Source organism: Grus americana, chromosome 13 (assembly GCF_028858705.1).
Source record: "Grus americana isolate bGruAme1 chromosome 13, bGruAme1.mat, whole genome shotgun sequence".
NCBI classification, from domain to species: domain Eukaryota; kingdom Metazoa; phylum Chordata; class Aves; order Gruiformes; family Gruidae; genus Grus; species Grus americana.
In genome coordinates this window covers 1,575,167-1,850,991 of record NC_072864.1, presented here as the reverse complement: position 1 = coordinate 1,850,991, position 275,825 = coordinate 1,575,167, and the positions used below count along the sequence as shown (strand labels likewise).

At 54.0% G+C, this 275,825-nt stretch overlaps 5 protein-coding genes and 1 long non-coding RNA gene across 19 annotated transcripts; 3 read left to right on the top strand and 3 right to left on the bottom strand.

The window, feature by feature from the left end:
* Positions 1-20,524: 20,524 nt before the first annotated feature.
* LOC129212455 (uncharacterized) lies at positions 20,525-26,675 on the bottom strand. Its single transcript, XM_054841059.1, has 3 exons — positions 25,931-26,675; positions 24,700-25,122; positions 20,525-21,557 (listed from the first exon to the last, which is right to left on the bottom strand). Exons 2-3 carry the CDS (start codon positions 24,960-24,962, stop codon positions 20,600-20,602), a joined length of 1,221 nt encoding a protein of 406 aa, XP_054697034.1. The 5' UTR covers positions 24,963-25,122; positions 25,931-26,675; the 3' UTR covers positions 20,525-20,599.
* A 5,115-nt stretch (positions 26,676-31,790) lies between these two features.
* On the top strand, positions 31,791-97,386 carry ACSF3 (acyl-CoA synthetase family member 3). Of its 10 annotated transcripts, XM_054840389.1 has the most exons (11): positions 31,876-32,306; positions 33,116-33,189; positions 35,075-35,806; positions 37,296-37,451; positions 47,173-47,327; positions 47,812-47,957; positions 53,288-53,400; positions 67,556-67,682; positions 93,353-93,487; positions 94,073-94,184; positions 97,103-97,386. In XM_054840389.1, the coding sequence occupies exons 2-11, from the start codon at positions 33,136-33,138 to the stop codon at positions 97,218-97,220; spliced, it is 1,848 nt and encodes a 615-aa protein (XP_054696364.1). In that variant the 5' UTR covers positions 31,876-32,306; positions 33,116-33,135; the 3' UTR covers positions 97,221-97,386. The 10 variants fall into 10 exon arrangements, 8 of the variants coding, with proteins under 8 accessions (XP_054696366.1, XP_054696371.1, XP_054696370.1 ...); XM_054840391.1 differs by lacking the exons at positions 31,876-32,306; positions 33,116-33,189 and adding an exon at positions 31,791-31,859; XR_008579091.1 differs by lacking the exons at positions 94,073-94,184; positions 97,103-97,386 and adding an exon at positions 77,822-78,125 and having other exon boundaries at positions 31,874-32,306; positions 93,353-93,434.
* Positions 97,387-102,972: 5,586 nt separating this feature from the next.
* CDH15 (cadherin 15) lies at positions 102,973-109,198 on the top strand. The gene is made up of 14 exons (XM_054840495.1): positions 102,973-103,100; positions 104,977-105,129; positions 105,299-105,454; positions 105,537-105,681; positions 105,766-105,926; positions 106,131-106,259; positions 106,377-106,562; positions 106,634-106,887; positions 107,036-107,178; positions 107,273-107,509; positions 107,593-107,832; positions 108,171-108,307; positions 108,400-108,555; positions 108,638-109,198. Exons 1-14 carry the CDS (start codon positions 103,050-103,052, stop codon positions 108,833-108,835), a joined length of 2,346 nt encoding a protein of 781 aa, XP_054696470.1. The 5' UTR covers positions 102,973-103,049; the 3' UTR covers positions 108,836-109,198.
* On the bottom strand, positions 109,193-112,717 carry SLC22A31 (solute carrier family 22 member 31). Its single transcript, XM_054840496.1, has 9 exons — positions 112,364-112,717; positions 111,648-111,751; positions 111,407-111,561; positions 111,129-111,297; positions 110,636-110,781; positions 110,413-110,521; positions 110,128-110,342; positions 109,900-110,011; positions 109,193-109,816 (listed from the first exon to the last, which is right to left on the bottom strand). Exons 1-9 carry the CDS (start codon positions 112,715-112,717, stop codon positions 109,468-109,470), a joined length of 1,713 nt encoding a protein of 570 aa, XP_054696471.1. The 3' UTR covers positions 109,193-109,467.
* Positions 112,718-116,283: 3,566 nt separating this feature from the next.
* On the bottom strand, positions 116,284-271,466 carry ANKRD11 (ankyrin repeat domain containing 11). Of its 5 annotated transcripts, none has more exons than XM_054840870.1 (14): positions 271,171-271,466; positions 245,143-245,222; positions 188,636-188,723; positions 156,165-156,309; positions 147,232-147,370; positions 132,706-132,876; positions 131,314-131,517; positions 129,303-129,445; positions 128,708-128,855; positions 121,269-128,002; positions 119,917-120,015; positions 119,667-119,810; positions 118,448-118,540; positions 116,284-117,544 (listed from the first exon to the last, which is right to left on the bottom strand). In XM_054840870.1, exons 4-14 carry the CDS (start codon positions 156,249-156,251, stop codon positions 117,359-117,361), a joined length of 8,148 nt encoding a protein of 2,715 aa, XP_054696845.1. In that variant the 5' UTR covers positions 156,252-156,309; positions 188,636-188,723; positions 245,143-245,222; positions 271,171-271,466; the 3' UTR covers positions 116,284-117,358. The 5 variants fall into 5 exon arrangements, with proteins under 5 accessions (XP_054696845.1, XP_054696847.1, XP_054696844.1 ...); XM_054840872.1 differs by lacking the exon at positions 271,171-271,466 and adding an exon at positions 263,803-264,010; XM_054840869.1 differs by lacking the exon at positions 188,636-188,723.
* Positions 271,467-272,898: 1,432 nt separating this feature from the next.
* On the top strand, positions 272,899-275,415 carry LOC129212063 (uncharacterized). The gene is made up of 2 exons (XR_008579061.1): positions 272,899-273,029; positions 273,455-275,415. It is a non-coding gene; the product is annotated as an uncharacterized LOC129212063 (long non-coding RNA).
* Positions 275,416-275,825: the final 410 nt, after the last annotated feature.

Sequence of the window (275,825 nt, the reverse complement as noted above, 5' to 3'; positions counted from 1 at the left end):
GTGGGGGGAGAGGCTGCAGCGGGGCAGGCTTGGGGAGCTGCCGAGGTCCTGCCCCAGGCAAAGGGGATCCCTGAGGCACGGCCCGGGGCAAGGGGGGGCCACCGGGGCCTGGCACGGCACGTGCCAGCAGATAAGGTGCTCACTGAGGGCGGATGAGGGCAACTTGCACCAACCCTCACAGGAAATGGTCACCGCCACGTGCCATCCAGGCCCGGTATCTGCCCGTGCACATGACCCCCACCCGCTATCGGGGCTGCGCACGCAGACCAGGGGCAACGTGGTGGGTGCTGCTGGCTCGGGCTGCCGCCGGGGCAGCCCCAGCCCCATGCCCCAGTCGTGCCTTTGCAGCCACCATGGTGTTGGGGTCCCTTTTGACACCCCGTGGGTGCCAAACCATCAGTCCTGACCTGCCGCCTCTCTCCCCGTAGCTCTCGCTCAGCCCCTCACCCTGCCTCCCACCCGTGCTGCCTTGTTCCCCCTCTCCCTGGCTCTCCCAAGCTCCCACAGCCCGGGCTCTTGCTCAGCCCCATCGCTTCCCAGCGTGCCTGTAAGAACTGATTGCTATTCAGGCTGCATCCCCCCTTTGCAAGCCTCAGGCTTTTTAAAAAAGCCCACGGTGTTGGTTTATCACACCTTCCCCCTCACCGCGCTGGTGAATCATCCCCTCACCAGCGTGCCGTGCAGCCAGGAGCCGCGCAGACCTGCCCCGCTGCAGGCAGCACCCGTGGGCTCCCGCAGCCGCTCCGCCGCCTCGTGCCGGGGGTCCTGCCGTGACCCGGCTCTCGCGGGAGGCTCGTCTGGAGGCAAAGGCACCGAGCCGTGCCGGTGCTCAGCCCCTGGCGTGCCACAGGTTTCCTGTGTCACCCCCAGTGAGTCTGTCTGTCCATCTGGGTTTCTCGATCTCTATCTGCTCTCTCCTGGGGAGCAGAGCATCCCCGAGTGCTTCTCTACGGTCCTCACTAGACACGGCCGTGCCAGCGGTCCCTTCCCGGCACAGCGCCGAGCAGAGCTTGGGGACAGCGTGAGGCCGGGTGCTCGCAAGCAGCCGCAGCGATGCAAAGCCCCACACCGCTGGCGAGATCCCCGTTTTGCACAAGGACACGTTTGCTCAGAGCATCCCCGCGGGGTCGCCGTGCTCGGGGCAGGGACCTGCCGGGCTGGGAAGGGTCAGTGTGATCACGGATGGTCCCATTGCCCTGGCTGCATGCGTGGACGTGGCGGTCCGAATCTCAGTGCCTAAATCCAGCCCGGAGCGAGTGCCGGGAGTTGGACTGCGGCCCTCGGTGCTCTTCCCTTGGCATTTTTCTTGCAGCAGGAGCCCCGGCTGGCGCTGCATTTCCCTGCGCATTAATTCATCGGGGAATGCATGGGGGAGATAAGGGCTGGTGGGGAGCCAGCGGCCGGGGGAGACGGCTCGCCCGCCCGCCGGCTATCGCCTGCTGCAGCTGCATCCGCTGCGATGACATCTGCTCGACAGGAAGTGTCAGCCTTTCTGAAGAAAGGGGGTTCATTTACGCCTGGCTTCCCTCCTCGCCTGCTCGTGGGGGTCCCCGACCTCGGGGCCACCCGCCCCGCAGCCACCCCGGGCCCCTCGCTTCCTCGGCTGAGGGCTGGGAGGAGCAGCCCCCCGGCCGTCGCTGCTGGGAAGCAGACCTGGGTGCTTTGTGGCTTTTGCACAACTTCCATGAACATTAAAAGAAAAAAAAAAATCCTGTTTTCCTGGCTGACAGATTCGTTCCTGCTTCGTGGCATGTGAAGGGAAACCGGCCCCTACTGCTTATCATCCCTGCTTGTCCTGCACTGCACGCTCCGAAAAATCACCGGCTTGGCTTAAATACTGGGAGACTTCGGGATATGGCACCATTCCTCTGGGTGCTTTAAGGTTTTGGGGCTGCTGGGGGCCAAGTTTCCAGCTTTTCTTTGCCACAGGGAGTCCGGAAACTGTTTTCATTTCGAAGCAGAGATTGCCACGTGCCACCCTGCCTCCAGGAGCTGGTGCTTTGGGGTGTGTGGAGACGCTGCTGACGCCCCCATGGGAGCAGCACCCGGCAGCAGCACCGGCGGCAAGTCCTGCCAGCCTCGTCCTTGGCCGGCGGGAATTTGCCAGGAGACACTGAGCAAAATCCCCCGAGCTGCCCCGGTGAGAACAGCACTCCGGGAAGGCCACGCACCCCGCCACGGTGCAGAAGGTCCCTCCGGCTCCCCCGGTCCCTCACCTGGGGAGCTCTCGTCTCCACGGCACCGGTCCCTTTTCCAGGGCTGGGCAGGGGGAACAGCGGTGCTGAGCCACATCCTGGGGACCTGGTGCCTAACACTGCCGGGGGATGCGAGACCTCCATGCGATGCCAAGGCCTGGGGAGGCGAGAGCATCTCTTCAGCCCCGCCATGGCACCACGGCCGCCCTCCCTGCCCCTCGCCCGGCGGGCAGCTCCGCTGGGGTTAACAGCAGGTTCACGCTCCCCTTCTCCCCCCGCAAACCAGGGGTACCCGGCTGCTTGCCAGCCCTCCCCATCCCACAGGCTGCAACTGCCTGCACAGGGCTCTTTAACGATGGGAATTTAATTAGCTTGCATTGCACTTCCCTTCCAACACCTCGCATCCCTGCAAAAATCAACGGGAGCTAGCGGGAGGCGGTGCAGCGCAGCCTGCCTTCACTCCGGTACACGGCTCGGCCCGGGAGCAGTGTCCTCAGGCTGCTTTAAGAAACCACTGAGGCCAAAATGCCCCAGCACCGGGCTCCGGCCACGTGGAGGTCGGCGCCGATCCATGCTGTGCTGTCGGGAGCCGCAGCCTCGTGGTGCGGAGGTCTGGGATCCGTTACCAGGTCCAGATGCGCCGCAGCAGTGGGGGATGTTGCGGCTGTCTCTGGCCACCTGCACCGTTTCCAAGTTCCCAGGCTAAAAGCAGGGTTCGTTATCAAGAGCAAAAAATGTGCCACCTCTGTTGTATTTCATTTCCCTTTCTCCACCTCTTCCCTGCCCGCTGCGCATCGGAGATAACAGCTCTCTGCGCCGAAGCCGGAGCACGGGGCAGGCAACGGCTTCGCCAGCCCTATCGCTGCCTCGCCGGCCGCAAGGAAATCAGGAAGTTTCCAGAGATATTTGGCCAACAAACATTCCTCCTGCCAAGCTCCTAACCGGCAGCTCGGCGAGCCTGCAGCAATCTGCCCAGCTCCCCTCGCTGCAGCCTTCCGGTCAACGGCGCCCGCCGAGCCGCCGCAGCAGCACTGTGCCCACCCGGCCCCCGGCGCCTTATCGGCGGGTGCCCCTCGCTGGGATGCACCGAATGTTGCTGTGGGTGGCAGGTCTGGGGACAGGGACCCCAGCGCAGCCCCCACCTGCAGGGAACCAGCACAGCACGATGGGGGCAGCACCCAGGGTGCACCCCAAACCCTGCCCTTGAGCCCGTCCTCGCCGCGTCCCTGACCCGCAGGGTGGGTGCCAAGAGCGGGCAGCGGGGCGGGGGGCTGTGGCCGGAGCACGGTGCCGCAGGGCTGCCAGCAAGGAGAGGGGTGTGCGAGGGGAAGCGAGGCAGAGGGCCAGTATTGTTTGGTCAGGGCAGACGAACGCTGGTGACTCAGCCGGCAGCCGCTGTCCTGTCCCAGCAGGAGCCCCCCAGGCACCCCCAGAGCTGCCGCAGCCCCTTGGCCGAGGCCAGGCTGTGGGGTGCCCCTCACCCCGTGTGCGGCTGTGCCGGTGCCGGGGGGATGCTCTGGCATGGGACCGCGGGATGTCCCGGCCATGCGGAGCCTTGATGCTGCCACGCTGCAAGTGACCGTAAGCACCTGGAGAGCCCGTGGGGTCGGATCCTGACCCCGGTGGCACAGACCTGCTGCACGCAGGATCCGGCTGCTGCCAGGGAGCAAGCGTGGGAACACGCTCCCAAGCCACACGTGAGCTGCTGACTCGAGAATGAGTGAAAACACCAGCAGATAGAGTATTTAAACCCTGAAAATAAAACCTAACCATGGCTAATTACTCATTATGGAAAGGTTAATTACAGAGCAGGCTCCAAGCGGGTCCTTGTGCCGGTGAGCCCTCCGTGCCCCATGGTGCTGGTGCCATGGGCTCGGCCGTGCCCTGGGTCCCCGCTCCCACTGGCCGGTCCCTGCGGGGATGCACCGATGGGCACCGGCCACTCGCCGCCCTTGGGGAGCACCTGCCCGCCCGAGGCTGTGTTTGACGTTGGGGTGAGCCACCTGCACCACGGCACGGCACACGGCACGGCCATGGCCACCCACCACCTTCCTCCCACCGCTGCCTCGGCCTTACCTTGGCCGGTCCTGCCTGCTGCCCTGGCCCAGGAGGGGTGGCTGTCCAGCTTGGGGGGTCCCCCGGGCATCCCAGGGGATGGGTGTCAGCACCCCGGTGTCGCGAGCCTTGCGGCAGCCGGTGCAGCCAGCCCGCTCCCACGTGTCGGTGCAGAAGCCGGGGAGGGAGATGCTGAGCACCAGTGGGGTGCAGCGGGGTGCGGGACGTCCTGCCCGCGTGGCGCCTGCCCTGCCGCGAGGGCCGTTCATGTGTTGGCCGAGGTGGCAGCAGAGCCGTGTCCCATGGCAGGGGGGAAGGTGACAGCTGCCAGGCAGTGATAGTGCCGCGGGCGGGGGGGGCCGGGCAGCTGCACCCCCGTCCTTCCCCAGCAGGAACCATCTGCGACCAAACCCGACTGCCTTCCCTATCAGCCATTCCAGTCTGACTTTCCAACAACCTCCCCTTCACACCAGCTTCACTTCCTCACTGCGAGGGGTCGGTGCGGTGCAGCTCGGCACGGGCAGAGCCGTGCAGCGCGGCACAGCAGGACCGGCACGGTGCAGCGTGGCATGGCACGGCTGGCGTGGTGCACCTTGGCACGGGCAGCATGGTGCAGCACGGCACGGCGTGGGCAGCACAGCGTGGCACGGCACAGCTGTCAGGGGTGCGGTTTGGCACAGGCAGCGCTGTGCGGCAAGGCACAGCATAGCCAGCACGGCATGGCATGGCATGGCATGGCATGGCATGGAACGGCATGGCATGGCATGGCACAGCACGGCTGCCAAGTTGCAGCACTGCACTGGCAAGCCAGCACGGCACAGCCAGCATGACGCAGCCCAGCATGGCATGGCTGGCACGATGCAACACAGCGTAGCGCAGGACAGCGCGGGAAGTGCAGTGCGGTATGGTGCAGCTGGCACAGCATGGCCAGTGCAACATGGGGACAGCTTAGGCACAGCACGGTGCAGCCTGGCACAGCACGGTGCAGCCCGGCACAGCGTCATGCAGCCCGGCACAGCACGGTGCAGCCCGGCACAGCGTCGTGCAGCCTGGCACAGCACGGTGCAGCCCGGCACAGCGTCATGCAGCCCGGCACAGCACGGTGCAGCCTGGCACAGCGTCATGCAGCCCGGCACAGCATGGTGCAGCCCGGCACAGCGCAGCCACTGCAGTGTGGCACACCGTGGCCAGCATGGTGCAGCCTGGCACAACCACACACCACAACAGCGAGGGCTCGCCCACCTTGCTGCAGCCTTGCAACACGCTGGCCCCTTTGCTTGGGGACGGCTGCGGGGACAGGGATGTCCCCTGGCTGCCGCTGCCTTCCTGAACCGCAGCTGCAACATCAGCACCGTGCACGAGCCAGACAGGCTCCCTGCCCCTGCACCAGCCTGGCTCCAGGCATCGCCCTGGCCTGCTCGGAGCTTGGGGTACCCCCCCCCCAGTGGGTACGGAGCCCCCCCTTTGCAGTCCATCCCTGCACCCCCAGGCCAGCCCTCCCCGCACTGGGGCCCAGGCTCCCCGACAGCCGCCAGCGAGAGAAACAACTTGTTAGAAAACCGAAAGGCGGCTCCGGGCTGCAGGTGGGAGGGAGGAAACGTGTCCTAAAAATACAGCAGTGCCTACACGGTCCCCGAAGGTGGCTGAGCAGATGGCGTGTCTCGGCGGCCACCTGGGCTCCCGCAGATGGTACCCGGGGCTCCCCGCTTCATGCCCCTGGCCTGGGGATCCCGGGGAGGGGACGGGGAAGGGACGGTGGGGTGTAAGCGGGGAGGAGGGTCCCCGGGGCATGGGGTGGCAGGGGTGCTGTGCTGCGGGGGCACAGGCTGCGGGACAGAGCGGGGCTGAGCGGGATGTCGCCGGCAGGGTTTGCAGGCTCTCTGCCGGTGGGACAGGGGAGGCTGAGTGCTGCATTGCTTGGTGCAGCCCGGGGCCCCAGGGGACGGCAAGTGCGGTCTGGGTGCTGCAGGGAGATGAGGGGAAGCCCCGGCACGGGGCCGATGCGCCGGGGGAAAGGGCCACACGGCTACAAACCACAGCCTCAACCCAGCCGGGACGGCGTGCACCCAGCCAGGGCTGCGCGCTTGAGAGGAGACGCTGCAGCAGCCCCCAGCAAACCTCTGCCCTGGACCCGCATCCTGCATCCCGGTGATGCTGAGGGGTCCCGGCTCCATCCTGCCCACTCTGGAGATGCCCGTGCCCCACCAAGGAGGGCAGTGCAGCCTGGCTGCGGGGACCAAGGGCTGGCAGAGGTTTTGGCTGCATGAGGCCATGGGTTCCCAGCTGCCTGTCTTGCCAGGCAGGAGGGTTTCCACCCTGGTTTCGTGACCTTGCCTCTTCCTCTTTTATTTCTGGTGGGATGGGCGGCCGCAGGCCCAGGTGGGCTTGGCATCATCGGCTCGGGGTTTTGCCAAGCCACCCTGCGGCAAGGGTGAGGCTCGCCTGCGATGGGAGATGGAAAGTGCACGGAGAATTAAATGGCAGCAGCTGCTCGTGGGGAGTGTCCTGGGGCAGCGAGTCAAAACCAGAGGGTTTCAGGGTCAGCCAGGAAAATCCCACCCAGCTGCGGCCCCGTGTCCCCCACGTCACCTGCGGCACGAGGGTTTTCTCTGCAGGCAAACAGGGGAGCACCTGCCTGGGCAGCTGCACCAGCGGCACCGGGCTGCCAGGGGATGGGGAATGCCCATTGCGGGGGAACCCCTGGGTTCCTGGGACCTGCCCTGGCATGAGGGGAACCCCTGGGGGCACGGGGTCTGTCCCGGCACAGGTGAGCCCCCTGCCCACCCTGCGGAGAGTGTGCTGGTGCTCCCAGACGGTTTCTTTCTGAGTCAGAGCCACACACTTGATACCGAGCAGAAACTTCCCCCCCAGTAAAGGAGAAGCAGGACGGGCTCCCGCCACCCCCACACTCAGAGCAAGAGAGCAGCAGGAAGGCAGAAACCCCCGGGGCCCCGCCGTGACGCCCGCCACCCACCTTCGCACTTACCGGGGCCGCACCAGCCCCGTGCTCGGCACGGCACGGCACGCTTCCCCGCTGCTTGGGAATGCCCCAGCGGGTGCCTGCTCGACCCCACGCGCTGCCTGTGCCCACACGCCCCGCTGCCTGCAGCGCCTCGCTGCCTGCAGTACCACGCTGCCTGCGGCACCACGCTGCCCGCAGAGCCCTGCTGCCTTCTCCTTTCCATTTGAGAGCGATGTGACCACCCTGCGGGGGGGAAATCCAAGGTGAAAGGAAGCCGCAGCAATAACCCGTGAGCAAAAACACCACCGAACCAGCCGGAACCAAAAAGAGACCGTCGCCTCCCGAAACGGGTGCTGCCTTTTGAGCTGGGGGGAACGGCACGGCCCGGGCTGCCTGCACGCATGCAGCTGGGATGGGGGTTTATACGCCGATGCCTTAATCTGCCTCTTCCACCCCAGGGAAATGTGGTTGCAGGAGCAAAGGCAGGAGCCAGGGATGGGAAGGGAGAGCGGCGGCCAAGCCGGGGAGACGGGAGCTGCCGAGAGTTCACATGAAACACAAAGACGAATTCTTTAAGGAAAAAAAAAAAGGAAAAAAGGAAAAAAAGAAAAAAAAAAGGAAAAAAGAGAAATCAAAGGGATGTGGAGAGGGAGATAAGAGGGAAGACAGAGCAGGGAGATGGAGGGAGCGGAGAGGACGCGGGCAGAGGGAGGCAGGAGGCGCGGGCGGAGGCAAAGCCGGGGAGCCGGGGGAGCTGTCTGGCGCGGTCCCTATCAGCTCTCTCCATCACGGTAGCCTAACCTCAAGTAGTTTTTCACTGAGATTGGAGTGATCAGGTAGGGCTGCCCTCGCAGGCAGCTGCAGGGCTGTGAATAAGCACCTGCTTATCTCTGCCCAACGGCTGTGCGCGGCTGCAGATTGCGGGGAGGACGAGAGCTGCCTGCCGGCTGCGATTTCCATATCAGCGCCCTGCAGCCGCCTGCACCAAATAAACACAACAGCCCCATGGACAAAAGGTTAATTATCAATTTTCAGAAAGGGAGAGAGAGGGGAGGGGGGGAGAGAGGAGCAGAACGGCCGTCGCCAGCCGTGGGGATGCGCAGCTGTCCCCAGCCGGGGTGCTGGGCTCTGCGCCCCGGGCACGGTGTCCCCGAGCATCCCTGGCGCTGTGCTGGCACCGCTGGGGCTTCGGGGAGGGGGACGAGGGATGGGGATGGGGATGGGGATATAGATGGGAATGGAGGTGGGGATGGAGACGGGGATGGTGATGAGGACAGGGATGGGGATGGGAACAGGGATGGAGATGGGGACGAGGATGGGTCTCTGCATGCACAGGGGCAGTGGGATTATGGGGAGATGTAGGGGGAAAGGGCTCCTCACAGTCCCCCAGCTCAGCCCTGGCTGGGCAGAGGCAGGGCTGGAAGAAGGCACATCCTCCTCCTCCTCATGGGCACGCAAGTCCCTGGCGGCTCCACTTCCCGCAGCCATGTTTCTGCGTTCAATGCCTTCTTCCTCTTACCAGAGCGGCCGCAGGCTCCCAGCTCGGCTGGGCCGCAGGGCTGAGGGAGCGATGGGGAGGGAAGAGGTTTGCCCCAGCCCTGCGGGAAGGGAGAGGCGGGTGGTGGCATCCCCTTCCTTGTAGGTTAGAGCCGGTGACCACTGGGGACCCTCACGGGCTCTTAATCCCTGTGCTTGGGGCTTGCCCCTCGCTCCTGCCGCTTGGGAGCAGGATGTTCAATGGGGCCGAGGGTGCCGGTGCTGCCCTGCTGTTGCCCACCCTGCGCCCCATGCTCGCTCAGGCAGGTGCCATGGGGCTGGGAAACTCCTGTCCCGCTGCAGCCATCCCTGCACTGGGATGGTTTTCCCCTCCTGCAGCGTGGTCCTACGCTGAGTACACCCCGGCCGGGGAGCACGGCCCCATGTGCACTTGCGATGCTTTTGGTGCTCATGGGGAGACGCGGAGCCCAAAAGCATTGCACGGGGTGGCAGCCACCGCGCCGCCGGGAAGCCTCAAGCCCACATGGCACCAGATTTAGCCACCAACATGCTCCTAAAAATAGCCGGGAGCCGTGAGGCTGGTGAGCTGCATCTGCTGCAACTGGGGGGGGATGTAGCGCTCCACGTCCCGCAGGGCTGGGTGCCCAGGGCTGGGGTGCAAAGGGCTGGCCACAGGCACGGGAGGATGCAGACATCCCTGTGCCAGCATGGTGCCAGGGACAGGAGGACACTGGGATGGAGAAGTTGGGACGGTCCTAATCCTCCAAGGAATCAGATGTGCAGCCGCAGCTAAGAGTATTGGGGGTTAATCATAGTTCACACTTAGGCAGGGGTTTTGCAGCTCTCTCCTGATGGATGCTCGCAGGACCCTGGAGGGGTGAGGAGCTGGGTTTCGCTGGGGGATTTGGGGTGAGAAGTGGGGGGCAGAGCTGGACCTTAGGGATCCACAGTGCCTGGCAGGGACCAGTGGGGTCTCCAGTGTAGCCCTGACCTGCCCCACATCCCAAGAGGGGTCTGGCCTCTGGCTGGGAAAACGTGCTAAAAATACCGGGCTAAGTATACAGGGGAATGCAGGCGGGGTGCGAACATCCCGGGCCAGAGCAGCCAGAGCCTCCCCAGCTCTGCCCCGGCCCCCCCAAGCTAACCCCAGCCCAAAATACTAACTGGGGGCCCATCTGGTGTCCAACTGATGAGCACAGATGTGTTTGGGATTTCCGAGCCGGCTGGCAGCCGTTCAGACCTGTCGTGAGCTGCACCTGCTGCAGGATATTTTCCCTTCTGGATTTAATCCCCCCGCCCTGGCAGCCCCAGGCACCCCCCGGGCTGGGCGGGCAGTGGGGAGACCCCCCCCGGTGATGACCCTCCTGCTCCATGCCCATCCCCACCAGAAATATGGATGTGGAAGCAGGAGAGGGCTGAATTAAACATGCAAGCAGGGAGGCTGGCATGGGGGAGAGGGGCTGTGCGGTGCCCAAATCTCAGCCCCCCCCCCAAGAAAATGCCTGGAGGGGGGGGGTGTCAGAGACGCCCTCCCCCAGGATGGATTTCACCACCGCCAGGGTGTTTTGGGAGGACTGAAGGGGACATCTCAGTGAGCATCACCGGCCAGCCCCCACCACAGAGACCTGAGCCTTTCGTTACAGGCAACAACCCCCAAGCAATGCTCTCGGGCTTGGAAACTTGCCAGTGCATTACCCAGCCCCCCAATTCCCTCCCTCCACACTCCCCCCCCCCCCCAAATTAACGTGCCATTATTATTTTTTAACAAGGCTCTCCCAGATCAGATGTTGACCCCTGTAATGATCGTGCAGCCTGCGGAGGGAATAATCGGCAAATCCCCTTTTAAATGAAGGCCTCGCGGAGGGATTAGGAGCGAAGGGGTGGCCTTTCCCCCCCCGGCCAGGGGCTGCCTGTGCAGATATGCAGGGCGGGAGGAGGCCTCGTCTGTCCGTCTGGCCCGTCTGAAGTGGTCCTGTGCGATAGGGAGTGATTAGGATTAGACACATCCAGGATGAGAGTTTTTTCACCAGATAGAGATGATAATGGGACCCATGGGGAGGATTATGGTCCCTGTCTCTCCAAGAGAGCTGCCATCTGCGTATCCGTCTCCTGACGTGTCTGCTCTCCCGATGCACCCAGCCGGACGCTCCCTCATCCATGCCGGGCCCCAGGATGGCAGCGCTGACCCGCTGCACCCAGAGGGGCTGGGCCCCACACCCATCCCCACGAGGGTTGTGTGGGAGCAAAGACTTGGGGTCATCCGGGCTGGGAGACGTGCTGTCCTGTGCATGAGCACAGCACCCAGCATCTCTGCATCCCTGCACCCTCAGGGCACCCAGCATCCCTGCATCCCCGGGGCACCCAGCATCCCTGCGTCCCTGCATCCTCAGGGCACCCAGTATCCCTGCATTCCTGGGGTGCTCAGGCATCCCCCTGCATCCCCAGGGCACCCAGCATCCCTGTATCCTCAGGGCACCCAGTATCCCTGCATCCCTGAGGCACCCAGCATCCCTGCACGTCCCTGGGGTGCTCAGGGCACCCAGCATCCCTGCATTCCTGGGGTGCTCAGGCATCCCTGTGCATCCCTGGGGCACCCAGCATCCTCCAGCATCCTCAGAGCATCCGACATCCCCACATCCCGCTGCATCCCCAGACCATCAGGGCCATCTCTGGAGCTGCGCTGTGGTCATTGCCTCCCCGAGGATCAGGGAGAGGTTCCCAGCTCCTGCCCTAAACACATCCCAGGGCTCTGAGCGCCGCGACTCAAAGCCGGCGGCACTGACGTGCGGCTGGGGAGCAGCGTCTGACAGCCGTGGGGCTGTAAAGGATGGCACGTGGGAAAGCCAGGCCAGGAACTGGAGGAAGACAGGGCAAAAACCCAGCCAACGTGTTATCAGGTCAATAAAAAGAGGAAAAAAAAGGTCTACAGAAGTTGTGGTTTATATGTATTTAGGGACTAAGCCCCACAGCCACTATTTTCCCTTCTAAAATGAACATGGCTCTCTTGTTTGTGCTCGGAGACATGAGGATGGGCTGTTCCTCACAGACGGGGCCGGAGGGGTGCCCTGCCCGCTGAGCGGTGCCCAGCTGGGGCTGTGCCTGGGGACACCGTCCCCATGGCCGTGCCAGCGCCAGCGGCACAGCGCCGGCAGGGTGGTAAGGGTTTGCTGCCCTCAGCATCCTCCCGTGGGCACTGAGGCGGACTCAGGGCGCTCAGCCAACGCTGGCACCCTCCCACGGGGTGACATCGGGGCTGCCTCCTAGTTTGGGGCCACCTCCACACACCCGGGATGCTGGCTGGGGGACAGGGTGACATACCCCCGCGACGGCGCGGTGCGAGGCTTGCCAGCCCCTGGCCTTTCCCATCCCCGGAGCGAGACGAGCGCTGCCGCCCCGTCTGCCGCAGGGGAGAGAGTGGTGAGAACTGGCCCGTTCCCATCGCTCGGCACCGCCGCTCCCCGCCGGCAGCATATTTCCCTGCTGAAGTCAGAGCTGCCCGGCAAAACACCCGGCTCCTGCCAAGCAGCGATTGCACAAACATTTCCTATTTGGGATGTACGCCCCCGTCGCGCGCTGCATCCTCGGCTGCGATGCTCTCACCGGGGAGGCACGGGCTGAGCGCACACGCGTGTGCGTGGCCGGCAGCATGGGTGAACGCACACGCGTGTCTGCGGCCAGAGGAGCTCCGGTGAAGGTTGGAGCTGCTGCGCCCACCGTAATTATACAGAGAGAGCGAGCGAGAGAGTGGCATTTTGAAGTTTGGATAAAACTTTAATTGAAGTCTTGGCTGCCGTTAATTATATTAAAGGCAGAGTGAGTGATGGGCTTTTTATTAGTTAATGAGGATTTTCATTTACCAGCAGAGGAGCCCTTTGATGTTTCCAGGACTAATGGCTGTTAAATTCAACTTGTTTGCTTTGCCGGTGGTGGAGGGCGAGGGGGAGCCGGAGCCGCTCCAGCCACGATGCCCACGGCGCCCGGCAAACGGTGCCCAGGGCCAGCCGGGAGCCACGGGCCACCGCGGCGAGAGGACGGGGATGCACACAATGGGAGCCGAAGCTTGTCCTGCTCCCGACGTGGATTTTTACAGACTATCTTTAAAACCTGTGGCAGGCTGCAACCCTCCTCCTGCGATTAGCATTTCTTATGATTATTTCGCATTCATTACCAGCGGAGCCGAGAACCAGCGCTATACCCCATCCGAAATCATTTGCAAATTTCTTTGCATCACTTTTCCCACTCTTGGAGGGGAAGGGCTGTACAAACAGTTTGCCGTGAATATTCAGAGCCCGGGATCGGGGAGGCGACGCCATCCGTGCCGGTCCCGCGCCCCAGCCACGTGGCCGTGCGGCTGCTCCCCAGCTGGATGATTTGTAGCACTAATCAAGACAGAGCGTACTTTGAATTTCAAATGCTGGCAGGGAAGAGCCAGGCAGGAATCTGGGCTTTGGGGAATAGTCAGGAAGAAAACGGGTTTGTCCTCAGCCTCCGCCGCAGGCCCTGTGCCGGTGTGGGACCCCTCTGCCCCACGGCGCTCGAGTGGGCTCTCCCCCCGTGGCACGGCCCCAGCAAACCCAGCACCTATTTAAGCACGGTTTGGGGTGCTGGCGAGGCCGGTGCTGCCCCGCGGCGTGGCGGGGGCTGTGCCAGTGGGACATGGGGGGGTGGGGGTGGGATGGGGGGGTCGGTCCCCGGTGCTCTGGGACATGGGTGGCAGCGGGGAAGGGACCCTCTGCAGCAGCACCATGATGGCAGTGAGGGACGCTCGTGGGGCTGGAGGGGTGGCGGGTGCTGGGGGGGACACACCGGCTGCTGAGCCACCCCCCCAGCTCAGACCCAAGGTTGGGGACCTGTGGGGCAGCAGAGATTGTCCCCCCTGGGGGGCCACGCTGTGTGCGGCCGCCGCAGGGCAGGAGGGGCGGGGGGGGGCACTCTCCCGGTAATTACCCCTCGTCCTTCCCCGTCACACTACGTGGGGGGAGCCGAGGGGGGGACAGCTTAAGCTATCAATGGTCCTGCCTTGATGGGAATAAAATATGCACTGAAAGACATGAAAATGGAGTAAATAAAAGAGATAAAAATGGAACGATCAAGCCAGCAACTTCTCCTCCTCTGATTAAAAAGAGGGAGCGGGGGGGGGAGAGGGGATGCGCTGAGCCCTTGAAGAGGCAGCTGCCGCCACAGCCGCAGCCCTGATAAAGGGGCTGAGGCAGCCTGTTTGGGAGAGATAAAGTGAAGTCCCAGCGTTTACTGTCCTCAATCCAAGCCTTACCATCAATATTAATACAGCCTGACAAACTGGCGTTTAAGATAGAATAAATATAGACTGGTTCTGCTATTACCTAGACCTTATTAATCTGCTTGGAGGCATTTAAATGCCGTTAAAAATATGGAGTTTACTCGCTGGCACTTCAATAGCTTTACAATCCATCAGCGTTTTGTTTTCCACCCTCCTCCTCCCCTTCCCAAGGTGCTGTCTGCGGGTACCCGCCGACCCCCGCCACTCCGGGCAGGAACCGGGGACCACGGTGGGGAGCACCGAGGTGGGAGCTTTGCTGCGGGATGGTGGCAATGGCCAGGAGATCAGCCGGGGGCATCAGGGCATGGAGGCACAAAACCCCCGGAGCCGGCAAACAGAGCATCCCGGGTCTGGAAATCCAGGACCCGCGTGCCTGGATGCTCCTCGCTAGGAGAAACTCGGGGCTCCCGCACCCCAGTGGTGCTGGTTTCCCAGAGGCTGCTCCCAAAACAGGGGAGCAGCCCTCCCCAGAGCCCTAATTAGCTGGGGGCTCGTCAGCGAGGTGGGGAGGGGACCCCGCTCTGTCTCCTCACGACCAGCAGTTGCGCTCAGCCCCCCACCACGCTGCTCCGGCTGCACCCCGGGGTGCGGCTCCTTCGGCAGCGCCGCGGGCAGGGCTTGGGCAGCCGATGCCCATCCTGCCTCCTCTCTTCTGATCCTGCTCCCACGGCATGGGTGCTGGGCTGCCACGTCCCATGGCACCCACGTGCTCCTGCCCTGCCAGCCCCGCGCTGGAGATGCTGCATGGTGGCACTGCGACATTTTCAGGTGTCCAGACTGCTTGGTGGGTGCCCAGCACCCTTTCCTGGGCCATCCTGTTGCCTCAGCACCCAAAGGGTGATAAGGGCAGCCCTGTGAGTGCTAGGTGCATGGCAGGGGCACCCTGGTACGGGGATGGATCCTTGGGTGCTATGCACACAGCAGGGTCATTGTGGTATGGAGCAGGACCCATGGGTGCCAGGTGCATGGCAGGGGCACCCTGGTATGGGGCAGGACCTGTGGGTGCCATGCATAAGGCAGGATGCACCCCGGTACAGACCAGGACCCATGGGTGCCAGGCACATGGCAGGGGCACCCTGGCACGGGGCTCCGTGCGAGGCATCGGGCACAGATGGAGCGAGCGGGTGCGTGTGCGGGGCAGCGCGTGGAGCGAGCGGGCGGCTGGGAGCGGTGCTCATTAGACGTGTATTATTCATCGGCAGCTTCTGTCGCCTGCCATCTGTTCCCGGCTGCGAGTCGGGCGGGCAGCAGCAGCCTAACGGGGCTGACGCGGCCCCACTCCTGCTGTCACACCTGGGCTGCCGCGAGAACCCGCATCGCGCCGGGCCGGCACCCGCACGGCAGCTGGGTGGTGTGCGGGACGTCCCCGCTGTCCCCTGGAATGATGCTCCACGGGGCGGGTGGGCACCCATGGGGCACCCTGCGGGAAGGGGTCCCGCTGCGCTGGCTGGCCCCTTGTTTCCACCAAGCTCGCGCTGCACCCTGAGCAGCACCTTGATCCGCCCGCCTTTTGATTCAAACACTTGATGAACTATGTAATGAGAGCGCGGCATCCCTGCAGGCTCCCCAGCGAGCTGCCTGGGCTGAAGGTGAGGTCCCAGCACGGGGGACACGCATCATCCCCCGTCCCCTCCCTGGTGCCTGCCCCATTTCTGCCCCTCGACTGCATCCCGCAGCTCACGCAGGAGGACCGGAGCACTCACCAGGCCAGGAGCTTGCTGCTCTAAATTGATAATTGCCAGGTTTTAATTACTCGGCAGCCAAATGACCTTTTGCATCTGCCAGCGAGGCCATGAAACATCTCCCTGAGTGGGAGCAGACGTGCAGCGGGGGACGGGAGGGGGCTGCCACGGCCACCAGCATCACCCGGACCTGCGGGTGACGGGGACAAGGCCAGGGGACGTTGTGTGGAGGCTGAGCATGGGGACCCCCGGACACCACACGTCCCCAGCGCTCCCCTCCTGTTGCAGGCAGGACACCGAGGAGCAAAGGGCCGTGTTCAGAGCCTGTTGTGCAGCGTGGGGGAGCGCGGCTGGACAGACCAAGGTGTCCGGGGGCAGAGAACCTTCACTGTCCCCGAGGCGAGCTGGGGACCTCTAGCCATGGGCTGGCGTTGCCCTGGAGGGAGCATCCCTGGGGCAGAGCCGGTCCCTGGAGACCCAGCACGGTGCAGCATCCCCGGGGCAGAGCCGGTCCCTGGGGCCCCAGCACGGTGCAGCATCCCTGGGGCAGAGCCGGCACCCCAAGGCTCCAGCCCCGTACAGGGTGCAGCGGGTTACCTTGCACATGCAGGGTCCCTGCTGCCCCTTCACTCTCCTGAGCTGCCCCCAGAGCAGCCTCATCCTCCCTCTTTCCCTTTTCTCCTAGAAACAAAACCAGCCTTTAATAAGGCAAATCCTCCACGGCTGCCGGCAGCTCGCCACGCCGTGGCTCGGCAGAGGCCAGGGCCGGCCGCAGGACCGAGAGCAGCCCGCAAACCGGGCACGACCCCTGCCTGTTCTGCGCTGCCTGCGCCTCGCTCCGCGTGCTCCTGCCTGCTGCCAGCCTTCGTCTCTCTCTCCCGCAGAAAGGAGCCCTTCTCCTGGCGATAATTACTGAAAAGTTCAGTGCCGAGAGAGACGGAGGGGGAAGAGATGTATTAAAATGCATGTGCACAGCTTGGGCCTTGCAGCAGATGTTGGCATAATTAGAGAGGAAAAAATTATGAAATTAATTTGTGGTTCAATGTAAATTTTGGCATTGGGGGGAAAGCGCGGTCCCGCTCGCCTCCCGCGCGCCGCCGCTGGCACACGCTCCCTCACCCGCGTGCACCAGCACGCACTGGCTGCTGCCGGGACCGTGCCGCGGGGAAGCCGGGGGAGCACCGAGCCCAGCACGGGGGGTAACGTGATGGGTAATGCCTGCCCTTAGAGGTGCCTCCTGCTCCATCGCATCGGGGGTGCCGAGAGGTGGGCCACCAGCCCAGGGAGATGGGCTACCAGTCCGTGTAAATGAGGATACGAAAAGAGGAGATTTGGGGAGAAAAAGTAAAAAGCGGAGTCCAGCGGTGGCCGTGGCTGGTATTTCTGTTGGCTCCCACAACCACACATTTGCTAACACGCTCAGCGTCACGACCGTCTTGGGGGGCCCTTCCCCTGAGCGGGGACAGGGCTGAGCTGTGCGAGGACCGTCCTCATACGTGTGCTGGTGGCATCCCAGACCGCGCTGAGCACAGGGACCGGCCAGACAGAACTTCGCTTTCCCCCCTCGGCTTTTCCCATCTCCTCCTCCTTTGGGAGCTGGAGAGGAACTAATATCCACCGCCTCCCCCCAGCCCCGGCCCCCGGGAGGGGACGCGCGGGCTCAGGTTAATGTGCCCATTGATCGGCAGCATCCTCCGGTTACGGTTGCTCTGCGCCGCGTTGCACCGGTGCCTATTTTGCCGTTGCTGGTGCGTGATGGATGGCCTGTCTCGGGGCGGGCACGACCCTGCCACCGCCACCCGGGAAATCGGGCTCAGCCCTGCGGGGCCGCGGTTGCGCTCGGCTGGGCGGCGCGGGGAAACGGGGGGCTCTGCGCTGGACCCGGCATCCCCACCTCTTGCAGTTTGCATTTATTTGCAGAAGTTGGGGGGCGGGGGTGTCCCTGAATTTGCACTTCTGAAGGAGAGGGGGAGCTGCAGGAGGCGGCTCCCAAAGGTGGGGATGAGCCGACGCTGGGGCTCGGGGAAGCTGCTGTCCAACCGAGAACCCCCAATAGCTCAGTGTACCCCCAAAGCACGGCCCCAAGCTGGAGCAGAGAGCGAGAGCATGCCGCAGCCCCCAGCACGGCCCCAAGCACCGCTGGGGAGCCTGGCGCTCGCGACCCCCTGCCCTCCCTGGCTCTGCGGTGCCGGCATCCCCGGGCAGCCAAAAGCACCGGGACCCCGGGGAGGGGTGTGGGCAGCCCCCCCAGGTGCCAGGGTCTGGCTGCAGCCACCTTATCCCTTCCCTCCTCTTCCTCAGCCGCTTGGCCAGGGCTGGCCCCACGGCCTGGGAGTCGTTCCCACGTCCCAGTTAATCAGTGCGACGAGGGGAGATGCATCGTTACCACTTAACGGAGCAACGCTGAAGGCTGGGCAGCGTGGGGGTGCTCTGGGCATCACCGATGGGGAGAAGCGGGGTGAGAGCCCGGCAGCGACCCCCCCGCACCCCCTCGACCTCCTCGCGCAGCGCTGAGCCGAGCGGGTGCGACAGCCGGGCACGGGCACCCCGGGCACGGGCTCGTCCTGGTGCCCGTGTGCTGCTGGTGTGAGTCCATCTGTCCCCATCTGCTCCCCCCCGGGCTCGGTGGGACCAAATGTGGGTCGTGGCGAGCGCGGGTGACACACCGCGGTGCGGCCGGGGAGCAGCTGATCCTCCCGGGCTGCGAGGGGCCGTGCCGGCGGCTGGGATTACCCAGCTGCTGCCGAGCTGGCGCAGGGACCATCTCCTCCAAAAGGTTCCCTTCCAAGGGATTACGGATAATGCATCTGGAGCAGCACTCGCTCATCCAGGTTTGTGATTTATCTGAAAATCAAATTCCAGTAATCTCGCCTGCCATCTGGCCCCTGCGGACACGCGGCCGGCCCCGGCCCCAGGCGGGAGGCAGCCGGGAGCGTTGGGGTGCGGGGCTCCACGTCCCTCCCCGAGCATCATCGCCGTGCTGCCACGGGGAGGGCGGAGCAGATTTCAGGGTCCCTTGGGGTGACGTGGGACACCCGGGGCGATAGACGCCCAGGGGAGCCTTTTTGGAATGGTGAGGGACGTGATGTGCCAGGATGCAGGCAGGACCCGGAGAGCTCAGCCCCTCGCAGGGACGTGGGCAGGAGGAGGTGATGGGGAGGAGGTGGGGACCCCTGCCCTGCCCAGGGGACACGCTGGCGGCAGGGATGTCCCAGGCCCCAGTGGGGAAGGCAGAAGAAGGCAGGATCCGTCCTTTCCCCCCCACGGGGAGACCGCAGGCTGCAGAGCAGCCCGGGGGGCCGGGGGCCCCTACGCTCCCCTCCCCGCCCCTCGTTCCCAGCTCATTAAGGCTCTCCCATTATTCTGACATTTGTGCGCGTCACGTACCGGGAAGAAGTAATTTACTTAGAAGAAATTAAAAGTTCATTTTAATTGAGCGCACACTGCAGTATGCAAATGCGGGGCGCATTATGTACACTGATGCAGAGACAAAGGCTGTAATCAGCTGTTAACCCTCTGCGAGCCGGCCCCACGTGCCGCGGCAACGCCGGCATCGCTCCAACCACACCGGAGACCCCGTACCAACATACGGGGTGTCCCCTGGTTCCGCAACCTGGCGGTGCGCACGGGTGCAGGATGAACCCCTTCTGCATCTCTCCACGTCGTGCTGGCTCGGATAGAGGAGCCGGACCGGGATGCTGGCGATGAAGGCTGTCGCCCAAATTATTGGGATGTGCTGGGATGGCTCCACACCAGCGAGACGGAGTGGATGGGCAGGGCGGGGGCCTCTCCGGGGTGGGGGGTGATTTAGCCTTTTTGGGGAGCCTGGATGAGATGAGGATGGAGGTGTGAAGCTCAGATGAGATGGGGATGAAGGTCTAAAGGATAAAATATCGCTCGTCGCATCTGCGACCACCCTCAAATCCAGCGGTAGCTGGATTTGAGGGTGGTCGCAGATACGACGAGCTGATGATATTTGCAGCATCCTGTTGCCCAGGAGTTCCTCAGCTGTTTGGTTTTGGTTTTTTTTTAAGGCTTTTCTCCTTTTTTTTTTTTTTTTTACTACCTGTCAGACCTGAGATTTTTTTAATGGCAGCGCAAATGGAACCGGTTCGCAGATGCGAGATGACAGCCCGCTGCAGGAGACAGACAAATTACCTCCAACCTCGGCTCGAGACACCCACAGACTCCCAAACAAAGGGAGACGGCGGCGGGGAGCGTAACGAGTTGTTGGTGCTCAGCGACACTGCCCGCCCCGATCCGTGGGTGCTGTGTGGGTGCGTCACGTCTGCGGGCACCCCATGCGCACCAAGGCCGTGAGCCACCCTGTTGCAAAGGGCTGTTGGGGATGGCACGTGCCACCCGTAATGACGTCATATTATGAGTGGGTGATGCTAAAAAGCAAGGAGGATGCTGGGACAGAGCTGTCCCCTCGGAGGGGACACACCGACAGGGACAGGGTGCGGTTTGCGTGGTCCCAGGAGGGGTGATGCTGTTGGGCATCCCCGTGTCTGCCCGGGTTTGGAGCTTGCACCTCCGCCCCGGCTGCCCTTCGCCTGTCCTGCGCTCCCAGGAAGCTGCAGCCCCAGTGCTCCCAGTTGGCTCCCAGCAGCAAAGGCAACCAGGGTGGTCCAGCCGGCCGCAGCGCAGCGGGGAGGATTTAATTGCTGCCACGTAACCTTTGCATCCCGTCCCACGTGCCGGCCGGGCGCCCGGCTCTGCAGCTCCAGATGGCACCCGGGAAAGAGTTAAGTCCGCTGTGATCAACAGCAAGAAGCAAGTGGTAAACAGTTTTTCTCTCCCTCTGCTAAATTAATATGCAAATTCTCCCCCCCACCCCCCGCTCTTGCTTCGAAATTAGCGAGGTAGAATGCTTGGGCTAATTATGCATTCAAACGAGCAGGCTTCGTTAATGTGGCACTAAGAGGAGCCTGAAAATGATTGTGAGACGATGAAATTGAAATTGGAGCACGGCACTTCTAATGCATCTGGAGTCACTCTTGCGTGCCCCGGCAGATGTAACCTGGCAGTGACCGGCAGCCCCCGCCACCCTGCCCGCACCCGGGCACCCTTGCCTGCAGCACCCACGGCACCCGCAGCACCCCACAGCATCCTCCTCCTTCTTCTCCCCTCCTGGTCCAAAACCATCGGGGTTACAAGATTTCCCAGCCCAGGGATGGAGGGGTGGGATGGCCCCCCCCACTGCAGAGCCAAGCCCCGTGCACCCAGAGCTCCCAGTGTGGCGCAGGGCTGGGGCACACGTCCCAGAGCATCCCCGGGACACGGGGCAGCGGTGTTGGGGTTTGGAGCGGCGGCGGAGCAGAGCAGCTCCTGGCACAGCCCTCGGTGGGTCCATGCGGCTCCCGCTGGGTGATGTCACCGTCAGCCTCCATGCTCGCACGGTCCGGAGCACAGCTGGGGGCACGTTTCTCCTCCGCAGGCTGAATCCCTCGCCCCCGAGGCAGCCGGCAGGGCCTGAGCGTGTTTGGTAAAGCTCCACGTGTCCCGGTGTTTGGATGGCTGAACCTCCAGATGGATAAACCTCCTCCTTCGCCCGGACACGCTCCTGGGGGTGCCGTAAACCCACGGCTGCAGGGGGGTCACAGGGGGGTTCCCATCCCCGTCGCCACGTCCCAGCGGGTTCGGTGCCCAGCAGTCGTCGGCACATCCCGGCAAGGACCGGGCCGGCAGCACATCCACATCCATCACATCCCGCAGCCCACGGCACGGTCAGGCGTGAGCCCCCGCCCCGGGACCGTCCCACGACAGGGCTGGGTGTCACGGTGGCATCCGGGGCCAGGCTGGGGGCCGCTCGATCCAGGGTGGGCTCGTCCCCTGAGGAAGGCAGCACCCACGGGGCTGGGGACCTGCAGAGGCAAAAGCGGGAGAAAAGGCTGAGGGTGACAGGACAAATAGGGAGATGTTTTATGCTGGGAGATGTTTTACGCTGGGAGATGTTTTACACCAGGAGATGTTTTATGCTGGGGATGAGCGGCCGCAGGCTGCGACGGACACATGGGATGACGAGGGGTTCATGGGGAAACCGGCTCAGGATGTCACCAGCCGCAGTCTCTGCTGGGCTGACTGCTCCCCGCTGTCTGCACGGGCTCGGGGTCAGCCACGCAAGGGCTAAGCCCGGTTTCTCGTGAGACCTGGCAGCACCGCGGCCGCAGACGCCTCTGCAGCCCTGACCCGACAGCCGCAGCGGGACCAGCCGAACCGACCCCCCCGCCGGGCAGCAGAGATGGATGTTGGTGTTAAATATTCATCAGAGGCGTGGATTTTACTGGAACCGTCCATTAAGAGGTAATGCACAATCCGCAGCGTGCTCCTGGTAGCTGGGGCACGCCGTGGCCGGCAGCCGGGCGGAAGGCGGCGGGGAAGGAAGACGGATGCTCCGGAGGAGGCTGCAGAGCCGTCAGCCAGATGCACTGTTAGTAATCAATGAGGATCTGCAGAGTTTAGGTGCTCAACCACCAGGATTAAATAGAAGAAATAAATAGACGAGGAGATGAATAGTCCCCCAGAAAGGAGGGGAAGGAGTAGGGGAGCAGCAGGGATGCTGACCCTTGAGGAGAGGGTCCCTTGGGGCGTGCAATGGCACGGTTTGGTCCAGAGGGATGCTGAGCGAGGGATGCTGAGCGCTCCCGAGCACACACTTTCACAGAGGAGGCCGTCGGGCTCAGAGCAAGCAGCCCTCCCCGCCGCGTGCCCGGGCAAGGCTGGGCCGAGGGCAGCCCCTGGGCACCGGGACCCCCCGCAGCCGGCTCCGCTCCGCAGCGTGCCCCGGGGTTGGGGCTGGTGCGCGGAGGGGGTTGTTTTCCCCCTCTCTCCGGTAATTTTTCCCTCTGACTATGATGCATAGCGGTGCTAATTCGGCACGTTGCCATTAATTCCAGCACAGCTGCCGCTCTCTCCCTCAAGGCATTTCGCTAATACTCAGCTTCAGAGCCTCTCAGCAAATTAACATCATTTGTTCTGCAGAACATGTTTTATTTCTACACTACATGCATAGCTTATTACTCCGCCAGAAACTCGGGGTGTGCGGGGAGGCAGCGCCGGCGGGTACGGCCCTCCAGAGCGAGCCCCGCTCCCCGCCTCGCCGTGCCCGTCCCTGGGCACAGTCCCCTGTGCCACCCTGTGCCGCCGTGCCTGACCCGAGCTGGGGCTGCAGGTATTTTCTCCCGGTACCGGGATGCTCCGGTGCTGTCGGTGCAGCCCGGGCTGGTGATGCGAGGTGGGATGGTGGCAGCGTGCGGCATCAGTCGCTGGCTTGGCATCTCCCGCATCCCCCCGGCATGACACCACACCTCGGGGCAGAGGGATGCTCCCGCATTTTGGACGCATACGGGACAGCGGTGACAAGAGGTCCTGAGGGGCCAGAACCGGAGGGTTGGGCGCTCAGCACCCGGAGCAGGAAGCCCCGGAGGTGGCTGTGGCAGAGACGTGTTCCCTCGTCCCCATGCGGCACAGCAAACCTGCGCCCCAGCACCCTCCTGCTGCCCCCCACGGCCACCCCGTGCCCGCCCTTCCCTCCTCGGGTTATTGCTCTGGCTGATTAATGCCTCTGGAGTTTCGGTTAACGATCTTTGGGCAAGGAGGAGGAAGAGGCGGGCATGCTGGGCGGGTGGCTGTGGGCAAAGGGACCCTGACCCCAACCCCCCATCACAGGGCCAGGAGGGGGCTTGCAGGACGTGACGCCGAAGGGTGCCGGGACCCCTGCGCCGGTGGGATGGCTCAGACCCTCTGGCAGCAACGCTGGGCTGGAGCAAAGCGTCTCCCACATGGCCCTTGGTGCTGAGCCCCCCGGGAGATGCCGGGGCAGCCGGCGGTGGGTGCGAACCGGGCAGGGTGTCACGAGCCAGGCAGGGTCTCCTGCCCATCGCCCAATAAACCATAGCCCCCACCGGCGATAATATCAGGTCTTTTGCTTTGATTAAGGTTATTTAAGCTTTTTACCGAAACATAAAACCTGATTGTTTGCATAAACAACCTAATTGGATTATAGTGCACAGCATTGCTAATGCTGCGGGCTGGCTGGGAGCCGGCGGCTGCGCCGGGGCTGCACCGGCAGACGGGGCCTCTGGTTCTGCCACCCCCCAGGGCAGTTTTGGCAGGGGGTGGGTGAGACAGCTCCGTGCTGGGGTGCGCAACCACCCGCTGCCCCTCCAGCCATGGACGGACCCTGCCTCAGGATGGGTGACGGCCACGCGGGGTCACCGGTGACCCCAGCACACGGCCCTGGCTCTGCCCTTGGTGATGCCTCGCCTGCAAGGGGAGAGGGGACGAAGCCCCCCGCTCCGGCACCGCCTGCCAGAGGAGGAAGAGGAGGGAGGAGCGACGCGAAGGTGCTGAGCGGGAAGCGGGGGGTCGGGAGCCCCGGGCGGGTGGCTTTGCAGGAATGCTGCCTGCACAGCGTTTCCATGGCTGGGAGCTGCAGAAGGCTTTCATGGCAAAAGGCGGAGAGGCTCCATGAATATTTCATTAGGAAAGCAATGTGGTGTGCTGCAGAGAACATCTGGCTGGAGTCCCTGGAGACCCCTGCCTTGTGCAGGAAGCAGGAACTGTGAAATATGGAGGAAAATGAGGAAGAGGGGGAGACAGGGGGGGCGTCCTGTGGCACGGGCAATGTTCCTGCCCCCCCCTCCCCGGCCCCATGATGGGCAGCACGGGGCTTCGTCCTCCCGTGAACGGCGGCCCTGGGAGGTTTGCACGAGGCGGCGAGGCTGCGGTGGTGCCGTCGGGCTCCTGGAGGGACCTTTTCTGATCCTTCTCCATTGGATGTGTTGGGGAGCCGGCTGCAGCACAGTCTGTCCTTCGCAAGCAGGGTGCTGTGTTTAATCCCAGTATCCGATGCAGGAATGGGCAGAGCTGCTCCTCCAGCCTGGAGTTGCAATGCACAGCCGGGCTGTGGGGTGGCCGGGAGCGGACCAGCCCAGTCAGCAATGCCTGAGCATGGGATGGGATGGGATGGAATGGGACGGGACGGGACGGGACAGCTCCTCTCACCTTGATCCACATCCCTCCCACGGAGATGCTGATGCCCTCAAAGGTGGATGCTGGGGTGTCCCTGGGGCTGAGCGCCTGCCCTGGCTCCTGCAGGCGATGGGTGCTGGGCGCTGAGGATGCTGAGGGAGGTTTGTCCTGGTGGTGTTGGTGCAGAGAGGACGTTCCCAGGCACAGGGGTGCTGCCGGGCACAGCCCGGGTCCTTCAGGGATGCAGAGCAGCAGGCAGGAGTCGGGGTAGCGTGAGGGCTCGGCATTGCCACCATCTCTGTTTCCCTTTGGTGCCGGCTCCTTCCACCGGTGCCGGCCAGGTTTGGCGCTTGGGGGCCCGGCCGGAGCCCTTTGCCTTCGTGTGGCTGCCGGCAGAGCTGCGAAGCCACGGCGCTCCTGGCACACTGGCATCTGCTGCTGGCTCCAGCGTCGCTCCTGCACCATGGGACAAGCAGCACGCTCACTGACCCGCACCAGCACGCGGCAGCATCGGTGCTGCCAGACCGAGGGTCTGCCCTGCACCCTCCCAACACCCACCCGCACCCCCAAGCCCACGTGACACCCACCCGCAGCCCCAGCCCCTGCAGCCCGCACCCCGCGACCGTGACCCCTGCATCACGCGGCTCGTGGCCGCGGGACCGTGAGCTTCCCAGCACCTCTCCCCAGCGCCCTTCAATCCTCCCCTTCCCTCCTCCTCCTCCCCAGCATGGCGGTGGGTGCGGAGGGCTCTCTGCCCACCCTCCCTTTCCCCCTTCTCGCCCGGCCACACCACTCCCTCATCCCCAGGCTCGGCTCCGCGGTAGCCCCGGTTTGGGAGCAGGGGACGGTTCCCGCGTGTCAGCCCTGTCGGCGGCAGGACTTTGGCTCACGCCCTCCCCGCTCCGCCGCGGCCGCCCCTGCCCGCCGCCCCGTGCAGCTCCAGCACCGCCGCCGGCAGACAAAGCCCAACCAGACAAAGCCGCAGCCTCCCTCGCCGGCCCCTGCGTGCGCGGCCAGGGGACGGCAAATCCCCCTTCGCAGCCACCGGCCGAGCCCGGCTGGCACCCGGAGCCCTCGCCTGCCTGTGCCAGGCAGCGGCTGCAGGCAGCAAAGAGCTGGCAGCGCCGCGGGACAGGCCGCGGGCAGGAGAGCGGCGGGACGGCCGGGGAGGCCGCGGGCAGCCTGCATGGGGCTGAGCCATCCAGGGTGCGCAGCCCCGGCAGCAGACACATGCACACACAGCCTTTAAAACGAAGACAAATACCTCTTTCCTCTCCGGCTCCACCGTCTGCTACCTGTCCTGCCTTGGCCGCGCCGTGCCTCTGCCGCGCCGCCCGTCCTCCATGAGTCCCGCACCGGGACAGGCTGCCAGACCCTCCTCTCCGCTGCCGGCGGGTTTTGGCCCCGCGCTGCCTGCTGGCGTTTTGGCAGCGGCAGCCTCGCCGCTCCAGCGATGGCATGTGTCCATTATTTTTTTTTTTTTTCCTCTCTCCCTTTCACAATCCATCCTCCCCAGCCTTCTCCGCCGGTGCCTCCGGAGCCGCCTGCGGTGCCAGCTCGCAGGGAAATTGGCAGCGAGCGCGGCGCAGGGATCCTCCCGCAGCTGACGGAGCCCTGCCAGGCGCAGGCAGCCCTTCTGCCAGCCACCAGCTTTGGCATGGGGGGCCGGGGGGCCGCGGGGGGCTGCCGACACTTGGCAGCCTTTCCCCAGCACCGCGCGCCCCAGCCGCCGCCGCGGCTCCGCTGCCAAAAACCAAACAGTGGGGAGAAAAAGGGGAAAACGGCAGAGAGAGGAGCTGGCTTCGCCGTGCCCGGTGGCGGGGGACCCGCCAGGGGCCCCTTCCTTTCGCCGCGGCCGGCTGGGCGATATCCTCGTCCCTCGGTGCCGGCGTCGTGTGGGGAGGCTCAGCGCTGTCTGTCCCCACTCGTGTCCCCAGCGCGGCCGGGAGAGCCCATCCCAGGGATGGCAAGCGCCGATGCAGCCGGGCTCGGCGATGCTGCGTGGCGAGCACGGCTCCCACAGACACACCTCTTACCCAGCATCCGTCTGCCGCATAGGGGGGCCCGGGAAATTGGGAAGGGGAGAGCGGAGGAGGGACTTCTAGCGATGGGTGGGTGATTTTGGGGTGCCCTCCATCTGCGTGCCGCTCTGCATGGCCACCTCAGCATCGTGCAACGCGGCATCCCCACCCCGTGCCGAAACCCTGGCCCCGGCAGCGCAGTTGAGCCGCGGCTCCGTCCCGGCCAGCCATCGGCGTTGCGGCCATCCTGCCTCTCTGGCTTTTCTTCCGCAAATTCCTGGTCTTGGTGTCTTTTTCAAGGCAGAAGCGGGAGAAGCATCCTCTGTAGCCCAGGTGCTCCCGGTGTCGATGCCCCAGAAGGGTCCCCGAGGCTGAGGGACACCGGTGGGGACAGCCAGGCAGGAGCAGGGGACGGGCTGCCAGCCCAGAGCCAGCTCAGCTTCGCCCAAAATAAGTCATTTACTGAAAACCACATTTAGGGGGAGCTGCAGGGGTGCCAGGGCTGCCCCGCTGCCCTTTCCCCAGCCCCACGGCACAGCCCCACGGCACAGCCCGGCGGGACAGGGCACCGGGAGCACCGGCCGCGGCACCGGCGCACAGAGACACTCCTGCCATCACCGTTTAACAGGTTTACCCCCTAATCGGGGATGTGTTTAATGGGGTTGGCAGGACACACCAGGAGCCTTCCATGGGGCAGGAGGGGCCGTGTGTGAGTCACACCAGCCGCATGCCGGAGTCGTGCCATGCAGCACCCGGTGTCCCCGTGCCATGGCACATCCCAGCCTGGGAGCCACCGGCCGGGCGTGCAGTGGCTCCCGGGATGGCGGTGAGGGGCCAGGCCATAGGAAGAGCCCCGGGAGCCGTCCCGGTGTGCCACTCTGCCCGTGCCCCCATCCCCCGGCGGCCGTCCCCCGGCCTGCCCGTGTCACACGTGCGCCTGCCGTTTCCTCAAATAAGCAGCTAATCTCCATCAATCATAATTTCGCACAATTATCATAATAGGGCCATTTTGCACTTATCCTCGCCACGTGACGCGGGAGGCACTTATGGCTCCACTTCACGCCGAGCGTCTCCGAGCTGCTCCCGTCCCTGGGGAGTCCCGATGGCAATCGCGTCCCCCGCCAGCCCCTGGGGACAGACCCGTCCCCTGCCGCCCCAGCACCGGTGCCGGCCCCGGCAGTGGATGCTCGTGCCGGGCGGGATGCAGGCGCAGGGGGACGGCAGTGGGACCCTGTCCCCTCGCTCGTACCCTCCCACCGCAGCAGCAGCACAGGGGTTAAACCCCGAAACGGGGACAGTTAATCTGGTTTCTCCCACCATATGGCCGTGCTGGCCCGGCTCCCCGCACCGCGGCAGCCTCCCGGTTGCGCCGATGCCATGTGGCCTGTGGCGGGGAGCACGGCCGGCAGCCCCGGCTCTGACCTTCTGCCGCCAGCGGGGAGCAGATTAGGGGGGCCGGGAGGTGATGAGGCACGAGGGCCGCGGGTGGGAGATTAGGCACCGGCAGATGGATGGAGATCAAATGTTTTGCTCCATCTTGTTTACTGCTCCCTCCTCGGCGGCGATCGGGGACCCCGGCACAGGCTCTGGCTCTGTCCCCCCCTGGGCTGGGGCAGGATGGGGCTGGGGACAGTGTGCCCACGGCCTCGGGGTGTCCCGTGAGGATGGACGGGGTCCCCCCTCACTGTGCTCTGTCCTCAGCTCTGTCCACAGCCCCCAGTGCCCCCGTCCCATCCCACCGCGGAGCACCGGGTGGGAGCTGCTGGCAGCCGCGGCGCTTGCCCTGAGCATTAAACTCCTCGTAACCCAGCAGCGTTTGCGGTGTTTACACCGCCGTAGTAATTACTTTCCTTTTTTTTTTTTTTTAATAAATACGGATGTTGCCACAAGTAAACTCTAATGTAATAAAAGCTTTCTGCTGGATCCATAATTAATCAGTGAGCCGTGTAAGGTGGGGGGGCAGTAAGCGGAAAACCCTCCTGCCGGCGCGGGCTGTGGGGCTCACGCCCGGCTGGGAGGGAGGTGAGAAACCGTGGTGGCAGCCTGGGGACGTCTTGCTGCCCTGGGGACCACAGCTCAGCCCCGTGAGCCCCCGGGGTTAGGGGGTCCGTGGGCGGGCAGGGCTGCGGTGCGCCCGGGTGGCAGCTTTTCCGCAGGCATCGAGTGTTTTACTCCCAGCTGTGACAGCACATCTGGACTGACCCCCTCCCTGATGTGGCGCCCCTGCCACCCCGCTACGGAGAATGGGGCTGTGCACCACGCGTCCCTCCCCATGCAGCCACGCAGGGCGATCCGGCACTGCCGCTGCTGACTAAACCGTAACCTGCTCCCCCAGTGCTGGCGACGCTGGGAGCCGCTCCCTCCCTCCCGGCCCTGGCGAGCAGCGTGTGGCCCCGGCAGCCCCCAGGACGGACCGCGGTGGCCGGGTGCTGCTCACGGCCAGGGCTGAGCATCGTCTCTCCGGGGACGTGGCCGATTCCAGATGGCCAGTGGGCACCAGGTGCCGGGGGACGGAGCGGCAGAGGGTGGCTCGGGGTGGACATCTGCTGTGCACGCAGCCAGCTGGCCCGGCAGCCCGCCGCGGCCGGGGGGAGCACGGCCCCGTCACCCCCCCACCGGGGCGGGGGTCCCCGCACAATCCGGAGGCACCACGCGGTCACAGAGGAGCATCCCGCCTGGCGCACGCATCCGTGGCTGTCCCAGCCCTGTCCCCACCCCTCGCACCCTGTCCCTGCCAGCCCCCGGACCGCTGCAGGGACGATGGCACCCCGCTCTTGTCAGAGACCCCCCCTCCTGCGGGTGTGTGCCCCTGCTCCCCCCCGGGGGGGGGTTAATCCCCGCAGCCTGCAGGGACCGGGGGAGCCCGGTGACAGATGGCAAGTGCAAAAAGGAGAATGAAAGCAGCGGTGGCAGGGCCGGGGCGGGAGGCGGCAGGAGCCAGGCACATCTGCAGGGCAGCACGTGGGCACGGGGCACGCCGAACCCTCCGGAGGGGAGACGGGCACCCGCTGGTGCTGGGGGCCGGCCCGGAGCTGCTGGTGCGAGGGGTCCATCCTGCAGCAGCTCGGCATGGGGGAGCCGTGCAATGGGGAGGCGTGCAACGGCCGTGCAATGGGGAGGGAGCTGTGCAACAGCCGTGCAATGGGGAGCTGTGTACTGGGGAGTTGTGCCACGGGGAGGGAGCTGTGCAATGGAGAGCTGTGAAATGGGGAGCTGCACATTGGTGAGGGCACCGTGCAACAGGGAGGGAGCTGTGCAACGCGGAGCCGTGCAATGGGGAGGGAGTCGTGCAATGGGGAGGGAGTTGTGCAACAGGGAGCTGTGCAACGGGGAGCTGTGCAACGGGGAGGGAACCATGCAACGGGGAGCCGTGCCGTGCAAAGGGGAGCCGTGCAAAGGGGAGCCGTGCAACGGGGAGGGAACCATGCAATGGGGAGTTGTGCCATGAGATGTGCAACAGGCAGGCGTGCGATGGGGCACCGTGCAGCACGGTTGGCACAGGGCTGGCGCGTGCAACACCCTGCCATGGCCGGGCTCTGCCCAAGGCTGGGCTCCTGTCCCCGCTTCCGCTCCCAGCCCCGCTGCGCCTCGCTGGGCTGCCGGCCGCCGGCCCCGAGTGGAAACGCACCTGAGGGAGGTGGGTGGGGGTCGCCCCGGCCGCCCCGCTTCATGCACCGACGCGCACAGCCGGAAAAACAAGGCTCCAGCAGAGGAGCGGGCTGCGGGGCCTGGGAGGGGACAGCACCAGGACACGTGCCGCCAGAGAAGGGCTGGCACATGGCAGCTCGCACGGCACAAGAGCCACGTGCCTCTGGGCAAGGTGCTGCCGCGCTGCCCAAACCGCGGCTGGACCGGCAGCATCCCGGCGCCAAGGGTGGCGGGGCCGTGCGGGCGGTCCTGCCCCATCCCGCCACGGCTGCGCCCCCGTGCCCGTCACCCGTGGGTGCTCCTGGCGTGTGCCGGACCTCGCCAGCGGGCTGCCAGGAGAGGGGCCGGCTGCCCCCATGCCCCCGGCGCATCCCACACGGCCCCCATTGCTGCAGCGGCGAATGCAAATCTGCAGCGGGACCAGCTAAAAATAATAAACCCGGCTGGGTTTCCGCTTGGCGCCGCGGGGCTGCGGTGGGGGTCGGTGCTGCCCGGCCGTGCCGTGCCGCGGCCCCTTCCCGGCTCTGCCAAGGCCCCGGCTGAGCCCTGCGCGGGGCTTCGCTCCGGCCCGGCCGGGCGGGCTGGATACGGCCCTGGGGCCGGGGGAACGTGGGGCTGCTGCAGCGGGGAGCTCCGGCTCAAACGCCATGTGCCACCACGGCGAACTCCGAGTGTCCTGGGACGTCTGTGTGACTATGGGATGTCTGAGTGTCCCTGGGGTGTCTGTGTGACTATGGGATGTCTGTGTGACTATGGGATGTCTGAGTGACTATGGGATGTCTGAGTGTCCCTGGATGTCTGTGTGACTATGGGATGTCTGTGTGACTATGGGATGTCTGTGTGACTATGGGATGTCTGAGTGACTATGGGATGTCTGAGTGTCCCTGGATGTCTGTGTGACTATGGGATGTCTGTGTGTCCCTGGGGTGTCTGTGTGTCCCTGGATGTCTGTGTGACTATGGGATGTCTGTGTGACTATGGGATGTCTGTGTGTCCCTGGGGTGTCTGTGTGTCCCTGGATGTCTGTGTGTCCCTGGATGTCTGTGTGACTATGGGATGTCTGTGTGACTATGGGATGTCTGTGTGTCCCTGGGATGTCTGTGCATCCCCAGGACACCTCTTCCCCGCAGAAGACCCCATGGGTCCAGGCTCTGGTGGGTGCCCAGGCCATTCCTCAGCCCTGCTGAAATCCGGCTGATCGGGCGCGCGGACCCTGGCACCCCCCAGGCAGGGCTGCGGCTCTGTGACATCACAGATGCCCACCGTGACATCAGAGGACACCGTGGTGATGCCGCAAGGGGCTGCAGTGACATCAGGGGCACGGTGCAACGCCAGCGGGGGACGCCGGCCCAGCGGCGCGACAAGTCCCGCCCCCAGTGGGCGGTTTGGGGCCAATTCCCCATAAAACGGGTGCGGGGCGGGGGGGGAACGTTCGGGCGCGGAACGTGCGGGTTGTGGTACCGCGTTTCCGCCGGAGCCCGTTCGCGGGCGGACCGGTCCCCCGGTGCGCGGTGCCGCCGCCAGGTGAGGCCCTGCCGGGGCTGCGGGGAGGCGGCAGCGGGGCGCGGGGGCCCGGCCCGGGCCCAGCCTCAGCCTGTCCCGTAAGCCGGGGTGAGCCGGTGCCCTCGGGCCCGGTTCTCCTTCCCTGCGGAACCCGCTGGCCTGTGGCGGTGGGGGGGTGGATGCCGGTGCCGCGATTACCGGTGGCTTTAGTTAGAGTGTAATAAACGTCCCCTCCCGTCAGGCTGCGCCGGAGCGGTGCTCGGGGCGAGCAGCGGGTCTCGGTTGTGACTCCGGGCCGGCCCTGTGGGGGTTCGCCCCGGCCTCTCGCTCCCGGGACAGGAGGGGACGCTGGTGCGACCGCGGCGTGTGGCAGTGCCGGGCTGCGGCCGGCCGAGGCCCCGTCTTCGCCCTCTGTAGCGTGGGAATGATGGGGCGGAGGATTTTCCTGCTGCAGCTCTGAGATTTGATGTGAGTAGGGTGAGGTTTGTGGCGGTTTTGTCGTGGCGGCAGCTGGCGTGAGCTTCCCCGGCCGCTTTCCTTCCTCACGGCAGCCACGGAGGTGGGGGGGGTGTTAAACCTTCTCGTTCGAAGCAGCAAAAACTCGTCTGCTGCCCTGCCATGCTCTGCCCGAGGCCCTCAGCGACGACCGTACGCCCTGCCAGGGAGGGTTTGTGTTACCGGTTATCCCTGAGCGACGGGCAGGTAAAGAAAGCAGCCCCCGGTGTCCGTAAGTCTGCGCACACGCAGTCAACACTAGTTCTCCGAAGGCCATAAATGCACAGGCCTGGCCAAAGGTGCTGCTGGTTATTGTTCCGTTAAATCTGGACTGGCGCTGTGGTGTAAAGGGGATAATGTAATTTTTGGAAGCTGCTGTTCTGAAGCAGCAGCTAACACCTGCTCCGGAGCTGTATGAGGAACGGCAAGTACGCCAAGTGCATTTAGCTGCGCTGGCCTGGAGCACGGCGTGATCCTGGCAAATGGTTGTTTCCAATTAATGCCTCTCTTAACGTCCGGGGCGTTAACATCTTGCCAGCGAGCTGGCCTTGGGTCCGGGTTAGGAGGAGGTGATTTGGTTTAGGTTACGAATATCGTTGGTTCTTTATATTTTAGTCTCTACAGAGAAATGGAAAGATGTCATGCGAGCTTTGTCATGACCTGTTTTGGTTTTTTCCATCCTGATGGTATATGTCATGAGTGCACATGGTTACCACACTCTGGGTTTAAAGCCTCTCCCCCTCCCAGATGTTTCCGCACTAAATCACAAGTTTCTTTTGCAGAAGCAGAAATTGAGGTTGATATGCAAAAGAAAATACGTGCAAAGCTGATGTCTGGCTGGAGAAATGCTCTGAAGGTGTGGATGGGAGAGACCGTGGGGCTCGCAGCTACAGTTATGCAAAAATAAACACTTGCTGCTGTGCGCGGGTCCTGCCTGTGGATGTGTCTGAGCAGCCTCAGCTGGGTTAAGCCGTGTTCAGCTTGTCCCTGAGTAGCTGTTGGTTCTCTGGATCCTTTTTGTTTCAGCTCCTCCCCATGGTGGGAAGCTGAGCTGGGAGGCTCTTTGAGTTGAGCCGCTCCACTAATAGGCATTTATAAAAATATATGTATAAAAATCAAGCTGTTATTGCTGGCGTCGAGGAAGTGTCATGTACACTCTTACAGAGTGAGGAGTTGTCACCCTTTGGCTAGCTCCTCTTGTCATAGTGTCTCTCTGGGGATACTTCAGTGGTGGCATTTAATAGCAGTCGTTAGGTTGGCTGTGCAGTAAAGCCCTTTTTCTTCTGCCACAGCCCTGTTCTTTCCTCTCTGCTCCACTGTCAGCATCAGTGACCTGTCAGCATCAGAGAGTGCTGCTTCTTGCTGAGCTTCCAGCCAGAGCTCCGGGCTCTGTGAGGAGTGGGGTCGGGATTTTTCTGAGGCGTCTCCCCAGCCCTCTCAATTTATCGCTTTTTCTTGTCCCTGCTGTACCAACGGTCTCCCCTGCAAAGTGTTCCCGTAGTCCCCAAGGTTCCCAGCTCCTCGTTATATTCTTATGGGATTTTGCACTGTTAACTTTTTTCCTGATGCTTCTGTGAGATGCTCCAAGCAGTGTCCAATACTATTACCCAAACCTTTCCGTTTGAAATGGAGGGGATGATGAAGGGAGAGGTAAAGAGCAAACTTCAGGGACTTCTTACCAGTTACCACAAAAGCTTTTTTGCTAACTTCTCCCATGAGCAGATAGGTTGATGTCATCTTGCTGTCTAAGCACAAAGGCTTATGCGCGACGTTTGTGCCAGCCTGTGATCTTCCTGTAAAGCCTTTAATGGCGCTGGTACACCTCCCTGTTCCCTCCTGGAGATTTTCGCTGTTGAAATGTCTCCGTGCATCGTGTCATCGCTGTGGTGAAGCGGCCGGGCCGGCGTGGTGGTTGGGCTGCATTCAAATCAAGCTCTGCCTGCCTGGCCAGAGCCCTGGTGTCACGGCTGAGCTTGTCCCGATGCTCTGCCCGGCTCCATGTGCCGCCAGGTCGGTACTTTGAGAAGTGCCGTACCAAACCCGCGGGACTGCGCTTCCCTGCTGCTGTTTGCTGGGAAAACCAGCTGCTCGGTGTGGGCAGGGCTCCTGCTGCTTGCGGCTGTTTGGGAGCTGTTAACCACTTGGTCTGTCACGTAAGAAAGCTTTTGAGCTGAAGCGGTGTTTGTGATGGCTGACCTGTCAGGTGGGAGGGTTTGGGCGTTTTCCGATACTTGGATGTGCTACTGCTCAAAGGAGAGCTCACGCAGGAAACAGTCTTCCACTGGGGTGAACCTTAGGAGGCTTGGATTTCGTGTCTAGCTCCATGCTGCCTAACTCAAAGCACAGAGCAAGGCAACGGTTTGCCAGAGTGGTGGAAACTGCAAATTGAGAGTTAGGTACTGCTGTAATTATTTAATTTCTTTAAATGCAGGTCCTGCTGAGTTAGAATTGCACCTCAAGTAGCCACTACTCAGTGTCTTAATATTACTGATTGATGAAAACTATTTCATAATTTAAGTTACTGTTTTTCTAGGGACACGGAGGCTGTGTAGGGAAGGGTCTCTGTCTCCTGTTCCATCCGGGCAGGGCCTAGCACACTTGGGGATGCAGCAGTCTGAAGCATAAACATTAATAATACAGTGGGTATTATTCAAATGAAGGCTGCCACTTTTCCTTTGTGGGAATAAACCCCTGGGTAATCGCTGCACATACTTATCTGTTCCTATAATTGCTTTCTGCAGAATCACTTCAAAACAAGCGGTGCTGGCAAGATGCTGGTCTCCCTGCTCTTCCCCCAAGTGAGCCGACCCCTTCGATGCCTCATCCGGGACTTGCACCGTTGCAGATGGGGGTTGCGTTGGAAGAAGAGGGCTGGATGTCCCCTCAGGGGTCTGCAAACTGCACGGGCAGCCTGCAGCAGTGATGTTACCCCTGTCTTCACTAGAGCTTTGGCTTTTGGCGATAAAATCGCCATCGTTGACCAAAACGGTGAGCACACTTACAGGGACCTTCTCAGCCAGAGTCTACGCTTGTCCCAGGAGATCTGTAGAGCTCTGGAGTGCTCCAGCAGGGACTTGAAGGAAGAGAGGATCTCGTTTTTGTGTCCCAATGATGCCTCATATGTGGTGGCCCAGTGGGCTTCATGGATGAGTGGGGGCATAGCAGTGCCCCTTTACAAGAAACATCCTGTGCAGGAGCTGGAGTACGTGATTCAGGATTCGCAGAGCGCTCTGGTCATCGCAGCAGAGGAATATGTGGGGAAAATAGCCCCTAGCGCTGAGAAGCTGGGAGTCCCGGTTCTGCCGCTTCTTAGGTCTCATAGAGATGGATCCACAAGTCATGCAGCAGTGGAAGAGGGTCCCTTGACAACCTGCTCCTCATGGAAGGACAGAGGAGCCATGATAATCTACACTAGTGGGACGACGGGAAGACCGAAAGGTGTCCTCAGCACCCATGAGAACGTTCAAGCTGTGGTGAGTGCTGCTTTCCCTCTGCAGAGCTCATGCTGAGTTACAGAGGTCTTGGCCTTCAGAGGTGATTTGGGGTTGCAAACCCCAAAGCACAGCACGCCTTACCTCAACTGAATTCCTGCACAGAGCTGTGGGGCTGTATCTTGAAAGTCCTCAATGCTTTTAAGGTGACCACACACAACTTAGAAGTGTTTGAGGCTCTAAACCTTGTCCTTTTGGTGTTACTGAGCTGCAGCCAGGGGCAGATGAACTCTTCTCCCTGCTTTCCTGGAAAGCAGAAGGGATGAAAGCTGTTGTAAAATGACTGCTTTCTTTGCAGTTTGCTTTTCTTCACTGTGACTAGGAAAGAATCTTTGCCCTTAATTGGAATAGAACTTAGCCCAGCCCAGTACAGTACTGTGTGAAGTCTGTGCATTATTCAGCTATATATCCCCAAGGCAAAAAATCCATTAGCTCTCTGAGCCAAAAGGAATTAAAAGTTTGAATCAGCCTGCTGACTACCTCACCAGTTGGTTATCACTGCCTGCAACTGATAGACTCATGCCATTAGGGAAAAAGGGCAGGGAATACATCGTGCCTTACGGATGCCTCCGAGAGCTTCTGTTGGTCTGGGTGCTCGGATACTGCGATGTCAGGAGTGGTGTGAAAGCCTTGATGGATAGAGCCAGGGCTTCGCTATATTGGGCGAAGAATTCATTCCCTTACAAAAATGCTGATCATTTGGGAGGTGGCCTGAGCAGTCACCATCTCTTTGTGCTGTCTCGCAGAAAGCCTGAAACCTGCTCCCTGCCCTGTGGAACAGGGTTGTGAATGACATGACTAAATTCCACTGTTCAGATGCTTTTTTATTTTTAGATGGCTGGAAAGAAGCTTTCCAGTTGCTAATGCTGGGCTCTGAAGGGCATTGTTTGCCCAGAAGCCCGAGGGCTAATGCTTTAGATAATTATCCCTTCATCGCAGAGTATTTTAGAAGCTTGATATACTAATATTTTTTTGTTAACATGAAGCCTACTTTCTGTTTACCAGACAGTGATTTTCTGCTCTTACTGACTATCCCTTACAGGTGCTAAAAGCCCAATGTCCTCAGTGTCCAGACTATGTCAACTGACTTCTGGGAAAATTAGTTTTTTGATTACTGTGTCTGCCATCTCTGCATGTGCAGCAGCAGGCTAATAATTTTGTAGGTCCTGCTTAAAATTGTTGTTGACTATTTCTCAGTAATGAGGAAGGACTTTGATACATATGCAGACATGTACTGACAAGATGCAGAAAGTGTTCCTCTTGTATTCTACTGTTGTGGTGGGAATTTTGCTTGTGCTGACCCTAAAAGAAAGTTTTCTGTGCCCAGGCATCGTTCCAGGAGGTCTGGGATTTCTGCTGGCAGCTGTGCCCGGGGGATTTGTGGTACCAAAAAAGCCACCTCAGGCTTTCCAAGCAGTGAGAGTCTTTCCTCGTGCCCTAACGCTGAGTTGTATGTTTTCTTCTTCTGCAGACCACAGGGCTGGTTGAAAAATGGGAGTGGAAGGAGGAGGATGTTATTCTGCACGTGCTGCCTTTACATCATGTCCATGGGGTGATCAATAAGCTCCTGTGTCCTCTCTGGGTGGGAGCAACATGCATCATGTTACCCGAATTCAGCGCACAGATGGTAAGCCCGGAGGGATTGCGTGTTGTCTTTGAAATTCAGCAGCAAGACCCCGTGCATTGTAATTAGAGCAACTTTGGAAATAAGTTCTTAAAGAATTCCAGCCTCTTTAGCCACTGGCTGCATGCGGTTTACAAAGTGTCTGTTAAAGAATGCTTTCAGTTGGATCCTCGGTCTGGGGTAAACGTGCTCTTCTGGAGGCTACAACTTGTTTAAGCATGGTGTACGTAATCGTAACACCGCACTGCCCCTCCTTGTGATATTGAGGGTCTCTGGAGGTGGGACTTTCTAAGCATCTGCACCCAGAATAAGGGCTGTTAATTTTCGAGTATCAAGAAAGGTGGAAATAATGGGTTTTTCTCTTGCATGTTAGTGGTGTGCTGCCTGAAGCTATGCTGCTTGTTGGAGATTTCATTTTTAGTAGCTTGCATTTTTTCCTTCCAATCCTCTGTCCTCAGTTTGTATTACATTACCTGACAGAACACAGGCTTTAGAGTTTCTTGCAGCCCAGGTAAGAGAAATACTGGTATCCATCACTTGCATGGAAACATTGCTCTCCCTCTGCGGAAGAACAAGCGTTAACAGATCTGTTGGTTTAGACTCAGCAATATGAGAGAGTTTGCAAATCGCGAGCTTCTTGCAGGAAAGGTGGCAGGAGGGAAACCTTACTTGAATGCAGTAGGGATGCTTATAATGTTTTCTAGCCGAGACAGAAAACGTCGGTCCCAGTGCTCTGCTTCTTTGTTCCTTGCTGCGGTGGCAGGCTGCTGACCTAAAGAGAGAAGGAAAAGGGACTAGAAACAGAGCAACCAACAGTTGGGTGGAACAGTTTCTACAGTTACCGGCCCCTGGGATCCAGCACTGTTCATCTACATCTCCCGATGTCATGCGTGGTGAGAGATGCTGGAGTCTGCAGTGTCACTGTTCAGGGAGCGATTGGGTTTGCAGGTGCTGGTGCCACCTTGTAGCAGAAAGGAAATGTGTGGTGTTGGTACGGAACTGCCTAGGAAGGTGAAAAGAGCCCATCAGGCTTGTGCTTTGTAACTATACAGGCTGCTTTACCTGTTCATATTTATTAATGTGCTCAGCGGCATTGTCACACTGAAAGGACAAAGTGCAAAAGTGTGGGATACACCCAGAGCCTTTGACTGCTGCTGTCAGGCGAGGGAGAGCCCGGGCTCTGATCTGAGCGACTGCAGGACCATGTGATTCTTCGTTTCTTATTTCTGCTTCTCAGAGAAGCAGCCACAGAAAATGCACGCTTCCTTTCTTGTTTCAAGATGTCCCTGACACCTGAACACCCAGTTGCTGCATGAGCACTGTCCTTCAGGGGGTGGGGGGGAAAAAAAAACAAACCAGAATCCTGGAGGGGCAGCTCTGCATTTGCATTTCCAGAGTAAATAGGTGGGATGCTGTGGTAGAAGGCAGCAGGAGGGTCCCCTGGCAGCTGTAGCCAGTGCTGTCTCCTCAATGGTCACTGCCAGATTGCCTTCCTCTGGGTTTAGGGTGTCACCCTGAAAGCTCAGGGTGCAGTAGGGACACGTGCCCCACCAAAGCTGGGGCTCGGAGCGTGCCTGGCGCTGGTGATACTGGTGAGGTGGCAAAAGAGCGTGCTGGTAGCCTGGAAGCAAAGCCAAGCCCTCTGGAGGGCGCGTTTCTCCACGTCCTGTGCCACCAGTGATTGATTGTCCCTTATACCCTTGTGTTTTTCTCTGCTCTCTCCCGACATCTGCAAATCAATGAGCTGACATTGAAGGATGGGTTCAGGAGCAGGACACCCTGCCTGCCTTCTCTGATCAAAGCTCTCCCCGAGACTTGACAACCAAGGGCAAGTGGGGACAGGGCTGGAGGGCGGCTGCTTGACCCTGGAGGTTGAACTTGGGCAGGGAGGTCGGCGTGGCAAGCGTGCATGCCGCAGCGAGCCCCATTCCGAGGGCTCTCAGGTGCATTCAGGCTCTGAAGGACGTCATTTGCTTTTCCATTTTTTTTTAATTCCCTTTATTTTTCCGAGGGCCTCCCCTGGGAGCTGAAAGTGGTTTGATCGACACTACAAAGAAAGCACATGAGGGTAAATAAGGCTTTCTTGTGGAGTTTAATGCAAGCTGCCTTTCAGTTCCAGTCTATTTTCACCAGCTGTTTACAAAATGCCCTTTGCTACTGAAATCAGCTTTCAGAAAAGCAGCGGAGTTTCAGTGGAGGATTTTGCAAAAGGAGCCTGAGTTTTGCTGTGTGCTTTTTTTCCTTCGCTGCACCTTGAGAAAGCAGCCAATTATAGTGTGATATAAAGAAACTCGAATGGCAGCTAAAACACTTGACAGGCTGATCAAAACAAGGCTAGGAACTTACTCTCAACCTGCTGCAGACATATTTAGCCTTGAGTGATACTGGCAAGGGTTCAAGAGAAACCGCAGCAGCATGCCCAATGTGTGTTTGGTTTCTAATCACTAACACTTCATTATACAAAATAAATACTTTATTATTACAGTGTTTATTAAATTACATAATTTGCGGCATGCCTTATAGTCGTGGATACAGATGCCAGTCTGGTTTCGGCGATGGTAATAATGTTCTTTTTTTCTTAGTTAGAAAATGTTTCAAGCCCCAGACGAAGGCTTGCTTGTCGTTCCCTGCAGTGCAGTGTTAGGAGGTGGCATCTTTCAGACCCTTCTGTCTGCTTTTGGTAGCTGTCCAAGGAAAGGTTAAAAATCAAGATTGTGGAGTAACCCCGGTGTCCTGACCAACATCCACTCTGTTACTGAAACAGCGTCTGATGTCCGCGGCTGCATGCAAGCTATTGCTGAGGCCACAAGGGCTCATTAAAGTGTATTGAGATGCCTCAAGCGTGAAAGTTGCTGCATAAAATCAGATTCTTTTTATTAAATGAGGACATCCATTACTTTGCACTAGCTACTGTACATGTTATAATTCACTTTATAGCACCATCTGTTAAGACTGTCTTGCTTAAGCTTTTTGCAGCATCTTTTTATTGTAAGTCATTAAAAAATATGGCTGCATCTATTAATCATTTATTAATAAAGGGTTTATAAATGGACCCTTAATTTCCAGCATTATGGTCCACTTGTACGTGATGTGTTAAGTCCTCTGGTGTGTGTACTCCTTGGGGCGCAGCGTGTCTCCACGGGGAGCCCTTCTCGGGCTGGAGACCGTGGGAGCGGAACCCAGCGCTCCCGGGTGTGCTTCTGGTGCTTGGGAATGACAGCGCTGGCTGCGGGGGGAGACGTTTCAGCGCTGCCGTGGGCATGTGGACTTGGAGAACAGCAGTGAGCCTGAAAGTGTGTTCTTCCCAGCAGCTGTGTGAGGTAGGGGTGGCTCTGAGGTTGTTGAGGTTTTTTCCTCAAGGGTGAGAACTGGGAGGGCAGAAACCTCCTTTGGAGCCAGAGCAAGCTGCAGCCTCAGCATCTCTATATGATCCTCCCGTCATAACTTGCTTCCAAGCTGAGTTTGCTTCTCCAGCTGCACTGTTTGCAGGCAGGCAGTGTTTCTCAGCTGCTTCTGAACCAGTTTGAAATGCCAGCTTTTTTCATTATGCAGGAGTAGAAGTTTTAAAGATGCTGGATTTGTACAGTTCTTGTGCAAATTGGTGGCCGGAGGAGAAGAGATTAATGCCCCTGCTTAAGGAAGGAGTGCAAGGTGAGCCTTCTCCTTACTGGGTATCAGAGAAAGCCCATGACCAAGTGCTTTTCGAAGGCCTCTCTGAGCATCTATTCCCCAGTGACTCCCTCTTTCCATCTCCCTTCCCTGCATGGATTCAGTGATGGCTGCTAAGGCTGAGCACACCCTGTGGTGTGACTGTTGGAAATGTCGGGAGAGACAGATCCAGGGGAAGCCGGGTGTCTCTGTGCCGATGCTCTTGCCATGACAGTTGCGTGTTGACAGCCCCATTCTGGACCGGGACCTGGCTGCGCCGGGCACCCTGGGGACAGGAGCCTTTCGGAGCAAGTTGTGAGGTCAGTGTCTGTTTTGCAGGATCCTCTGCTGAGGCTTTCGGCAGATGCGGATCCACTCTGAGTTTGAACAGTAGGACCTGCTTGTCTTTGCCTTGGACCGCCTCAGAACATCTTTCCCGTAAGGCGAGATCAAATAGCAAAAGGCTCCCTGTCAGCGCTTCATGTTGATGAACATGAGATTGGATCCCAGGAGGTCTTTCAGTCTTAAGTGTGGGAGGGGAAATAAAACTATTCAGAAACATGAAGGAAAAATCTTGCTCTGAGTGATGGGGGAAGCTTATAGAAATCTCAGCTCTGCGTGACCTAGTTGTGGCGTGTGCTTGCCCGCTTGGCTCTGCTGGGCAGGTTTCGAGCTGCGGTGTGCTGCCTGCAGAATGACAACGCTGTCTGTGCCCTGCAACTGCTTCCATGATAAATATGCCGAGATGCAGATTTATTGCCCTAAAGTTCCAAAAGGAGCTGTTGTTTTGGTGCCAGCGTTACTGCATGTCTGACTTAAGGTGCCTCCGAGGATCAAGCCCTCTAAAAATCATGCCCGGTTTTACAGTGTCACACGCAAAGCCATCAAAATTGTTAATCTTATTTGGATTCTTCTTTCTAGGCGTTTGTCCTGATGGGAAGGATGAGTGCCCAAAGCTAGCATGGGATTTGGGACTAATTCCTCCGAGGTGCTGCGAGCGTGCTGTTCCCCCGGCAGCTTTTCCCCGTGGTGGGAGGGTGCCACAGACGTGATGCTTGTCGAGGTTTTGCGTGTGAGGTGTTGCTCCGGGCTCGCTGCTGCATCGTATGGTTACCCCCCAACTTCCTCGTGAAGACCAGCAGCCTGTGCTATGTCTGCGAGCAAACCGTTTGTCCTTGCTGCTGCTGTTATCTGTGCGAACCGGGCTGGGGCTGGGCGCTGATGCTTTATTACCTTTGCTGGGCTGTGCGGGGAGATCTATGGCTTGGCAGTCTCCGTCGCCTCCGGGAAGGAGAAGCGTGCGCTGCAGTGAGCCTGTCCCCTGGATCTGTCGCTTCTGCAAACATCACTCTGGGCAGCGCTTTTAGTTTATTTGTAAAAGAAAAGCAAATCTAAGCAGAGGAGTCTGATCTCCAATAACCAAGCACGGCTAAGACGCCGCTCGTAGTGTGCTGGGGATTGCGTCTCCCATCCAGTTTCAGCTGGAGAAAGGCAATTGTCTTTTCATCCGTTAATGGGAGGCTTCAGAGGAGTAATTTTATTTCTGACTCAAAGAGGAGTCGGTGGAAGGAGGAGCGGGTCACTAGTGAATGGATTATGTTTGATCACTTCTCACAGACCTGGCTTTAAAAAGTTAGAGTTTTTCTTCCCATCTCCCCAGATCTGCCGTCTGTCCTCAGCATCTGTTACGGAGTAATGTCTTTTGATGTGTGTGGGGAAATATAAAAAATGGAACCAGAGCCTGTCATATTTACTTATATTACCAGGTCCCAGGGAAAGCACTTGCTCCTTTCAGTATGCCTACAGCATAGGAAGGGTTTAAAAGCTTCAGCCTGGAATGCAGAGGGGCCATCAAACTGCACTGATGAATAAATGATTAAAACCAGAGTCATGCAGAGCGCAAACAGTTTGGGGTTATAACAAACATGGGATGGAGTCACCAAGGGCCCAATTTCCCTTTGAAGGAAGAATGTTTCTCTCTCTGCATATTGCTCACGAAGCATCCGTGGCTCAGTCCTTAGGAGAGAGCAGAGCTCCCCTTGATGCTCTCCCACCTCGTGGCGTGCCCGCCTGCCTTTGTCGGGGATAAACCAATGTCACAGCATGGTCCTGCCATCCCTTCGGTGCTTCCCTAGAGTTACGGGAGGTTTTTGTCCTCGGCGTCAGGCACAGGGTCTCGCCAAACGAGGAGCTGGTTCGGCTGCAGCCGCGTTGATGCCTGTTGCTCTCACAGACGCTCCGAAAATTGCAGGCAGCCCTTTTCCTCGCTGGCGGTGCTACCTGTGTGGCAGCGATCGATGCAAAACACAAACCCATCTCCCCGATCAAAAGGGAAGTAAAGGGATGATTTAACCTTGCATTAGGGGTATTGTTACTTTTGAAAAGGTTTAAAAAAAATTCAATAACAACTGAAAATGATACAATAATTTTATAGAAGAGAGGAGCTGTTGTATCTGTCAATAGAGGCAGCAGCACGGGCTATTATCTGTTTGTGGTCTGATGGGAAAATCCATGCTGATATTCGCTTCCTTTTCAGCTTTTGGGCATTTTTACCTGCATCTCTTCTGGCTGGTTTTGGGAGTCCTATCTCAGGCAAAGTTTTGCAAGATTTAACATACAAATGGTTGTTGCCACCTTCTCTTTTTTTTTTTTTTTTTGGTGCTAAAAGATGCCCAGATGTTAGTAGATTTAATGTTTTCTTTCTAGTTTACGGCATTGCACATCTCCCTCTGAAGGGGAGGCCTCCGTAAAGGAAAAAACTTACTGCCTTTTCTCCTCTGTGTTTGCACCTCTTGCTTCAGGTGATCTTAGTGGATCTGGAGGTTGGCTGGGAAGGTTGCTGTATGGAAGGACCATCTTTTGGAGCAACTTGCGTGTTCTTCCGTCCTCGTTCACCATCTTGCCATCTGTGTGCTGGAAGAAACACGTGGGAAAAATCTTACAGCTGTGTCTCACTGGGCTTGTTTTGTACCCAGTGGTGTAATTTTTTCCTGTTTTTTAATTTTTTTTTTATTTTATTTTACTGATGGCAAAATCCCACTGGTCAGCCCATGGAATTGCTCAGATATGCTTTTGCGGAGTGGGAGGGGAAGAAAATCAGGAATGTTGGGCTGATGGGAAGGCTCTTGAGAACAGAAGCTCTCCCACTTCTTTGGCTCAGGCAGCCCTGTCTGGTAAGCCTGCCCTGGGCTTTCGCTGCTGTTATTGCTGATAGGAAGCTGTTCCCACTCTTGCTTTCTTGCAGTTAGAAACTTTTTGTTTCTAGCCCTTGTTTATCTTAAAAGGAGTCTTGGTCCATCTCCTGAACATCTTCCATCGCAAGTCTGCTGCTTCCCTCGGGTCTGGTGAGCACTGGGTGCAAAGTCCGGCAGCCCTGGCACGCAGTGCCGTGTTTGCCTCCAGAATCCATGTTTTTTTAAAAGCACTTGGAGTCCTGAGGTACCAGGTGAGCAAAATAAAACGAAATGATGGGCTGCCGATACCCTGTCTGCAGGTAATTGATGTGGTGACGGTGACACGTGGGATAACAGAGAGGGAGAGATTGATTGTGCTGCTCTAAGCCTGACGGTGTCGGAGGATGCTGTGTGCTGGAAGGGCAAAGCTGGCCTCTTGCTACGAGCCTGTCCAAGCCCCGGGATTGATTGATTAGTCCCAGGTAACGAGACTTTCCCAGATCCTTCTCTCAAACCTTGAAGTTATAGTTATAAAACAGAAATAGCTGTTACAGCTGGCTGGGCAGTGACAAAGCCCTCTGGACAGCTCGGGGTCTGCGGAGGGCTCGGGGCTGCCAGCTATGTACCACGGCTCGGTGCTTAGTACTGTTAAAACACGCGGGTAGGATCCAGATTTGGCTGAGCAGGAGCAGAGCAGGTGGAGATGTTTGGCTGTCAGCAGATCACCCCGGCAGCTGGTGGCACAAATCCAAAGGCAGCTGCTTATCTTCAGGAAGGGGCTGTTGCTGGGGCGAGTCGGACTGACACAGAAAAAGCTGCTCCCGTGGCTGGAGTGGTGGTGGGGAGGATTTTCTCTAGGGCAGGAGTTGAGCAGGCCTGCGAGGACAGGGGACTCTGGGGTGCAAGAGAGATCTGCTGTGTTTTGGAGTGATGTTTTTGGGTTTGGGTTTTTTGTTTTTTTTTTTTTTTTTTTTTTTTTCCAAATCCATGTGAAAATAACTCTGCTGCCTGGCCAGACTGGAAGTCTGCCTGCGCTCCCCACAGCTGCTCTGGACTTGTGAAAGCAGGGGGGAAAAAAAAAATCACACAGAAAGGATTGAACAGCCCCGAGCATCTGTCTCCAATTCTTTGGGCACAGCCCTGATCCCTGCTTGCCATCGCCCGTCTCTCCCTGCCCAATGGCTCTCGGGAGCACCAGGCTGAGGAGAGCAGGTCCGTGCATCCAGCCCCTGGCTTTGCAGAGGTCCTTTTCTACCCTGCTGCCTCCAATGGGAAAGATATTGGGGGGCTGAAGAGAAAAAGGTCTTTGGGGAGAGAGACTGGGAGGAGTATGGTAGGGGTTAGGTCCTTCTAAATGTAATTTTGCCTATTCTGGTTTGGTTTAGGGGATCGTGCTGGTATGTGGGGTTTCTGCCGGGTTCCATCTCCAGGCATGTCACCCACCACTCCGGGCAAATCATGTTTGTCCTCTGCTTTCCCCGATGCCGAGGGGGTCTTGCAGTGCTCATGTCCCAGCTCCTGCGGTGTCTGGGGGGTTTTCACCTTATGCATTCGTCTCGCCCCAATCGAGGACCATCTCTGGGCTGGGTGGCAGCGTGAACTCCCTTCTGTTCGGTGGGACAGTGCCTTTGTTGGATGTGTCCTGCTCTATTAAGAATAACAACATGGTGGTGGGGGGTTTTTTTAGGAGCTGATTGTTCTGAAGCAGTGGAGTGAGAGATGCGAGGGGAGACTGTGCCGATGCAGCGAAGTAGAAAGTAATGAAATGGAGCCTGAGCGAGCAGGATGGAGGGGAAGGGGGCAGAGTGACAGCATGAAGGAGAATCACTTGTTCACCTTCAATCAATTCCTGCTTTTTCTCGCCATCGCACGCGCCTGTGTGCAGCTGAGCGTGCGCGGGCAGGGAGGGGAGAGGCAGCGCGTGTTGTCAGGAGCGGTTAGGAAATACATTTGTCAACAACGGGGCAGGGACCAGAGCGAGAGGAAGGAGGCGGCCGTCACCGTAGCTTCTTATTTATTGATGGCTTTGGATTGTTTCTGTCTTGGGAAGAGCTTACCTAGGGGGAAGAGTGGCAAGGTGTCAGAGGAACGGGCCCAATTGTGGTATTTATGGCTCTTACCCGTTGCTAGCTGCTCCCAGGTAGGGCTGCTCAGCCAGGGCAGTAGCTGGGGGTCACTTGGAGTCTCACTTCCAGTTCAAGTGCTTGATATCTCCCTTCCCAGCCCTGTCATCCGCCTTAAAAGCATTTCTCCCTCAAAGGTTCGAGTCTGTGGGTTCCTACCTGTGTATCGCGTTCTTTGGATGTGACTTAGTGGCTTTCCAAAGAAGAGGTCCCAAGCTTTGAAAAGCGAGTGGCTTTGTGAAGGGCTCCGTACACGACAAGGGAATTAACTGATTCTGCCACAAGCTTATGTCTTCATGAGCAAATTCTTGGCTGTAGCATGACGGTACTAAAAAATGCCATTTCCGTCATCTTGTGCTCACTGAGAGTGAAAGCAGGTGGGTGATCCGCTGGGGGGATGAGAGAGTTGAATATCATGTTTTGGGCAATAAGGGGCATGACGAGGGTTGGGAGCTGCTGTTCTGGATTTGAATGAGGTGCACGCAACAGGCTTCCAGTTGTTTGTACTTTCCAGAAGCCTGAGATAGCAGAGGTTTGACTGTTTATCACCAGCCCAGGGTGGCTTTGCTTTGGACAAGCCTGTTGCACTCCTGTACCTCCATTTCCCTTTGCACCGTACAAAGGAGCAGTGGCGGGGCTCGCTGCCCCGTGAAGTGTTTGCAGAGCCCTCACTTGTGAACCTCTTCAAAGGTGCTGAGGAGTTAGCAGGACAGTGCTGGCCATCACTTCCCTCTACACTTTATATTGAGGTGTATTTTTATGTGTTCCCTTCCTTTCCAGGTTTGGAATAAGTTCCTAAGCTCCGAAGCTCCCCGTATCAGTGTCTTCATGGCAGTGCCCACTATCTATGCCAAGTTGATAGAGTATTACGACAAACATTTCACTCAGCTGCAAGTCCAGGATTTTGTGCGTGCCTTTTGCCAGCAGAACATCAGGTAGGCGAGTGATGTCCCTCTGGGCTGGGGCTGCTGGTGGCTGGCTGTCTCCACGGTGGATCTGCTGAGTTTTCTTTTCAGCATCACCTCTTTGCAGTGCTGGTTGTTGTGCTTTAGTGTCTGACAAGAACCAGGGTGACATTATTTAATTACGAGCCACTCTTGCATGGTAAAGCCAGAAGGGGTCTGCATGCTCATTATATGTGTCGCCCTACGTAACACAAGACTAAGGACTTTGTCCTGCAACCCAAGCTTGTACTGCAATATCTCTTTTAGGAGGCTGTCCCATCTTAACTTAAACGCCATATCAGACAGAGAATCTTCTATACATGAGGAACATCCTTGGTAGCATTTAAAAGGTTTTGGGGGCTTCTGTCTTAAGGCTTTACGTAGCAGCAAGCTTTACGTAACCCTGTGTTAGACTGCAAGTTCCCTGGAGCAAAGGTATCTTAGATACTTTCTTATACGGGGTTTCCTTGTGCAGATTAATGGTGTCGGGCTCAGCAGCCCTGCCTGTGCCTGTCCTGGAGAAGTGGAAGAGCATCACTGGGCACACCTTGCTGGAGAGGTATGGGATGACTGAGATTGGGATGGCGCTTTCTAACCCTTTGCATGGAGTCCGTGTCCCAGGTAGGAGTCTCTAGAGGGTGCACGCTGTTGGGAGGCGTTTGGCTGTGAAGTGTTCTTGGGTTTTCTCATCACCGAGAATATACATCTCATCACCCTTTGTCATCGTTGGGGAGCAGGCAACAGTAGGAACGATGATGCTGGTAGGGGAATTGGCGTTGGGAAGCCAGGAAGGGGCACGGGTATGTGGGAAGTGGCTGGTGGGTTTCCCTGGGACCACTGACCAGGGTGGATGGGCAAAGCTGCGTGCGCAGAGCTCGCAGTGGTGCGCGCTGACCTGACCAGCCAGGCTGGCTCTGTCCAGGAGGCAGAGTCCATATCGATGCTTTATTGTGTTCAAAGCCTTAGTTCAGGCACTGCAATGGGACTGCATTTGCAGCTCCTGCTCTGTGAAGTTGTATTCCTGCACGGTGTTGACACAGGATTCCCCACGCAGCAGTTCATGTCCGACTGATCGGTACTGAACAGTTAAAATAGGATGTCTGCTCACTCTTATTTTAGTGCAAGTTTTTTGACTCTTCAGGAATTAGAAATTGTCACACCTCGTTGTACACTCTGGTTCTGTTCTCTCCTTGTCCTCCCTCCCTTCTCTTAGCTACACTTTGTGACTCCTCTCAATATCTCTAGTTTATGTAACCTAGAAATAAATTGATCTGAAACATTAAAAATATGAAATGCTCCCCCCCCTTTGGTTAAAAACGTGGCCATCTGTCTGCTGAGCAACGCAGCCCACCACTGTGCCACTTTTCCTCCTCGCATGCTGTCTGCACATGTATGGCACCGTATGTCTCTGGTGTCTTGGGGGACTGGTGTTACCCAGGGGGGCTGTCCTGGGTGTCGTGGCTTCCCACAGCTCCCCAGTCCCAACCCAGTGCCCCTGCAGGGATTGCACAGGGAGAGGAGAAGCCGCAGCTCCCTCACACTGGCTCCCCAGCCTGACAGCAGTTCAGGAGCAGCGTGAAATACAAACTCTAGTTTACTTTTGCAGAGTAACTGTCATTCCCCCATCCCAGCTCAGCCAGTCTTTCCTTCCTCCAGAAGCCCCATCCCAGCAGGCAGGAGAGGGAGGCAGGCAGGGAAACAGATTCCCACCTGCACGAGCTTGAGCTGTCCGTGAGCCCCACACCGCAGGGTGACGGTGCAGTTTGAATGTCCCTGTGGCCTGGTTATATTTACTTTTCATTCATCTTCAGGAAGGGAAATGAGTGCAGGCTCTAGAAATTTCCTAGGAGACAAAAGGAGAAAGGAAACAAGACTGAAAATAACACGGGCGAGACAGATGTTGGCACCTGGAAGGGCAGCTCCTACTCTAGAGCTGGGTGGCCATGCTCCTGAACAGAGCTGGGGCAGGGTCCCTTAGGGGACCGGGGTCTGCAAGGGAGCTGGGGACAAATCCTCTCATCAGCTACAAGCGGAGGGACTGGGGATACAGGCCAGCTGCAGCCCCGCGAGGGGAGAGAAGCATCTCAGAAAGGTGAAGATCAGTGAAGCCCTCCTACAGAAAGAGGGCTATAACTGAATAGGCTTGATTAATTTATTTCAGGAAGTATCAGTTGGGAAGCAGATGAGTGAAGCTGAGGCATAATTCACTGGAGCTGTGAAAAAGCTTTTGATATAGGACCCTGTTAGAGGCTGGGATGTAGGGTCACCAGGTACCACAGAGCATCCAGTGTGAGAGAATCAACCGAGAGTCAACTGCAGCGATGGGCTGGGAACAGCGGCTGGGCAGGAGGAGCGAAGTGTCCAGAGAAAAGACCTCAGACAGCACTGGTGTTACTGGAACAGATGCTAGGCAGTGGCGACCGCAGACCCGGATGCTAGCCAAAGAGATAATTAGCTTTATTTTGAAAAAGGAGTGCCGCAAGCGTGGCACTTTACCCCATGGGTAGGTCCAGGGATCCTCGCGCTTGCCAGGGCATTTCTCTTGGAGCAGGAGCAGCACACGTCCTTCTCTGCTGCTTCATGAGCTCCTGCCTTTGAGGAGAGGTCCTGGGGCTTCCCTCGCCCGCTTTCACCCGCTTGGTGTGGCTGGGGAAGGGTCGAGTCCTCGGCACCTACCTGTCCTGCCCATGCCACCACCGGTGCCTCTGGCAGTGTGGCACCGCACTGCACCCGCAGCACAGGTCTGAAGGGGCAGGGACAGGTCGGGGGGGCTTTAATTTCCAAAAGAAGAAAAGATGAAAGATTTGAAAGATAAATGTTTGCTTGTATATGGTTAAAACCCTGCTTAAAATGCCTCTGTTTTCACCAGCTCTCATTCTAATCCCCCCGGTGCTGTTACTGTGAAGGGAGATGAATAATTCATGGATGGAGAATGCCTCACTGGGCCTAATCACCACTTTAATTGGAGGTTTAGATCAGAGGCGGCTAATAGCTCCTACAGCGGGGACTCCGTGTATTGTTGACAGTGAGATCGTTGAGTGCCTTATCGTTGGCCTGTTTCAATTCTCCCAGGACACCACCGCACATAACAGCATCGAGGTCCCCAGATACCGAAGGACACAGACCGCAGGGCCAATTAAATTTATCTGGGAAGAGCTGACAACTTTTTTAAACAGAAGAGAACCGGTGAAAGAATAATAGTGTCACTCCTTCCTGACTGCAGCCCGGCTGATGCCAACTGAGCTGACACCGCGGGCAGGTTGCCAGCATTTCTTAACATTCAGGAGCCTGCAAATTGGAGAGAGCTGGGAGGGAGCGAGAGGGGAAGGAGCAGAGATTTCTCCCCAGTTTTCCCTCGGGATTATGGCTGGGGACAAAAGGAAATCAGTGTTGAGTGTCGACCCCCTTCTGATCACCCCCCATTGTGGTCTCGGTGAAGCCAGGACCTCCGGTGCTGTTCCTTTGGGAACAGGCTCAGCCTTCTGCTGACCTGTTGGAGTCGGCACGGCGTGTATCTTGACACGGCGGATGGGCCTGAGAAGCTCTAGTCATTGTTTTTGCATGAATTTTACCAATACTGTCAGGTTCGTGTAGCTCTAATCAATGTTGTGAGCCTTTTCAGCCTTTACAGATGTTGATTTCCAAGTTTGTCATTTTTCCTAAATACCAGAAAGCCTTTTCCAGACCGAATATAAGGAAACAGCTCCCCACGGGGGACTTATTTTACATGTTGGTTTTACTTTAGCCAAGTAGGAAATGAATTGATGGAGTTGTATTTGTAATGGTGATCTGAAACACTGTACAGGAAACACTTTGCCTTCTCTGTGTCTTCAGATTTATTTGACAGTGCTGTGCTGCTCTTTGGTATTTCATTCTCAAAGACTGAGACTAGAAGTGGGCACTGATCACTGAGTCCTGCTGCCCATGAATCAGTCCGTTACGTTTCTGCGTTGAGGTCAGTAGCTTGCATACAGGGAAGAAGCATCTTCCAGGAAGGCATCCATCCATCTGATCTTGATTTGAAAGCTTCCAGAGATGGCAAGGCTGTGAGAGCCCGTGGCAGCTCATCACACCGGTTGCTGCTCCCTCCGTCAGCTTTGCAAGACTGACTTTGCAGTGTCTGCCCGCCGTCCCTTGCTGCGTCTCGCAGGCAGGTTGGAGGCTTGTTCGCACAAGGCATCTTTCACACTGGAGAAAATGTTGCCAGAGTAGTCTAGAAGGTGGCTTCAGCAAGCTTGGCATGCAAACATTTAGGGTGTTTTCCATGAGTTGTTACTTGCTTTGAGGAGTCCTAGAGTCTACCATGGCAGGTACCAGCTTCTTTAAAGTACGTAAATGCCTCTACACGTCACCTCCAGGCACTTCTGGTGACTTCTCCTGGCACGTGCTTCTCCCTCCTTACCCTGCTGCAGTCCTCTGTCTCCTGGCAGCGTCTGGCTGTTAGATGAGAGCAGCCCGAGCGATGTTTGTGGTAAGAGGAGGACCTGGCCACGCGTTGGCCGACCTGAACGCTGAAGGCAATTTCAAGCTAAACAGACGCACATCCCAGAACTGCCACGTCGCTTTCTGTTTATTTCTTGCCAGATTTGCTAATTGTTCGGGTAGTTTCACCGCAATAAAATCTCACTCCCTCATAGCCCATCTGCTCTTAGTTGATCCTGCAGGGATGCCATAAATCTGGGCTACGACGACATATCGATTTCCATGGCAACTGACCAATGTAGCAAATAAAATCATGATGTCACAGATATCTGATCTCCAGGGCTTGAACAGGAGAATGAGACCGGGGTAGGGAAAATGCCACTTGCACCCAAATGCCTGAAATACGGACGACAAGGGGAGGGCAGTGCCGAACTCCAGGTCCTGCACACCCTGCTCTAAGGACTTTCCAATGTCGAGCTGATCCTAGCAGAGCTAGAAACCATCACCAACTGGAAGCTCTCCAGGGGAAAAACTGATCATATCTTAAAATAAAGAGTACACTTACTGATTTAAGCTCAGACCTGTGCAGTCCTCCTGAGCCACAGGTTGCTCTGTGCTGACATCCCTCTTCCCCACGTGCAGGGGATGAAAGTCACGGGCTTCATCTTGCAATGAGAGCCGTCCCGTGCCGTTGAGATGCAGAGTGAAACCTGCTGAGCCAGCAGATGCCCACGACTCCTGGTTGCTGCTGAGCCTGGAGCCCCCCATCAGACAGAGGTGGCAGGAGCAAAGCTGCCCTTTCTGCTGTGCTTTCAGACGCTCACCAAGAAGAGCACACACTAAACCAAGGGGTGGGAATGCCGCAGGTTGGGGAGCTCTGGGTAGCAGGACCATCTTGGAGCTTAATAGCAGTTGTTTGTGAGACTATGTCAGATTCCCTGGCTTTGAAAATTGAAACCTGTGGAAGAACGGCATGGTTTTGATCTCTGCTTTTCTCCTATGATGTTTTATATACAGTGTATTGATGTCTCGTAAAACTGAGATAATCCCTTGCAATTCTCACGCTGTTAAGCCTTTGCCTTCTCTGTCAGGTCCAGGCTATAGAGAAGCAGTGAGCCACTGTAGTAATCATCGTGCTTTTTTTTTCACATCTTTGTGTAGGTTTCATGGTGCTTTTTTTAAAAAAAAAAAAAAAAAAAGACAGCTTCATTACTGAGCTACGAAGCTGTGCTGATGTCTTCAAAGACTGGCCAAGAGAGACTGTTCAGGGCTGGAGACACATTTGTTTTCGTAGGCATTTCCAACACTGCCTGCTCAGCGAACAACGGCGTATTGCACCGCAGTGACATTTGCATGCAGACATACGATGTGATCGAAGCCTTCCTGAAGGGTAACCCCCTGCTAGGAAGTTCTTTAGTGCCAGCGCAGTCTGCAGATGCCATTGATAGACGAGCAGCTGCTCTTTTGCATCCTTGATTTTGTTGTTTCCCAGAGGCTGTCCACTGTTTCAGTCTTGTTTTTCTTCGCAGGTTCTGTGGGCACCCCGCTTCCAGGGGTGGAAGTGCGTATTGTCACTGAGACCTTGAAAAACGGTGGTCGTTCCTACACCATCCATGCTCAGGGAGATGAACACCGCACACAGGTAGTGCTCAGCCGTCTTCTCTGCTGCTTCGCTTTGTCTCATAAAAAGTTCTCTCCTCCCCAGCCCTTTGAAGCCCCAAGGACTGAGACTTGCACTGCTGTTAATCCCAGGAACTCAGTGATGCTATTTAGAGTTTTTTTTCTTTCGTGTGTTAATTTACGGCTTACTATAGCCACGGTACTTTATGGTCCGCACAAGTGGTGTCCTTGCCGCATAGATGAACAGTATCTGAGAGAGAGCACCCCCTGCATGGGAGTGAGGTGAAGGCTTGTGGTATAAGGGCTATGGTATAAGATGATGATATTGTGTCTGCTGAGGCTGTTGATGCCCCAGAGGAAGGCGATGGGTTAAGCAGTGCCTGGCCTTTGAAAGCCAGGACAAAAAGTTGAAGTCTATGGCAAAAGGTAAGAACAAGGCATTGACGGGAATTCAGATGGACCCTACTGTGGTGTAAAGAGTCACTAAATAGCCTGGAGGAGAGGGTGAGGGCTGGAAAATCTAGAAATGGGGTCTGTGGTTATTTCACTGGGTTTGATCAGGGTGTTAGCAGTAAGAATTGGAAGGACAGGACTGGGGGAGGTGCTTTGGGGCTAGCATTCATTTCAAAACGGCGCAGGGGCCAACCCATCACGTTTCCACTAAAGTCTAGCTCCATGCTGAGCTCCAACTGCCAAGTGATATCAGCACCAGCAGTTCTGGTATCTCGGAAGTCAGATATCCTTGATGGTGAAGCAGTTGGGGCCCTTTCCCCATGAGCTGCCCCCGTGTTGGGGTGCTGTGTGTTCCCTGCAGCCCCCAGCCCAAGGTCCAGAGCATCCTGCTGCCTCAGCCCATTTCTCTCCCTGCAGAAGCAGCTAACCAGGGTCTGCGCTCCTGCCACATCTCCTTTGCGCCCTCATTGTGGGTGCAGGTCACGTCGCCTCCGGCAGATCAATAGCCAGGTGATGTACGGGCTTGGCTGAGTAGATAGATGCTGTATGTGCATGAGAAATTACGCTAGCGGTCGTGTGCACTGCGTGGGTGGGAGACAGGCAGGCAGGCATGAGATTCAGCCTGAAATACGTGGCTTTACTCGTTCCTCTGGGGAAATAGCTTCTCATCTAGCTACGTACATGCCAAGAGTTCGAAAGGAGCTTCCAGGCCTGTGACAGGGTACATCAGAGCCACCGCTGGTGTAAGTACTGCTGTAAGGCTCGAGAAAGCCTTTGATTTCTTCTCTAGATTACCTGTGCTGGCAGCTGGAGGAGCCAGCGGGACCACGGGCAGCCCCGCGTGTAGGTTGTGGTCAGGCTGTAGCAGATCGCGCTCTGATGCTGTAATAGGGTGCTGGATCCCACCCCAGACGTGTGAAACGAGCCCAGGGAGAGCTGAGAGGAACCACTCTGGCCAGGGATTGTGGCTTTTATTAAAAAAAAAAATAATAAAAGTGTCACTGCTGTGACGTGGCTGAGCAGTGGGCAAAGCAGGAGATGAGCGGCTGCTCCGGCGCGGCACTCAAACGTAGGAAGCCACGTCCCGTTCTTATCATTTCACTGGATGAGTGTTATGTTCCACACTTTTGTCCCCTCATTGTGGAGTTAGATCTTGGCCTTTTTTTCCCCACTTGTGTGGAACCGAGACATGAAATATAATGTGTCCATTTTAATAATGATCCTATAATGCTTTTTTTACCCTAAGGGTTCCCTAGGCGTTTCACAAATTATGTCCCAGACACAAGAATCCCCAAAGTGCAGCTACTTCCAGGATGAAATGTGAACATTGTTCTTCTGAATTATGCGAGGAAAAAGTACATAATGGGGTTTTTTTTTTCTGCTCAGTGCTCCTTCCCCTTCCTTCTGATTGTATTGAGTGACCAGAGAAGAAGGGGAGCCCAGATGACCTGTGTCTGGTGCTGGAAGCCCACCACTCCCCAGAGCTTCAGAGAGCTGAGACTCACATAACTCTTCTCTTTTGTCTGGCTTCAGGCTGCTTGAGTTTATATTTGGGGCAGAGGAATTGCCCTTTTATCCCAGCCATGTCTCACATACACCTTTCAGCCCCCAGCACGGGTGGCTGAGGTCCGTTCTGATGTCTCCCAGGAGCTCCCACCGGCACGGGTGTTGGCCCCAGGCCCTTTGCTGATGGCTGGCTTTCCGTCAGGCTCTCCCTTGGGGTTTTTTTGAATGTTCTAGTGGATTCTCAAGACATCAGCCAGGGAGGGTGTGGGGAGGTGGTAGAGTTTGCCTCTGGGTCTTGGCTGATTGGTTAGTCCCTCTCTGAAAGGCTGTCCCCATCTCACCCACCTTGCCCCTTGTCCCAGCTTAACTGGGAGTTTCTTCAGGCTGGAGGCAGAGAAATGGTCCCAGCTGCTTCGGGCCACCCTAGGAGCTGCTGGACACCCTAGGTACCTCCAGGACACCCACAGCATTTCCAGGAGCAGAGTGGAATTGGCTGCCTCTGTCCCTGGGACTGTCAGAAGGGCCGTGGCAAGGTGGGAAAAACGGTCCCTGCTCTTGGCATGTCTTGGCACAGACGGACGCGTGGAGATGCCAGGAGTTTGGTTTTTATATGGCCCGGGTATGGAGTGTGACTTTCCATCGCATGGCCACGCTGGCGGGCAGGTGGCAGCCGTGGTGGCACACCCATTCTCCCAGTGACGGTGTAATTTAACTGCTTCACACCTGCGGCTGCAGGCAGAAAGCCTCACCTGCTGCCTGTTCCTGCCCTGAGACACTGCTGCTGGCACACTGTGTGCATCATGCTTCGTTAATAATTTATGTCAGAGGAGAGTACGTCAGTGGAATTTATTTAAAACAAGGAGGATCTGACAGTCCGAGTGCTCATCACGCTCCACCAGTCAAACAAAAGCCTGGCTTTGTTTAAAACCAGCTCCTCCACGGTGGAGGGGCTGTCCCCGGGGTGAGAAGACCCGGACAGTGTCACCCTCCCTGCCTGTGCCACTGGGCATCCCTGGTGCGGCCTTTTCCTTGCCTCTTACGAGAAGGGATAAACAAATATTTCCTCATCTCCCTGGCAGGAGGGCTCTGAGGCTTGCAGCACGTTGGTTGAGGGCTGGGAGGTCTGTGGGGTGGACCTGTCAAAGGCAGAGGGGTCCCGGTGGAAGGACGGTGGTGGTGGGGCCGGTGGCAGGAGGCACGCAGCCCTCCCAGCACCCGCTCTGCCCGGGTTAGGTGCAAGCATCCCCATCCCTGCTCTGGGCATTTCTGTCTGGTTTGGCATTGACACTATGAAAAATTACCAAATGTCCCGTAATGGATTGCTGGAAATAAACACCTTCCGGCAGCTGGGTCGGCACAGAGAGTGCTTGCCGTCTGCTTCGGTTATACGACTTTGGGGCAGGGACCTGTCTCCGTACACAGAAAGCGCGGTGCACATCTGCGCCGCTGCACAGATAATAAGGAGACTGCCAAACCGGAGCTGGCTGCGGCGGGGGCACGGCGTCATGCTGCAGGGCGGCTGTGCTCGGCAGCACGGAGGGCTAAGGGCGAGCACAGTGGGGCAGATTTGGTGGGATGCTGAGCACCCTGGTAGGAGCTGGGCTCCAAGCCGTCTCTCCTCACCAGCCTCTCGGCTCCTGCGAGCAGGTGATCTTCGTGCCGGGGGTTAGGCGCATTGTCAGGGCAATCTGCGAGGCGTTCACACCTTGGCTCCGCTGTGCAGAAACCCTCCTGACTGCGAGCGGAAAGAGCACCTGCCTTTGCCAAGGAAATTATTTGCTTTGCTGTGTGGAGCCTCGCAAGGTCACCACTTTCCCTGATCGCGTTGGACTGAGGTTTCCGCCTTCTGCTCCCTCTCGACAACAGAAGACAACAGACTTTCTCTGAGCTGTTTCTTCCCCCTAACACTGTCTCTCCCATTAGATGCTGGGGGATCGCGCCGTCTCCTTTCACGTTGTCACCCTTTGGACATATTTGCGCATCCTGCCGCAGTGAGATGCAAGCAGGAGCTCGGCAGCATCACGGCGGCGGCAGAGGAAGGCGTGTGGGTGGTGGGAGTGGGGAGGTGGGGAGCGTTTCTGCTTTGCCATTCCGTAACTGCCTGAGCTTGCAGCAGGGGACTGCTGTAATTTGCAAAGCTGGTTTTTGGCACACCCTGAAGATCAATAATCTACTTAGCTGAAACTTTCCTGGATCTCTGTTCTTCCCTTCATTTTCTCCCATCCCTTGATTAGAGTGCTGGATTCCTTTCATGCATGTGCTCCAGCCCTCCGATCTCCTTGCAGCTCTCATGAGCCTTGTGCTCCATTGCTCCCAGTTTGCTCAGGTTTTCTAGCTGACTCTTGTGCTGTTCCCTTGCTAATTGTTGCTGCCCCTTGAGCTGCGAGCTGGTTTCCTGAGCTGACGTGGAGCCACGTGCGATCAGGCTGTTGGCCATGCCCTGCCTGAAGCCGTGCCATCGCTGCCAACACCGAAACGAGGTGTTCCAGCCTGATGAGATGCCCTCTCTCACGATCTGTTCCCAGTTGAGGATGCTCTGCAGCCTGATGTGGGATGGGGCCGCAGGAGGTGGCACTCCCCATCAGTGTCCCAGTGCCTGCACCCAGACACAGTGTCCCCCCCGTGCAGGAGCATGGTCCCCTGGAGAGAGGCTGTCCTTCGAGTGCTTGGAGAAGCGCTCCTCCTCTGATAAATCCCTGGGGAGCAGAGATGTGGAAGTGCACACTGGGGGACAGCAGCAGCTTTGCCTGCTTTGAGCCATGGCAGCTATTGTTCCTGTAGCTGCTCACATCCGAAGCGGTTCCTAAACGTTTAACCTGCCTTAAGCAGTTGCCTGTTGAGCTCGTCTGATCCTATAGGATCAGGCTCTTTTCCCAAAGAGCCCGGGTGTTGGTGTAGGGAAAGCTGTCAGCGCTTCTCCTTACCCATGGCCCCGGATGCTTTTTCTCCTGCTCTTTTTTCCCCGTAACTTTTTGGCAGCCGGGGGATCTCGCTCTCCCCATGCCTGGCTGTGGTGCACAGGAAAGGGTTACAGCTCTCCAGCGCCGAACGTTTCAGTTTGCTTTGTTCAGTGCGATGCATATTTCATACGCTTAGCTTCCCAGCTGGCAGAGGCCTGGAAACCCTGCGAGCTGTCGGGTATTGTCTCTCTCCTCCTTTATTTGTTTGTTTGTTGGTTGTTATGTTTTTTGGGTTGTCATTTTTGTTGGATTTTTTTTTTTTTTCCCTTTTCCAAATTGCTTGCTCGCACGAAAGCCAAACCCCAGTCCCTGACAATGGGGGTCTATCAATAGATAAATGGTTTCACAGCTGTATCTAATGCAGCGCTCTAGCCAGGGCTTTTATGGCGAGTAATTTTCTTGTGATGAGGCTGCGAAGGGAGCCGTGTGGGACGTATGGGTTGCAGGAGCTGGCAGCAGGAGGACGCTGCAGCCATGGGCTTTTCTCCCCCCCCGCCAAAGGTTGTAATTATCTCGTTGTTTATCCATATGCAAGCTGTCGTCCTGGTCGGGAACCGGCTCGGCTGCGGCCATCCCTCCCGGAAGCCACCAGCATCTCCTGGCCCCCTCCTCCCCGTGCCCCCCGCGTCTCTGCCATCTGCTAGCAGCTTGCTGCTGGTTGCCAGCACCTCCGCGGGGCTGCGGGCGTTGGGGGCAGCTGGCACCAACCATCACCCTTTGTTAAGGCTGGAGGTCTTGGCCATTGATGCCCCCGTGGAGGGGACCAGGAATGGCTCCACCTCGCTCACATTCATCCCAGATCTCCAGAGGTGCTTGGTCACCACTGAGCTGCCAGGGTTGTCTTGGAGGATTCCTCCAAGGTCTGGGCACCCGTGGGTGGTAAGCCTTGGGTGGGTGTGGGTGCTGTGGGCTTCAGTACTTGGCACGGCTCTGGGCCAGGTCCTGCGTGGAGGTGCTGTTGCACGCGCACCTCTTGTGTGGTGTCTCCTCTGTCTAATCCATCCAGGTACTTTGAAACGGCCGGTGTGAATGTACCTGGCTTTTCTCCTGCATGTAGCTCCTGAGGCTAGAGATAGGCATGTGGCAGCCGTGACCAGCATTCCTGAAAACAGACAGGCACAGAGATGCTGGTGGGAATGTGACCGCCTGGCCCAGGGACTCCTGTCTCCAGCTGACCCAAGCAGGCACCTTGATATGTTCCTTTCCTATCCTGATCAGACCTCAGCCTAAACCAGTTTGTTCTTTGTCCTCAGTGCTCCTGCACTTCCAGAACATGTCTCTCTGCTGCATCCCGTCCTCACATACTGGTACCGCCTGCAGGTCTCTCGATGGTGAACCTTACCTCCAGCATCCCAGTTCTGTCTCCCATCAGCAGCTCGCTGCTGTAGGACGTGCTGTATGGTGCTGAAGCCTTGTAGGGTGCCTTCACCAGGACAGCAAGTCATTGATTCAGGGTTGCACTGTTACTTGGGACTTGGGATGCAATTCAAGTTGAGCTATGGAGATCCGAAGGCTGGCTGACGAGGCTGCCTGGCTACCATAGGGGGATGCTTTGGGCTTCGTCTCCTCCTCCTGAGTCTTTGCCCTCCTTATGAATCTAGCCCTCAACCCCGTGATCTCTCCCATCAGTAGCCACCTCCCAGGCAGGCAGCATGGGGAATATATTGTTGAAGGCAGCCTCGATTAGATCTGCCACTTTTCTTCTATCTGAAACATTAGTCCTCAGGTTTTCTGGCACAATCCACCTTTGGTAAACTCATGCTACATTTTTTCCTATTTTCCATTTGCATCTGCTTCTTCCAAAAACTCCTTCCAAAGCCCTTGCAGTGTTGGACACCGCAGTTGTGTATATTCCAGTTACATTTCTGTTTCACCGTGTTCCTCTCCTCAGTATCCTGTTTTGTGTCCTGCCCAAGCAATTCAAGTTTCTTTACTTTGTTGCCCAAGCTGCTTTCATTACTATATAAACATTTTAGCTGCTTCTCATTGATCACATCTAGTTCCTCACTCAACTTGGTCAGTAATTGCATTCTCATATGTATTTATATCTCCTTCCTTCTTTGTGTCTGCCCTCTGATTTTTTTTATTGTATTTATTTTGGGCCATAGCTGTATTTTATTTCTTACTGGTATTAAAAGTGGAGGCAGAGATTAGGTTAGCATGATGTCCCCTTGTTTCTCAGCTGAAAACTTTTCTTATCAGAGGAGCAGCCTTGATCCCAGAAGACTATTTCCTTGCACGTTCAAATTGAATCCATCTATCGAGAACTCTCTTTCCACAAGTGTTTCCTTTGAGCTAATCTTTGTCATAGCACCCTCAAAATCTCTATTGATCTCTTTATTATTGTTTCATGCTTTCATTCCCCCTTGTACGGGGACGAAGACTTGGGATGTGTGTCCTTGATCCCCTTCACCAGGCTGGCAGTCTTGGTTCTCCCAACATGAGGGACAAGGGGTGGTGGATTCCTCTCTGCTCCCATCACGGCTGGTTTTGGTCTTCAGTCCTTTTCTGTTTGCTTGCCTGTGCCAGGAGAGCCTGGAAGACTGGGGTGTCGATGTTTGGGGTTGTGAGGCATGCAATGGAAGCAGATCTCCTGCCCACACAGTTGCCGGTGCTTGTTTCTACTCAATTTTTGCAACCTCACACCTGACTCCTTCCAACACTTGGGTTCAGCCCACGTACTTACAACCTGTCTCCTCCCATGATATGCTTGTTGGACCTCCATCGGGTCACGGAGGCCATCGCTGCTGTATCACATCTTGGAGATGTTTGCTGAAGAGCCCTGGACCTGGCGGCGGAGATGCAGAAGCAGAGATCAGAATTAAAAAGAGCAGTCTCTGCCCCAGAGCGCTTCCAGCCAAAGGGAGGAGGCGCCGGCCGCTGCAGCGCGGTGCAGCACGAGGAAGCAATTAGAGGTTCTCGGGCAGCGCGATCGTCTGTAGTCACAGCACATCACAGCCTCCCTGACCTCGACTTTTAAGTGAGGCTTAGGAAAAACGAACCGAAGGTGGGCCACTAATTGAATCCTTGCCTGGTCCTCTGCCTGCCCCCGAGCGCAAAATCGGAGCGGGCGTTGCGAGGGCACGTCAGGAGCCTTCCTCTAATGAAGAGAGCTGGGGGAGTGGGAAGATGTGCTGACATCTCGCCTCGTTTATTATCTTCTGAAGCCTGCAAACAAGAGAGATGAGAACAGCGGCGTGGAGAGCTGTTGGCGTTTCTGGAATAGCGTTACATGTCTAATTTATGGTGTTAATATAGATCAAGAAGTTTTGGGTCCATGGAACAACTGCGGGGAGGACTGACCTTTCCCAAACTTGGGTTTGTTATGTGGTTCTTTTGGGATCATCTGGAGTTAATCAGTCTGGTAACTTTTAAAAATCAGTATTGCCTAAAAATATATGCCATCACTTTTGTTTTCAGTGGAGCAGCACTTGCTGTAAGTAGAGGGTTGGGTTTTTTGAAAATAAGTTTCAGTGTTCCAGCTCCACTGTGCACCAGCCTTGCTTTTAAATTTATAACCCTTCAAAATGAAAAGTAAATTGATTGTGTTATTCCCAGCCCTTTTATAAAAGTTAACATTGCAAAAACAGATGTGAAATGTGGCCTCATAGATTACAGTCTGGGCTTGGGGTTTTTTGGTTGGTTTGTTGGGTTTTTTTTTTTTCTTTCTCTGTGCTGTGTCCCCGAGGAGCAGAAATCTGCCTTTTTTCCAGCGGGAGGAAAATTGTTCTGTGTCTAAATTGCCTCCTGCTTGCCTTCTGCAGGATGCTGCAGGACACGGAGCTTAGAGGAACGATAATGCTTTTACAAAAACACGCAACTTAGCGGGGAATTTTTAATTATGAATGTGCATGAGAGTTCAGATTGCCTGGGAATTTGGTAATGCTCTAGCAAGCCTCGCGCCTCTAGGACATCCATTCAAATATGGCCCAGGGCGACAGTGATTAAAAGGCACTGTCAAGCGGATTATTGGTCTCCAGCTTCCTTTTAGGAGGCAGGTGAGCATGCCCTCACCTCCCTCGGCACCCACCACCCCAGTCCTGGATGTAGCGTGATCCCCCGGTCTGGAAAAGCAGGGTCTGGGCAAAGCCTGGCGCTCCCGTGCTCTCTCCAGGTCAGCGGGGGCTGAAGCTGTTGGATGCCGTGCTGGGGCAAGGCTTTGCCGTGTCGCAGCGCTCTCCGGGCCACCAGAGTCTTGAAGGGATGAGCGAGTGGTCGCATGAGGGACAGGGACGGTGTCTGGAAGCGCTGGTGGCAGGTAAGGTTCTGCAGCAGTGCGGTGGTGAGCACGGCAGGGCATCCGTGCTCCCCAGCTCCACCCTGGGAGGCAGGGGGGGAGGCGAGGCAGTTCTTCAGGCTTCGTTATATTATTTTCTGTGCTCTGATAAGTTTAAAAAAAAAACAAACCAGAAAAAAGTTACTCGACGAGAACTGCTAAAAGGGCTCCATCACTTCCATAAACCTCACACATATAAATTATTGTCTTCTATTAGTCACTTAAAAGGCTAGGTTGCTTAATTATTTTGATCACAGTAATCACTTATTGACAAGGTGGGGAAAAGTGCCAAGCACTTCCAAGCTGGGCAGCGCAGCAGGGCTGTGGCAGAGGAGGCAGGGCTGCAGAAACATTTCCTTCCTCCCCGCAAACGTAAATGCTTTTGCTTTTCTTGGTTGCAGCAGTGATGGTGCCCAGGCCGCGCACGCCCCGGGCTGTTCTCTCCTGCTCTGGCAGCGGTGGTGGTGAAGGGAGCTGGGATGCTCGGAGCCCGGGGTGGTGGGAGCTGCAGGAGTGGGTTTGGACGGGTTCTTCGTGGAGCGAGGAGCGTGGAGGAGTGGAAAAGCGGGCTGTGGCTGGGTAGGAGGGTGGAACAGGGAGTAGAGACCCAGGGATAGAAGTAGGGAAGAGTAAAAGGAAAATCGTATGAGATCTGTAGGGCCAGAAGAGCCCCTTGCACCACCCTGCTCCCTGCTCCACCCCATCCAGATAAACCACTCGAATGCAAACGCGCTGCCTCGTGCTTCTGTGGTGCAAGAGTTGCAAGGTCCCTTTTAAGGTCCGTCCCGAGAGAAGGTGCTCTGATCCGCAGCCTTTGGTAATCACCCAGGAATGAGGTTCAGATGATTATTTTTGGGGTCTGGTAGAAATTAAATCTGTTCCCCTGAAACCTCCTGTTCGCAACCTGAAGAAGGTGTTTGGTTTTTTTCCTAAAAGCTTGTCTGTCTGCCTCCCAATCCTATCAGCCCAATAACAAGTTATTACCTCCCCTTACAAGCCTCGCCTTCCAGCTTTCACTCTGTGTCTTCCACATGTTTCTGCTTAGGAATTCGCCGTGCCTCCCCTGCTTCCCGGCGAAAGACACGCCGCTCTGAGCCTACCTCCATAAAAGCCCCTAATTCCATTAAAGTCCATTACAAGCTCCTCTCCCGCAGTTCCCGGAGGAGCGCAGGGCAGCGTATATCAGAGACCGCAAGAAAACAAATGGCCACTTTGAACAAATCCCAGGGCCGCTTGCCAAGCGGGGATTCCCAGCTATTTACAAACCGCCCTCGCTTCCTCCTAATAAAGAGGTAAAATGGAAGCAGGGAAAATATGCATTTTATAATCACCCAGATTTAGTCCTTCAAAGAATTTATTACAACCTTTTATTTTCATGCGTGGAAAATGTAATCTTATCTAGTACGCCGGCTGGCCCAGCTCAACTCACCGAATCGGTTTTACAGCAGAAAGCTATCAGACAGCAACCTTCGGGGGCACTCTGTGCCTGGGTGTTAAAGTTGCTCGAATGCATTAAAGCGGTTGTAACGTGCATTAAAATACGGCACTAGGAGAGGAGGATATCTGTGCAATTAGCAATCTGATGCTTTCAGCAGCTGCTTGCAACGTCGATCAACAACGGGTGCCACTGAGATTTGACGGAGGAAGGAAACAAGCACACTAGCCACGCTGCTGCCGCAAAAAAAGAAAACAACCAAACCAAAATGCTTTCAAAGTGGGTTAGCAGCCAGCTAGCTTGGTGTACGTGGGATTTTAGCAGGGATCAGATGCAAGGGGTTGTAGGAGATAAATGCCTTGAACCTTGAATTTTAATTTATGCCTTTTGCAAGCAGCAGAAGCTGCTGGCGCTGGGGTGGTTTGCATCCCCTCTGCCACGCTGGGGAGCAGTGCCAGTGACATTCAGAGTTCAGCGAGCAAAATCCTATTAAGATAACGTCACGGCCTTTCTGTTTTACTGTTTGCAAGCCAGCCATAACATCATTAAATTACACAACAGGGAGGTGCCTGCTGCCAAGGAGCTGTGCTCGAGATAAGATGTGGGTTGAGCCGCTGCCAAAATTTGAGTTGATATGACAAGAAATTTGGAGCCGGTTCAAGGCTTGATTCGCACAAGACATGGCAGCGTGCAGGTAAACACTGTGCAGGATCGGTCCCTGGGGCAGCTCTGCTGCTCCGATCCGGGGCACGGCGCGGGTTGTGCAGGTAGGGCAGTATCCGGCACTGCCGGCTGGCACCTGCACAGGGCAGGGCTCAGCGGGGCAGGCTGGGGCCGAAGGTGTTTGTAGTAGCCAAATTTACACCCGTTCTTGCATTCAGCACCGACAAGCAGAAGACAAAATCTGGCAGGATCTGTAGATGAAGCTCGGGCAGCTGTTTGCCCATCTTCGCTGTCCCTACCTGCACCACCCCCTCCCCAGCCCTTTTGGGGGAGTTGGAGGCACCCCAACGGCTAAAGGGATTGTTGTCGGAGGCTCACACTAGTAATTAAAACGCCTGTAACGTGAAGGCAGTTTGGATAGTTGGTTATCCGTAGTTGAGATGGGGCGGATGAGGTCCAGCGGGGTTTGCAAGGTGAGCGGAGTGGAGTTGCCCCCCGGCAGGAGAGGTGTCGCTGGCAGGGGTGGAAGGGCTGCGTGACTCGATGGGCAAAACTGGAACTGGGAACACTGGGGGCACCGAGGTGCTCGGGGAAGTTGCTTGTTTTGTGATGCCTTGGCTGGATCAGCAGGAAAAGGAGTGAGAAGAAATAGCCACAGCGTAAAACTAAACACAGCCTCTCTGTGACAGCGCTGACACCTTGCCTTGCTGGTCCCCTTGCATCACCCACCGTGTCCCTGCCACGCTTGCCGACGCGGGCTTTGTGCCTCTTGCCTTTTTGCTGCTGCAGGTACGGAGGTTTGGTCCTGGGCTTTCCTGAACCTCGGGTTTCTCTGTGCTGTCCTGCTTGTGGATAGTCTGGTCTTCAGGCTCCCGGTTTCAGATCCCCGGGGGAGACCTCATCCAGCACCATCCTCACCCTGCCATCGCTCAGCGAAACTCTCGTCATCGGCATTAATGACCTTTTTCTCCTGCAACATCTTCCAGGCAGTGGAGATGATGCACAGGCAGGGCTCTGGGGGCTCAGCCCAGCATTTAGGTGATTCTGGAGGAGTGCCTGGGCTGTGTGTGCGGAGAGCCCCGTGCCACCCCATCCTCCAAGACAGGACATCAGGAAGAAATTACTTAAAACAAAAATTGTGCTTTAAAAGCAGCTTTCTAAGCATTTTCCATTAGAGAAGCTTTGTTTCCATCAAAGGCTGCACAGAGACATGAAGCCTACCCTGCTCTGGGATTCTGCCTGGCGCTCCGGTTCTGCTATTACCACTTTCCCTCGCGGCTGCGTTTCTGGCATTGCTGACTTTCGGGGTCCCAGATGTATCTCGTCCGTGTTGCAGCAGCTCAAGTACAAAGTGGCTCAGAGTTCCCGTTACCGGGATGTTCTCTGCAAAGGGACGGAGCGACGTGCACAAGCACATCTCGCAGTGACCTCCCATCCCAGCAGTGGCTTTGCACATCTTCCCTGCAAAGGACTTTAGGTTAACACAGTCCCACGAGTGGTGCAGCGTTCGTGCCTCTCTAGTGCCTCATCTCTTAGCCTGCCTGCATCCTTATAATTACAGAGCGCTGTATGTGCAGGGGAGATGAGATACCGTGCCGTGTCAGGCAAGGCTGTGACCTCCCTGCGATTCTCCAGTTTCCATAACAGCAGGATATTTGTTTTGTTGCCATAGAAAACCTGCCCGTGCAGGTTTGCAGGGTCCCGAGCTGTCACTACAACCGTTGCCTTCCAGTGAGCCTGAAAGGAGCCGCGTGTCCCCGAGAACAAATCAGATGGTGTTTCCTGCCACCTCCTCAGGAAAAAAAAAAAGTGTTAGATTGACAGTTTTGGAAAGCAAAGTTTTCTATCTGTCAACAGAGCAGACAGCAGCGTGGCGCAGTCACAGGAGCGCATCGTCCCCTGCCTCCCCCGCCTCGCAGCGGCTGCCCTGCCGGCTGCGTCGCCCGGCTGCGGCGGGCAGGAGGATGGTCCTTGGCCCTGAGGACACTGCAAATCTTGTACGTCTAGGGTGAGCAGTGGTGGTGCCTTCAACATCAGACCAGGATCCCACCTCCCAGCTGCTGTGGGACAGCAGTTCGTGCTTCCCTGCCCCGGGGAGGCCAGGGGACAGCAGCACTCTGGGGACGAGGGACAGAGTTGTCGGGGATGCATGGGTCTTTCGGGACGCAGCCTCTATGACCTGCGTTCATCCATCCCCCACGAGCCCCCGTCACGGGGAAAGGCAATCTCGCCCAAGAGAGACGGGAGAGGGGCTCTCTGAGCGGGTGGGTGCCCTGATCGGGGTCACACTGTCTCTGCTGATGTCCCCCCAGCATCCCGCGCCCCGGGCCGTGCTGAGGCTCCGGGCGCAGTGAGTGGGGATGGGGCTTTTCCCGAATGATTTCCTGGGGAAAACCTGACCCTGGCAGAGGCTGCTGGGTGCTGCAGCGGGAGCAGAGGGCAGAGAGCTGTTGCAAAGCCAGCCTGCATCAGACCATCCCTTTCCCAAAAGTATTTCCCGACCCGTTTCCAAGAGTATTTCCCGCACGTTTGCATGCGAGACCGCTCCTCTCCTTTGCCAGCAGCTGGAAGGCGTCAGCCTGGACTGTGGTTCCAGGATGGCAGTTCTCGTTTCCATATAACACGGATGTATATTTTCAGTGCTTTTGAATATCGAAGGCGCTTAGGTGAGCCCTTCCACCAGAGGCAAGAGGTCCTGCAGGTGGGCAGGCTGCGTCGGAGGTTGGTAAAGGCTGGGAGGGCACACGGCGCGGGTCCTGCTTGTCCCCCACCATGCTCCTTAGCTAGCCACCGTGCTGGAGGACAGGCGGTGGAGGCGATGGGGCCATGGGGACGACTGCTCACTGCCGCTCCCCGGGATGCATTCACTGTGTGCTTGTCCTAGGTGACACCAGATCTGGAGGGCCAGGAAGGGGAGCTGCTCGTGAAGGGACCCTCCGTCTTCCGCGAGTACTGGAACAGACCCAGAGAAACAGCAGATGCCTTCACGCCCGACGGCTGGTTCAAAACAGGTACCGCGACGGCTTCCCCGCGGCATCTGGCAGAGGGGAGAGGGGGAAAGCAGCTCCGGTTCAGCCCCTGGGGTTCCCCGGCTGCTGGGGGGGGGGTGGGTTGAAGATGGGGGGGTCGCAGCCTGGCTGGGGGTGCAGGCTGGACATGCTTCCAAACGCCAGGCTCAGCGAGGGGCTTCGCTAGCGTTGGCCGTAATTAGTCAGCCACGTAATCGGGTGTGTTTGGGATTGCTCACTTGTAAGTGTAATGCACTAGTGCGTAACGTTTTCTAGGGACTTAAACTTCACAAAGGGTGGGATTTAGCTTAACTTCCATGGGGACCGTGTCAGTGGAAGACCCCCACTAAGCTCCAGGGCGCTGGATCCGTCCTGCCTCCCCTCTTGCCGCCGGCATGGTGTCTGCGGGGCGGGTTTGCTCTCCTGGTCGTGGCTGGGTGTGGAGAGACGAGGTGTGTCGGGTCGGAGCCATGCCCACGGGCAGCGTGGCCGCGTGGGGTGGGCTGGGGTCATGGGCTTGGCCACCGGCGTCACGAGAGAGCTTTTCAAGGAACCGTCACTTGTCAGAAAATACTGATTGCTGGAAAGCTGAACTTTCTGGGGAGAAATCACAGCGGGTGTCTTCCACGTGGGAGCGGTTTGGGAAGGGGTTTTGAAATTGCCAGAACATTTTTTTAAAGTGAAAAGTCTGAGTCTTCCAAATAGAGAAACCTTTAAATTTGAAACCAACCTTTATTTTATTTTTACATGCTACATTGTGGAAATGCAAAGGAAATGTTTCTTTTTCTGGCTTTTCTCGGGATTTGCCTTTCCCTTTCAACTAAGACAAATGTTTCTGAAACATGAAATGTTTCCAGGGATAAAACACCTCTGGTATTTACTTTCAAATCCAATTTCACCAGAAGATAATACCTTAAAAACAATAATAATACCTATTGCAGGTGGGTCCTGTGTGCGCCTTGGTAGGTTTTATCAGATATTTGCAAACAGAAAAAAGATGCCGTTATCCTGTGATAGCAGCGGGTGCCGTCAGGACTGTCCCTACCTGAGGCTGCTGTGGCTGCGACAGCAAGTTCTCGGAGGAGAACCCTTAGGGCTAATCCTGCCCATCATGTGGGATAACAAATTCAAGAGGATGCCAGGCTGCAGAACTTTCCCAAACAGAATGGATGCGACAGGCCATGAATAAGTGATGTGCTTCAAATTACAGCTCCCGCTCTGCGTGTGGCGTGGCGAGCGGTCAGAGACCTCCTCGGTCAGAGGTTCCTGTTCCCCGGCGCCGTTCTGCAATTTAGATTAAATACGAAACCGGCTGCGGGATGGGTTGTCGGGCTCTGGTCCCTGCTGCCCGCTGGTATCTCGGCGTGCCCACCTTCCTGCCGCCGGCCCGGAGCCGTTTGGGCAGCAGGGTAAATACAGGCAGCGTGTCTGTCTGCCTGCACCGAGCCCGACCGCCGGTTCATCTTGCCAGCGCAGAAGGGGAAGGTGGCTCGTTTCCACCTAACCTCAACCTATACGCAGCTCTGACTTTCCCATTTCCCTTTTACTGTGTGTTAGCAGTGCCATCGAGTCAGGAGTCAGGCTGGATTTCTGATGCCTTCTGTGTAATCTAATTTATTTACAGTTCTTGAAGAAGCTGTGATTTATTCTTATTGTTATCCCGAAGCAGACGTGGAGCTGCCCTGCTGGCAGTGTCACCACGGGTCCCCATCCCGGGTGGGTACCACGGGCTGGGACTGGAGCATCATCAGGTGATGCCGGATGCAGGGCAATCAGCTCTAAAAATTTTTTTTTAGTCAACACTCCTGATGAATATTTCAGATGCAAAGGAATAGCATGCATTAATTATTGCAAAGAGATGTCTTTAGGAGAAAATGATTTTGAAATTCAGTTTAATTTCATTGTAATGTGCTGCAAACAGGAAGGGAGTATGTGTGTTTAATTGGCTCTCGGGGGTAAGGCCGGGAAGATGGCATGCCTTTGTCACAGGCCATTAGTGATACAGACTGCATAATGAGAGAGTACAATCAGCTCACAGCTGCCGGCTCCTACGGGGAGAGAATGATATTAAATAGAAATCAGTATAAATTAAACTTAACCCTTTCACTAGCTGAGCAAAGCCTCAGAGCTAGAAATAAAGGGGGGCAGTGGAGACAGGCAGGGGGGGCTCAGGCTGGGTCGGAGGGTGGCTGGCCGACCCCCCCAGCGGCAGACCCCCAGCCAGGCTGCCTCCCCGACGTCCCCGCAGCTGCCTATGGAGGACAGCAGGCTTTTAACTCTCTTCCCCATCCCGTTCCCTCACTCTCTGCCTTTCTTTCTTTTCGTTCCTCTCTTGACCGCTCGCTCCGTCTCTCGCAGATGTCGGGTCAATGGGGCTATTTTTTTCCAAGCTTCATTTAGCCGGCGGTGCCGTGAGCGAGACCCGTCACCCCTTCGTCACCCTGCCTGCCCCCGCCACAGTGACAGCCTTTGGAGATCGCTCGGAGATGGCAAACATCCCTGTGGTGGTAAAAAACCACTGAAGGGAACCAAGGAGGTTGTGTCCCATCATAGCGACCGGGATCTGGAGGGTGAATTACCCCCGTTAAGAAGCGGTGGGTAATTTTGGAGTGGAGACCATACTGGCAGAATCCAGAAGAGGCAAAGCCTGGCTGCTGCTGGGCTGTAATCTGCTATATCTGCCATTCGTGGGTCATATAGGTCAGTGTTTTAAAGGTGAGGCTGCGTATGTGCGCACAGTGCTCCCGAAACCCAGGCGATGGTATTTCCGACTCCGTGCTAGCGTTCCTCTCGCTGCCGTGTGGGTCCCCACCGAGTGACCTGCAGGTCACCTAAAGCGATGACGGTGTGATTACAGGTGGTGGCCAGGTTCCCCACGTCCCCCAAGGACACAGGGAATGTGCACTCGGCTGCGGCAGGGACGAGGTTTGGAGAGGGTAAACTTGGAAGCAGTGCAGATAACTCCTCAGCTGTCATTATTAATGGCAATCCGAAAAACCAGCGGGTCAGCAAATGAAGAATAATTACTGCAAGGGGAACCCCGGCATGTTGCTCACGCTGCACCTCGTCAGGAGTCCGTCCCTGGAAGGGAACTGCTGTGGGGTGGCACCACACGGAGACGGGGGACGCAGGGAGGGGTGTCCCTCGCCGTTAATAACCAGAAGGCGGTGCGATGTCTCCGAACGCGGGCTCTGTGCGTACCCTCCCCGTGCATTGCTGCCGTCTCACGTCCCACTGGCTTTGCTAAGTATGATCCCTTTGGGGCTCTACCTGGGTGTCCATCCTCAGACTAACGCACACGAAGCCAAGAGACATCGGAGCTCATTCCCTCCTTTTGTTTTGTGCTCGGACTTAACCTGGAAGTGCTGCGGGGCGCTTGCGTGGTCTGAGCACCGGTTCCCTTCCATACCTGTCCCCAGGGTGAGGGATGATGCTCAAACCTTGCAAGGTGCCTGCTGACGTGTTGCATTGGGTCCTTTTCTGGGCCGCTTCCTGCAATGCAAGGCTCACAAAGGAATCTTTGGGTTTTCAGTCTTTTCTGGCTATAGGTGATTTATTTCCCCAGTACTTTCCTCAGGCCAGTTCTCTCTTTCTGGTTGCTGTTCCTGTAAATTGAGTTATCGTGGGGTTTTATCAGAAAGTATGGGAACAAAAAAAAAGAGCCAATGCTTACATGGCAGCAGTCATTTTCCTTTCTGATTGACAGCTCCTTTATTAAAATCCCCTTTTCTCCCATGGAACTGTCTTCCCCAAGGAAACAACCTCATGTTGAGCATAGGGGATGGTCGTTCCCTCTATGATCAGAGGAAAAAAATAGCGATGCAGACCGTGGCCACCAGCATTCACCCCACAGCGTGTTCCTGCACCTCCCTGCTCTGTTTCTGGGGAAATCTCGGAAAGACCAGGTGCTTAGTGCAACAACTGCAAACCTCTGTTTCTTCCCCCCCCCAGGATGAGAGGCAAACACCATGGGTGCACCGTGGGTTTTTTTGCAGGAAAGCCTGTGCCGGCATCTCTCTGCAAACGTGCCTGGTTTGTGCCTCCGGTTAGAGAAGGAACAAGTACGTGTGTATGTGTTATGGGGAAAAAAAAAAAACCACAACAAAAAGGCATGATGCTGCAGTGACTTTTTGATAGGATTCAAGATCATGGCTCTTTTGAGAAGCATCTGAACTCGTGGCGTTGCATAGGTGATTTACCGTTGCTCCCATCCTCTTTATTCCCTCCGATTTGCACCGTTGTCTGCCTGTCTCCCCATCTCTCTCATTTCCATCTGAGTGAATTTGATTATTTTTATTGTATTAATGCTGTTGACAGAACTGCTTAGATCAAAGTCCCCTCCAGCCATTTCCAGGGAGACTGCTGGGTATCCACCTGCTGTCAGACATCCAAGTGGCACCGAGCCCTTGGAGACCGAGACAAACCCAAAGGAAAAATGCCTACGGCCGTCTGTCTCCTGTCGCTGCGATACCTTCCCAGCTGTCCTGCGCCCTGCGAGGTGAGAGGCAATCTCCGAGCACACTCACATGCTGCTGAGCAGGAAGAAAGAAATAAGGAAGCAAGAAATTTTTTACGATGAGGGTGATGAAACACTGGAACAGGTTGTAAACCTCTCTGGAAATATTCGAGGTCAGGCTGGACGGGGCTGTGAGCAACATGATCTAGTTGAAGATGTCCATGTCCATGGCAGGGGGCTGGACTAGATGACCTTTAAAGGTCCCTTCCAACCCAAACCATTCTACGATTCTATAATTCTATGAGCAATCTCCGAGCAAACCCCGGGAGCTGGAGGAAAGCAGCAGACAAACACCAGCTTCTCTGGTCATCCCGCTCCCTGATCTTTATTCATCCGTCCCAGCCTCGCGATGCTCATGTCGCTCAGGCTCTGGCACTGTCAGATGCTGTTATCTCCACCCGGGAGGCAGCGATCGTCAGGCAGCGAGCGGCTTTGGAGGCGTGAGCGAGGGGCCAGAGGGTTTGGGAGCGTGATGGAGTTGCACGGTGCGGCGCCCAGGCGCTGCCCGTCCTCCTGCCTGCGCGGGGCCGGGCAGGGCGCTTTCTCTGGAGGAATCTGGCGGTACAGTGGTGTGCACAGGGGGAGCGATACGATCAGAAAGCAGACTTCTCCCCGAGGGAAGGCCGGCTTCCATTCACATTTGCCCATACATCCAGAAAATTAGAATCTGGTGTATTCAGGGAGATTTATTTTCAATTACAGGTTAAGGCTGAGACATGAAATAGCACCGGGTTTGAAAGTAGTGCATAAATCCTGCAACAAATCCATGTATCTCAGCTCCATATAATAAGATTTTATTGATTGCTATATTGTATCTGTCAGAATAAAACTCTCTTAATGCATGCATCAGGATGGAGGAGATAGAAAGCTTGTTGGTAGTAGAATCTGATTCAAGAATCAATGTGGTTTGATTAATATGTCGTTAAGAAAGTAAGAGTTATTTAACTTGTTTGATGCACATTCAAAATGATGACTCCTAGCTTCTAAGTTCCTTTCTTTAAGCTGCATTTACAAAAACAACCTTGTAGCTGTTTTTCACATTGCTAAGTCCTGGTTTATCATTAAATTTTTGCTAGATCCTTTTATGCAGGTCACAACCCTCCCCAGACTCCCATTAACAATAATTCCTGTGGCCCAAAAGACTTCCCGGTGTTAGAAGAAAAGGAGAATGGGGTGGGCCTGCTACCTCTTTATTTCTTCTGGATGTTCTGCAGTGAAAAAGGGACCTCCAGGAAAAAAAAGAAAAAAAAAAAGAAAAAAAAAAGGGAAAAAAAAAATTAATCTGGCATAAGACATCATCAGGAGAAATGAGAAGCACCCATCAGTTCTGGCAGGCTTTCAGACGCTGCCAGGCCTGGGCAGTCGGCAGCGTGCTGTGCATCTGCCTGTGCTTGCTGAACACGCCGTTCAGCTCAAGCCTTTCCACTGGGATCTCAAACCTGAGCACCGAGGACAAGCCTCGGCGTAGCCGGGAGCATCCTCCTCAGCGCTGCAGTTCCCAGGTTGCTCCAGAGACGGGTCCTGCCCCTGCAGCAGCCGTGAATCCCCAGTCAAGGGAAGAAGCCCAGAGACTCTCAGGCTGGTTTCAGGGACCTCCTCGTGTCCGTCTGTCCTCTTCAGACTGAGCTCTCCGCTCCATCGCCGGGTAGCTCTGCTGGCACCAGCTGCAGACCCTTGCCATTCCCAGCCCTGGCTCTTTGGACATTTCCACCCCACCGCTTCTGATGGAAAAAGCAAAGCCTCCTGCAGTTTCGCACTGCAGAGAAGTCTGGTGTTTGGAGGAAACGCCTTGGGCAGGTCGTCCTTGGCCAGACACGACCCATTCCTCCTCTCGGGCCGGTCTCTGAGGAGACGGGGCAGGAGCAGTAGCAAGCGGCGCGCGCCCCATCCCTCCGGCGCAGGCTTTTTCCTTGGCACTTGCCTGTCCCCAGAGACAAGCAGGTGTTTCCCTGCCAGGGGAATTGCTTACATCCGTGGGTGTAGCACTGACACCTGAAACAGAAAATACTTTAGCCTGATCAAGGCAGATTATAAATAGAAATGCATCTAATTAGCATCCTAATCTGCAGGTTTTCTGTTTGTTTGCGGTGTCTTTCCTAGTCACAAATCCAGTTAATGCAAATTCTATTTTTAAAGAAACGATTCCTTAATTATGATGCGTTGCAGATGATGTGACTTACCGGTTTGGTAAGCCCACGGGATGAGGCATTGGCTCCCTCCAAGGCTGGGCTGAAGGAGCTGCTTTTGGAGTCTGTCGTAGCTTAAGCTCGTGAGTCGGGCAGGATGGCAGCGCTCACCTGCTTCCTTTGCTAGCGGCTTAGAACTTGGACCCACGTTCCCACAAATGAAAGGACACCCCAAAAAATGCCAAGCATGCCCCAAACGCAGCTCCATGTGCTGCTTTAGGAAGGATATGCCACTGGATCTTCACGGGACAGGAACAGAGGCTGCAGCCTCTCCGGTGAAGCCAGACCGTGCTTCTGGGCTCACGTTTCCACCCAGCTCTCATTTAAGAGGTGTTTCTAGAAGTAAAAACATAAAGATGGCGTGGCACATCAGCCGTGCGTAAGGATTCCTTTATCATCTCAAAATACACACACACTTTTCTAGCACTGGAGAGAGAATTCACTTTTTCTGCTTCCTGCCCCAGTATTTATTCTTTCTCCTTGAGGAGACAATATTGCCAGGTTTGCCCGATGGCTGGAAGTTCGTCGTGTCATCAGGACACAGCGAAACGAAACCCTGTGTTTCCTTGACTGCTCGCGAGGCTGATGCTTTCAGCAGTTCAGAGAGTGACTTGGGGGTTTTGTAGCTGTAAATGAGAGCAGCTTTTGGCACAGAATTTGTTTACTCTCTACAAAGCTCTGCTCTAGCTGTATCAGACAACTTGGATGCCAACCCTTTACTTGTTTGAGAACCTCAGAGGCGTGGAGCAATTGCACCCCAGCTGAAAGTCGGTGGGAACAGCAAGCACCGGCATCTCCAAAATCCAGGCTGTTCCCTCTCCGTCTCTATTTGCTTTTACCTTTGAAGCTGTGCTCCGGCAGCGCTGCTCTTGCAGCCTGAAGGGAGAGGGGCTCGTTCAGGCTCCAACTGCTGGGACTGACTCTTCCCTTCCCATCCCAGGGATTAATGCAAGGAGTCCCATCCGCGGCTCCAGCGGGGTTGTGTTGTCGAGACATCGAGCTGAGCTCTGCAAGCCTGTTGGAAGATCTAGCAGGAGAATTGCAAGGCGGCAAGTGGGGTAAGAGGGGAAGTGCAGGCCTGAGCTCAGGAGATGGTAAAGAAATGGGCCGAACAGTCATCTTTCTCGTGGTACTTGGCAGAGCCCCTTGGATCATTGGCAAGGCTTTTTTTCAAGTGGCTACTTACTGCTGTATAAATAGCCTGTCTCCTCCGGTGCAAAATTAAAAACCCCGTAGGGAAAGGTCAGTACCAAATCAGCTGGGTGAGATCCCTGGGCAGTTGTGCAGAGGACAGGACCATGGTCCCATCGCAGGCGCTGTCAAAGCATGTATTGTCTTGAGTACGGCTGGAACGGGGCCCCAGGGATTTTTGCTGGATCCACACTCATGGTTTGGGCACAAAACTAGTGTTTGGTGTGTCTTTACCGTCACCGATTGCCCCGTGACCGTGGGGCTTTGGAAAGCCTCTTCAGCAGGAAGGATAAACGCTGCAGAGAGTTGTCTGAGGGGGTGGATTTACCGTTCTCCAGTGGAGAGCATCGGGGTAGGAAAGGTCACAACGAAGACTGAACGTTGAAGTGATCACCCAAACAGCGTTCCGCCTTGGAGAGGCCAGACTGGCAACTCGCTGCTCCAAATGGGAGTCGGTGATCTATGTACAGCCTGTTTGTGCTTTGCTCTTCGGTTCCTTGCCAAGCTGCTGCCTGGCCTCATCCTGTTCGAGCTGCCATGCCCAGCTCTCAGGATGGAGGTTTCGCTCTGGCCACAGTCCGGCAGGAGTTAACCTGCTGGTTTGCTCACTCAGAGCTTTTGTAGGAGCTTCACCTTGAAGAGGCTGGGGGGAGCCGGGGCAGAGAGCTGGAGCTGCTCGGCAGGGATGCTCGAGCAGTTGCACCACGGGTTTTGCATCTGCCGCACGCGCTTGTTGCGTCCTGGCGGGCTTCTTTGCACGACGTCTCAGACCAGGAGCTTCCCCTAAAGCAGCACGTGGGTGGGAAAGGCTGCTTCGCTGGCCGTGGGGACGCCTGTTCCTCAAGCTTGGGTGGTGATGGGGGTTATCTTCAGTCCTGACACCTGCCCATCGCCAGAGCTGCCCAGCTCAAGAGGAAATTTGTTGAAACTAGACCTTCCTTCCACCTTTGCCCACCTATCATTTTTCTGCCTTATTTTGTGTCCTCAGCTTTCCCTTCCTCCTCGTTTGCCGGGTTTCCCGTTGCTTGAGGCACTCTGCTGGTGCCCACACAATCTGTTTAGCTTGCTGAACAGTTTCCAGCGCTTGATTTACATAACCCAGCGCAGCCGTAAGTGGAACACGGAGCAGGGTCTGGGAATTGCACAAATTGATTACAGCTCTTAGGACGAGCCAGGGAACCAGCAGCCCCATTTCCTTCCTTCCTCAGCACGGGAAAGCGAGGGATCACTTGTAACAGGCGGGATCCGAGACCGGGCGCCGTGAAGTGCTGAGGTTTTTGTTGGGTCGGTAATAGTGCCTGAAGAAGGGCTGAGCGGCTCTGGCTTTGAGAGGCTCTGGCACGCACTGTGTGCGCTGGGACAGAGAGCAGCCGAGGATGCGATCGCTCCAGGCTCTTTACTTTCAACAAGAGTCATCCCTCTGGGTTTCGCTCCAGACAATTGAGAACATATTTACTTACGACTAATGGTATTATGCTCTAAGCAAAAGTATAGGCTTCTGTATATTTAAGCAAACAATTTAAGGCAGATATCTTTCCCCATATCCCACTGCTGCCTCTCTTAGTCAACAGCCTCCCGTCGTTATCTCTGCTTTATTTAATAATTCGTCTCGCCAGAGACTGGGACAGGTCATGGCACGGAAAAGAAGAGGTAGTGCTCTCTTTAGGTAAGGTGTAATTGATCCCTCAGCTGTTCTGCAGAGGGCAGAAGCCAAAGCAGAGGGGTTTAGTCTAATGTTTTTATTGTTACAATTATTATTTTTAGCCGTGCACGTGTGGTTACCGTGCTCTTCAAAGTTTCGCCAGCTGAGTGGCAGCCGCCACACCTTGGAGCATTTACTTATTTATTAGTGTTTGAGTTTTCTTTTTCATCTTGTTGTCTGCAGGGATTTCTATAAATATTTAAATGCTAATGTGAAAAAAAAAAACAAAACAAAAACCAAGCGTTTTTCATTTTTACTTACCCATTTTCTTTTCTGGCTTGTCCTCTGGGCAAACCCATCTGCAGTAATTCTGGCTGTAAGCAGCGGGGGAGCTCCCTCCGCCCAGCCTACTTGTGTCATATCAGTCACCCATGAGTTCCTGCTAATGATGAGTGAACCTACGAAGTCTTGGCTGCCTGGCTTGCGGAAACGTTCAAAAGTTCGGCTGGTTTATCTGCTGTTTCCCATTCGAGGAGCATGGCGGCCTTGGAGCGGGGCGTGCAGCGTCCCCGGGCTGGGGAGGCTTCATCTGCTGCTTGTCCTTCAGGTCTGTGACGTGCTGAAGGGATGGAGAGGCTCCTGGTCACGCTGAGCTACGTGTGCAGTGCGTACCCAGAACTGAGGAACAGCACCTCTGCAGAGGGCAGGCAGGAGCCGGGATGCTGCCAGACGCCGTCGAGGTCTGATTTTCTGTTAATCCCTTTGGTGCTGTCCTCTCCTGGCTGAAAGCTGGTGCCCAGGACTTTGTCTGCTGGCTTATGTCACGTAAGGGGTCTGACGCCAACCCGAGCCAAGGCTGGAGCAGGGACCATACGCAGCAATCCCCAGGGCCCTGAAACGATACTGTGGAGGTGGGCCTTTGTATTTGCTAGCCAAAACCTGCTGGCCATTCGGGCATGCTGGGAAGCCCGTCTCGCAGGGGTGGGAGAGGGTTTGGGGTTTGGAGGGCGTGCGATGGATGGTGCTTTCCAAGCTCCCCTAACGTGTCTGCAGCTGAAGCTGAGGCTGCTAGCTCTGTTCAGCTGTGAGTTTGAGAGCTGCCAGCACCACTGCCAGCCCTAAACCAGCCCTTCGCGTTCACCTGGAACCCTGTGTGTCTGTGGAGGAACGTGAAATGGTGCCCAGGATGGGGTGAGCTCCGCAGTTCACAAAGAGGGGAGCCACCAGGTGCGGGTATGTGGGTATGTTCTGCGCCCATCTCCTGGCCGTCCCAGTCAGTGTGGGCGTGAGGAGCAGGCGTCAGAAATGCTCCCGCTGGGGGAGCCCTCAGCCTTGATTTTGTGTGCAGAACCCAAAGCTCCAGACTTTGGTACGGGACCAAGAGCCAACCTCATACGGTCACCACAACTTCACTGGTGCGGTCCCATGGCTGGGATTACAGCCTATTTTCTTGCAAACTGGACTGAAAATAACCTGTATCTTCCCTGTCCTGTAGTTTCCTGTGCCTTTTTCTCTTTGGAACATCAGTTCTTTAAAACCAGAGTGACCAGAAGACGCACCCTTGGGGTGAATTCTGCAGGGTGCAGCAGGACAAAAAGTGACACGAGGATAATCTGCCCCTGCCTAAATACTGCCGTGCCTTCTCTCCTGTGCTAGGCAGAGCACTCCGATTGAGCAAGGTGTCCCAGGAGAAAAGTCCTCTCGAGAGCGGGGGCAGGTCTGTGCGGTGGCATGAGCCCATCACAGCGGTGGGGGTCGTAGGGCAGAGCACGGAGGGGGGATTTGCACCGAACAGGCTTCAGGATGGCGAAGGAAATACGATGTGCAAGCAAACGGCGAGGGCAGACGCGGGTGCAGCAGCATCCTGGCTTCTCACCCTGCTGCCTGAGAGGTACGATAAACTCAAGGAACCCTTAAAAACTACAGCTGTGAGAGGCGGGTATCACCAATTTATCAGCCAAGGCAGGGGGTAGCTGCACTCCTCATGTGTCCAGCAGCAAGTCCCCGACTGCCCCTGTCCCCTCGCTGGAAGCAGAGTGGGGGAGATCACGGCTCGGGATTACTGGGTTGAAATCAGACCTGTCTTTATCTGCAGCTTTCTCCTCCCAGGTACTGGAGATGCTGCCAGCGTTCCCCGCACCGCTCCATCTCCCGCTCCACCGGCACAGCCGTAGCGTGGGGAGGAGTGCCTTATTAGCACAGCTCTTTGTGAGATGCCCTTGAGTGTTTTGTTGTTTTTTTTTTTTTTCCACGTGTAAATGCCAGGGGAGGCTGTACCAGTGCTTCACATTCTTTCATCTCGGCAGGGTTTTGCCCTTTCTCCCAGCGTGGCTCTGACAGCAGGCTCAGCGCTGCTGCCTGTGGAATACAAACAAACTTCCCCATTGCGGGGCATGACAGGAATTCATTCCAGGCTGGGTTGTTGGGGCTTTTTTTTTTTTTTCCTGCTTTTCTTTTTTTCTCATGCTGGATGCTCCAGCGGTCTCTGGAGAAGTTTTGAGAGTGGGGAATCAGTTGCTTACCCCCCTCTCTCCTGGGGCCAGGCAGCTCGCAGCAGACCCGACAGCTCTCGCAGATGGGGAGGATTGCAAAGCAGCTTGAAGCTGCAATGCAATTCCCATCCCCTGACCGAGTCAGGGGAGAGGAACCGACACATTGAGATGTCTGCATCCCTCCATCTCTTAGTACCAGCCATGAGGGCAGTTGGAGGGTCTGTTCCCCGCTTGCTGAGCACGCCGCGCCTGCCATTAATGCTAATGGGAGTTAGGCACGCGCACGGAGAGGCAAGGATGCCCCTGAGCTACAAATCTACTTGGCAATTTTATTATGTAAATAAATGGTGCTTGCACATACACCTGCTGCTGCTGCTGCTCGTGGTGATGTTCATGGCAAGATACGTAAACAAACAGCGATTCCGTTCTAATAGATTTATTTCCTTTCTCCTGAGCCATTAAATTACCTCCAGATTTCACGCAGGTAGAAATCTGTAACAGTGTCAAAATCTTGCTCTGCCTCAGTGGACGGTGGCCCACAAAGCGTGACAGCCACCTATTACTCTCAGATATTGTTTCGGGGGAGGCACGGGAGCAGCCGGTATTATCCTCGATGTATCGGTGTCTTCACATGTCCTCACCTCCTGCCAGGGCTCCCGCTGCCGGCGGCAGTTTGCGGTGAAGGCAACAGCAACCTCCCCGTGCTGGGCTGAGCTCGGTGGCCACACAGCCCGTGTCTGGAGAACGAGGGTCCTCATCCAGACCCCTTGGAGCAGCTCCTCCGTCTGACCGGAGGGCAAAGGGCTCTTCCCTTCCAGGGGGTTGAAGCAGAGCTTGCTCTGGACCTTGAGGATGCTCTGGGCTGGGGTTTGCTAGGAAATCCATCATCGGCACCGGGGCTGGCCAGGCTCTCTGACACCGTGCACCGGTCGACGGGACCTGCAAAGGAGAGCAGCTGGCTCCTCTCCGAGCTGACCTGCCCGTTCGGAACCGCAGGAACGCGTCTCTGGGCTGCAGCCGCTGAGCCGCTCCTCCTCTCTTCCACCCCCTGGCTCCACCGCAGGGTTTTGGCAGCAGGGCGGGTAGCAGATAGGTAGGGCTGCTGCCAGCGAGAGCGTTGAGGCGCTGTGCCGGGGCTGCCAGTGCCAGGATAGGTGTTGCTTCGAGAAGCACGGTGCCGGCACTTCTCCCGGCGGAGAGCGGGTGCCGGTGGCTCTGCTGAGCAGAGCTGGGTCGCTGGGGAAGGGCTCTTGCACTGCACCCAGGCAGCACCCGAGCAAACAGGAGCCCTGGAAGTTTCCTCATGAATAATTGGTGCATTATTAATATGCATGTGTTTTTTGAAGAAGTTTCAAACTCTTCCCCTCAGGAGCCTTTGATGCTTTATTAATGCTTGCGGTGCACAGCAAACCCTCGGTACACCGCCACGGGAGCAGTGCCTTGGAGCAGCCCCATGCCCCTGCAGAAGCAGCTTATTTATTTTTTTTGGTCATTGTCTTCTCGTGAGCCCAGGGAAACGACCAGGTAGACCTGAGTAGCCCCGAAGAGCCGCTCCGGTGCTGTGACAGGCTGCGGAGGCAGCAGCAAGCCGGCCTTTGGGAGCTCGGCAGGGCTCACGGCCGTGGTCTGCGCAAGATGGGAAAGGTGTGCAAAAGGAGAAAGTTGAGATTTCAACTTTACGCCCTGGATCAGGATTAACAGGAACTTTCTCGAGTCCCCTTGTAACTCAGAAGAGGATCCAAGACCCTGTGGAAAGGACAGGATCAAGGGTTGGCTCAGGGTTTTGCTGCCGCGTTTCCCTGCTGAAGCGGCCGGGGACGCGAGGCAGCAGCGGGGGAGCGGGAACGGAGGGAAGGCAGCTTGATTTCGGAGAACACGTGTGCTGAAGTGCGGGAGTGCTGGGGGTGCCGGGGAGAGGTGACGAGCCTTCGGCAGCCCAGGCAGGCGACCTGGGCGAGCTGGGACACACGCTGCTGCACAACCGGCCTCCGCAAAGGGACCAAAATCCGGGATTTCAGAAGTGCTAATTCCTGTTAATTAGCTACAATTTGTGTTCGTAACCTCTGTTCTTAGCCAAGATGGCTGACAGCGGTGACAAACATTATTCATTTCCATGCAATAAATCAAGCTAAAGTTGCTTCTGTTATTTAGCCTATCATTTAGCATTTCATTAAATAGATGTGTACGCATACATCATTGCTGCCGAGGCTGTGTCAATCCCCTTCAGGAGCAAGCCTGTCTCTAATCAATCCCACCGGCGCGGCACGCCGCGGAGAGGCTCCGGATTACCGCGTGCCAGGTCAGCATCTTGCTGAGCATCCACCGGGCTTTGGGAACTCATCGGCCGGTTGTACGCCCACTGTTCAACCAGAGAGTTGCTAACAGCGATGCTGCTCCTAAAGGGAGATGTGGCTCGGAGAGACGAGGTCTCTCTGGATGGATGAGATCGGATTCCTGAGCTGGGGGCTGACCTGCAACCGTCTGCAAGGTCCCTCTCGAAGGACGGATGCTTCTGCCGGGCTGGTGCTGGGTTTTCCATCAGCTCCGGCATGGAAAGAGCAGCAGCCGAGGGGCTGAGCGTGCCGAGCTTGGGCTCAGAGCTGCTCGGCGTCACCTTTGGTGAATCGCTTAATTTTTACACCTCTGGTGGAGGGGAGGTAACGCCGGTTCGTGGGAGCATTGCTGCCGTGCGCAATAGCGGTGAGGTTGTAAGAGTGAAGCGTGGGTGGCAGCGCCCCAGACGACGGCACGTGGTGGAGGGCGAGGAGTGGCACCGTGGTCCCCTCTGTTTGCCGCTCCGTTGGCCCTGCTGAGCCGGAGAACGTGTTCAGAAGTAAAGGCGAAGGTCTGGCATTAAAATGAGCCTGGAGCTTCCAAAAGTAGCAAAATGCCGGCACTCCAGTAAGTATTTCTGGGCAGACGCAGCTCGTAGCGCTGAGGAGCCTGTTCACCGGCGCGGAACAGCAGCTACTGCTGCCGTGCAGCCACAGCAGCGCTGGGCTCTCCTCTCTGTGCCGATGAGCTGGGGGTGCTGAGCAGGGCAGAGGTGCTGGAGCTCTCCCAATTCATCCGTGAGGTCCGGCCTGGAGCGGGAGCTCCCCTTCCTTGCGCAGGACCCCGGGGTGCTGCACCCGGACCTGGGCACCGCGGGGTTCAGCCCGGACCCTGCTTTGCCGCAGCATCTTCTTAACCTCGCGCTGTGCTCGGGGCGTTCTGCTTGGACTGCCCAGTCCAAGCGGCTAATGGGAGCAGCTCCGATTTGCCCGTGCGGCACCACGCGTTCGGTGCCCTCCCTTTCCCAGCGCTCCATAAATAAATTCCCCTAGTCCATCCTAGCACACTGTATCAATCTTGTTTAATAGACTGGAAAGCTTATTGCATGGCGGCAGGTCGCGAGGAGTGTCGAGGTGATGGATTGCGCCTTCCCGGAGTCGAGCGTCGTTGATGTATAATGAAATATTTATGATTTATTCCAGCTAATAAACTGGAGTGAAGTGTGTGATGTATGTGAGCAGATGGGGGATCTATCGATGCAGTTTTCATTGCATGGGGGGAGGGAAACGGAGATGTGTCGCAGAGCCTCCCGTCCCTCTGCCCATCAAGGTGGGCGCCCGGCCGCAGAGAGGACGGATTATCTAATTCCTATAGACGCCCTTTAGCACTCGCCTTCTAATCGTTTGTCCACCCCACGTCTCCTCTCACGGCTTTTCTCAAGCACAGGAACCTCTGGCAGTGGGATGAAACCGTTTCCTTGGGCTTGGGGCTGGGAGCTGCGCGGGGAGTTTGTGCCGAGAGGGACGGGAAAACCATTCCTCTGCCTGGCCGCGGGCAGAGCGGCCGCAGGAGCGTCGCTGCCACGTCACGCTCTGCAGCTTCCCGGTCCCACTGTGTCTGCGTTACCTCCAGAAAAATAACTTCCATGGATTTAGGAGACCAGTGAGATGCTGAATTGCCCTGGAAAGAGCGCGGAAAGTTGAAACCCGTGACAAGAATTGCTCGTCCAGTGGCGTGATGGGCACGTGGAGCTCGCTCTGCGGGATGCTCCCGAAGCCCAAAGCTCGGTGTTCAGGGCGGGAAGGAACATTTCTGCGGTCTCCTGCTGGGCTTTGTCTAACAGCCTGGCGTGGACCAAATCTGCAGGCAGGAACCTGGCCCTGCTCGGCATCTCCGGAAAAGCCGTGCCCAAAGGCAGGAGGACGTGGCTGCCAGCTGTGGTCCCGCAGCTGCCTTTGGGTGGGCAGGGTGTGCGTCATCGCTGGGTGGGCAGGGTGGCCATCAGTAGCCTCGGCTGGCCCCCGCGTGCCCCCATGCAGCTGTACGTGCTGGTGAAAGCTGGCCCAGGCACTGAGACGCGCTCCTGCAAAGCCTTGTTCAGGCAAAGGGGGTGTGAGCCCCCAGATTTTTGCTCTGCTCTCCAAACCGGTGAGAGTATCAGGATGAGGGCTCAGGCTCTTCGCTGCCTGCCCAGACTGTTGGATCAATCCTGCCTGGAAAATAAATCATCGTCTTAATCACTGATGCGTGTCTCTCTGAAGAGGGTGAGCTCTGCCTCAGCCTGGGATGGACCAGGAGCATCACCAACCATCTGAGCGAAGCGGGAGGCAGGCAAGAGTTAATCCCAGGGCAGAGCAGAGATGGATGCACAACCTCCTGCCCACTGCTCTGCCGTCTGAGCAGCGCTTCGCACCCCACCGCTGTCCTGCCAGCTGTTCCTGGTTCTGCCTAATTGGCCTCCGGATCGGGTGCTTTGAGATCCTCGGCTGAAAGGCACCGGGGAAGGGCAAAGACTGATGATCCCGACTGCCTCCCTGCAAGCTTCCCGGGGGTCTGCCAGCTGGGAGCCTGCAGGTCCCCCCCGCCACGCTGCTTTGGCGAGAGCGGCAATTCCCCCGGTACAGGCAGCGCAGAGGAACGCAGCAAGGCGAGCGCCTCGCTCTGTCTCTCCTCTTCAACTCTGGAAATGAGGGATCGTCTGCCAGGAGAGCAGCTGACAGCAGGGGATTCCTCCTGGAGTTTGGAGGGGGGGGGAAAAAAAGAAAAGCTCAAAGGCTCCCAAAAGAGCAGGTGTCGAGCCCGGCGGGAGCGGAGCGGCGGCAGCGTCGCGGCAGGGCCGGGAGCTCGCTGCAACCAGCAGCACAGAGCTGGGGGCAGCCGTGCCGGCAGGGCAGGGGGAGCCCAGGCTCCAGTTTGGGTGGGGAGCAGCACCCCCGTCTCCCCGAGACACCCCCTGACAGCCCCTCGGCAGCCGCCCATCAGCGGGAGCGGGGCCGGCTGGGGGTTGTTTGCTCGGCGCAGCCAAAGCAGCCGGTGCTGGTTTCTCACGGTGCTGATTTCCACAACAGCAGGGCTGGTCCTGAGCCGGGCTGGGGGGCACGGTCACGGGCCAGGGTCGGTGCTGCGGCACGGCAGCGTGACCCATCGCAACACTTTCTCAGGGACCGTCCGGGATGGGCTGTCAACGGAGACCCTCCGGGGCGCTTGGCGGGGTCTGAGGAAGGTCTGCGGGCTGTGCCCGGCCATCCTGCCCTGGCCACGGGCAGCACGGGGGGACCGGCCCCACGTGGGCAGCCACACGCGTCTCTTCTGCGTCCCTGCGGGTCAGCGTCTCCTGGAATAGTGGATGCGAGAAGTCCCTGCTCTCCAGCCCGGCTCTCTGAGGAGCGCTGGGCTCTGCAAGAAGCATTTTGAAAGCCAAGACTTAATTTGCAAAATCTGGAATGATTCATTAACAGCAAAAGGTCTAATTAATATTAGAAAGTGCTCAAACCACACTCTGCTGCTGGCAGGGAAGAGCCCACCAGCATCCCCCGCGCCGCTCCAGCCCCGGGGACCCGGCTTGTCTCCCTGGGCTCCTCACCTTCACGGTTTTCCACAGGCGGTTCCGAAACCTGGAAAAGCCACTCCAGCAGCCAGGAAACTGTTAAACGAGCAGCTCCAGCCTGCTGGGTCAGCAAGCACTTTCCACCAGGAGCAAATCACTTAGCCAGTACCGTGGGGCGGGCGAAGGCAGCGTGCCAAGCCCAGCTTTGCCTGAGAGCACCCCCCGTTTACCCGGGGCGAGGGCTGTGCCCCACGCAGGGGGATGTTTTGCAGCATCTGATCAAGACTCTGGAGCTCCCCGTGAGAGCATTAGCTGCCACCGTGGCAGGAGGGTAAAAATAATCCACTTTTTTTTCTTCTCAACGAAATAGATTCCCTTTCAAAGGGATGTTTTGCTGTTTCCAGGCGTTTTCTGCTGTGGCACTTGGTCTGCAAAAGCACCGTGTAAGTGTGAGCAGGAGCGGCACGGGCGTTCACAGACCCTTGTGGGGTGCTTTTGACCCTGGGGGGAACAGAGTCATCAGCATCCCAGCTCTCCTGTCTTTCAGGGGCCGCATCCTCAAGCCAGGCCGGGTCAGATATCTGAGCAGGGCTGAGGCTTTCTTAAGGCTGGACTCAAGTCCAGGGCACTGCCATCCCTAGCCTGCTGCTTTTCCCCGCTGCTGATGTGCACGAGTGCTGCCGTGCCAAACATTACCGGTGCCAGATCCTGCCCAGCGACGCAGCCGGGGAGGTCCTGAGCGAGTCTTCCATATCGCAGCTGCAGACAGCAAAATCCGCTCCTTCTGGTGCTGCCGGGCCAGGCTCTGCGCGCGGTGTCGGTAAACCCCGTGGCTGTGGTTTGCAAACCTTGCAGCGTGTGCTGGGGTGCCTGCCTGTCCTGCCTCCCATCTGCCGGTGCGGCACAGCGAGCCGCTTGGGAAAACGCCTGGCACGTCCCTTCTGGGGAGCGTTAAACACAAAGGAATAGGGGTATAAATAACGTGGGGATGGTGAAAAACCTCCCAGAAGCCAGGAAAGGCCGTGCGACAATTTGCAAGTCAGCGTCGCTCTCACATCGTCCCGGCGTGCCGGTTCCCGGCTCGCAGAGCCGCAGCTGAAGCTCGCACGTCGCAGCGCAGCCGACGCTGTCGGTGCCGCAAAGCTGGCGCCACGTGTTACCAAACAATCTTTCGTCTCGCCGTCCTTTCAGGTACCTGGTGACATCTGTGCCCGGTGAGCGGGGATGTTGTGTCAGCACCGGCTGTGGCCAGGCTGGGCTTCTCCTGGGGCACAGCACCCGTTTGCGGGGCTGAGCTCTTTGCTTTCCTCATGATTTACCTGAAAAGGCTCATTTTTTTTTTTTTCCTGCACACTTGTGCTATCTCAGAGCTCCTTCAAGCTGCTCAGCACCTCATTTCACCAGCCCAAGTGTTCTCTTGGTCAATAGTAGGTTCAAATGTTTGCTCATCGCACCTTTGATGGCGAAACGTTGCAGTGTTTGCCAGGAACAAGCTGACCCGTGGCTGAGGGTGTTGGCACAGGAGCTCGGGGCAGGGTTTTGCTCCGGTGGCTCTGCTCTTTGTTCAGCGTGGGAAGGCGGCTCGAGCACGCCGTTAGTGGCCGGGAGAGCTCTAACGAAGGAGGGGCACAAACTAAAGGCCGTAGTGGCAGAATCACAAGGGCCCTTTCATCTTTGCAACAAGTATTTTGCAACTTGAAGAACCTCGTTGCAGAAATCTCTGGGCTTTGACTTTGGGAATAAAGTCTCCCTTGCAGCTTCTCTGCTTTTTAGGGTTCGTTTGGGCACGGCGAGCGCCTGCAGTCCAGCGGCCATTGCCAAGCAAGTGTCCGTAGACAGCCCTTCCCTCTGAACAGGTCTGACCCCAAAGCCTCATTTTTAAAGCAAAGGTAGCCCGGGAAAGGTCTTTTCTGCATTTCGCTCAGTGCCTGGTGGTTCGTGGCACGGTTCACGCCAGCCTGCGGTCTCCGCATGGCGTGGTACCCGCTGAGCCTGCCGGCCGATGGAGATGTCCCCAGCTTGCTTTCAGGTGCTGAATGGGCAGCCCTCAGCAGCTTGGGGGGGCCTGGCCCAGACGGATCCCCCTTGTTCGGAGCCGTGCCACTGGAGCCGGCCTGCTGCCTGTTACATATGTGTGTGTGTATATATATATATATATATTTTTTTTTTTTTTTACAACAGGCCAGGTTGGATGAGGCTTTGGGCAATCTGATCTAGTGGAAGGTGTCCCTGCCCATGGCAGGGGGGGGGTTGGAACTGGATGATCTTTAGGGTCCCTCCCAACTCCAACCATTCTATGATTATATATATATTTATATATATATATATAAAATTGTCTGAAACTCCAGCAAAGTGCAGCCCACCCCCAGCTCAACCGGCGCAGGAGCCTGTTCAGTATGCAGCTCAGCAGAGCCTTTAACATTTCGCAGAACAGATGCCCACTGAGCATCTTGAAACAAATCCAAAGGTAGCGGTGACGGCTGCTGTCAGGGAAACAATAATCCCATGGCCTTGCCAGCATCAGCTGCGCCGCAGCACCGGAGCTGAGCCACGTGCGACGGAGGCTTCTGCCGCTGGCTGCTTTGTCTGATGAAAGGAGCCCGGTCGGAGGTGGCCCGGGCAAGCAGAGGCGGAGATGTGGTGTCAGAGACCGAAATCTTCTCATGAGCCAAAAATCCCCTTCCCCGCGCAGCTGGCTGCGAGGAAGGAAATACTGTTTCTGGCTCCGTGCTGCGGGAAGCAGCTGAGCACGGGCACGGCTGTCCTGACCCCGCCGTTGTGCGCTGCCGGGGCGAACCCTGGGCCAGAGGGAGGAAAGGCTTTGGGAGTGAGGATGGAGAGGCGCTGGGGTGCCGGTGGGGTTCGCCGTGCCCAAGCTGAGGTTGTCTCACTGCTGCAAGCTCACGTCAGTCCTGCTGAAACCCAAGGAGCAGCTCCGGAGGCAGAGCGGGCCCGAGGCTGGGGTAGCAGGAGGACGAGGCGTATCGTCGGGCTGGCTGGGGCTCCCGGCCAGGCTGGATGTGGGGGAGCCCTGCCCTGAGGGGTTTGCAGGCTTGCGCAGAGACGAGAGATGGCCAGGCGATAGCACGGGCAGTTGTCCCCGTGGCACACGAGAAGCGATGGTGCAGGATCACACAGGTACTGAACCCACTGTTTGGCAAACCGCTCCCACGGCACCCCTCCTGTCCCTGTGCTGATGCACTGGGTGCTCCCTGGCAGCACCCGGGAGCCACGGGCACGGCCAGCTGGAAAGGAGGGGAGGCAGAAACATGGTTTGGAAGGTGGTGTCCTCTCTGTTCCCTGCTCAGAAATCCCCCCCCGGTGCCTCTGTTGCCCCTGCCAGCTGGGGAGGAGGTACCTGCACCAGCAAAGAGCTCCGAGGCTGCTGGGCGAGGAGCACCGTGGTCTGCAGCCCGCTGGAGGTGGCAACCTGCGTCAGGGAGCAATAAAAAATGGGCCAGCCGGGGGGAAGATGGAGCACAACGCCAGCAGCAGGGCTGGGGGGGGGGGGCTCATGCACCATCAGGCACAGGGGACAAGGGACCCACCACGCTGGGAACCCTGGGGAGATGGGCACGACCCTTGCCACGGGCCCTTGGTGCAGCGCCAGGTTTGGAAATGACGCTTTTAGCACTGTTTAAAGGGAGCATGTGGGGGAGAGTCATTAAGCAAACGACAGCATCCTTTTAACTAGTCTCACTGGCCCAGGAAATCCCTGCTGGCCTGGGAGGCAGCGAGCGCTTTGCTGCGCCGGATGTGCCGGCGCACACGCCGTCTTGATGTGCTCGGCTGGTAGCAGATGGCGCGGGGCAGAGGGTAATGTGGCTGTCCTCGGCGGACGGCGGTCCCCCGGAGCGTGCTCCGTCCTGTCAGCGCGGGAAGTGACAGCGAGACCCCGATGCTCGGCTTACAGGGGAGAGGAGACAGAAAGAAAAGAGATGGGGAGCAACTGCAGAGCTCATCCCAGAAGCTCACAGTAATCACAATAATCATGCTAACCGCTCGCCGCGCTGTGCTGCTGACGGGGCTGGAGGGATCCGTGCGAGAAGCGTGGCAGCATTGGTGGGGAGCGCAGGGACGGAAGGTGAGCGGCGAGGATGGGATCTCCCCTCCCTCTCCACGCCCGATCTGAAGTGACTCTTCCTCCTGTCCCTGGCTGCGTGCGGAACATCTGGGAGGCGACAGCTCAGCGAGCGCGTCTCCTTCAGAAAGCACATTTCGCAGTTGGCAGCGGCACTTCTCCGAGCACGGGGCATGTCTCCACAGGCTGGTCTGAGCAGACCCTGCCCGGGCTCCTGCCACAGCTGGGAAGGCAGGGGATGGCTGTGCAGGGGTGCTGGCCATGGCCGTGCAGGGTGCTGGTGATGGCCGTGCTGGGTGCTGGTGGTGGCCGTGCTGGGTGCTGGTGATGGCCATGCCCGGGTGCTGGTGATGGCCGTGCTGGGTGCTGGTGATGGCCGTGCAGGGTGCTGGTGATGGCCGTGCAGGGATGGTGGTGATGGCCGTGCTGGGTGCTGGTGATGGCCGTGCAGGGATGCTGGTGATGGCCGTGCTGGGTGCTGGTGATGGCCGTGCAGGGATGCTGGTGATGGCCGTGCAGGGATGCTGGTGATGGCCGTGCTGGGTGCTGGTGATGGCCGTGCAGGGATGGTGGTGATGGCCGTGCTGGGTGCTGGTGATGGCCGTGCAGGGTGCTGGTGATGGCCGTGCAGGGTGCTGGTGATGGCCGTGCAGGGATGGTGGTGATGGCCGTGCTGGGTGCTGGTGATGGCCATGCCTGGGTGCTGGTGATGGCCGTGCTGGGTGCTGGTGATGGCCATGCCTGGGTGCTGGCCATGGCCGTGCAGGGGTGCTCACGGAGGCTAGCCATCAGCCAGCCTGGCTCCAGCTGCCGCCCAGCTGAGCCAGCCAGGCACGGTGCCCAGCTTAACGACCCCGCTCCAGCACCCGGCTTAACGACCCCGCTCCAGCGCTGGGCTCCAGCGCAGCGCCCGCATCCCCTCGGCGTAGCTGAGGTGTTTCGTTATGGACCAGACGTACCCTGGAATCCCGCTGCTGTGAGACAAGCACGGAGCCTTCCCTTGCTGGAAGCGGGATCTGAGGCCAGGCAACGCTGGGACTTGTGTGTCCTGCTCTGCCCTGGCCCCGTGCATGGGGGGGCGGGAGTGGGGCAGAGACGAGACCCCGGTGACAGGCTCTGCGCTGGCAGTTTGCTTTGCAAACAGGCTCAGAGAAATCAGCCGTGCTGACGCCTCCCCGACAGCCTCAAGGGCAGCAGGGATGTGAATTCAGTCCTTGCTCGCTGTCAGGAGAGATAAGGGGAGCGAGTGGTCCGGCCAGGTGCAATCTCCTGCCCCCACCCAGGTCTGTCTCATGGACCCAACCATCCCTTGGACCTGTCCCTCGGACCGTTCTCCCCATCGCGGAGCAGGGGAAAATGCAAATGTGGCAGCTCGCCTGTGCTTAATTCCTGAAGAGCAACGTGGGAGCCGCGTGTCACTGAACCGGGGCTGAATTCCCCCTCCTCTCCCTGTCGTCTCTGTATGAACAAGCAGCTCCTGATCTCCCCGCCGAAAGCTCGTGGCTCCCCGGTCCCCCAGTGCCACATTTTAATTAATGTTCACTCTCCGGTCCTGTGTCAGTCACACATGCCACAGTGATACGGGGCGCAGAAGGTGCTTTATCACAGCAGTCATGAATTCCTTTCAACCCCGAGCAGCCAAACACCCAGAGAGCCCAAGTTTCAAACTCTCCCACAACTTTAAAATATTCCAGACAGCCTTCAACATCCAGAAGAGTGCCAAGAGGCAGGCAGGCAAATACAGGAACAATTAATCATTCCCTGGTTGAACTGAGCAAGATGAGCTGCTCAGGATTTTGGCATGTGCCAGCTGAGCAGGGACACAGCTCTTTTGGGGAGCAGCCTGAATTTCAAAACTGAGTCTGATATTTCATTGCTCTGACACCATAAATCTCTGGGCGTTCGCTGCCTTTGCACGTGCCACGTGCAAAGTCCACGGCGTGCCAGAACTGAGCTGGGAACGGGGTTTTGTAAAGCTGCGGGGCCGGTGGACGTGTCCTGTGGTACGTGGGACAGGAAGCGTGCCAGGAACGCTGCAAAGCAGCGCTGGGGAGGGCAGGAGCAGCGCTGGGAAGGGGGGGGGGTGAGGCGGAGGTGAGGTTCAGCGACGTGAAGGGTGGAGGTGTGCTCACCGCTGCTACGTGACACCGCGAGTCCCCGGAGGAGACAGGACCTCACCTCTGAAGGAGAGGACGGGGGTGCCCACAGTCCTTGGGGAGCAGGGGGCAGTGGGGAGGCTCTTCCCTGGGTCCCCCAATGAAGTCCCCGGGTCTCGACCCATCCTAGAGCCCACAGGGTGCACTCGACGTGCTCCTTGCACCCAAACCAGAGGTTTAGCAGGTCCTCCTGGCTCAGCGAGCCCCTGGCCGCAGGGGTCCTGGGGTCCGGGACCCCGCAGTGTCCTTGTTCCCCAGATTTTGGACACGCACGTGGATGGGGAGCAAGGCAAGCGACCACGGGAACTCCTGCGGCCCCAGCGGTGCCGGGTCACCCTGCTTTGTTGGAAGCTGCTTTTTCCCGCTGCCGATCTCCGTCTCATCTCCGCGTTTGAGCTTTCCAGCCGGTAGTGAAATGAGGTCTGTGAGCGAAGCCGCAGCGGGGAGCGGGCCGGGTGTGTGGCCACAATGGCAGCGTGTGTCATTAGGGAGAGGATGGGGTCTGACGCGGGGCGGGGGAGCGAAGGGCCCCCCTGGTGCTGCCATCAAGGCTCTGAAATGGAAATGTGAGGTCCCGAGCCCCCCCTCCTCGCCCACCGGTTGGCGAAGGCTCTATTAGCAGGATGTGAGTAATCATCTTAAGTAGCTATCAAAGTGCACCAGCTTGTTAAGCAGTTAGCCAGGTTGTGCCGACATGACCTCTCTCCTCAATCTTCCCAGCCCCGGCGCGAGCGCCTAATTACCGGATCACACCTGCCACACGCCTTCTCCCCCTGCAGAAAGGACAGGTCGGATCCAACGTGTTGCTTAGGGCACTCTTGTCTTCCCGACGTTATCCCCCCACCTAGTTCTAGTAGTAGCAGCCGCGTAGGAGTGGGGGGAGCCCCCCGCCGCGAGCAGTAGCATCAGCAGCTGGAAGTCCCCAGGGCGAGGGCTGCTCCGGGGGACGGCAGGGGCTGGTGGCACGCACGCGGCGCTGGAACTGCTAGGAAAGACCCTCCGTGGCTTTTGCAGGCTGCTGGAGGCGGGTATCTCACCGCTGTCACGGGCCAGCGGCTGGGAGGAGGAGGAGGCTGGGGACTATGCGATGGGGGCTGCGCAGCCCTGGTGACGGCAGAGGTCCAGGAGGAGTCACGTCCTACCGGGACGGGATAACCGAGGTCTTTGGTGATTGCCGGGAAGACAGGGAAGGGGCTGAGCTGGAGCCTGCTCGTCTTGTGGTCCGTGGTGAGGGTGCGCTGGGGAACGTATCCACCCGCAGCGATGGCTCCTACTGTCATTGCTTCCGTATCGAGGGACTTCTGGGTGCATAGCCTTATTCTTCCCTTTCCCTCCACAGAAAAGCAATGCCTGTCTCCCCTCTGCGTGTCCCCGGGAGCGGGCTGTCGCGTGGGGAAGGCTGACGCGGCATCCCGGGGGTCTCTGCAGGGATGCTCGTGACCGTCGTGCCGAGCGTGGCTTTCCCCACGTGCCAGTACAGGCAGCCGGGCTCAGCGCCGGCCCCGGGCATCGCCTGAGCATCGCATCCACGCGGCAGGAAAGGCAGAGCCAGGGGACGGCCTCTGACGGAGCCCGCTTTGCTTTGCAGGAGACACGGCAGCGTACAAAGACGGAGTTTACTGGATCAAGGGCCGCACCTCGGTCGACATCATCAAAAACGGGGGGTTCAAAATCAGCGCTCTGGAGGTGGAGCGTCATCTGCTTGCGCACCCGCACATCACAGGTACGCTGCTCTTCCCCGGTCCCCGTGCCGAGAAGGGACGGCGCGTGGGAGCCTGGCTCGAGCGGCAGCCCTGGCTCAGCGCGTGCAGACACGAGGCCGTTTCCCAGCCTCCCCGCCAGCGAGGCCGGGGCTGAGCAAAGAGCAGGCTGCATTTAAAGCCCGCTGTTACTCGTCTCCCGGGGCTGAAGCCGTGAAGCCTGTGGCTGGGTGCTGAGTCAGCAGCAGCCCTCATCTGATTTTTGGAAATGAGACTGTAATTAAATCTGTCCTGCCCTTGTGCGTGACCCTGTACGAGGGGATGGAATTGGAGCCCCTGGCTCCACACCACCCTGTGCATCACATTCCTGCCCGGTCACTCGAAATCGCTCGAACCGTGGGGCTTCCTGCCTTTTCCGTGGTGAAAAGCTCTGGTTTTGGAAACTGTGTCGACACAAAAGCCCCGGTGTTTTCCTGTACTAACGTCCCACGGCACCTTCCTCTTCCCTGCGCACCGCTGCTGCTGGCACCCACCAGTGGTGCTGAGCCCCTCTTCTCCCCCAGGAATCTCTCGTGTTTCTCAGGCCGAGTCCTCCGCTCTCTCTGCAGACGTAGCTGTGATCGGACCTCCAGACATGGTCTGGGGCCAGCGGGTCAGCGCTGTCGTGCAGCTGCGCAAGGGTGAGATGCTCTCCGTGAAGGACCTGAAGGACTGGGCCAGGTAAGCCGCCGCGGAGCTGGGCATAGCGAGTGGCAGGGCGTGGGGAAAAGCAGGCTCAGAGCCTGCAGCACCCTCCTTAGGGACACGGCGGGAGGGGGGGTGTGAAGGGGTGGGCGACAGCAGCGTTGTGCCTCAGGCTCTGGGGATGGAGAAAAACCCCAACAAACCAGAGCTCCAACCAGGAGGTCTCCAAGCACGCGAGATAATGGAAACAAATGGGCCTCTCACCCCAAAAGTGCCTTTGATAAACGACCGGCACGGTGCGGCCGAGTGGCTCCTACCCCGCAGCCCCCAGCACAGAGCGAGCACCGGGGCAGGGGAAGCTTTGTGTTTTCTCAGCAGCCAGAGCGTTTGCTCGGCTCTCCCCCGGTGCTGCTGCAATCGCTCCTTGCTTGCCTTCCGACCCGGCCCCCGGTTAGCCCCAGAGACCCCTCCCGCGGGGTTTGGGGAGAGGGGCAGACACCGGAGCTTATGGACCATGCTCGGTGTCACCGCGGTGCCAGTGGTCTGTGCTTTTCTGGAGAGCACGGCACAGAGCGACCGCTGGCCATCCTGCAAGGTTTCAGCGTGGAGACCTGTGCCTCCTCGTTCAAATCGGGCAGAGAGCGGCCAGCGCTGAGGTTTCGGGCATCAGTCATGGGAGAATAGGCAGGAGGGAGCCAGGAAGCCGAATTACCGGGTTTATCACTAATATTCCGTTAGCAAAATATTTAATAGCAGATTCTTTCTTTTCCTGGCAACTCCCTCCTTCAGGCTGCGGATATTTTTGGCGAGGCTGGCGCTATTTTGTAAGCGGCAGGAGCACTTGTTTCATCAGGGGCTGCGCAGCAACCAATTAAAGATTTCCCCTGGATCTGCAAAAATCACAGTTGGGGGACTGCGATTTAGCAAATGCAAGGAAGATGCTAGCTGGCCGGCTGCTGCTCTGATTAAACAGTTACGTGGTGGGGGAAGAGAAGCAAACAAAGAAACCAAACACACAGGGGTGGCTGCTGGGGCAGAGGGGCCAAGACCCTGCCAGGGCATCCCTCCTGTGGCACTTGTGCATTGCACACATGCGTTAACCCTCGGCCTGCTGGTCATCTGGGACTCCTGCTCCTCCCAGGGCAGCCCACGGCCACCAACACCTTCTGTTTGGTTTTGCTGATGTCCTCTTGCAAGCTGAGATGCCCTTTCCTGGCCAGGCTCAGCCTGTCCTGGTCCCTAACGGGGTCTGGTGCTCCAGGGTTCTCCATCCAGGGCCCTTCGTGGGCTCAGCACGGGGCAGGAGCGATGGAGAGCGGGGAAGGGAGATCTTCACTGTGCCGTGCGGTGGCTGCTCCTCCCGAAGCCCCCTGGAAGGGACATTGGTGACCCCGGCAGACCCCTTCTTCCGCCACCCACGGCTGCACTTTGCAGGTCACCTCGGTGCTGCCCTGGGGGTCCCTGGCACAGGGCAGGGGGCTGCGCTCGCCCCCCCGTGTGCTCCCCTGCCTGCCCCCCATCCCAGGGCGTTCCCCCTTGTCCCTGCACGTCTCTTCCCGTCGCCGTCCCCGGCTCTGTGGACAGACACGATGCTGTTCAGCCCACACAGCGAGGGCAGGAGCCCTTGAAACAAAAGCCCCCAGAGGGTCGGAGGGGCTGGCCGCCAACCTGGGCTCCTCCGGGACTGCTGCTCCCTGCGCAGCGCTGGCTCCAGGCACCGCTCCGGCTCCCCCGCCTGCCTCTGCCTCTCGCCCTGTCTCTCCCCTTTATTTTTTATGTCACTTAACATTCGTTTGGCCCTTTTTTCTCGCACTCCCTGGCAGGAGACACATGTCCCTCTTCAGAGTGATTAATTTTGCGGCTTTCGCCTCCGATCGTGCTTCCCGGCGACAGGCTCCATCCCGAGTTAGAGGCATCCATATGGCAGGGGGTGCTGGTGGCGGGCGGGGGGAGGAGGGCCAGGCGACGGTTGAAGGGCTCGGCAGACTTGGCATCTCTCATCAGAGTCAGTGCCAGGACGCTGCCGGAGCTGGGCACGGCCCCAGGTTGGTGACACACAGGCAGCAGAAGGCAGGAGAGCCCCCCCGCCGCGCTCTGCAAAGGGCACAGGGACGATGCGTGACGCTCAGACTCCCTCCCGCAGCGGGAAGGCTGCTGGCCACCGGCAAGTCACCGGCCCACGCCCAGGGAGGTGGTCTTGGTCCTCAGGGACCAGCACCGGGACACGCGGGGGTCCAGCATCCATCACACCACCGCGCTCTTTTCCCCTCTGACGAGGAGGATTGATGAGTCCTCACCGGGGGCTCTGCCTCTGGTTTGCTTACTGAAGGCTCCCTGTGCCCCCTCCTGAGCTGGGGGTGGGTGTTTCGGGGTGCTGGTGGGGTGCGTTGTACTGACGGGGTGCTGCCTGGCAGGGCTGGCAGCGAGGGCAGCTGCCCCAAAGGGCAGGGGAGCGGGCAGCCGAGGGTGACCCGGCGCAGGCAGTGCCCTCACCCGTGGGGCTGAACGCGGCAGGCAGGGCCGGGTGCCGGTAACCAGGTCCCTGCAGAGCCAGGCTGGGGGGCAGGCACCCCACAGCACAGCTGAGGAGGGGGCTGGAGCCCAGGGCTGAGCCTAAATGGGCTCCTGGGGCTGGGGGCCCAGGTGGGGCTGCTTGGGGCCGTGGGTCTCCAGCCCCCCTCTTCCGCAGCAGAGCAATGTGTGCCTGGGGAATGCTGCAACGGCTCAGCCCCGCTGCTCTCCCGGGGTCAGCGTTCACCCAAAGCCACTCGCCTGTGGCCCCGCTGCCCGGAGCCCCGCGGCTGGGGCGGTTTGGCTGTACACCATGACGGGCTGCAGGACGCAAGGTCTCGGAGCAAATCCTCCCTGAGTCTGTCTCGGGACGGGCTGTGTAGGATGGAGGGGCTGGAAGCGCTGGTCTGCCCGCTGTAACAGACTGTGCTTCTGTGTTGCAGGGAGACCATGGCACCGTACGCCATCCCGACCGAGCTGATCGTGGTGGAGGAGATCCCGCGCAATCAGATGGGAAAAGTCAACAAGAAGGAGCTTCTGCAGCGCTTTTACCCAGCCTAGTGCACGGCCTCGGGCCAGGACCAGGAGCCCCGTGGTGTTTGGTCCTCCGCCGCACCCATTCTCCCTCTGCAGCGGTGCTGACGAGGTACCAGGAGTGATTAGCAGCGGCAGGTCTGGGCTCACGGCAGTCTGGTCCATAAATAAAGTCTAATGAAAGTAGGATTCATCCCGCATGGTCTCCTCTTTGGCTGAACTGAGTCCAAGCTGCAGGGCCACCTTCCTCGTGCAGGAGCCGTTTGCAGGAGGCTCGGGGCAGGTCTGGGTCTGGAAGCGAAGTGTGGGATGAACGCTGGGGGGGTCCCGGGCCAGGACTGCCCCCCCGCCAGTGCTGGCAGCAGGCACTTGCTGGCCAAAGTTGCCCCCGTGTCGGTGGTGGGAGGTGACAAGCAGACAGCTACAACAAATGCCTCCACATCCACCCCAGCCCCACTGGCCCTTGGTGGGTCTCAGCCCCGTGATGCCAACCCACCAGAGCTGCTCTGCCTGGGTGGGGAGGGCTGTCTGGGCACCCCGGGTCCCCCATCTTCCCTTCATCTGCCTCTCTGCACGCTCGTGCCCGTTACAGCTCTGCCTCGTGCCACGTGCAACTCATCGCCAGATGAAATTACTCTTTAGATTAAACTCTTGCCTTCAGCCAGCTGCAGCGGTGCCTGGTAATTTTGCCTCCTCTCTGCACTTTCCCATGGACTCAGTGACTTTCCCATAGTTTGGTTTATAGAGAGGGAGAGCTCCAGAGAGCGAGTGGATCCTCTCACCGGTGGGTCCTGCTCTCCATGGGATGCCCCATCACCTGCTGCGAATTGGTACCATCCACCTCCCACTATCCCAGCAGAAGTGAAGAATAAATACAAAAATCACAAATAAATACCAGCTGCGCTTACCAGCCCAGCGCATCTCCCCCACCCCGGTGCTCCCGCACCGGCTGGGCCCTGGCACAGAGCGATGGCAGGGGTGCCGGCACCACCGGGACAGAGCCCTGCCGTGCCACCCCGGCCGGTGCTGGGGAGCGCTCCTCCGCCTGTGACACCCGGCCCCAACGGAGGGGGAAGGATGGGGGGCTGAAGGGACGGGGATGGCTGCCAGGGCCTTGCGGTGACCTGGGTGTGACAGGAGAGGCGTGAAGCATTGCACTACTGTGCGGAGAGCCCAGGGAGGTGGGGAGGCACAGCACAGCCCGGCAGGCGCTGGGGGTGGGCTCGGGTTTTGGCTGTGGCTGCGATGTGGCGAGGGGTGCAAGCTGCAACGGGCACACGGTCCGGCATGGGGTGGGGGCAGAGCGGCAGAGTGTTGGAGGCACTGGGGAGCAGATGCAGCGTGAATTATACTGCGTGTGCGCTCCTCTGTGTGTGTGTGTGTCCCTCTGTGTGTGTGTCCCTCTGTGTGTGTGTGTGTCCCTGTGTGTGCGTGTGTGTGTGCTGACACCGGCGGGCGCCCACGTCTGAAGGTCATCGATTTCCTGGAGGACAGGCGGTATCGATAAACCCTACCTTTATAAACAGATTTTTGTCCCTGTTTGACTTCACGCGTGAGCTGCCAGCCACATGGCAATGGGGATCGATAATGCTGGGGGGGGCGGGGTGGGGGGGGTGGCAGTCAAATCCCTGACCAGTGGGTCCACCCCCGGTGTGGGGACAGCGCACCGGGGAGGCAGCGTGGCAGAGGGATGCTGGTCCGGTCCTGTGCGGTGCCAAGGGGGTGACAGGGAACCCTGGATTTCCCTGCCAGCCGACAGGACCCTGGGAGCACCAGGGAGGGCTGGAGGAAGGGGGGGCACAAGTAATCACATCGAATACCTTTGTTAGGGCCAGTGGAGTCCCGAACGTCTGGGAGGACAATTAGTGAGCACGGAGAGGACGTGGAGGGGACAGCTGGCAGACACATGGTGCTGGGCAGAGGGAGCAGGGATGGGACAGGGACAAGAGAGGGATGGGAAAGGGGATGTGGATGGGGACAGACTTCCTCCGCTGCAGCCCCTCCATCCCACCCCACCCGCACGCACAGGTCTGGCTACGCACCCGCTCTGTCCACCCCTGCGCCTGCCCACGGCAGCGTCCCCCAGGGCAGTGCCAGCGCCTGGATTTCGGTACCTCAGGCTCAGAAGGGGTCGAGACAGCTCCCCCCCCCCGCCCCCAAGCTCACACAGCCACCCCTCACCATCCCACGCCCAGCGGGCACAGCGCTCCGGCACACGGACGCACTGGCACGGCATCCGGCTTGCCCCCTTGCCGCGGCATGCGGAACCGAGCACCGGCAGCTCTCACCGGTCCGTGGGAGGGACCGAGCGGATCCTTTGTTAAAACATCAACGATGCAGTAAATTTTTTAACTTACCAAATAGATCAATATCAAATTATCATGTCTCACATTCATAACTCTTAAGCAAGCAACAATGGAGAGACAAGGTCACTGGAGAATAAATAGCAGCAAAAGCTCTTAATGATCTATCATTCTCGACAACCCCAGGCACCCAGCACCAGCCCGGTGACAAGATCATTAATAAAACTCTGCAGGAACGCTATCGATTGCTTTGATGGATGATCACAGGTAGCAAATACTGTAAAACACCTGGTTGTCACACACTAAAATGAGTAGTTTGACTCACACCTTGGCGCGGGGACCCGGCTGCAACTCTGTTGGGTTTTCTCCTCGGCAGTGGCTTTCGCGGGGGGGGGGGGTGGTCAGCGGCGCAGCCTTGGGGTGCCGGCGACCGTGACTGCAGCCCCCAGTTTGGAGCTGCCACCCATGCTGGCCCCCACGGCTCCTACCTCCACTCCCCCAGGACTGTTCATGCCTATAGATGGGCCTGTTAATTAAAAGCCTCATTAAAGCACTGGTCTCGGTGCCGCAAAGCCCAAGCCGGGAGCTGAGCCGGCTGGAGGTGGGTTTTGGTGACCTGGTGCCACTGGATGAACCTGGAGAGCTGCTCCATCCCCTCGCCACTGCATGCGGCCCCGGGATGCTGACACAGCCCAGACATCGGGGACGGATGGAGGTCCCCAAGGCCGTGGGCTGTGCCACCTCCGTGTTGCATCTGTCTGGGCCATGTGGGGGCTGCACACGTGTCCCCCCCCAGCAGCTCTGGGCGCTTCGCTTGCGAGCCACGTCCGCATCGCCGGTCTGATCATATGTACACAACCATTCAATTACCCCGTAATGGCTACAGGCTATTAAGCCATCAATCTCCTTCATTAAGGCCTGCCAGCCCCGTCCCCAGCATCGCGCAATAAAACCATTAAAACAACAACAACAGCCCAAAGTAGCATCTTTAATGCGTCGGCCGTAACGCCAGCCACGCCGCCGATGCTGGCCGTCCCGTAGCGTCCCCCACCCCGCGGCAGCGTCCCCCTGTCCGCAGCCCACCCTGGGGGACCCGGGGACCCACTGGCCCCAAGCAAGGCATCACCGTGCTGGGGTGTCCCCAGGGAGCTGGGGGCTGCCCACACCTCCGTGCACCCCCAGCTGCTCCCAGCAGCTCGCCCCTGCCCCCGGCTCGGCACACCAGGACCCGCTCTCGCGCTTTATAACCAACATTATCTTTTATTGCCATATAAAAGCCGAAGCTCCAGTGGCTTTATGGCTGCTGCGCCGGCGTTTGGCACCTCGCTGCTCGGCTCTGCGCTCCCGGCTGCTCACTCTCCCCATCACTGGGGATGGGGCACTGCCCAGACCCCCCCAGTGTCTGCAACTGGGGCCACAACTGGTCCCACTGCACCCACATGGGGGACATGACTGGTCCCATCACCCCCAGTCTGGTCCCAAAAGCAGCTCTTGCACTGGCCTGGGCACATCAGAAAGTGTCAGATGGGAGGGGGGGGCCTGGCCCCTCCAAAATAGGGTGACCTCTTCTGCAACCCGGCATGGCAAGGGCTGGCGCCGTTTGGACCCAGCGTCTGTGGGACGACAAGTCCCTGCACCCCAGTGGGAGCCTCAGTTTGCAGGGGCAGAGGGGCAAGGGGTGGGGGTGCAGGGCCAGAGGTTGGGGGGGGGGCCAGGGGTCCTGCTGCCATGCCGCAGCCAGAGCCGTGCCACGGGCAGCAGGCAGCTCCTGTGGCTGGCAGCGCTGGCACCACGACCTGGGACTGGCACCTTGTCAGAGCCCGTCATGTCTGCCACCCCCCTGCCCCCGCGCCACGGTGCCGGTGGCAGGGAACATCTGCTCGGCCGCCCCGCTGCCATGGCGCGTTAGGGTCAGGGGCAGCCGCCGGACCCCCAGCCAGCGCCGCCGGGGCAGCTCCTCGCCGTGACACTGATGCAGGGTGGCAGGGCGAGCGGGGCGGATGGATGGGATCGGACAGACAGACGGGCAAGTGAGCGCCGCTGCCCGTGCCGGGGCCCAACGGAGCCGTGGGTGACCAGTGCCCGACACTCACCCACTCATGGTGTGCGGCTCCGTGTCCCCCTCCTGCTGTCCCTGGGGACACTGACAGCCCTGCCACCACCGCTCAGCTTCTGGGGATGGATGGAAGACTTCCTGCATCCCATGTCCTGCGTCCCGTGTCCCTTTTCCCACGCCTCGTACCCTGCCCTGTGTCCGTGCCCCACGCCTTGCACCACGCTCCAAGCGCTGCCCTGCAGCCGAGGGCCCTTATTCCCGGGAAGGGGAGCGATGCTGCCGGGCAGGGGTCCCCGCAGCAGCCGAGCGGGACGAGGCGAGGCCACCAGTGTCACCGAAACGCCGCATCTTCCCGTGCCAGGGCCGGGGCTTGGTTCCCCGGGAGGGCGAGGAGCCCCCCCCCCCCGTCCACTCCCCCCCCATCCCCGCTCTGTCCCGGGGGGTGGCGGATTTCCAGCCCCGCTGCAGCCGGGACCCCCGGGCAGAGGGTGCTCCCCGCTGCGGCACCCCGGGCGGCGGGGACCGCCGGTGGCCGGGCCGGTGGCCGGGACGATGCTGCCACCTGGTGCCGCGGCCTCGCGGCGCCGTCGGGACCGAAAGCCGGGGTCGGGGGTAGCACCGGGACCGGCCCCGGGGGCCGGGGGTAGCACCGGCACCTACAGCGGGGGTCGGGGGTAGCACGGGGACCGGCCCCGGAGGTCGGGGGTAGCACCGGGACCGGCCCCAGGGGTCGGGAGGCGGCGTCGGCAGCGGCCCCGGGGGGCCGGAGAGCAGCACCGGGAGCGGCGCCGGAGGGGTCAGGGGGCAGCGGGGCCCGGGCCCTGGCCGGGGCTCCGGGAGCAGCCCGGGGCCGCTCCGCCCCGTGGGAACCCGCCGGGGCCGGGACGCTGCCGTCCGTCTCCCGAGCCCGCACTGGCCCCGGCCCCGCCGCCAACGCAAGCGGCACCGGCACCGGCACCGGGCGGGGCCGGGGGAGGGGGGGGCCGGGGCGGGCTCGCCTCGACGGGGGGCCGCGGCGGAGCGGGCCGGGCAGAACCGGTGCCGGATCAGCCGTGGCGGGGGGCAGCGGGGCCGGGTCTCTCCCTCCCCGCCCGCCCCGTCGCGGCATCCCCGAGTCGCGCCCGGCGACAGCTGCCGCGTTCCCGCCCGCCCTGCCCCGAGGGCCGCGCACCCCCGGCCCCCCGCCCCGGCCAGCGTGGACCCCCCCCCCCCCCACACACACACACACAGGCCCCCCGCGCCCCTCCGCATCCCCCCGAGCCCCCCGGGCCCAGCCCGGGTTCCCCCCCCCCCCGCCGCCCGCCCCGCCGGGCCCCCGCCGGGCAGGGGGTGCAGGCTGCGGGCCGGGGGGGCGGCGGGGACAGCTGCCCGGCCGGGGTGGGGGGGGCCCGGCCCGCTCCGCAGCACATGTGCTGTCACTCAGCCAGCCCCGCGGTTATTTTAGCTCGGGGCCGGCGAGCGGCTCGGGCTGGCGGCCGGACTGCGCCCCGCTCCGCCATGGGCCCCTCGCTGCTCCTCGCCTGCCTGCTCGCCCCCCTGTGCGCTCGGGTAAGGGGCGCGGGGAGACGGGGAAGGGGTCGGGATGGGGATGGGGATCCCCCCCCTGCTCCATGGCCCGGGAGGGCCGGCTGGGATGGGGAGCCCGGCTGGGGTGCCGGGGGGCGGCGGGACCCCAGACCCTGCGGAGGCGCATCCCTGGGGGTGGGGGGGATGGGGATGGGGGGGATGGGGGCTTGGTGCCCCTCTTGGGGCATTTCCCACCCCACAGATGGTGGCGGCAGGGGGGGAGCCTGCGGCTCCGGCACGCTGCCTGCGTTTGTGAACCGGGAGCTGGGATCTGGGGGAGGGTTAGGCACTCAGAAACACCCTGCTCCCCCCCTTTTCCCACCCCAGCTGCAGCCCCAGACCCCTCTGCACCCCACCGTCCATGCATGTGCCCCCAGAGCCCCTCTCTGTGGTCTCAGGCCTGAGCTCCATGGGGCTGTTGGGGTTCTGGCCTGGGCTCCACGGCCAGCCGCTCGGGGCAGGGGAAGGGAAGGGGACCTGCAGGGCAGCACACCCCCCCGGCAGCAGGGCCCCCATCGCCCCCCATCACCCTCCCCACTCGCCCCGAGCTCCAGCAGCCTCCCCGCGAAGGGGGAGTCTCCCCTGGGGAGGGCAGAGGGACAGCAGGAGGCCACAGGCAGCTCCCGTCACAGCCTCGGGACAAAGCCCCTTGTCCTGCCCGTCCGTGGGATCGGCACGCAGCCCCCTCCCCAGCACAGCCCCGCACCATCCCCAGGGACCCCCACCACAGCCGTCCCCGCTGCCCCGCTCCCCCACCCTGGGCACGGTGCACGCGCAGGGACCTGGGGCACCCAGCACCCAGCAGTGCAGTGCAGCCAGATGGGTGCAGACGTGGATGGGTGCAGATGTGGGTGCAAGGCCCGGCGCTGCCCAGATGTGCTCCCTCCCCGGGGAGGGGGCAGCGCGTGTCCCCAGGGCCCAGGACAAGGGTGAGCCCCGAGGAACGTGGCATAGAGTGGGGGGGGAGCCGCCCCCCTCGCAGCTCCCTGCCCCCTCCCAACCCCCATCTCCCAGCCCCCACATCTTCTCCCCACAGCTCCAGACCCCCATGCCACCCCCCAATTCCCTGACCTCTCAGCCCAGTTGCTCATGGCCCCTAAACCCACCCTAGGCCCCCCCCCAGCTCCAGACCCCCATTGCAGCCCCCCATAACTCCTGCTCCCCCAGTCTCCATTCCTAATCCCCCCCTCACAGCCCTCAGCTCCATGCCAGCCCCCCCAGCTCCCAGTTCCCCCCCCAGCACCCCAGCTCTGTGCCCCGGCCAGGCCACCCGTGCAGCCTAAACTGATCCCTGACCCTTCCACCCTCGTTGCCACGTCCATGCAGTGACGGTGACGTGGGCTGGGGCCACGCCAGGCACTACCAGCCCAGGGTAACCCTTTGTGCCCCCCCCGGCGGGCCCAGGGCACCACCGGGGTCGTTTGTGGGGCACCCCTTCCCGGCGAGCCCAGCGGGACACCCAGCACCATCACACCAGGCTGTCAGAGGACCACCGACACGAAGCTCCTGGGAGAGCTGGGTGGCCTCTCTGCTACCCCAGGCCCAGTCCCATCAAGGGGTGCCAGCACCGTGCACCCCGGCACCGTGCACCCCGGCACCGTGCATCCCGGGACTGTGCACCCCGGCACTGTGCACCCCAGCGCCATGCATCCTAGGGCTGTGCACCCCGGCACCGTGCACCCCAGCACCATGCATCCTAGGGCTGTGCACCCCGGCACCGTGCACCCCAGCACCATGCATCCTGGGACTGTGCACCCCGGCACTGTGCACCCCAGCCGGGGTGCAATGTCTGCTGCCCCAGCATTGCACCCCACTCCAGAGGTTTCGGGGTCACCAGCAGCACCGTGTTTCCCCCCAGGGTGCCAGTCCAGCCCAGCTGGGTGCTGCAGCCCCGGGCAGCCCCCAGGCCTGGCGGCAGCACGAGGGTCCACGGCGGGTGAAGAGGGCCTGGGTGATCCCCCCCATCAGCGTCTCGGAGAACCACAAACGCATCCCCCACCTCCTGGTGCAGGTAGGCAGGGACCCCCCCACCCTCTCATCCAGGTAGCGGGGTGGGGGGGCATGGGGGCACCCCAGGAGGAGGACATGGCATGAGGAGAGATTTGGGGCAGAATGGGACCCCGGAACAGGGACAGACCCCCCCAGCCCTGGGACCGCCAGCCCTGCTTTCCCTGGGGCAGATCAAGTCGGACAAGCAGCAGCCCGGGGGGGTGATCTACAGCATCAAGGGGCCGGGGGTGGACGAGGAGCCCCTGGGCATCTTCTCCATCGACAAGTTCACCGGGAAGGTCTTCCTCAACGCCATGCTGGACCGGGAGGAGAACGACCGCTTCCGGGTAAGGATGCTGCCTGGCCGCCCGCAGCCCCCTCCCCAGCCCCCCCGATTCGGGCCCCGACCCACTCGATCCGTGCCCGCAGCTGAAAGCCTTCGCGCTGGACCTGGGCGGCGTGACACTGGAGGACCCCACCGACCTGGAGATCATCGTGGTGGACCAGAACGACAACCGTCCGCTCTTCAAGCAGGACGTCTTTACAGGGCACGTGGTGGAGGGGGCTGAGCCAGGTGGGTCCAGCCGGGGGGCCGGGGCTGGGGGAGATCGAGCCAGCCCCCACACCGGCACCCACCGGCACACCCTTGCGGATGCAGGGACCTGCGTGATGACGGTGGACGCGACTGATGCCGATGACCCCGACACGGACAACGCGGCGCTGCGGTACTCCATCCTGGAGCAGGGTGCCGCCGGCATGTTCAGCATCAATGCCACCACCGGCGAGATCTGCACCGCGCGGCCCGGCCTCGACCGCGAGGTAGGGGGCATGGGGGGGGCACGGGCAGCACCGAGGCGGCACCGGGAGTGGGGGCAGCCAGAGACCCCCAGCTGGTGAAACCACAGCTCCAGCCATGAGCAGACCCAGTTGTGGGGACAGGGTGGGTGGCCAGCAGCTGGGGCACCTCTGGGCTCCCGGGGGGGGGCTGGAGGGGCTCAGCACCTCCCCCCCTCCTTCCCGCAGACCGTGGGGGTGTACAACCTGACGGTGCAGGCAGCCGACATGTCCGGGGACGGGCTCACCACCACTGCCACGGCTGTCATCTACCTGGAGGACATCAACGACAACCCTCCCGAGTTCACCAAGGAGGAGGTAGCGGCTGGGCTGGGGTGGGGGGACGTGCAGGGGTCAGCAGGGTGGGGACTGGGCCCCCCCGGGGGCAGCAGCACCCCAGGGGGCAGATACCAGCCCCACGCCGCTCTCCCCCAGTTCTCCATGGAGGTGGAGGAGCAGGCGGCCGGCGTGGACGTGGGCAAGGTCTTCGTGCACGACAAGGACCTGGCCGGCTCGCCCAACTGGCTGGCCAAATTCACCGTCCTGGAGGGCGACCCCGAGGGCGCCTTCGCCATCCGCACCGACCCCTACACCAACGACGGCGTGCTCTCCGTGGCCAAGGTGGGTGCGGGGCAGCTGGGGGGCCACGGGGGGGTCCCATGGCTCAGCTGACCCGTGACCCCTCTTGGCAGCCGCTGGACCACGAGGTGCGGGACCGCTTCGAGCTGACGGTGTCGGTGCAGAACGAGCGGCCGCTGGAGCCCACGGCCCCTGCTAGCCCCCGGGCGCTGGCCACCGTGCGGGTGCGGGTGCGGGACGTGAATGAGCCGCCCGTCTTCCGCGACAACCCACGGCGGGTCAGCGTGCTGGAGGGGGCCCCCCCGGGCACCCCCGTCACCACCTACACCGCCAGCGACCCTGACACCCGCCAGCTCCAGACCCTCACGTGAGTCCCAGGCCCCGGGTGTCGGCACCCGGTGCCCTTGTATCACCTCCCGGCACCCGCCAAGTTCGGGCTCCTGTGTTTGCAGCCCGCAGCGGGTATTTCGGGGGGAGGGGGGGGGTGATGGCATACAACCCCCCTGTACCCACAGCTACGCGCTGCTCTACGACCCGGCGGACTGGCTGCAGCTGGACCCCCACGCCGGCACCATCCGCACCAAGCGGGAGCTGCTGCACCCCTCCGCCTTCCTGCAGGGCGGCTGGTACATCGCCCTGGTCCTGGCCCGCGATGACGGTGAGTGGCGTCCCCCGCCGTGGCCCCCCCACCTGCCACCCCCCCACCTGCCACCCCCCCCCCCCCCCGTGACCCCTCTGCTCTGTGCCTCCAGCCGAGCCCCCGCTCTCCGCCACCGGCACCCTCTCCATCGAGATCCTGGAGGTGAACGACCACGCACCCCAGCTGCAGCCTCTGGCCGGGGTGCTCTGCAGGCGGCCGGGCCGCGGGGGGACTCTGCTCCTGGGGGCCACAGATGACGACCGGCCCCCCCACGGTGCCCCCTTCCACTTCCAGCTCAGCCCCCAGCACCCCCAGCTCACCCGCAACTGGAGCATCACTCGCTTCAATGGTGAGGGCAGGCAGGGGTGGGGGGGGCTGCTGCATAGGGGGTGGGGGGGCCCCGCTCACCCCCTGCCCACGCCCCTCCCGCAGTGACCCACGCAGTGCTGGCCATGCTGCTGGAGCTGCCCGAGGGGCCCTACTCGCTCCCGCTGCTGCTCCGGGACTCGGGGTCCCCCCCTCGGGAGCGGCAGCAGCTGCTCAACGTCTCGGTGTGCCACTGCGGCCGGGATGGCACCTGCGAGGACGGTGTCCTGGCCGCCACCGCCGCCGGGGCCGGCATCACCCTCGGGGCCCTCATGATCATCCTCGGCAGCAGCATCCTCCTCCTCGGTGAGACCCCCGACCGTCCTCACCCCCCCCCTCCCCAGCCCCCCCAGCCCCGTCCTGGCCACCCATCCCAAACCAGCACACCCCGTCTCCTTGTCCCCCGCCCATCACCCCATCCTGGTCCAGGACACCCCATCCAGTCCCTGCCCGTGACCCCCAACACCCCAGCAACCCCTTCTGGCCCCTGCCAAGACCCCTCTAACCATTTCCCTCATCCCCATCCCACCCCCCCACCAACTGCATCCCAACCCAGCCAGCACCCCTTCCGTGCCCCGCCACCCATCCCCGCGTGCCCCACGCCCCCGCACCCCACCCCGTGCCCACCCGCCCTCTGCCCACAGTGCTGGCGGGGCTGGGGGCGGCGCGGGCGCGGGGGCGGCGGCGGGCTTTGCGCAAGGGGCTGCTGCAGCGCTCGCGGGACGACATGCGCGACAACATCCTCAACTACGACGAGCAGGGCGGGGGCGAGGAGGACCAGGTGAGCAGGACCCGGACAGGGGGGTCTGGGTGGGTGGGGGGGGTGTGTGTCCATCCCAGCCTCGCACCCCTGACCCCCCCCCGTCCTCGCAGGACGCCTACGACATCAACCAGCTGCGGCACCCCGAGCTCTTCCCGCCCCGGGCCAAGCCACCGGTGCGCAGGGACGCCCCGCTCAGCTCCGCCACCCCCCCGGCCCCCCGCAAGCTGCCCAGCAGCCCCTCCGACATCGAGGACTTCATCAACGAGGTGGGGACGGGGCCCAGCACCCCCGTTGCACCCGGCCCCCCCATCCCCAGTGGGGCTGACGGTCCCTCCCCTGTCCCCGCAGGGGCTGGAGGCGGCCGACAGCGACCCCAGCGTGCCCCCCTACGACACGGCCCTCATCTACGACTACGAGGGCTCGGGCTCCGTCGCCAGCCCCCTCAGCTCCATCGTCTCCAGCCTGACGGACGAGGACCAGGACTACGACTACCTGAGCGAGTGGGGGCCGCGCTTCCGGCGCCTGGCCGACCTTTACGGGCAGTAGCGGGGATGGGGGGGGGCAGCGGGGGGCTTGCACACGTGTGTGCACGAGATGCCCAGATGCAGCGGCTTTGCACATGGACGTGCCCAAGATGCCCGGCTGCAGGGGCTTTGCACACGCGCGTGCACCGAGAGAGACCTCAGCGCAAGGGTTTGCACCCCTGTGGACCCCACGCCCAGCGAACCCCGGGAAGGCAGAGGCTGAGCACACGGGCGGTCCTGGGGTGGGGGGACACCCCGGGAAAGACCCTGCAGAGCCAGGGGGCTGAGGAGACCCCCGGTTCCCCCCATAATAAAGATCCCAGAGAAGGGGGCCGGTGGCAAGGGTGCCGTGCGGGACCCCCACCACGCCAGCCGCCCGTAGAAACAAGGCACTTTTATTGGCAGCCCGCAAACACCCCAGGGGGGCATCACCCCCGCCCCAGGACTCCCAGCACAGCTCCTCCTGGGGCAGGATCCAGCCCTGCCGTGGGGTGGGTGCGCTGACCCCCCCAGCCCAGCTATCACACACGTCCCGGGTGCACCCCGCCGTCCCAGCAAGCACCCACGGATGGGGGTCCTGGTGCTCCGTGGGGGTCCTGGCACTGTGCTCAGCCCCCCCCCAGCAGCAGGGAGACCCTGGCGGGGGGGGCACAGCTACGTCTCGCGGGGGGCGGCCGGGGAGCCCAGCATCCTCTTGGTGGAGGCGGCGAGGCGGGAGTAGTCGTGGGGGATGCCGTGGGGGGCGAGCAGGGGCAGGTGGTCCTCGCGGGGGGGCCGGCGGAAGAGGGGGGGCCGGCGCTGGCTCTCGCCGTCCTGCAGGGACTGGGGCAGGCTGCGGCCCTGGCTCTCCGGCAGCAGCATGATGCTGAGGACGGCGAGGATGGCGAAGGAGGCGAACACCACGTGGTGCAGGAAGAAGCCCCGGCTGTTGGGGATGGCGGTGATCGGGGCGGCCGCCTTGCCCACGAAGCTGGCCCCCACGACGAGGCCCAGCCCAGCGCCCCTGCGGGGGAAATGCACTCAGAGGGGGTCCAGGGGACCCTGCGTGGGTGCCCCCCCACCCCAGGGTGGCGGCTCCCCCCTTACCTGACCACGGTGGGGAGGACCTCGCTGGCGAAGAAGATGCTGAGCATGGTGACGGCGTGGGAGGCGGTGATGCCCACCACAGACAGGGTCAGGACAATGAGGTCCAGCAGGTCTGAGCGGGGGGGAGCACCGTCAGGGGTCAAATCCTGCACACGCTCCCCCAGGCATCCTGTTCCGACCTCCAGCCCCCCAGCTGGGGGGTCACATCCCACCACGGATCATCCTTACACTGGGTGAGGGCCAGCAGCAGGAGGGAGGAGATGCCGGTGAGGACGGTGCAGAGCAGGAGGACGGCGCGGCGCCCGAAGCGCTCGGCTGTCAGGCAGACGAAGAGGCAGGCGGCCGCCTCGGTGCCCACCAGCACAAAGTAGGAGGAGAAGAAGCCGGGCAGGTGGGGGGCCAGGTTGCGGGTGAAGCAGTGGCGGATGCCGGAGCCGATGAACCTGCGGGAGAGCGGCGTCAGGGGGCTGCGAGCGGGACCCCCACCACCACCATGCACCCCCGCCTGCTCACGCCGCGAAGCCGAGGATGACGCCGTTCTTCCAGATGACCCTGGTGCTGAAGATCTCGCAGACGGCGTGGTACCGGGGCTGCGGGGACCCCTCGGACAGGGACTCCAGCTCTGCCGGGACAGGGGGACCCGGGTTAGAGCCGGTGCCGTCCCACCACCCCCAGCACCGCAGGTTTGGGGAGGGGGCCCGCGGCCGCATCACCCTTGGCAGCCCCCGTCACGCACCCGCGAAGAGGCTTTCCTGGTGGCAGGAGCTGTCGTCGGAGCCGAGGCCGCTGCTTTCGGCCAGCGCCTGCAGGGTCTTCCTGGCCCTCTCCAGCTGCCGCGTGGCCAGCAGCCAGCGCGGCGACTCCAGCAGCAGCGCCGGGCACCTGGGGCAGGAGCATTGGCGTCACGGGGCTCCCCAGGGGCCTGGCCCCCCTCCAGCGCTGACCCCCCCCCCCTTCCCGGCTTCAAAGCAACACTGCCCAGAAACCCTCAACTTCAAACCTGAGCAAACATTTACCCGGGGCGGGGGGGTCCCCACGCTCCACCTGGAGAGCCCGGGGCAGCCTTTGATCCCCACCGTGGCCCTGGGCAGGGTGTGCCGGGCTGGGGTGCTGCCCTGGCGTTCCCCAAACACAGCTGGGTGCCAGCCCCAGGGCACGGCTCAGCCCCACCGCGGGTGGCAGCCCCCTCCCTGTGCACGCAGCCCCCCCCAGCCCGGGGGGGTCCTTACCACCAGCAGGCAGCCAGCAGAGCCAGGATCATGGTGACGGCGCCCTGCAGCACCCGCCAGTCCCGGCACAGCACGGCCAGCCCCGGCAGCAGCAGCTCCCCGGCGATCCAGAAGAAGCCGGCCACCATCGTCACCCCCAGCCGGTGCGGGGGGTCACACAGCTCCAGGCCTGGCGGGGGGGAAAGAGGTGCACTGTGGGTGCCATGGCCGCGGGCCGTCCTGCACCCCAGAGCACCCTCGGTCCCCACGCCACCGCGGACCCCCGCCGGCACACTCACGTGCCACGTAGAGGGAGAGGAAGGCGCCTGCCAGCGCCACCCCGAAGAGCAGCCGTGCGACCAGGACCATGACAAAGTTCACGGCCAGCGCCACGCCGAGGCCCAGGGGCACCGCCAGCACCAGGCACACCACGAAGGTGGGCCGGCGGCCGAACCTGCCAGGGGACGGGCTGTGAGCGGGGCTGAGCACGGTGCCCCCCTGCCCGGGGAGGGGGGGGGCACCCCGGGGACCCCCAGTTACCTGTCACAGGCCAAGCCGGCAGCGACGCTGCCGAGCGTCCAGCCCAGCAGGTGCGTGGTCTGCTCCAGGGGCACCTTCCAGCGCGAGGTGCACACCAGGTCCCACTGCGGGTGAGGGGGGACGCGGCGGGGAGACGTCAGACACCCCACCACTGCCCGCAGGGCTGGGCTGGACGGGGTCGCCAGCCCCACGAGTTGCCTGGGGGGGCTTCTGGCCACTCCCCACCCCACAAGCAGAAGTGTGGGGCCAGACGTGACAGAGCGGTGCTGATGGCCCTTAGAGCCCTGTGTCGTCCCCCCCCGAGACCCCTTCCCCCAAGGGCTCCCCCCAGCCAACCCCAAAGCCCCTCCACAGGGGTCTCCCACCTCCTCCCCCGAGGACCCCTCTCCCTTCCCCGGGATCCCTGGTCCCCCCGAGCAAACTCCCTTTCCCCCCATCCCCACCCCCGGTGCTCCCCCTGCACATCCAGGCCTTTCCCGTGGGACCCTTGCTGGGGTCCCCAGCTTGCCCCCCCCCTCCCCGGACTCCCCCCCCAGGTTCCCTTTCCCCCCTCCCCAGGCACCCACCCCCCACCGCCTCCCCCTACCCCGGACACCCCTTGACCCCTCCTGTACCCAGCGCTCCCCCCAGCCCCCTCCAGAACCACAGACACCCCCCACCCCCCTCCCCCGCCGGCCCCAGGACCCCCCGGAACCCTCCCAAACCCCCCCCCGTACCTGGGTGACGAGGTTGGAGCGGAGGCCGGCGGCGGGCAGGCCATAGTGCCAGCCGCGGGTGCAGGGCCCGGTGCCGTTGGGCCGGGAGCTGCCGGTGCCGGTGCCGGTGGGGCGGTAGCGGTAGAGCTGGCAGGGGCTCCAGCCGCCGCGGAGGCGCGGGATGGCGGCGCGGAGCAGCGCGGCCCCCGCCAGGCGGCGCAGCGGCGGCGGCAGGAGCGCGGTGTCGGGGCGGCAGCGGTGAGGCGGGACCGCGCCCAGCGCCCACCCCAGCGCCCACCCCAGCGCCAGCGCCGCGCACGGCGCCCACCCCCCCGCCGCCCGGCAGCCCCGCGGACGAGACCCCCCCGCCGCCATCACCCGCCACCGCCGCCGGGGATCGATCGGGTTCGGGCGCGGCGCGGGCAGGTGGGGGCGGCACCGGCGCGGACCGGCCCCTGCGGGGACCGCCCCGTTCCGACCTTCCCACACCCCCCCCCCCCCGGGCTCTACCTTCCTTAGGGCCCCGTAAGCTCCGGGTTCTCCCCACACCGGTTCAGCTCCCCCCCAAGCCCGGTCCAGCCCCGAAGCCCAGCTCGCCCCCCCCAAGCCCGGTTCAGTCCCCCCAGCCCAGCTCGGCCCCCTCTCAACCCTGTTCGCACCCCTCCCAGCCCAGTTTCGCCCCCCAAGCCCGGTTCAGTCCTCCCCCCTCAATGGGGCTCCAGGCCAAGGCACCCCCTTGGCCCTGGGGGACCCCCGGATCCAGCTGGTGCCCGGGGTGCAGCTGGGGGTGCCAGGGCCCGGCCATGACCACCCACAAATGCACCCGGTCCCTCCAAACCTCAAAGGGGGCCGGTGGGGTCTGTGTCCCGTGCGTGTCCCCCCCCCCGGGAAGGGAACTGGTCAGAGCCCCGCTTGCACCCAGCGCCACAGCGAGCCCATGGGAAGAGCTGACAAATCATCCGAGTGCACAAACAAGCTTTTTTTTTTTTTTTCCCCTTCTTTTTAAAATTTATTTACGAACCTGATCTCTGAGGGACAACAGCATTGCTCTGGCGCTCAGCTCTGTACATGCAACGGTAGAAAACACCACCTGCGGAATAACATCTGTATTCGGTTTTTGCCTCCCTCCGCGGGAAGTTGTGCAGCCGAAAGGACCGGGGTGCCGCCGTGGCACAGGACCCTCGGTGCCCAGCACCATGTACGCAAACTACAGCACGAACAAACGACGTCGGTGCGGTACAGACTGGGCAGCCTCACCTCTGCTCGGCCCACGCGCCGCCATGCAAGTCCGACCGGCACCAAGAGAAGGTGGGACCTGGCCGGGGAGGTATCTGCACCTACGGGAGGAAAACTTACCCCGGGGGACTCGGGAGCCTCCCAGCACTGAGGTCAGAGCAGAGTACGGGACTTTTCTTGCTTGACACGGCTGATGAAAGGTGTCTCTGTGCTTGCAGAGATTAATTTATGGTTGTTTAACAAAGGAAAGAGCGGGGCTGGAAAGGAGTTAAAAAAGAAGAGTTACTTGTGGCCGCTTTCTTGTCTTCTGTCAGAAAAAAAAACCTGGAGCAGAAGCAGCCACCCGGCCCTGGCACTGGTTGCCCCCCCCAACCCAGCCGGGGAGGAAAAACCGCTCTGGCTCCGGCCAGGGCATGACCGCTGCGGCAAACCGCCCGTCCTGCTCTGCCTGCGGCGAACCCTGGTCCTTGCTGATGCTGCTGGTCTGGCAACGGGCCCACGGAGCCAAGGCAGGAGCTGGGGGTCAGGCAGGGGAGGGCAGGACCCCCCCAGCTCTTATGAAGCGGCTGCGACACGGTGGAGTGAAACCCTCAAGGTCCCTGGCTCAAGGACCGTGGAAAATTCCTCAACCAGCTGTAAAGGTGGCGGCAGCGAGGGGGGAGCCGGGTGCGGATGTGTCCCGGCACGGCGGGTGCTCTCCCGCTGGGGACCCGCGGGGCTGCCTAGGTGCCGGCAGCGTGAGCCTGTGCTGCCTGCTGCTGCCTGCGCCCCGCCAAGGGCTTGGTGCTCCACACGCTCCCAGACCTCCTCAGCTGCAGAGCATCGCAAGTGCGGGGCTGCCCGGGCTGAGCGAGAGCTGGTGCCGCAGAACGGGGCTGAAAAGCGGTTGTGAATTCAGCGGGTCCCCTCCGGTCCCCCAGCCAAGCCGCGCCGGTGGAGGAAGAGGAGCCAAATCGCATTTGTAACATCTCCACTTCCAAAAGCGGCAGCTGAGACGTTCAACCAGCACGTGTACCCGGCAGGACTGAACAGAAAAAGGAGGAGAACCAGGTGCCGACACGGGGCCAGCCCCTCGCCCTGGCAGCTGCGGGCAGAGAGGCGGCACGGTGGCGCGGGCAGCCGGGCTTCCTGCCTGCCGGGAAGGGTTGGGCAGCAGGTGCAAGCAAGGCACAGAGGTCTCGGAAGAGGCACTTGAATCTGTTTCCAGCCACGTCCCTGCGAGCTTGTGCTTGAGGATCGCCTTTGCCAACTGCATTAAGCCCGGGCTGGGTTACGGCTCGGCCGAGAGCCGCGCGTCCAACGCAATCCCCTGCCGAAGAGGCCGCAGTGCCAGCACGCAGCAGCAGGACGGTGGCAAGAACAGCCGGCACCCAACCTGAAAGCAAGCCAGGCGTTGCCAAGCCGGTGGCTCCTTCCCACCACGGAGCAGCTCCAGCAGAGACCCGAGAACCCGCAGTGTGTCCCCCCGGGCCGGGAGGCGAAGCCTCCCCCCGCTTCTCCTCCTCCTCTGCGGAGGAGCGGGACACGCTGCGGGCTGACACAGCGCGGTGCAACTCCTCCTGCCAGACCCAGCACGATCTTTCCGTGGGATTGCAGACTTCCCCGGTCTCCGCACGGCTGCAAACACCAGGGCCAGCCCCAGCGGGCCGAGCCAGGCTCCCACCGGGTGCTGCCTCAGTGCTCCCCCGAGGACCAGCCTCCGCCGAGCCCGCCAGGCTGGCAGCACCACCCCGATACCCCCATCGGGGTTCCACAGCCCAGAAAAGCAATTTGAGCCAGGCTGGTACTCGCTAACAAGGGAGCGCACGGGGAGCGTGCGTGGTGGGGCTGCCTCCGGCCAGGCGCAGGGCTGGCATCGGGGCTGGCACAGCCGGCGGCACCGTGTGCCTTGCGGCACCGTCCTCACCGCCCGCGTCCAGCAAGGCCCCACGAGCAAGGGTGAATTCGGCCAACGGGGCAGCTGCGATCCACACAACTGATTTCTGAGGTTCCCTATTAAAAAGAAAAGAGAAAGGAGGCGGCTGGGAGCACAGCGGAGGCTGGTGCAGCACCCTGGGGGCCCGGCAGGCAGCTGTCCCCCGGCACACAGGGTGGCAGCACCCCAGCACCAAGCCGCGCCGGCTGCAAGCCCTGCTGTGGGCTCCTGGCTCCAGCTCACCCCGGCAGCGCTGCCCCAGCTGCTGGGAAGCCATCTCCTGCCTGCCCCAGCAGCAACCGGCCTCTCCATCCAGCAAGCAGCAAGCACTGACACCCCAGCACGACAACCTGCAACGCTGGGCTCCCCCCATCCTTCTCCAAGCTCTGCAGCCCCAAAATGCCAGCTCCTTGACTTGCAGCCGCTACAGCTACACGGGGCGCGTAAAACTCACCAGCCTGAGCCCAAACGTCGTTCTTCCCGTTGCTCTGTGCCCTCGTTGGCAAGCGGCACGGGGGGTCCCCTCTCTCCACCCTGCCACAACCGGCTGCACGGCCGCAGGGTTGGCACGGCCCGGTTTCCAGTTCCACCGAAGGCAAAAGGGCAGGGGAAAGAGGTGAAGAACAACACGGTGTTAAAAATCCAGCACCAGCATCCAGAGATCTCTGCAACACGGACCGCGGGTCGGACTACCTGTGCGTTTCTGAGTAACGCCGCGCGCCGTCCTGGCCCTTATTTGTTCCTTGACAGGGAAAGCGCTGCCTAGGGTCAACTATACATACAAAGATAATTTTAATTAATTTATTTATTTCTTTACACATAACTGAAAGTGATGTTACAGTACATAAGTTATTTACAACTGTGCAGTAATGTGTTGCAAAATAAATTATCTAGAAGGCAGCAAAAGTACATTGTTAATGTATATAAAAACTGTACAGCATTTATGGGATACAATTTTTCTTTATATGAGTATTGGCTCTGTAGTGTTTTCAAGTTATGTTCTCAGAAAGAGAAACGAAATGCCCAAGATTAAAGGAAAAAATATATAAACCACATGGATTTTACTCCATTAAAAACACAGTTGGCAAAGTCTTTTCTCTGCGTTGCCATTTCCCCGCCCGCCGCTGGCCGTGCTGCCCCGGCGCACGGTGCGCAGGCGGCTCCTCTGCTCTTCCGAAACGGTGGCGAGTGGCTGCTGCGGGGCACCGCGGGCACATCCCACCTCCGCAGCCCGGAGCCGTCCACACCTTCAGAGCCGCGTCTGCCCAACTTGGACGCTTTTTATTTCTAATTGTTTTTGTGTTTTTGTTTTTTGTTTTTTTTTTTTTGTTGTTTTTAGACATACCCAGGATGGAACGAGAAACTCAAACACCCCCCCCTCCCCCCATGGTTTCCTACTGCAGCTTCTCCGAGAGGAGATCCGCGACCGGTGGAAAACAGAGAGCTGGAAATCACGGTGTTCACAAGTACATGAATCACGTGGTTGCTGGCCCCGCTCAGCAGCTTCTGCAACACGCAAATGGTGTCCTTGGCCTCCTCCCTCCACGCCTCTGCCAGTCTCTTGGCCGGTGAGTGCTCGCTGCCCGCGCAGACCGGCTGCCTCCCTGCCGCAGCAGCCGGTTGGAAAGGAGATGCGCCCCGGCCCGCTGCCCGGCGGAGCTGCCGTCAGTCCGGAAGCGAGGGACGCGTTGTGAAGAAAGTGCAATTATTTTTCTTATTGTTTTGTTTTCTGCCGATAGCTGCTTCCTCCTCCTCTGACCAGGGATTCATCAGCAAGCGGTAAGGGTGAATGTGAGCTCGACCGCCCGACCTCGGAGGGCTCCCGTCCTTGCCAGTTTTCAGTGATGTCTCCTGGTTTTGAACTGTCATGCCGGCAAGAGCACAAAGTCATCGTTCACATCGACCATTGGCACATAGAACGAGGGCACCTCGTTCACGCAGAGGGATTTGTGCCCCGCAGGGTCCAGCTCCTGCACCTTCAGCTGCCACTCCATCCTTTGCACCGCGTTCAAGGCAGCAGCTTCGTGCTGCTGTCGCATGAGCAGGCATGTCTGGATCGGGGAAAAAAACAAACGAGCAGAGATGAGGGGTGAGCGGGAGAGGGCAGGAGAGGCTCCTGCTCCCCGTCCCACCCGGCAAGGGCAGGGGACCCGCAGCCACAGCGGTGGGCAGAGCAGCAAACGGAGCCAGGGATGCCACACGCATCCTCGCAGGAAGGAAACCTGGGCTTGGGACGTCTGCTGAGCCCAATTCCAGCAGGAACAAACCCAAACGGGCCTCGTGAGGCGGCTTTTAAAGGCTCCTAAGCACTCGAGAGCGCTGACCCTGCTGCTGACAGCCTCGGCAGACAGCCCCCATCGGCTCCAACAGTGGCCCTCGGCTGCCCGAGAGCAGGGTCCTGCTCCTTTCGTGGGAGCTGCCGACTCCCTCGGCGTTACCAGCTGAAAGCGCGACCGTCCCTGCTCCCTACCGTGCCCGCTTTGCCACCCAGAGCTCTGCAGAGCGCTCCGCAAGTCCCTGCACGGGCTCCTGCCACCTTGAAGTTTGCCACGGGTTGTGAGCTTGCTGCAGCATGTGTTGCTGGGGAAGGGCAGGCCCCGAGGGTTTAACTGACCGAGAAAGCTCCAGACCATATGGCACGAAGCAGATTAACAGCCAGCCAGACAACCCTAAGCAGAACACGTCTCCCTTCCCCCTTTTTGGAACCAGCAGAGGCCACTGCGTTCCCCTAACCCCCGCACAGGCTCCCACCTCTCCACCGTGCCGGGCACAGAAGCGTCCCCCATTGCGTGACGCTGCCCAGAACACCTCGGGACATCTGCTCCCAGCAGATTTTTGGAAACCACAAAGGCTACAGCGACAGCCGGGACCTCTCTCGGGGAAACCCTCCCGGCAGGAGGCAGAGCAGCAGGACCCGGGGCCGCCCGGAGCACCGGGGCTCCCCCGCCTCTCACCTTCATTCGATCGTACTTGTCGTCCACGTCTTGCAACCAGGAAATGAACTGTCGCGCGTTGAAACGGTCTCTGACCGATTTGTTTTCGTCTCCCTAAGCAAAAGACAGCAAAAGGGAATTACATGGGACATTATTTTTTTTTTACTTTGAGCGGTTACAGCTCCAACAGGCCATATTCAAACCCCTCTTTGGGCACACGCTCGTCAGAAACAAGCAAGCTGCCTGCAGGGAGGGAGAACAGAGCACGCTGCTCCCAGCTGCTGCTGCTCTTTGCCAGGGCTTCAGCCTCAGAGATGCACACACACGTGTGCACGCGCTCCCTGGTTTTGCTCGCTTTGCGGAGAATCGCTCCGTGCCAGCCCGTCACAGCACCCACACCTCTCTGTCTCCTTCAACTCACGCCCGAGATCGTAACGTCTTCGCTGCAGAAGCACAGACACTTGGCTGGGAAATGCCGGGGGATAAATCAAGGCTCCCGGATCAATACACCAGGTCGCTAATCAATGCCAGGATCCCTCCCTCCTGCAATGCAGCAGCGTGCTTCCCCGAGCAGCCGGGCTGGAGGCAGCCGCGGGGCGTGGGCTGCAGAGGGTGCTGGTGGCATGGCTCGGGACCACCGCAGCCACACGGCCACCGGCTGCAGAAACCGGACGCGATTCCCCCTTTTCCGGCACTGAACTACGTGAAAAGGAAGGAAGAAATGATCGTTTCTTGTGGGCTGTGAGACAGAGTCTGGCTCTTTCAAAGCACCTGTTCAGACACAAATCGATTTAATGGCGCTCTCCCCTTCCTTCAACAGGAAAAGATATCCCAGAGCGTGGTAAAATAAACCTTTCGAGCATGCAGATGATCCTGATGAAGAAGAAGGGCAGAGGGTCCTGCGACTCCCTAATAAATGTGAGTCATCTCTGCTCCAGAGAGACACGATGCTCCCCGTAGCCCTAGATGCATTTCCTTCCCCAGCACGCATGTTGGGTGCCCCAGAACATGCGACACCAGAAACCAAGTCAGATTAGGCAACCTGGGCCCGTGCTGGGGAGGGCTCCTGCAGGATGTCCTGCGTCTGTGTGCCGCGGTGGGTGACAGGCACCCGAGCAGGGAGAGCATCAGTAACTCCTGCCTACATCCCTCCCTCCCTCCCTCCAGAAAAGCACCGTTTCCCTCCAGGTCTTGCACGGCACCTCTGAGACACTTCTTCACCACCCAGACAGGCGCTGACCTGATTTTCTAGAGGCATGTTATAGACCTCGGAGTCCAGCAGCATGGTGCAGGCACTGAAGGGCACAGCCTGGTTGGCAATAGTCCTCGCCGCCCGACAATGAACTCTCAAAATCTCCTGCTCACAGGAGACGATGAGCTTCTCCTGAGGAAGAGCAAATAAAGCAGTGAGCGTGACAGCCTCAGTCTCCCCAGGAGAGGAAATTCGGGAGCTCGTTCCCAGCCGGAGCATCCCCGGAGCGCTCCCTTACCCGCTCTATGCTGTGCTGGAGCCGCAGCTTCCCCCGGACGGCTTCCTGCTGCTTGAAGAGCTCCTTCAGAGGCTCCGCGAGCGACGGCGGCGGGGCAATCTGCGGGCACACGAGAGCAGAGGGTTAGAGCCAGCAACGCTGCTGGGTGCACAGCCTGTGGGGGCCGCCGGCTCCCCCCGCCACACCGAGCCCTGCCTGCAGCACGGCACGTCGGCCGAGGGCTCCGAGAGGGAGTCGGTGCTGCGTGGAGCTCGCCGGAGGAGAAAGTCTGCCTGTTTCCTCAGCAAGCAGGCGGAAAAAAAAGGACAACGTCCTGCCGGTGCTCAGACCACAGCGAGGGGCGAGACAACAGGGCAAGAGGCGTCCGGTGCCGAGAGACGAGCTCGGCCTGCAGAACCCGAGCCTGAACCACCCCACATCCTGCAAGGGCCGTTTGTAAAGGGGCCTGAGTGCGTCCGACAGAGGGGGTGATGCTGTCGGAGAAATACTGCCGTGAGCAGCCCGGTCTGCACACCGGGAAGGGGGCCTGTGTCCTCGTCCGTCCTGTGCCTTCCCGGGGAGCGAGGTGCTCCTCAAGCACAGCCCAAGCTGCAGAAGAGAGGAGCGGGTGGCTCTGCGTTAGTCGAGGAAGGAACAAGCAGACGTGAGCACAGGCTACGACCGCTGCGGTGCTGGGGCAGGCAAAGCGTGTATTAACTCGTGCACGGACTAAACCGCAACAGAAACACCCGCAGACCGGGGTATTCCACCCTGCCTGCAGCAGGGAAGGAAGCCCGACGTGGCCGGTCGTACGGACCCTCCTCCTCCAGGCTGGATCCTGGATTTACTGCCTGCAGCACCGAGTTTATCGATGTGTTTGTATTAGCAAGTCCGTTCGCGCAGCACAGCAGCGAAATGCAGATCCCGCTGCCGAGGAGCGAGTGCTATCGGCAAGTCAAATATCAGAGCTTGGGAAAATGAAGGCAGGAGGTAGGAGCCATCTTTCTCCTAGAGCCAGAATTCTAGGTTCATTATCCAATTACCATACTGCTTGTAAAAGCAGTTTTGCTTTCCAGCCTCAAATCCGGTGGATTCATACAAACTTGCTCTAAGGCCTGAACAAATCTCAGGTTCCTAAGCCCAGCCTAAGGTCTTCTCTGCAAAAATACAGCATCTCAGTGGATGCCATCCACTTACCGAGGCTTAGCTTTGTCATCACGAGCGTGTTCTAAAAGCGGGCTAAAGCCGCGGCTGGGGCACCATCGGCATTGCAAGCGTGCTGGCGGTGCACGGGGGACAATCCGGCTGTGCTTGTAGCAGCAAGGGAGGGGACAGTCCCTGCTGCTGCGGTTTAAGGAGAGAAGGTGACTCACCACTGGAATATGGAGCTTGCTGAGAGGTTTGCCATCCAACAGGTAGGAGCCTGTATAGGTGACATATTCGGCGTAGCACTGCGGAGCTTGGGGAGTAATATAGCAGAGGATTTTCCGCTTCTCTTCAATTTTTTTCCTGATCTGGAGGTACTCAAAGTAGGGGTTGGACCTGTCACTGTGATAAGGTTCAATGTCGTCCAGTTTTATAGCATCTACGATAGCTGCCAGTGTTTGCTGTATCATCTCCCTCGTCTGCTGGGTGGACGTGTTGATCTGCTGCTGCAGCTGCTGGTTGGAGCGCTGGAACCGGCGCTTGCGTGGGTGCTGAGCCTGGGAATCGTCCTCCTCTGTAATGCGGCCTTTGGCACGTGTGGCGGGTGCAGAAACAGGAGGAAATTCCTTCTCAGAAGAGGCGGCGTTCTGCTTGTTTTGGTTGGCAAGCATCTGAGCCCGGTTCCTGGTAATCCGCTGAGGAATCTCTTCTATTTTGGGTGGTTTGGGAGCTTCTGCTACTGGTTTTTGTACTGGTTCAACGACTTCTGCTTGAGCGTTGCCCGGAGGTGCATCTGCCTGGGAGGAAGGGACTTGGCCCCCACCGCGTGCCGCAGCACCCTCCTGTGAGACGCTGCCCTCGGCGGTGGCCGCGGGTGGGGGACAGGTCTGGGAGCTGCTCTCTGCCACCCCGCCAGAAGAGGACAGGTCTTCGTGCACAGCCTCCGCCTCTTTGCTCTCTGCCTGAGCAGGCTCGGACGGGGTCTGCTGGAAAACCTGTGCTTCCGAGTCCTCCGCTCCTTTTTCCTCAGCTACGTTCAGCGCTTCTGAGGTGGCTTCTTGTGCAGCCACTTCTGGTTTCTGCTCCTCTGCTTGTGGCTCCGTCTCCACGGGCAGGACAGCAGCTGCCTGGCTGGCTGGTGGCTCTTCTGGCTCACCGGACGCAATTACGGATGCACTCGCTTTAATGATCCCGGCGTTTGTTTCTGAAGCCGCTGCCGGGCTTTCTTCTACCGCTTCTGCCTCCGCCATCTCTGTCTCTGCAACATCCTTAGGCTGGAGCGGCAGCTCTGGTAGCGAGAAGGGGCCAAGGTCCAAGTCATCTTCTGTGTTGGTGAAAGGATCAGGCCACGTTACCGCTTCCTCTGCGTTTGCAGGCGCAGCGTTATTGTTTTCCAAATAGTTGTTCTCTGGCGCGCTAGCAACTTCTGCCTGAGGTTCTACTGGCATACAAGAGGGCTCTGGAGGTATCTCAGGTGCCTCTTCTGGAAGAGGCTTGCAGTTATTGAAGAACGTGTCTAACCTAGTAGGGGACATGTACGGAGCTTGCTCTTCGGCATTCGCTATTTCTCCTGGAACTGCTTCCTCAGCGTCCTCCTTGACTTCATCGAGCCCCGGTTCAGACACTGACAGAGGGTAAGATATGGGAGAAACGGGGTAGGAAGTATCTGTGGGAATGAAGGCTACCGGTGTAGGATGAATCGGCTCTAGGGAACAGAGCGGAGGCTTAGGGGACTCGGAAAACCTCTGGGGAGATTTCATCAGAAGCTCTGAGCCCACGGACCAGCTGACAGAGTGCTCTGCCGGGTTACCCATCAGGCTGGGAGGTATGGCGGTGTCGGGGTTTCGGGAAGGAGGGTTATCCCAGTCTATGTTGTTTTGTTCCGGCATACCTGAACCAAAATGGTTTTCTTCAATTGGTGGTAGGTAGGTAGATTCTGGCGGCATAATGGAGGCGGTAGCCTGCTGCTCTTCCGTGGTATCCAAGGGCATGCCGAGGTCGGGGGGAAGAGCACTTTCTACCGAAGGAGCCAGCAATTCATCTCTGTGCGAAGGGGAGGATTTTGCTTGTAAAGCAGAAAAGACACTTTCAGGCGACTGGGCAACTCCGCTGACAGCTCCTGGCACACAGTGCAAAGCTTCCACTTTCGGTGATGAAACCCCATAATCCGGTGAGTAATAGCCAGGAGATAAACACTGGAACTTCTCAGCAGGAACAGAAGGAAGGGGAACTTTCTCCTCCATTAAATGCTGCACTGGAGAGTCGTAATTTGATGTTGCTGGGACACTTTGCTGTCTGAAAAATTTATCTCCGACGCTGAATTCTTCTTCAGGTGCCCTTCTGATATCAACCGAGATGGAACGATAAAGGTTCGTGGAGGGTATAGTACGAGTCGGGGTCTGACTCGGATTCTCGGGGAGCCCACTGGAAACATTGGCGTATCTGTCAAAGAAGGATGGAGAACAGGCGTTCATGGACATCGTGGATATGGGCAGCGAGTGCTGCGAGTCCGCGCATTCAAACATCAGGTCCGTGTAGTCTTCGTTGCTGCACGAAGGAGTCCTGGGTGTCTGCATCACCTCCTCGTAGCTCGGACAAGAGACGACGGATGCCGGGGTCGGGACTCCCGTCGGCCGGTTCTGATCCGGCCTGGGAGACGCCGGGAGGATCTCCTTCAGCTGAGGACCCGTGATCCAGTCCTTAGAGTCCGTCCCAACAGCAGGCTGTGCCTTGTTCTCCGGTGACAGGATAGGAGTCAGCGGACCCAACTCTTTAAGCTTCTTGTCCTTGAGCTGGGTATCCAGCGATAACGGCTTCTTGGTCGCCAGATCCAGACTCCTCTTGCGCACATCTTCCGAGCTTTTCAGTTTGTCCTTTAATTTGGGGTCTCCGGACCTGTGCCTCATTTTCTCCATTTGTTTCATTCTCTCTTTGTGCCTTTTGTGGCGCTCCTCGATTTCCAGGTCCTTCTGGCTCAGCATCCTCTCAAAGCTGGTCATCATCAAATCCCCGTCTCCCAGAAGTTTCTCCCTTGGCCTGGCATCTTTCTTGCCGCTGTCTTTGGAAAGGGTTATTTTCTCATTCCCATTGCTTATTTTTATTGACTCTGATTTGTCTTTCTCTTGGTTCTCCTTGAGCTTCTCCTTCAGTTTGGTCTCGCCGAATTTGAGGTTGTCCTCCTTTGATTTATCTTTAAAGGTGGTGACTTGAGGACTGTCCTTGTCTTTAAGCGTTGACTTTGGCTCGTCTTTGTGATGTTTAAAGAAACCATCTGCATGTTTGTCCCTATGCTTTTCCTTTTCCTCCTTCCATTTTTCCTTGTGTTTATCTCGCTTCTTTTTTTCTTTAACTGTGCTGATGGTGCTGGAACCATAAGTCTTTTCTTTTTCCGCCTTCTTTGACAGCTCTCTTTCAGAATCATTTTTATCTTTCTTTTCAGAAAATAAGTAATCAATGCTTTTCTCTGGTTCCTCATCAGGCTCTGCCTTCATGTTGTAGGAAGAGCTAAAAGCCTCCCCATCCACAGAGAAATCTTTTTCATAATGAGCGGAATCCTTTCTGCTGCTGGAGTCTTTGAATTCTTCCGTTTTTTCCTTTTTCTCTGTCTTCTCCTTCTTTGCTTTTTCTTTCTCGTGACTTTTCTTTGATGAAGATGAGGAATGTCTGTGTCTCTCCTTCTCCTTGAGTTTGTCCTGCAAGCAGGGTAAAGGGAGAGAGTCCTTAAACTTTTCTTCAGCGGCATCGGTAAGAGAGAGGTTAGAAGACTCAAAGAGGCCGGTCAGTCCTGGATCCTGCCCTCTATCTGTGAAGCTGTCAGAAGAGATCTCGCTGATTTTGTCATTGGAGTCATCTCTGTAGTCATTCAGAGCCTCCTCCTCCAACTTCTCCAGCAGGCTCTTCTCCGACTCCCCTCCTTTCGAAGACTTCTTCTCTTTGGAATGCTCTTTATCCGGCTTCTCCTTATGCTTGCTTTTCACCTTGTCGTCACTGGCATGTTTCTTTTCAACCTTTTCTGGGAGCTTCTGCTTGTTTTTCTTCTCTTGAGTGGAATCTATGGACGTTCTGTCTTTCCTGTCCTTGTACTTCTCGGTAGAGTCTTTATCTTTCTTCTCTTTGTGTTTTTCAAAGGAACTCTTCTCCTTCTTCTCTTTTCCCCCTTCCGATGTTCCTTTGTCCTTTTTCTTCTCCTTGGAGTCCTTATCTTTCTGCTTCTCTCCTGAATGTTGCCGGTCGGAGGAGTACTTGCGGTGCTTGTCGGGGTACAGCTCCTTCTCAGCAGCTGCGCCGTCATCCTTCTCCTGCAGACTGTCCAGACGATGCATTTCGCTCCCAGCAGAGTCGCTGACTTTGAACCCACTCAAGCTATAATCATCCCTCTCGTCTTCGCTTTCATCTGTGAAGATGTCTGCGATGCTGTACCAGCTTTTCTCCTTGCCTTTCTTCTCATCCTTTTTCTCGGAGAAGTCCTCTCGATCCGCGGAGAAGTTTTTCTCTTTCTTCTCTTTAACCTGGTCGAAAGAACTCTTCCGTTCTTTGTCTTTGCTGTGAAGGTCTTTGTACTTCTCTTTAGTTTCCTTCTTCTCTTTGAAACTCTTGTCTAGTTCTTTGTCTTTCAGGATTTTGTCAGGAGCAACTTTTTCACTTTTCTCCTTGTCGCCTTCTTTGGATTTTTCCTTGTATTTTTCTGGTTTCACCTTTTCTTTTTTTTCTTTATCGGGAGCATCTTTCTTCTCCTTTTCCTTCCCAGAATGGTGCCTCTCCCAACTCTCCAGAGTTTTACCACTGAATTCAGGATCAGACTTATCCTTGAAGAACGTTTCGCAGCCATACTCTTTAAAGTCATCTCGATAGGGCTCCTCCTGCTTCGTTTTGGTATCTTTTCGATCTTTAGAGCCATCAGAAGAATCTTTTCTGTCTTTGTTGGTTTCACCTGTATCTTTTTCTTTCCTCTCCTTGACACTCTCTGCAGAATCCTTCCTTTTCTTATCCTTTTCAGGCAAGTAACTAGGAGTAATTTTGTGTCTGTCCGTTTGGTCCTTTTTCTTCTCGGAGCTTTTGTCCACGTAGTCCCTCTCTTTCTTCTTTAAGAAAGTGTCCTTTTCATTACGTTTCTCGTTGTATTCCTTCTTCTCTTTCGTTTTATTTTCCTTTTTCTTGTCTTTGATTTCCTCTTTCACAGGTTCTATGATTAGTTTGGCCACGGTGTCATTTTTAATCTCCCTGAAATCTGTTACTGGAGAATCCCAGCTATCTTCACCTTTGAAATCGAAGGATGAATCAGAAGACAAGTCTGAGAACCACCTCTCTTGCTGATCATCCGAAAGGCTGAACTTTGTGTCCTCGCTTTCGGGAAATTGGTTTTTGTTATTAAACTCATCAAACCCAGACTCATCCCTGTAAAGTTTTTCTTTTTTGCATTTTTCTTTCTCTTCCTTGAAGGATTTTTCTTTCTCTAGTTTAGAAACCTTCTCCTCCTTCAGCTCATTCTTCTTTTCAGATTTTGACTGCTTGTCCTTTGACTTCTTCTTTCTCTCCTCCTTGTGTATTCTTGGCTTCTCCTCTTTGGGAGATTTCTCTTTTACAGGTTTTTCTTTTTCTGATTTACTTAATCCTTCTCTGAAGGATTTGCTCATGTCTTTACTACCATCTTTGACTTTTCTTAACGATTTCTCCTCTTTCGAGGATTTTCCAGTCTCATCTTTAAACAACCATTCCTTCTCCTCCCCTTTGCCTTTGGGGAGCTTTTCCTCCTTCTTACTGTGTTCTCGCTCATGCTTTAACACTTTCAATTTGTTTTCGACTGGATTTTCCGTCTCTACTATCAAGCCTTTCTCAGGCTTTTGTTTAGAGTCCTCAAACTCAAAAGAAAACGTTTTGATAATTTTAATGTCTTGGCTGATGGGACACTGCCCCTTCTCCTTGTTTTTATGTTTGTGTTTTGTTTTATGCTTTTTCACAACCTTCCCCTCCTTGTCCAGCTTTGGAATTGCTCCATCCACATTGCTATGGAATGAATTCTTTTTCTCAGAAACAGTGTTGTGTGGGGTGTTTTTCTTTTTGTGCTCTGGTTTCTTCCTGACTGGCTTTAGCGACTCTAAGCTTGAGTCCTCGGACGAGTAGTCTGACTCGCTCGTCAGTCTCGTCCTGGTGGAGTCCGATAAGGAACTGACATCTGACCAAGCTGGAGAAGATATGGTTTTCCAATTGTCCGTCCTCCAGTGCTTGGAGTGCTGTTCTGTAAGATTGGGATTATGTTTCTGGGATGCTAAACTCCCGTGAGAAGAGGTCGATGAGGCAGACAGAGAGTTAAACAAGGAGGATTCCTTTAGCACTAGCCTGGAGTCCTTTACACAGCTAGAGCTCTGAAGAGAGTCTCTATCATCCTCCTCACTCTCCACATTTTCACTCTCTGATTCAGAGGAACAAAATTTGTCATTTTTTTTGCCAAACCGAACCTCTTTGCTTTTTGTCTCCTTCTTCCGCTTCTTTTTTACTTTGCTTTTCTCCTTCTGCGGCTTTGTGCTGGCGGGCTCCCGAATCTTGCTGCTGGGCAATATCGAGTGGGTCGAAAGTCGCAGCTTCTCCCCCGTCCCCACAGCAACGCTGGTCTCCTCCTCGTCCGAGCTGTCCGACAGGATGCGGTGGGCAGCTTTCTTTGGTGTAATTGTGTTATTTTTAGTATAAGTTTTCACTTCCATTTTGGGTATGGAAATGAAACTGTTTGCTTTAGTCTCTTTTCTGTAATCCTTTTTCAGCAAATGTTTGTCATCGACTGGCGGGACCCGGTCCTGCTCATCGTCCTCATCAAATTCATACTCATCCTTCACCGGGGTGATGGTTTTGGGGGGCTCCTGGGCCTTGGGCTTGTGCTTCAAACCCTTCTCAAACTCTGAGTCCGTGTTATTGCCATCAACAGAGCTGGAGGGAGCGAAGGAAGGGGCATCCTCCTCTTCTGAGGTCTCTGCAGAGAGAGAAGAACAAAGCATTAAGGGCTGCGAGGGGCTTCGGGGAGGGAACATCATCAGTCTGCTGCAGACGTGAACCCCTGCAAACGGCCCCGCCGCCCTTTTGCCTCACCCAGCCGTTGCCAAGCTTGCAGCTGAAAGCTCGAAATGCCAGGTTGGGAGATCTTTTAGAAAGGAAGGGCTATCCAGTCTCAAACCCGCACGGGGCATTCCTCAAAACACCACCCTGGCTGTATCAAGAGAAGAACTTTTTAACAGGGTTACGACTGCCCACAGCGCGGGTCAAGACTCCCCGTAAGACTGGAACTCTAATTAGCACTAATTAAAACCTGCAACATTTCCCACACACGACGTGCACGCAAACCTCCTCCTCTCTACACGCAAGCTGGAATATCACCCACATTTCAAAGGTAAGACATCCATTTACCTGCAATTGGCTTCCAATCCTACATCTCGATTGCACCAGGCAAGTGATCTCAACGTAGGCTTCCAGGGCAAACAGCTAGAGCTCCCGGAGCTAAAGGCTGGCAGTTATGTTGTCTGAATTTGGGTTACAGCTACAGACGGACTCCTGACCGTGGCAGCAGCGTGCGGATATTCTGACAAGAGTCTAACTTCACTGTCCTCTTAACGTCTCTGTATTAACAGACAGCTGCAGGCCACAAACATCACTCCCATGTTCACATAAAGGTCAATCTCACCTGTTGAGCTCTCTTCGCTGGAGGGGTACGTGGTCTTTCCCAGGAGCAGATTCACCATGGTGGGAGAATTAGCTACTTTTAAGGGTGTCTCGCCCTTCCTGTTGCTTTGATGAGGATTCCCTCCATAATGTAACAACAATTTCACCACCTGAAAACAGAAATTAAGACTTGAGGATGCTCATGATGTTCCGATTCCAGGCTTTTTGTGCAACTTTCACACATAACTAAAAGGGGGATGTCCTCAAGCTGCCCTTGGGACATGCCTTACGGTTCTAACAGTCATCGATAAGAAAGGAGTCAAAAACCAGCAACACGAACCAACTTGGGCAGGAAAGAAGGGAGAAGAACAAGACACAAAGCCACGCTCCCTCCCCGACTCCAGAAGAGGAATGAACCATCCCCTGCACAGGGCAACACCAAGTAGAACACTCGACAGCACTGGACAGGGAAATTCTTGCCCACTACATGGCTATCAGCAACAAACGGTAATAAAATAACCAGAATTTCTGTGTTTGCACAGTTGGCTGCTTAAAGCACAAGGGGAAAAAAAAAAGTCATTAAAAAACCACAGCTATGAAATCCAGCAAAAACCAACCTTGAAGTGCCCGTTATTCGCTGCGTCGTGCAGCGGGGTGTCGTCATCCAACCCCTTTGTGTTGACTTCGGCGCCCGCAGCAAGCAACTGCTTTGCAACATCGTAGTAACCCCGGTTGCATGCCTCGTGCAACGCTGTCCAGCCTGCAAGCAAAGGGACACTCAGAACACGGACACCACCTTCACGGAGAGAGTTAGAGACAGTGAAAAGTAACCCCCATCCACAGACGCTGCAGGCGCCGGCGTGTCAAGGGGTCTGTGGTCTGATGGCCAAGACGACGGTCTCGTTTGCCCAGCTCCCCAGGGCACAGCAGGAAGAAACCTGCAGCTCTGCCTTGCTACCGCAGCCAGGCGGCAGATGAACCGATCTCATTTTTCCCTCTGGTCACGCAACGTGCTACGGCCCGATCGTCTGCCCGAACGGGCACAGCCCCGGGAAATGGAAAGGTAAAGATTTTGTGCAGGAAATGAAGTGAATTGCCGATGCCGCGTGGAAGGCAGGTCTTAAAGCCTTTCCCTTTCCAACTCCTCTGTAAGGGAAACGCTGTCGCCCAAATCCGGACCGAGGTCTAAACTGCAGACATCGCTCTGAAGCGTCCCCCACACAGACCTCGCAGATATTTTCTGTGCTCTCCAAAGCAAGCAGCCATTGCGCCGCAAAACAGGCCCCCGGCTCGGGGAGAAACCAAACAGCAGGTCTCCACAGTAACAGCAGCTCTAGTTCTCAAACAAACCTCCGAAGAACACAGAATGAAATATTTTATCATGTTCAAACAGACTATTTTTAAGCAGAAATTGTTTTGAAGTTTCCTAGCAAATGTGCGTGGCTCCTTCAGTATTTTGCTGATAGCGTCGTGGGAGCTCATTCCGTTACCTACACTTGGAGCATTATAAAGGGGCACCTGTGACCAGAATTAATCACAACTGATAGCTCAGTCTAGCGCTGATATTAATCATACGGGCGGAGGAACATACATATCTATTTATAGCCCCAAAATCGTGTGAAGAGAACAGCGAAGAGCAAAGGCAAGCTCTCGGACGTGCTGGAAGAAAGGCTGCCTCATGCTAATTCAGCCCCGTGGCTGGTACAGGTGTGCACAAACCGTTCACCATCTCACGGCCGCCTTCTCACCGCAGGACTCGGGGCCGTTCCCGTCCCAGGCTCGGCTGCAGCCCCTCACCCCGGCTCCTTTCCCCATTCCCACCACCAGAAGCAAGAGCCTGGCAGCACTGCGGAGGAGGAGGAGGAGGAAGAGGTGGTGGTGCTACTCCTCAGCTGAGCTGAGGGCGGTCAGTGTTTCCTCTAATTCAGATGCAGCTGGGAGCCTGACCTTGCCCTTCGCAGTCGCAGTGCTCCCCGTCAGCAGCACCCCCACGTTCGATACTTCAAAACAAACCCCAGAACGCTGCAGGCATCAGCCACTCAACTCTGGAGCAAGGATTTTACAAACCCACTCTTTTCAAGGTTTTTGTGCACATCATTTCTTACATTTTAAGTAGAAAAAAGAGCTAAGCCAGCCTACTCCCTTTGCAAATTCCCCTCCAGACCTCCTAGATGGCACCCACGTGGAAGGGCACAAGAAAACGGACCAGAGGGTCCCGGTCACCGTTTCAGAGCGTGGAGCCCCGGCAGCCCCAGGGATCCCTATGGATCAAGCCCAGCTCAGCATCACCGCCCCGAGCAGGAGCATGTTCAGGGCAGACAGGACAGCCTGGGAATTTACCTCCCGAACTCCAACGTGGGAACTGATGTGTTTCAGGGATTTATTATTTTGACAAATCTGTAGTAGTTTGTGTGGGTTTTTTTTTAAAAGGACAGCAAGACTTTTTCTTCCCCAAAGGGTAAAAACCCCATTATTTTTGGTCAATCTCCTCTTTACAAGTAGCAAACCCACGTTATAAAGAAACTACTTTCCCTGGCAGGGGCCATTCTCAGAGGCGGAACATGCAACCAGGTGGGAAAGGTTCGGATCCGCGGGCTGCCCCGGCAGCGCTGCCAGCGGGCCGGTTACCTGCAAAGTCTTTCACATTGACATCTGCACCCTCGATAATGAGCTCCTTGATGCGCCGGGCATCTCCTCGGATGGCAGCTCGATGCAGCCGAGTCTCTCCTCGCTCGTTTCTCTTATTTACTTTATCTTTGGTTTTGGAGGCAGAGTTAGGAGTTCCCTTCTGACAAACTGTAGACTGAGAGGGATGCTTTGGTGTTGTGTCGACTGCGCGGAGGAGAGAAACAGAGTCAAGAACCGCAATTCAAAGGAAACCCTAAACCCTTAGAGGGAGCTCTTGTAACACGTTTCATCCCCGAAACGCCCGCCACAAGGCTCCGAGAGGCAACCGAACCTCTGAAGTCGATCGAAGGCAGAGGAGAAGCCTGTGTGTGTGTAATGCAGATATTAATTGCAGGCTGCCGAAGCCCACTGGGGAGAACTCCAGTCCTCGCAATGACTGTAGGCAATCCCGTGATTTAGGAGCAGACAATGCAGCTCCTTACCCTAAAACCTCATTTCCTAAGGGAAGTGGCCTTTTACCAAGTACATGTGAGGTCTGACAGCCTTGGGAGGAGGCTGCACATTTCCTGGGAGAACATCTGAACGCTCTCAAGACTACAGAGCTTTTTGCCTTGATTTTTCCCTAAGTAACAGCAACGTAAGCAGCTAGACTGGTGTTAAGAACAACAAAATACGTGGCTAAAAGCTGCGGCGTTTGTGTGTAGGATGCAGATGTGCACGTACAGATAGCACAGTGCCTCTAAAAACTCCGGGGGGTCATGTATGCAACAGATAAAAATTACTAAAATACAAAATCCGTGGTAAACACATTCCAGCTGCTCCGCATCTCAAGTTACAGTTGCAGTGGTTACACGTCTTATCCCTCTCCGCAAGAAGAAATGTTAAAAAACCCACATAGGATGGTATTTTAACTTTATTCACAGTGCTCCTTTACTGAGCGAGCCTGTGACGCCAGTGGAAAACGTGAAACTCTGATGTGGAGGAGGCTCCAGCTAAGCACCCAGGGCAGGCTCAGCGGTGGCCTGGATTCGGCCCGTGGGACATCTCCTGCTACTGCCTTGCACTGGAAGAAGGAAGGGCAGCCGCAGCCACGTGCAAACCCCGGCAGCAGCCCGTGTCTGGAGTCACCTGCAGAGCCCCGTGGGTCCCGCTGCCCCGCTCCAGCATCCCACCCACGGTGCTAAGAGCGGGGAGAGCCCACGGAGCAGCGCACCAGCCCCCCTGCCCCACGCCGGGGGTGGCAGCTCATCTCTGCTGCGGGCGAGGAGCTACCTGAGCCGCCCGGTGACCCCGGGGCCGGGCACTGAGAAGCCCAGATATTCGCGAGCCTCTTGCTGCCAGTTCACACCCGTCTGCTCACGCCTCTGAGCAAAACCACCCTCCGGATCTCACCTGGGCTGTTTGCAGACTCTTCCGCTGTCATCTGCATAAGGAGAGCAACCTGCTGGCGCTCGGAGAGCGGGTAGCCTGCCCGGATCCCCGAAAGGCCCATTCCGAAGAGCAAGCCAGGCTTTCTGGTGGCGGGCTCCTTTTTAATCCTCTTCCGCTCTGGACCCTGCTTTTCTGTGGCACAAGGAGACACAGGAACACAAGCCGTGAATGTTGCTGTAACTGAAAACCACGTTCATTTCTGAGCAAAGTGCTAACAACTCTCCAGTTCCGTTTCTGTATCTCACAAAAAAGCCGGCGGTGAGGGACGCATCCCTGCGGTGGGAGCGCCGGTACCCGGGCTCACGCCGCTGTGGTTGCAGCCGGGCCATGCATTGCTCCTGCTGCCCACCGGCTCCTCCGACAGCCCCTCCTGGCACAGGCTTCTACCAGTTCTCCCCCCCGCCCCCAAACAAGAGGGGGGGAGCGGGTCCTTCATGGCCGCTGCCAGTACCGTACCTTCCATCTTGCTTCTAGGAGCTTCCATTTCGTGCCGTGGTGCTTCAAGGAGCGTACGCAGCCTTACACCACCATGGCACGGACTGAACTGGAGGCATCTAAAACCGTCAACAAAGAGTGCTAACGAGATACAGGCTGACAGCTTGGAAACGTTGCCATCTAACCCCCCTCGTCACCATCAAACCAAGGACTCTGCAGCCAAACGGGTGCGCTGCCCTGGGCAGCGTCGGGCCGGCCATCTTCTCCCGAAGCGGCTGCTTCCAGCATCACGCAGAGCACCCACCTGCAGTCAGGCCGACGACTGCTTAGCCACATCCACTCCTGCCTCCCTCTTAAAAAACCCCAAAACAAACAGGAGGGGAGGAAGAACCCCCCGTGCCCGGCTTGTCATCCCCCCAAATCCCAGCCTGACACCCGGTCTCCTAAATCATCCGGCCACAAAGGCAGCTCTTGCTGAGGGACTGAGCGCAACCGCCTCTAAAGCTGGTATGTGCTGCTGGCATGCCATGTGCACAAGAACGAGACAAACCCAGCCTCTCCCGCACCTCCAGCCTTGCTCCCAGCGCAGCAGCCTGCTGCAAGCTGGTGAGAACTGGCCCCTGCCGAGCGTTGTGCAACTTGCTCCCTCCCCGCTGCCCAGCCCACCTAACCTCTGCGAGATCCTTGACTCTACAGCTCTTCCTAAGTATTCTTTCAGTTTTCTTGATGCAAGTATCGATCCTTTTCCCATGCAAGGAGAGTTAGCAGCCTTTCCTCTGCGCTTCTGGTTGCTTGTTGATACTGTCCGGTGAAAGCACGAATCCTGCTGCGTGCTCTCCAGCGGGTCTGCAGAGCTGCAGCCATGCCAAAGTCCCACTGCAGGGATGCGTTTGGTGAACAAAGTTTCAAGGTGCCAGTTCAGGAAACAAAAATTAAGTTTCCTTTCATCAAGCCAGCCAAACAAGAGAGACAGAATATCTATCTGCAGTTCCTTGCGAGCAGCCAAGCTGCATCCCTCCTACCAGGCAACTGTCCTAAACCCACAAAGCATAAGGAAGACACGGCGCATGCAAGTGGAAAATGCCGTCCAGAGGGACCTGGACAGGCTGGAGAGGTGGGACCACGCGAACTGCATCAAGTTCAACAAGGCCAAGGGCAAGGTCCTTCACGTGGGTCAGGGCAATCCCAAGCACAACTCCAGGCTGGGTGGAGAATGGATGGAGAGCAGCCCTGAGGAGAAGGACTGGGGGTGTTGAGGGATGAGAAGCTCACCATGAGCCAGCAGTGTGCGCTGGCAGCCCAGAAAGCCACCCGTGTCCTGGGCTGCATCTCCAGCAGTGTGACCAGCAGGTCGAGGGAGGGGATCCTGCCCCTCTGCTCCGCTCTGGGGAGACCCCCCTGCAGTGCTGCGTCCAGCTCAGGGGTCCCCAGCACAAGGAGGACATGGAGCTGTTGGAGCGAGGCCAGAGGAGGCCACGGAGATGATCCGAGGGCTGGAGCCCCTCTGCTGTGGAGACCTCAGGCTGAGAGAGTTGGGGTGGTTCAGCCTGGAGAAGAGAAGGCTCCGCAGAGACCTTAGAGCTCCTTCCAGTCCCTGCAGGGGCTCCAGGAAAGCTGGAGAGGGGCTGGTGCCAAGGGCAGGGAATGACAGGCCAAGGGGAATGGCCTGAAGCTGCAGGAGGGCAGATGGAGATGGGATGTGAGGCAGAAATCCTTCCCTGTGAGGGTGCTGAGGCCCTGGCACAGGGTGCCCAGAGAAGCTGTGGCTGCCCCTGGCTCCCTGGCAGGGTTCAAGGCCAGGTTGGATGGGGCTTTGGGCAACCTGGGCTAGTGGAGGGTGTCCCTGCCCATGGCAGGGGTGGCACTGGGTGGGCTGGGAGGTCCCTGCCCACCCAAACCATTCTATGATGCTATGAAAATCCAACTTTGCTCACATCTATTTCTAAGCACTGTACAGTCTGTTGATAACCAGGCAAGCTGCAGGGCTCCCGCTGCGTGCACAGGGCCAGTAACAACATTTGCAGCAGCCGCAGCTATAAAAGTTATCAAACGCAGGTGAGTGGCTCCTTGCCCTCGCATTGCACACTCAAACACCAGTTTGAATCAAGGCCAGTTCGATGCTGCTCGAGAAACCCGAGCAGTAAAACACCTCGCTGCATCCCTGACGCGAGGGGATGCTGCCAGAAGACGCAGCGGCATCGAGAGGGTTGTTTATCACGGCGAGCCTGCAAGTACCCGATCCCCTGAAGAGGAACACCGCGACCCAGAGCACTTTCCCGTGGGCTGATGAGGCTGCTGATACGGAATGCCAGGTCTTCGAGTGAGGTAGCATAGGCAAGGGCTCTCCTTTACTCAAACATTCGACTCTAAACATGGTTATTATTTTGCTGAGAATCCCAGACAGCGTTAGAGGGAAGATACAAGGAGGTTTGCAAACAAGTACGTGTCTGATAACGCTCTCCAAGAAACAGCAGCCCGGGAGGGGAAACCCCACCAAGTAACCCCCGTGTCTGCCCAGTCCCCAGCTCCAGCACCCTGAAACTGGGAGTCAAAAGCACGTGGGGAAGCGTAGAGGTCCAAGAGGATTTGCAACGCATCACACAGATGCACACTTAGCAGACTAACTGCATCCAGTCTCTTCCCTACCAGCACCCCCGTGCCGGGGCAGGGTCCAGCAGCCCGGGGAAAGGCAAATCCTGCGACGTCTAAGCCAGCTCCGCTCATCCAGTCGTACTTGGCATTTTGTCAAATTCAGTGCAGGTCACCGGCTCGCAGCCACCGGCAGCACAGACCCTGCTTTGCCTCCGCACAAAGCCCTGCAGGTCAGGCGAAACCGCCGACGGACGGGTTTAAACTCAATCCCCGGACTTTGCGCCTGAGCACACGTTTCCTCGTTCATTCACCAAACTGCCAGCGGAGTAAAAGTCTCCGGCAGACGAGGGCAGCAGCGTGTGGGGACGTCTCCACTGCTCCAGCTCGGTTCACGCCGCTTGCATCTTCCCGCGCTCCCTCGGCTGGCGAGCGGGCGGCTCTGAAAACCTTCTCCCTGCACAAAGGTGCCATCCTCTGCCGCTCTCCCGCTGCAAAGATCTCACACAAGAGCAGACGATTCCCATCGAGCCCCTGCACCTGGGATCCTGGGCGTTGAAGAAATAACAACTCCGTGCCAGGGAACCTCTCCAACCAGACAGCATGGGCCACCCCTCTTCAAATACAAGCCCCAGAGACGCGTCTGTGCATGGAAGGAGAATCCCAGTCTCATTCTCTCAAGCCACATTTCGGTCACCCTGGCAGCCATAACAGAGCTAGAAGATGAAATCAGATCACAGGAAAGTGGATAGTTTTTTAATAGCTTAAAATAAAATTAAACTCAACGTGCTTACAGTAAGAAAACAATTTAGCCCGGGCAGTTCCAGGAGCAATGCCGTCCTGCCAGGCACGCTTGCCCCGAGCACAGGGACACCCGATCTGCATACGTGGCGCTTTCCTGCTCCTCGTTAGGCTCCGGAGCTGCCGATCAAAGCAGGCTTGTTAAATGCCGTTCGGCCAGGTGGTGGGTTAAAGGCCTGGCTTCTCTGCACGCAGGGCACGGAGATGCTCGAGGGGGTCACGCCTTGGCCAGTGCCACCGGGCAGCATCCCTGAAGTGCAAGTGATGCACGGGAGTTGTACACGGCAGAGGGCTGCTCCGCACGTACGGAGCCACAATTAGAATGGGAACATTTTCATTAATATTACTCGGCTGCTGCAGGTTGTCAGCGTGAGCCTGGGATTTGCAAAAATTGATTACCAAGTTCAACCGAAAACCCCTAAACTCCTATTGATTCTGCAGTTGCAGAAATTTCCTCCTCCACAGAACATTTAACATTAAAAAGCATGTGAGCAACAAGATAAAAATAAATTGGAAAGCAACTGCCGCGTTCTCGCTCGCCACGGTGAGGCAACGAGGGCCGGCGGAGGCAACCGAGGACTCGGGCTCACGCGTGCTTCCGTGCGGGAAGGCGGCATCGCCCGGTGCTGCACTGGTCCCAGGCGCTGGAGTCCCGTTCGTGCACTGCGTGACCACGGCACTTTGCTCCTCGGTGCCTCCTCCTGCCCGGCAGTAAAGGGATTTGCCCCTCCGGGGCCAGGGCCGCGCTCACCGGTTTCCCCGAAGCCTCCTCGGCAGAAGGCAGCAGAGAAATGCAATGCTATCCTCTTTGCAATTAGATTCTCATCTGCTGGCTGCCGCAGCGCAGAGGTTAATCCGACTTCTGTAAGCGTTCGGGGGGAAGTAGGTCGCCAGCTGCGCTTCCTGCGCTGGTTGCATAAGGAGCAGGGCAGGGCTGGGCTGTGCCCGGCATCCGACGGCTCCCAGCGTCCGCACCCGGGCGCAGGCGGCGCGGCAGCCCCAAGCTCCCTGCGGCACGACACTCGGGCAGAGGCGAAGCCGGTAAGAGGCTCAGAAACGTGAGCAAGAAAGATGGAGAAGGAGCTGCTGCCAGTGGATGCGTGCTGTGTTGCTGGCAGCTCCGCTTCCCCTGCTCGGCCTCAGCAGAAGCGCCCGGCGGGGTCCTGCTCGGCCTCGAGGGACTGAAACACCGGGAAGGCTCCGGGCTGGCTTCCCTGGCCAGTCCCAGGCTAACAGAGCTGCAAACGCGTTTTAGTTCTTCACTCAGAACCTGGTTTTCAGCAGATTTAAAAGGGGCACCTGTACAGAGATCTCTGCTCAAAGGTTTTGAGCGCCACTGGCTCCTGCCGGCTGCTCCTTCTCCTCTAATTAAATGCTTTTCTGTAATACCTTGCAGCAAGACGGAGCAAATTAAGAGAAACGCTCACAGTGGGTAAATGCCTCGGCAAACAGGAATAGAGGTTATTTTACACCAAAACCCCTTTGGGAAGGCTGTACGCGTGCCAGTCCCTCCATGGAAGGGCAAACCCCAGAGGTACGAGGGGGCGTGCAGGGAAGGAGCCCCCTGCCACGGTTATCTCACTGCCGATCACCAGAGATGGTGGCGGGACCGGGCACACCGATCCCGGCGGGAAGAAGACCGCAGCAACCCAGCAATGTGCTCTGTGCCCGCCCGGGGATGAGCCACACCTCCATTTAGCTATTTTTAAAGCAGTTTGTTTGCTGCTTGCTTCAGCCTTCTGCAAACCTACAGAGCAAAGCTTCAGCCTGGCGCTGCCGTGGTTTCATTTGGGGATCCTGCTCGGCTCTTCCCTCACGCTGACGCTAGCAGGAACTGCGTGCGCAAGCTTAAAGGGGAAAGCAGGATCTGAGCAGAGCTGCAGCTGCCGAACACAGCCGGGGAACTGCTTCTCCTTCTTTTCATCACACATAAACCCGAGAGGCTCGCGAAAGGCAGAGCAGGAGCAGGTTCCCAGGACAAAGCGGTTTGAGCGTTAGCCTGCATGTTGGTTTTGTGCCCAAATTAGACTCCAGGTCATGCGATGCTCATGCTGCTGCAACGGGGAGCACAAATCCGGGGCTGCTGGAAGCCCGGCGGCGGCTCTGCGGAGGTCCCAGGGCAGGCGCTGCTTCTCACAGAGGCACTCGGTGCTGCTGGGCTGGCTCTGTGCACGTGGCAGCACCACGCAAACGGAACCCCCGGCCCTCGCCCAAAGGGGAGAGAGAAGAGAAGCAGGGAAGGAAAGAGCAAAGGGCGGTGATGGAAAAATCTTTCAGAGATTTCTCGAACACGTGCTGTGAGATGCTGGCAGGTTGTGGGGACAGGAGCTCCAACCCAGAGCTGCGGCTGAGCAGCACAGCTCCTCGCTCCCCACGAACGCGTCGTACCCTGTAATGCAAAAAGCATCTGTTTAAACTGCTCCGACATGACAACACACGCATATAAGGTGGTACCCTGAGGAAAAATACCATTTCCAAATAAGCAGTTCACGCCGAACATCTCAGCGCTGAATGGAGAAACTGACTGTTGGCTCGCTGATGAGTCGGGATTTTCAACAGTTTATTTGCCGAGCAAGCACACAAACAAAAGATCAATAAGAATAAATTAGAACGGCACAGACAGCAATAGAGACTGCATTGCACCCCCGAGAGACTGCACAAGCCTCTGCTTTCCCCATCCACAGCCTAGCATGCGTAAGAGTGACTCATTTGTACTGCAGAAGTTGTAGGGCATAAAACGTTTTGGAGCATGTCAGCTGAAACCAGGAGAAAAGCAGGTTTAACCCGAGCGCGGGCAGCCCAGAGCCCCAGCGTGCGGATGCTCACAGGGCATCTGTAGACATGGACCAACTGAAGAAAACTGATCGCGAGTCGAAAGGTTTACAGCAACACGATGCAACCACGTCCCAAGGCTCCGTGGGCACCTTAGAATTTAAGGAGAAGCACGCAGGACGGTGCTGAGGGGACGGCTCGGAGGCGGCAGCGCTGCAGGGGATGGGCAGGACAGCAGCAGGTCAAGCACAGCAGCGGCGTGGAATGGGAAGCAGCACAACGGCACGGGCAGATGAACAAGAGAGGGCAGCAGGGGAGCGGGACGGAAGGAAGGCGAAGCTGCAAAGAGCGCAGCGAGAAGGGCAGACAGGGCTGGGATGACGGCACGGAGACCACCATAAAGCAGAGGAACAGGATACTCAGGCTGGAGAGCTGCGCTGAGAGCCAATGCAGGGAGGAGGCCGCTGTGCACCGGAGATCACGGACACGCTGCAGAGCCTGCAGTGCGAACAGACCGGGGCAGGGATGGGAGGTGATGTCTGGCTAGTCAGCCAAATGAAAGCAGGTGCCAAAAGGGAAACCGAGGAGGAAAACAAGAGGAAAAGCAGTAGCAGAGTCTGCTTCGGCAGCATGGCAATGAAGGTGCCCTGAGCCGCTCCCGTGCAGCAGTGGGCTGTTTCCTATCTGAAGGACGGAGAGGGTCCAGGCCCAGAGACTCATCCTGCACAGCTGAGCTGAAAGGGTGGCAGAGGCGTCGGGTTCGACAGGAGCGGAGGAGAGGTGCCAGCGGGAGGAACAAGCCCGTTTATAACCACGTCAGGTCACTGCGATGGAGCTGAGCCCACCGTCCCCCACCGCTCGCCCCGGCTCTCCGGGGACAAGAGATCCCCAGGCCCTGACCCCAGTGGTTGCAGTATATTTACTTCAGCTAGAAAGACTGAATGCTGTGCGAGAGCCTGCGATCCAAATACTGGTGTTTTCACTAGACCTGTAAGACAGACAACAGAGTTGTGCAGAAACGTGTAAATGCATCTTCTCACCAGAGCGGCCACTGGCTAACAAACCGCTGCGAGAGTAACCGAGAGGCTTACATCAGAAACAACAATCTCCATGTTAAACATGAATAATTCCAAGAGAGACCAATTTTCAGGTCCAGACCTTGCATTTCCCACAAAACAGAAAGAGCCGGAGGAGGGAGGATGGGGGAGGAAGGCTCCGCACAGCCGCCCAGCCAGCCCTCCCCTCCCGGGAGCTGGGGCAGGACACTCTGCAGACAGCGCTGATAAAAGCTCTTGTATTAAGGAAAAAGCCATCATTGATAGTTTTTTGGTTCACAGAGACACAGCACACTGCAACCTCTCACTCTGCATGTTAAGGAGGTGATGCGGGGGGAGGAGGGAGATTTATGGCAGCTCCCATCATAAAACGACCTGCTTTTCCGCACAGCACTTCCCAGATGGCTGATGCACACGGGGAGTTTCTAAGGGTGATCTGAAGGCTGGTGTTTGCCAGTCTATCCACACTGTACCGGCATTATGGAGCCCAGCTAGAAACGGAGAAGCTCTGACATTCACTCTCTCCCTGGTTGCTAGGTGAGAACAGTTTCTTGACTATTTTAGTAAAAGGACTGAAATTATACAACCAAAGAAAGACCCAATGCAGCACAGCCCATTAGAGTCCCCCAGCTGCACACATCAGACCAAAGCCAGCGACAGAAAACGCGCACAAATAACACTTTCGTACGCAGATGCATTTTTTAATAAGCCAGCAATTTGCTTCTCACGGATTCCCTCGCCAACCTCGCAACTTGTGACTAACGAGCCCGTTCCCATGCAATGTCGCTCAAAACACTCGCGGGCATTAGGCAACCCAACAGCCGGCTCCAGGAGAGAACCATGGTTTAGGTCATCTGATTCATCAAGCGTTTTCTAACCTAGTAATTAGCGTCACGTAACATACTCAGGGGATTAACACGAAGGAGGCGGCGAAGCAGCAGAAGTTTGAAGCTCCGAGGCCAGCTCCTGCTGACCGTACCCACACTCACCCCGGTCCACCAGCAGCACCTCCCCAAGCCGGCTACGAGCCCCCGGGCTCCTGGACAACCCTCCGGAGCCAGGGAAAGGTCGGTGTGCACAAATCAGCTCGGAGGCCTGGCTGGGGTTTTGCATCTCTCCTCTACCCCAAAAAGCAAAACCCTCCTGTGCCAAGGTGGAGCCTGGGGGCGAGCGCTCAGGTGCTCTGCAGAGGGGCAGGGGCACTAGCGGCTCCGGGGGCACGGCTGCTTGCTGAAGAAATGTATCACGGGGTCTAACGAAACTGTGGGGTCTGCAACGCAAAACCTGCAAGACCTGCTGCCTGGTCAGGAAGGAGCGCAGGGTGGGGGCAAGGAAGCTGCCAGGGAGCTGCAGGGATGGACACTACCCTGGCCTTGCTTTACTATTCAAGAACTTAAAAGCATGATATTGCTCTTATATATTTTTTTTTAAGCAGGAGACAGAAACAGCTTAAGGACTTTTACATTTCAGCTGCGAAGCCTGCCGGGCTCTCAGGCCACATTTTCCATTTTTCCTCCCCATCCCCAGCCTAGCCACCTCTCCCTGCCCCCCGAGGTGAGATGCCCAGCACTCGCCACGGGGCCACGACAGATGCGGACGATGCCGTTGTTATTTCTGTCGGCACGGGAAGCTGCTGTTCTCCACCTCCAGAACAGGAGCCTCTCCTCCTGCTCTGCGCCCTGCACTACTACGGGTCCCCCACCTCCACCCGGCATCGCCATCGCTGCCGGCATCGCCACGGCAGCGCAGCCTGCTGTGGCATTTGGTCCAACTCAAACAACTGTAGCAACAACAAAAATTTCAAGTGATGCTGAGAAATCCCATGACCCGAAGCCACAACGCTGCTAAACCACACGCCGATCACCCTCCCACCCCGGCCGGGGACGGGAAGCGGCAACCGCTCGGATCGAGGATGGCAGGGGAGAACCGGGCTTGGACATGAAAGCCTGTGTGACAAAACACTTCAAAATGAGGATTTCTCTGGCATTTGGGGAACTTTACACAAGTGAGGAGTTTGGTTGCGGACTAAAGCTGCTGAGGTGAGGGCTGGGCACCCCGTCCGCAGCTCTCGCCGACCAAGAGCAGCAGACGCTGCGCTGGCTCTGCATGGCCGTGGCAGCGAGCAGGAGCACAGGACGGCTCCAACGCCTCTGGCTTTTAAGAGTACGTTTATTTAAACCCGGGTATGATTTAGCAGTGTCAGGGTTTGGACGTGATATGGACAAAACTGAGCTCCTCTCTTACGTGCACTGATTTTGCCACCGAACACACACAAACCCAGACCTTGAGACTTCGCGCAAGCCCCAGCAGCAGCAGTGTGAGTCGAGGGGCCGGAGGCACAAAAAACCAGCAGCAACCCTGCAAAGGCAAAATAAACTCCAGCGTATTCCTCACTTCTCCCACGGGAATCCTCAGAGGAGACAGACCTTCTGCACCCAGGGAGGTGACGGGGCACCCAGCGCTGCTGCGGACCCGCAGTTTTGACCCAGCCTTGCTCGGGCCGTTCCAGCTCCCAGAGACCAGAATTAACTCGCAGTGCTCGGAGATTTGTATTAAGTCCTAACTCTCCCCGACGATGGCTAAAGGCCTGGAAACCACAGCTCCACCTTGAGCCAAGGGACTCGAGTGACAGCCTGACACCAAGCTAAAGAAACCGTCCGCAGTACGAGTGGATATAACGAATTTTGCACTCTGGATTGCGCATTTCACAGCTGACCTTCGAGCGGCATTACCTGATCGGGTATGCACGACAGAGAGCAGGAAAAAAACCCCACCAACCCGCCCGTGCGAAGCTGCCGCGCTGCCGTCTGCTCTGCAGCCTGGGCGGGAGGCGGGGAGCGCCCAGCCCCACGCCGGCAGTCTGGTGCCATTGAGTCAGCCCATGACTCAGCCGCGGCTCAGCGCCGCAGGCACCAGCGCCGGGAGGAGAGCCGCTGCGCCCCGCTCTGCGCCAGCCGCCCGTGCCCATCTCTCCTGTCACCTCCCCGCAGGTGGCTTCCCAGCAGGACCGTCCCCCTTCTCCCTGCCATCTCCGCAGGACGCTCCTCTGCGTGCTTCTTACTATTACAATTTTCTAATATTTCTGTTTTTAAATGCCTAACCTCCTTTCAGCGCAGCACACAAACGACGAGCTGCATGAAGGCTCGCAAGCTGCTGAAATTGCTGGGGAAAAAGCTGGCTGTACTCGTTTGGCGGCTGCCAGGCAGCACGTAGGCTCTCGGCAACGTCTGTGGATGCGGGGAGATGCCACACGAGTGAAAGGAGAAGGAAGGAGGAGAAGTCTCAGGCAGAGAGATGCTGCTCCCACAGAGCTGGATCTGTAACATGCACAGTCTGGAGGCTCACAGCTTTATGCAATTTTTTTTTTTTCTTCTCCTAAATACAGTTTATTTAGTTAACTCTGAGGAACCCAAGAGCCAGAATTGTTGCTCTAGAAACCATTTTGAAGGAGATAATTTTAAAAGATTTAGCACTGAACCTACTGTACCCAAACCACACACTTTGAACGGGCCAGCAGCACCTCCCGCAGCCCACGCCAAGCCCGTCTCCGTCCGGGAGCAAACCCTGAGCGGCGCTGGGAGCGCTTGCTCGGGATCAGGGTGCAGTAAAAGGCACGCTGCGCTGGGGACGGGCTGCTGCAAATAAAAACAGATCAAGAATGAAATCGCTTGCTTGTTCGCTTTCTGAACACATCAGCACTCTGCCAGCAGCGCAGGCTCCTAAACCGACTCAAGGAGCAGGGTTAAAGGAAGAGCACGAGCACAGGACCCGGGCAGACCTCCGTCCCCACGCACACAGCTCCCCTGGGAACACCCGGGTGCAAACGGAAAAGCCGTCCGGTGCTCAGGGAAGTGCTACGAGCACGCAAGAGATGTAGGTTAAACGTTTGCAACCTGCCGGCGAGGGTGGGCATTGCCACCCTTCGACAGCGAGGCAAACCCATCACTTTTTCTTCATCCCGTACAGCGTACCCATGTCAAAGCTGAGCCAGAGCTGTTTGGGGAAAAAATGTGCTATAAGGAAGCCGAGCCACCGCAACAAACCAGGACGAGGATTCACGTTATTGTTTAAACATTTAAAGAGGGGACAAAATATCCCACTACAGGCAAAAAGAGAGCTCTCCTAGCTCCCAGCTCCCACATCCTTCCAGCTAAATTCCACATGGCTGTGGAATACCCCAGCAAAATTACCCTCAAACAAACACGACAGCCTGTGTACAGCAGCCCAGGAAGCACGACTGCGTTACATAAATCATCTAAGGTCAACTCCGCAACTGGCACGGCGAACGCCGATGTTGCAATCCCACTTCTCACAAGAGCTGAAATCAAAGTTTAGGAACAGAACAAGACAAACCAGCACCCCCCCTCCTCTGGGGGTGCGGGCAAGCGGCGTTTCTGCCCGGGGAGCTATCGGGGGCTGCAGGGTGAGTGTGCTGCAGCTCCTTTGTTCGTCACAAAAGCCCGTCCTGCAGTAGCCTGCTAGCCATGCACGCTTGAGTGTGCGCCGCCAGAGGTGTGTCGTTAGACGAGTGCCACACTGATCACACGTGCACAGGCTCGGGGGCACCCCTCCGTCCCCGTGTGAAGTGAGCAACTTTTGTGCACCTAAAACCACGTCTCCACCTGCCAAACGAAAGCCGGCCTCGAGCCAGGCCAAGGCACAGAAGGGCCTGAAACGTCCCACGGTGGCAATGGGGTGGTGCAAGAGGGGAGCAAGGTGCCAGTCAGTCTTTTCCCATCTCAAGCATCTGATTCCTGGAGTGAAAGATCTCAGAGAAGAGAAACAGGCTCCTGCTAAGCATCAGTCTGCCTCTGCGCATTTATCTGCAGCTCCCTGCTGCTATCTCCTCCCCAGCAGCTGAGTCACTTCCTCTCTTCAGCCTCCACCAAAGAGGTTGCTAGAGACTCGCCTACACCTTTCCAGCGTTCTTGGAGCCCAGTTTGTCTTTAAATGCCTCTCTGAGTGCAATGACCACCTCCCAGTCTCCGGCTGTCCTCCGTGCAGACAGGGTGCTCGGCTCAGCCCTGCCGCTTGCACGCCCGCTTTCCCCAGGAAGGACGTGCTCTGAAGAGGAAGGAGAAGACGTGTCCGAAGAGAAGAGTCCGCTGAAAGCAGAGGGGTAACGCGGGAGCCGGTGGGCAGGGGTGTCTCACAGGCTGCACTGCTGCAGCCGCAGCCTCTCCCCCCTCTCTATTTTTAATTTGATTTCCTTCTCCCTGCTGCCAGCAGAAACATTTCTAACAAATTCTCAAACAAATACTGAACGTGGCAGAAACACCCTTGACAAAAAGCAGCAGCTATGGTTCCGGCTCATCAGCCTTGCTTTGCCCTGGCCACCCACCCTCCAAAGCTGACAGCCCTAAATTTATCCAACTGCGCCGCTACGGCACCATGAACCATGCCAAAGCCGGTTCGGAGAGGGAGTGAAGATCACCCGTGTCAAGCCGTAACCCCATCTGCTCCCACAACTGCAAATCCTGATTTATTCATTCTGCCACGCACGCCACGAACGCAAACCCAACACTTCATCCCCACAAACGGCCATCAGGACGAGCTGTCGTTTAATTAAATTAATTCATGTTTTGAAACTTTTTCTCCGGACAGGGAGTTCAGCAACTGCGAAAATTGCCATTCGGCACGCAGAAACACACACACTCGCTGAAGAGTAACAGCGGATCCAACTTCTTCACCATTTTTAAGCACATTCCCAACTTTTAGTCCATTTTATCTCTTTGTGTGATTTGTGATCCTGACCTGGCCAGAACTATTTCCAAGTGCAGATTTCTCAGAACTGTACAAAAAAGGAGCTACGCAAACCTCTGCCCATAAAGCCACAGCCGAGCCCCTTGCAACCAAACACTGTTACTTTCCCCACGTCAAAGCTTTGCAACAGCTCTTTACAAAACCAACAGCCCATTCAACTTCTCTGTAGCTACGAGGGGCCACGGCCCGCGAGAGCCACGTGTACCAGCCGCTCTTCTGCCACCAGATGCGACCTGCCCGACCACGACACAGCCAGGCTGAAATACCCACCGCAGCACCAACGCTTCCCAGAAACCAGGCGTGTATTGAGGACGCATCGTTCGGTCACGCTCCAACCACCGAGGCAACCTTGGCAGTCCCAAGAACAGGGGCGAACCGGTCACCTTCATGTCCTCGTGGTCCTGAGGACCACCTGCGCCAGCCCCAAACAGGCCACGTCACAGAAGTCACACCGCCAGCCCATCACTACGACCTCCAGACAGTTTTATCTGTGTTTGACAACACACGTGCCAATTGGAAATAATTGTTCAGATTTAAGACAGCGAAGCACTAGAAGTTTAAAGCCCCCAAACAACAAAGCACGGCTAGACAGGCGTGTGCATACATGTATTTATACAGACACACACATCTATCAGGTATACTTTAGGCAGATGCATGCAAGCTCGGTTTTTACTGCTTGTTTTTTGCCTTTTAAAGAGCACTCAGCCAGATTCTCTTATTTTCCAGGTTCTTACCGGAAGGCCCAGCACCGCTGCTCAGCTTGTTTAATTAACTGCACTGTTTAGAAAGGGAAGAGACAGACCACCAGCCAAGGGAAGGGGTGCCTGGACAGGGCCGTCTCTTGGTCTGGTTAAACGTATTATTAAGAGCGCAAGGGCCTCAATCCACTCGGCTCCAGATGCGTAGGCACGTACCACAGCGGCTGTCCTCCTGTCCTCACGCCTCTTCCTTCAGTTACAAAATACAGCAGGTTTGATAGAACGCTTCGGCATGGATTGTTCACGTATTGGACGCTGCGCTCCCCACCGCCCCACCACTCGTGTTTCCAGGGTGGACGATGTCGTTTCTTTACCTGTATCCGAGTCTTTTTGATCTCCATTTGTTCCAACAGTGAAAGGCAACTTCCGTTTGGTCGCTCGCTCTTTCACCTCTTTGCCGCCATCACTCCGGTCCAACTTTGGAGTCTTGGTTAGAGAAACTTTATCTTTATCCTAGAAAGAGAAGAGAGCAGATTAACAAGAGCCTTCCCCAGACTGTGCCCACCTCCAACGTCCTGCACCAGCCTCACGCAGCACCGTCCTCTCCTTTCTACCGTGGGTTTCCAGCACCAGGGTTTAGCATCTCGCAGAAAGGAGCCTCCACCGAGATAAAATGCTAAAACGTCACTAGAGAAGAGTGAGGTCAGCCAAGGCTGCCGCGTGGTGTGAAACCTGCAACCAATTCACGTGAAAACCGGAGCTAACACCTTGTGTGCGGCTGGGGACGCGCCGGCTGTGAGCACAGGGGGAAGGCAGGCTGGGGTGGGGGGAACCCGAGGATTTCCCACCACAATCGCAGCCGTCGTTTGGGAAGGGTTTCCCGATCCCAGGCAGAAGCGGGACGCAGGGGAGCGTGCACAGCACGCGAAAACCAGCATTAAAGCCCTTGGTTCAATGTGAAGAGCTGAGGGCTTCTCCTTGGGGCCCGCAGTATTTCTAGCACAAGAATACAGCATTACTATTTGAGCTTACGTGATAACATGTTATTCTGGAGAATATTCTGGCAGCCAATAAGTCTGCTAACATTACTGACCGTTTACAGGATCGGCACCGCAGCCAAATGCACTTAGAAGGTTTGCGCTGCACGGTCAGCGTAACGATTCATACCAAAGGGCCAGCACAGCCCTGCCTACACTCCGCAGGCAGCGCTCTCCGTCCGAGCACGGGCAGGCTCGACCCGCTCCCAGCTCTGCCCGCGCTGCTGCCTCCCTCGCAGGGTGAGGCGTCCCGCAGCAGCGACGTCCCGCAGCGAAGCAGCGGTTCCAGCAGCACCAGCCCCAGCCCAGCTCGCTCGCTCTCCCCCAGATCTGTGTTTTGAGGTCGATCATCTCTAAGCCCCAACTATGTGCAAACACCAGCCGAGGTGTTCTCAGCGCCTGAACGTTATTTAAGTCGTCCCTCTCCCGTGCAGGTTTCCACTGGGATTTTCAGAGGAGAAGCTACCTTACGAACAAACCGACCAGTATTGCATAAAAAGCGATGCAGACGCTGGCGGAGCATTCGCTGCGCTCTCAGAGAGGCAGGCCTACGTCTGCTCTGTACCGGTCTCGTTTATTCGGGTTGGTTTGGATTCTAAGGAAGCAGGTGATGCTGGGGACTGCTCGGTACGAGCGGCAGGAAGAAATTTTGAAGAAACATCCCGAGCAAGACAACAGTACCATATATTGAGACAGGCAAGATTTTTCAGATCAACAGTGAGAGCTGGTACAGTCAAACTTCAGGAGTTCAGTATGCTGAGAATATACACAGACTGAAGTCATGCTCTCGTGTTTTTTCTATTTGAGACACGCTATTATTTCAAGCAAGGGCTTCTGGTTTGAACGCTGTGCCACTGCTCTAAAAACAGGGCCAGAACGAGCAGCTTTGCAATAGATCCCATTTCAATAACCTAGCAAAACCTGGACCCTCAGCTTTAGATATAAAGTTAGATTAAACAAAAGAATCCTAATACGTTAAATCATGCAAGACCATCGCTGGAAACTCAGACAAGCAAATCTAACAGAAATTCCCTTGTTTAGAGAAGCCCAGTCATGCCGTCTGCATCAGACTCAGCACCCTGGCAGGTGGCTCGGGTGCCAGCAGTCACAAGACCGCGTCGTCACCGTGTGCCCTGCTCCTTCCTCTTTCCGAGGTTCTGTCTGGCAACCAGACTTCACCCGCAGATTAAAGAGAAACCGTTTACTCGGACCAACGGGTTCCGCTCGCACGTCCCCTTCGCGACGGGCAGCGTGACAGCCCCGCGGCTGCACGCCCAATACTCAGCCCCCTCTCACCCGTGCTCTGGTGAGGACTGAAAAAAATGGGTTGGGGAATCCCTTTTTTGGTAAAGCAAGCTAAACAAACCTATCCGACAGTGGCTCTTGTGGCCAAGGCACGTTCGGCCGCGGGCGCGCAGGATTTCACGTTCGGAGCCCGAAGAAGGGCAGCCCCGCTCGAGAGCAGCCGCCGAGAGCCCCTCCTCGGCGCAGGAGTCAATGGGATAAAGTCACGACAGCCAAAATAAACACTCCAGCCTTTTGTTTAAACACTCTGGATTTAAATGCTTTTGTCTTATTTGTTCTGACGTGGACAAAAATAGTTTGCAATAACAAATGATGCCGCTTCTATTGCCAGCTGCTGTTCTGACCAGCTCGGAGGAGTAAGGAAGGTCAGGGACCACCGATCATCGCCCAGGGCTGCCGTGTTGCAAGCAGGTAAGCTGGTCCGTCCTTTCCCTCCTCAGTTCAATCCGGCAGCGCTACGCTCAAACCCCACTAACCCTGCAGCAGCGCTGAGTACCTGGGAGGCCGCGTCCACGCGGGGTAGAGCACCGTCTTCCCCGGGTGCAACGACTGCAGAGACGTGGCCCCAACGTTCCCCTCAAAAACTTCAACTGCACTTCGAGACAACCATCAGCCCAACAAGTTTTACCCTCAGAAGTCATAGCCGACCCTCAAAAGCGACACTTCCCTGCAGCAGCTGCCCGTGCTGCGATTCCCTCACGCAGACCCTTTGAGCAGACCGTTCCTCCAAGGACTTCAGCACTCGGGTACCCTCTGCCCGCCCCAGCGGTGGGATTTCCTCCACTCCCAGCATTTCTTCCAGACACCGGTTCCACGTTGAGAGCTCCAACAAGAAGTCAATTGTGCTCAACACAAAAAAATAAATTTTTTTCACTGTTTGTTACCTTAAAATAAGATTTCAACTGGAGCAAACCCATCATGTCATGTCCTCTGCTGCCCAAAAAGCATTTTGCCTCGCAGGCAACCTGGCTCCGGGCACTGGCCGGCAGCGCTGCTGTTCTTGCACCCCACTTAAAAGCAAACGTTGATTGGGGACGGCTAGTTTAAAACGCACCTTCTCTAAAATTCCCTTAGTCTTTGGATTCGGCCACTGTGGTGAGAAAGCCCAAACCCACGGGCGGAGGGGGACTGCGGTGCCTGCAAGCCAGGTCAGTCGTCTCCGTATTAACGTCACACGGGATCTCCGCACAGTCAGCAATAAGAAAAAGTGCAGGACAGGTAAAAAACGCAACTTATTCTAGAAAGTTATTGCAATGTTGTTAAAAGCTCCGCGTGGGAGGAAAGACAAAGAAGAGAGGAATTAGGCAAAACCCCTTCCCAGAGAAGACGGTGAACCCAGCGTGGAAATGGGAACGGCTGTGTGAATCCCAGCGTCGGGCACGCTCGGGCAACGCTTCGTTTGCATTCGCCCTAACGCTTGGAGCTGTTAATCCAGTAAGTTCAGCAAAATTAAATACCACAGAACGAAGGAAGCGGCGGCAGTCCCGGCACTGCTTTGAAGATTAATTTGTACAGTAGCACAACGATAACCTTTTATACTAATTGGAGCAAAGAAGATCCAAACTTTGCTCCCCCCCTGGAAGCAGCGACCTGCTGAGGATGCCTGCGGCAGTTGGCGGTGAAACCACCACAGAGAAATTAAGGCGGCTTGGAGAGTCATATTCCTGAAAATAACATGCATTTTCTTATTTTGAGCTTTACTTCCCTAATTATTTCCAATTGTGTAATGAAAAACGTCATCCTTTTCTCAAGTAAAAGCTGCTTTCATTTTTAGATCATCTCATGTTTAAAGTCAGCTCAGGTACAAAGGTACAACAATCAGGTTTCACAAAAAAGGAAGAAATCCAAATTAATCGACGTTGCAGAGAAACTTGTACGAGCATCTGTAAGACAGGCCCGGGGCTCTCAAAGGCCAGGAGAGCTCTCGCTGAGGGCAAGAGAAGAGTTTGGGGGACGGGGTACTGTCGAGGGCTCGGCAACAGAAACAAGTTCCCCTGTGCAGGTGTTAATAAAAAGCTGCTTTGGCAAAGGGCGGACACCAGACCATGACTTCAGGAAAAGTCCCCTACTGTCACGCTACGTTATTAGTAAGATTTACTAAATGAGTAACTGAACCCACCTCGGCTTACACTTGCTACAGCTAAAAGATGCATCACAAGGTGCTATCAGCCGTCGTGGTTTGGAGCACAAACTCATCACGAACCGGCCCCCAGCAGCTGCCCGACGCGAGATGCTACGACGACGCAAGGCACGCGCGCGGCGTACGGACTGGGAGCGCCCAACCGCGTCTGTGCTGACTTCTCTATACGACAAAGATCTCTAAGCAGCAAGAGACCCTGATATCAATCTGCTCAGGTCATTAATGACACACTCAAATAAAAGCCACTTTTCACCCTCACGCAGAACTCCAGCTAGGCCAGCTTCCTGTCCAAATGTAGGTTTTCAGAGCAAAACCAAACATAGTTCTTTTAGATGCAAAATTCTGCAAGGCAGAGCCACATACAAACGCACGCAAAAGAAATTTGTATTTCCAGCAGAGAAGCTGAGCGCGTCTCCAGGTTGCTTTGCAGGAGGGGCCGTGCACCTGCAGCCTCCTCCTGCCCGCTGTCCGCAGGAGCCGCAGGCAGCAGGGCTGTGCTAGCGGTGCCCACACACAAACTGCAAACCACCGTCTCTGCCCGCTCGCCGAGAGCAGCGCTGGAGCCGTGCCTTCACTCCGTCACCGACAAAACCTGACTCACATCCCAGCCGCTTATGCAAAGACTTGTATTACCAGCGATGGAAATCCCCAAAGCCCTTTGTTCTCCAAAATGAGTTGAAAGTATTTCAGGTTCGTTAGAGCCCCTTCCAGTCCCTGCGGGGGCTCCAGGAAAGCTGGAGAGGGGCTGGTGCCAAGGGCAGGGAGTGCCAGGCCAAGGGGAATGGCCTGAAGCTGCAGGAGGGCAGATGGAGATGGGATGTGAGGCAGAAATCCTTCCCTGTGAGGGTGCTGAGGCCCTGGCACAGGGTGCCCAGAGAAGCTGTGGCTGCCCCTGGCTCCCTGGCAGGGTTCAAGGCCAGGTTGGATGGGGCTTTGGGCAACCTGGGCTAGTGGAGGGTGTCCCTGCCCATGGCAGGGGTGGCACTGGGTGGGCTGGGAGGTCCCTGCCCACCCAAACCAGGCTGGGGTTTGATGAGGTTGCAAAGCTCCTAAGAAGCAAGCGGTAACCAACAGAACCAGTGCCGGTAGCCGGGGAGGAGAGAAGCCCTGAAGGACCAAGGGCTCCAACACAGGTGCCATGGGCAATGCCCCACCCCGAGCTGGCACACCGAACTCCTGCCTGGGGCAAAACAGCCCATGCTGCAAAAAGCAAATGCTGTGAGAGCGGGAGTTTCCCTGCACTATCACGGCAGTCTGTCCTTAACGGAGCAGGGCTCTGCCGGGGGGAGGGAGACGGGGCAGGAGAAGGCTTCGCACCCTGCGTTACACACAGGGATGGACACAATTCTACCCAAACTGCACAATGGACGTGGTGCAAACCAAACGCTGGTATCCCTGAAGTTTGTGTCCCTTGCTGCCTTTCCAAAACCGGAGTACAACACATACACAAAGTTTCAAATGTCTGAATTTGGGTCCTGATCAATGTTGCAACAAAACATTATGGAGACAATTGGAACTGAAGTCCCTTTCCTGCGTGCCTCGAGCCTTCGTTGAGGTTTGTAAGAAACACTACCCTGCAACGACGGTGGGCTGCTTATCTTCACTGAAACGTCGGCTCTTCAGTATGTAAGTCACCCAGTGCCTCTGCACGTTTCACGGTGGGAGAAGAGAGAGAAGAGAAAGCAAAAGCTTTTTTGAAGGGCAGGAAAAAGAATGAAATAGGAGCAAAATGTAGTCATGCTACTGAAATTATTATGGATAAAAAGTGTAGTAGTTTTCCCCCTTCACTCCTGTGGAAGCCAAGTGAGTTTGATCCAGTGTGGGCATCAGCAAGGTACCGTGCCCTCCCAGCAAGGCTCCCTTGCTGAGAAACCACCACCCCTATCACCCCAGAGAGGGCAAGGGTGAGAAGGCAGCACCCTTCAGCAGTTTTCCTAACGCTGTCTCTGCCCGGTTTGCTCAGTTAACCTCTACTAGCTCCTACAAGCACATCCAAAACCAAGGGTCGAGCTCTGTTCTGCTCGGTGTTCAACCACTGCAGCAAAAATGCAATTCAGACTATGCAAGTGGGAACATTTCCCCATAAAGAGACAAATCCTCCGCCGCAGCCTCTGAGCACACCGTGTAACCACGCAGCGAGCGGTCCCAGGCACATCAGGAAATGGTTTCGACGACTGATATAATTCTTGCTGCGGTGTTGTGCTCAGCCTAAGTCGTGAGTAATCTGCTTCTGGTATGGGGATCTGTGGATCTACACCAGAAAGGAGAATTATTCATATATGGCATGCATATTTTTACAAAACCCTTCAGACTGAACTCAAGCAGAAGGAGCCCCCGGGGCCGCGGAACACCCGCCCCGGGCAGGCTGTGCGCAGCCATATAAGGCTGGCAGGGCCCGACCGGCCGCCCCGCTGCCTCTGCTAACCCCGGGAGAAACAGCTCCTCGCTCAACAGCAGCAAAGCAAGTGAAGCATCTAACGCTGTCGGGCACGGAGAGCAACAGAGGCACGGTGTTTAAACCATTTCGCTCCCGTGGCTGCGCCAGCACAAGCCCCAGCTCACCAGTGAATACGTCCCTCCCACTGAAGGGCAGGGAGAGGGGAGTTCGGAGTTCCCTCTTGTAATTAGCTCTACAACTGAAAGGCAGCGGCTCACATCCTCTTCCCCAGAGCACGAGCCCTCCGCAGAAAGGGCAGCCGCCCAGGGAGCCCGGCTCTAACGTGTTCGGGCGCAGAACTCACACGTTTCCTGCAACGCTCAGCCCACCGCAACACCAGGACCGCTGAGCGTCCTGCACCGTTACTCGCCTTCAGTGCTGGAGCTTCAGAGCCCAAACCTATGAAGCCCGTCTGATGCCAAAACAACTGTCGATATTAAGGGCGCATTGAGAGGAAAATACTGAAGTTGCAAGGCAGCTAATGCTTCACCACGCTCGCCCTGCGCACCGTCGCAGGCAGCCCCGGTGGGCGCGGGTCCCTCCGGCTGTGCCGCAGCTGCCGTCCCTAGCGAGCCTCTGCCAGCAAGCGTGGGCCAAGTCGCAGGCTCGGGCCTTTGAAAGTGTTGACAAAGGCAAGATAAATTAAAACAGCGGCTTGCTTGACAGGCAGGTACAACAGCGTCTGGAAGGAGGAGGTCTAACAACCAAGTGTTTTTACCCTGAGTCACCGCTCCAGAGTTAACTAGAAACGGGGCGATTTGCTGCATGCTGTTCTTCGGCCACTTACGGCTGGATCTCAGCTCAGTCCCTGGAGGACAGAAGCCTGCAAGTTTCCTCTCCATTGAGAAGATGAGAATTAAGTGAGCAGAAAGGTTCTTCCCCGTCCTAACTCAATACCACTCTCCGCAGGTCCGCGCTGACGCCTCTGAATGGGAAGCATAAAATTATTTGTGTCCTAGTTATTTAGCCAGCGGGAGATAACTCCAGCTCCCGGCGTCCCTAGCGCCGCTCAACAAACCTGGTCTGTAAATAACATGCAGCCTTTAAACTGCCGCGAGTGGATGAAATAAAATGGGAGCTGATTCATATTATAACCGATCCTCTCCCTCCCGAAGCACCTGCACCAACATTAAGCTTCTTACACAGTGCAGACAAAACCCCGTATTTACATATCCTGTGCTGCCAGGCTCAGCCTCATTTGCCAGGTATCTTCCCGACGGAACAGGGCGGCTGTTTCACCTCCAACACCCCTGCTCCCGGTTCTTGCCCCCCTCCTACAAGCCCCAGCAAAGTGCCCGGGCAGGGAAAACGCTCCTGTTCTCGGTGCGGCTCCACAACCAGACTCGTGCACGCAGAGAGGCACAGAAAGGGGAACGGGGCAGATGCTACCGGCCTGCTCGATAACCAAATTTCTGCCTGGGATTTTCCCGTTGGTTATTTGTCATTTTCCTCATTTTGTTAATAATATGACCTCAATCATAAGAGGAGTTGCTATCGTCAACAGGGGATTGCACAGGAAGTGACAGAGCAAGAGGCACGGCAAAGCTCAGCTTCAGCTCTAGAAACTCCTGGGGGAATGTGAGAAACTGGAGCAAGGAGGTGAAGGGAAAGTGGATGATACTTGTTTCCATAGCAGAATACAGTAGATATAGGTTTTAATTTTTATTTAAAGGTAACATTTGTACACAGCTTGCTGCACAACTATTTACTGGAAACTACCGATACTGAGAAGGATGAAAAAAGCTGAATGAGAGGAGGCAGAGCTTAAGGCTGGAGCAAAATGAGAAATGTGGGAATGAAGGAGAGATGAACTTCTTTATCTTTAAACTCAGGTTTCATCTCAGTAACCTCACCTCAAGCCCAGTCAAAACCTAAACACTTCAAATAAAACCCCAGAAGCAGTAATTTCAGCAGAGCAGCTCACAGGCCGAGTTCCTGCTCAGGCCACACTCAGAGCCCAAACTTCTGGGTGAAGCAAGACCAGCCGAGCCTGACACAGAGGTGGCATTTACAGCCAGAGGAGGAGGAGAAACTCCTCCCTCACACAGCACGCTCTTGCATGATCGCTGCATTACTTGGTCCTTCCACGGCGTAGTGCAGAAAGCCTTAGAAATGCACAATACTTGCAAAAAAGAGAATCTTCCAAAGCATCCCCCCCATTGCTCGGCTGAGTAGGGTCTATGTGGCTGCAGCACCTCCCGTGAAGTACAGCAGCCACCGAGAAATAAAGTGGACCTCCTCAGCTGGCAGAGTACCAATACACAGGTTTGATTCCGGTGATAACAGCCCACAGCATCCTCCTGCACGTGCAATACTGCCGCGGCTTGAAGAGATCGGGCACAAGGGGCAGCATCCCTCAAGAAAGGCAACTGAACCAAAACACGCTACCTTTTTCCCCGTTTGTTTCTCCACCATGTCGTTGCTGAGAGAGAAATCTTCTGGCTGTGGTGTTTTAGAACACCCACCCTTGGGCATCGTTCTGCCTTCCTTACTTGATCTTCATTTATGCTGCCATCGCCTCATCATCAACCGTCTGTTTAGAGAGAGGAAAAAGAGAAGTTAGACATCTCCAAAGGATCCTTCCACTGGGGGAGAAAAGGCAAGACACTTCTCATGGGGATAAACCCCCACCGAACTCTTCACCGGGACGGCAGAGCACCTCCAAATGCCGTGCACTGCAGACCAGAGCAGGCAAAACCGCTGCTGGCTTCTGCCACCTTCCGCACGGGAAGCAAGCTGGGGCCTGCACCTGCAAACACAACTTGTTCCACGTGCAAGGGATAGTCTAAAATGGACCGTGCCCAAACAGCAATATCCCTCCCATCCTTCACCTACAGCATCACGGCAAGCCTACATAAAGCTTCTTGCAGGTACGGCTCTGTCCAGAGCGCAGGGACGTGGGGATGGACCCCCCCAGCATGTGTCTGGGGCAAGGACAGCCCTGCTCCCCCAGTTTGTCACACTGAATTCCCAGACACTCGCAGGACCAACGCATGCATCGCTGAATTACAAAACCTACTTCTAAAATGCACTTTTTGAACACGTCACCATTATGAGACGAGACCAGAAACCGCCCAGCGTTCCCGGAGCAGTTTGTCCCAGGCTCCTCACCCCGGCACCATACGCTGCCACGGAGCCTTGGCCTAGGTAAGACAATTTGGAGAATAACAAAGCGCTCCCTGCTCCTGCCATGTGTTGCCTGGTTACAGGGCTGAAAAGACAACTGACATCTGAAATACAGCGAAGCATGAGCTGCAACAGGGATCAGAAATACCGGCTGAAGCCAAGGCAGGCGAGGCCTTTTTAGGTGAACAAAAATATCTCCTCTCCCGAGACCAGAGGCTAAAAAGCATCCGTGCAACAGTATATCTCCGAGAAGTGACCCACATCAATCCCCACAGCAAAGGTCTCGTCGTACTTACGCTGAAACGGCATAAACAGGCACCATTTGAAAACTCTTTCCCCAGCTAATTGCCACCTGACAACACTACACATTGCACCCATTAACTTCTTATAATAGCGGCTGGGTTTCTGCAGAGCTACAATTGCAGGAAATTGTCCAGGAACAAAGTCATGCAGCGCTCCATCACAAGATGGGAATTCTGTGGGCGGGGAAGAAAGAAAGAAAACAGAGGAGAGGAGAGGAGCCAAACCCTCCCGCCTGCTCAGGGCCGGGGGACGAAGCAGCGTGGACCTCGCACCGCGTCCCGGGCAGCACCGGGGCAGCCCAGCACCATCTCGCCGGGTGCTGGGTCCCCGCACCGGAGGTGGCCGGGGCAGGACAGGGGGTTAAAGGCTGGAGGAACACTAGTGCGGTGCTTTCACCAGCCTTGTATTTCAGAAGTTCCCTGGAAATCCCTTCATAATTTAAATGTTTCATTTATGCTTCAGAGGGGCCCTTTGGGTTGCTTTGTGGGTTTTTTTATTTAAAAAAAAAAAAAAAAAAAAAAAGTGATTCACAATCCCCAGCCCAGCCCTGCAGCAGCACAAATTCCCAGACCAAAGCGCCAGGCACAGACAGCTCCAAGACATCCCGAGCTGGCGTTTTCAGCAGGAGACTGTGCTTTCCAAGGCAGCTAATCCCTCGTCCCAGCTCCTTCGCCTGAGCTACGGGAGAACGGTTACCCACGTTTAGTGACGGAGGCTTCGGGGACTGAGGCCTCTTCGTGTCCCCCTGCTCGACGCAGGGACAGCTGTGGTGCTGAGTTTTGGGACCCCCAGCCCAGAGCCCCCAGCCTTTTCCTTTTGGATGGGAGAGCAGGAAAGGACCTGACCTGGCAAAGGCAGGAACAGGCTGATCAGCCCTCCTCATCGCTGCAGATGGGAAGCAAAAACAGGGGGGAAAGTGCAGAAAATTCAGTATACCAACCCTGCACGTCCATAAAGAGAAAATGGAAAAAGAAAATCTTCTCTTAGAGCGAGGGAACGACTGTAGAAATCTGCGTCTCCAAATTTCTGCTCTTCATCATTCAAAGGGCCTGCAGCCCAGCACAAGTGCCAAAGTTCAAGCACCACAAGGGCTGACTGAAAACAGCACCTTAAAAAGGCAGCTCGGCCGTCCTCGGGCACGCTCAGCAGCGGCACAGAGCCTGGAGCTCGCAAAACCTGAAGCCAAGAGCGATCAGCCCTGGCCTCGGTGCTCCCGCACACCCAGCCAGGGGATCACCGGCTAACAAGATGTCACGTTTTACAGCAGCGTGGCTCTCCGGGCACCGGTGATGCTCCACCGAAGGCACTGCTCCGCAGCCCGAGGCGTCCCCTCCATGTTCCACGTCGGTGGGGTCCCAGGCGCTGCGACTGCTTCCTCTAAAAGCAGCTTCCGCCATTTACAGCCTCAAGAATCTCACTCTGTCAGCAGTCATTAACCAATTTGTAAAGTTTAAGGGGTTTTTTTCCCCCCTTGGTTTCACCTACTGGTGCTCATTAAGGTGCAGATAAAGGAGAAACGAGCAAGTGCCTGAGCATGTGCCTGGGAGGAGGCAGGAGCCAGCAGGAGCACCAGGTCGGTGCAGAGGGGACGGAGTCGGCCGCCTGAACAGGTTCACTTCAATATTCACTGCAAATCTGAGACGTGCAAATTCAGATGACGTGCCGGGCAAGGGAAACCTATTTCCACTTTGCAAAGGACATTAAAAACAAGCAACTTCACTTATGCCAGTCATGAGCACAGGGACCAGCACGGCTGGGACCGGGGCACGCTCTGCTCCTCACCACGAACAGCCAAAAATTAAAACCACGTCGTTCCCAGCACCTCGCTAAAATCGTTCCATGGCCCGCACGCCGTCAAATTTATTCTTGAAAAAATTCTGCCCGCTCCCGATGTCTTTGTGGCTGTTTGTAACCGGGGTAGGTACCTATTCACGTGGAGCTTCGAAAACCTGTTTAACTGAGAAAAGGCCAGACGGATGCCAGATTAATTCTGCACCCCTTCTGTTCATCTAGCTGACTCATTACACTTGGAAAGCTGGCTGCCTCTCCATGTAAACAGAGCACTGGCCTGTTTAACAGCTTGGAGGGAGTATTACATTTGCACAACAATTACCAACAACGCTCGGAGTCTTCGTTTCATTTTTAAGCACGTTTAATAAGAGTCAGAGGGGAGGTACAAATTCCCAGTTTGGAAGAGTTATCCCCAGCTCGTGGGAGAGACGGCTGAGCGTTTCAAAGTCGCAAATCTAGGGCTGCAGAATTACAATTTGGCTTCAATCCCTCCTAATCTGGGAGCCGGACAGGCCACCCCCCCTCCACGACACCCCTCTCAACCTCACCTCTCTACCAGGAGACAATCATCACCCTTCCTATTTTGTAAACAATTAACTAAGCTCCTTGAACTAGATGATTACATGTCTGCCGCACAATAAGAAGTGGGAGACCGAGTGAGCTCAACAGAATATAATCCCTCGCATTTCTCCAGGAAAACAAAGGAGCTGTTTACCTCTGGCCGGCAGCCAGCCCCGGCTGCGCACGCCACCGTCCCCGGGCACGCCAGCCCCTCGGCCCGGCCGGCAGCACCCCCCCGCCCCAACAGCCAGCGAGGTGTGGGTGCCACGCACCCCTCCTGGGAAAGCGGCGATGGAGAAGGGGGAGTCTGCCCTGGGACTCGGCCAGCCTGGACGTGGCAGCTCCCGCCGGTTCGGGGTGGCCGGCTCCATCGGCAGCCCTGGGCACGGGCAGGGAAGGCCGGCGGCGGTGCCAGCTCCCGGAGTATCGCACACACGGCTTTACCTGTAGGGTGAAGGCTGGAAAAGCGGACGTGACACCCAGTCCGGTCACCCTGTGCAGCGGGGAGAAGGGCAGCCCTGCGGCCTTTCCCCGCTCCTGCCTGGGCTGGGGGCCCTCCGGGCCGCTGCCTCCCCCCGCGGCACCCCGAGCACCCTCCCGGAGGGTGGAAACACAGGACTGTCGGGAGCAGGACCAGGAGCGGGGCTGGAGCCGTGCCTAGCAAGGCCGGTTGGGAACGGCAGCGCTCTGCAGAGCCAGCCCCGGCCATGCACACGCACGATCTTCTCCTCTCCGCTTGCCGGGGCGAGGAAATAGTCAAAAATGGGTTTTATTTCACCCAGGGCATGCCGTGCCAAGCCAAAGCCACACACTGAGACCAAACGCTTCTGTGGAGGACCTCACAAGGCAATGGTCCCAAAAGGGATGGGAAGGGAAGGAGGGGTCATCTGTCCCTCTGAGCTGCAGGAGGAGGAGGAGGAGGAGGAGGACAGTGCTGCCAGCTGCGAAGCGGGACCAGTGGCACCCGTCAGCTAGGACTGGGCTCCTGGCAAAGACGATGTGCAAATGGGGATGGGCCCAGATGTACATGGCCGGAGCCCCCTCGCAGCCCCAGCCAGCCAACGCCAACACCGTGCCTGGCAGAAGAGGAGATTCCTCGCTAACGAACCCAACCGGCGTAGGTTTAACCCCCTATGCCTACCCCTCCTGCCCACGGGCACAGCGAGCGACGCCCGCAGCTGTGACAAGTAAGAGAAAATGCAAACAACGCTGAAGTCCTCAAATGCTTTCAGATTTATATCCAAGGCGGAGCAACAGCTTTCCTCTGCTCTGCCTGCACCACAGGCTGCCTTCCCCAGCTCTGCCTGCACCACAGGCTGCCCGTCCTGCCCCTCCAACCCTGCCCTCCCGCAGACCACCAGCTCCCCTGCCTGCACAGCCTCTCTCGCCCCGCTGCGTGCAGACCAGCCAGGCTCCTGCCATCTCTATCTGAAGCCACAACAAATTAGCTCATGCCCAAGATCTGTGCATTGAAGCCTGCCCGTACCCTGCCAGCTTGGGAGTAAAAAAGATTGTGCAGACTTCTTTAAATGCCAGACAATAAGAAAAAAAGCTGGCTGGAGGCTCTTACCCGTTACAAAAAACTCCGATGCGAGGATGGCAATTAGAGGCGCAGACGTTATTTGCACAAATCCAACACATTTGTTTGGTCTGAAAAGGTTGGAATATGAACAAGCCCCATCGAAACATGAAAATTTTAAAACCTCGGGCTCCTTTTGAGGACTCTGTCCCAGAAAAACAGGTGTCCTCAAATCTTTGAAAATTGCCTTAAAATAACAACTCAAATAGATCACATCCAAAATTTGACACACACCCCCCAGCGCTGGAAAGCATGGGGAGGAAAACAGAAGTTGAGGTTTTTCAACGTGCTGAACTGTGCCCTTCTCCATCACCCTGCTGACACCGTCACTGAGGTGTTTGTCACCCCAGCAAAAGCCACCTCCGAGCCAGGCAGCGCGGTGGCACCTGCTGAGTCTGCACTGAAGCCCCGGTGTGCGTCACTGGCAGGCTGCATGTCCAAACCAGCCGCCGTCCGACCTCCAACCCAGCGCTGCCCGTGTAGTGCTGGTTTACCGACACGCTCCCAGCAAAGACCTGCTCTTCACCAGCTTTTCATTTCCCTGTTAGGCCTACGCAACTCATGATTAGTACCTAAAATTGCCTGTGCGCACCGGCGGGACGTGCACTTTGGGGAACAAGGAACAATTGTTCTTTGTGCTCCAGCTCCGTTCCGGAAGAGTAAAGTCCATCTTTTTTTCCACCACAGGTACATAAGCCCAAGAGCAGCAGGAGGCCTGCAAGCCAAGTGCAAACACAGGTGCGTTGTTTCATTCCGCAGCCTTACAATGGGTAATCCCAAAGGTTACCTATTAATAAGATAGCGCAGCGCAAGGTGCTAAATCTTACGGCCATTACCAAAACGAGCAGAGATTTCTGCATTTCCCCGTTCTGAAGGCGTCCGGTTGGAAAGCACGCTTGCCTGCTGTCGCATCTGGGGTTAGCCGGTTTCACAGCTCCGTCACACCCTCACCTTCAACTCAACATCCTTCTTTCTTTCCTTCCTCCCCCTGGGGAACCTGCTGTCTCTTTGTTCTTGACTTTTGAAGGGGGACGTCGCTCCTCATTGGGATTTGTAACGGACGAAACATCTTTCTTCACCTCTTTGCGTGGCTCCTTCTCGCCTGCTCTCAAAATTAGTACCTGGTCCCCACAACAACCGTCCTTTCTTCCGCCTTTCTCAAATATTTATTTCGCCTTAACCCACAGTGCTTCCTGACCTCCTGATACGCCTGTAACTGCTCACATCTGGATGTATTTGCATGGGGCTCAGGCAAGGTTCGCTTGCTTTCTCAAACAGGCGCCGGCCAAGTAGACTTAGTAACATGAATTAAAGCAGCTATTAGTATTTCAGTCATTCGTGAAGCAGATGCACCTTCCCGGTGTTTCTTAGGACCTGCAGAAAATAACACAAGGGAGAAGCTCAGCCTGCCGAGCGGTTTGTGCACGTGGATGCGCGCCCACGTCTTCGGGGACCACGGCCAAGATGATGCTCAAGACCTCGCCAGGCACCGTGAACATCCAACCCCTCAACGGTTCCGATGACTCGCTACACAAAACCATCCCTGCTAACGAGTTCCATTTCAACCACAGCCCCCTACACATGTAACCTCCAAGTGTCATTTCCTGCCCCAGCATCTGAAGACCAGGCAATGGTCTCAAATTATGATGACAACTCTACGTTTTTCTATCACGCTATTTAACAAGATTATAGTTGGAAATTTCTGCCCAACTACCCTGTGATTCAGAATATTCCAGCTGGGACCGTTCTTGGGATAAGGCCGAAATAAAAGCGAGCCCTGACAGTATCCTGCAACTACGAGCAACCACTCTGCCTGTGTGGTTTCTCCGGGAGCAGTTTTTCCCACAAACCCTTCCCTCAATTATCTATATGCAGCTGCCTCTTGATATTGCTACATTTCTGGATGCCACTGATTATCTGGTTTCTGGCCAAGGTTACAAAACTGTTGTTTCAGTCGGTTCTCCGAGCTGCGGTCTGGTCTGGGAGCGGGATCAGCTGCGATGAGGAAACCTTTGGAGCAGCGCAGGGCCCTGCCGCACCACCATTAGGCAGAGTGGAAGAGCCGATTACGACACCGTTGTCCTACCGGTGCGATTGCAGGATGGCTCTGGATCGCCGTCTCGGACCAAAACCTGACGGAGAGGGAGGATTCCAGGCTTCACCCATCTCCTCTCTGCCTTGCACAGAAACCCATGAGGCTTCAACCGGGGAAAAGCTGTAACCGCGTCCTGCCAACACAATCATCTACTGGACTTCTTGCACATCAGCCTCCTTAAAACAGCGGTGAACTCCACTCAGACATTCCCACTGCTGATGCACACAGGGGGGAAAAATATTTCCCTAATTAAGTACATCCCAAGGACTTACACAGCAATGCTGTGCACCTCCAGAGCGATCGGCAATGCTAACTAGAAGCAGACTGCATGGGGTATTGCATGTCCCATGTATTTAAGAGGGAAAAACGCAGCCCAAACTATCCTGCACGCAGAAAGGCACGTGCTGAGAGGTATGAGAGTGCGAAGCCTTTACCCGCAGCTCACTGCGACACAAGCGGGGCGAGCCTCCACGGCACGCAGGGTTCACGCAACGCGCCGAGAGCCTGTCCCGAAGGTCCCACCAGCGGGGAAAGACGGGGATTCCCCGGGAGCGCTTTATTCTGGCAAAATTGAAACAACACAAATCTCCACAATCCACTCTGTTCCCAGGACGGTTTGGGGAGCCGGGCTCTGCCCGCCCCGTGCCTGGCAGGGAGCTACGGCTGCGGCTCACTGCGGTTTGCTCTGCTGAAGTGCAGCTCAAGGGGTTCATGAGCCAAGCCCCAAAAACGAGCCGGGCCCGATTTTCAAGACGAAGAAACATGTTAGCACAGATAATCCCTGACCGTTGCTGTCCTTGATCTGATGCCGACTAAATCGCAGCGAACGAAAGGGCAACAGACAAAGCAGCAGCGACTGACGGTGCCCCGGCAGCGAGCTGCATCGCCCGCCCCGGCAGCAGCAGCCCGGGGACCCAGGCGCGAGGGGCTGGCAGGGTCTGCTGGCATGTTCCGCTCCGTCCTCGGCCGGGCTGAGGCTGCTCTGCGCTCCCCACCTGCGCACCTTCCATCTTCCCGCTCCTGGCACGAGGGACTCATCCCAAGAGGAGGCGGCGGGGTGAACACCATTCCTACCGAAAGCTCGTGTCAGCTCCGGCAAGCCCCGTCTGCTGCTTAGCTGCAGAAAGGGAAGGCTCGGGAAGGTAACAGAAAGCAGAATGCATTTGGGCTTATTTTCGGCTGTCTAAATTAGCACAGGCGCTCCGTTACGCGGCTAAATCACCAATGACTTTGTGCCTTGTTCACAGCAGATTTCACCAGTGAACTGAGACCCAGTCCTGTGAGTTTGGGCTGCTTTAATTAAATAAATACTACCATATTCCTAGAGTATAGCTCTGTATATAGATACGTACGTGCACACGCATGCACAAACACACACACATATCTAATGTACATACAGACTGCAGTAAAAGCCCAAACGAGACTTTTGCTCCAGTCTTGTCCAATTTTCTGCCTTCCATGCTTCAATACGTAGAAGCGTGAGACAAAACCCAGCTTTTACTACAAAGAAACCTACGTGACTTAAACAAGCCCTTAAACTTCAGAGGAGACCATGACCAAGCACGTTAATTACATGAGAAAAAAAACCAAAAATATGTTGCAAAAGGTGCCCCGGCCATTGCAACAGGATCCTTCAAACCCAGGAGACCTTCAGCTCGGAGGTGTGCTAGGACCAGCCTCACGCAGCACAGGCTGCACCCTAATGAAAGCCCTGCTCAAGCCTTGGCGGATTTAAACGAATACTTCGGGATGTCCACGTTTAAACTCGTGTTCAGTCCCCGATGTCGCAACAGCCAAGTAACATCTTCTCCCAGCTGCGAGCATGAAAGGCCGTGGTAATCTCAACAAAACATTTCTCTTCCTCCCCGTTGTTGCACAATTCTTCCCGGTTTCCCTCTCCCTGTCTCAGCATCCTCGTGCCCACTGCAAACATGCAAAGCTTCCTCCGAGCGTGGGAACCTCAGGAATATTGTGGCAAATTTAGGAGCAAGTACTAGGCGACAGAACAAATCTCACACATCACCACTTCACAGGCAGGGGCCCCGAGGGCATCAGGCTTTGGGGGAAAAGCAAACACAGAACTTCACTGATTTACTCCTATTTGGGGTCTGCAAACCCAGGAGTTTCATTCTGGCCATCTGCCTCTTTCTCCTTTTCAACTGAGGCCAGTGGGTTCGAGACCGATGTTTTACATATATACAAACCACTTTGCAGCAAAACTGATATTTGTTTGCCATACTAATGCCAACTTTTAAATGACAGGGCAAGAACTGACTAGAGACAGACATGAAAAAAAAATAATCCACAAACCCAGAAAAAGCCAGAACCGCTCAGTATCACTCCAGCAGAGAAGGGAAGACAGTGAAAGCTCGGATGCTCTTATTTTCCAAACTAACCAGAAGACTTCAGTTACACAGGGCTCAGGTTAGAAGTGCCACATTAGCCTTCCAAACCTTCTATTAACACATCCCTCAAAGTTTGATTCACCCCCCACCGCTGGAAACACCCAGGAAGGATAACCACCACACGGAGTGTTGGCAAGAACCTGCCCTTAGCTCCTGCTCCGAAGGATTTTCCTTCTCCAGTAACAAAGCCAGGGCTGTGAGCAGACACATCTCCCACCTTCAGCACTTGCAGGCGTCGCTGTCGGCCTCGCGGTGCAGCAGCCAAATCCACCGCCAGCACCAAAACCCAGCGTAGGGCAACGCATCGCAGCTGCAAACCCGTTGTGCTCCCAGCAAAACACCAAACTCATGTGATATTCTCCCTCAAGATATGGAAAAGATTGATTCATAGCTCACATTAAACCAGGAAGTCTGTAAGCATGAAAGGAACTTGGAGGGGGGGAACTAGGCCACGTAAAGTTTCAGTTTTCTGCCAGGGCGGCGCTCGGGCAGGGAAACCTTTCTCACAAACACACCACGCATCATGGAGCAAGCACGGCACAAAGCCAGCGCCGGGCAACCACTGGGCTACGGAGGGGGAAAGGCTTCTGCCGGTTACAGAGGTCTGTGAGGCGGCGCAGGCAGGGAGGGAAGGGGAGCGAGCGCTGCGGAAGGTCTGCTGCCCAGATTTTGGGGCTGCAGGGCGGCCACACGCACGGGGCTGCTCTGGAGCTGGCTCCACGCACAAGCTGGAACTGCTAATGCTTCCTCCCAGCCACCGCCGCTCCCACTCCCAGCAAAACCGTCACCACAATTTTCGTACTACTTAAAAAAGACGCCACGGCTCCCCAAGCCCCGCCACGCTGATAAGAACAGTGGATTTCCCAGATTATTTCAGCCCAAGCTGGAAGCAGAGCTCCGTCTGGAGCTGTGAGGCTGCTGACGACAGACCACCGCCACGCTGCTATTTAACAAGCTGTACGACAGGAAAAACGCTTGCTGTGGCTTCTGTGGGGCTCTGCGTGCTGCAGCCAACGCAGAAAAAAACCCAAAGCCCGAGTTTCTCCAAGCAAACCACATGCTCTCCACCGCCGGCTGCCAGGCGTACGGGGAGAAGCACCCTGCCCGTTACCTTCATCACTTCTGCTCGTCTTGTTTCAGAAGCCAAATTCCCCATCCGGTTTGCCCGTTCCTGGTCCAGCACGCGATGCCTCCACCACCGCGTGTGCCGGCAGGGTCCCTGCCCGCGGCTGTGCCGATGCCAGGAGGCTCACGCCTGGCTCAGCGCGCTGCCAAGGACCCCGGCCGTAAATACGTAAGAACAAAGCGGCCATCCTCTTCCAGGGGACGGCAGGAAAGGTTTGGGCACAACACGACCCTGCTGCCGGTTTGCCAAGAACCAAATCAAGGTTAATTCTCCACAAATCTGCAGCCCTCCTCTCTTCCTCCTCCACCTCTCACGTTACAGTCCTTTTGAAGGTGATCTATTGTACGTAGACATAGGAATGCATTTACCAAAACGAGTATATTCTTGTATAGGGGAAATTCAATTTTCTCTACAAAGCTATTGTTGAACGTATCATCAGAGCGGGAGTAATGGAAAAAGGTTAAAAATGGGTCTGCTTTAACGGATGGTTTCCGTAAGGACATGGGCCCCTACCCTTCAAAAGAACCTGCGAGCCCCTCCTGACTTTGGGCCTAATTAAGTTACACGTACACGAGGCCTCTTGTAAGACAATTTGTTATAAAGCTACTGCTTAGACACCGGCCAAAACCCGAGCCAAGTTAAGATTACCTGGGGCTGCGTGAGGCTCTGCAGGTCTCCCCAGCACCCCGGCACATCCCCACCGCGGCTCTCCCAGGAGCCCGAACATCTTCAAAAAAACAACATTCAGACAAAACATATGTGTGGCAAGTTGGGGGAAAAAAAAAAAACCAAACCAGATTCTCCGCCGCCTCCTTGTCTTCCTTAAAAAAGAAAGGTCTGTCTCCCAGCTGCGTGCTGGATTCACCTTCCTCCCCCAGGCTGAGGAGCCCAACGTGACAACACGGCACTCCGTAACAAAATTTGGAGAAGGGAGGGATCAAAGTCAGGCTTATTGACCCCAGGGGGAAAAACCAGAAGCCGCAAGTGAAAGGTAGTCTCTGCCCCAAGAGCAGCCCAAAGCCAGTCTGCAGACAGATCAAAATAACACGTTAAGGGACCCGTGGAGCCCAGCCTTAGGATACAGGTAGAATGGTACAACCGGAGTGGTACTATTTATACCCGGTCCCCCAGGTCTGCACCAGTCTGACGTGGCCAGCACCTGGCAGACAGCACACGTGCTCTCAGCAGGATCGCAGCAGGCAAAGGAGATGCTTTAGGTCCTCCCGGTAACGCTGCACCAAGCACCACACCACCTGCGAACCACAGCCTCGAGAGGTGAGCTCAACCAGCTTCCGTCTCTGTGATCTGAGGACTAAACCCTCTCACAAGCCGGGACCTAACCCCAGGCTGCGCGGTGGTACCCAGCTCGGCACACACCACGCCGAGCCTGTGCCCACCCGTGCCGGGGGGAGATGCCCGAGGGGGTGCGAGCCGAGCGCCCCAGGGGCCTCGAGAGCAGGACAGGAGCGTTGGGCTTTGACAGTCTCGGTGCTTCGTGCTCTCGGCTCCATCCTTTACCCCGTGTACCTGTGCGGTGAATCAGGGCACAGAAAATGGCTCAACCAGGTCTACGCCTGCAAACTGGTTTTACCCCCCCAGCCAAGCACAATGGGAAGGGAGATGGAAAACACCAAGAGTTGCAGTTCCCACCCTCTGCACGGTGAAGCCCTGCCACCGCCCCGGAGCTTCCCGTGGACCTCGCAGCCTTACCGGCAAGCTCCTAACCAAAAACCGCCCGCAGAGCCCGGCCAGCTCTGAGCATCACTGCCCAGCGCTCCCAGGAAACACCGTGGTTTGCGTACCACAAAACTCGAGCTGGAGGATATGGGACTCATCACTTAAAGACAAGGGTATAACGCGACGTCTGAATTCACCAGCAGGCTCCTTGGCCAGCGGTACCGCGAGCTCCACAATCCGCAGGAGCAACGCTGGAATGTCAGGGCTTCGTTTGGCTGTTTACCTGCTTAACTGATTGGCATCAGCGGAGTTAAACTCTGCTCTACATCGGAAAGGGGTTTTACAGCCTGCATGCTCCGTGCTGGCTTTGGAGAGAGCATTTCTCATGGCTGGGTACATCCCATCTCCCCTCCGAGCTCTGTTTACCCACGATAGCAGCCCGCTGCCCCGGCTGTGCAAACACCGGCCCTGGGAGCCGCCGGCACCCGCGCAGTATCGTGGCAACGTGGCTGAAGCCAGCTTTGCAAACTCACAAAGTGTGCAAATTAATTTCATTATCCGCTCTTGCACATCATGAGGAGGGAAAACAAATAACCTGCCTGAAAGTACATTCTAGTAATTATTAACACGGCATAAGTTAACCCCAGGGGAGTGGGAGGAAAGACTGGCCAGAGAGGAGAGCCTGGCACTCGCCTGCTCGCTAGAGCATACAGCATGTCGGTACTTTTTAAATACAAAATCCAGCCTTATACTGCATTTTGTTCCCTGTTTAGCCCAAGGATTCTTCATTCGCTTGGCTGAACCTACACATTCTCCCAAACGTTTACCAAGTAAAACTGACCATTCAGATATTTCACCAGCAAAGCTCTTCCCTTCCGTTTGCTTTTGCTTTGACATCTCTCTTCCCCCCAGAAACACTCCGGAGGCACCCACCCCTTCGGCAGAGCTGTCCAGATCGTCCACAAAACCTTCTTTGGCGATGACTAAAGCCCAGGTATGCACCGAGCGTTCCGGTTGCTATTTTACTTCAGATTAAACACATCCTTCAGCTTAGGAGCGATGCTGGTCTGTACCAGTAATCCTCCTCCCCCACACACACAGGAGAGAAAAACCTGAGATTTAATACCCTGCGGCACACAAAAATTTAATCCAGAGCTGTACGTCTGGATTACGCGACCCCTTCCCCACACCGACAGGCACAAAGCCCACGTCGTAGCAAAATACGTGTTTATGGAGCTGGGATTTTTGCCTGTGGAATTCACGCAATTACCTTCATTCTTGAAAATCCTAGTAGCTCCTATGTCACTGTGATAAAATGGCTATAGATGATAACGAACCCACGGCTCTACCACAACAGAAAGCACTCCTGACCACCGCACCACCACAGCTCCTTTGCCAGGAGCCCAGATCCCTCCCGGGCTGCCTCCCCACAACAGGGCACTGGGAAACCACCTTCCGAGGTGCCCGGTTTGGGGGTATTTAGCTTCATCGTGGAAAACTGAGGGGATCTCAGCTTGGAGGAGAGCATAGCAGACCACGACGAACCTACAGCAGGGCTGTGGCAGAGCTCCAGCACGTCTTAGAGCATTATTAGTAAGCCATTAAGAGGCACTGTCAAGACGGATAGGCTTTAAGATTGCTTTACAAGGCAGTTGTCAGGGATTTCAGGATGCACTGGGTGCTGCAGCAGCTCAATTTTCACTCTAAAAAGACTGTTGTGTGAGCATTGTTTTATAAGGGACCTCACAGTAATAAGCTGAGATGTTTTTCAAGGTAGCTAACGTAGCCACATTTTAAAACCCTGCCTGGCATCGGCACAAAGTGCTTGCACGCACGCACCGGGCTTCGAACTGAATTAGTCAGAGCCCGGTTTGGACACGGTTCCTGTACAAACCTGCTCCTGCAGGAACGTTCAGCTCCCTGCAGACACAGCCCGACCCTGGGAGCGCAGATACGCGCCGCAGCCATAAGCCCAAAACGGGCTCTTCCGCCCCGGCTGCTCGGTGCTGCCGGAGAGGTCGTTCACCAAAGCACGTCAGTCCGTACGCTCCCGTCCTCCCTTCCCTCGCAGTATTTTTGGAAGGAAAAGTGCAGGCTGCATATCTATAATACTTGAAATGAACTCTCTGGAGGTTCCAAAAGCTTTTTACTCGCCATGTTTTTGAGAATATCAATATAAATAGATCCGCACAGCAATTCTTTCATGTTTTTCTAAAGGCTAACGGGCTTGGTGTGCTGCTCTGCAAGTCAGATTACCCCGAACAGCTCGGGAGCGCGGTGACCTTCAAGGGTTTCCCCAGCCTTCCTCCTTGTCCCGCCCCACCGGAGACCACTCGTGAGCGAGGAGAACCAGTGGCTCAACATGGGACCTATATGCTCCATTCCATCACATCACCGTATCTATATAGGTTGAGGTCTCCACCAACCGAATCCAAAGGTATTTTCATGTCCCTCTCCATTTCCAAGCTGTTTCTGTATGACCCATACACCATCACAACCTATTTTCACTAAGTTAAGCAAAAGTGCAAGGATTGGAAGTCAAGTCATCCATTCTTTCGGCACCAGTTTTCTGGGTTTGTTTTATTATCCCTCAGACCTCCCGAAACACATTTCCCATTACTGCTCTGCACCTCCCCACCCCGCCAGACCCAGAAGTGGCCACATAGTTTTACCAGAACAGCTTAAACCAGCACATTTAATCCAGCTTGCTTTTTTTTCTTTTTTAAAAATCAGCAGTACAGTTTTCCATAGTCTAAGTCACTGTGGAATCAAAGATCACCCACAATACCATTTCCACCCTCTTCCATTTTAAAGGCACGCTAAACATTTCACAGAGTGCAGAAGCAAGATGCGTACACCACGAAGAGGGCAATTCTCTGACTTTCTAATGTTTTTAAGCACTTGTTTCTAGTTCGGATGGGCCATAATATATTGTCCATAAGCACGTGTGTGCACAGGGAACACTGCGGGTCCGGAGCTGGAGCAGGCTCCCTGACCTCCCGGCCGACTTGCCACAGCCAAGGATGGACAGGAGTCACTGGCTCGGGGCACTTCGCCTGGGCTTTCTCTCCCATCCTGATTCTTTTGCATCTTTAGCACGTGACTCAAGGCTTAAGCTGAGTTTTATCCTTATTTTAGTGCAAGTTAAACACGCTGCTGCTGCTGCCATCAGCCTAAGGGTGTGAGTCACAACCAAGCCTGCATATGAAGCAATTTATTTAAAATTCAAGGAAGAACGTTAACACCTCAGCACGGTATGGGTAAAATACCGTACAGTATGTACCTCTACCCCATTGCGCCAAATTTCTGCGCTGCAGCAGCTTATCACCTCTGCTCTGAGCCAAGAGACCCAACTGCCGGAGCTGGGAAGCATCTCCAGCCCTGCCCGCGTGCCCCCCAACCCACCTTCTGCGCTACGACCGCGAGGGCAACGCTCCCGCGAGGGCCGAGACGCCAACGGCAAGGAAAGCTCTCAGGGCAATTACCCCCACCACGCTCTGAAACGCAGTTCCCTTCCCAAGTGGTCAGGGCGGGCTCGGGTTCGGAAGGAGAGCTGTAGAAATTATACCTGGCGATGTTTTATAAAAGGTGGTATTATTTATTTGTTTTAGTAACGCTAAAAGTCTTCGCTACTCTGAAATTTTCTGGTTCTGACTTCCATAGGCTTTCCATTTCTTTCAGTGCTCCAGTCTCCCATACAATGAAAGGAAAAAAAAAAATAAAATGTTGTCATGCTTTCTCTGCAGCTCACCTCTGATGGCTACCCTGTAAATCTATGTCCATTAAGAAGCCTTAAAAACTTAAAAAAATAATCTTACTGCTGAGCATGGTGAGCGGGCCGTTCACAAGAGTACAGGCTGCAAGCAGCACCATGGCACCTAGGAGAAGTCAGACCCGCCTTACTGACTTACTCATCTGAGACAAGGACACGACCCAAACCATCTCTCATCACCTCCTTTCAACCGCACGCGCCTCCTCCAGCCTCCTGTCCCCAGCTCTGCGCTTCTACCAGAGTCCCTGCCCGGGGACCTCGCTGTGATACTCAATTCCTACAAACCCTGCAAGTTTTCAATACGCTTTTCAGCCTTTCCAATGACTCCCCATCCTATTTTCTTAACAATTATCCAGTGAAACAGCGGTTTACACTGGTTTTCGTGAAACATCGCTATGGCTTCTTCCCGCTTTCCATCGGCCACGGCAAGTAGATCAAGGAATTTATCTGGCTTTAAAATATTTTTGCAATTTTTTGTGTCCAGTTTTGCTGCCAGCCCCTTTCCCTCTGACATGCCTGTGCACCACGGCGCAGCGGGCAGCAACGAGGGGCAGCTGCCTGCACCGCAGCCAGAACAGAAAGCCACTGCCAATGTCCAAGAACAGCTCCCCAAACCGTGTTCTGAATTGACGCCGGATCAATAGGCATTTGGGTGACCAAAATCACCGCTGCCTGCCTCTGATCGACACAGCCCCATGCCGCAGCGGGCGCTCACGGCGTCACTTGCCAAGCGTTGCTTTTGTCCGAACCGCTGGCTGAAGCCGCCTTTGCTTCCCCTGCCACTCGCCATCTCATTCCATCGAGTGCAATCATTTTCGGGACCGTGCCCTGAGCTGAATCGCAGAGCCTGCCTGGGTTGAAAATCTCTCTGCAGCGGAGTTCCTCTGAACTCTGTCAGCTCCTGGGCTTGTTTTTCTCGGCGGCTGGAGAGGCAGGATGGTGACGGCACGTGCAGCACCCCCTCGACACAGCTCCGAGATCCTCTCGAACTCCCAGCCTTAGCACACGGACACCACCGAGGTACTGATGCTCACAAGAGCTGCAGCTCAGCAAGGTAGCTCAGGGCCAGGTCTCCAACCCACGCTGCCCGGCTAATTTGTCACTTGACAGAGGTCAAACAAGCCTTCACAGAAAACAGCGCGAGTGACAAGACTCCTTAAGGCCAGACATCAGCTATAACTGGCTTAAATGCCACTCGCTAACAAACCCGTCCAGTGGTGCTCCACAGCTGGCTGCTGCGCTGTACCAGGGCCACCAGAGACAGACCTCCGGAGCCTCCGGTCCCACCACGGCCCCGTTGCGTTTCAGCCCCTTCCCGGGCAGCGGAGCAGCCTCGCGCGCCTCCCGGCACATCGGATCACACGGTCCGGTTATTCCAGGACTGCATCGCTCTGCGGCCGCCTCCTGCTGCCGAAGGGGATGGGCCCGATTCATTTCGGTCTCTATAAACCCTTTCACCTTAAAGCCTCATGACTGAGATTGAGAGAGATTAAAAATGGCTTTTGCAACACAAAGCAGAATTGTTTATTTAAGTACCAACCAGAGAGCGTAATGACAAACCGCGCGTTTCTCGATCTCAGTATTTTTTCACAAGCAACGGTGTGTCTCAGCCGCCCCCGGCACCCCTGGCTTCATCCCCCGGCCATCTCCAGCAGATGCTCTGGGCACCGCCGGACCATTCCCACAAGCTTCACGCTTTTCTGGGCCCAGAGGCTCACTAATGCCACCGGCTCCCAGCCCTCCGCAGCCAGATCATCCAGGCTGAGATTATCCGCGGTGCAGAGGCAAGCCAGCTCAGGGCTGTTAGCCGGGGCACGGCGCTGCACCGGTGTGGCCGCGCTGCTCCGGAGCCGGTCCTGACACAGAAACAGGAGAGCTGTTTCCACATCGTGCTCGGCCTCAACAAATACATCCCGCAGGACCGGAGCTGCTGCATGTCGTGCCCACGCTCTGGGAGCCGGCAGCTCCCGCCGCACGGGGACATTGCGTGAGATACGAGTGCCACGCTGCAGCGCCGGGTGCCACGCTGTGCCGGAACTGACCCCGGTAAGAGGGGCAGCGCTTCGGCACCGCTCTGAGCCCGTGCGGGGTTCCTATGCTGCGCCTACGCCGTGCACCCAGCACATCCCATGATATTGGGATATACGGGATATTTCAGTATTGGAGTTACAGCAAAACGTGGGCCCTCTGCTAGGATGAATGACAGTGAATTCTGTGAATCTGGTACCCTCCTCCGGGTCGCGGGCTTAACCTTTGGATGAACAAACCAATTCTGCCTGGCCAGAGCCAAGCAGAAGACGTTCTGCTCCCCCATTAACCATTTTTCCCTATTTCTGCAAAGATTTATCTGAGTCTCTGTTCCCCACTTTGTGATGGATTAATTTACTCTGGCATTAGATCAAAAGGTGTTATCAAAGGAACAAATGGAGAATCATACGCTGCTTTCATAAAAGATACAGATATTTCCCAGCACATTGGAGCTTTGTTCCAGGCTCTCAATGATGACACTTTGCAAAGGTTGCTATAAATTCTGGGATTTTATGCTTACTTCATGCACAGCCTCTACTTACAGCTCCTCTGGTACAAGCTTCTGCAAATTCCTCTAACGTGCAACGTTATCCTGCTACAGCAATGCAGAACCACCAGCCAAAGCACTCTCTCAAGGCCTGGCTATCGTTGAACAGCAACGATTTGTTACGCTGGCAGGTTTGTGAGCTGGCTGGGGGCGATGAGAGCACCACGACACTCGGAAAACCACAGAGAGCACACACGTGGATGCAGACGCTGAAGGATCCTGACCTTTCTGCTTCTCCCCGAGCCGCATCAGTCTGGACCTCGGGATGATTCCCTCTCCTCACCCATCCCCACCAAACAGCTGCAGATCCTCCTCCGGGCTTTCCCCTGCGCAGGCTCAATTACTTCATTGGTTATAGACTCGGAAAGTCAAAGTTTCAGCCTGCTGGATTTGTCCAAAGAACTCCTTCTTTTTTCCTATTTTAAATTGCACAACTGTATGGCCAGAAGTACATTTAAAAGCCATTTGTAACTTCAGGCTAGGACAAACCAGTGCCGTTATCCCTCCATCAAACAAAATATCTGCCCTGTAGCTGCCAAGATGTTCATGAGGGTCGGTACCAAGGGACAACACGCGTGGACTAGAAGAATATATGAAAGGTTGCAAAAATAATCTGCTGCAGGTTAACGCTTACCTGCAGCTCTTAGGCAGATGAGCAATACGTACATAAAGAAACCGGTACTGTGCGGTGCCGGGGCGGTGAGGCAGGCTGGTCTCAGGGAAGAGCCTTTTGCTGTCCCCATCAGCCGGCACTGCGCTGTCCCTCTCTCTGCTCCAGCAGTCCACACCGAGGGAGGAGGCAAGGACCAACCCCTACTTGCAGTGGGTTTTACTTGCAAAAAGGACCGGCAAAAATAGCTGTGGACATCACATAGAGCTGGTCTCCATCTACCACGATTTTTGCAGATGCTCCACTCTTGATAAGATGTGAACTGGGAATTTTTTTCTTGCTTTCTAAAAACTGATTCAGGAACACATTTATTTTAGCACTGAAATGTGCAGGACGGTCTGGCTGTGCAGAAGGAACAACTCAGCACTTTGCAGGAGTGGTACGCGCAGTGCACAGACACCGAGAAAAACGCATTGATTAGGATGGGGCTTTGCATACTAATTTACATTAGAACTGTTCCACCCCCATTGTATCAGGGCCCGTGAATGGAGGCATTGTCTCAGGGCACAGCATTCTTCATACCCAGCCCCTGCAAATGGGAGCCCTGGTGCTACGTAATAACAAAAACAAAATCTCAGCAGAAGTCCATTAGCATCCAAAGGGCAGGAGCTTGAATGCATCAGAAGAATTCTTTGAAAAGTAAGAGTGAAACGAATGTAATAAAATGCTACTATTAAGTGATACTCATTGTCCAAATTAAACCATCAGAAGCAAAGACCTTGACTCTCAAAACATATTCAGCGCAGCACATGCTGCAGAGCCGGGGAACAAGGCTATTAAGAATTTTAAGCCCTGGACTTGTCCCAAGCATGGATTACTCGATTTCTTCGTGGGCACTTGATCACATGGAACTATATTTGGATTCCCAGAATAAAAGCTCAAACCTTCAGGAGGGTGTGCATGGCTGTGCACCCCACACACATGCAAATCCCCACTTGCACGCCAGTAATGCACGCCAGTAATGCACGCCAGTAGGCCGGGAACCGCAGGAGTTATTAATTGCCCCAACGCGGGAGCAGGTCTAACACGATGACAGAAGAGAGCCCGGCACTCTTAAAAAAAGCCGGGCTGAAAGTGAGACTGAAGATTTTTCTAGAAATGGTGAAACAAGTGCAACATTTCCCTCTTTCTGCAGATGTGGGGAACGTGACCGGCACAGCAGCAGTGATAAGGGCAGACCTTTCCGCTCAAGGAATGCCTGTGCTCCTCCAAAGCAGGGGAGAAACCACAGATTTCTCCACCACGGCAGAACACGCAAGGCCATTTTGGAGTTATGAGGCGGTTTCCCTGTTCGTTTATTCAAGGTACAATTCCTAAAACTCTTACATACGAAGACAAAACCTCAGCTAGTTGTCGCTTCTTCAGCTTTTCCATGGCCACTGCAGACCAGCAGCCCCCAGGAGTGTCCATGCAGCGGCCCTGGTCTCTGCCAGCCAGACGAGCGAGGAGCCGACCCCGGACGCGGCTCTCGCAGCTCTGTCGCAGCCGGCCACCCTCGCCGGGGCTCCTGCGCTCAGAAGCAGCTGAACCGAACCAAAGAGACAGGACAGTGGTTCCCCTGCCCAGGCCCCTCGCTCCCAAAGCCAGCCGACAAAACTCACCTGGGTTTCAAAACCAACTCAGCTCCATGTCTGCAACCTACAGCCCAGCTGCCATCTCCTTCTCCCAGAGCAGTCGGAGGTTAATTCACACATCACGTGTACCTGGGGCTCTTCGCCATCCTCCTCCGGGACTCTCGCTGCTTCAATCCCCCTTTTACCCCTCAGCTCATCACTGAGCCCGGGACTGCTACGAGGACGAAGCACAACACGCTCCCATGTACCTGCCCAGGCCACGCTCGGAGGAACAGGAGGCAGGTCAGCTACTCGCACTACAATAACACATCTCAATGAACCATTAAAAAAGAAATAAAAAGCTCTTTTCTAATTTTACTAAGCCTTCAAGCTCTCACCTTCGGTGTCAGCCCACAGCTGGCAGGCAGCCCCAGCAGCGCCGGTCCGCAGGCACGCAGCTCAAAGAGCAGCTTAGGTGGGCACGATGCTCTGCCCGTCCTCCCAGCAAGCCGGCTGCAGCGCGGTGGCAAGGTTTCTCCAGCACTTTGTTAGCAGGGGCTCATTGTGCGAGGAAACGAGAACATCAAAGGAGCAAACTCCAAGCGAGTAAGTCGCCGAGAGCAGACGGGCCAGCCCAACCATGCCCGCCAACTTCCCTTCTGGTTTAGAGCATTTTTTTCCTCTGGTGAGTTATGAGATGGGCTCCAGCTCCTGTAGCTCACACCAAGTTTCAGTCTAGAAAGTGTCTTCCTGCCATATACCGTACGCACGCTGCCGTTCCTAGGCCACCACGAAGCAAAGGGCTCACCTCTACGTTTTACAGCATTATGGGACCGGCGGGTCGCAGACAGAAACTCGTCTGAGCTGCTCAGTACAGGCAGCCCCTGGGGAAGCCACTTGCTCTGCCAGAAGCTGAGGCGTGCAGGAGGAGCCGGGCACACTCGAAGGATGCTGTGCTGCTCTCGAGAGAGGGCAAAGCACAAGCGTCTTGTTTAGAAGGCATTGGATAATGACCAAGCCTCCCGCTGCTTTTGTGCAGGTCAGCCTGGCCCCAGGACAGCAGAACAAAAATCACCCAAAGATTGCTTTTAAATTTTTAATGTCATTCTTGCAAAAGGAGAGCCTAGCAAAAAAAAAAAATAATCCACTTGAAACGAACCCTAGAAAATTAGAAGGTTGGGAAAGTGTGAAAATTTCATATAAACAGTGCAATTTAGTAGTCAAGGCCTCCTGGAAATACGGTTGTATTAGAAAATTGCTACATCACCGCGGCGTTTCCCGTACCACGCTCCCGCACAGAATATTTCACTTAGTCTCTTTTCTCCATCTCTTCATGAACCCTACATGTGGACGTTTCAAAACAAAGCCGCCGCGGTGCCCCGACACACAGGATCTGCATATCAATGTCCCCCCGGACCCTTCAACTCTGCAGAGAAAGGCCGTAATCTGGGTTTTGTTCCCGGCCCCATGGAGCGGGAGCCGGGTTATGCAACCTCTATTCACCCTCCCCAAGCCCTGGAAACATCTTTGTAGCCCAGGACAGGAAAGCTGGGGGAGGAGGAGCAGGAGGAGCAGGGAAGGGGCCCAAAGACAGTTTGGGAGGCAGGCTCGGTAGAAGGATGATGCGCCGCATCTTCACGTGCTCTCCTCCTTCATCGGAAACCTCCGAGGGGATCGGTACGGACCCTGCGTGCGGGAATCCAAGCAGAGACACCGTCAGGGAAGGTCCCAGGGCACGCACGTGCTCCAGACCCCGGCAGGGGAGCGATTCACCGTGGGCAGCAGCAGCACCCAGCCTGGGCGCGAGTAAGGGGGTGCCGGCGCGCAGCCCTACGGCGAATGCAACAGACCCCGGTTCACCCTGCAACACACAAACGCGTTTGGGATGATTTGGTGGAAGAGAGATGGTGCAAGTGCCTTTGCACAGCCCTGACCTAAGAGTTTCTCCCGCAGTCAGTAATTAACATGATTTATATTTTGTGCTAAAATTAGCTACCCAGGGATGTGCTTCCCACGGCGGTGCCGGCACACCCGTTCCATCAGCCAAACCTCCTCGTTTCAGTGGGGGACAGGAGCTGTAAAAGAGGTTTTACTTCTGTAGACGAAACTTCCTCTCCCACTGACCAAGTCCAACCTCCGCCTGCACCCGGAGAGAGTCCCCGACACCGAGACCAGGGAAGGGAATGAGCAAAACCATCTTTTCAGCCCTGGTCCTTGCAAAACCACAGCCTGCACTGCCATTCACACACAGCTGTTTGCTGCGCGTGGCTATTTTTGCACGGCCTATAGAACAAAAATATAGGTAGCTATGTTAGGTGAGTGTTTGCACTGTTTCACGGTGCAATGAAAGCCAAACTAGGTCAAGCCTTAGCCGGTATCCTTTAAAAAAAGGGAAAGAAAAAACATAATCAGTGGGAGAACAGTGAGCTCCCAAGGAAGAAAATGTTTGTTATCATCTAAGATACTTACTGTGCATTAGATGACTGGGGAAAAAGATACATATACATATCCACATCTTTTCACAGTTTAAATGGTCCTTTTTTTAAAGGACACTGAAGCACCTTGGACTGGAAAGATGTTTCATAAACATTTCATGCACTGACTTCAACCAAAAAGGAGTTTTCGCCTATAATACTCTTAAAATGTGATCTGGTAGCCTGCTCTTGGTGCAGGCCGTGGGCAAATTTATTGTATTTCTTGGCTTCTCCGCCATGAACAAAACCTTTTCTTCTGCGGCACTGACAGCAGGAGCCCGGCAGGTAACAGGATCCCAGCCCTGCCAGTAAAGGCAACTCGATACCGTTCTCTACAAGGGGAGAGGAAGGCAAATGGCTTTAATTTCTATCAGAGAGGACAGACTCCCACTAGAGATAGGGTCCGTCTGCGGGAGCACGTCACACCTCGCAAGCTGGATGCCCGAAACAGAAAGTGGGGAAATTGAGGTGCCGGGCAGCCGTCTCCTCTCAGCAGGGATTTCTGTCCTGCCCAGAAGCAGGCAACGCTGGAAAATGTACAGTCTTGTGCGCCCCAGTCACCGTGATGGTCTCGGGAGGGTTCCCAGTTTAACGTGAGCAGCCGACCACCGAACGGGAGATTGGGCAACTGCAAAGCAACCGCGCTCGGGCTGCAGTCCGCGGATTTTGCTCTGTGTGCTCTGCAAGTCTTAGCGAGCGATGGGACAGACGCAGGACACCTACGAGACAGCAGTGCTGCCCCAGATTGTCACCTTCTGCCTCCTGAGCCGGCAGGCAGAGGAAACCCTGAACGCACTAACACTGCCCAGGCTCATGGAAATTAGGAACCGGGTAATTTTAAACACTTCCTCAATGAAAAATGTTCTCAGGCTTAGTTAAATGTGCCAGATCAAGCCTCTGTTCCTGTAAAACCTGATGCATGATTATCAGTCAAGGCCAACGTATTTACCCTAAAATTGGGTAATATTGTTTTATGGTTCTTAATAGTTCAAACCGACAATGCACCGCTCTGAACAGACACTGCCGAGCAGTTTCTCAGCCTTTCATCAGGACTGCGTAGGCGTTGAATTCTGGAGCTAATCACCTTAGCAACGGCTCTAAACATATGTGCAGTGACATCAGCTGATTTCTGAAAGCTGTAAATAGAGGATAATAGCACGAAAAAATTCTGGATTAAAGCCAAGACCTAAAAAACATACTATTAAAACACCGCCTGTAATTCAATGTATGCAAACTTGTTTGCATCCCCGCTCCCCAAAACCTGTGTAATTACACACCTACCAGCACAACCGGTGATTGTCCCACTGCAGGCTACTCTCAGTTTCAGAAATTTCCCAGAAACGAGGATTTAATAGAAATCCTTCTTCAAATTTAATTTTAAAAAGCCTGGAGAGAAAAAAATCTGCAGATCACCCCCCCCCCCAGCATGAAGCAAGGCTAAAGGAAACCTGCTCCAACCTACAACCCTGTCTTTAAAGCCAATAACCTCAACTTAGGAGAATTATTTGTACATAAGAAAATAAACAAGGTGCTCATGGGCTTTATCAGTGACTCATGCAGGAACCGTGAGGAGGAACCGTGGCCAACTCCGCTTTGAGGACGTGCTGCCCAGCCCGGGCCTGTGGTAAAGAAGAGTTAAAGCAGCACCAGGCAGGGGCACGCAGGAGGAGCCCGTTTCTGGTGAGCAGGCAGCGTGAAAGGGGCATATTCTGAATTACCTCATGTTTGGTACCTCATTAAGATCTTAAACTGTCCGTTTAGGGAGTCCCTCAATCAGCCATCAGCGTAAGACACGAGGACAATATACTTTTTGTTTTCCTCGTTTCGTTGTGACCCATATTCCCGAGGTCTGTTGTGCAGGATGTGACCCGGCCGGCTAAAGAAACCTTTGCAGTGCCTCCACGTTAAGCTGGCACACTGGGAGGGAGAGAGAGGAGAGGGGAGAAACGGGCTTAATAGGATTTTCAAATGTCAAAAAATATCTTTAGCAGGCCCATTTACGCAGAGTCTTAGCACTCGCTGAACTTGAAAGCAAAATATGCTGTGCAAAGAACACAGCTTGCATGCTAAGCGGACCCGAGGAAACGCTGCTCCTGCAGCACAAAGCCACCCAGCTCCTTCACCCTCGCCTCCGGACGACGGAGAGAAGAGAACCGCAGAGTGCCTTCTGCATCAGGGCGAGGAAGGTGCTGGGGGGCTGTGGGGTGCCAGGGGGGGCTCGGCATCGGTGCAGCACGGGCGATGCTTCGGGCCAGCTCCCCGGATACCGGCCGGGCCCGCAAGGCACCCTGCCCTGCAAAGGGACCGGCAAATCAAGCTCGTCTTACTTGCGAAGCGCCCTGCATTAAAAATAAAAAATAATAAGGCTAGGGAAACAGAAAATGCAAACTTGACAGCTGCATCAGGAGGAGGATGCAGCACAGAGACAGAAGCAAGAAATTCCCCCTCCTTTCTGCTGTATAGGGTTGAGGTTTTTTTCTCTGTCAATTAGAGTTGCAAGGAAATTCAGTGAATTGAGATCAGCAGTGTTAATCGTTATTGCATTTGAATTTAATTAGCATTATTTTTTAACTACAGGTAATTTACAGTGTCTCACCTAAATGTGGAAGTCGGGTAGTGCCTTCTGTTCGCTAGAAAACCACCATGCCAAAGATAATCCTGCTATTTGCTTTATGCCTTTAATTTCTGTAATCCATGGTTACCAGTTTCAGCGAGACTGCCATGGTTACTCCCCTGCTCCTTTTATCAAAGGCTCCTGTGTGCGTCTCGCTGGAGCGGCAGCACTTCTGCCGAGATGCTAAGAATAGCAAAGCCCCTTTCCCGAGCGCTCGGTAAGGTGAGATGCAGCCGAAGGATGAAGTTTCTGAGAACCGCGGGGGAAGAAGGGGACCGACCGTGCAGGCGGGGGTCAGCCAGCGTGGGACCCAGCCGGTGGACATGTCCTGCGCGAGGAGGTGCGGCAGCATCTCCTACTTTCTGCCTTTCTTCTTGCCCGAGCAGAGGTTTAGGCTAGCAGTCTGCCCTCGGCAGATCTCTAGGATGTCTCTATGACATCTTTATCATCGATTTCAGTTTTTCCAAAGTCCCCCTCCGTAGCTTGCATCACACTTTGTGTATCGCAGAGCTTTTGGACTCAAATCTTCAGAAAGACCCTAAAATTCTGGATCACCATGTCAGCATGAGAACCGTCGCCCCCCCAGGTACAGCCAGCACATCTGTGGGGCCAGGCTCCTGTCTGGCCACGGAGCGACCTGTCACCATCACCCAAGAAAGCGACCGATTCAAACAGTCCCATCGTTATCAGAGACACACACTGAACGCGATCTTGCATGGGTTTCCCATACAAGCACCACATCTCCGATCAGCCAGCTCTCCAAACCGGAGCTGGCCAAAATCTTAAAGCATTTTGAATGCTTTTGCTAAGCTGGACATCTGCGAGAGGTAAAGGAGACACGGCTGAGCCGGGGGAAGGTAAGGCAGAGTTCTCGGGATGGGAAGAAGCAAACCCGGCATCGCTGCGTTGCTGGTCCTGGGACTCGGGGCCTCAGAGCAGCGATGCACCGGACAGACAGCTGCCTCGGCAGGGACCGACCGACCACAGAGCTGCCAGGCAGTCGGACCACCAGGAGCCCGACCATCCGGCAGGACCAACGGACAGCTTAAAACATTTTACACGTTACTGCCCTGAAAAAGCTTTCCTATGTCCAGAGCATTAGCAAATCTAAGTTGATGACACCTCAAACCTTCGCAGGGATGCACACGCTCAGCAGCTGGAGGCGACAGGCATCACCTCGCCATCTAACCACAAGGTCCTGTCACAAGCACGTGCAATGCTGAGATGCTGATGCAGCTCGGCACCCCTGGAAAACACCTTGCTTTCCTACAGCCTGCCGCTGGGTCCCACTGCAGGGCAGCTCCTGGGTGCCGCGCTCACTCGTACGGTATCAGTAGGAGGTGGATGAGAGATGGGTTGTCTCGCTTTAAGAAGGGCGCAAGGCGGCTGGTGCCAGCATCCTCGCTGGCCTCGCACCGGAGGAGCCCTCCTAGGACCCCCCTGGGAAATGCAAGTTGCCTCGCCTCCGAGCAGGACGAGCTCCCCCACGGTGGCACAGCTGCCTGCCCAATTCGGTGACACGCACCCAGCCGGGCTCTTCTGAACAGAGCCACAGCTTAACTGTAGGGAAAACTTGATGCTCAAGGACAGAAACATCAGAAACATCAGAAAACTGTACAAAAGGCACACACGTTCACCATCTTTTCAGGGACCTATGCCTTTAAAAGCAAACGCTCAAACACCCTATGGAAACTGGTGCACACGTGCCTGGAGATAAACAACATCATGGGACAGGTAAGCTAGTTACTCATGATTTATCACACCATCTCCCCATCTAATTGCATAGCTAAACGGTCAGTCATTTTAATCCACCGTAAGCAGCTTATGCTTTCTTATGTAGCTCTGCGACATTGCTCACTTCCTGATTTGGAAATAATAACTCTTTAAGTCTTGCTCCAGAAGGTGTGAAAACAGTAACCCTGCACAGATTGTGAGACTTGTGAGATGCACGCACGGGACAGATGTCTCCTGGAAGAGGGTCCCAAACATCATCTCCATCCTCAGTGCTGAGCGAAGCTGAGGATTTTTTGTGAAGGATCACAGAAGAAATGTTACATCCAGATGCCAGCCCTTGGTGCCGGTGCCCTGTAATGTCAAAATGCGTTTCTAATCTTACCCTGAATCGTACCCTCAGCCAAAATCTGTTCCTTATCTTCTTTCAACAGATTAAGTCATCTCCTACGATACCATTGCGGCATTTTATTTCTCCAATAAACAAGGCCAGTTGTACTTAAATCACCACGTCCGAGAGCCCGCCTGCCAGCACAGCTCCTGGGAGCACCGGCCGGCCGGCGGCTCTCCTCCCTCGCTGCACGACACCGAATGCCCTCGTACTTTGTATTTCACCGTAACCCGCTCCTGCGACTGGATCAGCACCCACCTCTGCAATGCTGGAAGCGAACAGGAGCCAGGCGAGCACCCACTCCCACCACACGCAGAGCCTTCGGCCTCGCACCGTGCCCCGCCGGGCAAAGTTGCGTCATCCTCAGCACCTGCTCTTCAGCATCCTTCACCTTTGTGTCCTGCCGCTGCCAGCCCGCTCTGGTCACGCACCCCAGGTCCTCGCTCCGTGCTTTCCCACAGTCTCACTCATTTCTTCCCTACTAACAGCCGACCGCTCTCCAGTTCGATTTCTCTATGTACTCGCCATTAACTTAACAGGAACGAGGCACCACGATCTGCCCGATTTCGGGACGGTTTGATGCTGGCAGATTCCAGCGTAGCAGTTACCTGATTTTTTTTTTTTTTTTTAAATTTTATTTTCAAAATACTTGGAGACTCCCACAAATGAGTGTAAAAAGCTGCAAGGGTCCATCAAAAAAGCGTCCCCATGCACTGAGATCCCCCCATCCCTCCCCGTAGCCTGAAATAGTCAAAGCGCATTTTAGCTTTTCCACACCAATATGCAGGTAAGCAGCAGTCACAGAACTTATCTAAAGATTCAGGGGAAAGAAATCAGGTTTTGAGTTACAGCAAGCTTTTTTCACTGCTCAAAAACTACAGCCGTTGAAAGTGAAAGCTCCCGCTCCGCAGGACCGAAGAGCTCGTGCGCGCCGCTCGCATGCCTTCCGCTCACGGAAACGGCCGCAGCCAAGGGGATTTTTCTGACTTGCAACACTGGAGAACTTTACCCCCTGAAACCACCCGTGAACTTCGGCCGATGACCCCAAGTCAAGCTTAAAAATCATTCCAGATACCGAGCCAGATCAAAAGCACTAGCCGGAATCGCCTGCCTTTGATACCCTAAACCCGTTACCGATACTGGGCCAGACCGTGGGGCTAAACTCCTCCCACAAGAAATCTCCTTTAGCTTGATACAAAATTGATTTTACCAGACGTAAAATTCATTTGTGTAGTTGCACACCCTAGTAGTCTTGAATGGGGCGAAGGAGTATTTCAACTCCCGGTGTAATTTATTATTTAAAAGCAGTAAAATTACATTGCTGATAGGAGAGCCCGGGCTGAGAGCAGCGGTGATGTAATGGGTAATGCAGCTCCGCTCGCCGTATGAACCGCGCTGTACATTAGCGTGCTGGCGAGGGTGGTTGCTCCTATCAATTATTTATAGTCTTCTGGCGCGCAGCCTGGAGAGGGTCACATCGCTGAAAGCTAACTTTATCTTCATTGTTCCCAGCCTCCTGCCCAGCTGTCACTCCGCTGGCTAATTCCATACACCCAGCGCGGCGTAAAAGGACGCTGGACTCTCGGTTGGGTTTGGCTCTCCCCGAATCGGAAGGTGGGCTCTTACTGCGAGCTGGTGGGGTCTCAATAACGTTGAAAGCGCTGACTTGGCTGTTTAAAGTCTGCCTTTGAGATTCCCCGGGTCGCTGGGATGACCGAAATACGGAGAGTTTCAGTGCAAGCGCACGGCGTGCTTCGGGGGGGTGGGAAGGTGGGATGTCAGCAGTGCGACGGGGTTCGCCGCGTCTCTCACCGCGCCACACGAAGGGCTGGCTGCAGTGCACGTTTTCCTACGTGTCGCAGCAGGAGCTATTCAATAATGTATGTAAACGTGAGGGGGATGGAGGAAGCTCGCTTCCGCTCTCCAGAAAAAAATAAAATAAAATATTAAAAGAAAAGGGGAAATCTCTCCTAGGTTTTTGGTTCAGCCAAGGTCTGATTCACCTGTATTTCACCACCGCAGCAAGGAAGGGACGGCGTCCCGCGGTACCGGCCCACCAGGCAGGAAAGCGGCTCTCAGGGCTTTGTCCCTACAACTCACCAGCACACCTCTTCCACTGATTACCCACGAAATTAAATCTACCGTGACCACTTTTCAGACTTTTGAAACGTGCTCTTAAACACACTGCTCATTTGGCCCGATACCTATAGTGAAGCAGCTCACTTTCACCATTACCTGCTGCAGGGTCTCTGCCGCTGCAAGAGAAGCTTCCCTAGGAAATCGCTCCAGCAAAAACCAGGTATGTGAAGATGGGCTGTCAATTCCAGATTAAATAACACTGTGTTTTTCAAGTCTCACGAAGCCAGGAAAACCACCTGAATTTTCCTGCAATTCAGACTGGCTGTCTTATTTCAAGCAACAAGTACCACCCAGGTTTGGTTTAGACCTACAAAACAATTCCGATGATCGTGTCTGAAAACAACGCACAGCAATTTCATGAAAAACACAACATTTGCACAAAAAGGAAGTTGTTGAAAAAGAAAACGCGGCCCCAGAGGAAGCAGGTTTGTTCTTCTGCGGCACAAACGGGGCCTGGGAGAGGCTCCTGCTGCAGCACCGCTGGGGCTGGCACGGCAGGCTCAGCACCTCTGGCAGCACCCGGCGCTCTGGGAGCTGAGCCGGGGATATTTCCTCAAATTTGGCGCAGACCCCCAGGCCAGCCACAGGTAACTAACCTTCAATCAGTGAAAACCAGCAGTGAGCATTTTCTGCAACTTTTCTGCACTACAAAACCCGGGAGAATTCTGCCCAAAACTCCAAGAGAGGGGGAAGCGAGGCAGCCGCGGGAGGAACAAGCTGGTTCCCATCCCAGAGCCGGCACCACCACGGAAAACTGCGTTTTGACCAGGAGCTGAGCCTGGAGCGTGCAGACCATGCGCTGCTCCCACCGCACCGGCATCTGCGGGGCCTTTAGATCCTCTCCGAATCCAGGATTATTTCCATGGCAACTATCTGGAGAACTTATTAAGTTAAAAAAAAACCAAAAAAAACCCCCACCAAGAACAGTTTGAACACACAGACCCTACATTCGTAACGTACTAGCTGACTAAATTAGCAGCGTTAAGATTTTTAGTAATCAAAATAGATCATGTTCTAGCAACTCCATCTTTTCTTTGCCACAGCTAAAAAGAAAAATCTGATAGTAATATCAACGCAGGGAGGAGGAGAAGGGGAATTACAGGTTTTCTAAGACCACAGCCCTATATCAAGCCAAGTCTTACCCCATTCAAGTGGTTTAAGAGACATTATTTTAATATCTGACAGTTCAAGTACTGTTAAATAAGACTGAGTTTCCATGAGATGATAAACTTCGTTGCAAGGCACCTACTACACAATCAAAAAGATGACTATCATGTGACACGAAGCAGTTACCCAGTACAAAAATTCATCGAATCGCCTCAAATTTGTACCAAAAAAAAGCATGTAATTTGCAATTCTGCCCTTCCAAGCTTTGTGTAGCACCAGGTATCGCTCGCCTGCCCACCGCCAGCCCAACGCAGGGCTTGCACGAACGCGTTCCCACACATGCTGGCTAATTCGACGGACACGACAGCCTGCTCACGCTGATCAGACCCGTAGTGCCAAGTGACCCAGCGAGGAAAGCCACTGGAGTCGGCTGCGTTCTCGCGCTCATTTACAAGTTAATCATCTTCCTCACTTCGCTCAAGCGTTAGTTTAAACAGAAGAGGAAAAACTCAGAGGTCCTTTATCATATTTAGCTTGAAAGATTCATGAGTTTGGGATATTTGCTCTGAGAAAGGACAATTTGCTTATTAAAGCTAATTTCAAATAAATTAAAAATTAGCAAAACCTGTTACTGCAACACTGAAAAGGATTCATCTTTCTCAATTTGATTCTTTGGTAACCGAATTCCTGTTTCCTTCCAGGATCAGCCTGCAAAACAGCAGCAGAGGTGCGACAGAGCGCTCAGGAACGTTCATCAAGGAAGGACGATGTTTCTGCCTCCAGCAAGGAGCCTGCTCCCAGTTACACACATGGACTGGGGGACAGGGACACGCCAAGCATCGGGCTCTCACAGCAGGACCCAGATGCGGGTCTGAGCAGCCCATCCGGGAGCGGAGCAGCATTCTCCGCTCCTGAACTCGCAGGAATTTGGTGGCTACCACGGTACCGACGCGAGGCTCGGCATTGCAGCACGGGGATGAGTAAATTACCAAAGTTTTGGCAGCGCTTGAAAACAAATGCTGCCTGCGAATTTCATAACAGAGTGAGAAGTAAGTCTCAACAGGAATGATTTTGAAAGCACTTTAAAAAAAAAAAAAAAAAAGTGGTTAAATGAACTGTTGGCTCGGTCACTAAGTCCAGACTGGGAGATTATATGCATTATTGATTTACCTTAGAACAACTTGAGAACTCATTTCCAATGGTTTCTAATGGAACCTGGATTTTCTCAGTCCTAATCTGCCTTGTGAGGTTGAGCCTCCTGCAAGGAAATACAATACCACAGCATTAAAATGGCAGCTGTCAGATGTACAACAGCCCCATTCATTTAATGAAGATAGCGCAACGGTGATAGGGATTTTTAAAGTCTACTCCAAAAGGCTCCTTTGCAATTAAATAGAGTGGTGGGAACATCGTGGTGAGGACGGCCTCGTGAGTGCCTATAGATAATGGCGTAGACCTGCAAGTCTGGGGATTTACAGAAAACAAAGGGAGGTTATGAGAAGTTTATTTTCGTAGTATCAGCTTGCACACGCTATCTATAGTCCTTTCAGAAGCAATGCTGATTAGCGGTTTGAGCGGAGAAGTGGCAGTTTTGAACCTCAGCTCTGTTGCCTACTCAGCCACAAACGTACAAAACATTTGGGCAAGTCAGTTTTTCAACAGCCGCAGCTGTAAGACGCGCAGAGTAATGCTTTGGTTTCTATTCTTAGCAAAGCACGGGACGGAGACAGCATAGCATATGTACAGCCAGTAAACAATTCTTCCGTATGATAATCAAAGCCATTTTAAAATAGTAAATTCCCATCTGAACAAATTAAGATCTTTAGGAGGGTGCACCGAGCATCAGCCCCCATTTGCAGACGTGGCGCGCTCAGAGCGCCCGAGAAAAGGAAGCCGGTTTGTGGCAATCTCAGCACAGAAACGGGCGATCTCGTAAACAACCAGGCGCCGCTGAGGTCTTCCTCCCCATCTCACGCGGCGCAGCGGGACTCGTGGCGTGCTGGATCAGGCCATGTCCCCGGCACCGAGCCCCTCCTCACACACACACACACACACACACACACACACACACACACGGCTCCGGGGCAGGCCAGCCCCCATCTCTGCAGCGCAACGCCAGGAACGCACCCCGCTCCCAAACCCCGCGGGCTGAGTGCCATGGAACGGGAGTCGGGAGCAGGGGAATGGGATTTTGACACCATCGACCCTTAACCTCCGCTTCAGCAGCAAAAGCTTCTCCGCTTCGGGAAGTGTTTTTGCAACACACTGTAGCAGGCTCAGCCTTCTGAAATGCGGGTCTGCTTTTTTAACAGGTGAGAAGAATATTATTCCTTCACATACCTAAAGCTAAAAGGAAAAGATCTTTCTCAACTCTTACAGAAGAAAGATTCCTTTAATACAAAACCAAGTAAGGAATATTGTAGCCCCAAAGGAGGCTTCCAGAAAGGTGTGAGCACAGAAAACAGAAGCTCATAGCAGGAAGGAAACTGTAACATTAGCTACAGACTTTGAATACACACGCAGATCTGCATCACCGAGCACGAACAGCCAGCAAAATATTCAGTGCCAAAGAACAAAAAACAACATTTGATCCTCAGCTATTTTCAAAATTCATCTGCAAACGCATCCTGCCTTAAGACAAATGAAAACCAAGGCGTGATGGATACATGGCAATTAACTGCAACCGTTATTTTTATTATTTGTCATGTCTTGCTAGAAAACAAGCACTGCCCTTAGCCCCGAGACATCCTGTGGAAGCAGCCAGCCGCTTGCAAAAATCACCGAGCATTATATTCTGCCCCTTCTCCAGTTTAGTGTCTTACCCCGCAGCTTCAGAAGCTCCCGGCTGTCCTTCCCCCTCCCTTCCCGTCCTCCTCCAGCTCCTTCCCTTCCAGCCAGTGTTTCCACCTCCCTCCCCTCCTGGCAGCGGTGCCGGTAGCGTGCCAGATGTCAGCCTGACCCTGCAGCCGCCGTTTCGGGTCAGTTGGAGGGGTTACAGTGCATGGGGAGCGGTGAGCTCCGGCGGTGGTTCCCATCTCACCAGGCAGAGATGGGACAGCTCCACCACGCAAGTGATGGGCTCTGGGCACAGCTGGCAAATTTAGTTCCAGGCTTTTTTTTTTCCTGCTAATGAACCGCCAGCAGCAGAGCCGGCAGGAAGTTTGACGTTCATGCACGCTGCAACGAAAGCCGTCGGCACCCAGAGCTGGGTAAGGTGACCCTTGACTATGTTAAGCATCAGTCATTTGTACAAGTGTCACTTATTGCACGAGGGGAACAGATGACCTGAATGTCTCCTGCAAGAATAATTGCAGGTTGAAGGCAAGGGCTAAAGTTTCTGGAGGAGGGATGCTGCTGTTTGCTGGGAGGGCGATGCCCCGGCGCTCCAAGGACCATCCGAAAGACATCGGGCTGCTGCAAGGAGGTAGCAGGGGCAGCCACGGGGGAACTCGATACAGATTTAAAATGAACCCAGGCCTGTATTCTTGACCAAACTACACTCCTTGAAGGATGTGCCCCCGATGAAGGAACGGCTCCAAGGCGACGGTATGCAGTTTGCTGGAAGGAAAGGGGAAAGCTTCAAGCCTGACATAAGCCAGGGCTCAGATTCCTCTATCGTACAGACACTGCACCGCAGATAAGGCTGCGTCAACTTTTCCATTTGAGCACTCTCCCCTCTAAGGTTTACAGTCAGAGCGAAAATGTTTTGGCCAGGTGGAAACTTAACATAGAGGCTCCCAAAGCAGGGAGCTGCCCGTGTATATAAAACATTACAATGTCACCCACCGAGACTTGGTTTCCCTCCATTGGGAAAGGGAAAATCTCCTCTTCCTCCCCGTGAAATTCTTCGCATTCCTCCGCAGCAGATAAGCCGTACCCCTCCATGGGGCTGCTCATCCGCAAAGCGCCCTGTACCACCAAACAACCCGAAATCGGTTAAACATTAACCGAGCAGCTAAGAGGAGGGTGTGTGACCACAGCGCCGCAATCCTGATCCTGCCCCAGCGCCAACAGCCCGGCTCCGGCACGCTGCCCCCCGCACGGCTCCGGCCCAACGCCACCAGCCATGCCCCAACCTCTCCAGCGAGCAGGAGGTGCTGGCACCCACCGTGCCATGTTTTTGGAGAGGAAGGGAGGTTTTAGACAATAAGGGTGTTTCTCACCTACAGAGTCCATCTGCCTGTGGGGAGGGGGTAAGGAAAGAGAGGTGCATCCCGGCACCTGGGTCCCCGCCGCCGTGCCGGAAAGCGGGGTGCCCACAGGCAGGACGCCGCTCTCCCTGCCGCCACACATGCCTCGGGCTCCTCCAGACACATTTTCTTGGTTTTGCGTTATGGCAGAGCGAGAGGCAGCAAACCCAGCGCGCAGGCTGCCGGCTCAGCCCCGTTCAGCGTCTCATTTCTGCGTGCTGAACTACAGAGATGCTCCATTTCCAAGGAAAGCACCGGAGAAGCCCAGCTCCCCCGCAGCCGCCCAGGCCAGGGGCTGCAGGCACCGGTCCCCATGCCTGCTCCTGCTCAGCAGGCAGGCACAGCACCCAGCACCCAACCCTGCGTGCTGGGGAATTTCGGGGCCTGTTGACGTGCGTGGGGGATGGGAAAGTATTTCGGTACCAGCGAACAGCACAGCCCTCCCCCCTGCATGCTTCACTGCAGTTATCCCTGAAGACAGAAAAATTTGTGCTTGTTTTTCTGCTGCTGCTGAGCAGCTAGGAAATGTCTCCTGCCACGGAGAGCCTGAGTAAATCCCGGCTCCTGAAGCAGCATCTGAAATCAGCTTCTCTCCGATCTCCATCACAATTTCAAACCTTTAATTTACTGAGGCTTCAAGTGAAAGCAACGTTTGTGTTTGTTTACCAGCCATGGAGGAGCTCTGAGCACTCAGGCTTTATCACATTTATCCAACAGAAATATTCTGGGGAGCTTCTTGGACCGGCTGTGACTTATCACAAACTACCGGTCACAAACTTTTCCTCCCTGTCCCCGCGGGAGCCCAGGGACCGTCCCTGGACGGCCGGGAGAGTCACCCACGCACACGGTGCTTCCAGCAGCCTTTCAGGAGGGCTGCGCTCAGCTGAGCACTAGGAACGAGCCTGGGGTTCTCTATTTCCAAGTTCAAATGAAAAAAAAACCCCAAAAACCAAACAAGAAAACAAACAAGAAAGGACAAGAATAGCCTGGGTTTATTCTTCTTCCTCTGTTAAATCTTGGAGTGCTGGACCAAGACCCGGCAGTTTTCGCCCGGGGAAGCACCTTGCAGGTTCTGTCGAGGGCTGGAGGCCACGCGGGATCTGGAAAACTTTCCCCCGTTACCTTCGGTGAATTTAAGATTCACTGCTGTACGTCAACGAAGCAACTTTGTTCTTTCTGGAGGGAACGGACAGATTGCAGGAGAAAACTATATCCCAATTGCTGCCAAATTCCACAGATTTAGTTATTAGTAGGCAATTAGGAACCATTATTAACACTTCCTACTACGTTAAGCTCCATTTGCACCCATCTCTGCGCCAGCCTGGACGTTTCCGACAGAGCAGCACTCCGGCTCCAACACGCACGTGGCATCACGTACCAAAAACTGTGTCTTTCCTGCTCGCTGCCTCCTGGGCCCCTTCTCCGCAGATATATTTAATGCAGTTGTCTTACAAAACAAAATTGCAAGTAAAAATACAGAGATTAAAAACGGGGAGGGGGGGGAAATAAAAGCGTGGCTGCACAAAGGAAAAACAATTTTGCTCTTGTTTTTTAACTCACAATCAACATCTGAGCTATTCAGGAAACTGGTGCACTGCCCTCCAACCAACTTCAATTAGGGAATTCAAAAGCAGTCAGACAAAAGAATGCCTGGGAGTTACTGCACCGCACAGAGATATTTTTAGCAAGAGCTGGGAGGCTGTTTGTGGGACACTGCTTTGCTTCCATTGCATTTCAGCTTTTGTATTTACATTTGCAGGACAGTAAGATTTACTAGGTCAGAGGGAAAAAGAGAGGAGAAGCAGCGTAAATGATGCGAATCACTTTGCTTTCGGATACTCTTGGAAGGTATTTTAGCAAAAGCTGATGGAGGCCAGAGTGAAACAACACAATTTGCCTCCGTCTGCTTCAAAAAAGCATCTTTCAGCAGAAATCTCAAGTCACTCCTTTACAAAGGGTGATGTAAACTCGCAAACAGCCCCGGAAAGGCCGGTGGGCCCACACGCCCCGGCAGAGAGCGAGGCTGCGTTCGCCCGGAGCAAAGCTGCAGCTGAATCCGCCCGGTGACCTCTCCCTCGCCCCTCCCCGGGTCACCACATGGACTGACAAACGGCACGGCGGCAACACCAACACCAGGGCGGTCCATCGGCATCGCCGCACGAATACACCCATCCCAAACCCGCAGCCATAAACGCCGTTCGGATCTTCAGTCCGGAGCGCAGAAGCACGCAACCAAACCCCAACGAGCCACTTCTGGTTTTTCAGAAGCCATTTCCTAAAAACGACAAGCTGCAGCCGCCCTCCCCTCCGCAGGCTCGCCAGCACCGCCGGGAAGGTGAAGCCCAAAGCCCTGACCCCGGCGTCAAGCGCGGGGCTGGTTTCGGGGAGGCGGCGGGCGCCCCACCGCCTGCGCTATCGGCACGGCTCCTCCGGCGCAGCCCCCTCTTCCGCTCCCTCCCACCACTGCGGCAGCGCAGATGGCAGCAGTGTGACCTCGCTGTTCCTGCCTCCTTGTTTTGATCCTGCAGTCTTGATTGTTCAGGCTAATCCCACACTCCCAGCCTTGGCTGCCGGCCAGGACTGTTATTAATGGCACAAAAGCTTCTCATTCCAGCTACTTCTACATCCGCTAATGCTGTTGTTCCCTTCCCTCGCTCCCCCTCTTGCCACATTACAAACTGGAGCTGGAATATATTTTACAAGTTGGGGGGGACACCAAACCCCCTCTCTGATCATCCTTGCACACCGAAGGCTCCACCAGAACTGGACGGGAAAGGCTCATCAGCTCCCAGCAATAATTACCGATGCCAAAGCGGTTAAGACCACCCTGCTCCTCCAGCAATCGGCTCCGAAGCGATAAAGAGCACACAGATGCGGGGAGTTCCTAGTGATCCCTTAAGGAAACCCGGGATCCCAGGCAGAAGGACGCACAGCTGCCCGCAGGGCCCGAGGGAAGGGCTCTGCTGCCCAGGGCAGGAGAAACATCACTGCGGACCAGAGGGCCGAGAGCCCGAGGACGGGCACGGCACCCGTCTGCTCAGGCACCCATCGCTTGGGCAACCGCCTGCTTTCTTGATGCTAAATAACTGCAAAGCTCCCATAAAAAGCCCTCACTGAAAGAAGGCTTCAATCTATTTGCAATTCAGCCCCTCGCATGCATTTAGCCCTTTTACAGCACGCTCGCCCCTCGGCAAGGAACCCAGAAGTCCCCTGCGCAGGGCCCAAGAGCCGTACTCAGGTACGGCTGCTCTGCCCGGTGAAGGCTTTGCACAGAGAGCCCACCGCAGCCACGGCTCCGCTGCACCTCGCCTCCCCCTGCCCTTTGCAGGAGGCTTGCACGGCAGGGACGGCTGGTTGGCATCACCGACCAGGGCTCTTGGCACAGTACCGGGGTGCAGGTCCCACATCAGCGCGACCCGCTCGGACCCAGGGCTGGTTTGGGAGGGGAAGGGATGAGGATATTCGTCGGGGCCTTCTGATCTAGCGGACACCGGCCAGCCCCATGCCCACGGCACGCAAACCCCTCGGCGGCAGCTGCTGGGGGACAGCCTGCAGCGACTGCGGCCGCAACTGCTCACCCAAAAAGTTTGGTCATGAGTCAACTGAGCAGAGCAGGTCCCTCAGCACCACGCTCGCCATGCCGAGGGCCACCAAGCTGAAGGTTAATAAGGTTTAGAGTTGCTTTAAACTGCAAAGCCAGCAAGAGGGATGTGTGCCTGGGACCCTCCCATGGGAGCAACCCCACCTTCCCGTGCTGCAGAGCGGCCAGGGTCCCAGGTGCTGGGACATGCCGCGTGGGGAGCATCACTTCGGTGCTGTGTCTGAAGAAAACTGCCCGGTTTTCAGCCCAAGCTGTCATCTTGGTGAGATGATTCACCATTCTGCCCATGCGACTTGTCGAAATGCAGGAAAGGAGAAAAGCAGCTACGGGAACATTTCTTCTTATTAGGAAGGTCAGTACATTTTTAATAAAGGGCTCTTTAAAGATAATCTCATTTCAGTGTTTACACATGTTAAAGAGGTTACAGAGATCAAGACATAATGAAGTCAAGGAGGAGAGGACAATAAAAGCGTGGCTGGGATATTACGGTGAGTGATATCTCCAGCCTGACGGTTTGGACTACGGGAGGACGAAAGCAGCCGGGCACGGACCCCGTGTACCCCAGCAGAAGAGGGGGTTCAGACACCGGGAATAACGGGCTGTTGCTCGCTCAGGAAAAATCACTAGATTTCTGAATGCAACCACTATCTCCAGCTTCTCTTTTTCCTTAAACATAGCACATCACGGCACCTGCCCGCTCCTCCCCAGGCACGCCGCTGGCACGCTCGGTCCGACAGGCTTGTGCAAGCACTCGTGCTCTCCCTGCGAGCGAACGCATGCCACCACCCACCCCATCCGACACAAACATCTTCAAACACCGCAGCAGCTTGTACTATAGGCAGAGCCCTTGTTTACCAGCACGCAGGCCTAATTTAAACTCCTGAAGTCATCTCCAGCCTTTCGCTATAGCAACCCCAGCAAATCTTCCCACTGTAATACGTGCAGAGCAGCTTTGCATCAGAGCTTTACATCGGCTGAGGTTAAATCCAACAGAAGTAAAAACTCAAGTATCTGCCAGCAGCTCCCGGGGTCAGCAGTGGAGTTTCATAAAAACTCTCGCTCCGAGGGCAGAGCTCCAGCATGGCTCTTCACGTGCCACGGATTAACCCCAAGGAATTAAAAATTCTCCCAAAATGCTCAACTCCCACTCCTCTGGGTATCTGAGGAAACCTGCTCTCATTCTTCTCTACGACAATTCAGTGCAATGGTTTGGGGACGGGGGGATGCACGCCAGCGAGCAAGGTCGCCGGGAAAAGAGAGTTTCTGTCAAGTTTGGAATTATTTCTCTACTGAGCTAGAGAAAATTTTGGTGCCTGTTCAAAATTACCATGCTTCATTGCAGAGCATGCAAGAGACTAAAAATAATCTTTATTTAAAACTACTTAATAGTCGCAAGATCAAGCAGAACAAAAGGAAAAATATATTCCGAGGGAAATGTTACTTCTAGAGCTAAAATGACACTTGGAAGTCCCCATCAAATAACTTTCAACTGAGGCTGCATGGAACCAGGAGGAAGCGGGGAAGCCAGCACGGATTAACCAGATCACCGGGGGGGGGTGGGAGGAAAGCGAAGATATCCGGAACTGCAGGTATTTAGCATGGCTGCATCAATTATAGGTAAATTGGAGTGCCCTTGTGAAGCAACTGGTTTTTAATTAGTGGAACAGGCAAGAGAATCACAGACATAAGGGAGAGAAGTGAAGAAAGAACAGCAAAAATAGGAAAACGGTTCAAATGAATAAAATAGTTTTCAAAGCCAAAAGGACTTGCTGCAGTCATCTCAGCAAACAGCCCAACAGGCAAGAGAACTGCCCTGCGTTAATTCTCCTTGCGTTTTCTACAGATACGGACCAAGTACAGCAGATATTTTAAAACCAAGACAGCATTTAAAGGAAAGCCTAATACCCTAATATTTAAGGGGCGCGAGGTCTGCTACAGCCACAACCTAAGCTGTTCTCACGCTAGCAACCCTCCTAATAAATCCGGTGCTTTATTTTTCAGTTTAACTTCTTTAGCTTCAGTTTCCGGCAGGCAAGGATTTTTTTTCTCTATATTTAAAAATCATCCCGGAACAAAGCAAGCAGGACGGGTGTCAGGCAAGGTCAGCCCGAAACCCAAGGGCAGCAGATGTCTGGAAGGCGAATACACCCCCCAGCACCCTGCCCAGGCTCTGGCAGTCAGCAACGGACGGGCTCCCAACCCATCAGATGCTCTCAACTTTCTCCTCGCTAAGCTAAATAGCTTGTTTCCAAGCCCTAACGCATGAAATGAGTCTTCTGAGTCCCATTCAACCAACCAGCTTCTTTTCTTTTTTAAGTGAATACTATGTTAATCTCATTAGCTATGCTATTGCAAAGCCAGTCTGTGAGTTGGTCCCCACCTCCTACCCAAATAATTTTCAGCGGTTCCCATAACACAGGGAGCACTCTAACCCCAGGGTACTGGGGAACAAGAATTATTACTGGGTTTAGGATAAACCCGACCTTACTGTGCCAGGCCAACAAAACCAGCGGGGACCCAGAGTGTCCCTTCTATCGTATCCCAACGCTACCCAGTGTGGTATCCAGGTGAGCAGAGCCCATCGCTGGCCTGACCCAGCCCTTGGCACCGGTCGCTCGTCCTCCCTGGCTCCAGCACACCCACACCTCAAGAATTTCCCTGCGCCACACCTGCACCTACTTGCCAACACACCCCACAGCCTCGGCCACCTCCAGCCCCACGCGAGTCTCCCCTGCACGAGTAACAGCAAATAACAGCCGACGGCCGCTTCCACCGGGCTCTCCTTTTTCTGTAAAATTACAGAGCTCAAATACCAAAATACTGAGGGTCTCAAAATACCAAAATACTGAGGGTCTCAAGTGTGCCTGGACATCATTTGGAAACCACTGCCTTGATGCTTGCTTGTAACATCACCAGTATTGAGGATGTCTTTCGGTGAGAACCCAAACCAGAAATCCCAACCAGTGCGGTCTTCAGCCCCATCTTACGTTCAGCTACGACCGAGAACAGCAGCAACATTCACGTTCTGTGATCCCAAACAAGTTCACGTGGGAAAACGTTGTGTTTAAAATGCAAAGACTCACATGATGGCAACACACCTACACAAAACACTCCGGCCTGCACCTGGGGAAAGAATTTAATCACCAGTTTCTGGTTCCCCACGGGAGCCAAGGCACCTCCTGTGTCCAAAGCACTGGGTCGCCTCTTCTCCAACGCTCTAGACCTGGCACGTGAGGCTCTGGAGACGCAGAGAAGCTGTGGCAGCTGTCCTGGAGGATGACAGTACCAGTACTGCACCAGGGACATGAAGATGGGGAAGGTGGCAAAGCCCTCTTCGAGGGCAGGAGCACCCACGTCTGCACGCACACAGCCTCTTCAGAAGAGGCGGTGGCACCAGGGAGGTCCACAACAGCCAGAAGAGCTGCCAGCAGCATCCAGCCGTGCCCAGCCACAGTCTTCTGGCAGGTGTGAGAAGGCTCAGAGCGAAGGTCCCCCCCAGGAGGAAGCACCTTCCCTGATGTCCTTGGCGGGTCTGCAGGCAGGGCACGGATGCGCAAGCAGAAACCAGGGCAAGTACCACACGCGCCTGCAGACTACAGGTCTGGTTTTAAAAAATCATCCTTGTCCAGATCACCGACATCCGTTCTGGTGAGCTTATGAGGTAGTTGAGAGCTGACAAAACAGTCCGGGTGAGAACAAGTGAGATTCCTGATCCCAATACGTACGATCAAAGGGCACAAACACAGCAGAGGAAAAATCTGCGTGCTGCCCTTCACAACCAGGCAGCAGCACTGACCAGATGGGTCTTTAAATGGGATTAAGAGGAAGACGGCTCTACTACATCCAGCCCTTTTCTCCAGGGCTGGAAACTTGCCCTCCTTACAGCCAAGTGTCCACGACGGGGAACCAGCCTTTTGCTTTTACCTTCTTTGTTTTTCCATCCCCTTGCTCCCTCGTGTTTACCTTACAGACCTGCCATCTCCCTCTGGCTCACAATTCCTCCATCTTTGGAAAGTCTTTGATATGCGCATTATACAAGATACACAAAAATAAATTGTTTTTAATCCTCCAGATTCTAGTGCTCCCAAACAAAGATCTTAAAGAGCTTTACAAACAATGGATTAAGCCTTAAGACTCCCTGTGAGGTAAGAAAGTGCCTCTCTCGCAGAAGCAGAGGAAGGTGAGCGAGGCTGAAGGCTGCACAATGAGACTTTATCGTCACTGCAGAAGCGACCTGTTTCCATATGCACAAACATAAGCGAGTCTATCACCGATCCATCATCGGTCTAGTGACACCTTTGCCATTTCGCTCCAGAACTCTGAAGCGGCCTCAAAACCACCATACATCTTTCAAATGCCAAATGCTTTCTTTCCCACCATGAAGTATCAGGAGTGCTACTCAAAACGCTCGGCCGGAGACAAACCATCCCCAGGATGGCAGCCCCACTGGGCCCCCAGGCTGCAAGGCTTCTCCTGGAGCACTACTACTAAGATTTCATGACAATTAGCTTTCATTAGCAGGCGCACAGGAAGCTTTCTCGGCGTGTATTTCGAGCAGCTCACCGGATGCAATCCTACGGAGAAAGGCACCTCCTTGGTTTGCTCCTCAATGTTAAGATGACTTTGGGTCACATGCTGCGTAGCCTCAGACTTGCAACCTATATTAACGTGACATCACACATTCTTAGTGCATCCAGGTCTGTAAAGCCCTTTTATTTCTTCCCAAATATATTTTGCATACATCTTGTAAACAAGCTTTACATCCTTTTGAACATTGCTCTGCAGGCTGCTCGTCCACAGAGCCCGCGGAGGGGGAGGGAGACTTCCTGTTCCACTATTGCAATTGCTCTCAGCAACGCGCTGCGCTCAGCTCTTGCCGCCCCGTGAGCAATGATGAAATTTTCTATTTTGGTGGCTTTTTCTTCATATACTCATAGCAAGCAGGCTGCGCTCTAGTCCAGCATCACTGTTGATCTCAATGGATTTTTTAATTCATTTTAAAGTGACAGAGCGATTTGTTGCAGCGTCTCCTTTTCATGCCAAGATGGCCAGCTAAGAACCCCGTTCTCTAGCCAAACGTTTTCATACTACCTGGCTTCTCAGCTTCCTTGCCAGTTGTCTGAAAGCAGACATTTTTGCAAAAGAAGTTGTTTACAGAAAAACCAGACTCCTGTATGCAGTAAAGCAGGCCACCGTGTTTTCTTGCTATTGCTTATCTGCTGAAGGTAAATCCGGTTTCTGCTTGCCCACGGGCAACCAGCCAAATCCTCACCAGCTGATACCTCCCTGTACCTCGTGGCGACTTCACGTGCCCGAACCCTCGCTTCTCTTACGGCCAACCGCCTCTGAGAGCTACGGCCGCACCGTGCCGCCAGCGTGAACACTGATGCAAAAACACTCCCTCTGGGTTCCAGAGACACGACGCGGGTTGAAGCTGCAGCAGAAGGTTGGTATCTTCCTCCCCTTTGGAAAGGGCAAACACCTCCAGAGTCCAGCGGCCACTGGAAGCCCGAGCGCTGTGTAAATGGTTAAAAGCAATCGCTTGTGCTCTCTTGTGACTCCAGCTCACCACTTCCACGTCCTCCCTTTGCCAGCTCACATGAGGAGCTTATAAAAGCAGCACGCTGTAGGCAGCCTAGCTGCAACACAGGAATGTTATGTAGTCGGTTACTAATACGGTGTTTTGCATATTGTGTTTCAAACACTACATGCTTCTACCTGTTCAATGTCAACAAGGGGGGGGGGGGGGGGGGAATCGTCAGACCAAAATGAAGTCTCCCTAAGATGAGTTATTAGCTATACAGCAGGCTACCAGGTGCACTGCAAAGACCCCGCAGGGATATTCCTGCATTCATTTCAACCCTTTCCTTTTGAGAACAAGCTCAGTTCCTTTTCTAATTATTTTCCTCTAGCTGAGATCAGTGTGCTTCTCGGTTCTGCCCGTCACAGTCCAGCGCAGGCTCACACCCCTTCTGCAACCGGGACAGGTATCGTCCGGACAGAAATAACTTACGTTCGTCAATGAGACGAGCAGCGAGGACCTGGCAGATTTAGGATACTAAACAGGGAGGAAAAATAAAGGCAGCATAGATTCTTCTGGGTTAAACCACTTCCAAATTCAAGGGAAAGCAATTTTTTTTTCAACAAATAGAACATATTACATGAAACTGTGGGTGTGCTACTCTTACAGATGCTCTATGTGAACCAAAATTTGCTGAAATTATTACAGAAACATTCCACCATCTCCCAAAATAAGCATCTTTGTGTATCTTTGCCTGGCTAAATTATGAAAAAAACCTGCATAGTGGAGCACAGTTTCCATTTCCTCGCACACTCCTACCAGGGCTCTGCTTACAAGCAAACGCGCCGACCTTTTCTCAAAGAAATCAGTGTTTGCTGTTCCTTATAAATTTGCAGAATTTTGGCTCGCTTCCATTTCACCCACTTTTGATTACGACGCTCCCCACCCCCACACAACTGTTCCTTGCTGAGGGATGACAGGCTATCCAAAAAAATAACGGGAGCGCTCGAGCTCCCCGTTCCCTCCCTGGATGGCATCGCTCCGGCGGCAGACAAAGGAGCACTGGGAATTTCAGACCAACCTGTTGCAGGGAGCACCTCACCTTAGTTCAGCGTACCGATTTCTCCTGACCGCCCATAATGACATTTTTCCAGCGCTCCCCTCACCCCGGGTTTTCTATACGATCGTTTGTGGCACTTTTTAACTGTTTATTATTTTCTCCTATCAAAAATTGGACCTCAAACCCCTCACGAAAGGCACCACGGTTACTAGAAGGATCGCCCCGCGACCTCGCTCTGTTTTTCCGTCACTGCTGATGTGGTACACAAAGAATGAGATTTTTTTTGATTTGTTTTGTCCGTGAGCCAAAAATTCCTTTTAATGGACTGAATATGGTGCCTGTGCTAGTCTCTCACCGCTCCAGCTCAACTCTCACTTACAACAGTCACTGCCTGCAACACGGAGTTGGCCTCCTTTTGCAGGAAAATAAGGCCAAACCAGCTTGAAAGCATGTTTGGAATCTGGAGATTAATTCCATGTAAACTAATGCATTCAAACCTCTTTGTACAGCTTCAGAAAGGGCTGTCTGATCCCGGCGAGAAGTAGGGCAGCGCATACCCATGCCGTACGATGGGGAGGCAGGCAGAGCTGCCTCCATTTTGAAACTCTTTACTAAAGCTCGCAACCATTAATGAAGAAACGTCCTGCCCCGGCGAGCCGGCCGCACCGACGCTCGGCCACCTGCCCACACCAGGGACCGCGGCACCCGCTGCCCGGGCAGGCGAGGCAACCGATGCCAACGGCTCGCGGGCAGGGAGGACGGGGCGAGGGGGAGCGCGCTGAAAAGGCTGCGGGGAAACAAAGAGGTGCCGGAGGCAACGGGAGGGCAGGGCGGCAGGTCAGGAGGCGGGAGGGCTCCCACGGGAGCCTCTGCCCGGGACCTGGAGCTTTTGTTCGGCAAAAAAAATGCCAGGATCAACAAAGCCCCACGAGGCCGTGGGGCTGTGATGCACGGCACGCTGCTCCTGGGGGTGAGCCAGCAGCAGGACCCCGTCCCCCATCCTGCGCTGCCCGCTCCTGCCCGTGCTGCAGCACTCCCCTCACCAACGGCTGCCCGCTTCTCTCCACCATCTCTCTCTCTCTCTCTCTGGGAGATAAATTATTCAGAATGAAACCATTTTAAACTCTGTTGGGATGCTGAGCAAAGCTAAGATGGGTGGTGCTGCAGAGGAAGCTGTCAGGGACGCAACCAGAAACCAGGTCTTCCTCATGCAGAAGGTTACAAGTGCAATTACAGCCGACCCTGCCTCAAACCCAACGCCACGGAACACTCTGAAATAACTGAACACAAAGCTCTAAGAGCAGCCCGTCACACCCAGAGATGCAACGCCAGCTTGAGTGCAAGGCCCAGGGACCTGCCACGCCAAGTCCTACCCAGTCAGCGATGTGTTGAGCACCAAATGCCCTTATTCCTGTATTTTCTTCCTGCTGGCACGGTATAAAGCAGCAGACATAAGGACAGCTGAGCAGAGTGTGGTTTGCGTGGTGACCTTCATGTGCCAGGGCAGCCTGGTGAGCAACACGGCGACCTCGCAGCCATCACACGTCCAGACATGCTTCATGGACGCTCCCGCAGACCCACCTCTGCGGCTGTGCTCTCCCGTGGGGACAGGAGATGAAAGCGGGGATGGCACATGGAGTCTGACCACTGCCCAATTCCTCCTGGGTGGCTGTGTGCACCCAGGCTGCCGCCACAGTTAGCTTCTCCCATTACAGAAACACAGAGCCGAGGCCGTGGAGGTGTCCCAAAGCCAACACCCCCCTGGGAGGACAGGGCCACCCTGCAAAAAGACCCAGGCAGCGCAGCAGGACAGGAGCTCTCCCCACTGCCCCCCCTGCAGTGGCATGGGTCCCCAGAGAGGTCCCCCGACCACCCGCTGGACTCGAGACCCACCACTGAGCTTCCTTCCACGAAGACTACGCAAGCAGGACCCTCTGCCCCGGGCGGTCTGACGCGCAGCACGTGGCCGGCAGTGGTTTGCAGCATGTATGGTCCCGAGACACGAGCACCGGCAAGGTACTTGACACGGGGCCCCGCCATACAGATGTATTCAGGTCAAAAAGGAGAACGTTGACAAAAAGGTAGTTCAGAGAAGAGGGGGGGGAGTTGTGCTGTTTTGTTTTTAAATGAGGAGACAAAATAATTAAATGGCCTGGAAACTATTCTACATTAAAAGTCACTATAGCACTAAAAATCCAGCTCTGACAGTTATGGGTGAAGCCCTTTAAAAGTTACCATGGTAGTTGATGCAGCTATTCGCCCACTCATTCTTCAATAATGCTAGATTTTTTTTTTAATGTGATTCAACCACAAACAAGCAAACGTTACTGAAGCAAAAAGTACTTTCTCACACCATAAAACCCCCTCCATCCTTTATCTCTGCCACAAGCGCACAGCTAAAGGAGGAGAGAGCAGGTAACAGGGAGCCAAGCCAAACATGCAACGCTGAACCTCGCTCCCTCCCTCTCCAGGGAGAGAGGAAATTTAAGCAGCAGATCCAGGATTTCAGCATCCATTTCACTTTCCCTCCCCGCTCCTGAACTATCGCTCCCTGGGCCCCAAACGGCTACTCAGATGCTATGTCAGCTGAATGCTACGCTCGCTTCCTCTCTCAAACACCAGCTCAGCAAGCCTCGCAACACACTAGATGTCAGACGAGAAAAGCCAAGTATTTTTGGAATACATCTTTCCGCCTTTTAATTAAGCGCCCAGGTAGAGAGCGGCTCACACAGAAGCGTTCGCTCTGCAAAGCCGCATCCAGCAAGGCTGGCAGAGGCAAGTCGGAGCAAGACGAGACCCAAACAAAGGAAAGCAAACACGGGCTGTAAGGGAGGAGCAGGATACAACTGCATTGACCTGCCCAGCTATTATTTTCGCAATCAAACCGAGGTCTAGAAACTCCTACGGCCAAAGCGAAGGCTTTGCCTGCCTGTGAACGCCTCGCAGCAACCTCCCCAGCAGCACAGCCTTCATCCCACCTGCAGACGGAAAATGAAAACCTCTCAAACCCCAGCTCAGCGGCAGTTACTGCAGATAACTGGTGGAGGCCAAGGAGTCACCTCCCCAGCTGCCAGCTAAAACCCCGCTCCTTCCCCGGGGACCTCCCTGCACCCCTTGGCCCCAGGGGCACCCCAGGAACGGGGGCTGCCGTAGATCAGCCCCCACGAACGCACAGCTCCGAGCGAGGCGAGGCAGACGGGGAGAGGAATAAGCAGCTTCCACCACTAAGCCGGGGAAGGCAAGACCGAGCCTGCGCGCCGTACGTGCCGGGGGCACGGGGTGCCGGGGCGCAGCCGACCGGGGGGCCACGCTGCCGGCCAGCCTTCTCGCCTGGTGAGAAGCAACACGTACTGCTGGCTCTACAGAAATAATATTCCTCCTTCTTAATCCACTATAAATTATTTGTTACAATAAATACTCGCACCAAAAGCCTTGAGGCTTTGCTAACAAAGCTGGGTTTGCACGCAGGCTGCCAGGTTTTGAGAACTGGTTTAATCAGCTGGAGAAGCTGCTAGCGTGCTTAGGGAGCACGTTCAGGCTTCGCAAGGCACAATTTGAGTGAAAAGAGCCGCTGCCGGCGGCAGCTCTTCTTTCGCACAGCCCCCTCAACTCCAACCCAAAACAACTCGAGCTGGGGAAACATTTTGCCATGGTATGAACTGGGAGAAAACAATCATCACCGCGGCCCTTGAAGGAGTCCATCCACTTAGAGATTCATGTATTCGGCGAGGGGCAGTTTCTGTGCCGAAGCGTGTTTCCAGCCAGCGCCCCGGCAAGCAGCGAGCCAACAACTTTCAAGATGAATTAAGGCCACCGCTTGCGTGGAGTTACGCTGGTGGAAGGCGGCTTTGTTAAACTGAAATGAAAGCTAAAAACGTGCTACGTTCACCCCATTGTTCCTTCGCCTTCTCTAATAGCCGTTTTCTCTCCTCCATCACTCGCAGCCTTCGCACGCTCAGCTGTGACTCTTTGTGCCTCCCTTTCGCTGCCTTCTGCTTCTGTTTGTCCTTTTGATCTCCACTTCTCAGCTTGTGTTTTCTGCTGCCTCCCCATCCCCCAACGCCTGATTTCCACTTTTATTAGGGTGCGAGGCAGAACGGCTCAAAGGATGAACAATGCGTTTTAGCTGAAAAGGCTTTGAAGCTGAATTGTGTTGTTTACCGATAGATCCCCCAATCTCCTACTGAAATAAAATACTATTTTACCTCCACCAAAGCGCTTGCTGTTTATTTTCAGTTGGAAGCAATTATAAAAAGCTGATGGCACGTTAAATGCATAAAAACAGGATCAGGAGCACAGGAGTATGATCACTTTAAAAAAAAACCCCAAAACAAAAAAACCAAACAAAAAAACCACAACCGAACAACCAACAACAAAAAACCAGACAACCACACCTCCCGACAGCCCAGTTTCTAGGAGAGATTATTTTGGAGTCCAAATGTAAAGCTTCTGCTGCTGCAAGGACAGGTTAATGCTTCAACCGGCTCCTAAAAGCCCCTGGGAGCCAGCACAGGTTTGTGTCTCTATGCAGGCATGCTTTCCTTCAACACTGCGCAGGAGCGGGTACCAAATAGCCGCTTTCCCCGCTGAGTTCCTGTAACTCCAAAGCATGACTTCAATTAACGCATCCGCTTTCAAGTTTAAATATCGAAACTCTTCAAGCTGGGCAACTTAGAGCAAGTGACAAAAGTACAACCGTGCAGCTCCTGCGTCGCTTCCCGGCACAGGCAGAGCAGGCAGGCTTCCCTGCCCGCCCCGAGGGCCAGAGCACCGCTCGCATCCAGTGGCAAAGCCAGACCTCTGCTACCAGACTTCCCAGCAGCAGCATCTCCCAAAGACGGTCCTTGGGCTGGGTAATACTATCTACACGTTAGGAGGCAGGAAGGGAGATAAAAAGCAGAATACTATGAGCTGGGGAGATAAGATTTTAGTTCTGTGGTCTGCTCAGCCGGATGAGGGGCAGAGCAGGTCCTGGGAGCACCCCGAGCCCCGGTTCTGCCTCTCCCTGGGGTGCCTACTGCCACGGGCAAGGGTGGCAGGGCTGAGAGAGCGCCTGGTGCTCGCCTGGGGCAAAGCGCTGACCTGGGCTACAGATGGAAGAAGCAGAACGCCCCAAAAATGCTGTGGATTCACGAGCTGTGTCAGTCAGCAACGGCCGCCTCCGTCAGCCGGGATGCCGTACGCTACCTGGGCAGGAGAACACATTAAACCAGCGGAAAGGAAAAGGCCAGGAGAAGCCTGTAAGGTCTGCACCTAAAAAAAGTCATAACCATCACAACCATCATTTAAAAAAACCCTAATTTCCAGAAGAGCAGCAGCACCTTGGTGCCCAGGAGTACCCCAGGAACCCAGCGACTGCAAACAGGCAGCCAAGAGAGCCAGGCAACTGCCCCTGCCAACTCCCTGGTGCAAGAGTAGACTTCTGCATGCTTAACAGAGAATTAAAATAAATTCAACCTCAGCTCGTGCAAAGTATACAATTTTTTTTTTTTTTCATCACAGACAGGTAAATTTTCAAGCTGACTGACCAAACAAAGAAAGCATAAAATACTTGAGGCTAAATTATGCCACTCTGACTACAAGCTGTAATCTCTGTTATTCAAAATTCAAGATTTGCAGGCTATAGAGTAGGTTTGGGAGCTGTTAATCAATGACTGAAATGAAAGATAATGCTTTACATGATGCACAGAGCTTCCTCAGAGGGAAGAGAGATTAACTCTCTGCAGATCACAGCCCTCCACCATATAAGTTTATATCCTTACCATCGCTATACCTTAAATAATTTAAGGCAATACTAAACCAGTAACAGACCACAATTATAAGCAAAGAGTTATTTTTACGGAATAAAATCCCCTTTTTAAAAAAACAAACAAACAAACAAATAAATCTACCTGCAAAGACCGCAGCTGGAGACAGCCTACGTTAAAGAACAGGGGCAGTGGGAAATGACAGTGCCCAGAACCTTCCTCGGCAGAAGCCAGACCTGCCTGGCCCAGGCTTAGCTACTTAGGCCCCACTTAGTAAAGAGACAGGGAGAAAGTCAAGCAAAAATCATGTTATTTAAGTGCTTCAAGAAAAACCTCAGAGCCTATCATGAAACAGCTCTGTAGCTCAGGTATTTGCCAAATTTTCTCAGTTAAGAAAAACCAGTCTTCAAAAAGCATCTGTCGACACCCCACCAGTGGACCAGCAGCTGGTTTTCATCCCCTGCTCCTGTCCCCGGGAGTTCAGAGCTGAAGACCCAGGAAGGAACCGACACTAGACTAACGACCAGGCTGGACTTTGCTCACACAACTGCAGTATTTCAGCTAAATTCTTAATGAGAAGGTGGAAAGCAGTCCCGTCCCTCCTCCGACACCACGCACTTCAGTGCACAGGACCAACGTGCAGAGGTCTACTGTAAACAGGTTTTTTATGATAAAAATATAATGATGGCACTTGTACAAGCAGATTTCAGAAACAACGGGCTAGCATTCCTGAATTAAAGAACAGGAACACGCACCGTGCATACGTGTTAAACCCACGAAACCTCCAACAGAGCAGTAATTACATAAGGTATGTTGCAAATTGTTTTGAATTCCCCAAAAAAGAAAATTACACATTTCACACTAATTTGAAAACAAAACTGTTGATAACTTGAAAAATATTTCTCCAGTTACTACAACAAAAATGCTTCACTGTATCTTTTACTCTAAACAGAAGGGAGGAAAATTCCCAGATTACAGCAGTGAGGTTTGCTGCCAGCTTTCAAGGTCTGCTGGCAGCCCCCTTAGAAACCTCGTGCTGGCCCAAAACCCGCGGAGCTGCGCTCGGGTGCCCGGGATGGTTTTGTTCCCCTCCTCCTTATGCACGTACAGACCTCCGCAGGCTTAATTTTGGAAACAGGGTAGGTTTGTACCAGACTCTGCCTTCCAGAAACATTTTTAATCAATATTACTCAAGTTGCACAAACTCACACATTTCTAAGCTAGTTCATAGTTTCTAAAACTAAAAATTTCATTGACTCAAACTCCACACAGTAAGATGCAGAAAGAGCCGAGGCCATTAAATGAAGTCTACCTAAAGCACCGGCACGCTGCACGGCACTGGATCAGCGGTGGGGCCGGGCACGGCGCTCCTGCTCTCCCTCCGCCGGGAAGGTGGGTGCCGCCGGAAGGTCTGGGGATGGCACGAGGAGGAGCTCGCCCAGGCTCACCAGATCCTGAAGCTCCATTCGAGATGTTTCTCATGAGAAGGATTAGGAATTACGGGCTGCAAACAGAAGAAACATCTGCTGGGTAGCAGGCAGCCATCCGGGCTCACCAGTGGCACGGGAAGAGAAATTCTCTGCAGGCTGTCAACGGCGCGCAGAGCGAGCTCCCATCCGTGAGCTAGCGCTGATCGCAGATCGACATCAAAGCAGAAAACATCCACAGTGGGTTTTTGTGCAAATTATTCTCCCTGGCACGTGCGAGACACCGGCTGAATCCCTGATCAGATGGCAAGAGCAGCTAGTCTGGGTTTGGGGCAGGGGAGCAGTGGCGGCAGCCCTGGCTGGGAACGGAGCTCAGTCCGCAGGGCCGTGCTACGCCACGAGCGCTCCTGTCGAGCCTGCCTTATTTAACAGTTTTGCAACACCCTTTGGAGCCCCAGTAATTTAATATTTTAGAAAAGGATGTAAAATATTCAGTGTCCATTATCAGTTATGCAGGTGAGCGGATGCAAGCGCACCACTAAATTTTCAAGGCAGTTTTGCAAGGCTGCTTCATTTTCTTTCTGCATCTACAAAGAGAGCATTCCTGCCTTCACTAGGTATCTCCCTGTTTTCAGTAGCTTAAAGGCTGAAAAAAGCAAGACTAAAAAAAGAAATCACGACACTGGAAACAGCCGTCCTCATAAAAACTGTTTTTAAACACCTACTCAGTCAAAACTGTGCAATAGGGGAGCAAGACACGGTTTGCACACTCATTCGGGTGTGTTCACCTTTTCCCTAAACGCCCAAAAAGCTCCAAACAAAACCTCCAGCTGCAGGGTACGGCCTTCGCAGAGACGCCTTTGGCTTAACTCAGAGATCGTTTCCCGTTTTATTAAGATGGGGCTACCCAAGCAGCAGAGATTCTTTCATTAAACCGCGGTTTGCAGAAAGCCACCAGCACAAAGGCATTTCCTAAACCCCCAGGCTGTCATGGCAGGGCTGTCACGACTGAGCGGTGCTGGAGGAAGGAGGGGAGAGGACGGCGGCGTTGCAGCCGTAACGCGCCATGTGTCCTCCAGCAGACCCTGTCTGGAGGGAGGACGGCCGTGCTGGAGCCGCTCGGGGAAGCCAGATGCGCGGCCTGGCACTGACGCCAGCAGCCGAGCTATTTTTACTAACCAATGGGTTGTGGTGCCGGAGCTGCTGCTCCTCTCCAAGCCCGGCTCACCGCGCTCGGCCGGGCTAGAGGGATCCGGGCGGCTCTCGGGGCCGAGCTGGGAGCCCAGCACCCGCTGCTGCCATCCAGGAGACAATTCAGGCACCGTCCACAGAGCGCCGGGGCTTTTCTGTCCAACTCCAAAAGTGATTCCCCCCCCCGCCCCAGGAACGCTTCCACATCACAATCCACAGAAAAATCCATTAAATCACTTAGCATAGAGAAGCCTAAATAGGTGATCATTTCTGCTAGCCACAATGACATCTACTGCACCCTAAGCCCTTCCCAAGGTCAGCTCCCTCCTCCCTGAACAAGTCAGTAGCACACACCAAATCCCGTTTAGAAAAAAAAATAAATGTCAAGACAACAAAAGTTTAACTCAAACGTAATCAAATTATTCAGTGCACGTCACCAGTTTTCACCGGGCTTTCAAATGCTTTGCATCTTCTTGCAGCTGAATGCCAGGAATACCTGCTGAAATTATCAGAGCAACGCTGGCCTTCCTAGTGCTCTCTTCCATTTTCTCAGGCTTCCTTCCTGGCTTCCTTCCAGTATTCCCATCTCTTACAGAAGATCCTGTTTTCCTTCATCGTCTGGGTTGTCTCCTCCTCTTCCTTCTCATTGCTACCCACTCGTTTTTTCATCTTTCCCAATATTGTATTTGCTACATCCTCTCTGGCTGCAGCCCTTTCCCCCCGTGCTGCCTAGCAAACCACCCGCAGGCGCTGACTCCGCTCGCTCCAGAGCCAGAGTATGAGATGTGCTCGCACACGCTGGGGTCCCAACACCCAGGTCAGAAGCTTTTGCCTAGCCCACACCCTGACTGTTGCTGAGCACAAGGACACGTGGCTTCTCCCTCGAGCATCTCGATGTTTGAGAAACTCCCCGACACGAGCTCAGCAGCCGGTGTTTAACAGACCCACCTCTGCCCGGATGCCCAGGAAATGAAGTCTGCTGAGAAGAGCAAAACATGCAGCGAGCTGAGCCTTTTCTTTTTCCTCTTTCCTTTCCTCCAGCCCAGATCAAGTAAGCCACGTGCAGCTGAGAGCCCTGCCAGCCTCCTCCACACCAGTCCCACTGCAGAGCCAACCTGTATCCCCCCCAGCCTGACACTACCTCCTCTAAAACTTTACAGGTCAGGCACCGTGTCAGGCACAATAATCCCAATTCTAAAAAGTACTAAATGCATTACTAATAAAATAGCAATGTAGTCAGCCCGAAACTTCCTTTGGCTAGAAAAGGCTGCCCGCCTTCCACGGCAGAAGTGAAAAAGCTGCAGTTCCTGTGGCCCGGCAGGTTCCTGGCTCCGGCCCCACGCCAGAAGCAGCAGGTCCCTCGAAGCTCAGCTCTGCAGAGGCCTGAGCACACGGCAGGCTCGGGGGTTTTTCTTTTAATCATCAGACTATGTAGACAGTCGCTTGACAAAACACGTTAAACTGAAGGCACCACGGTCACCGCCAGGAGCAGTTCCATACCCTCCGTTGCTCCTGTGTGACAACCTGACCCAAAAACTAACTGGTGGAAAACAACTGTTCTCATCTCTTTGAGGGGGGCAAGAAGGATAGTTTTCTCTGGGGTTTTTTTTTTTTTTTGCAATTCAAACTATGGCCCCTGACACAAAACTGAGCTTGACCTATCCTGCCACCTCTGTTAGTGCCATTGCACACTCAGGCAAGCTGCAGAGCTCTTTTTACCCTGGCCAAGGAGATGGTGCCCAAGATGTTGGACATCCATGTGCTGGAACCAGCTCAGCACTGCCTCAGCCCCTCGCTCACGCAGTACCATAAAGGCTGAAGAATCCCGTCAGCATCTCCAACTTCTTCAGAGGGACACCAAGCATTTGACAAGCCATTGGGTTGTTTTGCACACAACAATCTTCATAGCACTACTCACAGCAGAGCCACAGCACTTGCTCCTGGGCTTTGAGAGGGGGGCACCGCTCCCCTTGGCACGGCCGCGGGCACTGACACCCAACTTCTGCCAAAGCTTTGCTCAGGAGTTAACCACACTCAAGCAGAAGAGATACCTGAGCAACCTGAGAGCAACGTGCATTTTTCAACCTTTCTGCAAGAAATCCTGAATCATTTGTGGTCAGCTATCTGCACAAAATTTCACCCTGGGTACAAGTGAAAAGCAGTGCCTCACACAGGTGTTCCCGTAAACCACCTACACGTACTTTCCTTCACTCGAGATTTACTAAGACTGTTGATTCATCTTAGTACTTGGGTGGAATCTGCTGACCGATGTTTTGACTAAAGCCTCAAGCACACACTAAAGACAGGCAAGAAGACATCTAGGCAGGAAAGCCGCACTGAGGCTGTAAAACTTTATTGTAAGTACCAAAGGTATAAAGCGCTCGGGCAGCCTGGGCAGCAGGAACGGGACGAGGGAGAAGAGAAATGCAAGCAGGATGCAGGAAGGAGAAGCAATGTGCAATGGGAAGGTGCCCGGAGGCGGCGGGGTGGGGAGCGTACAAAGTGGAAGCTTACAAAGGCAGGCAGGGGAAAAAAAAAAAAAAAAAAAAAAAAAGCAGTGCCTGTGCAAACAAATGAAGATGTATCTAGAGCAGCGAGTACCGTGTAGGGCTGGAAAGGACTCCAAGAGGTCCATGCACTCTGTCAGTGTGAGCAAAGCACTTGTACGTGCCTACACCAGCCCACAGCACCGGTGTTTACAGATCCTTCCTCAGGCCGACACTTTGCTTAATACCAATTTGACTTAAAGAGAATGGTCTGTTTCAAAGAGACATTGCTTACAAACCAAAACCAAGGGGAAGGTTTTACATGGCACCATATGCAGATTCTGAGCCTGTAGAATGAGCTTCTACATACTGCAAATAAAAAGCTTTGCTTACATTTTAAAGCATTTACATTTCTTCTAATAAACTAGACAGAGCTACGAGGAGAATGAGAAATTTCCTTAAAAATCCGGTCTACTGAGACCACCTCCTTTGGCACAGCTTTTGGTGCTCAACCCAAAACCTATGATATCTTATGCTGAACTTCTTGCTCCACGCATCCCTTCTTTCAGTATTTGCGACGTGCACGGCCCTGGCTCTCTATTGCCGGGGTTTGTCGTTTACAAGACACGACAGCAGAGCGCTCTGCCAGCTGGTGCAGGGCACGGGACAGCCACGCTCTGCACCGCTCTCAAGGCCTCCTTCACACAACGGTGCCCAGCTGCCAGCCGGGACAAGAGCATGTCCAGACCAACCGCTGGTCGCCCTCGACCCTTTTCGCACGCTGCCTGCACGCGCTTTGGGTTTGTTACACGGGCAAGGTTAAGTTTTCTACAGCTTTTGAGGAAGACAGAGTCTGAGTCAGGAGCCACCGCTCCGCGGCACACAGGCAGACGTGGAAGAGCACAAGCAGGACCGGGGCAGATGTTCCCTGAACAGCTCCCGCCGCTGAATACAACAGGACCCCCGCCTGGCACGAAGCAAGATATCATCGATGAGCTGTCAAGCACCGTATTTCCTCTTCAAAAGTCCCTACCCAATGACACATTTTAACCTCTACCATTTTTCAAAAACCACCAAGCCTATGCTCACAGTGGTGACAGACATCTGCACGACCTCAACATCATCATCCTTCTGCAGGGACCACTGCTCATGGCTTTTGCTCGGCTCTCCTCACCGGAGGAGTACACCGATCAACAAAAAACCAACTGGACGTTCAGGACATCTCCCCTGGAGATGGCACTGCCTATGACTCCTCTGTCATCCACGCTGCTTCCCCCCACGTGCCCAGAATAGCTGTTTAGTTCACTTTCACAATTAATTTATTAGGTAACTTACCTGGCTGAATACTTATGTGGCCAAAACGTTGGGTTTTAACCAAGCAGTTTGGAACGGCACCACAGCTAATGCCGCCAGAGGAGCAGAGACGGCAAGGAGGAGGTGGCACTACGGGAGGCAGGGGCTTCCCCAGCGCTCACACAATCCTATCTGCAACAAGGGTTGCTGTTTCTCTCTACTGTTTAAACCCACAAACAAGGGCTCATTCAACTTGGTGCGGGACGTGCTGTTTAGCCTCAGTAACAGCTTTCTCGTAGCACAGGGGACACGCGGGAACGGGGGAAGGTAAAAGAGAGACTAAGCAATTAGGTTGCATTATCGTTATGGGGTCCTTCTGGAGACCCAGGCCCAGCGAATGCGGCGGCGGGGAGGCTCATGGCACGGAGCACAATGGCCCTCTGTGCTGAGCAGCCACCGGACCCGGAGCAGGAGATTTTCATCTGAGGCTTCCTGGGAAGCCGCACGGAGCCCCTGAAGCCACCACACAGCCCCTGACAGCCCACCCAGCGCACAGCAGGACCTCGCTGGGTGCTTGGTTTTTGGCGACCGTGGATCCCCATCCTAGGCAACAACGTACGAAAAGGACCCTATGGCATAGCTATTGTCACAGAGGCCTTGTTAGAAACCCTCGTCGCTCTGCTTCCCTGTCTCCTAACGGTGGCAAAGCTGTTTCAGATCCATCACTCTCCAACTCAACCTCAGAAGCTCAACCCTCAGCTCAGCCCAAAGCTGACCGTGGGCCACAGCCGACAAAAACACCAACTCACCCCCGGCAGGGGACTCTCCCCTCACCCATTTTAACGGTACAAGGACAGGTAAAACTTTACTAACCGTATGACCCTCACTGGTTTGGGCTTCCAACACCAGTGTCACTCCCTGGGCCGCAGGAGGATTAAGGTGTTGACTCGCCATTTGGAAATTCACTGCAGAAGCTCTTTCCCTACAACCTCGCAACCCCCCCCTCGCCACCCCCTGTAATTTCTCCCTCTGCCTCTCATCCTTTGCTCCGCTGGCAACTCGACCATCGCTTTTCCTGGGCACAGTCGCCATTTGGGAGGCTCGTGTCCCCTCACTCACCTCCTGCCCCCGGCCAGGCAGGGATGTGAGACATGAATGGAGAGTCCCAGCGCGTTGCTCCCGCGCTGCGCTTCCAGGGGTTGCCAGCAATAAATGTGATCATCTGCTGTGCTGATGCTGCAGTTGCCACTAATGAAATATTATAACGCAGCCCTTAAAGTGACACCGTGTTGAGCGCGCTGTAAGGCTGGGAATTAACTCACAAAGCGCAACCAAGAAAATGGAAATACTTTTCTTTCCCCTCTTTCCTAATGGGACAGCCCACTGAATTCTGTTTCTTCCTTCACCTAGCAGAAGTCAGAAAGGGCAAGATCTCCCATCTCATGAAAAGCTTTAAAATTTTACTGAAGTTTTAACTTTTGGGTCTGCAACATTTGCAAACACGTGCAACAAGAACTGCAGCTCAGTTCTCTGCATGTAATGAAGCAAGAACAAACAGCAAGCTTCACAAACCACTTGCCTAGTAGCAATGTCACGATTTTCACAAATAAAACACTGAAACTGATAATAACTACCCAAAATTTGCAAGTTTGTGCTACATAAGATTAAACTTTTATTTTATGAACTTTTAAACAGCTTATGAGAATACTTGTGCTTTGCAAAGGTATAGACAATTCATCTTTACCTTCTGCATTACCTCTACTGAGCCTTAATTCCCATGTTTATGTAAAATCCTGAACTGTATTTCTATTTAATTGTCAGAAGAAAAAAAGTTCTTGTCATATTGCTGTGTCTTCTTTAAGATAAACCTACTCAACATGGAAATAATAATGGATTCTCCTATAGCCAAACATTTTCCAGGCACATATACACAACACAAAGCTATACTTAGAAGACCAGTCACACGCAAGGTTCCATGGTATGTACAGGCGTAAGAGGTCCTTGGGAGAAGAACATTACGCAGAAAAGTTTCCCCAGAAAAGAAACCTTGAACGAGAACCAAGTTATTTCTGTAAGCGTGACCAGCAAGTTCCTCGGCACTACTGGAGATCTTTACACATCCTCAGCACTGGATCTGCTCAGGGCCCGTTTGTAAGTACCATCGGAACCCATCCCCAGGAGGCAGCACGCCAACGGAGCCTTAGGAGCTAAAAGCTCTTTTTTTCCCCCCATCTTTTCTTCACCCACATTTATACCCTTTTATATTTAACCTAGATAAGGAAAACATAAATGACAGCCAGGCTGCTAACGCAGCTCAGGCAGGATCACTGCTCCTGACTCTGTGAAACGATGGTCTGGAAGCAATTTGTTTTCCCATCTCGTTTCACATGGGAAGCCCATCCGCCAGCGGGGCCGTGCCCCAGCCGCAGCCGCCCGTCCCCTCCCTGCCGGGAGCCCGGCACACAAGAGGACATTGTCCTGCCTGAACGACAAACAGTTTTGTGACGCTGGGGCTGCAAAGTGCATCAGACAGGTGCAAGGAAGCTTACCAAATTGGTGCGTGCACGTCTCTGCTGTTCGGGGACGAGTTAATTCCTGGGGAGAACATACACGAAAGGCCAACAATGGTCTTGGTGCGGCTGGGGGAGGCGGGGGGTGCTCCACGCTCGGCCCCTTCGCCCGCGGCTCCTCTTTCCCGGCCCTCCCACCACACAGGCAGGCTCCATCTCCAGCGGGACAGATCGCTTCTCTGGGCAAACCTGCGTTTCCTGAGCTGCAACACTACCCCGGTAAAACACAGGCATGCCTTCAAAACCCAAAATTCATCTCAAGAAAGAAACCCCATTGCCCAAATAGGATAACAGAATTCGAAAAATATTTGTAGGGAGAAGGGGGGGGAAAAATCCCTTTAAACTGAACGCAGAGACGTCTTGCGCTTGCCAGCAAGTTCACAATAAAAACGTTTGCTATTTCTGTCACTGCATCTCCAGAAGCTCAGACTCGATTTGATTCATTTTCCCTATAAGGTATTTTTAAGTATAGAAGAAAAAGCCCATCTAATTGCCAGAACGTGTCCCTGCAGATCGCACGGCAGCAGCCATGCATGCATAAACCATTACACAGCTGGCAAGCAGACAGGCGCATCAGCCAGCGCCGGAGCGAGTTTCAGACAGGTTACCCCACCAGCGGCACGACGAAAACCAGGACAACCAGGTGATCTCCGGTGCCTTCACACGCACCGATTTATTCCAGTATCTTAAGGTTTTTAGCTTTGTTTTTAAATATGCACTAAGTGGATCGTTCAACAGAAAGCACACAGCCAAGTCCGTGGCAAATCGCAGCTGGCGTTTAATAACTGCGCCATCTTTAAACACCCCTTTTAATCAACTTTTAACTCCTCATCACACGGTGCCAGCGTGCCCCAGCACACCCAAGGTTTCGCTCAAAAGCATCACCATGTCAAATTATTCCACCCTCTTCACCAACCTGCCATGCTTGCAAATCAGATCCAGGAACTAATTCAGCTGGAAACAAACACAGCCAGACAAAAAAAGTTCCTTTTTGTTTTTTTAAAATAAAAATAAAATTGGCTATCTGTAATCCAGTTCTGACGAGCCCGCAAGCGGCTGTGCCAGCACAACTGGTAAGAAGTATTTAAGCGTGTACTGTAACAGAAAGAGCCCACATGGAATATCATTTTTAACAGGTTTAGAGAAAACTAAGACTAGTAACAGAAATTATAATATGCAGAAAAGGTCTTCATTTCCTCCACCCCAATAACTATATTTCTATATACATATATAATGTTTAAGTAGGAACCAGATCAAAAACCAAATTAAAACAGGACTACTTGTTGTTGTTGTTAAAAGGCAACACCACTGCACGATCACAGCAGCAACCCCACAGAAGAGCAGTGGACCCCGCTGCTGCCCAGGCCCGGAATCGTGTCGGAGCAGAGGTGACGACTCGGGAAGCAGAGACACGCAAGCACGGCCGTGCTGCCAAGGGGGGGGGCAGAGCCACCCCGACCGCCGCCTGGTGAGGGAAGGACCGCGACCCACCCGGCGTGACAGTCAGGCCCTCGGCACATCTGAGTTGGCTCCCCTCGAAATCACTGAAAAGCCATTCTTCCTTTTTAAATAAAAAAAAATAAAAAAATAAATGCATCGCTGCTGCCAGATGTGAAAAATTCCTCCGGTCTGGTTTCCTGGAGGGAGCAGGAAGGGAAGCTGTGACCACCTCGCCCCTCCGCATGCCTGGGTCGGTCCTGCTCCGCGTGAGAAGGCGAGACAGGCTTCGGCTCAAACGTTAACTCTCCCCGGGAAACACACCTCTCCCGGGTCTCCTGCAGCCTGGCCAGGACAGCTGAGGTGCCTCCAAAATTGGAAGTTACACAGCGTTGCACTGGCATTAACACACCCGAGCACTCCTGCGCCCCAAGAAGAGGAGCGGTTCTCGCCGTGCCCGGCTCAGCCGACGTGCTCCGGCGCGGAGCAGAGGCGAGAGCTGGCAGGCTGCCTCGCTCATGTGCCTTTCTTGGAGCCTCCTCCAGCTCCTCCTCAAGGGAGCCTGCCGGGACCGTGCCTCCCAGCGAGGAGAGGCTCCGGCGAGCAAAGGCAGCCGCCTCCTCACCAGCTCCTTCTGCAGCCGAGCAGCCTGTTCAGAGACCAGCCCGAGTCTGGGGGTTTAAGCCAGTAACCGCCTCTGTAGCCAGAGGGTACTGGTGCGCGAAAGGTGCTTCCAGGCACCACCGCGTGTGCCGGTTCTCAGGGAATTGAAGTTGACTCAAATCCCGTTCGTGTTAAGCTGCGTGGAGGATCACACCGTGCAGAAGCCGTATCGAACACAGAACTGCTCCACTGTGCTTCAGCACTCCAAAGCCGTAGATACATGACTACGCTCCCCAAGCAATTTTTCTACAATACATGATGACATTCCCCAAACAGTTTTTCTAAAATCCATAACTGTATTCCCCAAGCAGCTTTTCTACAATACCTCTGCAAGGTCTGATGACCATTTTGGATTTCTACACAATTTTCACAACTATAATGATCCAACATTTACAGACAACTCTTTAAAAAGTTCTCTTTAAAAGTTGTTTCCTTTAAGCTGGGGGTACCTTGCCCCCCCAGCAGTTGCATACTTTCAGCGCAGTCCAAGAAATCAAGTGGTTTGGGGGAGTTTCTTTAATAGCTTCTAAGTTTGCACCCAGTTACTGAAAGCTACAGCAATACGAAGCCACAGCAGAGCAAACATGATGCTCACCAAGTACAGCTTCTGTCAACAACTGAACAGCATTCGGTGTTAGAAGACACACCACATCAAGGCTAGAAAACAGTACCATTTGTAAAAATAAACAGAAGCAAAAGCCATACACTAATTTGGTGCCTTTTCAACTGCAACTCTGAAACTAAGCTTTATATGAAGGGTTTGGTTTTTTTAACAAACTCAGTTCCCGCAAACAGAGCAGAGGGTGGGAACACAGGAGTTTTTATTTGCGTGGGTCCAAGCGAGAGCCCAGCTCTCCGCTCCTGCGTAGCTGGGGTCCGGCTGCCTCTTCCCGGGCTGCCCTGGCCAAAGCATTAACGTTATGCAGAGCCCTTCGGCCAACACAGACACGACTCCTCGTGCTCAAATCCACGATCCATCCATTGCTCCCTGGGATTAATGTGCTTCAGAAGCAAGCAGGAGGGTCTCTACTGAAGACAAGTTTCAGAGCTCAAACGCAGAAAACCAACTCTGCCCGGCCACTGCCCGTTTTCAAAGTTCTCCCCATCCCTCCTCTCGGCGGCTTTAATTTACCACCCAGAGCTGCCTGTGGACCACATAAAGCAGACAGTCCTGGAATCCACCACCCTGCTTTCAGGTTTCAGAGTCCTTCAACTCTCTCCTTTAAGATAGAGAAGCTGCCTCTCAGAATAAAAGCCCTTGTTACCAAACTGCAAGCACATAACACTCCTCACCCCTACAAAAATGCACGGTGGGTTTTTTCCCTGGCATCACTCCCAAAGCCCAGGCACTTCAGAAACAAGCAGTCACAAAAATTAACTCTTCTTCTCAAAAAATTAGTCTGTGAACAATTCTCAGAGCAGTTTTGAAGCCGTCCTCCTTGCTGGGTGGGTTAAGAGTATCTTTCAGCTGAAAAGGAAGCTTTCATGTGTAAACGGTTAACCATATTTACACCTTAAATACCATACTTAAAAGCATCTAGACCAACAAGCTCCTTAGCAATTCCTCCCAGAGAGGTGGGACAACTGAACTGGTTGGTCTGGTTACTATATAAAGTCTCAAGTATGCTGTTTTCTACATTTTCATTAAAGATTAAGTCAGCTAAGTTCTGCTGAGGCTTAGGAAAAATACTGAAAAGTCACCAGCCTTAATGATTACTCAGGCTGTCAGTAGGAACTGAGGATTTTTTGCTGGTATGGGACTAATAGGCACAGAAATTCCCAGTCCAACAAGTGTTCCCATGGGACATAACAACGGATCAGGGCACCTTCAAAGGCAGCTCCTTCTCCTGCCGACACATCTGGCAGAATTCAACATCGAGGGTAGACGCAGGTTCCGTCTGTCGCAGTACAGGTCAGCCTGGGGAGTTATCCAAAATCTGAGAGCCTACATCGACAGGCATTTGTAAATGCCGTGTCAGCAGCAGGTTTGGGGAGGGCAGAGTGGGGAAAGGCTGGAGCTGGGGGTTCTACACCAAGGCTCAAAGCATGCTGGCCTTGGGGGTAACGCCAGATCCCCTAACACGGTGGTAGTACCCATTTCACCCATATTTCATCAATATTTAAATAATCCTCTTAATTACAAGAAATTTATTACATAGAAGATGACTTTTAAAAAAAAAAAAAGAACATAACTTCGGTGATTCTTTAGCAGGAGCTGGAAATAAGGAGAGGAGGAGAAGACAGCAGGGAGCAGAGTCTCCCCACTAGCACCAAGAATAGGGATGTGTCTGCTGCGAAGGTGCTGAGACGAGACCAGCGTTCCCGTACCCGCTGCACAAGCAGGTCCAGTTACACGGATGGGCTCTACAGCCAACAGCGCCTTCATTCATCCATTACTTCTGGGGCATTTTTGAAGTCTCACTTGCAAAATGCCAGTAAGTATTTCCACAGAGGCTCTGAAGTTGTTCCTGGCGATGAACAGAAGCAGCAACGCGTGCTTCCATGGCTACGGACACGTTCATGAATTCTGGCCTTGCCCTCTTCAAATACTTGAACCTTTTGTTTGTTTGTATTTTAAGTCCAACACACCAACGATGTTTCTGTTCAATAAAGCCTCAGAGGGAAAAACGGTCAGGTTTGCAGCTAGAGCTACAAAACAGATTAAATTAACGTTCTGCTCCCTCCCTACCGCAAGGTCCGCGGAGCAGCTTTGAAGACAAACACTGGTCTAACAAGAGTGGCCTCTTCTGCGGAGAAACCTGATGACGACGGCAAAAATATTTTAAATCTGCTTGCTGAATCCACTGAACATTGTATTTGTTTCCCATAAGAATGTTTACTACACCAACCAATAACAAAACTGGCACCTATTGACAGCACGACGGCTTCAGCACAGAATTTGGCCCATTTTGAGAACAGGCTACACGACGTCTGCATTTCGATACTGACATAGCTCGACACTTCTTCAGATCACATCGTGCATTAGGAAACTGGGGGGAGCATTTAAAACAGAACTTGCTCCCCATTTACAGATGGAAACCAGACATCATTGAAAGTGTTAAGAAGTTAATGCTTTAATAAACGAATTTTAAGTACTGAACGCTATTCCATGTCGGACCACTACAAGCACTCAAAGATACCTACTGCCAACCAAGGTGCAACGGGGTCTGTCCCCGCGCCAGTCCTGCGCTCGTTTGTTCAACACCTCTGTACCCAGAGGATGACTCTCGCACGCCCGCCTTCGAGAGCTCGTTTTCGTACCCCTTGGCGACATCCTCTCCTACATGACTTTGTTCTGAGACGGGCAGGAGGAAAAAAAACTTTCAACTCCTACCAGGTTTCCCGATTTTGAACAAATCGGTGTAACAAGCGACACAGTTATAGGCACCTACAGGCTAGGCTGGAACTAAGAGTGCTTAAGGCAAGATTATTTTGTGCAAAAGCAGCTGACATTTGGAAAAGTTTAAATATCAAAATTTACTCCTCTGTAAGAACTGAAAATAATACATACTTAACACATGACATATCACTGGCATTTATACAGCTTGAATCAATCTCCAGTTAGGAGGCACTCTCTTCAGAACCCTCTGTAATTTAGAAAGATTTATCTAGACTCAAAAAATTTGAGAGGTGCCCATTGCTTCCACATTTGTCTGGTATTAAGACATTCTATGCAGAGATCTGGACTCTATCCTCCTTTTCAAACAATGCTAAGCTTAAATACATTTTTAAATCATTGTAAATAACTTTAAGTATATTAAATATACCATTTAGACATAAAAGTAATGGCAGTGTTACCTCCTGTACAAATATACAACGGCGCTTAATTCATAAACTAATTTCAGCAACAAAAATTAAGGTTCTGTGATCACGCTAGGAGTTAAAGACCCTAAAGCAACATAGTCTATATGTTGCCTGGTCTCTCCACAGATTTTTAAATCTCAAAATCATTTATTTTTCTAATTCTGGTTCAGGATATATATCATAGTCAATATTTCTTAAAAACCCCACAAGAGCTACTTATGCCAGTAAAGCCAAACATTTGCTTTTTGAAAGGAACATCCGTAAGTACAATCACTGTTTTATACAGTTAGAATTTTATTTTACTGTGCTGCTGTATCGCTTTCTTAATATGCATCTGCTAAGGAGGAAACACTCTGTTTCTAATTACCAAAGTATTTTAAAAAAAAAAAAAAGATTATTTTTCAAGTTAAATATTTAATTTATTTGAAAAGAAATATTTCTTGAGGTGCCTCAAGTAAAAAATTGTTTAACATGTGTTTTACAGCCTTTCCAAACTCTTTTTATGGTCCTGGAGCCCGTCCACATTTGTGGAAAAAATGTAATGTTTCAGCTTCAATTTGTCTATTATTGCAGTGTGATGTTTTAAAGCTCTTTTAGAGAGGAGAACACATCCATATTTGCAGTCATTTTTTTCAATTAATATTTGAAAGAAATCAGATTTTTTTAAACAGGAACTTTTTTGAAACAGCCACAGAAATCAGCTTTCTTCATGCAAATCTATTAACTGAGATGAGTTTCCACCAACAGGTTTCTTTTCGCACCTTTATGTGATCCCAGGTTAGGTTTCTAACTATGCTATTGCAGACCCGGGCACGGGAACACTTCTCCCAGCAGTAATTTTCGCTCCAAAGCGACGAAGGACAAGGGCAGGGATAGGTAGATGATGGCACCCAAGGCTGTGCCCCAACTTAAGACCCTGACTTCTTCAGTGCACACAACCACTTCAGATTTTTTTTTTTTTTTTAAGCAAAAAATATATATACCTGAAGACTTGGACTCATTTCCTGATCAGGTTATGCTAAGTAACTGGAAGACATGAAATACTTAAAGTATTAGAATAAAAATTTTGCCAGATGGGCTACTGTTCCTCCCCGGCACCCCACCCGTGGGTGACCACTGCACAGCGATCATGAAACTTCTGCCCAGCCCAGGGAGACCATGGCAGCATGCCAGGAACCCAAGGGCTACACAGCTTGATTTTATAAAAATGGACTATTTCAAGTACTGAGGTACACGTAAATGTGATTGCCAGACACAAGACAGACTCAGAATCCTTTATTTCATTCTGAGCATCTCCTGGCACCAGAGCAGAGCGCCAGGGACGAGGAGCGGGAGATGCTCCCGTGAGGATGCTCTGCATCATCCTGCTCCCAACATTCACCTCCTTGAGCGGAGCAGGGCTGGACCTTCTCACCGTACCAAACCATCACAGAGGTGAAATGCTCTATGTACAAGTCCTAACACATCTAACTCCCACGTGCAGCTTTGTTTCAACAAAATGGACGAGTGAATATTAAACACCGTACCTACACATGAAGGCAAAGCATGGCACAGCCCAGCTGCACCCCAGCCTTCCACAGCCACAAGTAATCTTCTAGCTGCGACGCTCAAATCAAAGAATGTTCCACCGCCAGCAAGCCACGGGAAAAAAAGTGCATCATTTTCATTAAAATTAACATTAAAAGATATGCTCTTAATGGCCTCTGTGTCCACTCTTCTGACTCCAATTGCAGGTTTACTTTCTCTACAGAAAGTGGAGAGATGTGGATGTTCTCCTATCACCAAAAAGGAAACTAAAATTTGGAGTAAGGATTTGGAGGGGGGTTGGTTTTAAGAGACAGACTTGTAAACAGTACTTTTACAGTGAAAGGAATGTAGAGAATGAGAAACAGCCAGCAAGTACATATGTTTAATACAAGCCTGCAAGGATGTATGTAACTCAGGGACAAGCTGAACAGCGGCTGCTTAGGACTGACGATGTGCAACATTTCCCACAGCATTTCTCGTGTATTTTTAGCCTGGTTTCCTGAGGAAATGAGGCCCACAGCTGCAGCATGCCCACCTCTCCCCACCACGCAGCTCAGCCCGAAGGAAGAGAGGGGCTCAGGCAGCCGAGCAGGAGATGCTCGCCCCTGCAGGAAGGTGAGAGCCCGGCCACTACCCATCCTCCCCGGGTGCTGCGTCCTGTCCTGCCAAATGCAGGAGGCTTTTGGAGAAGTACTGCAAGGGGGACTTGATTTGATAGAACAAGGATTGCTCTGAAACCAAGCTACCCAAATCACTGCAGGAAAAATAGTCAGAAACGCTCAACCAGATGCACACTCCCCATGGTGAGACCATTTATCCAGCTTCTTGCTTCCCCCATCCAGAAGCCTCCGCGTACCCACAACCTGCAGACATCTGTACGGACTCTGGGTGACGCAACACCCGCCCTGAGACCACATTTACCCAGGCACGGTGTTACCAAGATCTGTAGAAGCGGGTGGCTGCAGGCAGCTGGCTGTGAGGACCTGAGCCAGGGCTTAGCGGGCTCTTCTGCGTAACTCCCATCAACTCCGCTGCGACACTGCTGCTGGAGACCGTACCAACTAATTTACTGTCACTTTAAAGCTTAGTGCAGTCACAAGTCAGTAGGCCAGGTCTAAAGTGTGATATGTCAATGTTTTCTTTTTAATAACAGCACATCACTTCCTTGGGGAACTGTAAAAACTGAAGTGCTCTCTACACGAAGCCCTAAAAGCAAGAAGTCACAACACACAGCAAGATCTCGAATAACCCGTCACTCCCCACCCTGTAGAAGAGTGGACAGGGGCAAGTCAGAAAAATTCAAGAAACACAACTGGACAAAGAAAGGGATCAGTGTTGTCCCTGAGACAGAAACCCTGCTGCTGTGTGCACCAGAAGGGTTACCTTCCCCAGAGCTCGGACACGTTATTTGAGATGAAACGTTTTATAATGTGGTTATGCTCAAAAGCAGTGAAACACTATTTGGAAAAAAACAAACAAACAAACAAACAAAAAAACCAAGAAAACAATAAAACACCAACAAGGAAAAAAAACGTAAGCTGAGGCTGGAGGTCACTTTTGGAAACGCAGTGGGTTCTCCTGCCGTCCCTGGCAGGGTGTGCGGGCAGGGAGGGACACCAGCACCCACCGCCCTGTGAGCTGCTCCTCTGCCCACTGCTCATTTACAATTAGCTGAAGAAAACAAGAGTAAAATTCTTCTGCCATACCTGAAAATAGAAGTCCTTCCGAGAAGGGTTTCTTACCTCTAGATTCATATAAAGTACTACAATGACTACATTAATTAAATAAGCAGATGTGAATTCAGTTACTGCCAGGAAGGAAACGTGCTGCAAGAAACTGCGTACCTCAGGTGTGTGTTAGCTCTGTCTGGGGCAATCTCGTCTCCTGCTTTAGAGGAAAAACCTCACAATCTGAAAAAAGATACCCAAACTTTGGCTGGTTACTCTGAAAATTACTTACAAGCAAGTATTTTAATAAACAGAGAAACAGCCTCGCACTTCCAGCTCTGGCTGGCCAGTCTTTTCAGATAAACTCCATCTCAAAGAGTGAAACTTTCCATCTTTTCTTCCTTTGCGTCCCTCCGCCATCCCCTTCCATGCCCAACAAACCCTCACACGTGCCATCTCCCAGGTTTCTCAGCACTACCAGAGCGTGTTTATAATCCCTGCTTATTGACCAAATCGAAACGTGAGCGGGACTTCCTGCAGTTCTCCTGCTACTGCAGCCCTGCTCATGGAAAATTTGAATGTAAAAAAACTCAAGACTTTTTTAAAATGCCAGATCAGATGCAAAATTAAGTGGACAAAGCCATGAAGAACAGAAACCAACCATCGAATATGGAAAACAGTTAATATCAATACTGTACTACTACAAAAAAATTCCAGAGCCTTCTATGGGAAGAAGGAATCGCTGTGTCGGTCCAAGGAAGAGATGAGAAACTCGCGTCCCCAGCTCGGGAGGGGAAGGGGGACAGTACCTGAACACGGCCTCAACGAGCACGCCTGGTTAGGAACTGGTAGAGACTGGGCCCTTGCGAAAGGAAATTCAGTTAACCAGTAAGAGGGAATGGCTGGTGAGCCTGTCTTGATATCTGTCTTCAGATAAAAACACACTTTCGTTAACCCGACATATCAATCATGTGAAGAACGGACACCCACGTGCCGCTATCTGTCCTGCCAGCACTGAACTGTCGGGGCAGAGCTCTAACGTGCTCCCCCAAAGGAGCTTGGGCTTTTTCCTTCAGCAGCCCTGAAAAATACTTGGAGAGAGATTCCAAAATATAAGGCAGGGCACACATCCTGTTTTTCTGAAGCTATACAGTTTCTCAAGTGTTATAAAACTGATTTGCCAGTAAGGGAGCCAAATGTATTGGAAAGATAGAAGCAGCGCCTGGGGTGGAAAGAAGGTGTTTTTAGCACGCTCGGGCCAATTAAGATTTCGAAGGTTTCCAAGCACACCACTCCTCTTAACCCAACAGAAGGAAACTGAGTTTAGCAACTTATTTAGGGTTTCATTTGCTAATTTGCAAAAACAAGGAGAAATCTTCCTCTGCTCTCCAGCATCTTGTTGGGAAAGCTCTTGCCAACACACGGGCGACGCTGCCAACAGCTCAACCCGGCGTGACCCAAAGTTCTCCCTCCCGGTGCCGGCGCGCGACTGCGGCGATGCGGGGAGGGAGGGAGCGAGAGGCGCTCCGCGTTTGTGCGGAGACAGCTGAGAAGGGTTTTATTATAATCCTGACATCATGTTTCCTGTTAAAATGAACCCAGTAAAAAAAAAAAAAAAGGCACGATACGCTAAGTGATAAGCCAAGTTTAAACCAGTCTTGAGTGATAAGCCAAGTTTAAACCAGTCTAGGCTCAGGTAACGGAAAAGTTACCCTGTGGTTCAAGCCCGAAAGAAAAAAGTTGCACATGCGCTACAAAAGCACAGCAGATTAAACGTTAAGAAGTAAGGTTGCTTATTTTCCTCCTTCTCCTCAACACAACTAAAAATGCTACTTTAAGATGACTGTTCTCAGTTTTAGCACTGATGATAGCTAGGTCAGAAGCCAGCCTTGGAAAGTTTTACTCAGCAGCAGCTTTAGACACCATAAATTATCTTTAGACTAAGTTTACACACTCCCCCCTCTACAGCGTGTGACTGCCAGCTCCCTTTCTCAAGGCTTCTCTTTAGACACCACAGACATTCTCCAAAGCCAGGCGGAATCCTCACCTAGGCATGGCAGGGCTCAGGCAGACAATTTCAGGATTTTTTTTTTCACTAAGACAAGAAGCAGACTAGGTCTGAACTCAAGGCTGAGGTTTAGCACTTGGGCCACAAGGCAGAGCTCAGACGGGCAGGCAGGGCCAAAGCAATGACGCCTGCAAGGGAGCACAAGCCTCTTGAGCCCGTAGGTTTGCTCCCATCGTGATGGGAAAGTCAAGCACAGATCAAGCAAAGCTGGGTCTCTTTGTAGGCTAAGCCTGAAAAGTTTAAAAGCGTGGTGACTGCCTTTGAAAACTTTTTGAACTGTTTTTTACAAATCTAAACCCCAAAAAGGTAATAAAAAAATGTTTTATTAGCTGAAGGGTTTCTCCTTCCCCCTTGGGTCTATAGCAGAGGCTTGGCAGAAACTTCAGCTCCAGAGAATTTAAGTTACAAAACCTGAGAATAAAACCAACAGACTCGTTCCCCTAGACTGACTGAGTGTGCGCCGGGATGCCTTCGCAGTACACAGAGCCCTCATCCAGGCCTCCGGCTTCACATCCTTCTAGTCATAGAATGGACTAATGTCTCGGTCAAAAAAGTGAGCGATGGCAGAAATGCTACATTTTAAAAGGTTAAAATTAGGGATTCTTCCTTTTTTCCTCAACATTTTCATACACCTACACCGAGGGAAGCGGGACAGTACTTTGAGACAATCTTCACCAACACATGATGACAGCAATTTCTTGTGTACGTGGGCAAATCTACCAAAACTAAACACCTCTCCAGAGTGGATAGTCACGGCGCTGCTGGGTTAGGTCTAACACTGCTGGGTTAGGTCTAACACTGCTGGGTTAGGTCTAACGCTCGGCTGTGATGCCAAGAACGAGTTCCCGATGCACGGCAAGCAGCGACGTCCTCACCCAACACTGTTCAGGCACTCAAGGCGAGCGGAGAAAGGAGTTTTGCTGTGACAACTTTGCTCCTCCCCGGGTCTGGCCGCTCCTCCGTCACCGGCTGCCTTCACTGAACCGTGATGCTGATGGCAGCTGCCTCCGTTTCCAACCAAACACGGACTTATCTGGCTCCAACAAGTTTTAGATGGGCTTTCGAGCATGGTAGCTGTTGGGGACAATCCCAGCAGAAAGGCAGATGCTGGATTCAGTAGCTGTCATTCACAGGCTGAACAGAGAACATGTGCCGCTTCCCTCTCCAAGTGAGCTACTCACGTTAAGGAAATCCTGCATCTGAAACCAAACTTCCCAAATAATTTCTCGAGGGCCACGAGGGAGTAACACCGACACAGTCCACTGCTTAAAGCTCTGGGGACAGCTGGAAGAGAAGAGGCGAGCGGCACGCGAGAGCTCTGGGAACACGCAGGGGTAGGTACTTAAACTGCCCAATGGTTTGACCCACCGTCGGGCAGGAGGGCCTGCCACGCACTTTAAGCTGAATACAAACCCTCAAACGAGGTCGGGCTGTGAAGGGGATCAGAAATTCATGTAAGGTAAGGCAAAAATCTTCCAGACGGGGATTAGCTGAGAAACCCCTGCTGGGAACTAGAGTGAGTGCCAAATTATGACAAGAGAGATTAATACTTTCAGAGGCATTACCACTACAAAACATCTGATGAAAGAATGTTTTTCTAGAATTTTTCCTCCCTTGGAGTTAACGGTAGGTACCTGTCACATGCATGTGGAGGAAGATACGACTGTGCTGAGCAGCCCAGGTATTTTAAATAAACATTCCAGCAAAGGGCAACAGACTTAAGACTTCTCCTATGCCATATATCACTGCTAGGCAAAAATTTAAGATAATCCTAGAGATAATTTTATGGGCATTTTTTTCCAAGTGCTCATTAAATGCAAGAAAATTAATTTCCAGATTGTCCCAGAAGTTTCTCCAACTGCTCTTCTCCGTGTGTTGCTAATGCCTTTAATGCAATAGAGGTACTGCTTGATTTACAAGCTCCAACAAATCCCCTTCAGGCAGGGGTTTCAACAAACACTAAGTAGGGTCTGTAAACTTTACCATCAAAGGAAAATGCCTAAAGAAAACCCCTTAGAACATTCTTTTTGCCCATTGTCAGAAAATTCAAGCCTTTGGCCACATACCGCATTTTCATTTTCTTGCGCACTCTTTCATATCTGGTTTTGGCACTGCCCCTAAGAGGGCTTTGACTGGGGATCTGTCCATACATTCCAGCAATAAATGACACTAACTGGAGTCATTCTTTAAAATATCTGTCAAATATAATTCTTTCACTGTTTCGATTCTCACTGACTTGCCCCCACAGTGCTGGGATGAAGTCATAAATTATATGCCCTGCCACTCAATTTTCCCTGATTGTTTGGTAGAACCTCTCCACTAATAACCAGCGATCATCAGCCACCTCGTGGCTTAAGTGGTTTCCAATCATGAAAGATTTATCCACTGTGACTTCCAGTCAATCACGGAGACACTGAAATGGCTATCAGGCACTCTCATCTTGAGACCACAAGATGAGCAGACAGACTCCAGAGATGAGGGAAAGCGCTGACTCCAGACACCCAAAAATCAGAGAAAAGCTGGAACAGCTGCATATAAAAAAAAAAATGTTTATCTTTGTAAGGAAGTCAAAAGCCCAGGACCAGAGCACGAACTCAGCTCCAAAGAAACTCGCCTGGGTCACAGCACATGCCGGGACCACTCCAGCAGATCAGGTTCATTCAAGGGAGAGCTGTGTGCTGGGATGAGGTGTGGAGAAGCACATTCCCCACCTAAGGCAAGACAGCACACCCGTAAGCCGAGGCCCCACAGCAGCCTGCACATCGCCCGCTGGAGAACTACCCTGCACGTTAAACATCAGCTACCACCCCAAGTCAACAGGGCTCAGCTATGGGGGAAGAGAAGCAGAGCCGTCTTCTGTGGACCATCTTTGCGAGGACACGTTCCTCCCAAAGATCAGGCCCCTGAAAGACAGGCTCTCAAGGAACCGTATTTATCCTGCAAGGGAAGGAAGGATCTGACCTGTACAGCAGGCACTACATGAAAAATAAAGTTGACAAGAGAGAGGTAATAGGTGCTAACTACAAGGGTACTCAGCTCCAAGCTACAGATACACCCATGAGCATGAGTTAAAATCAAGCGCGTTCTCTTTAGGCCCTTTCCTCCCCCATCCAGCCGACGGTACCAAGAGTACGAGATGCAGACCTACATGCCCCACGTCTCACACCTGCAGCCTCCAGAGTCAACAGGGAGCATCGCTGCTGTGCCCGCTGTGAACTGCCACACAGAAACGGATCCGTTCGTCAGGGAAAACTCAGATGCAGAAAAGACTATTTGAAAGAGAAAACTAACGTTTGCACTGTATTCTGTCTCTTGCTCAGGTGTATTAAACAGATTCACTAAAAGCAAGAAGATAGTATTATAAAAAGCACAAAAGATTACTGGGACAGAATAGTCTGCAGACACCAGGTACCAGCTGCAGCCAGAGTGCACAAGAGGAGACACCAGTCTGGTGCAACTGGGCAAGCCAGGGCAGTGCCATTACACTTACACACTCTCCTTCACACAGCTATTTAAAAGCAGCATAACACAGCAGCTTCACAGAGACAAGGAGCATGCCTGAATCATGGGAGAGAGCTATGGGGAATTAATTGCTCCAGAACGAAAACTAGAAGAGTAAGCACAATTTATTTTGCCACATTCTTAAAATGAAATAAGAAAACATTTAAACACTACAGCTTATTTAGATAATACACACTGGAAGACATCTTTTACTGCTGGCAGCTTGAAAGAAAAGAACATAATTACAATTCCAAGCATGAAATGAGCTCTCTTCCACACATGCCTGAACCAAGTCTAACTGTTTCACCAGCTGTAGTGAATCAAAGCAGGCAGAATTAAACAGAAAGGGCCTAGAAGCAGCAGCTCTTGATGCCTTTAACCAAGTAATTGCATGGCACCTGGATCCGGAAGGACTGCGGAGGATTTAGCAGTTGCAGATGTGCAGCTGATGTGGTGCACGGAGCATTTGATCTCCCTGGAATGCAGGACCCCGAACAATGCATCTGTGTGCTGGCCCACCACACATGCGGGTGCGGGCCCAGGGGATATATCAAAGCTAACATTATACTGCAATTGAAAAGAAAAAAGCCACAGCATGAACTTGACTGTTGTTTAACTAAGAGAAAAACAATAGCAGCTTTGGTCTTAAGTATCTGCCAGAATGACCACTAGCCACTTCCAGATACATTCTTTGTTCAAGTAGTTGCTTCATCAGCCGTCTAACACACAAAGGTACAAAGCGGGGTACTAAACCTAAACCCACAGGGACATCTGCACCTCCACCTTGTCAGTGCAATTGTTAAAACAGCTCTAAACTGGAGTTAGTAGCATTACACCCCTATAGTGAAATCAAATACTGAGTTTTCCCATTTTTGCATGTTAAGCAAGATGCAGAAGTCCACTCGTCTCATACTCCACATCAGTTTCACATCTGCTTTCTTCAAAGGGTGCAAGTCCTCACAAAGCACCATTAAAAAAGGAATCCCAGCTACGACCCTCCTCCTGCAAATCCAGCCCTGGCTTCACACATGGACGCCGGGAAAGCCCCAGGACCCCGGTGCCTCGGCCTCGCCTCCTGCACTGCAGCCTGGAGGAGCCGAGCTCCAGCTCCCACCAGGCACACCGGCTCGGCCGCGAGCACCGTACCTACACAGCGAGACGGCCAAACCTCCAGCCAGAGCAGTTACATCACCCGCACAGCAAAACAAAGCTGAATAAAATAATAAAACCAAACTACATAGGAGTTAACATTGTTAGTTTAAGAGTAACTCTAAGCTTGATCCTGCATTTGAGTAAAGATTTCCTCAAGAACTTAATTCTTTTGGGATGAGTAGCTGGGAAAGCTGCTGTGTTTGCTGTTGGGAAGCCCAACCCAAAAAGTTTATGGATTTATTCTGACCTCCAGTATCGCCAAGGCAATAATCTTGCCAGTACAAAAGCATCGGCACTGCTGTTAGAGAAGTATTCTCAATGTATCCAGGAAAAAGAGAAGACGACAACTGTCTCAGCTGAAAGAAGCGGACATTTCCCCTTTCGGTTTGTGTATATATATATATATATATATATATATATAAAAAAAGCTAAATGTATTTCGACAAGCATGCTTGGTTTTGAAACAGCAGCAGAAGTACCGGCACAGCCACCCAGAGCAGTGCCGCAGAACATCTTGTGTTGCTGCACGACGCTGTTTCCACCTTTGTCCACTTTGGGGCTTTCAGGCAAATGAAAAGCAGTTTGTATTTAAAAGACAGTTTAAGGTCACTTCTGCGTCATTTTAGCTGAATGCAATTGAATATTTAGATTTCAGTGATGTTGACTACTGCAATTTTAGCTAATGCGTTAAACTACATATAAAAAGTTAAAAATAGGATTGGCTACAATAAACTAAAAATAAGCAAACCTGACAAAAACGAGGAACATTCTATATAAAAATCACACAAACCTTAATGTACGTTGAAATACATATATGCATATTGACTTATTCTGCTTTAAATCATCTCTGCTACACAGATCTTTCCTTCCCCATTTTTCAACCCCAAAAGAATTACCATTTCTTTCCAGACAAAAACTTCTGCCAACATTCTGGAGGGCTGAAGTCCAAACCACACATAGTTCAACAACAGCAGAGTTGAACAAAAAGGAAAACTATAGCTTTTTTTTTTTTTTAATTATACCTTGTGAAAGTATGGCTGAGCAGGGGGAAAAAAGAACTCAAAGTAATTGATTAATTCCAGAGTAATGAAGAAGGTTAATAGTAGAACGTATATTCCACTGTGCTAAGTTGATCAGATTTATCACCATCCTTTAATGTCTAAACTCACGGTGGTTCTACAGAAAAGCATACACCACTCTGGAATTCTAATACTAAAATGGCTTAGTGTCCACAAATTAATACTTTTACAGGCAAGGGTTTCATAACTAGGTCAAAGCAGGGGGGTGAAGTTTTAAATTCCTACTCACCCAGCAGAAAAAAAAAAAACAGGATCAACCTCCTTTCCCAGGGATCCCCAAGGTTTTAACAGGGGAAAAAAAAAATCCAACTCTGCAAAACTGCAAAATACAGCCCTCTTTCAACACCTTTTAATTGAAGTCTCTCCAGGACCATGCCTTGAATTATGACCAAACTTCCTCCTAAGCTACAGAGCACAGCTCTTTACTGTCATCATCAGAAATGCAAGGTTTTATATAGTGAAGAAAAAAAAAAAATAATCTAAATCTGTATCAAGAGGTAAAGCTACAAGAAATCACAGCAGAAAAGGAACTGGAAAAGCGCGAGTGGTAACTAGAACTACTCTAAAGGTAGCTGATGGACTTCACCGGTTTTTACCTTCAAATGTTAAAGCCATGAACACTTATGGTTTCAACAAAAAATGTCTCACTACTTTGCCCAGTACACTCTGTCCTCCTTGTTTATATCCAAGAGTTGTTCCAAAGAAATTTAATAAGGACTATACAAAAAAAAAAGTCCAGGACTTTCTTCATTCCTCTGAGCTACTGTAAATTAAATATGAATATATTTCTGTGAGCAAAGAAAAGCTCTGCGTGGGGAATATTTTTTTTTCTATAACCGAAGTTTCCCTAAAAACCCGTTCACTTTAGTGGCACCTAACCTTAAAGCCACCAACTTCTGGGGAGTATTAGTGGCACCACATTTTTCTGAAAGAAAGCAGACTTGCCTGCGTCCCTGGTCAACAGTATACAGCTTGTATGGTAACAGTACAGAAAATCCCACTTGCAATCAAATTTAGATCCCCTCTTTTATTTTTTTTTTTTTTTTTTAATTTATGATGACAAACCAGGAAGTCCAAGTCTCCAGCAGCATCTTGGAGGTATCCAAATTGCAGACCGTACCAGGAAGCCACCACAAATAGGTGAGCAGCTAATCGCTTCACTGACAACTATGTTGGTGTACGCAAAACCATCAAAGTTGAGCTTTTTAGTTCACATAATTTGCTTACTAAATTTTGCTACAGTGCCCAGAGGCATTTGGGCATGCAACGCCGAGAAATAATTATGCTTCAGCCAAGGCATGCATGTTGCACAGCGCTTTGCAAACACGTCACTGGAATTCCAAGCTACTATTATGCACAACTCATTGCTCTAGTTATCTGTCTTGAAGATCTAATTAATCCTCTCGCTCATCATCGCCTAAGCTTACACAGGAGTGTCTCAAAGCTTGGTGCCGTTTCGCAAGTATGAAAAAAAAAAAATAGATTAAGCAGCTCTGAAGACTACTGTGGGAAGAGAGACTGTCAATCCACGGTCTTCTCACCCAGGCAGGTACAAAGCACCACGCGGGACTCGAATGAAAACCTCTCTTTCAGTCCCCACACTCCTTTCAGACCACGGGAATAAGCTGCAATAACAAATATCTTGCTACAGCAAATCTAATCGGCACTTGGCTTTGACCTTGAAATAGGGGACATTTAAAAATACATATGCATGTACACATACAGCTGCATACGCACACCCAGTGCTCTATGTATTTTAAAAGCCTTCCTAGCTTCAGCGAGATTGAGGTCAAGGGAATGAGGAAAGTTTCTATATCTTTAACCAAACCTGCGAGTACATCATTCATATTCAGGTACTCCTTACGTTAAAGCACTAAATAACCGAGAAACTGCAGGGAGAAAGAAAGGAGAATTTAGCTGCGCGATACCTCGCTGAATGCAAATCCCAGAGGAACTGCTATGTCCCTGCTACCAGTTCGTTTAGACAGAGATCTCCTTTCAGACTGTTGTAAAAGCATCATTAAAAACTAGAGGAAAAAAGAATTCAGGACTGGCCAGCTGCTATGTCCAGATGCAGTCCTAACTGCTGACAGGAAAAAGAATACATGATTATTTCCACACACACCCCCTCCCCCCCCCATAATTTATGTGTTCTCATGTTTTGATTTTGTGAAATTATTTACTACCTGTTGTCATTTGATTTTGACTCCATGTAACTTTTGTACAGCATTAAATCTGTGTCATTACGTTAATTAACATCATTTACAATAGCGTAACAAATAGACTTACTATCAGTCTCTGAGGTTAGTTGCTCAAGATAATTCAGGAGCAGTAGAGTTGGTTTATTCCTTTATTATTACCCAAGAGCAAAGAAAGCTTTCATTAAACCTCTCAGAAGTTAAAGTTCCAAAGCAAAGCTCTCCAGTGAATGTTTTTCCACTAACTTAAAATAAATTTCTGTGAATATTCATTTCCTACATTATCTTCAACCAAAATGTGCGTTTCTATTACAACAGTTAATTCCAATTAAGAAAACGTTGAAAGGCTTCCTGCAAAAAACAAATACAGGATATTGGCAAGACTACAAGAATGAGGTAAAAACTACTGAAGACAACAAAATAATTTTCTTCTGACTGTGTAACATTAAAAGGAAGTGTATTTCTTATGTGACACCAGCAATAAGTCTAGGTCCAGCAGAGAATAACCAGAGCTATTCAACGTTGACCTTTGAATCCTTATACTGCTAGTTTAAAGGGCTGAAAAAATTATATAGAAGGACAAAAATGACCAAAATCAAAGAACTCCTCTTGCCATACCTACCCACCTCCATCAAACCGAGTAGCTCCTCTCATTTTTGCAGTTGCTCCAAGTAATTCCCCCCCCCCCCCCCGTCAGCATCTGGCCGACTGCTCGAGCTCAGCTCCGCCAGGCTGCGACTCAGCCTCAGGAGAAGCTTGAGGTGCCCAAGCCCACATAAGACCGCTCCTGTCCTGCAAATCCTCCAAACCATTAATTATGGCCAGGACTAAGTCCTCCAAGAGCTTCCCCATATCTTCATCGTATCAGGGCTGTTCCCCTGCCGTGACAGCGAGGGACAGGACCCACTCTCACCTGTGTCCCAGCCACGCACAGCACCCGGGTGTTTCCAGCAAAGCCCACGAGATACAAAAGGCAGTAGCATGCACCTGACCCGAGAACAGAGCTGGTCAGGTCACTGCTGCTTGTGTATTATTGCAAGGTAATACTCTATTTTTACATTATTTACATTATTTTACAAGGGCAGGGAGTGACAGGCCAAGGGGAATGGCCTGAAGCTGCAGGAGGGCAGATGGAGATGGGATGTGAGGCAGAAATCCTTCCCTGTGAGGGTGCTGAGGCCCTGGCACAGGGTGCCCAGAGAAGCTGTGGCTGCCCCTGGCTCCCTGGCAGGGTTCAAGGCCAGGTTGGATGGGGCTTTGGGCAAGCTGGGCTAGTGGAGGGTGTCCCTGCCCATGGCAGGGGTGGCACTGGGTGGGCTGGGAGGTCCCTGCCCACCCAAACCAGGCTGGGATTATCGTATCATAGGATGAGTCCAGACACACACATCAAACACTCCATCAAATCCCACAGTTCTTTTAGATCAGACAAAACCCAACTTTCACCACCAGTGGTGAGGTGCAGATGGTATAAAGCTGGGAAAACTGGACATCACCTTGCCAGAGCCCTCAGGCATACACGCTGCAGGTTAGATAACCACCAAAATAAACATTTGGAAATCTGCACTCCAGTGACACAGTAAGGAATAAAGACTCGGAAGAGCACCTGTCCTCAGGCTGCAACGTCCTTCCGTATTAAAAAGAGTGTCATCGCTCCCCCCATGCGACAGCACTGAAGAGACCTCAGTAACTGGGAACTCATGTCCCAAAACACTAACGTCATTATTTGATGTCAATCCATTTTGATGCTGCAGTTTAAACCCACGAATAAGAATCCATGACGAGTTTTACTTGCAAAAGCAAACACAGCATCCATTTACAGTGGTGATTTCCTAAAATAAGTTGTACGCATGCCTACCGTCTCCTTTCCTCTTCGGAGCGGTTAACCCAGAAAGGTGAAGTTACACAAGCATGTTGCTGTTTGATAAGGGAGACCCACGCACCGACTTCACCAGAAATAGCTATTGTGCTCCAAAGTAACCTCTAATATTGGTAACTATTTGAATTTCATTTTAGATGAAAGATTAAAGAATGTCATTTTGCCTCTCTCGCACTGTGGAGATGCTTGTCTTTTATAACAAGGGAGCCAATAAAAATAATAAGGGAGAAGATTTACACCCCAAGCTCCTCAAAAAAAAAAACCAAAAAAAAGAATGAATTACTGATTTTTGCAGCTACTTAGTGGTAGGAACAGATGGTTACAGGCAATAGTATTGACAACTTAACAATCTACCACCCCCAAAGGTGAGCTTCTAAGTCTGTTCCAAATTCAAAAGTTAAAAACATTACAGCTGAGACCACCGCTCTCAGGGGATGCGGAGAGTTTTAGCCAGTCTCAGAGCGCTTCAGAAATCTGCTTTACGCACTGCTGCGCTCTGCCGCGGCCCTCGCTGAAGGGCCGTGACTTCCCAAAGCACCCCGGTGCGGCTGCCTGCACCCAGGGTGAGCCTGGGCAGTAGGGAAAGCAGGCAATGAGGATTTAACGCTTCTGAGTAAAAACCAGAGCTTTCAGTATTTGCCTACCAAAGCAAAGCCACTTCCCAAAACACCCAGGCACAGAGCGCGGTTCTGGGGAGTCAAGCCCCTGGGAGCACAGATGACAGCCTATGCCCTCTCGCTCGCCCCCATGTCCACGAGACACAAGTTTCGGCAAAAAACACCCACGAAATCCCTTTTCATGGCTCCTGGACATCTCCAGCAACTGGAAACAATCAGCCCATCCAGTCTCAACCCAAGATCAAAATACTAATTAAAGCATTAACTTGTTAAATACAATTCAATGAAGTTATCTTTCCATTTCTGGAGAAGTCCAGCAAACTACTATAAAACAGGAATAACGTGGCGTTGCAAGAACTGTCGGAATACCTGAGTTCTCAAGCATCTAATTAAGTCAGTAATGAATTAGACTGAGCCTGCAAATCTCAGCCCTTGTTGTTCTGTTCTTCTAAAATTAAAGCTCTGCCAAGAATTTAACCAAGGGAACAGAAATAATGATAACGCCTAGTCTCCATCTTCACGCTCGACATTTAAGACTTACTTTTCTGAAGCATTTCCTGGTTTTATCAGAAGTCCCCTTCCAAAGAATATCAAAAAAGCACATCCATCAATTTTGCATTTGCTTGCAATAATAATTTCCCCCTTTTGCATGTGTATATTAAAGAAACAGGCTGCATCTGCCCGTTACAGTGTCAGACACTTCGGTGGTTCAGCCAAACCTCCTTCCATGCAAGGTTTCCCTAAAATTCACACTCAGGGTTTTGTGCTACTTTACCTCAGGACGCAAGGATTCCCATCTCGGGGTGTCAGGCAGCGGACACCGACTGTCCCACCTGTAGCTCCACTAAAGACACCCAAGTCACTGATGCATCTCCCTCACAACAGGAATGCGTTCCCCCAAACACAAAAAACTACTTCCCCCCCTTAAAGAACTCAGGGATTTGAACATCGAAAATCACCAGGCTCACAATTATTTACACTATTATTTAAAAGAGCAAAAGATAAGGGAACAAAAAAGTCCTAAACCATTATTCATTCAAGAAGTACAACAGTGAGTCTGGTCTTATCGGCAGGCCTTTGGTCTGCAAGCTCCTTAGGGTAGGAACAGATTGCACACCTCTTGCTGCCAAATGCATCATCTGCACTTAATCACAGCATGATGGATATCTTCCGAAAACAAGCAATTTCAGCCATATTTTGTGTAATCCTGCCATTCCACTCCAAAGCCTGTCATCTCGCATCCAGAGTGTCATCTCCTCAGGGCGGAGACCGTAACTTCATCCCCTTTCAAGAATACACTTTGGTGCTACACAAAACACTCGGAAACAAATAAAACCATCACTCCAAACACAGCACCTCACCTCTGCAACGAGCGTTTCTGCGTGCAGAAGCCTCCTGCAACATGACGCACCAGAACCTGCCTGAAAGCACTTTTACTTTCAGAAGAGGTCGCACCCAGGAATGCCGTTGCGCAATGATGGAAGCGGTAACCGGTTGCTTAGGCACCAAATAACCTACAGATTCCCTTCCCGAAATCGTGCCTCCATGCGTCACCCGGGCTGGATGTCTCATAGGAGTCTTCCCCCATGAAACAACAGGCTCTGCCAGTTACTGGGAACGATGGTCCTGTGCACCGTCTACGTTACAAACTTAATGAGCTTGTTCCTAAACGCAACTGTGATTTTTAAGCTGATACTAATCTACAAAATCCTAATTCAAAAGTATACTTTTTTAAAAAATTTGGATTTTTGTGGTCATAATGTAGCCCCATTGGAAAATAAAATCATTCAACCACAAGCAGAGTTCAGGAGGGAACCCAACCAATTATTTTTCTTTTTTTTAGGTAATCATTGCCATGGCTTTGTCTAGTTCTAAACAGGACAGAAGAGGAAGGAGGACAAGTGTTGTATTCGGTTGTGGATTGCTCTTCCCAAGAAGTTCCTCCTGTGTCACAGTGAGCACACAGATGTGAATTACACTCAAGGAAACAAGACATTTTCCAAAGTTTCTGCTTAGCTCCAGCCTGCTCACTGAAGGTGCTGTGCTGTGCACACGGGCCGGGTTAACTTATTAACGGTGGAAAGGTTAGCGAAAGCCAATTAATCTAAGTGCTCCACTCCCTAACAGCTGACATGCAAGAGAGAAAGGAGCTTCCCTACCTACACTTCTCCTAAAAGGTACCTTCAAATTGAGGGCATGTAGGTGGCATCTGCCAAAAGTGGCATGTGAATAACATTGGCAATTTAACAGATTCTGATGAAATACAGAGAACTGTAAAAGCAGCAATTCAAACACTCAAATCAAATGCTTATGGCAGGGTTACATCTGAAAGCCCAGCTTCTTCATTGAGGCAAGGGGAAGGATTTGAAAGCTCTTTTCTGTAGGTGTCAGTGGTGTTTTGTGTCCAAAAACTCACGCCCCTTTGACCAACGAAGAGATCCAGGTTCATAATAAAGCCACATCCATTTAACCTCCGCTTACGGTGAAGATATGGCTTTAAAAGTTGAATTTAATCATACACAAAATGGACAAACAGAAAAGCTTACCGCTCCTAACAGCCATGGAAACCCACGTCACGTTCACGCAGGTAGGATAGCGTAGGAGCACCGTGTCAGGGACGAGCACTGGGTAGGGAACACTCTCCACCAACCCATCTCCCATCCATCCCAGCGGAGCCACGCACCAGCACAAACCCAAAGTGCCTCGTTTGAAACCCTCTGTGCAAGCCTACACCTGAAGAGCCACCCAGCTGCTTTAAGGCACTTCCAAAATCTGAATTTTTCTGAGAAAAAGTGCTCCACCATCTCAGGGGTGGGGTGAGGACCACAGCAGATGTCAGGCAAACTCACAAGACACACAGGAGACTGTTCATTTCACTTGCACGTGGCTTCCCCTCTCCAGGCCCTGCTTCAAAACACATCAGCTTCTTGCCCCAAAAGCCAGCGCTTCCGTACCATGCCCCAAAACCGCAGGGAAAGCCTCACCACTCAGCTCGGCTGTGACCAATGTGCTAAAGAAAACATGGAAGATAACACAACAGAAGTGCACTGTCCAACCCCGCTAGTTTGGAAGGGATAAGAACTGAAATGCAGAAAAAAGCCTGGAAGCTCAGAAGAACACTTCCTTGTGGAATACTAGGCTCTATTTCCCCCAAAGCAGTAAAAATTGGAAACTGTATATGAACACATTTAAGAACATTAATAGAAAAATAACAAGCAGTTAAGTAAAGTCACGTTCCACCTAAACAACGCAGCATCTGACTTTCAGAGGACAATTGAATCCTGGAAGCATGTATTGTAATTGCTTTTCCACTACGGGCCTCAGCTTTACAATTGTATCCTTCTCGGGAGGTCAGAACAAGGCACGGCTGCAGCTCTGAAAAGCAATTCTGTTCAGCAGCGCTACCTTATTCATTCTTTTAATCTTACACCTACATATTCATTATGAACTCCATAAAATACCGGTGCCAAAACCGCCATCAAAAGCCGCTGCAATCTCTCTGCTGCTCGGAGAAAGCCTTGACCCCTCTGCTTCCCTAATGAAGATGTCGGGAAAGCGCGATCGCACCAGCTGTCGGCTCCGGCGCTGCAAACCCATCAAGTCACCAAACCCCAGAACGAGCCCAGTGCGATGCAGCCGTTTCTTCTGTTAACATGTAAAAAGAAGCTACTATGATGAACCTGGCTTGTTTTGAGCAAACCATTAAAACAGTTGAGCGAGAAAATACCTGTCGTACTTATTGCAGCGCAAGCGCTGCCACGTTGCAGCCGTTCCGGCTATATGAAGCCGGCATCTCACGTAGTCGACTGAAATCCCTTTTTTGCCACCCATTTAGATAGGGCCTCTGCTGTTATTACTATAGAAAGCCTGGAGAAAAAAACTCAAAACAACAAAACACAAAAACCAAGTCTGTTTTAGAGAAGTGAGGGTAGTGATGTTTGTAGCAACTCCTGCATTTCGCAATAAAGGAGCAATCTACTGAAATTGAGAAATCTCAGACTTTCATAACACTTCCTGGAGTGGAACAGGCCCTCTGCTCCATCCCCACAGCGTACCACAGTGTTTCTGGTCCTCCAGCTGCACCAACACAACTACTTCTGGGTCAGCAGATCCTGCCACAAACAATCCACATAAACCTCTAAATATTTACATTTTATTTAAACACAGCCTACCCTGGTGATCACGCTAACAGCACACCATCACAAACAGTGGTACTGGCACACGTGATGGGAACAAGCCACCTCCCAGGGACACAAATGCCCCACATCGGGTTTGCGAGCAGAGGGAACAGCACGGCGGACGCCCTCGAGTCCCCTTCCAGCACCGAAGCTTTGCTTCCATTAGCCAAGCTATGAAATGTGGAGCCGCACCGTCAGAATAGAGCCAACGCAGCAGCATCTTACCACAAAGGTAAGCCTGGTCCTGAGGATCGGGTTCCTCAGTCTCTTTGCACAGGGAATCGAGGCAGCATCCTTACAGCAAGTCACACGCTGGTACGCACAAGTTGTTGGCGGGGGGGAAGCCCAAAACAACTGGTTTTGTGCCCACTAGTTAGTGCCCCGGTGCATTTTCACGCACAGGTTTACAGCAAAGGCAACCTCATTCTCTTCTTTGCACTCAAGCTTGGGCCAGACCTTAATTCTGTTCAATCCTCGGGCATAAACTGTGCAGAATCAGCGCACTGGCGGATAACTGCGGGCTACCTGCCGTAGCCTCCCCCCAGCACAATGAATTCACCTCTGCAGAGAGTTTCAGAACATGTCGGATTTGGGCAATTTCTTTCAGCCAACACTGGAGGATTCTGATCTTCTCCCCTTGTCCCAACATCCCCGTACTGCAATGGCCCAGGAATGGACCTCTTAGACCCATTTTAAGTAATGCAATAGTCTGTCTGTGCAGAGCAGCGGATAAAAACTAACTTGACTGGAAAAGGTCACTTAGCTATCACCTCCCAGGGCTCACAAAACCAAATCACTCATTTCTTTTTTGTTGTTGTTTCAGAAGTCAGAGAAACATCTAACTTCATAGTTATTATTTCTTTCTACACGTTCGCAGTGTGAATGTTTTGTCACATCATACATCCTCAGCCTTCATCCGTCAAGTTTTTCCATCCACGGTTTCAGCTCGACCCATTATCAACATAGCACAGCTTTATATAAACAACATACAAAACATCCAGAGAGAAAAGGGCTAAAGATGGAGAAAAGCATATGTGGTGAACTTTTCTAAAGGGCAGCTACCACTGCAATGTAGTGTGTAATTTAAGATCTCGGTAATAATCCCAAGAGATGTCAGTGGCCAAAAGGCCCCGGAGAGGTGCAGTCTGCCGTCACGCTCTACAATCTGTCCAGAAGCCAGTTGTTTTGCCCAGTGGGCAAGTATACTATGCAAATACGTTTGAACACTTAGTAAGTTTTCACTTAAATGAAAGGCACTGCAATTAATACTATCCTGTTTTTAAAAGTACGGTTTGCATTCAAATAAAAAAAACCAAGCCAACATTTACTTCAAAATTCAGAATGAGAAATCTTCATACCAAACTATGAAATATAATAGGCAGTAAACAACCTGGTTTACAATTGATGTTAGGATTCAGCTCAGTTTTTCAGGGAGCTGCAGAGTACCCATTAAGGAAAGAGCTACTGCGTACTACAACAAAAGGTCTCACACTTGATACACTTTAATTACTGAGCTGCAGCAGGGAAGGGTTACCAATGCCTAGTCTGTTTTGTTTCACTGTGAAAGGCTTCTACTGCTATTAATATTCACCAAGGGAAAGTGAAATCATGTCTTGTCTCCATCTGAATACCTTGAAATTATTATGGACAAACTAAATCGGAATTATTACGGACAAGCTGAATACAATTTTTCCCCTCCAAACCCAGGACAAAAGAAACCTACCAGCTTGCAAAGACACCTGAGAGAGCAGGCCTGGATTTCTACATAGAGTAACTCTCCTTCAGTAACGGCCTTTACCATAACGACAATTTCAAGGCAAACAATCCCACTGCAGCACAAACCAAGAGGTCAGCCGAGTACTCGAAGCCCCACGGCAGCAGCAACACACCGTAGGTTATCCATCGAGAGCCTTCTCCGGGGTGTTTCTGGGCAGGCTGAGGACGACCTTCAACTGTGCGCCACTGAGCTGCCCCTCCATGACACACACGGCAAAGCTGAGCTCACCGAGAGCAGCCAACACCACCTCTGTTCAACTTGCAACACACCAAACTGCCCACGCTGCAGAACCAAACGGCGAGAACAAACTCCTCCTCAGGCTACATCCATATCATTTTGCTTTCCAGAGGACAGCACCCACCTCTCTCATCCTCTCTCAAAATGCTTAGGCAAAAATCTCTTCTTTTCCCCCCTGAATTCCGCTCTACAACAGCAGATGTAGAAATAATAGGCTAATGCTACCAAAAAAGTTGAATCCTAACACTGAATCAAACTGTAGTCTCAGCATATTGGGAGGTTTCTCTGCCCAAAATGAAACATAGGTGCCATCTGTTTCAATTATAACTAATCATGAGGAGACAAGGAAACATAACATTGTGAAACTGGCACTTTTTAATACTTTTTTTTTTTTAAAAAAAAAGACATTTTGAAAGTGAAGAGAAAGAAAGAGAACTGCGATACACTAGCAGTAGGAGGATATTTAATACTCGGCAGTCGTCAGCCAGGCAGTCTGCTGGGCAAACCGGTGCTGGAACTGCCCCCGCAGGAAAGTTAACTTTTGTTTTCACCTCAGTCAGGGAAAAATTTGCTACGTTTGAATGATGTGGAAGTGAAAGGGCATCTTAGAACTAGAGACATTTCCTAAGGTATTCTTGCTTAATACCTTGAAATTATTTCATGGAAGTTCGCAGTTTTTACCTTCTAATTTCAGAAAATAAAGGAAAACTGTAAAAAGCCAAAAACAAACAACAAAAACATTGACATGGACACAAGTACTTGTTAGGTAATAAAACAGAAAATTTGGACCAAAGCAAGGTAAATATTTACCGATTCCATAGTTGAAAGCTGTTGTTAGCAGGACGTATATTAAAATCCAACAGAGGTGTGTCCCAAAATCGCTGTGTAATCTGAAAAACACAGGAATTGCTTCATTAGAAAATTAAAACACAATTTAGTTTTATCCACAACAAGCATGCTATATTTGAGTACGTGAAGGCTACTAAACACAAACCCTTGCCTAATCCAGAAATAAACTTTCTGATAACGAGTCTGCACAAACACAAGAATAAAAGAAATTGAGGAAAGCTTAGCAGAGCATCAACCAAGTTCCATAACTTTCTGAAAACAGATTATACTAAAAAATTGACTTGTCTCAAGGTTTCTATAACCATCTGTGTGGTTTTACAGTCATTTTATTTACAAAAAATACATGTCACCCCCCCCAAGTGTGAGCAACTCATGGAGCGATAAGACTATGCAGGGGAAGAGCGAACTGCCCACGGTGTGCTACCAGGCACCCTGTGCCGTGTTTCACTTTCTCGAACAACGGAATTACCCGTAACACAAACGCTTTTTTTTTTTAAGCACACCTTTGGATCCTTGTTCTAAATAGCAGTTAATCTATTAGAAACCTCTAATTTTTTCTTTATTTTTTTAAACAGCTCTTGTTGCATCTTTCGAGGATATTTTTCCAGCTACAAATTCCCAAAGTGAAATTTCCAACGCCCGGTAGGAACCAGCAGGAACTCAACACCCAAGGCACAGGGGAATTACATTCCTTAACTGGGCAACTGGACCGGTACAGAAAAGTGTTGGCGGACGATCCCGAGTCCCAAAGCCGGTACCTGAACTCTTCACCGCTTCTCACAACAGAGGAACACTCGGCTGCGCAGTGTTGGCAGTCTCGGGGGACTGTCACATCAGCACGGGCAGAAACCAGACTTGCCCGGCAAGCGCCAGGGCTGCAGCTAAACCCGACCTATCTCCTGAGTCCCCCAGCTCTGCCCGCATGCCCAACGAGCATGTTTGCTCAGAAATAAACTTCTCTCCCAGCCAAACTAGTCTGTTCCAGATGGGACCTCCACAAAAGTCACTTATCGTTTTGCAGGTGATCCGACCTGCTCCCTGGCCGCAGAGGGGACAAGTTTTGGACAGCACGGTGTGGTAGGAGCCCGTACAAGTCGTATGAGCAAGGGCAAGCCTGAACTACAAATAAGCATGTTTGAGGGTTTGTAGTGTGGAAGACCAGAGAGCTTGAGCAGAGCCACATAAAACACTGACTTATCCCAAATTTTTTTTGTCCATGATGAACCAAAACCCCTCCTGATATCTCCTCAGCATTAGCAGGTTCTTACTTCTACCTGCACAGCACCTGTAAATATGGAAAGAGTCAACCTGGGCTCTAAGCAAAACCACAGAATTTCTTCAAAACACGCATTAGATGTGTAACAGCAATACCTGAGCTTCTGCTACATTTCCACAGAGAAGCGGCTCGATAAAGGAACTATTTAAAAGGAATAAGCTGATGACGTCCTGCAGGCTACAACTGCTAACGCTCAGCTCTGCCAGGCAGGCAGCACTACCCTGGAGCACGGACACCGGGCCTCCCCAGCCCGACTGCCGTCTGCACAAAGAGGTTAAATAAAGGGTTAACTGCCAGCTCCACATACCGCTCTTCTGCCAAATTCCACGCACAAAATCCCATGTCCCATCAGATCTCTAGGCTCTGCAAACTGCACCGAGGGACACAATGACCAGCCCTTGTTCCAGCTGACAATGGAAAATTTGGATTTCTTCCAAATTACCTTTTCTTCTAAAAGGAGAAGTTCTAAAAACCAATTTTACACTCAAAAACTCACATAGATAAAGTTACAAGTGGGGAACTACAAAGTACAAAATTCTTTTCAACAAAACTAACATTTTTACTCACTCAATTTACAGTTGCCCCTTACGAAGTGCTAAAGATTCCCCAAATCACAGACCACCTTAACTCCTGGGACCTTCACATACTAGTCCTCCTCCTCCTCATTACACTCTGCTCCTTGTGTTCTTTTTCCAAGACCTCTCGCACTGATGCCTTTACCACGGAGTTCCTTTGGAGCAGCCAACCACAACTGTTTAAACCTTGTTTTAATCTATTATTACTCTCCCAAATTCCGCCTCCACAACTTCAAGGCGCAGCTCCGCCGTACCATGCTCCAGAGTGCAATGCTGCTTTAAACAGCAACAGATTTAATTTCCTATAATCTTTTCACAAGTTAGCAGTCAACAGGACTTGCCTATGCAGAGCTTGTGACGTGCAGTTCAATTTTATACCTTATTGCTACCTTTCTCTGATGCGGCTGGGTTTGGACACTTGCCTTCCAACAGGATGGTCTTTAAAGAACCATCCAGGAGAGATCCTGAGGGTAACCGGGACAGATATACGGCGGCAGAGACGGGCAACCCTGGGAGATTCCTTTGTTTTGAGGAATTTTCACTCCCTGATGAAAAAGTGGAGATGTCCAGATGAGCAACACAACTGCATCCAGGGTAGAGCTGCTACCCACTACACTATGGAAAGTCTTAGGATCCACAGGGAAAAGGAGCAGGTCAAAATAAAGCCAAAAACCCAAAGCAACACGTAAGGGTGCACGGCCCTGACTCAAAGAAAGAAAATCCTGCAGCAGGGAAACTTTTCCAGATGAACAAGAGGGAAACTAATGAAAATTTTCTAACATTTTTCTTTCAAAAGAGCAAAGGAGATGGAGACGTATGGCTACCTTGTGGGTTTTTCCAAGGCAAGCGAGTCCTGGAGCACTGCAGGATCCCCTGATGGGAACTGCCGTCCTACGGAGTACGATGACAATACTTGCACAGCATCTTTTCCAGCACAACTCCCTTACTCGTTTTATACTCTTCTCCTCCATAATAAAAGCCACAACTCTAATTAGAGCTATCCACTTAAACAGTGATAAAAGATAAAATGAGGGGGGAAAAAAGCTGAACTGCCAACTACATTATCTGGAAAGCTGGTAGTGCTACTTGCCGACAGTAGTGACTATCACCAATTCTGAACAAAATAATCATAAAAGTCTACAGAAATCCTGTCCCATGACACACTGATACACAATTTCAAAGAACTATTTCCATCTGCTTCCTGGCCTACATATAGCAATTTCATTCATTACTTGGCTCACATATAAAACGTACATTAAGTATTGTAACGCTGAAATAGTGACCACGTATGAGCCAAGGAACTTCCACAACGAACAGCATACCATTTGTTTAATGAAATGGTTATCAAATTACTTATGAAGTACAGCAAATACTTCAGCAGAAGATGCCCAATGCACAGACCATGGGCAAAACCTGACTGGTAACATGTATTTGGGTCACTCGCACAATGTTCCTGTTGTGCAGCATCCAACATTTCCATTTATAAACCTAACTTTACTTCCAAAAGCCTGAATTATAATTCTTTTAGAAACATTTATCCATCCAATTTTCTTAGCTTTTGTCTGATGAAAATGTATCACTTCGCAAACTAACATTACTATGAACTATTATTATAACGATACTGCGATTCCATGAACTTACAAGGCTGACCGATGCGTGCCAAGCTAGCTGCAGCTACACAGAAACCATTTTGCAATGCAAAATGGCAGACATTCATTTTTCCTTTGCGTTGAAATGGTAGTATAAATATCAAAGAATTAAGTGTTCAAGGTGACCAGATTGTGGTTTAAAACGGGCTCAGTCTTCCAACACCGGTGATGCTTTATTTTATATTAACGTGAAGTAATTTGGAAACTCTAGGTAAGCAGACAGTTCCATTAAAAAAATGTTTCAGTCTCTAAGTTCTCCCACCAACTTCTGTTCTTTAACACGTAGTCCTCAGCAGTTCCCCACTGATTAGTTATTGATTCCTCTTGCTGCGCTCCCACACAGATCAGTAAACTTCAGATTTAGAGCACACGGTGCAACTTTTGCTAGCGTTCATTGACAAAATTGGGAATTAAGTAATTCAAACTTCTTTAATAAAACAGTATCTTGTAACTTTACAGAAATCGGTATTTGAAGATACAAAATGTTTTACCATCACAGGATGTGATCTGGAAAAAAACCCCAAGCAACAGTATACTTGCATTGAGATTAGCTATAGACTACGTACATCAACATCACTCGGGTCGAGGTCTGGCAGGGAACACTAACCGGTTCCGGCAACGAGGTGCCCTCATAGACTGATGTCAGCCATAAAAGAATAAAACCTGATCAGTTCTGGACAGATGCAGTCACTTAGAAGGCCCTCTATGAAAAATGTGTTCAAGATTCAACAATTTTATACATCTAGGTATTTCTAAATTTGATCAACCGAATGCTAAAAGGGTTCTATTTAAATCTCCATTTTACAGGGAGCAGAAAGAAGCCGTCTGCTGAAGTCTCGTTTCAAATAATCAAGAGGCCAACCTGCCGACAAGCAAGTACATTTTTTCCTATTAGTGCTTCTTTAAAGCAAAAAGTGAAAAGTTGTATTCTGATTTAAAGACAGACTTGCATCAATTCAGCTTTTAGGGTGATCCAGAACTAAGAAGCGTGGCAGGATACCAGGATGAAATTTAGGTTCTGGTTTAGACCAACTTCTGAATGGAAAAAAAAAATCTCTAGGGAGTAGGATCGCCTTTTTCCACAGCGCTCATCTGCTTCCCTCCAAATAATTTACGGAAGAGACAGAATTTCAATGAGGCAACTCTCTGAGGGCTTCAGTAAAAATACACGCTGGGGAACACGGAGGACACCAACGAGCTCGTGCTTTCAGATAAGCTCCATTACCTCAGACGCAGAACTCAAGGAGGTACAAGTACAACAAATCTGAAGGGAGGGGAAATCTAGAAACATTTTCCAACTCGCTCCATAGGCATGCTAAGAACAACTCGGCTTTATGCGGCACCCCGTATACAAACACTCATCTTTCACCCTGCTGAAATGACGATAAAGACTTATTCTCAGAAACTGTAAAATCGCATAACAATTCAAGAATGTGCGAAAATGGACAGGGCCGGGGGAGAATCCATAAGCAAACAGCACCACAAACCCCATGTACTTATTATCCACCACGCGCCTTCCAGGAACATTCGTAGGTACCTTCTGCAAGAACAGGGATTCTATCCCTGCCAGGTTACAGCACCCAAAGCCAGTTAAGAATCCAAACGACAAATGCTGAAGTACGGGGAAGAAATCAAAGTGCCACATATACAGAAACAGCACAGACATTACTGCCTCCGCTCCTTTCTATAGGTTTTGCTCACACCCCCTTGAGAGCCCTGCCCACCGCAGCAGGGAAAGCTTTCCTCTGGCTCCTCGAGGGGACCTACGGCTAACAAAGATGATCGATCTGTGGCAATTCCACTCAAGAGCCTGGAAAAGCACACCCAGACTGCTCTACGCAGCTTGGGACTATATAGACAGAGGAGGAAAAAGAAGAGGTGTTGCACTGGAGATCTGAAAGAGGGGAGAAGTTGTTTCCAAGAAATAAGTAGAAATTAGAGATAAATAACTGAAAGTCCCTGCATCCTATCAGTACCTTACAGACCGACCATCTCCAAATAGACACAACGCCGAGCAAACTGTTATGTTCGGCAAGACCACAGTCACACTTGCTCACGCGTGCAGCTGCCCTATGCTTTAAGAAGAAATTTGCACTAGTGGTGTGAGCTACAGAAATTGCTTTTCACTAGAATTTACAAGGAAGCAAATATTCCCGCAGCAATCATGACAGCCAACCATGCTCACACAGTACCAATTACCAAAGTGAAAAACCAAAGTGTAGAGAGAACTCCACTAGTGCTTAAAAAGGAGAAAAAAAAAAATCAAAAAAACCCAACACACACCTTTCAGTATGTCTGTGACAAAATTGTAGCATCAAGTAAAATTTAATTTGATTTTCAGCAACTAAGTAGGTAATATATTCTTGGTCTCAAAGTTCCTTTATTTTGCCCTGCAGATAATATGCATGCTGAGATCTACATTTTTAAAGCTCTTGTCATCTTTGCCACTTGATAAAAATACAAAATAACCTGATACTGTCCTCAAAAACACAGATCAAGATACTTATGTGTAGGCTGAAGAGCCTAAGGCTCAGTTTGTCCCACCAAAACAAGCATGAAGGAAGGGAAAGGCGGTTCCTGTGGAACCAAATTGTCCTTTAAATGTTTTAATAACTGAAAGTCTGACATGGACAACACAGTCCACAAGAAACTGGGGATAGACAATAGTCTAAACTCAGGAATGACTACGCTGCTTAGAGACCTCCAGTGAGTGACAAGAATCCAGGATCTGTGATGCAGATAACAAGTTTCAATGCGTTCCAGGTACTCCTCAAGATTTGTGCTTTTTTCAGTTCATTAAACGACCCGGGTTACAGTATTTACACACTGATATAACGAACGGACTCAGCTTCCATCACAACATTCTTGGCTGACCCTGAGGAATTACTGCACACCACTGTTGTCTACTTTATAAATACATCAGGCTTGCAAGGAAAATGGGAAACGATGCTTGTGTACGGTATGTTGCTGTGTCTCCTTTTATAGAAATGAGACTTGAGAAGTTCAAATAAAAATTCTGTAGTTCATTGCAGTAGGCCAAAAGATAGTATAAAAGCATTTAACTACTTTTATGTTTGAATTGCATTAAACTAAAAAAATGAATTATCGGCAGAAGCCTAACGTTTCACTGAGTTTAACCCTTGCAAACACACAACAGGCAACTGAGCAACAAATTCTGAAATTACCGGACATGCCAACTTTATTATTGGTTATCTGGTTTCTTCATATTAGACATTTAAAGCTCTCCACTCTCAAGAATATTCCAAAATTGCTAACCTCTAAAATTACCTATCATTTCTCCTGGAAAGATCCATCAAAGCAGCCTGAAAGGTACTTGGCAGGGTAAAAAACTGGGGCTGTCAGCAGAGTCCCAGCTCCCAGCACAACCCGAAAGCTTAAACCCCTGAAGTAACTCGGTTTTTCTTGGCGTCATGTGGCAGAAGAGCAAAGCAAGTCCAAACAGTTTCCACTGAACCAGATTTTTCAATGCTGTGCACACAATGAAGAGTTCTGGAAACACACAAGCGCGTTCCCTCATCTCTCCTCCTTCACCCTTACCACCCTTCTGTGGCTTCTCTGATGAGTGGAAAGTATTAAGTCAAAATACAACTTCTGCAATTTCCTTAACCAACCTTGGACTGAAGCTCAAGGCTACAGCTCGCCCTTCGGTACTGGCAAGCAGAGACAAGACTCGGTCTGCCAGTCCAGAGGACACGTTGTTTGCCATGCTATGATTTAGTCTGCATAAGTTAAAAAACAACTCACCTAGTTTAAAAAAAAGTTAAATCCCATTATGCACTTTTATCAGCAAATGGATAAAGAAGTCTTAACTGTACTAGCACCACTTGCCTTGTAACAGCATTAACTTACATCAAGCGGCCATCTCTGGAAACCAGGAAATGGTTAGGCACCCAAAACCAGTTATCCACTGTCACTTCGGCAGCCGAGGGAGCTGCAGGCATCCTTTTTTGTCAGCTCCAACGCTTCCAAACAATCCTCCAGATCCTTACCAGTTTTCTTTTTTAGAGCTCCAATATGAAATGTAATTACCCAAGACTGCTGGGTCTTTCTAGCCTGGTTGAATCTCTTCCAAAAAGATGCATAATCAGGCTTATTTCTTTATTAAATGATCCACACATGCAAAGCAAAGAGCCACTGTCTCGCTTCGGAAGAACACACCGTTATTACTGGTACATGAATATACACGTTAAATGCGTGAGAACGTGCTTCCGAGAAAACCATCAGCACAGAACAGCAGCATCATATCTACTTTCAAATAACCTGTACTGGTTAGCTATCCAGCCATAAAATTCAACACCAAAATTCACAGAACCCTCAAGCTGTTTATTTTAGTGTATAGTATAGCCATAAACAAAAACCAGCCAGAAGTTACTCAATTCCTGTCCACAGGTATCCATAAAAGAATCACAACAGATTCATCTGGCAAACAAACTGAGCTTAGATTTGTCATAGCTGTCCTAGAAACTTATCGCCTGCACTTCAAAACAAAAATAACCCCCAGAGACCTAGGGGGATTTCTACCACGAGACCTAAAAGATGCATGGTAAAGAATACGCTGATACGCCATCAAAAGGAACACTCAAAGGTGAACTTTGAAGACAGACAAAGTACTGCCCATCTTTGAGAGCACCACGCTGAACAGAATGAAGCCAAGCTAAAAAATCTTGAAGCTTCAGCTTGTCCTACTTAAGCTCCAAGACACTGGCCTTCATCAACCCGGTGAAGACAAGTAGTATGTTCTCTGGAATTAAACCAGTAATTTAAGGTTAGATCTCAGCTGCTGTCATATTTCAGATACCTTCTCCTTTTCATTCCTCCTAAATACAAGTCTGAAGTGGGACAAAGACATACTTCCCATCATTAGACTGAACACCTTCCCTGTAATACCGAGAGCCCTTTACTCATCCGTTCCACTCAAATTCCCTTTGTAAGTTCTTCTAAGGGAAGGAAGGAGGGTTAATGATGCTACGAGGCTAGGAAGAGCACCACTTTATTTAAAAATATGAGTATGCAATTTCTTACTCCGTTCTCAATTTTAACACGTTGAGAAAATACAGACCATTCTTAAGAAAGGAAAAAAAAAAAAAGAGCGACAGACACATTTGCCACCTTTACAGTCTCAGATATTTGCAACCATGCAATTCAGTGGCAAATTGGATACAGGTTACTATTAATAACTGAACTATTTCCTTTCCTCTCTGAAAGCTGATTTGTGAAAAGGATGCAGGCATCCCATTTTAAAACACACTAATTAGCCATGGAGGAGTCAAGGAAGTCACCGTTCAGCCTTCGAGAACATACACCTTGTCTCTCCCAAAGAGGAGAAAAAACCAGAGCAAACGTATCCAAGGGGTGCACAATCACCCACTCCGAGCAGCTGCACACAACCTCCTCAGCCACAAAAATTATGTGTAGTCACACAAATATTACAATGGGAGACTTTAACAACTCGGATACGGGGTTCTTTTCTTAAGAACATGCAAGTCTCACTCAAAGGCTCACCAGCAGATACACACAGCCACTACAGGGACTAGATGACACCGTTACCTGCCATAGCAGCAGACCTGGCTTCATGACCCAGGAGGTCCCCAGAAAGCAGCGTGAAAAAATGCAATTGTTAAAATGTGCTCAAGTCTTCAGTTTCCAGAGTTATGACAAGTGCCTTACAATCACCTCAAATTACATAGCAAGGAAAAACCATAAAGGAAGCGCCTCCTTGATTTACACATGGCATTTCTTCCTTATTGTCTAGGTCCCAGCAAGTTAAGGTCAGAATAAAAAGATTCTTTAAAAATACCACATAAAGTGAAAGCACCTACAGCTTCCACTGATTATTTTTTTCTCCCTTCTATTATAAGCCCTGAACAGGTTTAAGTAGCAGTTGCCATCATTAAAGAAGTTGCTCCCCTCCCATTTTTTTCCTCCTGAACAAGGAACACCCTGGCAGCAGCAGGTAAGGGCGATGAAGGGGAGGCTGCTGCAGTCCCACAGCAGGTCTGGAAAACACTACAAGGAGGGCACAGGCCACCTCAGCCACAAAGACTCACCGGAGAGCATTACTAAATAATAGAATAAGGAAGTCAACCGTCCGTCTGCGTACGCTCGTGGTACCCCAGCTCCTCAGGGGCTCGAGGGCTGCGGGTGAAGGCACCGGTTACAGCGGAGCGAAGTCGAGCAGGGAGATCTCCGTCCCCAGGAACCTCACCCCCCCCCAGCAGCGATGAACCGTCTCTGGCCGTGCCACAAAACCACACCCCGAGAAAAATCTACGAACACCTCGCAAAAGGGCATATCCCTTCCTTCAAACACATCGCCGGCCAAATAAACAGCACAGAGGGTGGCAAGGAAAACGCTCAGAGGACAAAAGGACAGAGAGTCAGGATTAAACCCAGTCCCTTGATCCCCGGCCAAATGGCCTACCCGTAAGCCCACGCAACCTCCAGAGCCAATTTAAAATCCTGAGTGTGCTATACTTTCGGTTATAAAATCATATTTAGACACACATTTGAAGTTTCTTTGCTCTGCTGGTGGCTAAAAACAATTCCTTTGTCATCAAATCTTACTTCAGCAAGCTGACGTGACGTTTTTAACTCCGGAAATAAGATAATTATGGTTCAAGGTAAACAACTACAACTGTGCATCATAAACAGTTTCTAATTTTAAGCCTGAGTCCCTCTAATGCCATCCATATTTTAAAGAAAGCTTCCTTACAAATGGTTTGGGTTGTCTAAGTAGCTTGTGGCTGAGCTGTACTGCCGATTAGCACCAACGGCAGGTCTGGGGAAAACACAGGCAGGTGAGGCAGATAAAAGCCTGGCAGATGCAGCAGGTGAGCTCCTATATCAAAATGAGTCGAGGTAAGGCAAACATGAAAGGAGAGAAAACATAACACTGAATTTTAAATAGCTTGAGAGGTAAAAAACTGTGTCTCATCTCTCTTCGGAACACACGGAAAACAGTAAGCGCCAAGAGCAAAGCTACACACGCTTACGCAATGGTTGCTGCAAGTCATTTTCTATCCTAGACCTCAAACGCCCCACTGCAGCTTCCCCAGTGGCACAAACAGCAAGAATTCAAGTTATAACTCGCTGCAAGAATATCAGCTACCAAGTTGTTCAACACAAGGCAGTAAACTCACCTACAGCTATCCACGCCGTGCCTAAACTAGCCCTCGTGCTACTGCTGCCATAAAATATTCCCCAAAGTTACCTAGAAACAAAGCCTTACGATAAACAGAAGCATCACTGCTGAGAGTTCGTAAGCCAGAAACGCCGAAGCACAACATCTGAATTTGTCTGGAACTACAATGAGGTATTGAGGGCAGCAAGCTGTCTGCCTCCAAGATGAATCATTACACGCAGAGGCAGCAATAACTCCAAGTACTGCTATAGGTGGTAGCCTGGTAGGCTTTCATTCTTCCTCATCCAAAGAAACAGAAGTACTAAATTACAACCAAATGGACTTAGCAAAATGAGAGAATGGAGTAGAGTAACCGAGATCCAAGACAGACAAAGCATTCTTAAACAGTTGTGCTCAGAAGAGACAGAAGTGGTCAAAACTATTCAGCCAGCCGGTTGTGAGAACGCTGCCGTTTCTGCAGAAGACTGAACAGCAAAGAGGGATCACGTGGCGAAGCCTGTGCAGCTTGGGAGAGCTGGCTCCTTCAAAACTTTTCATCATTAAACGTTTTCAAACAACCCCACCTCATTTCTGCTATTGTTGTCAGAGAGGGAATTCCAACCAGAACGATTATTTCCACCACATTTTTCTGTTGGAAGAAACATGGTAATACCGCCCAGCAGAAACACAATTTACGCACTAGTTCATCGAGTAACAAAAGTCTCCTTCCTAAAGAAAGGAGGATTAATGTGCCTTGAGCCCGTTGTGCAGCAGCACAGATGTATTTTTAGATATAAACACTTGAAGGCAGCAATATGGTGGGAGTCTCCCAGGTTGAAGTTAGCCACGGGAGGTTAATCTCTACGCCCTGGAGAGGCCAGGTCATTAACAGGCTGTTCGGAGCAGAAGGAAACAATTCACCCACTCCCTGCAGAAATCCCTCTTCCCACGGCTGCACACAAGGCAGCTCCTCCAAACCCTCCACTGCCCCACATCTCCTCCTGATTTGCACTGTCTTCTCGGTAACGGCACCGTGCCCAGGCTGTGTTAGAAAGCTCGCTTCCCTTCAGATCTCGAGCACAACTAACAGAGCTAAATTCAATGCTGTCTTCAAGGCACAACACGGGATGCAAAGCGGCTCAAAGTCAACTCAGGCATCCAAGAAAAGGAGGCAGCAGAAGGACAGTTTGGCTTTATAATGTTTTATCTGCAGTTAACACTACTTCATGACTTCTGATAAGGTAACGTATTAGCTGTCAGACCAAACCCAAGTACAAATAAGTGAACCTTAAAATATTCTCAAAGTGAAGCTTCAGAAAGAGTCAAATACTCTCTCTGCCACCAAAGCCACTCTGCCCTTCTTGTGCTGAGGAATGAATGTTTATCCCCATTTCCAGGTAAAGGAGTCTATCCGTGAGTCCGCAAAAGTCAGGCAGTCACCACACGTGTTGGTTTATACCTACAACTCCGCTCACATCGCAATTCAAGCAACCCTTCAGGACCCCACCTTTGGAAAAAACCACCTCAAAGCTGCCTCAGAGCCAGGAAGAAGTCAAAAAAACATACGCTGTCTCCATCGCACGCACCCATTTATACACAGACTACAGGGTCACGTGGGGGGGTCGTTTGTTTTAAATACGTTAAGCAGACTGCCCAGCTACGTAATGACACCTCAACTTGAACCACGGGCAAACAGCCACCGTACACCTCTACCTTCAGCCCCGTACGGGCTGTTCCTATGATACCTGGAAATAACAACTCAACACCAGCTCAAAAAAATTGCTTCCTAATATTTTCTTGTGCCATTACATATTTTAATACTTAACTCTCAAATAAAATGCTTCCAAACCATAAAGCATTTGGTGCAGAACACTTGACTTTCGGGTAGCTGAAGTTCAGCAAAAATGGAATAAAATTCAGATAAATGTATGAATTACATAGAGTAAGTGTGTGTTATTTCATAAATTGCCAGCAAGCCTGACTGTCCCATCCGATAGCTTAGAGATGCTGGCATTGTAAGAATGCATTACCTTCCCCCTTTGAGGAGGTACATTTGAGTATCCCAAACGTCACTAAAAACACAAATTAGCAGTCAATTCTGAGCATTTATCTGACAACAGATGGGGGGGCGGGGGGGAAGAGGAAAAATGCAAAAACTCTACATGAGACCCAAAAGTCCTGACTACAGCCAAGGCATTTTGCAGGCTCTAATTAAAATTAGATTGGCCTTTGACTACGATTCACATCTGCCTCTTGTAAACAGCAAAAGAGCAGCAACATTGTCCATTGTCACAGAAATACGGGAAAAGGGAAACAGAGGTGAGGAACATCTAGTAACAAGGCTACTCCATACCCACAGCACACACACCGCACCGTGCTTATACACCTCAAAAAATAGTTCATTTATAAAAGCTCACAGCTTTCATGGAAGGCAAGCAAAATTGTACCAAAATACAGTGTGTAGGTATAAGAAAAATAAACCTTGATTCAGCCCTGCCTCCCCTCCTTAGCCCTACCTCCTCCAAACGCTTTAAATAGGATGTTACCACTACTTGTTTATATGCCATTGCAGGAAAAAAAATGCTCAGTTTCTTAATACTGCATTACAGAACAAAATGTTACTCAATTCTTTCTGTAAAGTACCAAGAAATAACTGTGAGACCATATGTATCTGAAAGCATCCACGTGCTGGAGTAATCCAGACTTACGTAACCGACAATTGGCGTCTAACCGCGAAGAGCAGGAAAGAAAGGGCCAACACACAAATGTTCTTTAAGATTTAAAACCAAACTAAAAATTCAGTTTGAGGAGTCCGGTTCAGTAAGTGAAATCCACGTCTCTAAGTTATAATTTAAGGTTTCTGCCATGAAGGTACACAAACAAAAGACAATCTCATGTGGTTGATTTTCTCTCCTTCAGCTCATCCCGTTAAGCAAATATGAATCATTTGCTAATTGACGAGTTCAGTCTGAACCCATGCCACCGCGATTCTTATCTCGGTAGCAGGAAGTCAAGTCCTTCCAAGGTTTTCCAGCAAGCCATGGTCAAAGGCAGAGATCAGCATCCTATTTTCTCAGCGCACCCTAAAACGTCAGGCATCTGAGCACAGATACTCCAGAGATCACGTTGTACTTCACCCTCTGAGTCACAGGAAAAAAAGCACCCGCTTCTATGTGCTCACGGGATCCACTACAGCTCCCAGCCCCCTTCAGAAGTGGGTAAAGCCCACCGCCACGCTACGGCTTGTACGCAGGGGGGTATCTAAAGCCCTACATCCCCTCTGCCTTGGGATGGCCCCACCGTCTTCAGCTGTAAAATCAAGATCCTGCTGTCAGCTGCAGTGGACATATGTAATGCTCACATCTGCATTTTCTGAGCCTGGGGGTTTCTGCGCGGCAGTAAATCAAAGGGAAATGTGGGCACAGTTCAGAAGAGCAGTCATGGCATGAGGCAGACGTGGACCAAAAGTGCCACGGCCAAAAGTGAGAGGTGTAAAATAGACCCAAAAATCCACAGACAGGCAACAAATGTGACTGAAATCCATCTTCACCCCCCTTCTATCTGCTCGTAGCCAAAAGGGAACTTTTTTTTTTTCTTATAAGCATGATTAAGCGCTTGGTATCACTGTTAGACAAAGCTCGCTGTCATTAGATGCCAGGCTTGGGGTGGAAGAGAAGGTGTTTGCCCAGCTGCAACCACCACCATAAAGACACAGACACATTATTATGAAAAGCAAGTCAACTTTTTACGCACAGATAAGGATAACAAATGTTTCATTGCTGCGTTTCGAACATTTAAGACCTTAAGCTGAACCACAGGAAAGAGTGCTGCTAGTTAGGCTATCGCAGTAAATGAAATGAAAATTGAAAATGAAGTCTAACCGACATTAAATTTAAGTAAATATATATCAATTCCACAATCATCTTAATGCATAGGCAGTTTTTACGACAAAACTTCTGCAGAACAGAAAAGCGCCCTTGATAACTCTGAGGTACCGCAGGCATCTTACAGTTTATATAAATAAAGTGCCTCCTGCAAATAATCATGGTTCCCTCAGTGAGAACTGCAGCATGATTAACAGAGGTCCATTATAAAGGCAACGCATAACCTAGCTCCTGTGAGTAGTCACTGCCACATCGGACTGCGTTTCTATGGCAACCAGGGAGGAAAATATAAAGCAAATTACAGTTAAATGAAAATTATTCTCCATGACAATATATGTTAATGCAGGAACATTTGCAAGGCCATTCTGGATAAAATGTTTACATTCACACATGTGTTTACAAAAATAAATAAAAGGCAGGCTAGAACAGCTAATGGATCATCCAAAGATAAGGATCCTAGTCTTTTTTTTTTTTTTTTTTTAAGTTTTAACATATTCAGAATATAATTCTTCCAGCTAATAGAACAGAAAACAAACCACCTTAACAAAGGTATTTGCACTTTTTGATATAATATACATTCTTTAAGAAACAGTTTTTCAGAAGATCCAACACGTACGTTTTTTGAATGTTGTGATCCTTTCATTTTCCTGGCTGCAAACAAAGAGCACATTTATACCTCCTCATCCCAGGAGAAAATGTTTTAAACGAGAGGCTAAGTCACTCAGAATATTTATAGAGATCTGACTGAAACTGGAATAGTGACTTATTTTAATCAGGTATAACTTAGTGAAAACTGAAAAGTGTTTTACACCTCGGAATTTGCGGCGCTGACTCCACGGCTAGCAGTCTTACACCTCGCCATGGGTTAAAGCGGAACCCGTTGTCAGACACTTTTAGAAAAGCCCACAAATAAGGCTTTAAAAGGTTATCCTGCTCTCCCACCATGATCACTTAGCCTAAACAGTCCTTTTTTTAGGGAACATATCTCAGTTTTTAAATATCTTCTGAAGCATGAGTGAAGTTAACTGGAATGAGGCTTGTTCAAGAGGCAGCCGCTTATTTATTTTTATTTTTTTTTAACTCGCTTGGCTCATACCCCAAAGAAAAGCCCAAAGAAAGAAAGTAGGTTATAAACTGACTTACAGTCTCTTTTCCACTCTGAAGCGCCACGTTTTAAGAAGGGTTTAAAATACTGCACTGGAAAAAAGCACCCCTCTCAGCCGCGTTTCACGGTTCCCCCTGCCAAGTTCCTTTCCCATGGAAATGGTCTGCCTGTTCCGCGAGTAACACAGGTGCAGGTTTCTTTAGGAAGACCCAGAAAGAGCACAAGGCACTTTTTGAACCCGTTTCAGTGAGCTGGGAACACAGAAGACGGCATTCACTCTGCTGGCACATCTGAACTTACTCCGTACACGCTCCCGCTGACCTCTGCATCTGTCTCTCGCCTCCGCCTACAGAACAATACTTGAATCATGAGGATCATAACTTTTTATGACAGTGGGAAAACTGCAATATTCTCCACAAGTTCACTCCACCCTGCACATAAAACTGCTCATAGGTTCAACCATAAAGCAAACTACCTTCTTTGAAGTTCCGACTTAAAGCCCTGCACACGTTATAAAGCTGATCTGAAAAAATGCAGTGTATCAACATTTTACATAACCACGCTCGTGGAAAGCATCATTCGTTAATCATTTGGTGCGACTGTTGACAAAAGCAAGTTAGGTCAGAAAGTATCTGGGTAACAAAACTCCTTACAGGTGAGCTCAGGTTACCCGCAAACACCAAATTCACGTACCGCCAAATATATTCCAGTCATGCTCCGCTTTCCCCGAGGATCGCTTGCTGCAGAGCCCACAGCAGCATTACCATTATCATTTCAACTAATTTAGTCACTGATCTCAGCACAACCACGACTCCCTCCACCTTTCCCTCTACAGCGACACACAGACGATCTCCACAGAACGCAAAGAAAACAGCTACGAACCTTAGACTAAAAAAAAAAAAAAAAATCTGCAAATCGAACTACACCAGCAGTTGCTAGGTGCCTTTTAAACCTCCACTAATTGCTAGGATTGGGTTTCTACCGAAGCTCCTCGCTGCAGCGGTGGAGGGGTTGAATGTTGTTTTCACAAAAGAACTTCTAAAACCACAGGCTGCATGTCTGCAACAGCAAGTATTTATATTCTGTGCACAAATCAGCTTACACGTACACGCACCATCCCTGCTGGTCTTCAGGCAGATGAACCCCACCAGGCCAAGCCACCTTTCCGGATGCCAGAGCTATCAGGTCGGGTACCCTGGTTTCTGCCGATGTACACCGCATCCTTTTGCGGAGAACTAGCTTACTGTGCCAAAATGCATCTGCATTAAAATCATTTTCTCTGTAAATGTAAGCAAACGCATGCTAACATGAAGTCAAATTCCAGAGCAAACTGTGCAGCTTGCAGCTTTCATGCCGTAACGGCGGGAGGTTCAGGGGAAAGCCAGGCTGCTAGGCAATACTAAGCATGCAGGGCTGCCAGCAGACCTCCCATGCACCCTTCTCTATTGCAAGCTGCATCAAGTGAATTAGCACCAGATGGACAAGGTAACAGCTCCAAAGAGACTATTCAGAGGGATTCTTGCAGATTTCAATTACCTGCACTGCTCTGTAAGAGTAAATTCTGCCTACAACCATTACTGGTAGTGTCGTGGCAAAGAGCCTCATCCTTCAAATACAGGACAGATCCTTAAGACAAAGATTCAAAGAGCTGAATGGTGGTGAGGGTGATGCAGAAGAGGTAACGAGCTGTTAGTGGTAAGCACAACGGGAGACCCAACCTCCAGCACCCCAAACTCTCATACCTGGGAGAAGTCTCCACACCCTCAGGCCCTTCACCTCTCAACGCTATGGCCGCTTCGCTCCATTTTCAAGGACTTTCCTCCCACCATGCAAAAACAAGGCCCAGATCTCGAGAGGGAGATGAAGATGCAGGATGATGTCAGAGAAAAGGAGAAAGGCAGGAACAGACGGGAGGGAACATCAAAAGGCAGACAGGCTAAAATTAGAGACAAGAATCCTGCATGGGGAGGACCAAGGCGAGAGCAGAACGCCGAGCAGAACCTCCATCAGATGAGGCTCCCAGGAAGGAGGAGGGAGGGACAGACAGAAAGGGGAAGAAATATTACAGTGCGTGAAGTAGGGGAAGCTAGCAGGCAGAAAAGACTGCAGAAGTAAATTCAGCATTTTAAGACTACAATCTGTAGCTTTCTAACTAAGGAGCACTACTCAGCACACCAGGAAAAAGCCACAAAGTTGACTTCTCGTCTGATCTCTTCTTCCCGACATGAGGGCTAACTCAAAGGCAACTCAGCTCTCACCACAGAACAAGTTTAACACCCCAGTACCAGCGCTGATCACAGGGGAGGGTGATTTAATTCGCTACCATCACCCACAACAGAGAGCAGCTCTGAGTAATGCAGGGCACCTCAGATGCTGGTCAGAAAGCCGGAAGCCTTCTGGGCTGCTGGCGAAATGGAGAGCGTCAAACAGACCAGAGATGGGGACGGTCACCACGCAGCACCCCAATGTCTGCTGAGACAGGCTACGGCAAAGAAGGAACTAGAGAGATACTGCAGTTATCAGCTATCCTAATTTTCAAAACTAGCAGATTCTCACATGTCCTTTCTAAGCTGGTAGGACAAGAAACTGCATGAGTTGGAATGAAAATGTCAACGTTCAAGGAGAACAGGTTTTCATCTTCAGACCTGGCTAGTGCATGCAACGCCGGGACTGCTCCGAAAGGTAAAGTTTTACACGCAAAAATACCGAGGCTCACTCATTACAGCCTCACGATCCAGTTTGGATAAACCTAGCTGCAAGATGAAACCAAGGAGACAGCTAGCGATGGGAAGCAGCCAAGCACTGTAACTAGAGCACAAGCTCACCCAGTGGTATTTAAACAACCCCAGCACAGCCATGAGCAGGATGTTTGTGTCCCCCCCCACACACACACCCTTTCCCCGCATCTACCTATATCTCCTCCCATCATCGGCATGGCTAATCTCATCCATCTAAAGATATAACTACAGCAGTACTTTATAAATAGGCTTACATCTTCAGTCCATCGAAGACCTGACGCAACAGCAGAACGACAGTCGGTGCAGCAAGTGGTGTGTGTTGTTACGACAACGCTGACATTTCACAATCTGCAACAGCCATCATCGTGCATAACGTGGAAAACACCAGACCGAGAGTGTAAAGTCTACCCAAAAAGATTACTGCTTTTCGTAGGATACGGTCAATGCCACAGTCAGCAGGATTATCAGTCTGTTACCTCCTCCCTGCAGAAGGCAGCTATCAGGAGACCATTCCCAACGGAGAACTTCTTGGAACTTTATCTTGGCTCCTCCTGGACCTAACCGGCCTGCAGAAAACCCAGCTACTTACTAGTCATTTGGAGCTCCTGGCACAACTTGTTTACAGAGAGCGGGTCATAGGATAGGCTGGAAGGTGTAAGCAGGATACAGTTTTTATGGCTCTGAACTCCTGCCCAGATAAGCTGATAACACTCTGTGCTCAGGGGGAGGGGAGCACCTTCACGTGTGCTTTATTTTTATGCACCATGAACTGCAGTTAAGCATTTCATACTTAATAATGAAGTCTCCATTCACCTTATTTTCCTTTAAAGCCATTTCACATATTTTTTTAGGAGTCCCTAATCACACATACTTTCATGCCACACTAAGACAGCGAGAGCAGCACAGTATTTTCAAAACCTAGCTCTGCAGGCTCTTGCCGCACAGGCTGTCAAGCCTTCAGGGACAGGCTGCCTCTGGATCGCGGGGAATTTTTTAGAGGGTAACATCTCCCTTCTTTGCTATGCCCATGATACAATTTTAGCAGCTTTACGGTGCTCTAAAGGTAAATTATTTTAGACCTTTTCTATACTGCAAAGCTGTCAGTCTCTTAAAAAAAATACATATATATATATTACAGAGCCAGCTTCCTTCAGGGTTTGCTTTCCCTCCCCGGTGACCCAGAGCCATTTAAGCACCCTGCCGTGGCACCCTGCAGACACCGATGTCCTCAGCCGGGGACCTGAAGCCTACCGCTCAAACAAGGACCACCTGAACGCTTTTCTCAGAGCAAATCCAACACAATGCCAGAGGAAAGGAGATGCTTTCTCACTGCTCATGTGAGTAAAAACATCTATTGCCCCCGCACACAGCTGAGACAAAGCTGCTTTTACACACACCAAAAAGTTTTCTACCCTTTCCATTATCAAAGCCTGTAAATTTTATTGCTAAAGAAGAAACAGGCATGGATTTCAGTCACATATGAACCCAGCACCAGCATGAACACTCCTGCACCTCACAGCAGAATTAATCTCTCAGTGCTTCCACAAAATGTCGAATGTTGTAACCTTTGGTTTACTAATACAAATGCTATATACAATCAATAGTTCGCTCCTGCCACTACGGTGATTTACAGCGGAAGATTTATTTTAAAAATACTAATCGGGTAAGTTTGGTTTTCTTAAGAGACAGAGGAAGAGAGGCTGCCTACAGATTTTTAGAGGATAAATAATTCAACGCATGAATGCCAAGGGCAGTACTGCACACATCCATATGGCAGGGACAATGCAGACAGTAATATATGCTTCACATCACCACCCTGACAGTGCCTTCAACCCTGACCTAGAAAAAAAACCATCACTTTCTTCTGGTTACAACAGCTAATTCACTCTCTGTTGTTGCTACCCCACAACACTAAGGACTACTGCACGCTTTTTGTTTACTTTGGGGTAGCATCTCCCAACTCCTTGGCCTTCGCAGGCTGCAGTTTCAGCCTCCGTTCCCAACTATGCTGCAATGAGTCAAACGACTTATTCAAATGATGAACTTCAGAAAATGAAAATTAACAAGAAGAGACACAGGTTTCAGAAGTTCTCTTTAGGAGCTCACGCCTTTTCACTACCAAAACTGAAAGGGGCCGGAAAGCCCAGGACGGTTTCTCATACACGAGGTCTGTCAAGATGCCGGTGGTGCCACGAAGAGGGGTGGCTGTTCCCCCTGACAGCTGGCACCCATCGTCCGCCAAGCTACGGCACGGGGTGCTGCCGAGCTACGGGGCTCCCCGCACCACGCTCGAGAGGCCACCAAGCCCTACAAGTGCCACCAGACACCCTGCCACCCTCAACTCGTGGCTTTAAAGGACACGGGACCACGAAGATCGTGTTGAAGGAAGAGGCTGCCTGCCCGGAGAAGCCTCCCCTCCTCTCCTCCAGGACCAGCAAGCCCGCGGTTGCACTCATTTCACGCTCCCAAAATTAACCGTACAGACATCACCCTGCCCCACTGTCCTACTTCGGTGGCGATTTGATTATTTCTCTACATCCTACAGTTTGGGGAAACCATTAAAGAATCGAGAGGAAGAATTTTGGAGTCCAAAATACCTGATATAATTAACTTCACTTTCTAACAGGATTATTTCCTTTTCTGACCCCAATTACTCCTTCAGTTTATTAAAGAGAACTCATATACGCAGAAATGTTAACACCCTAAAGAGTCACATAAACAGAAAAAAGTCTGAGGGCACCATTATAAACAGAGTTAATGGAACTCAGTGATTGGAAATGGATCTTGAAAGCTGTCAGATCAAAGCAAGATCTTTCTTGTGTAAGGACTGCATTACCCTCGGAGCCACAGAGCTAATACCATCTATAAAAATATTTTGCTCAAATAAGTTAAGAACAGCAGCGTTTCATCTGTCAAAAGGTGCGAGGCTTTTATGGGATTAGCCATTCCACATACAGCATAAAAATTAGACCAGATTTTTAAAAGCCCTCAGCTCAGCTGACAGAGACTACACAGACCAACGTGTGTGCCTGCTTTCTTCACACACGCTACATGCTGAACAGATTTTTTCGCTGCTATTAGCATTTAAGCCTCTTTTTTCTTTTTTTTTTATATACTTGTAAAGGATTACAAATTGGCATCACCTCTTAACTAGCCACAGATGAAGCCAGCACCACCACCCAGACTCAGACAAATTAAGATTTTTAAATACTCAACGGAAAAAATTACACCAGAAAACACCAGTTTTCACATGGGAAAGCTTGAAAATTCCAGGTATGGTCCAATACACCCAAAACCAGCCTCCAGACCACGCTGACAGCTGCCTACCCCCCTTCGCAGCAGCATACCAAAGACAGCATTTTGCCCAAAAATATCGTATTAAGGCTCTAGCCGCACAACCCCACACTGCTCAGGATGCTTGTGAGTTCAAATAATTGACTGCACAAGCTTTCCTTTAACATTTATGCGAGTATTTTTTTTATGACCGCGCACCAGCGGCATACAAATTACACAACACTTGGCTGAGAATCCCAGCGCTCTGCACCCTCAGAAGCAGCAGCTCCACGCCGCTAATCTCTCTCGCAGGAAAAAGAAAATACTTAAAAGCTGCATACAAATCATTCCTGTAAAGCATCGTGCAGACCGTTTTAAATTAGACAGGGTAAAAATATACACGAGTTTATCACGAAACGCTAAAATCTTTGCTGGTGGAGACACCAGTTTCTCTCCGCAGCCTTTTACAACTGAAATACATACAATTCTCACTTGCAATGGAGGCAGCAGACAAACCACCTTCACTAGAGCCTCATCGAGGAAATACAATTAGAATAACAACCACCATGTAAATAATTCCAAGTATTATTTGCTTTGCTGTACTGAAAAGCAGTAGTACCTGTCACCACTCGCTACGTATCTACCACCATTAAATCTTAATATTGAGGAAGAATTTCAATCCGTAAGGCAGACTGTCAAGCCTGAAATTCAGGTACTCTGCGTGGAGGGAGGAAGAGGGGCTAACCTCGTAAGAAAACTGTCACTGGGTAATTTTACAAAAAAATTTAATTAACCAGCTCCGGTCCTGTGCATTTCCTTCCCTCGGAGAAGGATTTCTTCACCGAGTAATTAGACCGTCCCAGTTAAGACTCAAGTCACCCCCAAACATATTTTCCCCAAAACAAAGCCACATGCATGCTTATAGAAGATTCAAGCACTATTTCATATAAAAAAACCCCTACTTCCTAGTTTTTGCCTTAGTCACCAAGTGGACCTAAAACTAGCTGAAACCAATATACTACTGTGGGAACCCCCCCAAGTCCTGGTTTTATTCCCGTACTTGAGACACTTCATTATTATAGAATATTGCCTTCTTTTAATGTATAGAAAAAGCAGGAGGTTAAAAAAAAATCTTAGTACTTCAAACATACATCCAAAAGCCACAACATAAAGACAAAGAGTACAGATTAAACGCTGCAAAGATACACTTGTCAGGAACCTTCCTTTGAAGTATTTGCAGGAAACCCTGTCATCACGCAGCCATGTTACAATTACACAGTTAAAATAATCACCACCAGTTGTAAGTAGTCCATCTGGTTTACTGAAAAGGGAACACTGCTGGTACAGTATCGATTAACACGACTAGTCTTCACTGACCCTAGAGAAATACATTTGTCTGCTCTACTGAACAGCGGAAGAACGCTGCACGACACTGCGATACGCTTTGTTTTGTTTAGGAGCATTTTTGGGGACTTAGTCAATTAAAACATAAGTAGAAAATAAAAGAATCTAAACAGGTTGCCTACCACGCACAAGGGAAGAAACGAAGCCCAGCGCTTTGCTGAAGGGTTTTTTGGGTTTGTTTTTGAGTTTTCTTCCCCCATCCAAAACCAACATTCATTTTGGACATTCTGTATGTTTAAGTCTGAGAAAACGCTATTACAACATCATAAAAACAAAAAGCAGCACATAAAAAAAAAATCAATTCACTCTGAGCCACGTTTTTATGAAATGGAGATATAGACAAGATTTCATTTTTAAAAGCAGAACCGAGCGGTAAAACCAATTGTAAAATGCTAAACGTAACAAACATCTCTAGTTTCCAGCCTAACGCTTACATGACCAAGGCTCCTGTAATCACTGTGTAGATCAGAAATAAGCAAAAAAATTAGTTGGGAATTGATCAAGTTGGAGGGCAGAAATGGAAGGTACGCTCTCCAATGTGTTGTTCACTGTACAGGCAAACTCAGCCTGCTCTCAATTTCACAAACCGAACCCTCACCACTTACTCAGACAAGTCTGGAGGTGATGCAAGTCCCAGCTAGCCTAACAATACAGGTTCACAGCAAACCCCACTGGAGCCCAGACCGCCCTTTTCCAGGGAGGACACACACAAGATGTGCCCTGGCAAGTTTTATACCCTCCTGCGCTACCTCCTTTAGGACCGACAAGTTCTCCTAGAACCAAAAGAGAGACAGAGCATCGCTGCATTTAAAAAAAAAAAAAAAAAAAAAAAAAAAAAGCTGAGCTCTACAAACCCCAGAGACACCTAAGCAAGAGCAGACTTAGGCTCTGCTTTGGGGTCAGACGGCCGTGAGGGTAACTGTGCTTTAGGAGCAGCTCAGCCAGATACAGACCACCCCTCCGAGCGAGATCTTCCACTGACAGAGAGCTGCCCACAGAAAGAAAACAGGTCACACGGCTTCAACAGCGACATTTCACAGGCGTTAACGAAACGAGGTGCCTAAGAGTTTCCCTGCCGAGACGGAGAAGTCGGTGCAGGTCTCGCTCCACGTAGCATTTTAAACCCTTCTACTGCACGCCACCGCAACCGTTTAAAAGCACTCCAATATGCACCTTTAATCTGCCAGTAAAACCATTTTGTAAAAAGGCCAACTTTTTCTTTTTAAGTTAATCAAGTCAAATATTTAGTTCCTGGTAGAGCACGCACAAAAGAATGTATCGATGCCATTTGAAAACATGCGAGAGTTAATCTCCTTTTCCCTCTCCATGACTCCATGGAGTGTTGGGGTTTTTTTTTCCCCCCCTAGAAAAAGGAAATAATTGGAGTGATTATATAAAATGTTCCATTTTATGAACAAACTAGAAAAAAGGAAAAATACATTTAACTCCAAGTTCCTTACATTTACACAAATTTCAGTATTTCAGAAAAGCACACAGCCGCTACAAAGCATTACATTCACAAGATGTTTTCAGCTAAATATCTTTGCCTGCACAGAGAGGGGAAAAAACAACCCAAAAATGGTTTATATACCCAATTTCAGAAGCCATCTCAGGAGGGAATTTTGCTTCAAGAGGTGCCTGGAATTTGTTCTCTGCCTATAGGGCCATGTCCCCAGTGGTAAGAGAGTACTTTGTGTACAAAACCAGGAGGGGGGAGGAACCCTTTCCTGCAACTGGATATCAAAACAGATCTCCAAGCTTAGAGTAGAAGCCAACGCGTAAACACACCAGACTCTTGTGCCTCAATGAAGAGGCCGGTTTTCAATCCGCACGCACACCCCCTCGCAGGACAGCTGCTCTCGCTGGGAAAGGGCAGAGGGCATCAAGGGCTCAGCTCATCCCAGCTCCTTTCCAGGCGAGGAGTGGGGGGAGAGCGGAGATTTGCCTTTCTAAACACGCAATCAATCTACCGGACTGGGGGAGGTTAATTCTGGACTGCAGAAGTGCAGCTGGTTTGGGTTGGGATTCTTTTTTTTTCCCCCTCTTTTATTCCCCCCTCCCCTGCTCTTTGCTAAGGGGCAAAGGTGTCGAGCGGCCCCTCCCCGGCACACAAAGGCTTCTCCGAGGAGAAAAATACCAAGCAATTTAAAGATTAAACTGGAAAATAAATAAATAAGCGCAGATCAGCCAGGCTGGCTGGCGGCAGCTCGGTTCAGCTCCATCCTCTGCGCACACACACGCAGGGCTAACGCCTACCCAGGGATGATGAAATGGGAAACGGAAATTACCATTTCAGACAACTTTTGGTATTGTTCGTCCCTGCACAGCGCTCACCCCAAAATGCGTGCTCCCCCCGCTCTGTCATGTGTGTGTCCCCCCAAAAAACCCCCGCAGGGTGGATGGGGAGGGGGACCCCGCTGCGGCCTCGACCCTGCGCCCCGTGCTGCTCCCGCCCCGTGCTGCACCCCACGGCCCGCCCCGAGCCTCTGCACCCCTAAAACACTCAGCAGCCCCTGAGCTCTCTCTGCAGCCCCCCCAATCCCTCTTCGCTCCAGCCTCCTGCAGCCCCTTCCCTCCCCCTGCCCCCCCAGGCCCGCTCCCCTCTCCCCCCGGAGCCCCCCAACAGCCCCCTCTCGCTCCGAACAGCCCCTGATCTCCCTCGCCACCCGCCTAAAACCGTACATCCTCTCCCCACCTCCGGAACGCCGCTTTCTCCTCCCGACCCGGCCCCGTACTGCCCTTTCCCCCCCCCGCCATTGCCGGTGCCCCCCTCTCCCCTCATCGCCCCGGCTCCCCTCCACCCCCCCCAGCCCCAGTGCTCCCCCTCCCCAACCCCCGCCTAGGCCTCACTCCTCCCCACCAGGCCGCGGCAGCCCCCGCCTGAGCCCCGCTCCCCGGGCACGGCCCCCACACCCCCCCCGCACACCCCCCCCGCCGCCCCTTACCGGCACTCCGGGCTCAGCGGGCCGAGGGCAGCCTCGCGGGGGAGCGAGGCCTGCGGCTCCGCCTGCCCCGCCGCATAGAGGAGGCGGCGGGGGGGGGAGGGGGGGAAGGGGAAGGGGGAAGGGGCTGTGAGGCGCTGGAGAGGCGGCGGCGGCGGCGCGGGACTAACGGAGGGGGCGCGGGCAGTGCCGGCGGCGCCTCCCGGCCGCGCGCTCCATGGCCCCGCCGCGCTCGGCCTCGGCTCGCAGCGCTGCCGCCCGCCCGCCCGATCGGCCACGGCTGAGACGCTGCAGCTCATTGGCCCGCCGCGTCGGCGCGCCCCATTGGCGGGAGGCGGTCAGCTCCGCCGCGAACGTCAGCGCGCCGCCGCGGGAGGGGAGGAGGGGGTGGGGGGGAGGCGAAACGCGGCGCCGCAGCGCTCCACTCCTCCCCCCCCCCCCTCCCCGCCGCACGCGAGGGCCGACGGGAGCGGTGAGGCGGGGTCGAGGGCGGGCGGCCGCCATTGGCCGACGTGTCCCGGCGGCGCGGCGGCCCATTGGCGGGTTCTTCAGAGGTCACGAGCGTGGCGGCGCTTCCGGGGCGGGGCTTGCGAGTGCAGCGCCGAGCGCCGGGGGGGGCCCTGCGGGGGGTGAGTTGGCCCCGCCGCCCCCGGCCCGGCCCCGCTCCCCTCGGCCACCGGAGGTACGTGCGGGCTGAGGCGCCGCTCCGCCGCCGGGAGCGGGACGGAGCTGCCCGCGGTCGTGCCACTGCCGCCTCGGCCTGCGGGGGGTCGGGCGGGGGCTCCTGGCAGGACGGCGGCGGTGGGTGGTGCGGGCTCGGTCCCGTTCCCCCCCCCCCGGGAGGGCGGCGATGCCTCCCCGCCCTGGCCGAGCCCTTGGAAGGGCCCTTCCCGGAGCTCCCCGCCGGCTGTTCGAACCCAGCCGAAGCGCTCCCTTCCCCTGACGGGCGGCACCGGCCGCGCCTCCCGGTGCTGCCCCTTGTCCGTACGAGACACCGCAAACGGGGACTCCCCGGTTATGACGGTGGCGGCCGGTGCCGCGGCTGTCGGCGTTTGCACACCCACACGCTCGGCGCACACGCACCGCCGGGGTGGTGGTGTGCAAGGGTCGGGGGGTGCGCAGACACGGGGCGGGTTACACATCGTCCTAGGGACCGGCGGGACCGGCGCTGCGCTACAAACCGCTCGTGGGTTGGGGCCGGGCCCCTTAGGGACGCTGTCATTAAAAGATCTGGATGCCAAACGTTTGCTTTTCGATTTCCGAAGAGGCCGTTAATGAGAAACCCCTCTGGGGAGTTGTTTACGTGAACCAGCGTTTCCGCGGGAGGACAGAGAAGGGGTCGCGTGGGTTGAGTTCTAGGTGACCCCCCGAATGTCCTGGTGGGAGCCTGGGCCCGCGGCAGGGCTGGCGTTAGGGCGGCTCTCCCGCCGTCCCCGGGGAAGGCTGCCAAGCGCGGTGTCCCCGCCAGGCCCCGGTGATCTCCGCCGTACCACAAGGGCACGTGGGAACAGGCTGTGCTCCCTCTGGGCCCTGGGATGAGTCGCTTCCTCCTGACCAGGCCGTGTTGTTTTTTCTCTCTGATCCTTTTCCTCTCCCGTTTCAAATGCTGATTGCATAATACCAAGCGGCTTTTCTGCTGGTTTTATTTACAGGGTCTCTCCAAACGAGGACGGCCGTTCCTGCTGGATAAACCTCCTGCCTGTGCCGTGCGGACGAGCGGCCACGTGACGGCTCGGTTCCTGTACTTGAGACAGCACTGCTGGTGTCTGTCCTGCCTGCTGCGGCGGTGCCTCGAGCCCCAGCGGGGCTGCGCTACCTCCCCTGGCAGTTGCTGGGTCCCCGCCTGTTACAGTTGTGCGAAGGTAACTCCAGAAGCACTGGTAGGTCCTGTTACTCACACACAGCTCCCATGCCTCAGCTCAGCACAACCCTTCCTGCCCGATGGGAACGCTTGTTGTATATCTCTGTTTCGTACCACGCATCTAGTGCCAAAAAGCCCCTTTATGTCATCAAAGTAAACGAAATGCTGTAGTATTCCCTGGGGAAGAGCCCTGTTTACGGAGTGGATCTTCACAGCAAGTACAAAATGGGGACATGTGCGTGGCTCCCCACCCAGACCGGGTGGCCAAGGTGCCCCGGTGTGGGCGGCAGCCGCCTGCGCCGCTGCGTCACCATGTTTTGTTTTGGTTGCTGAGGATGGGGAACCCTTGAGGCAGCAGCGCTCAAGCAATTTCTACCAGTGACCTCACCAGTAATTGTTCTGGGTTTTTTAACTCCCCTCTTCCAGGAGCGTGGCCCATAACTGTGATTGCTTTTTTGGCATTTGCGATTCCACTTGGAGTCACACATTTGGCAGCCAAAAGGATCGTTCTCGTGCGCTGAAGATGCCAGTAGTCCCCCAGGAAGAAAAACCTCTTTGCTGGGCCCAGTAGTGATGAAGGAGTGGCTCAGGAGCACGTGGCCAACTTCACTGTTAAATAACAGCATGAGAGAGATTTATTCTGAGCCTGTTAAGCTGGTCCTGTGTTCTACTTAGGCTTAGTCTTTTTATCTTTACCCATCTTCCTCCTCCATAAGACCTACTAAACCAGTCAAAAGACAGGTTGTTGGGTGGGTTTTTTTGTCCTCCCTTCCATTAAGCTTCTGTCATACTTCACTGAAAACACTGCAAATACGTGTTTGCTTCTCTGAATTAGTAGATGAGAGGGCAAATATGTTTTTTCATTTCCTAAATACAGTTGGCTGTGACTGCTTCCTTGACAGCCTTGAATGTCATCCAGGTCAAAGATCCAGTGCTGGGGAGGAAGCTAAAGCCTTTGTGGGTCATCCTGACCTTTTTTTATTTGAACACAACAGCGTGGACTATCAAGCTATTTCAGGGAGGGACATTAAAAGTACTCGGTGAAAGCAAGTTAACAGCAGGAGTGTGGGGGGAATGATTTCAGTTCAGGGTTGTTCTGCTGTTTTTCTAGGTAAGGCTTATGTGATGAGGATGTTTAACTCGCTTGGTTTTGTCATCCTGGGATGGCTTTTGCTCCTTGCAACTTAATTGCAACACCAAAAAAGCCCTATAGTTAACTGTTGAGCACCTTTCTCCTTCAGTAAAGGTTGTGAGCTCTCGAATCTTAAAATAAAACAAATATTCTGGTGCTGAGGAGGAAAGAGAACATTGCATGAGGGCAAGGAAAATTAGGCCACTTGGGGAATGTGCTTTCAGGCCTATTTCTGTCTGTCACAGCAAACTAAAAGGACACTAACTTTGAGGAAAGAGCTCTGTGACCCTTTGGTCCTTGCTCTGTTACTCTTTCCTCATCTACAGACTCTGGACATGGCATCTGTGTCAGCCACTCACCTGCCTTTGCAACCTATGGGCAAATAGACCTGTGTTAATGTGGGTGCAGTTCTCTGCTAATTCTGCTCCGCTCTGGTGAGACCCCCCCTGCAGTGCTGCATCCAGCTCAGGGGTCCCCAGCACAAGGAGGACATGGAGCTGTTGGAGCGAGGCCAGAGGAGGCCACGGAGATGCTGCGAGGGCTGGAGCCCCTCTGCTGTGGAGACCTCAGGCTGAGAGAGTTGGGCTGGTTCAGCCTGGAGAAGAGAAGGCTGCGCAGAGACCTTAGAGCCCCTTCCAGTCCCTGCAGGGGCTCCAGGAAAGCTGGAGAGGGGCTGGTGCCAAGGGCAGGGAGTGCCAGGCCAAGGGGAATGGCCTGAAGCTGCAGGAGGGCAGATGGAGATGGGATGTGAGGCAGAAATCCTTCCCTGTGAGGGTGCTGAGGCCCTGGCACAGGGTGCCCAGAGAAGCTGTGGCTGCCCCTGGCTCCCTGGCAGGGTTCAAGGCCAGGTTGGATGGGGCTTTGGGCAACCTGGGCTAGTGGAGGGTGTCCCTGCCCGTGGCAGGGGTGGCACTGGGTGGGCTGGGAGGTCTCTTCCCACCCAAACCATTCTAAAATTCTGTGATTTAGGACTACTACGGTCAAGTGACCGGTCAAGTGCCAACATCACAAGTGCCAAGAGAATAAAACTTTAAGAGAACTTCGATTAGAAGAACCTTTACTTTAAGCTTGGCTCATGTTTTAGTTAATGTCATCTATAAACATTTAGAAGAGAGATGGTTTTGGCAAATAAAGCAGCCATTTAGAAAGGCAGCCAGCAAGGAGTGCAGCTGATGCTCTTGGTACTGCAGCAGAAACCTCCCTGACTCAATCTCACACAAACTCATTTTTCTTAAATAAAACTACTTCCAAGCCATCCATGTATTTTGTTGCTGCTGTTAAAGGACAACTCCAACTTAAAACAAGCCCTTCTGCCTGCGCTGCCATTAAGAACTAAAAGACAAGGCTTTCACCTGCTTTATAATGAGCTCTATGAGATGTGACTAAATGATAAGGCTAAACTAATGCAGCAGCTCACTTGTACCAAAATCAGCATTCCTGTGAAGGGTTAACTCCTCGATGCAGCCCACTGCATAATCAGCTGAGTTGCAGCACCAGGACCAGGCACTGGGGCCCAGGACAGGCAGAGCCAGTGAACCAGGAGCTGATGTAGCTCCCGTGCCACGTCGTGCCCTTGGCCTGCACAGGCTGCGGTGGTTTTGGACCCCTCAGAACTCTGAGCTGCTCTTGTGGATAGTAAAGTTCTATTGATGTGGTTCCCCGCAG

What these genes read in the sequence shown, in the direction of transcription:
- LOC129212455 (XM_054841059.1), bottom strand. Translation starts at nt 24,962, where the DNA reads ATGGTGGCAATGCCGAGCCCTCACGCTACCCCGACTCCTGCCTGCTGC. An exon ending in TGGGAGGGATGTGGATCAAG is followed by an intron (nt 21,558 to 24,699) that starts GTGAGAGGAGCT and finishes TTGCCTCTGCAG; the next exon opens with GTCCCCAGCCCCGTGGGTGC.
- ACSF3 (XM_054840389.1), top strand. Translation starts at nt 33,136, where the DNA reads ATGCAAAAGAAAATACGTGCAAAGCTGATGTCTGGCTGGAGAAATGCT. An exon ending in ATGAGAACGTTCAAGCTGTG is followed by an intron (nt 35,807 to 37,295) that starts GTGAGTGCTGCT and finishes CTTCTTCTGCAG; the next exon opens with ACCACAGGGCTGGTTGAAAA. An exon ending in TTTTGCCAGCAGAACATCAG is followed by an intron (nt 47,328 to 47,811) that starts GTAGGCGAGTGA and finishes TTCCTTGTGCAG; the next exon opens with ATTAATGGTGTCGGGCTCAG.
- CDH15 (XM_054840495.1), top strand. Translation starts at nt 103,050, where the DNA reads ATGGGCCCCTCGCTGCTCCTCGCCTGCCTGCTCGCCCCCCTGTGCGCT. An exon ending in TCCCCCACCTCCTGGTGCAG is followed by an intron (nt 105,130 to 105,298) that starts GTAGGCAGGGAC and finishes TCCCTGGGGCAG; the next exon opens with ATCAAGTCGGACAAGCAGCA. An exon ending in TCGAGGACTTCATCAACGAG is followed by an intron (nt 108,556 to 108,637) that starts GTGGGGACGGGG and finishes CTGTCCCCGCAG; the next exon opens with GGGCTGGAGGCGGCCGACAG.
- SLC22A31 (XM_054840496.1), bottom strand. Translation starts at nt 112,717, where the DNA reads ATGGCGGCGGGGGGGTCTCGTCCGCGGGGCTGCCGGGCGGCGGGGGGG. An exon ending in GTCATCCTCGGCTTCGCGGC is followed by an intron (nt 110,343 to 110,412) that starts GTGAGCAGGCGG and finishes GCTCTCCCGCAG; the next exon opens with GTTCATCGGCTCCGGCATCC. An exon ending in GCTGCTGGCCCTCACCCAGT is followed by an intron (nt 110,012 to 110,127) that starts GTAAGGATGATC and finishes CCCCCCGCTCAG; the next exon opens with ACCTGCTGGACCTCATTGTC.
- ANKRD11 (XM_054840870.1), bottom strand. Translation starts at nt 156,251, where the DNA reads ATGCCCAAGGGTGGGTGTTCTAAAACACCACAGCCAGAAGATTTCTCT. An exon ending in CGAATAACGGGCACTTCAAG is followed by an intron (nt 128,856 to 129,302) that starts GTTGGTTTTTGC and finishes TTCTGTTTTCAG; the next exon opens with GTGGTGAAATTGTTGTTACA. An exon ending in TCCAGCACAGCATAGAGCGG is followed by an intron (nt 119,811 to 119,916) that starts GTAAGGGAGCGC and finishes GCTCTTCCTCAG; the next exon opens with GAGAAGCTCATCGTCTCCTG.